General features: G+C 47.2%; 5 protein-coding genes and 1 long non-coding RNA gene across 33 annotated transcripts; 5 read left to right on the top strand and 1 right to left on the bottom strand.

The window, feature by feature from the left end:
- The first annotated feature begins 146851 nt into the window (after positions 1-146851).
- On the top strand, positions 146852-175292 carry ARAP3 (ArfGAP with RhoGAP domain, ankyrin repeat and PH domain 3). Of its 21 annotated transcripts, none has more exons than XM_035287200.3 (34): positions 146852-146897; positions 147079-147374; positions 148593-149101; positions 149241-149302; positions 149407-149518; positions 155304-155507; positions 155650-155719; positions 155976-156096; positions 156188-156372; positions 156453-156559; positions 156812-157011; positions 157116-157201; positions 157343-157525; positions 157699-157834; positions 158470-158586; positions 159029-159176; positions 159295-159397; positions 162432-162651; positions 163693-163756; positions 163988-164151; positions 166946-167158; positions 167413-167518; positions 168903-169050; positions 169350-169418; positions 170175-170249; positions 170349-170463; positions 171965-172093; positions 172174-172307; positions 172535-172617; positions 172712-172747; positions 172879-172942; positions 173045-173182; positions 173401-173439; positions 174275-175292. In XM_035287200.3, the coding sequence occupies exons 3-34, from the start codon at positions 148812-148814 to the stop codon at positions 174758-174760; spliced, it is 4407 nt and encodes a 1468-aa protein (XP_035143091.2). In that variant the 5' UTR covers positions 146852-146897; positions 147079-147374; positions 148593-148811; the 3' UTR covers positions 174761-175292. The 21 variants fall into 21 exon arrangements, with proteins under 21 accessions (XP_035143091.2, XP_035143063.2, XP_078217602.1 ...); XM_035287172.3 differs by having other exon boundaries at positions 155964-156096; XM_078361476.1 differs by having other exon boundaries at positions 155940-156096.
- A 1975-nt stretch (positions 175293-177267) lies between these two features.
- Positions 177268-189959, top strand: FCHSD1 (FCH and double SH3 domains 1). 4 transcript variants are annotated; one of them, XM_035287058.3, is made up of 20 exons: positions 177268-177339; positions 177573-177670; positions 178258-178303; positions 178694-178761; positions 179116-179251; positions 179338-179474; positions 179626-179689; positions 180555-180683; positions 181119-181241; positions 181422-181517; positions 181921-182040; positions 182488-182592; positions 182748-182909; positions 183535-183663; positions 183741-183824; positions 183993-184110; positions 184239-184459; positions 185873-185960; positions 187502-187557; positions 187690-189959. In XM_035287058.3, the coding sequence occupies exons 1-20, from the start codon at positions 177319-177321 to the stop codon at positions 187753-187755; spliced, it is 2067 nt and encodes a 688-aa protein (XP_035142949.1). In that variant the 5' UTR covers positions 177268-177318; the 3' UTR covers positions 187756-189959. The 4 variants fall into 4 exon arrangements, with proteins under 4 accessions (XP_035142949.1, XP_035142941.2, XP_078217792.1 ...); XM_035287050.3 differs by having other exon boundaries at positions 179110-179251; XM_078361666.1 differs by lacking the exon at positions 185873-185960.
- Positions 183072-191844, bottom strand: RELL2 (RELT like 2). 2 transcript variants are annotated; one of them, XM_035287106.3, is made up of 8 exons: positions 191521-191844; positions 190856-191095; positions 190394-190459; positions 190233-190299; positions 189613-189798; positions 188968-189343; positions 188819-188852; positions 183072-184356 (listed from the first exon to the last, which is right to left on the bottom strand). In XM_035287106.3, the coding sequence occupies exons 2-7, from the start codon at positions 191037-191039 to the stop codon at positions 188820-188822; spliced, it is 912 nt and encodes a 303-aa protein (XP_035142997.1). In that variant the 5' UTR covers positions 191040-191095; positions 191521-191844; the 3' UTR covers positions 183072-184356; position 188819. The 2 variants fall into 2 exon arrangements, with proteins under 2 accessions (XP_035142997.1, XP_035142982.1); XM_035287091.3 differs by lacking the exon at positions 183072-184356 and adding an exon at positions 188193-188590.
- A 553-nt stretch (positions 191845-192397) lies between these two features.
- On the top strand, positions 192398-209498 carry HDAC3 (histone deacetylase 3). Of its 2 annotated transcripts, XM_002744285.6 has the most exons (15): positions 192398-192506; positions 192614-192696; positions 194550-194692; positions 200204-200285; positions 200416-200472; positions 200594-200649; positions 201027-201160; positions 201688-201768; positions 202135-202208; positions 202351-202415; positions 204203-204292; positions 204415-204473; positions 204720-204799; positions 205118-205275; positions 208870-209498. In XM_002744285.6, the coding sequence occupies exons 1-15, from the start codon at positions 192452-192454 to the stop codon at positions 208937-208939; spliced, it is 1287 nt and encodes a 428-aa protein (XP_002744331.3). In that variant the 5' UTR covers positions 192398-192451; the 3' UTR covers positions 208940-209498. The 2 variants fall into 2 exon arrangements, with proteins under 2 accessions (XP_002744331.3, XP_035142971.1); XM_035287080.3 differs by lacking the exon at positions 194550-194692.
- Positions 209499-211243: 1745 nt separating this feature from the next.
- Positions 211244-262445, top strand: LOC100386129 (protein diaphanous homolog 1). Of its 3 annotated transcripts, none has more exons than XM_078361630.1 (17): positions 211244-211453; positions 244037-244063; positions 245092-245247; positions 248379-248480; positions 248986-249116; positions 249309-249395; positions 250225-250288; positions 251667-251806; positions 253017-253125; positions 253588-253698; positions 253866-253984; positions 254622-254738; positions 255336-255451; positions 256226-256290; positions 257061-257240; positions 257964-258854; positions 260070-262445. In XM_078361630.1, the coding sequence occupies exons 1-17, from the start codon at positions 211259-211261 to the stop codon at positions 260202-260204; spliced, it is 2745 nt and encodes a 914-aa protein (XP_078217756.1). In that variant the 5' UTR covers positions 211244-211258; the 3' UTR covers positions 260205-262445. The 3 variants fall into 3 exon arrangements, with proteins under 3 accessions (XP_078217756.1, XP_078217762.1, XP_078217768.1); XM_078361636.1 differs by lacking the exon at positions 211244-211453 and adding an exon at positions 211650-211826; XM_078361642.1 differs by lacking the exons at positions 211244-211453; positions 244037-244063 and adding an exon at positions 211650-211826.
- A 3482-nt stretch (positions 262446-265927) lies between these two features.
- LOC144580929 (uncharacterized) lies at positions 265928-266457 on the top strand. The gene is made up of 2 exons (XR_013531268.1): positions 265928-266065; positions 266150-266457. It is a non-coding gene; the product is annotated as an uncharacterized LOC144580929 (long non-coding RNA).
- Positions 266458-283861: the final 17404 nt, after the last annotated feature.

Below are 283861 nucleotides of genomic sequence, written 5' to 3'. Positions count from 1 at the left end.
ATGACCTTAAATAAATGACCTGACTTCTCTGAGCCTGTTTTCTACTCTGAAATGAGGATTCAGTAAAATGATGCATATGGAATACCTAGCGTAAAGCCTGACAGAGTAAGAGTTCAAGTAGATTGCTAATATTTGTATTATATCTTCTAAGCACCAACCAAATGCACACACATAGCCCATGATCCCCTGTGCCTAGGTTGATTGGGACCTAAGCCAACAAGTATTAGCCCAGGGGCAGACACCACAGGCAGGCTTAGAATTTCATCTAAGAGGCAGGCTTCCACTCTTAAATGAAATTCAGGCTGGGACCAGAGACCATGATGTTGAGTGTTCCTAGGACTGGAATTCAGGACATGGCAGGGCTCTTCTCCCTGCTTAAGGTGGAAGAGTGGCTGAGCCTTGTCAGGAGAATAGGTGAGGGACTGATGAAGGCCCCTGGGTACTGAAGGCCAAACTCCTTCCTCACCCCTGACTTTCAGGGAGCAATGAACCAGAAGCTGGGTTTTCTCTAAGGCAGAATAAAGGGAAAACATCCTGTGATCAATTCCTCCCCTGCAGCCTCTGATAGCCTGTTGGTGTGGGGACTTTAGAGGACTCTGACATCCTTAGACAAGGCCTAGAGAAGGAAGGGTCTATAAAGATTTAATTAGGCACAGGGCATGAGTGCCCTTTCTATGCCTCCTGTCCTTCAACCCTAGGGGGCAGGAAAAAATTCAAGAATGCAAACAAGGGGAAGAACTGGAAAAGGCTGGTTCTGGTAGTGAAACTCCTCATGAACCCAAACTTGGGAGCAGATGTCAACATGGCTACAGTCACAGTACAACCATCATCAGCGGCTCGGCCCCATCAGGGCTGCACTTTGGAAGCCAGCAGCCTCCTTGGTGAGAGGGACAGCTGGAACCTCCTCTCCCAGGCAAGAACTCACCTCTCATCTAAAAGGAGGCTGTTTCAACCAGCTCAGCAACTCCCTGGGTTTGACCCCTAACACAACAAGCATGCCTGCTGAATCTACACCTGGACCTACAGACTTGTAGAGTCTTATGTGGGCCCGGATGTTCCCACAGGACCATTATCAGTCATATGTACAGAGCTGTGCTGCCCAAGGGTACTTTTTGAGGTCTGAATATTATTTACTTCAATTCTCCTTTCATAAGGCACCTGAGGCCCGGATGGGGAATGTCACACAGGACTGTGATGCGGCCTGACCGAGGTCTCCTGAATCCTCCCAGAACTGCCTGCTGCGCTTTGTGGCCCTTCCTCTGGATGTAACTAACCCCACCTACACCTGAGGTTACACACGCCCACACAGCGTTTCCCATGGGCCAGGCACTTGCTCTGTGTTCCCAGCCACGCTCTGAGGCAGGTACTATTATGATTCCCATTTTACACCTGGGGAGGCTGAAGCTCAGAGAGGTTAAAAACTTCCCTAAGCTAGTATGTGGCCAAGCTAGAATTTGAAACCAGAATGTCTGGCCTCAGAATCTAGACTCCTAACCACTGGGCTGTGCTACCTCTCTTCTCTGGAAGCTTCCCCTGCATCTGCACACATTCACCTTCACTTTCCTCTTCTCCTGTCCTTAGCTTTCACCACCACGTTCACTATTTCTTGTTTTGTTTTTTTTTTGAGACAGAGTTTCGCTCTTGTTACCCAAGCTTGAGTGCAATGGCGCGATCTGAGCTCACCACAACCTCTGCCTCCTGGGTTCAAGCAATTCTCCTGCCTCAGCCTCTCCAGTAGCTGGAACTACAGGCATGCGCCACCATGCCTAGCTAATTTTCGTATTTTTAGTAGAGACGGTGTTCACCGTGTTGACCAGGATGGTCTCGATCTCTTGACCTTGTGATCCACCCACCTCGGCCTCCCAAAGTGCTGGGATTACAGGCATGAGCCACCACGCCCAGCCCTACTATTTCTTGTTTCTCATTTCAGGCTAAGCCAGATAATCACCCCAGACACATGGGCAGGCTCAGCACTGCTATCACAATCCCTTTTCCTTTTATCTTCTCCATCACCATCTTAGCCTTATCACGCTCACTATCAGGATCAACTTCACCATTTATAAAGTCCCTAATTGCAAATGACTGTGTACCTACGGACCAACACAGATCTAACCCTTGTCTTGGGATGGGAGGATAGGGCTTACAGTCAAACCAAATAGCAGTTTAAGCCACATATACTCCCTCCCTTTGCAAATAAAGGTACAAAATCAGAATGTGGAAGGCAGTCTCCTTCTTAGATGTTTTTCTGAAATAAGATGGAGGTGGTGAAGGAGAAGTTTCAAACAGCCAAAGAGCACCTGCTGAGGGAAATTAATCAATGGCCAAGAAGATTGCTTGTCATCTTTCAATATTTATAAGAAATAATGAGCCTCCAGAGAGGGGGCTAGAGCTCCAAGGGAACAGAAGACCAGTGGATGCTCTGCCCAATTCATGCCTCTAAGGAACTACAGGAGAAAGATGGAGCCATAGGCAGCTTCCACCCACTTTGGATGGTGGCCAACACCCCATCTCCCCAGCCACAGTATCTCTTGCAGTCCCTGGAAGCCAGCAGCAAGCAACACTGCCCAGGAGTTTTAAAAGTGATTTTTCCTTTGAGCCCAAATTCCACCCACCTCCCAACTCAATGAGCTTGCTGGTTGGCTCTCCATTGGTGCTGGCTGCCAGAGGTGCCATCATCCGTCACAGGATCTAGAGGAAGGAGGGCAGTGGCTTCCCGGACTGGAGTCTCCACCCAGAATTCCAGCCAAGGCCCCAGATCTCCCAGGACCTGGAGAATTTTTTCCCCCTGGTTGTGTTTGGAATTGGCTGGTTTTCTGGGCACCAGGCCCAGCTCAGTTTAATTTTTGTTTATTTTTATGTACAGATTCTCTTCTGTTTGGGGACGAGCTTTGTGTAAATTATTATTATTTATATGATAAAGAATAAATCACACCAAATAAAAAAACCCACAATCTTTTTTTCTCAATAGAATTACTAAATTAGGGGCTGAAAGGAACAGCCGATATGCTAGGGTTTGGTTTCAGGAAGCCTTTGGACATGGATTCTCGCAAAATGTCTTACTAAATGGGTTCTGTTATCCTGGATTTGATGCTACCCACGGTCAGCAGAGGCATAAGGGGCCTCCCAGAAAGACGGCAGTGGTTCAGGCCCAAGAGTGGCTTCCTGGTCCTCCAGACATCCCATCCCTGGAGAGATGAGTCGAGCATTTTGAAGTGATTCGCTAACTCAGAATGGGGAAAAAAAAGGGAAAATAGAGGAATTGGGGATTCTTGCCAGAACATGATCGAATGCCCTGAATTGGGGTGGGGGTAGGGTTCATAGGAGTTACTTGAATAGTGGCATTATTACATCAGGGAAAATGAGCCAATCATTTCTTTGCCTATTCATTAAATTTGCATGCTAAGACTCTATTGGCTGGATTGAAATGAGTCAGGAGGCAGGGATGCAGATGGGCAGAGGACCAGCTGGGCCTGGAAAGTGTCCCCAAGTGGCCCCCATCCCCAGCCAGGGTAGGGAGAAGACCAATTCACCAAAAATACTGCACTGTCACCTCGTTACCACCCACCCTTGGATAAAGTTCTGTTTGGGAACTAGAGAAAGATACACCCAGGGCAAGGAATCTATCCCGGGGCTAATAGCCTAAAGACCAGATAGAGGAAAAAGTCAGTAATAGTTTTTTATTTGTTTGTTTTTGTTGTGGTTGTTTTAAATTTCCTAGGACCTCAGGCTATCAGAGATTAAAAAACATCTGGGCTGGGTGTGGTGGTTCACACCCATAATCCCAGCACTTTGAGAGGTGGAGGGAGGTGGATCCAGGAAAAGTTGGATACCAGCTTGGTCAATATGGTGAAACTCCGTCTCTACTAAAAATACAGAAAAATTAGCTGGGCGTGGTGGCAGTGCCTGTAATCCTGGCTACTTGGGAAGCTGAGTGGGGAGAATCGCTTGAACCTGGGATGTGGAGGTTGCAATGTGCCAAGATTGTGCCACTGCACTCCAGTCTGGGTGACAGAGCAAAACTCCATCTCAAAACACACACACACACACACACACACACACACACACACACACACAATCTGGCACCATTGCCTGCCGGCTTTTTCTCAAACTGTGTCTTCTTTCTAGAATAGACTTCTCCTGTCTTCCGATCTAAGTCCTACCTTTGCTACAAGGCACAGCTATGACCATCGTCATGGTGAGGTCCCAGAGCAGGGACTCTGGAGTCTCCTCTTGAGCTTGAAAGTCTACTCTGCCACTTGACAGTTGTGGAAAATTTAAGCAACTCACTTAATCCTCCCTGAGCCTTAGTCTCCCCATCTGTAAATGGGATAATAATAGCAATCATAGATACACAGGCTTAGAGTGAGAATTAAATAAGAAAGGCCACATGTAAAACGTGCCCACACAGTAAGTGCTCTTTAAAGTGGTAGTTATTTAGAATGATACTCTGATAACTATCCCAGAGCTCCCCAACTGGAAATTAACTGTGTCCCACTCTAACATGTACCTTGGGAACACAGGGATTCCACCTTTAAGGTTTCCCAATAAATCATTTTTCACAATCTCCCCTCACTCAGCTATTATGTCTGAATCTGGCAGGCCCTAGCCATGATTTGATTTGCGCTTAGTAGGTGCTCACTTAGACAATGCTTGTTTAAAATGTTGCCTGACTAGTCAAATTCCCAAACCCTGTAAAATCCCACTAAATTCTAATCTCTTTGTTCTGCCTCCCACACAATGCCTGGTTCAGCCACTTCCAGTAGAGTGGGAAATGGGGAGCGGTGCAAGATGGGCTGGGGTCCCAGGAGGAGATGGGGAATGAGAGATGGGAAATAGATGGAGCCTGTACGGGGTTTTACAGTGTCCAGGCCACAGGGCTCAATCTCTTTCCACTGCCCCTCCACAGGGCACTTTAATTCTACCCTCATCTTTGATTAACTAACGGCTGACCTGAGACATGTCTGCTTGTGTAGGTCCTCATCCAGCCAGAGGAGGTGGATATTGATTAGCTAGACCAGTGCAATGAACTGTACAGGCTCTGGATTGCCTAAGAGGCCCCTTGAGAGGTGGTCCTTGTAGGTGAGGGAGGTCCCTGAGTCACCAAGTGTACTCATGCACTTGCTCATAAATAGCTGTATGCTTATATGTATATGTTTGGGGTAAATACTTGTCCTTTTATCTTGGTGTGTATTCAGTAATTCATTCATTTGTTCATTTGTTATTTATTGAGGCCCTACTGTGGGCTAGCACAATGCTGATGCTAGAATATGGTATTCATTTCTCGCTGGGGCCTCAAAAAAAAAAAAAAAAAATAGAATGTGGTAATCACTAAGGCAAAATTCCTGCCTATACTGATCATTTTTTTTCTAGCAAGTGGAAACAGTAACAGTAAACAAGCAAAGAAATTAACAATTTTGTTTTAGATTGTGAAAGTGCTGTTAAAATAATAAAACAAGATAAAGTGATAGAGAGCAACAGTGCATGTAGAGGGAGCTCCTTTAGGATGGGTGGTTTGGGTCAAGACCTAAATGATGAGAACGAATCAGCCTCAGAAAAATCTAGAAACAGAGCATTTCAGGCAGAGGGCACAGCAAATACAAAAGCTCGGAAGAATTGCTTTGGGCCAGTGACTCTAGGGATCTGTGTCATTCTGAGGCAAATGTCAATCAGCCTTTATTGCACGTACACATTTGTAGCTTTCCATTGCCATACTCCTCACTGAGGCCTACAGTCTTACAACCGCACCCACTGGCCTCCAATCCCACTAGCCTCTTCAGGTCCTTCGATAAGACAGGCTCCCTCCTGCTACAGGACCTTTGCACAGTCTAATCCCACCACCCTGCCTACTGTTTCCTCCCCTCTTTCAGGAATTAAATCCTACTTTCTTTTTTCTTTCTTTTCTTTTCTTTTTGAGATGGAGTCTCACTCTGTCACCCAGGCTGGAGTGCAGTGGCATGATCTCTATTCACTACAACCTCCACCTCCCAGGTTCAATGATTTTTCTGCCTCAGCCTCTTGAGTTGCTGGGACTACAGGTATATGCCACCCGCCCAGCTAATTTTTGTATTTTAGTGGACATGGGGTTTCACCATGTTGACCAAGATGGTCTCGATCTCTTGACCTCGTGATCCACCTGCCTTGGCTTCCCAAAGTGCTGGGATTACAGGTGTGAGCCACCGTGCCCAGCTCTTGTTAGATGCTTTCATATTACCAAGTTCCTGTAGTCAACTTCTTATCTTACTTGGTGATTATGCATTATCTTATCAGATATTTATATCTGACTTTCCACCAGAATTACAACCCTCTGGGAGAGCTGGTTATCTGTGCTTTTTTGTTTATTTTTTGAGACTGGGTCTCCCTCTGTTGCCCAGGCTGAAGTACAGTGACTTGTTCTCTGCTCACTAGAACCTCTGCCTCCCAGATTCAAGCGATTCTCATGTTTCAGCTTCCAGAGTAGCTGGGACTAGAGGCACCTGCCACCACACCCCGCTAATTTTTGTAGTTTTGGTAGAGATGGAGTCTCTCCATATTGGCCAGGCTGTCCTTGAACTCCCGGCCTCAAGTGATCCATCCACCTGCCTTGGCCTCCCAAAGTGCTGGGATTGGCCGGGCGTGGTGGCTCATGCCTGTAATCCAAGCACTTTGGAGGCCAAGGCGGGTGGATCACCTGAGGTCGGGAGTTCAAGACCAGCCTGACCAATATGGTGAAACCCTGTCTTTTTTTAAAGAAAGAAAAAAAAAGGAAAACAAAGTGCTGGGATTACAGGCGTGAGTCACATTCCTGGCCTGAGAGCTGGTTATCTTATCTGTATCCCCTGTATACAGGGGAATATGTTGACAACCTTCAAATGTATTCAGTAAGTTCAATATATTCAACATATTCAATACATTATCTCAAAGGAATATATTGGCAGCCTTCAAATTCCATGAGGCTGTCACATAGCAGAGGAAGGCCATGTTAACATAGGAGCAGGGAGGTGAAGGACTGGGTGGTTAAAGAGAAGTGGGTGGGGCTCCTTCTAAGGACAGTCATTATAAGAATGAGAAGTTTCAACCAGGCGAGGTGGCTCATGCCTGTAATCCCAGCACTTTGGGAGGCTGAGGCAGGTGGATCACAAGGTCAGGAGTTTGAGACCAGTCTGGCCAACATAGTGAAACCCCATCTCTACTAAAAATACAAAAAATTAGCTGGGTGTAGTGGTGTGCACCTGTAATCACAGCTACTTGGGACGCTGAGGCAGGAGAATCGCATCAACCTGGGAGGCTGAGGTTACAGTGAGCTGAGATCGTGCCATTGTGCTCCAGCCTGCCCAGGTGACAGAGTGAGACTCCATCTCAAAAAAAAAAAAGAATGAGAAGTTTCAGGGGTAGAACAGGTGCCTTAGGAGACAGTGAGTTCCTTGTTCTTGGGGGTCTGTAAGCAGACAGGAGAATAGCGGGAGGGGCCCCAGGGAGTCTTCACGTCAGCATCAAGGTTCTGTGATTAGTAGTCCACCAGCTGATCATGTCCTTCAACCCCCAATGCAGCTGAAAAAAATGGGAGTCCCACGTGTGAGTGGTGCTGGGTCTGACCCATTGAGATTAAGATCTGATTTAAGGAACTTGGGGGTGGGCAGGGTCGTTCCCAGCTTCAGACTCAATCAGGGACTCTAGGTGGCTGCTGCTCCCCCTCCTTTCTGCCTAGTTCTGAAAGGGCTGGGAAGGAGGGAGGGCAGCGGGTGGGGGTGGGAGGAGGAGCTTCCGTACGTCTTAAGTGGCTCCCCAGCTGGAGCTGCGGTGCATATTTTAAGTGGAGTTTACAGACAATGGATCTCTCTAGGGCTTGGAGGGGAAGGAAGCAGAAATTCAGGACCATTCTGTGAATTCCCAAGTCCTTTGTGTCCATTGTGTGGGGAACAATGCTGTTTGTTCAGCACATTCACTCAATATGTGGGTTGGGGGGAGATGGTTAGGCACCACTGTTCCAAGGTTCTTGCAGGGGCGGGGCTGCTCAGGGATGGGGTGGTTGGAAGCTGGAGGAGCTGGGGGTGAACCTCAAGGGAGGTGAGGAGTTGCAAGTCTGGTTGTGTGAGTTTGAGCTCCCAGACAGCTCCCTTTGGTAGAAATCTCACTTCCCCCTTACCTCTCTACCCTCTCCAGAGATTCTAATCCCCAGAGGCTTCTGACCTTGATGTGTTATCCAAACGGTTGGGTTGGGGGGCTGAGGGGGAGTGGAGCTGTCCATGAAAAAACCTCGGACAAGCCACTGTCTCCCCGAGGCCTCACCCTCTTGCTCTGTTTCCACAGTTGAGGGGCCAGCTAGAGATGGTCTCTCACCGCCACATCCTCAATCTCACCAAGCCTGGGCTCTTTCCTGACTCTCACCCAGTGAATTCAAATCTCACCCAGTAAATTCGCAATCTTGGTTGCCAGCGGAGGCTGTGTATCCCAGAGTGAAGGAAAATAAGAGATGAGGCCAGTGTAGGGCCTAGAACCTCATGGATAAGCAAATCCGCACTTACTGGTTAGTTAGCAGCTGCGGGACACTGTGCATACATCATCTTAACAGGTTCTGGATGAAAAGCCCTGCTCCTAGCCAGGCACAGTGGAACTGAACACCTGTAGTCCCGGCTTCTCAGGAGGCTGAGGCAAGAGGATCGATTGAGCCCAGAAGTTAGAGAACAGCCTGGGCAACATAGCAAGACCCTGTCTGTTAAAAAAATAACAAAAGCTCCATGGGCTGGGTTATCCTTAACATCTCTGAGCCTCAGTTTCCCCTCTGTAGAATAAACCAGATACAATAATAATAATAATAAATATCTACCTCACGGGGCTGTTATGAGGATTAAATGAGATACTACATCTCAAGCGCTGCATCTGGAAGGGTTGTAGAGCTCATAAATCTTGGCCATAGGTAACTACTATCTCCATTTTTCAGATATGGAAAACAAGTCTTGGAGAAGGTAATATCACACAGTGAATAAATTAGGGCATGATAATTCAAATCCAGGCTGGTTGATTCTGAAGCTGAGTTGCTGACCATTGCTCAGGCCTCCTGCAGAGATGGGACTGATGCCTGTTCTGACTTTCCAACAGCACCTGCCAATGGCCCAAAAGCCAAGTTTCCTTCTCTCAGCAGGAGGAGTTGCATTGTTTTACCAGGGCTGGGGTCTGAGACTCCCTTCTTGCTCTTCCTTCCCACAATCCTACTGTAAATGAGAGTCCCCTCACTCCCCAGTGAGCTCTGCAAGGTAGTGTCTTATGGTGGAGGGGCACCTGAGTTAGGGGCAGGAGCAGCCTCGGTACTCCTGGGCTGAGTTCCAGAGCCCAGTTTTTGCACCTGTCCTCTGAGCTACAGTTTGGCTGGTGGCTGGAGACCTGGGCCTGGAGGCTGAGACCTGGCCCTGCTGTGCTTAGAGCCATAAGCCATAAGCCCATCAGACAGCCTGGCTAGGTCTTGGATCTCCACAGAGATAGAGCTGGGAGAGGCACAGGTCCATGAACTGAGGCAGAGCTGGGAAAGAGAGGAGCAGAGGCTGGAGCCCTGGGGTTGGAGGTCCACAGGGTGACAGAAGACACTGAGCCATGGCTTCTGCCCATTCCCAACCTAACCCTTCATCCACCTTAGTTCTACTCTTTCCATTCATTTCTCTGTCTGCTTTTGGGTTCTCCATTGAATGAGAAGAGGGAGAAAAAAAGGGAGAGAACTGGGGGAAGGGGTGTCCATTTTGCCAGTGTGAAGCAGTTCTTGTTCTATGAATGAAGGTGATGTGGGTTCAGGGTGGAGGAAGAGGGGAGGAAGGAAGCGCTGGGTAGGGTAGCCTGGGATGGGGTTGCCATGGGAACGGCAGCCTGTCAGGAGCCCTGCCTTCAAAGCTGAGGTGCGTGTGTTGCAGGTTCCTGGGGGAAGCGGGTGGTGTATGCATGTCTGGGGTGGGGGAGCAGCTCTGATGTGAGCCCCCTGGGACTCCAGCTCCTGGATTCCAGATCAAAATCTTAACCTGGGTGGGAAGCATCATCACATGAGGCTTCCTGGCAGACACCCCTCAGCCTCAAACCCTTTTCTACAGAATGTCAGGCAGGGATGGGGTGGAATGAACCCTGCGGGGAGGTGGGCTGTGACGAAGTTGTCTGTAACACTACCCGCTTCATTTCAAATGGGGCAGGAGGGAAAGGCGCTCTTAGGGGGAGGAATGGGGAAAAGGGGAGTTCACTTCATCTTCTAGGCCTTGGTTAGGGCCCAGGCTCCACAATGACAGTTTCCTGAGGCCTCTGGCTCCAATTCCCTAGAGAGCTGGGAACCTGGGAATAGGGCTCAGACGGAAGGAAGCCCACTGAGCTGTGTGTGAGATCTCCAGCTGCCCTCACTCCCGCCCCACACCACCGCCACCATGACCCTCTGGCCACTAGGGGGGGCCATGGCCCAGCATCCATGGGGTTGAGGAACAGGTAAGTCCAGACACCCAAGGTGGCCCAGTGAGGCAGTGTGGCTGAGATGTAGCGTCAGTGGCATTTGCCTTTCATGAGGTTGGCCCAGCTCATCCAGGCCCCAGCAAAACCTGAGGGCCATTAGAGGGCACTCAACACTCTGGTGCTGCCAATTCAGTCCCGCCTTCTCAGCTGCCCAAACAGACCTTTCCAGAGACCACCAGCCAATTCAAAACAGCTCTCAAGTGTCTGCCGCTTGCCAGCACTGTGCTGGGCACTGCAGGCGATTCTGAATCTAATGGGGGAGATGGACACTTACATAGTGCACAGCAGAGGCTCAAAACACATGTGCCAAAGTCAGGAAAGCCTGGGTTTCAGTCCTCAGGTTACTATTTCTAACTGGTGAGTGACCTTGAGCAAGTTACTTAATTTTTGTGTCAGTTTCCTTATCTGTAAAAGGATAATAGTACTGGAGATGCAGGGAGCTGTGAGGACGATTAAACGAGAAAACATTCTTAAAGCTTTTGCCGCATCATCTGGCACATAGGAAACCCTCAATAGGCCAGGCGTGGTGGCTCACGCCTGTAATCCAAGCACTTTGGAGGCCAAGGTGGGTGAATCGCCTGAAGTCGGGAGTTCAAGACCAGTCTGACCAACATGGTGAACCCCTGTCTTAAAAAAAAAAAAAGGAAACCCTCAATAAAGGGAACTATTGTTAGTAGATGAACCAAGGTGCTGAATACTAGCATGGAGGTAGAAGCAAAACGATGAGCAGTCCTGGAGAAAATAAAACTTCAATCTGGGCTGGGTATAGTGGCTCACACCTCCTAGCACTTTGGGAGGCCAAGGCAGGAGGACTGCTTGAGCCCTGGAGTTCAAGACCAGCCTGGGTGGCATAGGGAGATCCTGTCTCTACAAAAAAAAAAATTAAAAATTAGCTGGGCATGATGGCGCATGCCTGTGGTCTCAGCTGCTTGGGAGGCTGAGGTGGGAGGATCACTTCAGCCCAGGAGGTGGAGGCTGCAGTGAGCCACAATCATGCCTCTGCACTCCAGCCAGGGCGATGGAGTGAGACATTGTCAAAAAAAAATTCAATGTGTTGAGATAATCATGGAGGACTTCTTGGATGTGGTGCCTGATGTGGGCCTGGAGGAAGGACAGTATTTCTGTAGCAGGGTTGGGAAGGGCTGTAGCAGGTAGAAGGAACTTGCACGAGGAAAGGCATTTGGGAACCTTACTTTATTTCATCCTTGCAGCACAAAATGGCAGCTCTGTGTCTCCCCCTGGGGCGTCTCTCTCCTACACCCCTATTTCCAGAGGCTCTCCCACCCACCCAGAACCTGCCTTGGGCTCCCTCCTTCTGCTCCTCCTCCTCTTCTCTTCTCTTTCACTCCCACTCCTATTCATCTTCTTCTTCCTTCCTTCTTCCCCTAGAGAAGCCAGCTCAGAGAGAGCACATTTCACCAACAGTGAGCCCTGACCTATGAGCGCCTGGACCAGAAGCTCTCACTCAGGCAAATGGGACATTTGCTAATGTCTGGAGACATTGGTTATCACAACTGGGGTTGGGGGGATGCTGTAGCTTCTAGTGGGTGGAGGCCAGGGATGCAGCTAAACATCCTGCAGTGCATAGGACAGCCGGCACCACAAAGAAGCATCTTTGACTCAGGTCAAATAGTCCTGAGGCTGAGAAACCTTGGCTTAGGCAGAGAACTGCGGTTGGGGAGAAATGCAGCCCCTCGCCCCCGGCTCCTGATGTCCTGCCTCCAAAACCCCACCCCAGCTGTCTCTGATCCCCCTCTCTAGTCTCTCCCCATCTTCTAGTCCAACCCTCAGTGTCCCCTGGCCTCATACTACCCGCTACTCCTGCGCCTCTGCCCGCTTTCCTAGGGTCTCGTCCCTGCTCTTATCCTCTCCCACCGCAGGGGCTGTGGAAGGCCTGTCAGGCAGGAGTCAGCCTGCGGCTGCACGAGGCTTCGGAGACCGAGCTGCCTGCTGCACTCGGTGCTGCCTGTCCACTGATTGGCCGAGGCTGCCGTTTCCATGGTGATCTCCAGCAAAGCCCAGGGCCCCCCCTTCTTATTCCCCCCGCCCCCATCCCCCCCCCCCCCCCCCCCCCCCCGCTCCGCCCCGACAGGCCCTATTCAGTGGCAAGAGCAGCGACAGGCAGGTTAATAAAATAGAAGCCGCGTGAGGAGCCGGGCTATGGGCCGAGGTCCCAGCGTGGTAGCCCGCCCAGAGGAGAAGGGGAAGGATGGGGGCAGGGAGCGAGGAGCTTGCCTGCTGCCCAGTCGCCACCATCCTCAACTCTACCCACTGCAGATTCTGGGGCTGCACCAGCTCTGGGGGACTTGGGGTTCGTCTCCTGGAATGCAACTTCCCATAGTGGCCTCTGGAGGCAGTGTCCCCTCCCCAGTGGGTTGCACTGGCCCCCTGTAATCAGAAGGGTTGGAGTGCTGGGGCTGGGACTCGGGAAAGGGAGAGATGGAGATGGGGTAAAGAAGATAAATGGCAAGGAAAGACTGGAATGGGAATCGGGCGGGAGACTGGGGTGAGACGGGGATGGGGTGGGAGTGAAGTCCAGGTTGGGGATGGAGAAATGAAATGGGGAATGAGGAAGGAGATGAGAATGAGGCCAGGGGAGGAAGGAATGAGTTGGAGGGAATGGAGGGTAGAGAACTGCGCAGAAGAGGCTGAGATGGGGAAAGAGAGGGAGCTGGTGGAAGGTACAAGGTGGAGATGGGCATGAGATGCAGGAAGAAGGTGGAGATGAGAAATTGGGATTGGAGCTGAGATTGAGTGAGATGAAGGATGGGGTGGGAGAGAGATGGAGAGGCTGGTTAAGAAGGGTGCGATGAGGGAGTGTCTGGGAGATAGGCACAGCCTCTGACTAGCCCACCTCTGTGCCCAGCATAAGTGCTCAGGAAGTGTGTGCTTGTCACATAGTCCATGCTCACACATGTTTGTGGAATGAATGAATGGGTGGGAAACGCTGTGCTGTAGAGGGGAGCACTCTCCTGCTGGAATCAATGCCACACCTCTTCCTCAATACCAACACTGAGTGCTCAGTGTTGGAGTGGGGTCTGTGCCAAACTCCTTCATGGATGACCTCATTCAGTACTTTCAATAATCCTTTGAGGCAGGCACTATTACTATTTGACAGAGGTCCAGAGAGGTTGAGTAACTTGCCCTAAGTTACACAGCTCTGATTTTTGCCTCAGACATGGTGGACACATGGTCAGCTCCTGTGTCTGGACCTGAGTATTTCTGGCTGAAGACCCAAACCACGGAGATTGGCAGGGAGTTCTGTGTCACAAGAGCCCAAGGATGGAGTCTGGCTGTGGTGCCGAGCAGAGAGGCAAGCTCCTGGATTGCCATCCACGGCTCAGTTTTCCTGGCTGGTGGAGATGCCAGGTCTGCTATTGCTTGGTGCATCATTGCAGTCGCAGCTCCATATGACAGATGCAGAGACCCTTAGCAATTCTCAAATGCTTTCCCTGAGGCCATCCACTTTGAGACAACCAGGAAGCCCAGAGCAAGTGCCCCAAGGTGTGGAGTGGAAAGGACTTTGAAATAAAATAATATAGTCCAGCTCTGCCATCTGTGTTGTGACCTTAAGCAGAGGACTTAATTTCCCCAAGCCTCAGTTTTTCCATCTATAAAATGGAGAAAATAATACCTCCTAGGGTGATGATACAGATTACAGTGAGATGATGTCTATGGAACTTCTGGCGCAGGGAAAGTTCTCAGGAAATGTGGTTCCCTTCTCGCCAGGGTGCCTTTGCAGGTGCTTCTATTTCTCCTTCTGGGAAGTATGTGACCCCTCACTCCAGGACCCAGAGGGGAGAAGGAGAAAGAAGGGGCTCCTGCCTCCCAGTGTCTGTGTTGTCAGCACCTCCAGAGGACTCAGTGCGAGAGGGGGAAACTGAACTTTATAGGCTTAGAAAAACAAGCGGGATGGGTTTGTCCCAAGCAGTGAGGACATTTTTTTTTTTTTTTTTGGTCTCCTCAGGGGGTTGATGGATGCCGGCTGAAGGGAGGAGGTGAGGTTCACACTCCATCCTTCTCCCTCCACTCTAGTCCTTCCCCACCCCCAGCCTGAGCAAGGGAGGAGCACTGAGAGAGGCCAAGCCTCTGAACTGGAGCCAGAGCCTCTCCATCCCATGCCGACCAGCTGGCTGCTGCTCTTCCAGCCTGCTCGTGGCCAGTCAGGCCAGGCCAGTGGCTAGGAACCCAGGCCTGGGAGGGCAGAGGCGGCTGCAGCAACCTGAGCACTCGATAAACCATTAATTCTTAATAAACGACAGGCTGTGCATTATTTAACAATAATGATACTTTCTGTTCCATTATAGATTAAAACACCGGCCTCTTCTTATTAATCCTGCGTTTCAAAAGCTTGTAAATCCTGCACAGCCGGAAGAGATAAAAGCCAGCTCATCCCCATCCTGGGGCTGACACGCTTGCACTGACACTTGGCTCAGCGGCTCAGCCTGTGTATGCACACGCGTGTGCCCTGGGCCCACCCACCGCCCAGCTGCACCAACAGCTGCAGGTGCAGGGCTACCGCCACTCTCCACCTTAGCTGCGCTCTCCCTCCCTCGGTATCCTGTCTCTCCTTTTTGTTTTTCTTCCTCAGCATTTTTCTCTGATTTTTCTTCTCCATCTCGCTTCTCCTTCTCTTTGTATCTCCCTGTTTTCTCTGTCTCTTCTTCCTCCTCTTTTCCAGTCTCCCCCTTTCTCTCTCTCTCTCTCTCTCTCACACACACACACACACACACACACACGAATGTACATCACCTGCCTCTCCATCACCTGACTCTCCTTCATCTTCACACCATTCAACCAAACAAACCTGCAATATGCACAGACTCTATCTCCATATGTTCTTTGCTTTTTTCAGGGGTCCTCAGAGGGATGGGGTGGGGAGAAGGAAAATAATTCCACAGAGAAGAAAAAGAAGGAGGAACACAGAGAAGAGAGGCAGAAGCAGAAAACCCAAGACCAAAGAGGCTGAGTAGGTTCTGAGCCCCTTTGGCAGGCTCTGAGAGTCACACAGAGAGCATCTAGTACAATCCTCAGTGGATGCTCAAAGCCCCTCTGTATTACCCCCAGACTCTATTTACATACTCCCAGGGACAGGGAGCTCACTACCTCTGGGGACAGCCTTTTATATTGCTGCAAAGCTTCTATTACTCAAGAGCTTCTTAAATAGGAGTTCATATTCACTTTCAGCCTTCCTTTGGCAAATCCCAGGCCTTTGGAAATCTGAAGGCTGCCAGTCCAGTTTCCTGATGACACCCTTGGTCTCAAGCTAACCTTCCCCATCCTTCCTCCAGGCCTCATGTATCAGTGGGCTGAGCCCTCCTTTCATCCTAGTTCCTCTGCTCAGTGCCCACCGAGGTGTGTCAGAGAACCAGTAAAGGTGACTCCAGTGCTGACCACAGTCCTTCCTGTGGTGCAGCCAGAACAGAGGCCAGCGAGGCCCTTCTCCCATCTGGGGATCAGAAACCATTACTGAGAAGAAAAGTCACACTGACCTTGAATGTCTCTCGCAAGGTCATTGCAAAAAAATAATATCTGTTGTTATTTATTGAATTTTTACTACTCAGTAGGCACCCTTTTTACATCCCTTACCTTGTTCAATCCCATAAGAGTTGTTCCATTATTATTCCATTTTGCAGATGAAGTAACAAACTTGGAGCAATTAAGTTAATTTGGCCATGGTCACACAGCTAAGTAAGTGGAGAAGTCAGAATTTGAACCTGGTACTGACTCTGAAGCCCTTGCTTTTCATCTGTGGATGTTCTCCCCAGGTATTTGGAAACAAAAGTGGTTGTTTTAGGCAAGTGGGTCCCCTGAATCAGAGGGACTGCTGTCCACGAAGCTAAAAATGTTCTCTTCAGGATTAGACAAAAAGTGTCCCACCGTGGGCTTTCCAGGTGGCAACGGAGATGAGGTAGGGATCTCTGGTGTTTCAATTTATCTTTCTTTGTCTTTTTAAAATTTTTTATTTAAAAAAAAATTTAATCACCTCCCCCACCTTTTAAAAAATTTTTATTTTTTTACGCACCTCCCCTGTGGCATTTCAGTTTGTACTTGCTGGATGTTTCTTCAGGTTGAGGAGGAAAATATGGTTCCTAACGCTTACTGAATATTCCACCTGCCAGGTTCTATTCATCTCCTTTCATCTTCACCATGACTCTCTGCAGTGGATGCTAGCCCCATTTTAAAGAGTAGCAAACTGAGGCTCCAAGAGGTTAAGTCGCTGGCATTTATGCTTATAGCTCCGGAGTTTTGGAGCTTGTCTGTGATGTTTCCTAAGAGCAGATGAAATGGAACACTTACTTTTATGGAATGAGGTATTGCCGGATTTTTTTTAAAACGGGCAGATGTGAGTGTGTGGTCGGGGGGGAGCAAATGAAAGAGGAACAGTCTTCAAGAAACACAGAATAGGGGAGGGGGACTGAACAGCTTTCTTCTTTTTTTGAAATGTACAAATGGGAAATGTAACTTGATCCCTTGCGGCTTCTGGGCCAACCTCTGAGTGAAGTTGGATCACTTTTGCAAAGGAAAATTTTATCAATTTTTTGGCTTTTATGGGGCTTCCTCAATGAGCAAAATCTCTCCTGTTGGTGCTTAGAGAGGATTTCTCTGCTTGGCCTACAGTGATGCCATGTAATCTCCCAAAAAATATGGTGCTAATATTCGCCGGGTTAGGGTTAGTTATTTTTATGTCTTTGTCATTTTGTTTCTCGGCAGCTCTTTCTGCCGCCTGGAAAGGACGTGGTGGACACTTTATTTCCAGAGTCATATTTTTTAATTTGATCAAAGCAAATTTCACTCGTTCTCTGTATAAATTATTTAACTCATTTCTTTTAGGTTAAATGTCTCAATAGAAAGAAAGTCTTTCCATCACATTCTCTTCCAGGATTTTAATCAGCTCCTGTAGATTGTATGAACTTCTTTCTCAGTCTTTCATCCTTCTCTGTCTTAAGTCTCTCCCTTCCTCCCTCTCTGTCCCTATCTGCTCTTCTCTGGCCTCTGCCCCTGACACCTCCTGAGTCCTGGAGCTCAGCCCCAGCCTCCATTCCTTTATGGCTCTGGGTGGGGAGAATGGGGGCAGTTTGAACATGCAGGGCTTTGGGAGCACACACCAAACTGCTTCGGTTGGATGAGTTACCAAAGGCACCCTTCCTCTAAGCTGGCCCAACCCTCAGCCCTGCCAGCAGCGTCAGGGCTCAATGGCAGGCTCTGCTTGTCCCCCTCAGCCAGATCTTTTTGTACAACCCCAAGTTGCTGCTCATGCCTCTGCCGATACGGTGTGCCTGCCCCCCACTCCCATTTCCCCTCTAAAGTTGTAGTCTCAGGTTGAATTTAAATGTGGGAGCCTCTCCCCAAATTCCAGCTGTTTCCTAATAAAAATTCCGTCCTACTCAATCAATCGCCCCTTGTCGCAGGCCAGGTTTCTTATTTCACTCTGGTCTGGTCCCTCAGTCCCAGGGCTCCTCAGGCAGACCTCTCCTCCCCTGAGGCTGGAAGCCTCCCTCTGACAATAGTGCAGGGCTGGGAGTAGGAGACCCGGGCAGAGGTTTGGGGCTGAGAAGTGGGGTGCTGCAGAGGACTCCCTCCAGGGAGGGGCTTGGGCTCTGCTGGGGGTGGGGGGGTCCTGCCTCCCACCTTGGCAGCTCCATCTCTGGCCCCAGGCACTGTCAAGGGAACAGAAAGCAGCAGGGCAAGCTCATTACCCCGTGAACACTCTCTCTTCCCTCACATCACATTGTTTCAACCAAGAACAAGTCTCCAGTGGGAATTCCCTTTCGTCTTACTTTTAAAATATACAGTAATTAACAAACTAATGCTATTAACTGCAACAACGAGGAAATTACAATAAAATTGCTGCAGAGTCCACAAGCAGTGGGTGTAGGGACCGGTGGGTCCTGGCTCCGTGTGGAGGGGAGGAACCCAGTCTGGGCCCAGGTGTCATCATCTCAGCCACAGCAGGGCCCTCTCAAGCTAGGAAACTTCTGCCGGGGCTGGTGAGTCCTCTGCAGCTCAAGCCAGGGCTTGGACACAGCTGCTCCATTTCCTGTGCAGGAAGAGTCAGGATCCCGGCCATTTTTCCAACCCCGGAGGTTTGCTCTTTTATGAAACACTTAAATAATAGAGCTGTGGCCCATTGCTGACCTGGGCATGTCTGCGAGGACATGGCCCCTGCTCTGGAGCAGGCCCAGTGACTTCCCTTCAGGGTCACTGTAGGTTTTGACAAGGCCTCCAGAGGATGAGGCTCAAAGATAGCCTGGGGGAGGGACTGCTGTGCCTCCACTGTCTCCTTCTCTGGCCCTGTGGAAGCATCTTCAAGGGCTCCCTGTCCATCCTTCTGCCTTCCTTCCAGCACAGTCAGGCTGTGCCTCCCTTCCTGGGAGTCTGTTTCCAGTCTGACTTCAGTCTTTCATGCTGCAATCCTCTGTCATTTCCTCTGGTGAGTTCCCAGCAAGCCTAGTTGATAAATTCCAGGGGTCTCTCCCACTCTTGCCTCTACCTCAGGCTTTACAATCTCCCTGTCAGTCCTTAAATCCTCTTCCCCCATCAGGGAGCCATGGTCACCAAGAAGAGCAACCTGTTCTCATTCTCCCTCCCTAAACTTTCTCCCAGAGGCCACTCATCTTCTTGCATACCAGCAAATGGCTGCTCAGAACTTTTAGAAGTTCTGTTCAGATATCCACGGAGAAGCTGCATGCTTATCCCATTTTACAGATGAGGAAACCAAGGCTCAGCGAGATTAAGTGGCTTGTTTGAGATCACACAGCCAGGCTGAAGCATCATCAGGGCTTGAACTGTGGTTGTTTTCCACATGTCCCCACCTTCCTTGTCTGTTCTTGGCTCTTAGGGGAACAGATGCTCCAGGGGAGAAGAGATAAACCTGGCTTTCCTTGATCTCCGTGGCCATGCTGGCCTGGGGAGGTGAACAAAAAATAAAAAGATAGCTCATCTCATGTTTCCCATTATGACAGACAGCATTATGAATTGTGCTATCATAATGCAGATTTTATACATGGGGAAACTGAGGCTTGGAGAAGCACAGAGCTTTGCCCAAGGTCACAGGGCTACTGGTGCCCAGAGCCAGAACTTAAACCCAGTCCTATCTGCCTGCAGAGCCCACCCATGCCCTTAGCCACTCGCCTGAGGGTGAGACACAGCCTGACTCTGACTAGAAGTCGGCCACGGTGAGTCCAGCAGGCTGAGTGCTGAGTCTGAGGACCTCATTAGGAGTGAAGCTGCCACACGTGTCAAACCCCCGCCAGCCCCACTCCGACTTGCAGCACACAGTGTAAACAGCCTTACTAATTCACCAAACTCAATCACGTTACCGGGATGGATTTTCCCATCATTACTCCTGAGTGAGTGACAACCTGCTCAGACACTTGCCTTCCCCACTGCCTTGGGAGAGTCTCAGAAATCAGAATGCTTCACTCCCTAAGTTGATTTCATCTTGTCCTAAAGTCATTTTAATTGGTGAAGCGTCAGAGGCAATTTGGGTGACTTTCTGAGAGCCCCTTTGCACTAGCACTGGGCTGGCGGGGAGCGGGGCTGGAATGCTACCTCCACCCTTGGTTGGCACTTTCCCCTCTGCTGATTGGTCAGGAGGCTGTGCTCTGTGCTTTATTTTCATGTTTCTTGCTGAAGTTCCTCCGGCTGGTTCCTGAGGATAACAAGATTCATTTTCTCAATGGCTCTGACAGATAGGATTGTTATTGTTATTACACTCATATACCACCTTTCCTCCGAGGAGCTTAAGGCGCTTTACAAATTTGAAAATTATCTAATAATCTTCCAGTAACCCTGAGAGAGGGGGAGAAGCTGCAGTTAGAGGCACTGCAGTGCAGCCAAAGGCCCCCACATTCCTCACTCCTACCAGGGAGGGCGGGGGCCATGTGGCCACCGCTGGGCTGGGGGCACTTGGGGCTGGAGGCCTCCCTTGGCTCCTGCTGAATAAGGAAGAAGGAGATGCCTTGCTGGGAGGAGGGAGACAGAAGAAGGGAGGAAGGAAGAGAGGAAGGGAGGAAGGAAGAGAGGAAGGGAGGGAGAAAGACCCAGCTCCAAAGGACAAAATCCAACGGGAGGGAGCTCAGGCAAGGAGAGTTTTCTTTAAAGACACAAGAAATGAGAGGAAGCAGGAGGCTCCCAGGGGCTTGCGGGTAGAAGAGCTGAAATTCAAAATGGAAATCTACCAAAGCAGCAACTAGACCAGTTGCAAAGGACTCAGCTGAGGCATGAGAACATGGGCAGAAATATCAAGAGAACTCAAATTGCAAATTTAGACGGTTGCTCTGAGGAGGGTGTGGGAAGCAGGAAGCTTCTGTGGACCTCTTTTTTTTTTCACCTGTGAGCTAGGAGGTATGGCATTAAGGTCTTTGCCAGCCTGACATCCTATGATTCTGTTTTCCTTGAAATTTCCTCTTGCCAGAGTTGGCCATAGTAATTGCAGCACCTTTACTAAGCATGAAGGGAAAGCTACTATCAAAGTGACAGAAGGGCTCAACTGCATTGCCATTATTTTCTTGAGAAGAATGTGTGCCAGACACCGCCTTATTTGAGACTGCCCTTTTGGGATTAGGGATTTTGATGGTTCTAGGCGGTAGCCTTTTGGGAACTAAGTGTGGCATTATGGTTAAGAACTGGTCTCTGAGATCAGACAAACATGGTGACCTTGAACGAAATGACATAACCACTTTGACCCTCAGTTTCCTCATCTGTTCAAGAATAATGATTATGATGTATTGGGGATGCTGCAAGAATGAACTGAGAGGATATGTATAAAGTGCTTGGCACAGTGCCTGGCACAGTCAGCCATGGAGCTGAAGATGAGAAGGGGATATAGATGCTGGCAATAGGCTTTCTGAAGGGGAATGATTTAATTTGAGTTTTTCATGATCCCCCTGGCTTTTGAACGAAGAATGGATTCAGGAGGGGGATGGGAGTAGAAGTCACAAGACCAGTGAGCAGGCTATTTCGGGAAGTAACAGAGTAGAGAGCCTCATATAATTTCTATCCCCCACTCACTCAGGGTCTAGAATAGAGTGATTCTCAATGTTGGTTAACCATTAGAATCACTCAGTGAATTTTAAGAATGCTGATGCCACTTAAATTAGGGTCTCTGAGGACCCCGCATCAGTCCTCTCTGAAGCTCCCCAGATGATTCCAATGTACTGTCCCAACACAATCACCATCTCCAAGAATAGGGGAAGGGAGTTTCTTTGAGCACCTACTACGTGTCTGTGGCGGTGCCAGTTTAATTTGCTTACATTTGGCCAGTGAATCCCCACCACAACTGTGAGAGATGGGCATTACCTACTTTATGGATGGGGAAACTGAGACTCAAAGTATTTTGCTTCCCTTCCTCCTGGCCTTGAGGAAGTCACTTAAGTCTCTTTGAGACTCAGTTTCTTTGTGTAAATTGGAGATAATTTCTACTCCATAGCATTGTCAGGAGAATTAAACAAGGCAGGGCTGCCTACATCTGGAACATATTAAGAGTACAATAGATTGTAACTATTATTAGCAGAGCCCCAGGCCCCAGAGTTAGTAAGAGGCAGAGGCAGGCAATGAGCACCATACTGCCCCATTCCCCATTGCACAGGCGCCAGCTCCACGGAAGGGGGCTGAATTCTGTCTTGTTCCTGAATTCTGGTGGGTTCCCGGTGAGTCCCAGCCCAGGCACAAGGATCAGAGCACCCTGACCATGACTGTGAGTCAGTGTCCACACCTGACACTCCAGTCACGTGGTTGCAGTTTTAGTAGGCCCTCCCGGCTTTTTTCTGAATTGTGATTTCCTTTCACTATTAGGGGCAAGTGGCTTGCGCAAAGGCATAAAGTAAGTTAGAGACAGCTAGGGATGGGGGCTGCCTAAGCTAGGAATGATGTTTCCTGCCTAAGACATTTTCCTCTTCCACAAGGAAGAAGGGAAGGTGAGGCTTGTCACATTGGGGGAGCTATTACTACTATATGTTTTGTTTTGTTGTGATAGAGTCTCGCTCTGTTGTCCAGGCTGGAGAGAAGTGGCGCCATCTCGGCTCACCACAACCTCCACCTCCTGGGTTCAAGTGATTCTCCTGCTTCAGCCTCCCAAGTAGCTGGGACTACAGGTGCACACCACCATTCCAGGCTAATTTTTGTATTTTTAGTAGAGACAGGGTTACACTGTGTTGGCCAGGCTGGTCTCGAACTCCTGACCTTGTGATCTGCCCTCCTCATCCTCCCAAAGTGGTGGGATTACAAGTGTGAGCCATTGCACCTAGTTAATATATCTTTTTAAAAATAAGAAATTCCAAAACATCCAGCCCTCTAAGATACTGTGGAGCTGATATCATTGATTCATTATCACTTATTCATTTATATCACCAGAGCTAGCACTTGGAGCTAGAGCACCAAGAAAGGTGGGTGGTCTTAAACCCAGTCCTATCTGCCTGCAGAGCCCACCCATGCCCTTAGCCACTCGCCTGAAGGGTGAGACACAGCCCGACTCTGACTCAGGGTCTGAGAGCAAAGGCTGGGGCCAAAGCACTTCCCAGCGCTGGTGGTGGTTCCAGCTGACCCTGGGTAGATCCAGTACCATGAGAGCTCCCACTGCTATCCCCTATCCCAGACAGGACCCCCAGCTGGAGCTCAGATGTTTTTGTCTAGGTCTACTCTGCCCATGCTGGGGACCCTGTGGGTCTCTGAGCCATGTCAGTAGAATAGAGTGGCTATGAACACAGTCTCTGAAGTCAGGCAGACCTAAACTTCAATCCCAGCCCTGCCTCTTTCAAGCTGCAATACCTGGTATAGGTCTGTTAACTTCTCTAAGCCTCAGTTTCCTCATCTGTAAAATGGAAATAAGTGAAACATAATGTAGATCAATTTGATTGACAAGGAAGGAGTGCCAATATATATTATTCTTTGAAAACAAAATGAGACCAAGATGCAGAACCGTTTTGTATAGTATGAACCAAACCAAATGGTTAAAAAGGGATATCACGGCCGGGCGCGGTGGCTCACTCCTATAATCCCAGCACTTTGGGAGGCTGAGGCGGATGGATCATGAGGTCAAGAGATTGAGACCATCCTGGTCAACAAGGTGAAACCCCATCTCTACTAAAAATACAAAACAGGGCCGGGTGCGGTGGCTCAAGCCTGTAATCCCAGCACTTGATGGGTGGATCACTAGGTCAAGAGATCGAGACCATCCTGGTCAACATGGTAAAACCCCATCTCTACTAAAAATATAAAAAATTAGCTGGGCAATGGTGGCGCATGCCTGTAGTCCCAGCTACTCAGGAGGCTGAGGCAGGAGAATTGCCTGAACCCAGGAGGCGGAGGTTGCGGTGAGCCGAGATCACTCCATTGCACTCCAGTCTGGGTAACAAGAGCGAAACTCTGTCTCAAAAAAAAAAAACAAAAAAGAAAAAGGGATATCACTATATGTGGCAGGGGGACTTATATATGCATATCAAAAAGTCCACAGAACAACTGAAACACTGCTTCTTTGTGGAGTAGGGCTGGGGTTGGCGTAGGAAAAAGAGTTACTTTTCATTGAATATAGCTGGTAGTATTTGAATTGTTTACTTTGTGGAGATTTTATTTTTTCAATTAAACTACTTCTAAAAATTGGGTTAATAATACTTACAGGGTTGACTTGAGGATTAAATGAATTAATGCATGTAAAGTGTTTAGTACAATGCCCAGCACAGAGCAAGTATTAAATTCCACACCACGAATATTTCTTGGGCACATGATAGATTTAACTGGTCCTAATTCTTCAACGCTTCCACCGCTTCCATGCCCTTGGCGGAGCATCAGCACTTTCTCTGGCCAAGGAGGAGCTTGCACAGTTGGGCATGCTCTTTTGCATTCCTGTCTTTTGTAGAACATGCCTCAGGTAGCTAGCTGCTCATTCAACAAGGATGAGAGATGCGGCCGAGGGGTGGGGGGCAGGCTTGCACTCAATTCACAGGTTAGAACCACGCCCAGCTGAGCCAAGTCCAGATCAACCAAAACCCAGTCAAGCTGCAGGAAACAATACTGCTTGTTGTATGATCCTGACTTTTGGGGTGGGTTGTTAATACGGTATTATTGTGGCAAAAGCTAATTAATACAGAGCACCTACTAATGCTGGGCCCTATGCTAAGTACTGGGGATACAGTGGTGAACAAAGCCAGATACAGTTCCTGCCCTCTTGGAGTTGATTCTCTAATGATGAGAGGACCAAGAGAGCATTTCATGGCCGGAGGGGAGGTTGATCTAGGTGGAGGGTCAAAACAGCTTCCCTGAGGAAGTAACACTCGAACTGAGGCCTGAAGGATGACTAGGCATTAACTAGGTAAACTCTTCCAGACAGGAATAGAATGTGCAAGAGCCCTGAGGCTTGAAGGAAGCACAGCTCCTACCAGGGGCTGACAGCAGCTGGATAAGAGGGGCAAGAGTGAGAGGAGGAGGAGGTATGGGTGAGATGATTGGGGGTTGGGGTGAAGATCAGGCAAGGTTTTTAAAATTTATTTTATTTATTTATTTTTTAGATGGAGTCTCATTCCAGCCCAGGCTGGAGTGCAGTGGCATGATATTCGCTCACTGCAACCTCCGCCTCCCATGCTCAAGCGATTCTCCTGCGTTGGCCTCCTGAGTAGCTGGGATTATAGGCATACACCACTGCGACTGGCTAATTTTTGTATTTTTAGTAGAGATGAAGTTTTGCCATGTTGACTAGTCTGGTCTTGAACTCCTGACCTCAGGTGATCCACCCCCCTCAGCCTCCCAAAGTGCTGGATTACAGGTGTGAGCCACCACGCCTGGCTGGATTTCTGGATTTCTTTTTTTTTTTTTTTTTTTTTTTGAGACGGAGTTTCACTGTTGTTACCCAGGCTGGAGTGCAATGGCGCGATCTCGGCTCACCGCAACCTCCGCCTCCTGGGTTCAGGCAATTCTCCTGCCTCAGCCTCCTGAGTAGCTGGGATTACAGGCACGCGCCACCATGCCCAGCTAATTTTTTGGATATTTTTTAGTAGAGACGGGGTTTCACCATGTCAACCAGGATGGTCTCGATCTCTTGACCTCGTGATCCACCCGCCTCGGCCTCCCAAAGTGCTGGGATTACAGGCGTGAGCCACCGCGCCCGGCCCTGGATTTCTTTTTTTAAGTAACAGGAAATTACAGAAGGATTCGAGAAAAGGGTTTGGTGGAAGGAAGAGGAAGACAAATTAATTTTGGAAGAGTCCTTTGGACTGCGATTATATACCTACTGGCAGTTATCTTAACTGACTCAGTAGTAGAACTATTACAACATCTGCGCCCCACTCTGTATCTCTGCCACATTGTGACCTTGCTTTTGGGTCCAAACAAAGAGGCTCCAGTCCCCCAGCCCCTTCCCTAGATTACTGGTATTCTTGAAAATGTAGGGTCTGGCCAGGTGTGGTGGCTCACGCCTGTAATCCCAGCACTTTGGGAGGCCGAGGCAGGCAGATCATTTGAGGTCAGGAGTTCGAGACCAGCCTGGCCAACATGGTAAATCCCCCATCTCTACTAAAAATACAAAAATTAGCCGAGCATGGTGGCATGTGCCTGTAATCCCAGCTACTTGGGAGGCTGAGGCAGGAGAATTTCTTGAACTAGGAGGCAGAAGTTGCCGTGAGCCGAGATCACGACACTGCACTCCAGCCTGAGCCACAGAGTGAGACTCCGTCTCAAGAAAAAAAAGAAAGAAAGAAGGAAAACATAGAGTCTTGTTCATCCACAACATGTATGTTTCCAACTCTTGCCCATCTTCTGGGCATCGTGGGTCTCTCCCAACTGGGCTGGTGGCGCTGGCCTCTGGACTGGTAGAGGCTGAAGGCTGCTCCCAGGGCTCCTGCACCTGAGGCTGGGTGATGACTCCTCCCAGAAGGGTGGGAGGGGCAGGAGGCACCAAAGGCCCTGCCATCTGCAAACCTTACATCAGTGCAAATCAATGCAAGATTAAAATTCATGATGGTTCCAGGGCACAACTGCAAACAATTTGTTCAGTAAACTTGGCTCTAATTGGCATTCGTAGAATTTCCTGTTAATCAGGACCCTTGGGCTCTGTGGGGCTGGGATGCTCTGTCTTCCCATGACAGGGCAGGGAGCATGTGTGGGTGGGTGTGAGGAGAAGGGGAGGGAGAGTTTTCAAATGTGGGTGTCTGTAATTATGTGCCTGGAATGTCTCAGCGTGTGGACGCAGTGACGAAGTGGGTGTTCATCCACAGCTTTGCCCAAGGGGTACCTCTGTGCCACTCTGTGTGGATCTCTGTGTTGGGAGGAGTGGGGTGAGGTGGTCTGTTGGGGAGTGTGTCAGGTGTGTGCCTAGGTGTTAAGGTAATGCTTATTAGTTGGGGTACCTGTCCAGACATTGAGGATGGGCATGTCAAAGTGTGTATGCTGGGGCCTGTGAGTATTTGTGTGTTGGTGCCTGCACACGGTGTTCAGGTATTGTGTAGGTGAGAGTCTGCGTCTCAGTGTAGGAGCTGTTGGGCCCACAGCTCACTTTGATTTCTCTCTTGCTCCAAGAGATGGTAAATGATGGCGATCAAGTTGGGTCCTCAGAGGGGCTCTTGCCCAGAGCTTCTGGTTTATCCAGGCTTGCTGCCACCAAAGTGGAGTTGGGCTCTCAGTGGCAACAGTCCCCTAATCCCATGTCCACCACCCCTTTCACTAGGGCCCTGTTATCCATCACCCACCATAAACCCAAGACCCAAGGCCTAAAGGCTTTTGAGGGTTCTGATGAAGATTTTAAATGACCTCAAATAGAACCAGAACTCACATGAAGAAATCCAAGTCACAGATGATTAATTAAATGCCTACAAAAACCTAACATTATGCCACTGCAGAGCTGCTCACGGGGCTATATACAAGTCATAGGTAACATGGGACCTGAGTGTGTTTTATTGTGTGTGGTGTTATGTAACGTGTAGTTTCCAGGAGTAAGGAGACATCAGCAGAGCTAAAGGCAGCCAGCCCCCAACTCTCACTTGCTCACTTTCACAGGGAGTCTTCTGCCCTTGTGCAGTGATGGGGGTCACCTTGGTGCACTCAGACAGAGACTGACATCCTGACACAGAGACTGGAAAAAGGTGTAGCCGTGTGTATGTGTGTGTGTGTGTATGTGTGTGTGTGTATGTGTATGTGTGTGTGTGTATGTGTGTGTGTGTGTATGTGTGTGTGTGTGTGTGTTTTCGGGCTTCTGAGTGCCAGGGCTGCCTGTAGCTCACATCTCTGAAATCTCTAAAGAGTTGTATTCTCAGGCCGGGTGCAGTGGCTTACACCTGTAATCCCAGCACTTTGGGAGGCTGAGATGGGCGGATCACCTGAGGTCAGGAGTTCGAGACCAGCCTGGCCAACATGGCGAAATCCCGTCTACTAAAAGCACAAAAATTAGCTGGGCGCCTGTAGTCCCAGCTACTCAGGAGGCTGAGGCAGGAGAATGGCTTGAATCTGGGAGGCGGAGGTTGCAGTGAGCCTAGATTGCAACACTGCACTCCAGTCTGGGCAACAAAAGCGAGACTCTGTCTCAAAAAAAAAAAAAAAGAGTTTTGTCCTCAAACATGGAGAGGGACTGCAGCAGCGCTTGTGTAATTGTGTGGAAGGGACTGCGTCTTATGCCCAGATGGTTATGATGCTTCTTTATGTGTGTGTATGTGTGTGTGTGTGGGGGGGGGTCCAAGCAGATAACTTGCCTGGGGGTGAGGGTGTTTGGGGGGCATGTGGGTGGCCCCAGCCCTAGCATCCCTCACGATCAATGATCATTACTTCAGCAGGAGCAGCTCTTGCCTTGGGCCCACCCTCCCTGTTTCAAGCAGCTGCTGCTTTTCCCCAAATTAACCCCTCTGCTCCAGCTTCTCATCTTCCTGCTAGGGGGCTGTGGGCTGGCTGGAGAGGGTTCTCTAGGGGACAGTGCCCCCAGTAGGCAAGCTGATCTTCCAAGCCTCCTGCCCCTGCCCCTGGTCCACAGGGCGTCCTCTTCTTTCTTGCCTTTGGCTGTGGAGAGCAGAGATCCTGTGATTGCAGATCTGAGTGTGACTCTGTGTGTGCATGTGCAGGAGGCTGGGGCTGGGCTGTGAATGGTTCAGAAGCACCATGGCAGGGCCCTGGCTGCCAAGGAGGGGCAGGGGCCCAGAAAGGTGCAGTACTTGAAGAGGGGCCTCTCTTGGTCCCAGAAAAGGGTCCTGAGCCCCTTCTGGCAGCAGGGAAGGGCAAGAACAGTCTGAATTGCAGGCAACAGGCATGTGGCTAGGGAAGTTATAGGCCCATTTTAGCTTGTCCAGCAGCACCCAGGAGAGTCAGCCCAGGCAACAGGTATGCAGCACCCCTCCACCGGCCCACAGGGCCAAACCCAGGTGAGGGAGACTGAGATGCCAGCAGAAGTTGCTGCGGAAAGGGGGAAGCTGGGAGTCAGATGAGAGAAGAGAGAAAGAAAGGAAGAGTTAATCCCAGAGGACCTTATTTGAATGCTCTGCCACCTCTCTAAGTCTGGGGAGGAAGGAATGGGTATAACAGAGTCAAGGTGAGACCCAGAGAAGGTGCAGACAAGGGACCCCACCAGGTCTGCAGGAGGTGGATGGACAGATGAGCCAAGCTGGACATTTGGAGCTCTTATGGCTGCACGGAAGGACCCTAGCCCACAACTATGCCAGGTGGGGATGGAATATCACCTAGAGCACCTTGGCTCTGACTTTAAGACATTCCAGTTCTGCCACATGTTGCTGGGACACAATTATGAGCAAGATCCAGGCCAGCCCTCATGGAACAAGCAAGCTGCTGGAAGAGGCAGGGAATTCAGCAGTCTGGAATGGGAGAAGCTCAGGCCTGTGGTCACCCAGAGGTGGCACATGAGCTAGCTTAGGAGACAGAAAAACTTGAAGGAAGGCTGGGCGTGGTGGCTCATGCCTATAATCCCAGCACTTTGGGAGGCTGAAGTGGGTGGATCACGAAGTCAAGAGATCGAGACCATCCTGGTCAACAAGGTGACACCCCATCTCTACTAAAAATAGAAAAATTAGCTGGGCATGGCGGTGCGCGCCTGTAGTCTCCGCTACTTGGGAGGCTGAGGCAGGAGAATTGCTTGAACCCAGGAGGTGGAGGTTGTGGTGAGCCGAGATCGCGCCATTGCACTCCAGCCTGGGTAACAACAGCGAAACTCAGTCTCAAAAAAAAAAAAAAAAGAAAAACTTGAAGGAAGTGACAGCTCAGCCTAGGCCTGAATGATTACAGTACCAACACAAGTTAGCATTTGTAATAATGGTAACAAATGGTTACAATAGTGAGCACCTGCCACGTGCAAGATATATTATCTCATTTACTTAACTGCTTTGTAAGTGAGGCACTTGTATCCCATTTTACAGATGAGAAAACCAAGTCCCAGAAAGGTACAGCACTTTGAGAAGATAAAACTAACAAGGGAGAGAACCAGGATTTCAAGTCCACCAAACCTAGAGTATTTGCCCACATTGGACACAGCCTCCTGGGGTCTTTCCTTTTCTAACATTTTATTTTTAAATTTTCATTTGTATATATATTTTGAGACAGAGTCTTGCTCTGTGGTCCAGGCTGGAGTGCGGTGGCATGATCTCAGCTTTTTTACAACCTCTACCTCCCAGGTTCAAGCGATTCTTCTGGCTCAGCCTCCAAGTAGCTGGGATTACAGGAGCATATCATCACGCCCAGTTAATTTTTTTTTTTTTTCCCAGATGGAGTCTTGTTCTGTCATCCAGGCTGGAGAGCAGTGGCGCCATCTCAGCTTACTGCAACTTCCACCTCCCGGGTTCAAAGGATTCTCCTGCCTCAGCCTCCTGAGTAGCTGGTGGCTACAGGCACCCACCACCACAGCCAGCTATTTTTTTAAAATGTATTTTTAGTAGAGATGGGGTTTCATTATATTGGCCAGGCTGGTCCTGAACTCCTGACATTGTGATCCACCCACCTTGGCTTCCCAACGTGCAGGGATTACAGGTGTGCACCACTGTGCCTGGCCTAATTTTTGTATCTTTGTTAGAGATGGGGTTTCACTATGTTGGCCAGACTGGTCTCAAACTCTTGACCTCAGGTAATCAGCCCACCTTAGCCTCCCAAAATGTTGAGATTACAGGCATGAGCCACTGAGCTGGTCTCTGAGTCACCTTTCCTAACTTCAGCAGCAGCAGCAGCAGCAGCACAGGCTTCTGGGAACCCCTGCTGAATCTAGGTGGCTGGCCTGGCTGCCTGGACCAGGCCTCAGTGAGCAAGACACAGAGGAGATTGGGAGGAGCAGGTGAATCCTCAGCCCCATGCTTGCAGAGACTGACATCTACCTGGCCCTGTTTTCATTTGCTTTTTGGTGGAGAAGGGAAAAGGCCCACGTTTTTATGACACTAGCTTGTGATTCTATTTTCTGTTTAAATTCTGGGTGAGGGAAAATTAAGAGACATCAGAGAAACCTTCAGAATCTCATTCTGAGAGTCTGAGCTGCAGATAAATGAGCCTCCTGCAGAAACGCTACATCAAAGCGAATTTTCTCAGCTGTATTTTCTTTCTTTTAATAGGGCCATTTACTACATTAATATTCCAGGAAGTCATTTTAATTTCATGTTTATCATCCATTGGGAAAGTTAAACAGGATCAATATGTAACCAGTGGCGAATTGGGGGATCTTGGGGGAGAAGGGAAACTTTGGAGGCTTTGGTGATTCCACAACTGGGAGTTCTTAGGAGGGGAAGGGTGGGGAGGGGAAGAGGCTTTGGAAGGGAAGGAGGGATGGGAGGGAGTGGGGGAGGGGAGGGGAAGCACAGGGGAGTTGTAAGGTGGTAATTGTCTGAACATGCCTTAGAACAATTATCGAGCATCTACTAGTGTGAGGCATTGCTCATGCTGTAGGTTTTTCCATTTTCGTGACTCATGAAATAGGTATTCTTATTCCCATCCTTACACATGGGGAAACTGAGGCTCAGGAAGTTTGTCACATGCCCAAGATCTTGGAGAACTCTGATTCATCCCTTCAATAAATATATGTTAAGTACCCGCTATGTGTGCCAGGCATTCACCTAGCAGCTGGAGGCTTTAGGTCAATGAAAGTTAATTTACCAAAAGCCTAAGGATCCATGTCAGATCCACTGAACGTCTCTTTCAGTGAATTGCCTGCTTCTAGTGATACAGATGGGCCCTGACTTTATGGAGGTTATAGTCACATGGGGAGACAGGCTTTCACCAAATAATCACACAAGGAAAGAGACACGCAACTCTGTGGGAGAGGCTCAGGGCTTGAGAGCCTGGAATCAGGGGCTTCCTCCAGAATAGCAGGTCAGGGAATGTTTCCCAGGGGTGGTGATGCTCCCACTGAGATCTGAGGGCAGCATGGTGGGCAGCTGGATGAGAAGGAAGAGCAGAGCCAGCTCCAGGGAGCAAGGGAAGGGATACTGCAGTCAGGACGAGCAAGGGACCTCAAGGGGCAGCGGAGGTGGGACCTTCTGAGCCAGGATAAGGACTAGGGCAGCCTCAGAAGGCCATGAAGCAGATTTATACTCTGGGTCAACTTGTTTGACCAGGGTCCTCTGCCCTGGGCTCTGTAAAGCAAATGCTTGGACAATGGAAAGAAAAAGGACTGGAAGCAGTGGATCTCCGATAGAGCCCTGGGAGACAAAGCTGGAATTTAAAAGGAAGGGATGGGTCTTCAGGAATTGAGAGATGGAGAAGGCAAAACCCTTGGAATCATTTGCAGTGATTCCTTCTTTGTCCCATTCGTCACTTTTGGTGGTCAGCTCATCCTGCAGGCTTTCCCTTCACAATACATCCAGAATCAGACTTCTCACTGCCTCCCTGAACTACGCTGCCACCTACTCTCACCTGGGTTTTTGCAACAGCCTCCTAACTCTTCTCTCTGCTTCTGCCCTTGGCCCCCTGTAGTCTAGTCTTAATACCACCGTCCCAGTGATACCTTTAAAACATAAATCAGATCATGCCTAAAACCCTCTGCTCGATTCTTGTCTCATTCAGATAAAAGCTAAACGTCCTTACAAAGACCAACAAAACCCTACACTACCTGCACTTCCTCCAATAATTTGTGACTTCAATTCCTACTACTCTACCTTTGCTAATACAGCTATTCTGGCCTCCTTGCTGTTCCTGTAACATGACAGGTACGGTCCCACCTCAGAGCCTTTGCACTGCCGTTTCCTCTGCCTGAGCAGCACTGTTCCCCCAGATGTTTGCTCGCTCCTTCGCTTCCTTCAAGTCACTTTCTTGGTGAGACCAACTCAGACTGCCCTGTTTGAACCGCAGCCTTCCCCGTAAGCGCTCTACCCCTCCTCTGCTGCCTCATTTGGTTCTATTATATTTACTTTCTCTAATATAGGTTATAATGTACTTATTTGTCTTGTTTATGGTCTGTCTCCTACTAACTATACGTTCCACAAGGGCAGGGATTTTTGTCCATTTTGTTCACTGTTTTATTCCCAGTGCCTAGAACAGCATCTCCGTGTCATATGTGCTCAACCAGTCAGATAAGAAGGGACATTTACCCATTTTGGGAGGCAGAGAGCAAGGCTTCAAAGGGAATGCTATTTCTGCACTAAGTTGTTTTAAATTTAGTTTTATTTCATTGGCTCCTAACATCAGCTGTTCATGTTGACAATTACTGGCCCCATGTTATAGATGATGTAATTGAGGCTCAGGGAGGTAGTGAAGTAAGTGGGAGAGGCCAGGCCTAGTGGCTTATGTCTATAATCCCAGCACTTTGGGAGGCTGAGATGGGAGGATCGCTTGAGGCCAGGAGTTCAAGGTCAGCCTGGGCAACATGGCAAGACCCTGACCCTACAAAAAATAATTAAAAAAAAAAATAACCAGATGTGGTAGCACACACCTGTAGTCCCTGCTACTCTGGAAGGTGAGGTGGGAGAATTGCTTAAGCCCAGGATTTTGAGGCTGCAGTGGGCCACAATCACACCACTGCTTTCTAGCTTGGGTGACAGAGCAAAAGAAACCTGTCTCAGATTAAAAAAAGAGGAAAGGGCCGGGCGTGCTGGCTCATGCCTGTAATCCCAGCACTTTGGGAGGCCGAGGCGGGTGGATCACCTGAGGTCAGGAGTTTGAGACCAGTCTGACCAATATAGTGAAACCCCGTCTCTAAAAAAAAAAAAAAAAAAAAAGAAAGAAAGAAAGAAAGGAAAGAAAGTGGGAGAATTGGAGTGTCTTTCAAATCTTAAAGGATAGGTGCTGGTGCAGGCTGCCTGGGCTGAAAGACTGGCATCTCCACTTTCCAGCTGCAGGAGATTGGACAAGCTTCAGTCCTCTCTGTACCTCAGTGTTCTGATCTGCAGAATGGTAATAATCATACTACCTATCTGCAAGGGTTGTTGGGAGGATTAAATGGGATAATACATGCACAATTCATTTGCTCTGGCTACATGGGAAGTGTTCAGTAATGTCAGCTATTATTATTGGAGCTGCACTCTGCTGCCTGAGTCAGGCCTCTGGGCCACTTTCTACCCAGCCAGGGGTCTCCATTCCATTTCCACAGGGGACTTCAGGTCGGCCTGGGGCTCTGCCTTCACATGGCGGTGGTCAGGCTTGTCCAGTTCCATTTGTTTAGGAGAAATTTAATTTCTCCCTAAGCTGAGAGTCTTCTGCCCCCTCCTGCCCTCTCTCTTGCTCTCATCAGCGGCAAAATGAGCTCTGGGAGCTTTCCCCCTGGTCCAGAAACCCAAGGTGAAGAATTTCATTAACAATCAAGAGGACATAATCAACATTCTAATAATTCCAGATCCACACTCCCCTTTTGCAGCCCCTCCAAAGTACCCCCATCCCCCACTCCACCCTGTTCCTGGCTCTCCCAGACACACTCACCTTGACAAAGAAATCTCATTTCCTCTCCAGCAAGATTTGCTTTGCTATTAAATTCAACACATTACCTCTTGCCCTGATGATGAGGGGACGTAATCTGGACTTCTTAGAATCCTGCTTCTGAAAGAGACACTAGCAGGAACAAGGATGTCACGAAGGACCTGCTTCTCTTACACCTCCTGAAAGGTTCCAGGGTGGGGTCATACACTTTTCCCCTAGGTCCTCAGGAACCTCATACCAGATGGCCAGAGAAGCAGAACTTCTGTTGTGAGGGGATGGGGTACTCTAGGGATTTATTCTCCAGACCCGCTGAGGATCTAGAGGTGACACATGGGTCACCTCTAGATCAATGGGTTGCATTTTACCCATCTTAAAGCCCTTACCCCACCCTTTAGGAAGTTCTAGCCTGGACTTCCTTCTGGCTATATAACCCTGGGCAAATTCATCCTTCAGAACCTCAGTTTCCTTATCTATATAATGGGAATGATAGCAATCATGCCTCTCTCTCAAGGTTGCCGGGGGAATGAAATGAGATCATGCTTAGCAGAGTGGCTGGCATGGACTTGGCACACAATCAATAATAGCTGCCACTATTATCATAAATGCGGTGGTGTCTTTGGCACTTGAAGTCTGAAGCATGGTACTGCCATCCCACCTCTCCCACCTCATTCCTTCCTTCATCTACTTGGAATACGTGATTACGTTTTTATTGATGTAGTGATGTGGGGCTGCATATGTTCAACAGTCATTTATAGTGCAGTGCGGTCAGTGCTGTGGCAGGCTACGTGCTGGAGGCCATGAGAACCCCAACCCATAAAGGGGGTGGCTCACTGGTGGTCAGAGGCTTCCAAAAGGAGCCGACTTTTTTTTTTTTTTTGAGACAGAGTCTTGCTCTGTCACCCAGGCTGGAGTGCAGCGGCGTGATCTTAGCTCACTGCAACCTCAGCCTCCTGGGTTCAAGCTATTCTCCTGCCCCAGCCTCCTGAACAGCTGGGGCTATAGGTATGCACCACCACGCCCAGCTAATTTTTTGTATTTTTAGTAGACATGGGGTTTTACCTTGTTGGCCAGGCTCGCCTCCAATTCCTGACCTTGTGATCCACCCACCTCAGCCTCCCAAAGTGCTGGGATTACAGGCGTGAGTCACTGTGCCCAGCCCAGGAGCCGACTTCTGAATTAAGACCTGAGGAACAGAGAGAGATTTGCCTGGAGATAATGAGTGACGGGGACTCCAAGGGTGGAGACCATTAGTGCCCAGGCCTGAAGGGGAGAGCAGGCAGGGACTCAAGGACCCTGTGTAATGGGGATGGCAGTCAGGGGCTAAGGACAGAGCAGAGGAGTTTGGCTTTCATCCTGAGGGCAGTATGGAGCCACTGCAGGACGCTGAGGAGAGTGGTGACCTGAGTGTTCTCATAGAAATGTCTGTCTGGTTGTAGTGCGGGGACCAGAAGGGAGAGGGGTGAGGGTGGAGGGTGAGGAAGTTGGGCTGTGGAGATGGAGAAAAATGGACATGTGCCTTCCAGAAGTAACTGCAGCCAGGGTTGGTATTCTGATGATGGGTGGCTGAGGAGTCTGGCTGGAGCACTCCACCCCTGGAGGGTGCTTGGAAGAGGCACAGGGGTTGATGGGAGCTTGGGGCCCTGCACATTGGGGTTCTGGCATGGAGGCATCTTTTGTTCCCTGTCTGGGAAGGGGCTTGAGGGAGCCTTGAGGAGTTGGAGGCAGGGTGAGGAGGAGGAGCCCAGGAATCTCTTGCAACCCCAGCTTGGCCCAGCTGAGCTCTCTGTGCAGCTGGAGCTACAAGGATTCCAGGCTGGAGGGAGGCTATGGTAGGATGTTTAATTCTCTGATCTCTGAATCCTCCTGAAATCCCTTTCAGCCTTGCACAGCCCCATGGCGCACTCCCGATGGTGGCTGGAGGGCACCTCCTTGTTCTTCTTGCACACACTCCATACCCCAGCCCATACATCCATACACAGATGCATACACAGAGCATGTTTCAGGCCCCGATGAGTCCTGGCAGAAGAGAGGCAGGGACTCAGAGAGCACCTAGGAGAAAAAGGAGGCGGTGGGAGAGGTAGGAGAGAGAAGAGAAGGAGGGCAAGGAGGATCTTGGAGGCTCTCTGGTGGTGATAAGATGGTGATACTCCCAGCTCCAGTTTCCATGGCTCAGGATGGGATTAACCCCTGAGGGGAGAGAGTAGAAGGGAGAGGTGGCACTGTGTCAAGTGACAGGGACAGTGCTGTCCCTAATGGAGCACTCCAGACCCCTTCTCTTCTAGCTCCCCTGGGGCAGATGGCTCTGTGTCGCCTCCCCAAAGCCACCTATGCCCTTTCCCCTCCAGAGGATCTGCAGCAGGTCATGTGTGTGTGCACGCATGTATATTACAGTGTGTGTGTGTGTGTGTGTGTGTGTGTGTGTGTGTGTGTAAGCTTTAAGAGAGGGAAGTGTGCAGGTACAGAGGGAAAGGAGAGGAAGCAAAGCCTGGCCTCCCTTCTAACACAGACAGACAGGAGGGCTGTTCCCACACTTGGGGTAGGTAAGATAGATGGTGGGCAGCCTTCCTGAAGCTCTCTCTCCCTCTCCCCTCGGGCTTCCAATTCTCCCTCCAAACGGCAGCCCCATTACCCTCCTACCTAAAATCTTTCTACAGTTCTTCAATGGCCTCAGAATAAAGTCCAAGCTCTCAAGCCAGCCTCTGTCCACCCTCCAGCCTCTGCTCTCGACATTAAAGCCTCCAGGCTTCTTCCCAGTGCTGTTCCCTGTGCTTAGAACCTTCTCCATGTCCAGCTGCACACCTCATCCTTGTTTACATGGCTAGTTCTTCCTCATCCTTTAGGTCTCAGAAACTAGGAAGCTTTCTCAGACTAGACCTCCAAGCTAGATAACGTTTCTCCTTTGGGTAGGGACCCCAGGGCCCCTGCTGGCCTCCCCAGCTCCTCCCATCATTGCCAGTGCTTCCTCCATCCTAGCCCTGATGGCTGTGCGTAACTGTGAGGGCAGGAACTTGCCTTGCTAGAATTCTCGATGCTTGGCATGGTGCCTAGCACTCATTAGATATTGGTGGAAGGAAACCCCAGGAATTACCAAATGGTAATCTTTCTTTTCTGCTAGTAGAAGCACAGAGAAAACTGAAATGAATCTCAATCCCCTCGACCCTGACTTTTCTTTTAAGAGACAGGGTCTCACTATGTTGCCCAGGCTTGTCTTAAACTCCTAGACTCAAGCGATCCTCCTGCCTCTGCCTCCCAAATAGCTGGGACTACAGGCACATGCTCCCACAGCTGCAAGAATCCTGTATTCTTGAGGCTCAGACAGTGGAAGGGACTTGCCCAAGGTCATACAGAGGGAGTATCTGAACCAGGAAAAGAACCCAGGAGTCCTAACTCCCAGACCCTTGTCCTCTCATGGTGGAGGGAAGGAAGGGAAGGCAGCTGGCAGGAAGTGTACAGGGGTTGCAGTGGGGAGAAGTTCAGTGTGAGGATCCCGCGGCAGAGCCTGTGATGTGTGCACAGACATGCGTGTGCTGCATTTCATGGCTGGGCATCCTCCTCAGCCCATGTTCTTGGTTGGCCCACAGTGAAGAGACCCAGCTGCCTGGAGGAGCCTACCTAGGACTGGATGGTGGCGGTGTTGGGGAGTAGAGCTGGCCAGGCCCTGGGATTGAGGGTTGACGTCATCTCAAACCCCTGTGGAAGCTGATGGTGAAGACCCAAGGGGCAAGGCAGGCAGTGGGGACACAATCACAGGCTAATAGCTTCCCAGGCTGAGAGGCAATTAGGGGCAGATTCCCAGCGGACCTGGAGGCAGGGGGAAGGGCAGTTCGTTGTTTCGAGGTGGGAGTGGGGCCTATATCTGCAGTCCTGCACTCAGGGTCAGAGGCGCCAGAATGGGAGCATGGGTGGGGTAAGGAGACCTCCAAAAAGAAGGAACAGCTGCAGACATGAGTGAAGCAGAGGGGTACTTGGAGGTAAAGCACCATCATGGAAGATTAATAATTGGGAAAGTTACTTTCCCTAGACCCCGGATATAATAGTGAAAGAGACAAGCTAAGTCAGTTTAGGTCCTTAGCCTTTCTTCCTGGAGATTTCCCTCCCTGTAGGATAGGAGCAATAATAATAGTATCTATCTTAGAGAGCGATTGTGGAGGTTATGTGAGAAAAAAGCATACAGAGCGCTTAGCTCAGAACCTGGCCCTCACCAAGTGCTCAGTCAATGATCATGACGATGGTGATGCTTTAGAGAGGTGGTATCATACTGGGCACTATCAGGAGCCTTCGAATCATGCAGATCTGGGTTCGAATCCCAGCTTTTCCATTTACCAGTTCCATGACTTTATGCAGAATACTGAGCCTTGGGTGTGTCATCAGTAGACAGAACAAATAAAGTATTTACCCCAGTCAGGGGTGAGAGGAAGTGTGATAGGGGATGTAAGCTGCCTGGGACTCAGGTTCTCCCTAAAGGATAAGTGCCCCAGATAGAGCCGGGCCACTTCTCAGGTCTCAGATCACAAGCCTGGCCCAAGATCTTCTGTCCTTGAGATCACAAGGCAGCCCTCTCTGAGCCCTGGGTCTGACCTCAGGGGATCCCACAGGGGCAGCCATACCACTCCAGTCTGTCCAGGACAGAGGTCTGGAGAGCTGGCTTTCAGCTGGAGCCTTGACAGAGACCAACAGGTACACGTGACTGTGGTTGGAGGGCAAGTTTTGTTTAGAGATTAACCAGATAGCTGCCTGCCACATCTCTTGAGAAGCCAAGAACCTGCTGGACAAGTTCAGTATTCCCAGAACTGCTGCCCAAGCCAGGTCATCAGCTTGGAAGGAAATGGAATGAGGTGAGTGGGGAGGGATGATGGTAATTTAAACTGGTCTTTATCTATAGTGTCTTTATCTAGTACTTTATCTACATTATCCAGTGTGATCCTCATATCAACCCTGTGAGGAGGTCCATATTTCATAGACAAGGAAACTGAGGTCAGATAGGTGAACACCTGGTCACAGGCTGCCTAACTAGTCAGTGGCAGCCGTAGGACTCAAACTCAGAACTGTTCCAGAGCCTGGGCTCTGCAGTTAGCTCAGCAGTTTCTGAGCTTGGGGGAAGCTATATTGAGCAGGATTCCACCCATGCCCAATTCTGGAGGTCTAGAGGAATATGAAAATTGGACCTGGCTATATTAGCAGCCCCACCCCCCCCACCTTCCCATTCAGATGCTGGTGATCCAAGGACTGCACTTGGAGAATTCTGCCCTAGGACCACTGGGGAAAGGCTCAGGCTGGAGTCCAGCCTGCAACGGCATTGACTGGACCTTGCAGGAGTGTGGGTGCAGCAAGGGCAGGAGACGGCCCTGCCCCTGTGTTCCAGATTCCAAGGTCTCTCCCCACCTGCCTGCCCACCCAAAGAATTAGTCCAGGTGCTTTGAGATAAGAAGGAAATCCAGTCCCAAGCCTGCCAAGGTGGCTGCTTTGGGGTAAATATAAACCTGGACTTCCTAGGCCCTGGATCTCAGCAAGCTGGGCCCAAGGTGACCCCTCATTGGTTGGTGGAGAAGGTGGAAATCAAATCAGTGGTACCCAACTCCCTGGAAGAGATGCTGACCTAGCTGCCCTCCCTCCAGCTCCAAGACAGGCTTTGGAAGAGGAAGCCACACTCCCTCCCCAGGGCTCAGCTCAGTCAGCTGGGTACAGCAGCAAGAGCATGTGTTGTCATGGGCCTGGGTTCAAATCCCAGCCCTGTTACTTGCTGTTTGGCCTGAATCCCAGTTTTCTTCTCTGTAAAATAGGGATAATGGGCTCTACCTCTGCAAAGATTAATAAAGAACATTTACAAGGAAAGCACAAGCATTCTGCAAATGTTTGTTTTCTTTCCTCTCTGGCAACTGAAATCCACCATTAGCAGCAGAGATGTCCCCAGACTCCTCTTTAAAATGCACAGAGCCGGGAAGACAGGGACAGTTATTAAGTCCACCTGAGATGAAGCACGTGCAACGCTCTGACTTTCACAGCTGTAGGATGGAAATGATTATGTTGTTCCAGTTATTGAGTTACTGACACCTGAGAAAAGCAGGGATAGCGGGCCTTAGAAAGCAGATTCTGGTCCCACTCCCTTATTTTATTTTATTTTTATTCTTTCCACTCCTTTATTTTTAAAAAGGGAAAGGCAGAGAAGAGGAGCTGCTAGCTCAAGGTCACCCAGAGTCAGAGACTGGAAGAGTCAGGCTCACATCCAGTTTGCCTGTGATTTTGCTTATGCTAGGATAGACAGGTCCTGGGAGGTGGGCCCAGGCCACTCTGGGATGGGAAGGGCCCTAACAAGGTAGTCCTGCTGCTGCTGTCCACTTCCCTAGCCCTTGGAACAATGTCTGGCACAAAGTAGGTATTTATTGAATGAGGGCATCCAGTAGGCATTTATTGAATGAATGAATGAATGTGGTGGCAGGAAGACAAAGGCGCCCTCCCAGGACGGGAAGGTGTCTCTGTGAGAGACTGTGGTCACCTTGATAAGGGGCCCTCAGGGTCTTCCCAGGGCTGAGCCCACATGTCCATTTCGTCTCCTCCAGATGGCAGCTATGGGGGCAGAGGAAGGAAGATTCCGAGAGGAGAAGACTGAAGCTGCAGCCAGGTGGATGGAGGTTAGACAGCAGGGGAGCTACGGGAAGGAGCACAGAACAGACCCTGGGATGGCTTCTTCCATCAGAGCTCTCTGAGGGAGGAGGGGGGCTCTGTGTGTGTCTGGGGGGAGGCAGGGAGCTCTGTGAAGCTGTGGGGTGCCTAAGAGGGTCCTGAATCGCACGCTTAGAGCCTGAGACACCTGGGGGGCTCCACGGGCAAAGGCCACCTCCACTCCTCAGAGGCAGATCTAGCTCTGCTCTGGCTGCAGAGAATCCTGTCGCCATGGAGATGGGGAGCCAGCTCCTCTAAAAGCATTGGCAGCACTGGGTGTGGCCTTCCCTCAGCATGATTTGCAGGGCGGGTGGGCAAGTTGGGGCAGCAAAGGAATTCCATGGGACCTTGTTAGGCACAAGGTTGATTGACACATGCAATGTGGCTGCTGCTGGCTTTAGAGTCCACCGACCTGGGCCTGAGTGCCAGTTACTAACTGATGGCCCTGAACAAGGGCCACGGCCTCTCTGAGCCTCAGTCCCAGCATCTGTAAAATGGGGTTGGCAGTATTGTTCACAGGGTAGTGGTGACATTCACTTGAGCCTGTCTATGGGGAGCACAGAGCTGGGGCGCAGTGAAGACTCAGTAACTGATGACTATGACTTCTTAATTGGTGTTAGGATTGGTGCTCTGCAGGAGCCTGCCCCAAGGCAGCAGCCTCCTGCCCTCAGCCTGCTCCCGGGGACTCCCAGGTGAGACTGGAGAGAGGCCTGACTCCTTCTGCACAGACAAAGGTGATCAGGAGTCAGGAGTTATGTCATCCTTTGAACATGGGCCTGGAGGCTCTGCCGCAGGCACATCTGAAAAATAAATAATAACAACGTGAATAATTCACAGAATCTGTGTGAATAATTCACCATGGCCTCCCAAGCACCAGCAGATTAGTCACCGCAGACCCGGCTCCAGTCTTGTCTGCCTCAGGCTGCCCCACTGGCCCTAGGGAGGGAGTGCGGCCTGGCCGCAGGGGCAGGAGGTGGAGGCCATGTGGGGACACTTGGAGGGGCCCTCTGGAGGCTGCAGGGTCCTGGGGGGCAGCTGGGAAATAGGGCTGATGGTCTTTCTGGGTTTTACAGAGACCCACAGGCTGGGGAAGCCAAAGGGGACTAGCCTAGGGTCCCCAAGCGAGTGGGACCCTGCATCTTGCCATCTCAAGCCGCTTTCCTCTCTGGGCTGCATTTTGGAGACTTGGACTTACTATATTATAGTAGCCAGTAACCAGCCCTGGCTGGGCAGTGCTCACGCAGCCCCATCTCTACAGGGACCCAGGCTGTACCTCTTAGCCCTGAAATAGATCTTGAGAAGCCCACACAGCCCTGTCATGTTTCTCTTGGGAGTTAGGACAAGGTAGGGGTGAAATGCCTCAGCTCAGGACTCAGACATCAGTTCAGCTCTCACTTGCCTGTTATGTGACCTGGACAAATGGTTCAAATGTTCCAGGTCTCCATTTCCTCATCTGTAAAATGGGGACTAAAAAACACCCACCTCATAATGTTATTATTGTTGTGCAGATGAAATGATGTAATGACCATAAATTGCTTTGTGCAATGCCTGGCACATAGTAAGTGCTACAAAGCAGTGGCTGTTATAGATAGATATTTGTTATCTTTCTAAAGATAGCATGTTCGGGATTCAGGATAAGAAGAGGGATGCTCAGACATTGCAGATGTTCATATAAAACATGATCTGCAGGCCCGAGTTGGGATAGACTGCCAGGCTGTTTGTTAGAATGTAGGGGCTCCGAGATTCTCCAAGTGCACACTCCACTCAGAACACTGAGTTTCCTGTTTCCTCCTGAGCACTGCCACCTATGTAATTCTTTTCTTATTTACTTTTTTATGATCTGCCTTCCCCACTTGGCTGAGCTCCACAAAGACAGGGCCCTCATCTGTCTTGTTCTCCGTTGTATCCCCAGTCCCTAGAATATGGCCTGCCACATAGTAGGTGTTCAGCAAATATTTGTCAACTGAATGAATGGATTCATCAGGAGGCATGAGATCATGAAGGGCTGCAGGAACAGAGTCTTCATCATGGTGGCAGGGTGGGCCGGGGCAGGGGAGCAGAAGGGCCTCTGGGACAGTTGCTGGGTGTGCAGCTCAGAGAGGGGAAGGTGATTTTGGGCTGGCCTCTGCCAGACTGGCTGCTGGTGATGCTGAGGGCTGTGGTGATGCCCATCTGCCCCTTTCTTCCCCATCTCCCAGGTAAGCTCTCTCAAATCCAACAGAGGCTTAATGGTAGCCCAGGCCCACTGTGTCTTCCCCAGTAATGATTTAATCACTTGTTTAGAATTTCCTGTGGCATTAATGATTATCCCCCAGAACAGGGGGAATAATTGGCTGTGTTCTCGTGGTGAGCAAGCTCCCTGTTAGCGGGGAGCTGAGCCTGTTCTTCTATATTCTTCCTCTCTCACCTGCCTGCCACTCACTTGCTGGGTGATGGAGATGGATGAGCTCATGTGTGCAAAGGAGCTGGGAGGCCACCTGGAGGCTGCAGGGAGTGGGGGGAGACTGAGAAAGAGATACACAGAAATGCAGAGACCGTGGAGAAGTAGCAAGAATCAGAGACAGAGAGAGAAAACGATGCTGTGAGTCTGTATTATTAGGCCGAATAATCCCCAAACTGAGCTCACGGCTTCAGTTCTTCCTAGTAGCTTCGCTCATTGTTTTGCAAAACCTTCTGTGCATGGATGCATACTCTTCTGTTGTGCACACGTGGGCAACTCTAGAGCAGTGGTTCTCAGAGTGTGGTATTTGGGCCAACAGCATCAGCAGCCTTGGGTATGTGGTTGAAATGCACATTTTCAGGCTCCTCCCCAAACCTACTGAATTGGAAACCCCAGAAGTGGGGCTTTGCACTCAAATAGGCTTTCTGGTGATTCTGGTGCACCCAAATTTGAGAAGCCCTATTCCGATGTATACAGTGTGTAGAGATGTGTGAGGTGGATGCATGTGCCATGTGGATGTGCCACATGGACACACATACGGGTGTCTGAGCATTTGGAGCTCTGTCCCAGCCAGGAAACCGCAGCAGCAAAGGCCCAGGCAGAAATCAGGCCCCCACCAGAGGGCTCAGGGCTGCCTGCTACTTGGAAGGAGGGGCTCAGGTTCATCTATCAACTCCCCCATCATAGCCACCTACCCACTGGTGGCCACAAGACTCCCCTAGCTGGGATAAGAGGGGGCTGATGTCCCTGCCAAGCCTTCCATAAAGTTGGCCTGTCAGCAGGATCTGCGGGGAGCTGCTGGTCTCATCCCTGACACTCCAGTGTGGCTGAAAGAGGGACTACATCCTGGCTCCAGTACTCTAGGGACTTATAGTCCTAGGGACCTGTCTCGATCCTCCTGGCTGCTGTTAGGCTTAAAGAAGTGAGTTTTCAGGGATTAATTAATTTAAGGAGGATTATGCAGGGCCAGGGGGAATGAATTATTGGTGGAGAGAACCACAGCACCCATCTGCTAGAGCAGCTAGCAGTGCAGCATCACTGGGGCCTGTGGGTGACATTTCAGGAGGATGAGGTAGGTGGGGTGAGAGAGACCTTGAGGCTCTGAGGGTAGCTCCAGGGTGTGAAGGTGCTGTGTGGGGGAGGGGAGGGTAAAGGATGAGAAGGAAAGGAATCTGGGGAAGGAAGGGGCGGGCGGATGGAGGAGGACAAAGAAATTGGTTAAGTAGAGGGGGAGGCCACAGGAGGGTGGACAGACGGATAGAAGGAAGGAAGGGAGGGAGGGAGAGGGGAGGGGAGGAGGAAGAGAGCACAGAGGGAGAAGCTCTGGATGGAGAGGGGAAGATAAGGAGAGGTGAGGAGGCCAGGACAGCCAAATAATGCAGTGTGGTCCCAGTGGGGTCTGTGGTAGAGCTGGCTGGAGGGAAGTCACTAGGTAGTAGGGGCTCCATGCCCAGGGAGGAGGGGTCAAGGGGGCCTCTCCCACCCTAGGCAAACCTGAGGGAAGGGGCATGGGCTTGAAATTCACAATGAATTTGAAACAGCTGAGAAAAGTGAGCTGCTTATTGAGTTTTGTATTTAACAAGACAAATAAGTGAAAGGAGTATGAATAATTAGGAAGTAATGAAGATTCTACAAAAATAGCATTTTATTTTAAAAAAAGAGCAAAGAAAATACTGAGAACATGTGCAAACTGGCCATCTTGGGCAGGTGAGTGAGTCAGCAGGCCAAGATGCAACCCTGACAGCCCAGCTGGGCCTGGGGATGGGAGGAGAAAGCGGCCAGGCGGCCAAATCCTGCCAGGGAGTGGGCGGGGACGTTGACATCATTCACCTCCCCCCTGCTTCCCATTCCCAGCCTGTGGCTCGGCTCACTCGCCGGGCACCCAGGACCCATTTGGGGGAGACCATGGCAGTCCCCAGCATGATGCTGACCTCAAATGACTAGGCCCAAACCCCCAGCATCTCTTGCTTCCTTTAATTACTACTGGGGACCTGTCATCCATTAATTTTGTGCAACCCTTTCTGAACTCCATTCTATTTTCAGCTTGTGAAGACCCCTTGGGGGTAACAAATTCCAGAAGTTGGACAGCAGCTGTGTAAAGCAGGACTTCCCTTTAGAAATCCTAAATTAAGTAACAACAGCTTTAAAAGGGACCTACTGGCTCTGGGCTGATGCTGTCTTAGCAGTAATTTGGGAGGTTTGGGTCAACACTGCCCCCTCGCTGGGCGGGGTGGCTCATGCCTGTAAACCCAGCACTTTGGGAGGCTGAGGTGGACAGATCACAAGGTCAAGCGTTCAAGACCATCCTGACCAACATTGTGAAACCCCATCTCTACTAAAAATACAAAAATTAGCTGGGTGTGGCGGCATGCGCCTGTAATCCCAGCTATTTAGGAGGCTGAGGCAGGAGAATCGCTTGAACCTGGGAGGTGGAGGTTGTGGTGAGCCGAGATTGTGCCATTGCACTCCAGCCTGGGCGACAGAGTGAGACTCCGTCTCTAAAAAACAAAAAACAACACTGCCCCTCACCCCTTGGTAAGGGAGCCCCTTTGCTCCTACATTCCAAATGTTCTGAGCTTCGGGATCAGCAGATTTAGGCTTAAACAGGGACACTACCACTTCCTGGCTGTGTGAACTTTAGCAAGTTACTTATCTTTCTGTCTTCAGTGTTTCCATCTGAAAAATGATTAATTAATCCTCTATTTCCAAGATTGTTGGGACATGATAAAATAATGTATGCAAATCATCTCAAATGTTTCTCGGCACATGGTAAGTGGGATATCTGTGGAGCACCCACTCTGTGCTGAAGGCCTTTCTAGGGGCAGGTGACAGAATAAGACAGGGAGGTCCCTGCCCTCAGGGAACTTCCATCCCAGGAGGATGCTGGAATTGACCATAGGCCAGGAAGCAAATCAATGGGGAATTCCAAAGAGTGATCTGAGCTACGAGGACAATGAAAAGGAGACAGGCAGATTGGGGATAGATGGGGCTCATCAGAGAAGGCCTTTCTGGTAAGCGACATTTGGGCTGAGACGTGAGCTAGAGGAAGCCAGATGAGTGTGGATGTGGGGGAGGCATTTTTTGTGAGTAGTCTCAGGATCTGTAGGTAGTTCAGGGCCACATTTTTTGCATCCTGCATGGTTTCACAGAATTTGACTCCCTGCCCCTCATCCCACTCTTTATCTCAGGTTTCCCCTGTCTCTGAGTTTAGAGTCTTCCTGTCTGTTAATGGGTCCCTGGGAAAGTGGTAGAGCAAACAAGGCTAAGAGCCCTGCCTCCTCCTTCCCTCACTCCCTCACTCCCACACTGTCCCTCCCATGGTTCTCCCGCCTCTCTGGCTGCCCAGGGTGATGGATGCCTCCTTGCAGGGCTGAGTCATGTGTACCTCTTGCAAGCTCTGGGCAACATCCCTGCTACTGCTGCACTCCCTGCTCCACTCCCGGTCCCTGTGGGAAGGCAGATTTATAGGGGTTTTCCCCAGGGAATGCACATGCATCTGCTTTACCCTGGCTTGGAGGCACAGGAGAATGGGCTGCTGCTCAGATAAATTTTCTTCAATGCACAGATGGGGAAACTGAGACCTGGGAGGGAGAAGAGGCTCCTAAGGTTGTGCTGCCACCGAGTGGGGGCTGAGCAGGGGCTTGAGGCCAGATTTCCAGACCCGGTCCAGTGTTCTCTTTCCTGGCACACTTGGCTGTTTGCCCATACTTAGGTCTCTGTCAGGATCTTAGCTTCTCAAATTCCAGACCAAGGTCTGTGCAGCCCCCTCTGAGGATCCCCAGCCCAGCACTCTGTGTAAGTAGCCTCCATGAGCAGTGATGGCCTAGAGTGCTGTGTTGAGGTTTTTGATGCGGCATGGGGCTTCATAGGAAAGTGTTATACAGTATTCCAGTGCTTCTCAAACTCCAGAATCACCTGGAGGACTTCTTAAGCCACAGATTGCTGGCTTTCACCCCCAGAGTTTCCCATTTGAGGGGTCTGGTGTGAGGTCTGATGATTTCCATTTCTGAGAAATTCTCGGGCGATGTTGATGCTGCTGGCCTAAGGACCGCACTTTGAGAACCTCTGCTATAATTGATTAGTGCTGTCTGCTCTGGGCATGAGAATAGGGCATTGCGACAAGTCTGACATATATTTGCCATCCCTCTTCCAGTAGGACTGTGGGATCTTAGTGTTATAAATCTACAATTAAATTATAAATCTTTATTCCGTAGACAGCCAGACTAATTTTTTCAAAATGCAAACCTTATCATATGACTTAAAATCCTTTGAGGACCCTGTAGACAAAGAGAACATGACATAGCATGGCTTACAAAGTCCTACCCAGTGCGGTCACTGCCCACTGTTACAGCCCATCTCACGTCCCAGGGCCACTGTGTCTCCCCACAGTCCATCTCATTGTTTAGTGTAGCTTTGGCCTCAGGGCATTTGCACATACTGTTCCCACTGCTTGGAATGCTCCTACTGCCCACTTAGGCTCCTTGCCTAATAAACTCCAACTTGTTTAGAGATCTCAGATCAGTCGTTGTTTCTTCGGGGACACTTTCCCCAGCCTTTCTGGTCTGGTCAAATTCTCCCATCATGTGTTCTCACAACCCAGTGAGCCACTGCCGTGACGTGTTTAGCACAATTATAGTTACATGGAAGTGGTTATCTGATTAATGTCTGTCTGGACCAGACTATGGGACCCCACTCTAGAAAGGACAGAGACCATATATTCTTTCCGTTTATTATTGATTCCATAGAGCCCCGCGTGGTGCCTGTTATATAGTAGGGGCTCTGAAAATATTTGTAGAAAGAGAGCAAGAAGGGATGATGCGAATGTCCATTGGGCTTCTGTTTAAGATTTTGCTGGAAGGGGAAGGAGGGACATGGTCAACCAGAAACCAGTAAATGTTTACTGAGCACCTACCGTGTTTAGAGGTATTTAGGCCTCAAGGCCTTGAGGTTCCTTTGCCTTAGCCAAGAACAAGCTCCAAGGTAGGCAGTGAGAAGGAGGAAAAGAAACTTGAACTTACTGTACGCTCTCTGTGGGCTAATCTTTTGCCCTATATATGCTATTTTGTTGCATTCTCAGAATGGGTAAGCATGATTCCCATTTTCTAGATGAAGAAACTGAGGTTCTGAGAGGACAAGTGGATTGTGTGGGAGGCCTGTGCATGAATTCCCTTTCTTCCTTCCACCCTCGTAAAGTCTGAGGGGGCCCAATAAGGAAAAGCACAGATGTTAGGGTGGCTAAGAGGAGGGACCCTATGTTCTGGTCAAGCAATTCAGGCTGTTCTTTCACCAACTTTACAGAGCTTGTCGCTGGAGGCACAGGTCACTCAGCAGAGGAAAGACAAAATCCCTGCTCTCATACAGCTTACATTCTAGTTACAGGAGACAGAGAACAAATAAACAGATAAACAAGGTACTGTCGGATGGTGTAAATTCTCTGAAGGAACTAAATTGGGATAATAGGCCAGCAAGTGGATATGGGAGATATTATTTTACCTTTGATACAGAGTCTCACTCTTGCCCAGACTAGGGCTGGAGTGCGGAGGTGGGAATCGTAGCTTACTACAGCCTCAGACTCATGGGCTCAAGTGATCCTCCTGCCTCAACCTGTAGCTGGGACTTCAGGTGCAAGCCACCATGCCCAGCTATTTTTTAAAAAACATTTTGAGGCTGAGGCGGGTGGATTGCCTGAGCTCAGGAGTTTGAGACCAGCCTGGGCAATATAGTGAAACCCTGTCTCTATTTAAAAAAACAAACAAACAAACAAACATGCCCACCCAGGAGATATTTTAAATGGGGGCTCCAAGGAAGGCCTTTTGGAGTAGGTCAGTGGTCCTCAACCTTTTTGGCACCAGGGACCAGTTTCATGGAAGACAATTTTTTTCACAGACCCAGGGTGCGGGCTGGGTTGGTGGTGATGGTTTCAGGATGAGACTGCTAGACCTCAGGTCATCAGGCATTAGATTCTCATAAGGAGTGCGCAGCCTCCATCCCTCACCTGTGCAGGTCACAACAGGGTTCCACTCCTATGAGAATCTAAAGCGTTCTCTGGCAGGAAGCAGAGCTCAGGTCATATCCAGTCTGTGGCCTGGGGGTTGGCGACCCCTGGAGTAGGTGACATTTAAACCCAGGCCTAAATTATGAGAAGGCTCCAACCAGAGCCAACTTCTCCATTAGGGACAGTAGCACAGTGCCCACAATACTTTTAGGGGCCCTTTAATTTTTTTTTAAAATAGGAAGAAAACAATAAGCTTTTAGGTTAATGAAACTCTATATTAAAATAGTTTCTTTTTCTCTTTTTCTTTCTTTTTTTTTTTTTTTTTTTTGAGACAGAGTCTTATTCTGTTACCCAGGCTGGAGTGCAGTGGTGTAATCTCAGCTGACTGTAACCTCTGTCTCCAGGTTCAAGTGATTCTCCTGCCTCAGCCTCCCGAGTAGCTGAGATTATAGGCACACACTTCTATGCCCGGCTGATTTTTGTATTTTCAGTAGGGATGGGGTTTTGCCATGTTGCCCAGGCTGGTTTCGAACTCCTGAGCTCAGGTAATCTGCCCACCTTGGCCTCACAAAGTGCTAGGATTACAGGCATGAGCCACCGTGCCTGGCCAAAATAGTTTCTTTAACATAACCATGCTTATACCAATGCAGTGCTAAAATATAATTTGTGTAGATTTTCATGGAAGAAGGGACCCACAAAGGCAAAAGTGCCTAGGACCCACATGAATCACAGTGTGGCTCTTGCTCCAACCCTGGGGAAAGCCACAGAAAAGCATTCCAGACAGAGGGAATGGCAGGTGCAAAGGTCCTGAGGTAGAAATGAGCTGGACATGTTTGAGGAAAAACAGTAAGAAGGAGCTGGAGGGAGGCAAGTAGCTTGAGGAGAGTGATGAGAAATGAGTTTGCAGGGTCAGATCGTGGAAGGTCAGTGCATAGAGAGATGCAGGCCAGGGTGGGGAGGTGAGCTGATGACCGAGGGGCTGCCACTGACTGCTTTTGGGGGCAGCAGGTAGTGAGATGCTTCTCAGTGTCAGAATGGCTAGGGCTGTACCTGGCCTTTAGAGGGGACCAATGTATCTCCTTAGGGGAAGGCTTGAATACAAACCTGCCTGCTGCATCTCTCCAGCCAAGATGCAGGCCCAGGGAAAGACTGTTTCCTGACAACTCACAACCCCTAAGAGATTTCCCGGACCCACCGAGAAAAAAACTGAGCTGTGCCTCAGGCATAGTGTGGAGCAGGTGTTGTTTGGCAGGTGTTTCTGAGTTGGGGGCTGAGCCCCTCTGTCTTGGCCTCATTTCTGGGGCTCACAGCCCCTCCCTGGGACAACCAGTCTTGGAGTGGGGGATGGGACTTCAGCAAGTGAGATACAGTGAGGAGCTATTTAAAGCTGCCGGCAGCTCACCCCTTCTGTTCGCGGCTCTGCTGGGTGGGAGCTGCCATCGTCACGCACCCACCGGTGCCTCAGGAACACAGCAGCCCAGCGCACCCACACAGAGACACGTGGGGAGGGTCTTGGTGCACCTCCACAGGTTGGCAGGGGTCCCGCAGCTTGTAGGGCAGCGCTGATAAAGCAGGAATAGACTCTGGACAGCCCATAATTCTCACCTCGGGTTTCTACCTACAGCCCAGAAAAGTGGCCTACATTTAGGTCACCTGCCCTCTGTTGGCTACAAGTGCAAACAGTTAACACCTTCCTGAGGGTGTTGGTGGAGGCAGAGGGCTCTTTGGGCCCTGTGGGACTGGTAGTGCTTCTTGTGCCCTGGAGGTGGTCCCAGGCCTGTGGGGAGGAGCTACCAGCACCCAGCCCTCCCTAAGCTGTAGCCTGGAATGAGCTTCTTCCTGGAATGTTCGGGACCCATCCCTGCCTCACTTCACACCTCCCAGGGCTGCACCCCAGGACATTGCATAGGGCTGCATAGGGCTGCATAGGGCCTGCAGGGTTAAAAGCACAAGCTGTGGATGCAGGTGGGCCCTGTTATGAATCGAGGCATGCAACTTGATGTCTTTGAGCCTCAGTTTTCTTCTCTGTGAAGGGGGAAGGGGGCATTGGGTGTGATGAAGGCGACCTATGAGCCTTTTTCTTCTCTGTGATATGGGTATAAAAACAATGTCCACTCAGATGGTTGGGGAGATTTTGAGTTCAAAATGTCCAGCCTTCTCACAGCCTAGCAGAGTGAGCAATCAATGAGTGAAAGCTTTTATCTATATTATTGTTGTTATATGTATTTGAACTTGCTCTCCTCTCCCCCGAACCAAAGGGTCATAGTGGTCCTCTTCAGGACCCTATGGATACCGACACGGGCTGTAGGGTGCCGGGGAGGGGAGGCAGCAGGTGAGTTTGGCCTCCGGGTGACTGTATGTGCCGTCTGTGGCCCGGACACACACTAGCCCCTAGCACTTACTGTCCTTCCCTGTGAAGTCATCAGCCTGCCTTGATGACTGCTGGAGGCTCCATGCCTGTTCTGATGCTTACCAGCAAAGCATCCAGGTTCAGGAGCTACCGTCAGCTCCTCCTCAGGTGAGAACTGCTGATCAGCCAGACCAGGGCAAGGGGAAATTTGGGCTCTTCTTTTTGAACTAGAGAGATAGACAGTTCTATGCAGGGTCAACCCTGAAACACAGAGCCACCTGCAGGGCAAGACCACAGTGATAAGGGGATCTCTAAGGGGAGTGTCCTAAATAGGGAGGGCCTCTAGTGACTCAAAACTGCACAAGGAAAGGAGAGATGGAGAAGCCTCAGGACTCGGAGGTGAAGGCTAGAAGCAGCAAAGTGAGTACCGGGAGCAGAGGCCTGGCATTAGGTGCAGTTGGGGCGACAGGTGAGGAGCAGGTAGATGGAGGTCCAAGGAGCCCCGCCCAGTGGCCTTTCACCACATCCAAGTTTCTCCAACTCCTTTAATGACTCCTTCTGACCCATCCCCTTCTTCCACATTCACCATCCCTTGAATCCTCATGCAATGTCCCACCACTCCAGCCAGCGTCCCCTTCACCACACCCAATGCCCCCTTCTCCCCTCCGGGCCATTTTCACTGAATCTCCTTCACTTTCATCCCATTCGATTGCATCCCAATGTGCTATGACCCCCACCCAACCCCTCCATTATCCCACCCAGGGTCCTCTCCAGCCAGGCCCAAGTCCTCTGCCAAAGTCCCAGGACTCCAACTCCAGCCCAGCTAGTTCCCTTTTCCAGGTCCTAATCACCCCCACCCCACCCTCCGTCAGCCACCCTGGAGCTGAATCAGAGCCATAGAACTAACATTTTGCACACACGTCTCTCCAGATGACAGGCAAGCTGGGCCTTCTGCCCTCGGCCCACACACGCCAGTGCTCAGGAAGCACAGAGAGCCAGGGCTGCACCCCACATGGGTGAAGAAGAGGGCTGGTGTGGGGGTAGGGGCCCTTCCCAATCAGAGAGCTAGCCCAGCCCTGCCCCCTCAGGCCTTTGTTCAAGGCTTGGGACTCACCTATTAGGGAGTAGAACATGTGTGAGATGGAGAAATACACAGGGCTGGCAGACAGAGGCAGTGAAAGAGTGCCTATCAGAGACAGGGACAGGAGAGAGCAAGGCGTGACAGGGAAACAGGGAATGAGAGAGAGGCAGGGATGGAGGCTGAATTAAGACAGATTGGAAACAGATAAGGAGAGACAGAAATAGGAAGAGAGAAAAGGAGAGGAACTGAGGGAAGAATCAAACTCTCATAGGGAGGGAATCCAGAGGAAAGGAAGCAGAGATGAACAAAAGGAAGAGGAGGCACTTATGAGCCTGGGGGAGGGAGAAGAAAAGGTGCCTGAGAGGGATCGGCAGCTCAGATGGGAAGGAGCTGTCAGGAGCCTGAGCAGACCCTGAAGAGGGGTCTTGGAGAAGCTTAGGGGAAAACAGAACCCAGGGCTTCTGCAGGATGATCCAGGGCTGTGCCTGGAGCAGGAGAGCAGAGGCAGCTCCCAGGACTCAGAGGGGAGCTGCTGGCAGGTAAACTGAAGATACTGGGGAGGACCATGCACTCCCTGACCTGGCATAGCCTGGGCCCAGGACTCCTGCCAGGAGGGTTGGGCTGATCCCAGAGCAGGCCTCCTGATGCTAGCCAGTGTGCTTTTGCTGCCCAGTCGCATGGCCGATAGCACCGTTTATTTGAGAACCTACTATGCACCGGGTACTTACAGCCATGCTCTCTTCCAATCCTTTCATATAAAACGCATGCAAAGCTAACATCATTGTCACCCTCTCCTTACGGATGCAGAAACTGAGACTCAGAAACATAAAAAAAACTTCTCTGGATCTGACTGCACCACGTTACCTATGAGCCTTTTTTTCTAGCAGGACCATGAAGTCCCAACTAAGCATTAACATTTTGTGAGTCTGCAGGTTCCCCATTCACCAGCACATATACATGGGTGGATCCCAGGAGACACACACATGCACACACACAAGGGTATCCCCAGAGGGGACTTGGTATCTGTCCTTCATCTGTCCCATGGCTTCCCCACCCCCAGCCCCAGCTCCTCTTGCTTTCCCTCCACAATATCTCAGATCACCTCCCTCTAGCTCAGCAGCTAAGCACAAGGATGATGTCATTCCTTTTATTTAAAGAAAAGGGCTGAGCTGGAGTTCAGGATGGGGGACCATGTGGGAGCACGAGCCAAGTGACTGGCCTCCCCGCTCCTGGCCTCTTCTGTCTCCCCACCTGCAGTCTGCTGAGCTGCCTCATGACCCCCACCACATTCCCTTGAGAGCACCCTGAAGATGGCCCTGATCAGCATGAGAACAGTATGGGGAGACCAACGGGTTAACAAAGAAACAAGGTGCCCGAGGTCTGTGAGGGTGCGGTTCTCTGGAGTCAGAGACATGCCTTTTGTTAAAGGCATCAGGGGAAACTGAGGCTCCAGGACATTAAGTCATCCAAGGTGGTTATCTGTGCATGGCATTCCAGTAAGAGGGTGCCAGGGAGGAGGACTGAGTAGAGAACTTATTACCAGAATCACTAGGTCTAAGTTCTTTTTCTTTCATGCTCTGCTGGTCAGAGTCTAATCACCTGTTTCTTCCTGGAACACCTGAGGGGGGCTTCAGTACAGAAAGAGCCCCTGGCCCAGGAGTGGGTCTGCTCAGCTACCATGGCCTGAGTTCTCATCCGTGCCAGTACCTCTCAGCAATATCTCCAACTCTTTCATGCCCCAGCCTCACTCTCTTCTGGAAGGTCATTTTTTGAGGGGTATAGAGCATTTAGTACTTCATTTAAATCTAACAACATTGCTAAGAGATTGGTATAACTATTACCCCATTTTCCAGACCAGATAACTGAGGCTTGGAAAGGGTAAGCAATCTGCCCAAGTCACAGAGCTGGTAAGTGGCAGAGCTGGGGTACAAACCCAGGCCTGTCATGTTCTAAAGCCATTGTCTTCTGTTTCTCACTATTCTGTAGGACTCTCCCCAAGAAACCCTGTGCTCCCCTGCAATGGACTGAATGTTTGTCTCTTCCAAATTCATGTATTGAAATCCTAACCGCAACCTCCGCCTCCTGGGTTCAGGCAATTCTCCTGCCTCAGCCTCCTGAGTAGCTGGGATTACAGGCACGCACCACCATGACCAGCTAATTTTTTGTATTTTTAGTAGAGACGGGGTTTCATCATGTTGACCGGGATGGTCTCGATCTCTTGACCTTGTGATCCACCCGCCTTGGCCTCCCAAAGTGCTGGGATTACAATTTCTATTGTTTTTAAACTACCTGTTTTATGATCTTTTGTTATAGCAGCTCCAGCAGACTAAGACATCCCTCAGTGAGGTGAAGAGGTTTATCTGCAAGCCTTTCTTCTCCACAACCTTATCCCAGCAAGAGACTCCACCCCAGGGGACTGGGACCACTCTCTTCTGTTCCCCCATCAGTTCCCGGAGTCTCTAACTCTGGCAGTCTTCAGTGAGTCCCTGCCAGAAACAAGCAGAGATGCTCGTTCTATATTTTATTTAGCCACTAATTGCCTGCATTTAAAAGGCATCACAGTGCCATCCACGTCCTCTGCTTCATGCCCTGATGCATGTTTCTGCATGAAGGGACACTGGGGCAGGGGAGTGAGGGGGAGAGGGGCCACAGTCTCCCCAATGACAGCTTTAAAAGCCTGACCCCAGCGCTGAGTGCTGGAGGATGTCAGGTTGTCACCCTGAGAAGTGAGAGGAGGCATGCAGGGGCTGGGGCCTCTGCAGAAAGGAGGAGAGAGGTCAGGGCCTGGTGAGGGCCAGGAAAGAGTTAGGGGGGGCACTCCACGTCTCCACTCACCCCTAGGATGAGGGCCTGGCTGACAGAGAGCTACCCAGAATGCCTTGTTTTCAGCTCCACTTTCCAGCCTGGAGGACTCTGCAGCAAGCAGCTGCCTAGAAAAGGGTACGTATGGTATGGGCCTCAGTCACGTCTGCTGCAATCAGTAAGGAGACAGCATTTGAGCCTTGGCTTTGCCCAAGAACAAGAGAAGGAAGTCAGGGGAGACGGAGGTAAGGGTGGGAAGGTGGAGGAAAACGGATGAGACAGGTGATAGGTAGATGTCAGCTAACTTTTGAGAAGGCTCCAGTATTCTCCCTTTGGGTTTTCTACCTGCTCAGTAGGTGCACACCCCAATAGATGAAGAGAAAATTTGCTTCCCACCCTTTCCCAATCATTTACAAGTCTAACTCTGAGCCTAATATAACCTTGCTCTGACACCAAGGCTCATACCAACAGCAAACTTACAATCAGCCACAACCCTATTGACCCTCTCCTTATCTCTAAATCCAAGCCTCACCCAACTGCAATTTCAACCCTAATCCCACTCTCTATACCAAAATCTAGCCAAAGTGCTCCAACTCAAACCCTAATAGCAATTATAATCCTAATATCATTTCCAACCCCAACCCCCATCTTATCTTTTTTTTTTTGAGACGAAGTTTTGCTTTTGTTACCCAGGCTGGAGTGCAGGCTCGATCTCGGCTCACTGCAACCTCCGCCTCCTGGGTTCAGGCAATTCTCCTGCCTCAGCCTCCTGAGTACTGGGATTACAGGCATGCACCACCATGCCCAGCTAATTTTTTGTAGTTTTAGTAGAGACGGGGTTTCACCATGTTGACCAGGATGGTCTCGATCTCTTGACCTCGTGATCCACCTGCCTCAGCCTCCCAAAGTGCTGGCATTACAGGCGTGAGCCACAGCGCCCGACCATCTTTTTTTTTTTTTTTAATGGAGTTTCGCTCTTGTTTCCCAGGCTGGAGTGCAATGAGGCAATCTTGGCTCATCACAACCTCCGCCTCCCAGGTTCAAGCGATTCTCCTGCCTCAGCCTCCTGAGTAGATGGGCTTACAGGCATATACCACCACACCTGGCTAATTTTTGTATTTTTAGTAGAGATAGGGTTTCTCCATGTTGATCAGGCTGGTCTTGAACTCCTGACCTCAGGTGATCTGCCTGCCTCGGCCTCCCAAAATGCTGAGATTACAAGCATAAGCCACCTCGCCTGGCCACCCAATCTAATCTTAACCAATTCATCACTCATCCTGGACTTCAACCCTAGTTCTTACTATAATATCCATCTCAGAGGGAAGTCTACCCCCAACTTCCTTCCCAGTCTTTATTTCTCACCTGACCTAACCCCTTCTTCAACAACAATTTGACCTCCTAACTGCCATAGATACCAATCACTTGCCCTGACACCCCATCTAGCCCCAGACTTGGCCCCATGGCACATAGACAAGGCTGATTTGAGGGTTAGAGGACTGCCATCTTGAGCCAAGCCACCAAGCCATGGGAACTTCAGGGTGGTGCCCCCCTTTCTGAGTGCTCAAGGTCCCAGCTCTGAGGAGCTGGGCTCTTCCTGCTGTGTTCAGCTCCCAGCCTCCGGCCCCAGTGACACCAGCCGCTGGGCCAGAGCTAAGAAGCCATGCTTCTCCTGAGGAATGGCAGGAAATTAGCACTTGGCTGGGCTGCCCCACCGCTGCTATTCCTCACACCTCGCTGGGTAATTTCTACAAGACCAAAGCCTGAGCCTAATGGGCCGCCTGCTTCCAGCCCGGTGGACACTCAGGGAAGGCAGCCCCCAGGGTCTCCCAGAGACGAAGGGGCTCTGCGCTCTGCTGAAAGGATGGCGCTTACAGTTGTCAGGAGAGAAGGACACTCTGAAAGCTTGGGATCCTACAGCTGTTGGGAGAGAATGAGCAAGTTAGAGTGCTCTGCTCAGCCTAGAAAGCAGGAAGACATTGTCTGTGGTGATGGAAAAAGGAGTCATCTCTATTAGTGACTTGAGTGCCAAAGAATCATGTCTGGGCTGGGCACACACCAAGTGATGAAGCCTCCAGCATGTACAGACATCCAAGCAGCCCCACCGAGAACAGCTCTGTGTACCATGCCCTGTTCTTGGGCCCGCCACCGTCCACCCTCAAGCCACCCGGTGATGAACACCAGCCATCGCCACCGCATGGGCTGGCACCCCACCAGTCCGCTGTCATCACCCACCCCTCTTCCTGGGGTCGGTCTGTCTGCTCAGATGGGGAGCTGGATGGCTGGGCTGGCCGCCAGCTCTGCATTTCCTGCCGGGCCCAGTGCGCCGTGGTTGCTCACCAAAAGCTAACTGAACGGTATGAACTTTCTCCAGCTTTGTTTCCCAGCAACTTCCACTTCCTGGGTGGGTGGAATGGTGACTTCTGCTCCATCCTACAAGGAAGGCAAGATGGCCTGGTGGTTAAGAGGCATAGCTCTAGAAACAAACAAGCATGCCTGAACACTAACCAAAACTCCAGCCCTATCATTTGCTATCTGGGTAGGCTTTGGGCAAAGCATCTTGACTTCTCTGAACCTCAGTTTTCTGTTCTGTAGAAAGAAGGTAATTATGGTACCTGTCTCGAAGAGCTGCTTTAAGAATTCTGTAAGGTAGCACACAATAAGAGTCTGTGTGTGTGTGTCTGTGTGTAAGTGCCGAGTGTAGTGGTAGTGGCTGACACACAGTAGGTCACCAGCAGCCTAACCTCAAGATCGGATCCCAAGAGGAGGTCAGCTTGGTCATGGTCCTGCAGGAAGCCCTAAACTTGATATGTTTACAGTCTTGTTGGAAGCACCCACTTTGCTTTCCCTACATCCCACCAGACATTCTCCTTTCCCCCTGTCCCACCCTGGGCCAGGGAACCCAATCATTCCTTCATTCACTTATTCACATGTTCACTCATTCAATATCCAACAAATATTTATAGATCGATTATTCTAATCCAGGGCCTGTGCTTTGAGCTGGGAGATAAGTAAACAGGTCAAGGTTCCTACTTACATAAAACTCATGGCCCAATGTGAAGGGGACTGGGTGCTTTATCAGTGCTAGGGTAAGGGGCACACAGAACACCCTGGTCTAAGGAATGGCTTCCTGGGGACTTGTATAAAAGAGTGTCCCAGGCCGAGGAAAACAGCCCCGGCCAAGACCTGGGTGGGAGATGACATGCAGGCTGTGGGTGATGAGAGTTGAAGTGGAGTTATAGGCAATGGTGCACCACACAGGCTGGAGTTCGTTCTCCTTCCTGGGAGCTCTCCCTGCTGGGATGGTCCTGCTACTTTTCCTTCTCAGCCTCCACTAGGAGACATGTCCTAAGCCCCTGCCTGGTTGTTGAGGAAAGGAAGGAGAAAGGGTGAGACCCAGGAGAGGAGTTTGTACCCTGGGAGGGCCTGAGATGGAAAGAAACCAGGAAGGGTGATTCCTCAGCTGGAGATAATATCTACAGTAACCAGCACCACTGAGGCATTCACTCCATTTTCTTGTTCAATCTTCATAACAGCATTACAAGGAGATACTCTTATTAGTTCCATTTTGCAAATGACAAGACTAATGCACTGAGAGTTTCAGTAACATGCTTCACACCTACAGAATACGGGGCTGGTGTCAGTCCCCAGAGCCTGTGCTCTTAACCCCCAGGCCACCCTGGATATGGGCAGCACAGGGATGGGGGTGGGGACCAGGGACAGGAGGGCAGTGGAGGGAATGGTTCTTGGGTGACTCCCCTTGGCCTCTTGACCAGCCAGTCTCCTAGACACAGACTGGGGAGCAAGTGCCTGCCTGAGCCTACAGGACAAACTCCTCCATTCAGAGCTCAACGATCTCCTCTCCCATCTGCTCTGCTCCTTGCAAAGCATTTTCCCTTAATAGCCTCCATTCAACGGGATGGCTGCAGCCCACATCTGTGGAAACCAGGCCACAGCAACTCCTCCTACCAGGCCAGCAGGGCCATGGTCACCATGTCCTGAGCTTCTCCTTGTCCCTCCAAGTCAGGAAACTTCCAAGCCCCTTCCACTATACCTGCTGTTTCCAGGACTCTGAGCTGCTTTCCCTCAGATCAGCCTGTCCTTAACTTTTCTCTGCACAACGATGTCCAGGGTGAGGTTGGAGAGCAGGAGGATGGGTAGAGCTCCTGGGTTCTCATCCCCGCTCTGCCTCTAACCTTGGAAAAGTCACTTCACCTCTTTGGGCCTCCCACTTCCTCAACTGTAGAATAAGAAGAGGGCCCAGCCTGAATTCAGAAGCCCAGCTTTGAATCCCGGATCTACCACTAACAAGGTGTGACCTTTGACATACTTCTCTGAACCTCAGTTTCCTCTTCTATATAGACAAATCGACCCACCAGCTGAGAGGATTCAAAGAGATAACCCATGTGAGGCACTTAGCATAGTGCCGGGCTCACAGTAAACAATCAATAAATGTTGGCTGTAATTATTGTTATTACCATTATCATAATGAGTGTTTTCCAAACTTTTTAGCTACAGACTTTTTTTTATGTCCAAATGCAAATTTTTAAGCAGAACTCCGATACCATATGTAAAAGGTGACATGCTGGAGGAGTGCTTGCCACCCCTTTTGCCAGCTCCTCCCAGTGCTAACGCACAGGGGCCTCTGGTTTTGACCAGTAAGTCTAGACTGAGCTGATTATCAGACCATCCTGGGAGGATTTCAAAACCAATATCCCAAGTCCCACCCCTAGATTCTCATTCAGGAAGTCTAGGGTAAACCCAGAGAGTAGAGCTTGTAGAATCATCCAGCTGGTTCTAATGACCTCCCAGGTTGGGGCACCATTAAGGACCTTTCTGTATCTGACACCAGGACTTTGAGTACAAGGGCCTCCTTCCCTATGGTCCTTTCTTAGGCTGAGAAATAGTCCACGCAGGCCCAGTGGGTTCTAGCTGTTTCTATGCTCTCTCAGCAGCCTTCCATCCAGGTTTCCTTCTGCGAGTTCTTTCTCTTGGAGTCCTCACCAAAAAGGAACATGGAGGAAATGCTCCTTGACTTCCCTCCAGGCCCAGCCCACAGCCACCAGGTTTCTGCTCCTCCTTTCCAGGCTGATCTATCTTGAGGGCTTCCCATATGCCAGGCACTGTGCCGAGTACCTTACATTTACCGTCTTGCTAAGTCCTCACAAAGCCCTGCGAGGTATGAATTACCATCATCCCTGCTTGACAGATGAGAAAACAGAAGCAGAGAGAGGTGAGGCAACTTGATCAAAGCCACACAGCTGTAAATAGTCAAGATAAAGCTCTACCCTAAGCCTGCTTAACCCCATAACTCATGCTCTTACCTGTTCTGCTGCTGTCCTCTCCTCTGTGCCCTCAACTCCTAACCTTACTCTATCAGCCTCTACTCCCTGCCTCCCACATCCCCAGGAACCTGCAAAAGCTTCTCCTAAGGAGCATGGCTTCAGACCACAACTCCAGTGGCAGGCAAGAAGCACCACAGCAGGGGCTGACCTAACTGGCATCTGAAAACACCCTAGGTCCCAAATAGGGCTAGAGAGGCCAGGCACTTGCTTGGGAGATGAGAGATGAATGGGTGAATCCAGCCATCCAGCTAGTCTCTTCTAAGTGGATCTTCCATCTGCCATGTGGCATTCATCCATCCATCCAGACACCAGGTCAGCCTGCATTTACCAGCCCTGGTCATCTGTCAGTCTTCTTTCTGACATCAGAGGCACCCAATGGTTCCTCACTTGCCATGTTGCTCATCAATTGGTCAGTCCATCTTTACAGACCAAGGGCCTTGGTTTGCGAGATTCCTGGGTGGAGATCCCTGATCTCAGTGAGAACAGACCTAGCCACTGTTCCCACAGACCTCATAATCGGACACCCACAGAGCCAGCATCCATCCAGCAGCACCCCCAGGTCATGTGGCAAAACAAAGTCTCCCTTTCTGCCCCTACCATCACCTCATCTCCCCTGGGCTCAGCTGCCCCCACTGCTGGGGACCTTTCCCTTTGTGACCTGTCTTGGTAATTTGGAAGGTGATTAACAGCAATCACGCTTGAGTTTGACATCCAGGCACGGCCGCTAAATTGAGGCTCACAAAGCCTCCTTGACATCCAATATGTTATATGCTTTTCCCCTTAATTAGGAGCTAAAGTGGATAAATATGAAGTTGCCATGGCAACAGCCTCCCGGGTTGGTGGAGGGATGCAGCTCAGTTTCCGTCGGCTGGCTGGCTGGCTGACATGTTGGCTGATGGACCAAACCGGCTCCTGGGAAGGGTGGAATGGAGCTCTCTCCCACTTTCCTGGAACATGCCCTCCTAGCCCCAGTTCTAGTAACTCTCCCCATCACTGCTCATCAGACTTCACAGAGCCTGATAATGCCCCACCTGGTCCGTAGATCTCAGTTGGTCTAACTCCCTCATGGAATAGCTAGAGAAACTGAGGAGGTTGGTTGCTGTCCAAGGAGTGAGAGGCAGTCAAGATCTAACACCTACATCTCCTGACTGCCAGACTAGAGTCAATAGTGGTTCTTAACTGTCTGGAGGACCTGGATCCCTTGAAGAATCTGTTGAAAGCTATGGATTTTGCAACATAGGCCAGAGAGCCACACAGTGGGGTTCCGACCCAGGACTGCAGTGAGTCTGCTTTTAAAATTTCATTAACAGTTGAGCACTTACTGTGTGCATTTTCTCACAAGGTCTAAATTAATCCTCAGCTATCCTATGAGGTAGGTACCATAATTATCCCCATTTTACAGAGTTTCAGAGAGGTTCAGCCATTTTCTCTATGTCACACAGGTAGCAGGTGGAGGAGTCAGGATTTGGACCCAGGTCTGTCTACTGCCACCTGGATGGCCTTTCTCTGACACACAAGTAATGACTATAGCAGCTATGGGGTTTCAGCCAAGGAGTACTTCTCTTGCCTAGGGACGTGAGGACGCTCTGAAGAACTCCTCCCTCTCTTCTTCTAGCTCTATAAAAGGATGGGTGGAGGAGAGTCTCTCGGCTCCTGTCTCATACAAGTCACCTATTGAGGAAGGGCCAGCCCCAAACACTGCTAATTGAGGTCGAGATGTTTATATCCTGAAGGAAGAAGCCAGGGTTCCATTCAAAGAACTTACAAAAGAAAGCACCTCAGAGCTACCAAAGTCCTATTTTTGGGAGACCAAACTGGGTCTTCTTCTTTTCCCACCTTCTCCTTTGCCAAAGAGACTGACTGCAGAGTCCTGTGTTTGGGCAGGGAAAGGAGGCAACACGCTCCCTCCTCAGCCCCCAGCCCAGAGCATGTCCCCTTGCTTGGAGATCCATCAGGCCCAGGTCTTGCTGGCAGGTGGCAGGGGAGCCATGCCTGCCTCCCTGAGGAGCTGGGACTCGGGGCTCCTCCAGCGCCCCCGCACCACGTGGCGTGGGTGCTGGCAGCAGGAGCTGGGGCTGGTGGCTTGGCCCCCGAACTTCCTTTCCTTTCAGTTCTGACTAAAAATAGAGATGGCAAGGACGCATCTCATTCTGTCAGACAGTGTAGGGGGGATGCCTGTGCAGACATAGGCCCCCTTCTTTCTGAGCATGTGAGATCCAGCCCCCAGTTCTCCCTACATACGCCCCTGCCTCACAGCCTGCCTCTGTAGCAGCAGCCTTTGCCCAGGATCCAGGGTTAAGGCAGGGATCTGCCGCTTTCCCCAAAGTCTCAGCAAACATTCTCATTGGTCCCTGACTTAAGGGAGGGGTATGGGTCAGGACTGCAGCCCAGTGGAGTGGAAGGCCTGCCTTCATGGGTTTCCTCTTCCTCTCCCTTCAAGCTATACAGGATGGGTGGGAAAAGGCTGTCAGGATTGGGCCTCTTCATACCTTTCAGTACTGGAATTAGGTACAGAAGTCCAGGCAGCTGATTGGAGCCCTAGGGTGGTAGTGGTAGGTGAGAGAGAGCATATGCTCTAAGGACGTCTTGTATTTTGCACTTCTCAGGGAATATGACTGTCAAGCCCCAGGGTCCCTCCTGCCTCTTGGCTTCCTGCAGGTTCTCTCCCCAGGTGAATAAGAGAAACCACTGGTCTCCTGTTTGGGTGCTGGGTTCCTATAGGCAGCCCCACCCATCAGAGAGGCTCAGGTGGGGTCTACAGTAGGGGTGAGGGAAGAGTCTGGAATCATCTGCTGTCCCCTTCTATCCAGCTTCCCACACCCAGCTGCCCAGTTCAGAGCTCTGCTCAGGGAGAATGCAGCCTCTCTGCAAAGTCCCTTTTAGAGATCGAAACATACACACACACACACACACCCTTTCCTGGACACAGGGTGAATTTATAAGACTATGCCAGGTCCTGAGGGCAAGAAAAGCTGGGGAGGTGGGGCTAAGCTGTGGGCAGGCACAAAAATGGTACCTCTACCATGGCCCCTTGTCACTCAAGGGAATGGTTTCTTCCTGGGGCAGAAGCCGAGCTCCAGACCTCTTCTGAATCACCCCCACCCAATCCAATCCAGGCACACAAGACTCTAAACACCTACTGGTTTAATTGCACAGGAGGTGATGAGAAGCCAGAGAGAAGAAGCAGTTTGTTGTTTATTGCTAGTGCCTGGAACAGTGCCTAGCACATAATAGGTGCTTGGAAACCTTTGTTAAGTGAGTGAATAAAAGAATGAATCAATGAATGAATGGGATGCAGGCATGAGCAAAGATAAGAAGGGAATCATTAAATCCATCATTATGGTACTTTTGCCACGGGGCTGGACTGAGAAATTAAAGCCAAGGGCAGGCTAATAATTTGGTCCTCTTCAAACCAACACTCTTTCAATATTTATTCAATATTTATTTGGAAGAGAGGCTGTGCAGGGACTGTGCAGAGAGGGGGACCTGCTTGCAGCCTTCAGTCTCTCCTCCACCTGCTGAACAATTAACTGCTGGCCCTAACCTCGCTGAGCTTCACCAAAACTCTCTGGTTCTCCAGGACCCGCCCCCCTCAGAAGGGGAGGGAGTTTAATGTACAACTGTAGCCCAACTGTCCTTGAGGATCTCACCTCTGTACCTAGCAGCTTATAGAAGTGTTCCTGCCAACACCCCCCACCCCACGGCAGCTTGTGCCTGGTAAATCCTCTTTTCTCCAACTCATTAGGTGACCAGCGAAGCTTTAGTACCCCTTAGAGATGAGTGTCCCTGACAGCTGCCTGGTGGGCCCCCCTCCATTAGGCCTCTTCTCCAAGTGACTACAGAGGGGAACGGCATGGAGGGGGATTTCCTCAGTGCCTTCCTCAGCTCCTGGCCACCCCACCACCATATTTAGGAGGAAAGGTCAGGATGGGGAGGAGGAGTGTGTACAGGGGTCAAACCCCGCTGCTTCTAGTTCGGAGCAGGTGAGAGGAGAGTGACCAACTGGCTGCCAGAAAGAACTTCCACTTCCTCCCAGTGAGCTCTAGATCAGGCCTGTAGCTCTTGGTCCCCAGTCTGCAGGGGAACATCCTGAGCCCCCTGAGTAGCAGCCAGCCTGAGGTAGATGGCACCAGAGCTGCTGAAGTAATACTGTCTGACTTCCATTCCCTGGGGATGCCCAGAGAAACCAGATGTCTGGCCAATGAGGCGCTCACCAGAGCAAAGTCTTTAAGTAAATATATAGTCACTCACTTCCGTTTCCTCCACGCTGCTCACCTCACCCTCCCCTGCTTTCTGCTTGCAGGCTCCAACTCCCACCTCAGCCCACTGGCTGGCGCCCTTAATCTCAGTACTTTGGGAGGTTGAGACAGGCAGGCCAGTTGAGCCCAGGAGTTTGAGACCAGCCTGGGTAACACGGCAAAATCCCACGGTGCCTGTAGTCCCAGCTACTGGTGGGGTAGGCAGTGTGCTGAGGTGGGTGGATCACCTGAGTGGGGGAAGGCTAGGCTGCACTGAGTCTTGATCTTGCCACTATACTCCAGCCTGAGCAACAGCACCAGACCTTGTCTCAAAAAAAGAAAAAGAAAGTTCTTAGCACAGTGCCCGGCACAAAGGCTGGTTCATGCTGGCTGTTATCACTATTATTATCCTCTTTTTAGATGAGAAACCAGGGAGGTTGTCATATGCCAGCATCACATGTGGCTAGAACACAGCAGCGTCAGGATTCTAATGAAGGCCTCGCTAGTCCTGTCTGAGGGGCTGCAGGCTGGGGCCAAGTCAGATATTCTCTCCCTCCCTGACTCCCTCCTCCCGCTCCCTGGTTCCCCCCTCCCCTCCAGGGTCATAGGCATCTCTTTCCTTCCTTGCCTGTGGAAAGGAAACCTCGTGGCTCCCTAGTGACAGCCAACATCCCACAATGCTCTCGGGAATGTGTGCACACGCCCACCTGCCAGGCCCAGAGGAATTCAGGCTTTAGATTCGAAAGGTAATTCAATCCCCCTGTGCTTCCTCCCCTCCCCCGCAGCGCTGGGTGTTGGCGACAAAGACCCAGTTTCAGAGGAATAAGTGCAGAGCCACAGGCACGCGCTCAGCCTGCTCACGGGCAGCCCCTAGGTTGTAGGCGCACGCTCTGCACCTTGCAGCAGTTACTGGAGACATAGCCCATCCCTGTGCAGCAGTCACCCACCCCTAACCCGCCCACCCCTGACCTCTCAAACCTATGGGCTCTCCATCCCTCTACCTTGCCCCATCCTGAGGAAGCTCCCCTTTCCCTACCCATTCATTTCTCTTCCTTCCAGGCTCCAGAGGCTACTTCTTGGAGTGAGCACTCCGTGACTGCCCCTTCACCTACAGTGGGGGCAGTCCCCCACAACCCCACACCCCCACCCCTGTTTCTTTCCACCATTGGCTCAGCTCAGCTCAGGCTCTGAGATTGGTGCCCAGCACTTGGGGTTGGGGCAGGAGGAAGCCTGGAGCTGCTCAGCACTCCTGTTTAATTAATAATGGGTAATAAGTCAACATGTAATTAGAGGATGAGGGCATGTGGCTGTGCTCCTCGGGCTCTGCCCTGGGGGATTGAGCTGGAGCCTGGCCACACATGCCCCTGCACTGCCCCCGTCCTCACCAGATTAGCCCCTTGTTTCCCCTTGCTTACGCTGGGTCCTGCTGGCAGGTGTCTCACCTGTGGTCCCTCATTTATTTAACCTTCAGGGTCTTCTCCACTTACTCCCACCATGATTTCCTCCCTGCCTTCCACACTGGGTGGAAGGAGCCCATTCCCTGCAGTCCCAGGGATCCCAATGTGTCTCTGGGTATCACAACTTCCTGAGGGACCAGGCCAGTCCCTGACTCCCTTGAGTACAAGAAGTCCCTGGAAGGAAACCACAGCAAGTCGAGCCCCACACCTCTCCTGCTGACCCCATTTGGCTCCTGCGCTCTGTCTTCTCTGTCTCCCTCCATTGACATTCTCCCCCTCCTCTCCCACTCAGCAGGGACCCAGTGAGAGCCCTCCAGGCACCTCCCCATCCCAGCCAGTGTCCTGTCCTCTTCCTGTCCTCTTCCATGCTCCAGCACCTAGAAAAACCTGTTGGGTGATGGAAGGTAGCTCCCTTCCCCGCCCTCCACACTCCACTGCCCATGGCCCTCCACACTCCACTGCCCACGGGAAAGAGTGTGTTGCCCTCCAGTGGCAATGGCTGGCAGCAGCCTAGGGAGGAAAGGGTGTCCAGGATCCTTGGAGTCTCAGTTCAGTCCATCTGGGGGTGGGAGGTGGGGAGAGAGAGCACCACACCTCTGTCAAATCACCTTTGTCCACTCACCACTTGCAGGCTGGGTTGCTGACTACCTTTCCCAGCAGCCTAGTTAGCTCTTACCCTGTTACTCTGGCCCTGTGGACCTGTGCTATCAGGTTCACCTCTGACCCCTTTCCCTAAAGTATCAGTGAATTAGTAAATGGCAATAAACATGATCAACACTCCTGGGTGCCAGGCAAAGGGATTTGCAAGCATTGGCCCACTCAGTCCACACAGCAATCCTGAGATAGGAGCAGTTGTCAATGCCATTTTACAGATGAGGAAACTGTTGCAGTGAAAACAGCCAGGATTCATTGAGCTAGGATTCTGACCCTACAGCGGGCTCTTCCCCAGGAGATATTTGGCCTAGGGTTACTGGTGGAAGGCTGTAAGGAGGTGAGAGGGGGGTTAGGGATGGAAAAGGGGTGTGGTATGCGCAGGGGTGCAAGGGGAGTGCTGGGGTGTGTGGGAGTGTCAGGAGCAGGAGAGGATTCCAAAGAGTGACTCGAGGGGGCACATGAAGCGTGGGGGAGGTGTGTGAGAGGTGGGGGAGTGTCAGGCATGTGAACAGGTGTAGAAGGTGGAGTGGATGGGGTGGTGGTGTTCCCAGAGCAGGTGAGGGGTCAAAGGGCAGGGTGAGGATAAAGTAGGAGGGGAGGGGAGTGTCAGGTGTGTGGGGTGTGTGAGGGAGAGGTGGAGGGGGAGGTAGGAGGGGTAAGCAGGGTGAAAGGCAGTGAGAGTGAGTAGGTGGTGGGGGTGCTAGGTGTGGAGGGGGTGTAAGAGTGCATGGAGTGGTTAGGAAGAAAGTGAGAAGGGTAGAAAAAGGTGTGAGGAGTGAGCAGGTCCCTTAGGGCCTGGAGGACCTGAGCAGGGGAGGGATGAAGAGGGGGCTGGGTGGCATGGAGAGGGGTGGATGGGCCTGAGAGGCTTTGACAGTTTGGCTTTTGTCCCTGCCCACGTCCCCAGCTGCCGCAGCCCCAACCAGACCTGGCCTTACTGCCAGGCTCATTTCAGGGATGGGTGGAAATTTCCATTTCAGCAAAATCCATTTGTAAAGCCCTGGAGCTTTGAGCCTCGTTCTGCTCTGCCTGCCTGGGTCTGCCCGCCTGGCTCTGGCCTGCCCAACTAGCCCCACTCTCCACCCTAAACCTCCCTCTTCTCTCCCTCCCCAGCAGGCAGAGCTTGGGCTCAGAGCCTGGGCTCCTTCAGCCCCACTACAACCCTAGCACTGCAGCCTACAGAGGACCACCCTCTCCCACCCTCCAGCTGGGCATCTTGACATTCTAGGGTGCCCCAAGAACCTGGGCAGAAGTGGGAGATTGGTCAGTGCCTTGCCTCAGTTAGGGGACCATCAGCATGCAGTCTACCCCCCCTGCCCCCTGTCCTAGTACAGAGGGTAGTTTCGATGTTACAACACAGCAAAATGGGAAAAGCTCTTCAAGATAATCCTATTTAAACCCTTTTGTTTTATAGATAGGGAAATGGAGGCCCAGAGAGGAAAAGGTACCTACTAGCCCAGAGCTACACAACTGGCTGGTGTGCAGAGCCAGAATGACCGTATTGCCTAGAGGAAGAGTTGCAGAAAAACAGAGCTATGCAAACTTCAAATGGGCTCTGTTGAAGAGGTGTGTCTTCAACCTGTGATTTTACTTCTCTGCACCTCAGTTCGTTCATCTACCGAGTGGAGCTTTTGACCATTCTCCCAGGCTGGTGTGATCATGATGAGCTGACCACAGCCAGATGCAACAAAGTGGGGGTGAATCACAAAAGTCCCAGGGTTCTCGAGTTCATGGGGGAGGCAGGAGCAAAATCAGTTCTAGATTCATCCTGCCATTAGTGTCCAGATGCCTTTGCCTTGTCCCACTGCTTCCCAGGAACTACAGAAACATTAGGGAACAGCAGGGATGACATAGCTAGGGATTGAGGCACTGGGTGGGAGGTGAGCTTGTCTCCTGGGGTAGAAAATGAAGGCACAGTGTGGGCCATCTTACTCAGGCCTCTGGGCAATGCAGGCTTTTCTTCTCCAGCTTGGAAGGAGTGGCCACTCTGGCCTGAGGGTAGAAACATGGGTTCTCCAGGCCAAAGTCAAAGCCCTTCATTAGGGGGAAAGACTGAACTCTCCCAGGACAGGGGTGAGGTCTATCTTGCTCACTTCTGTATTCTGGCACAGCACCTGGCATGGAGGGTATACCCCTCAGGCCTTGCCACAGCTAGAGGTAGCGCAGGACAGATCTTAGTAGCTGGTACCAGGGAATCACCTAGGACTATCTGACCTAGACAGCTCTCTGAGCAAGCCCCATGTCTTAGGCACACACTGTAGCACATGCTGTGGCACATGCTGGAGTAAGCCTTAGCTCTGGCACATGCCCCAGCACATCCTCCAGCTGCTGCCCTCCTTCCCCAGCCCCCGCAGGAATCCCAGGCCCCATCTGCTCCACTTCTCTGCATTTCCCCTGAACATCTGGACTGCTCCTGAAATCTGGCTCCCGGTTCCATCCAGAGGGAGCCTCTGGGGGGAAGAGGAGACTCCTGGGTCCCATTAGTTCTGAGCTGGGGCCAGGGAAGGCCCCGCCTGACCCCTACTCCCAGCCTGCAGCTGCCAGATTGAACTAGCCTTACAGAACCCTGATTCCTGTCTCCTATTCTCCTTACCCTTGAGCAACCCCTCAGCTGTGGGGTTGTAACATACAGCATACTCCATACAGCCTCCCAACATCTGCCGGAGGGTCACATGGTTCTCTGGGCCAGAATCTGCGCATGTATTTAGATTTGCACTCTACACACAAAGTTACTAGAGCTTCCTGTCGTGGGATGTGTTCCAGAACCACACTCTAAGGACAGGCTTCTCCTATCCTTTCTCACCCTGTGGTGGTGGTGGTTGAAGCTGGAGGAGGTATGGGGTATGGGGGAACCAAGGCCTTGGTCCTTGGCAACAAAAATTCTGAGTCCTACTTCAGAGACATGCATCCTAGGAGGGCCAAGCTCGGAATGACCTTGGCCAATACCCTTCACCTTTCCCCAGCACCCCTGCCTTACTTCTATTTCATCTGCTTCTTTACTCTCCGCAGATCCAAGGTTCTTGTTTTGTTTTTGGAGAGGCTCGTGCCCCTACAGGATGCTCTCCATGGTCCTGATCCAGAGTCCTGGGGCACAATTACTTCTTAAGCTTTAACAAGCCGTGGCTCCTGGCACACATCTCGGAGGCATTCTGACCCGAGTTAGACAGGAGATGATAGTGAAAGGGAAGTCGGTGGAGAGAGACAGAGAGTGTGCGCAAGACACACAGGGCTAAAGAGACAAACGCGAGACTGCCAGGAGGAAGAAAAAGTGATTTTGTTCCTTTTAAGAAAGGTGATCTTCCCCCGTACTTGGTTTCCTCACTCTTTGCGAAAGCCAGCTAGCTCCTCGCTCCCGTTTGTTCCTGCAACTCTCTAGACGTCTCACTTTCCATTTCCTTCTCTCAATCCGTGTCCCGCCTCTCCCGGACTTGGGGTCTGTGTGCTTGGGGACCACCCAAAGCCCCTGCCCTAAAGGCTCAGCTCTTTTTGCTTCCTCCTCGAAAGCCCAGAGAAAAGACTCCCCTCCAGGTTTCTCTCGTCCCATGCCCCTCTAAGAGCAGGTCCGGGGCTCAAAGGGTCTGCTTAGTCGCCCTAAGAGCGGCACCCGCCCCAGCCCGGTCCCCTTCCAGTCGCGGGATGCCTGTGGCGCTGCGGGGGTGGGGGTGGGGGGAGAAGGCCAGTACAGGCCGAGCCAGCCCGGGAGCCCCTGGGGCCGCGCTGGAAGGAAGGAGCTGGGGAAACAGAAGAGTGGCAAGCGGTTTCCCGCTTGGTTGTGGCTGTTATTATTTATTTATTCATGTTTTTTTTTATTAAGGAGGAGATGTCGGCCTAATGAGCGGGGAGCCCGGCTGGCTCAGAGGGGTGGAGCTGGGGGTAATGGGGCACTATTTATGCACGCAGGGCCTCTCTCCAGCTGCGGGGACCCCCTCGGAAGCCTCTGCTCCGCGCCCCTCCCTCTCCCTCTGCCCCTCGCTTCTGCAGTGCCGAGGGCCCCCAGCACACTCCCACTTCCCCTCGGGAGGGAACCTTCCTCTCTCGGAGTCACCTCTACCGTGTGCTGCCGACGCCGGAGCCAGAGCTGGAGCCACGGAAGGCGCCTCTATTTCTCTGCGGAGAGCCCCTTTCCAGCGCTCCACCCGGCCATCCTCTCATCCAACCGTCCCCTCCCCTCATCCAACCGTCCCCTCCCAGGCTCCTTCTCTGACTACAGAGCCAGCTCTCTGCCCTTGACAGAGAAGGAAATAGTCCAGTCCTTGTCCCTAGTCCTTTATCAAGGACTAGACTTAGCTTCGGCTTTCAGCCAAGAGCAAGCTTCTGTCTGACCCAGGCACACTTCAAGTCTTAAATCAGTTCTCAACAGTGGGCTAGCCTCAGACCTAGACTAAATCCTCAGGTCCTGGAAGTGGACACAACTGCAGCCTCTTCCCAATTTTGAGGCTTTATCTGGGAAGCTAGACTCAGACTAAGAGCTCCCTCCAATGGTAGGGCTAGCCTTAATCTTGGTCCATATTTGTGGAATAGCCTCAGACCCAACCTTCAGACCCTAACCCAGGCCCAGAGTTTAGGGTAGTCAAGAAGCTGGAAGGTTTTGGAGGTCAATGGCAAAAACAGTTGGATGAGTACAGCCCAGGAAGAGGGGTCAGCTGGTTGCTCTCTTTGGCTCAGACCACTACAGCTTTACTTCACTGGTGGAGGGGCACATCCTGCTTATTGCAAGGACCTAGCCGAGGGCACACTCTGGTTTTATGGGGGGCGTGTGAAGGGGGGCTCTGGGGACCTACACCTATGTGAGCACAAGGCTGCAGTTTCCATCATGCTTCCTTTGATGTCCAGCAAATGCTGGACCAATGGAAATAATTTCTCCAGCAAACATCAGTAGAGCCCTGCTATGTGCCAGGACCTGGGGACAGAGAGAACGTCTCTCTCTCTTTTTTTTTTTTTTTTTTTTGAGACAGTCTTGCTCTGTTGCCCAGGCTGGAGTGCAATGGCTCAGTCTTGGCTCACTGCAACCTCCACCTCCCAGGTTCAAGCGATTCTGCTGCCTCAGCCTCCCGAGTAGCTGGGATTACAGGTGTGCACCACCATGCCCAGCTAATTTTTTGTATTTTTAGTAGAGATGCGGTTTCACCATGTTGGCCAGGCTGGTCTCGAACTCCTGACCTTATGATCCTCCCTCCTGAGTCTCCCAAAGTGCTGTGATTACAGGCATGAGCCACTGCACCCAGCCTGAGCCACTGCACCTGGCTGAGAACATCTTTAATAAGCCCACTCTGTCTAATGGTGGCTGGGGGTGAAATAGCATAAACATCTTAGCAGCACCTAACTATTGAGCATGTACTTATGCCAGGCCGCATTCTTTGCAGCATTATCTCACTGCATCATTACAGCCCTACAAGGTACACAGTTATTGTTCCCATTTTATTTAATTTATCTTATTATTACAGAAGTAATAAGTATGCATTGTGCAAAATTTTAAAAGTACAGAGAGCAAAAATATAAAAATAAAAAGATCATATTCCTACCACCATTAACACCTTCATGCATATCCCTCCAGGTCTTTTTCTTACATACAAGTATCTTTTTACCAAAATGTGACTGAATTATACATACTGCTTCATGATCTCCTGTTTTTTTTATTATTATTTTTTTTTTTGAGACGGAGTTTCACTCTTGTTACCCAGGCTGGAGCGCAATGGCGCGATCTTGGCTCACCACAACCTCCGCCTCTTAGGTTCAGGCAATTCTCCTGCCTCAGCCTCCTAAGTAGCTGGGATTACAGGCACATGCCACCATGCCCAGCTAATTTTTTGTATTTTTAGTAGAGACGGGGTTTCACCATGTTGACCAGGATGGTCTCGATCTCTTGACCTCGTGATCCACCCTCCTCAGCCTCCCAAAATGCTGGGATTACAGGTGTGAGCCACCGTGCCTGGCGATCTCCTGTTTTTTAACCAACAATCTTTACCTTTCCTATTTCAGTAAATTTTCATCCCTTTTAATACCAGAACCTATAAAAATTTCCCCGAATGACCCCCAAGAAGTCCTTTACAGTTGGTCAGAATCCAATACAGGGATAACATCTGATCATTATGTGTATTAAATTGCTTAATATGGCACATTCCCTGGGTTTTTTGGCCATTAATGCATTGAAATATTCAGGTTAGTTTTCTTACAGAATATTCTTCCTCCCGGCTGCCTGGTTACTTCCTTGTGCTGTTGTTGAGCTTGGGAAACTATCCAGGTGTTTCCTATAAACAGGAAGTTAGATCTAAAGGCTAGAACAATTAAAGTTCCACATTCTTGGCTAGAGTATATGTGAGGCGATGTCATATGATTCACTTTGCACCACATCAGAAGACATAGAACATTGAATTCATCCACGTGAGAAGTGCTCAGATGGACACCAGCTGATGAAGCACACCTCAAGTCTTAAATCAGTTCTCAACAAGGGGCTAGCCTCAGACCTAGACTAAATCTTCAGCCCCAGAAGTGGACACAACAGCATCCTGGTCCCGGTTTTGAGGCTTTCTCTGGGAAGCTAGACTCCCCACCTTCCCTCTAGTAAATCATGTTTGTGGGTTACTCTGACACTACACAAATGTCCATTTCCCCACCAGCCGTTCACCTAATGGTTATTAATACCAATATATAATTCTTGCCTGATTACTCTCATGTTTAAAAATGAAAAAAACTGAGACTCAGACTGGGGAACAAAGTCATTCAAGCTCTCACAATCAGCAAATTAGGACTCTGACTAGAAATCAAGGTTTCTTTCTCTTTTTCACTATACTGAATTGGGAGCATGTTAGGTGCCTGGCACACATTTAAATGTGTAAAAACCTTCTGGGCAGGGGTATTTCCCCTCCTTATGGACTAGGCTGACCAGAGGTGGAAAAGGTTCTTGGGGGAGCCCAGTCCGCCTCCTGGTTGAGCACTGATGCCACTAATATGGTTATCAGTGAAGCAACTTAACTCAGCAACATGCAACAACCCATGCTAAGTACTTTATGAACATTGTGTCTCGAGTTCTCCCAGGAAACCTGCAAGGTATATATTATTACTAGCCCCCCACTCTTTTACTGATGAGAAAAATGAGGCTCAGAGAGGTTAAGTACTTGCCTGAGGCTGCACAGCTAGTGATCAATGGAGCCAGGATTTGTTCTGACTCCAAAACTCAGGCACTTTACCATCTCCCTGACCTGACTTCTCAAGCGGGCCTCCCTCTCATTCCTAAGGCTGAAGAGTGAAGCTAATGAATAAGGCTTGGGGTCTCCTCCTTGTGGTTCTGACACTGCCCACAGCTCTGTGACTAACTGTCAGCAGCAGCAAGAGCATCACAGGGTTATCTGGGTCCCCTCTGCTGGCCTCTACTCACCATGTGGCTCTTACCAGAATATGACTTGGTTCTCCAGCCTCTGTATCCTATTAATCCTTCCAAGCTCTGCTCCCACTGACCCCAGCCTTGGGCCTAATGCCTCTATCAGCGCTCCTCACACTTGTTTATGAAACACTTTCCTTTGCCCACATTTATATAGTTGGAATCCCAAGACTACCCTTGAAGGAGGCAGAGAAATGGGTTCCATTTGGTAGATGCAGACATTGAGGCTTGGGGTGAGGAAAGCTTTGGGCCCAGACCTGCTGCATCCTGTCCCAATCAGCATTTTCAGGATGGGCTCTAGGCCCCTTAGCAAAGTCAGGCCTAAACCCAGAGTTGGTGCCTTGCTGCTATTAGGAATGTGAGGCTTGTCCTTGGGTGGGGCCTGTGACAGTGGATTTGGGGTCAGCTCTGTATCCTCTAGCCCTGCCAGGGAGCAAGTCTCTGAAATGTCACCAGCACAGAGGGCATCCTGAGAAATGTCAACAAATGCTGATTTGGGTCCCTTGGCAGAGGGGTGGAGCCAGCATTCTCCTGCAGAGCCTCCCTCCACCATCTCCCCCGTTCCCAACTGCAGAAGAAAGAGAAGCTAAAGAACCCTTAAAGTTTGCCTAATTCAACCCCACTAACTTATAGATGGGAGAACTCAGGCCCCAGAACTCATAAAGCAAGCCAGCAGCTATTTTTTTCTATTGAAACATCAAGAATTAGTCATGGACCTCCACCCACCCACCCTATTCCCCATTCCCCACCACTGTCTATTTTCCTCCAAGCCTTGGAGTCTGGATCCCCTTGAGTCAAAACTCTGGTTCCCAGAAGCCATGGGAGCAGAGGGAAGGCCTAAGGAGCCAGCTCAGGGCTGTAGGCCTAGTGTTAGGGGCTGTAGTAAGGAGAACAGCCTGAGCCAGCTGCCATACCACCTTCTGCCCTCCTCACCCCAATACTAGATTGACACCTGGATCAGCTCTTCCTGAACCTCTAAAATGTAGAAAATAAAGATCCTACCAAATGGTGGAGGCACTGACACAGTAGCCTCCGTGTGCTCTGGAAACTGAGTGCCTTCTCCGGGCCCTGTGTGTCTAGAGCTTCTCCCATTTTGCACCTCTTTCTGTGACAGCCCCTTGCTCTATCATCCTTCTTGCCCCAACCCAGTGAGTCCTACCTAGACTCCATCCTTTCATTTTCACTGCTGTGGAGTACAAAAGACCCCATCTCTCCATCTCAGGCAATTATCCAAAGTCCTGAGAAATCTGGACCTCATGTTTTTGGCTACAGAGTCTGCATTCTCCACTCCTCTGGTCCTCCCACTGTTGTCCATACAGTTGTAGTATACAGTGACTGTTCAGAGTCCTCTCTGTGCTTTGTATGTCTCTGTGCTGACAACAGGAGTTGAGTGAGGGGAGTTGGTTCCATCCTTATCTTCCATGCCTGCTATATTGTAGGTGCACAGCAAATATTCATCGAGTAAATAAATATGGAGGTTCAAGATCAGGCCAGGCCTGGCCTTAATAGTCTTCACTTCTACCTTGAAGCAATTTGAGGGTGATCTTCCCCATAGACTGTAAGCGGCTCCTTGAGGATAAAGACCATGTTTTCTGGTTCATGTCTGTATCCTAGTGATTAATCCAGTACCTAGTTCACAGTAGATGTCTATTAAATCTTCATGGAAGGGAATATGTGAATGAATGAATGAATGATACATACCTACATAAATGAATGAGCAACCTAGGCAGAAAAGGACTTTTATCCTATTATTATAATGAGGAAATGAGATTTAGGAGAGAATAGAAACCTGGCTTTCACTTCCCACATCTTAAGTGGTAGAGCCAGGATTTTAATGTAGGGAATGCTGGCCCAGGAGGTTTGGAGCTACTGATCAGGGAGTAGGCGATAAAGGTGGGTGGAAGGTGGGATGGGCAAACCTCAGGGATGAGGTCCAAGCAGATGGAGTGTCTGCCCAGGAGGAAGGACTTTCCTAGAATTATCCTGCCTCCAGGTGGAGAAGCAGGGAAGCCTAATTGGTTTTTTCAGCTCCTGGAGCTGGATCCATAAATCATGGTTCCACAGGTGCCTCCTCTCTAAGGACCTGATGTGATTTGATGTCAGTTCCCATGACATGAAGAGGCTTGCAGCCTCCATGTGCAGGTCCCCATGTCACCCTGCCCAGAATAGAAGGTGCTGCTTGATAAGGTCTGCCCATCAGCTGCAGTGTTTGAGGTATGCCAGTACCCAAGGGAGGAGCAGGGGAGGGAAGGTGCCCAGGAACAGCAGATGAGCACAGGGAGGGAGAGTGAGAGAGTGATGAAGACCCAAATAGCCTTCCTTCAGTGAACTCCATCCCATTCACCATTATTGAGTACCTACCTTGTGCCAGACCCTATGCTGGGCATTGGAGACCCTGAGGCAGCTCAGATGCAGGAGAGAGAGGGGGAGAGGCAGCTAGAGACAATAATCACAACATGGGTGATGAGTGCTTAAGAGGGATGTACAAAGTGCTCTGGGAGCTCACAGCACCAGGCCATTAATTCTTCCTCTGGTGGAGAGGATTTTGGAAGACTTCGCTGAGAAGGAGGTGTTTCAGCTGCGTTTGGTATGCTTCGAGGTTGGCGGAGGGAGGGAAGGGCACTTCAGGCAGAGGTGAGCATGTGCAAAGGCAGGGGGTATGAAAGAGGAACCAGGGGATTTCTGTGTGGCTGAAGTCGAGGGGGAGGCAAGAGGAGACACTGGATGGGAGCATCAGGCCAGTATTTGAAAGGCTATGAATGGTCCTACTAGAGAATTTGGACTGGATCCAGTCGTGGGCAAAGGGGAGCTATTGAAGAATTTTAAGCAGGGGTGTGTTTTAGAAAACCTTGTCCAGGGGAGATGGAATGAACCAGGATGGTGGCCAAGGGGCAGAGAAAAGGGAATGGAATCCAGGAACATTTTGGGGGAAAAATAGACCAGATTTTCCCTGGCTTCTGTCATTCTTTTGGACTTTTCTTGCCTTTCTAGGCAGGATCCAAGTTCTCCTGGGGATGGAGGCTGCTCCCTCCTTTCTCTGTGTCTGGTGCAGGCTTCTGCATACACAGAGCTGAACCTACAGGGTCTCACTGACTGACAACAACAGAGCAGCAGAGCTGACTCCCAGTGGTCAAGGAGTCCTGCTCTGCGGATGACCTGGTGACTTCTCTCCAACTCAGTCTGCAAACCCCAGAGCAGGATGAGGCTTAGCCCAGGCCTCTGGGGAAGGCCCAGGAGGTCCTCCCCTCCCTCCCTTCTTTTCTCTCCCTCTTCTCCTTCCCCCTCCTCCCCTGAGCCCCAGCTTTCTTGCTGGGAGGCCCTCAGAGCCAGCAGAGCTGTGGATGAAATGGTTCGGTGGCTCCAGCCCAGCTGCTGCCATGGCAACCAGGCTGCCTGCCAGACCCAGTCAGGAGCAGGCCCAGCCTTCCTGCTCCAGAACTACGATTCCCAGAATGCAAAGCACCTGAGGCTGTAAGAGAAACCCACCTCCTAGCTGGTATCCAGCCAGAGACTTCCAGCTTGGAAGGTGCATATGGGCATCCCAAAGCGAGCACAGTATAGAACATGGGCACCTGTGTGTTTGAAGAGACCAGGGGATACTTCTCGAGGAGGCCTGAGAACCCCTCCTGATGTTGGCCCACTAGACATACCAGAAGGAGGCCATTGGCTTCAGGAAGGGACAAAGGCTGGGGATAGGTACTAGTCCTGCTTTTGCCACTAACCGGTGATGTTGCTTGAAAACTGTCTCTCAAAACTCCACTACCCTCAGTCTCTAACACCACCATCACAGTCCAAGCCTAGAATGTTGCAACACACCACTAATTGGTCTCTGCCTCCTCTAGACCCCCTCCCTTCCTTCTTCATGCTGAAGCCTAAGTGACCTTTTCAAAATGCAATTCTGATCATATCACTACCTCCAATGTTCAGCCCCTGCTGTTTAAACTCTTCAGTGTTTAAACCTTCGCTCTTAAATGAAGAAGCAAATTCCCTATGTCAGCTGACAAGGCTCTGCATGGTCTGGTCTCTGTCTAGTTTTCAGCTTCCTCACTCACTCCACACACTTCAGCCCTTCCAGACCTTCATTTCCCTGCAGAAGTCATGCTTCCTCCTGCTGCAGGGCCTTTGCACAGGCTACTCCCTCTCTCTTCCTCCAGACCACTTTTTTCTCCTCTATTGCTCTATACAAACTTGTCCCTCTCACAAAAATAGCTTATTCTAAGGAAGCCTCCTCTAACCTTCCTGACTTAGCCAGTTCTCCTTTTATGCATTAGTGTTGGCACCATGAACCTCTCCTTTATAGCACTGTCCCAGTTGCACTTTTACCTTTTTTTTTACAGGCAACCATGCACCTCCCCACCAGATCATAGCCTCTGTGAGAGGAGAGAGAGAGCCTTTTTGGATATGACTGCATCCTCAGGGTCTAACACCATATGTGACACATAGCAGATGCTCAAGAGCCATTTATTGAAATAAATAAATCTTTAAGTCTCATTCTTCCCATCTGAGTGCCCCCCCATGTGTCAAGCATTGTAGGGCAGGCCAGGGACACAGTAGTGGACAAGACACACAGGCATGGTCCTTCCTATTATGGCACTCACAGTCTAGTGGGAGACAGACATTGAATATATAATGACCAGAGTGTCGATCTGGAAAAGTCCACCAAGGAAGAGAAACAGGTGTCACCAGACAAAAGGGATGAAATAATGTCAAAGAATGTTTCAGGCAGAGGGAATGGCATGAGGGAGGATACTGTGAGGCAGAGAGGGCTTGGATTGTTTGAGGCATGAACTAAGGACAGAGTCACTGGAGCCTAGAGTGAGTGGGAGGTGGTGGTAGCTCCATCGACATGCTTTGATTTTCCTGGCTAGAAGTGCAGATGAGCTCTTTTTTTTTTTTAATCTGGCTGGATTTGTCTTCTATACTCCTCCCCTTATTTTCAGGCCCGAGCTGAGGTCCAGCATCGACATACCCAGGCTGGCCCACTCCTAGGTATATGGCCTTCACCCCTGAGCACCCACTGCTGTATTCAGGTGTCTGGTAGGAGCCCTGCCCATGTCCAGTCTGATGGGCCTGTGACATTTATGTGTGTATTAGGGGGTGGTATGCTGGGGTAGCAGTCAATCAATCCTGTAGCTTACATTGCTGACAAGTCTAGAGGAGATCCCCTGAAAAGGGAGACTGACCTGGGGCTTAGGGTTAGGTGGGCAGCTTGCCTGGGAAATGAGGCATGACTTACCAGCTGCAGAGACTTCAATGGGTGGGGGCAGCAGAGGCTCCTGGGCACAGGGCAGGGAGAGCTCTTCTCACATCTGTTGCTGTCCTCTTCATTCTCAAGGGTCCTGGGTAGGGTGGGAAAACTCTTTCCAGCAGGTTTAACCCTTCCTTTAAACTTGGTGGCTCCCCTATAAGTAGTCTGAAGTGTGTGTGTGTGTAAAATGAAGTGACACCTGGGGGCTAGAAATAATGGACTTTAGCTTTCTTTTCTTTCTTTCTTTTTTTTTTTTTTGAGACAGAGTCTAGCTCTGTTGCCCAGGCTGGAGGGAAGTGGCTCAATATTGGCTCACTGCTACTTCCACCTCCTGGGTTCAAGCAGTTTTCTGCCTCAGCCTCCTGAGTAGCTGGGATTACAGGCATGCACCACCACACCCAGCTAAGTTTTGTATTTTTCAGTGAATTTTCATATTTTTAGTAGAGACTGGGTTTCACCATCTTAGCCAGACTGGTCTTGAACTCCTGACCTTGTGATCCATCCGCCTCAGCCTCCCAAAGTACTAGGATCACAGGTGTGAGCCACCACACCCAGCCAGCTTTAGCTTTCTATTCCATTGCAGGTATTCCAACCAGTAACCCTCTAACACACGTACACACATACACACACACACACACACACACACACACACACACACACACACTGCAGCCCAGATCTCTGATTTTGCTGAGGTTTCCATGTCGGCAGGAGCCTCTAGCTTACTCATTTCTTAGAAGAGTGTTTTTCAAAGTGTGAGCTTCAGACCCACTGCCTCAGAATCCTGTGGAATGCTTATGAAAATTCAGGTTCCCAGTGGATGCTGATGCATGTAGTTCACAGATTACATTTTAAGAAGCACTGTCCTAAAGGATACCTAATTCTGCCCAAAATAACTACTGAAGCATTCCCCTCCCCAGAAGTGTCTCCCCATGGTGACCCAACCCTGGACTCTGCATTCTCTCACTCACCTCCATGCCTCTGTTAGGAGAGCAAGCCAGCCCTGTCCCTTCGGACCCCCTTCCAAATCTATGCTGTATCTTGCATTCTGTAAACATGAACCAAGAACTCATTATGTGCTGGGTGCTGGGGTTCTGGGAAGAACCTGGCAGCCAGGATCTCTTTCTACTCTCATGGGTCTTATAATTTGGCAGTGAAGACAAATACTGTAAAAGCAAATAAATAAATAAACAAGATAATTGTGGCAGGTGCTATGAGGAAGATAAAACAGCTATCTGATAGAGTATGCCTGGAGGGGGCTGCTTAATTTGGGGGTTCAAGGAAGGAGGCCACCTTGGTGCCTGTGTTTTAAGGAAGGTTCTGGAAATAAAAGAAATAACCCTCCTCTTTCTTTGCTACTGTTTTTATCTCTCTTCTTTCTTTGGCTCAGCTTGGCTCTCTGTTTCTGTTTCAACTCCCTCTTTGTCTCATTTATTCTCTCCTCCACTGCTTCCCTCCCTCCCTCTCCCATCGCCTTCCTCTTCTTCCCACCCTACCTCCCTCTCTTCTGCTCCCTTCAGAGGAACTGAAAAAACTAGATCTTCCTGCCTCTCAGGCTAGATCGCAGTAATTGAACTGTGGGCTCGCTCAGCAGCTGGACCTGAGAGTGGGGCTAGAGGAGGGATCAAGGAGGTCAGAGGGGAGTTGGAGGAATGAGAGCAGGGAGGGGCCTGGGAGGGCGAGGGCACTCAAAGGGGCTGGAGGTGGCTACTGAGCCAGGTAATCTAATCAGGGGGTGAGTCATAAAGATCACTTACTCCTGAGCACAGGACCAGCCTAGGAAATCACATTAATTTAAAGAGGGTGTAAAATCCACAGAGAATTCCCCTCTCTCCACCACACACATGAAGATAAACTGTCTTCAGCTTCCAATATGATCTTACAACAGCTTGTCAGTGACAAAACAGCCTCAAATCCTCCCATTTATCAAACGGCCAATCCTGTTAGCAGCTTAAAAGAGACATAATTACCTGCGGCCTTTTGTGTGATTCTTTATACTAACACCGCTTCCTTCTTCCTGGCAGCATTCCAGGACGTGAGCTCAGAATTCATTTCTGGTGACGGAGGGGAACTTCAGAGATGTTAAAGTTGGGGGGCAACAGGGGTTGAGGTGAGAAGTTCCGCACCGTGGGCCAGTCTCGGGCTGGGATGTGGGTTAGCACCATGGACAGTGCCAAGGGCTGAGGGAGCCTGGGAGCCGCCTTAAAGCGGGCGCCAAGACCCACTCACGTTGGCAGACACCTGGGGATCTGCAGATACCTGCCAGAGGCCGGCAGGCATCTGGAGGGCTAGGTGCCAGCTGCCTTTAGCTAAAAGACAGAGTGGAGGCCTCTGCCCAGGGTGCATAAGCACTGACGGTAGGGACATATCTACGTGGCTTGGCCTGTAGATGGTAACTTGGGTAGAGTTCTCTACTCTCAGGCAGAGCCAGGAGTTTTTGAATCTGCCATGCTGCTACCAGGGAGAAGGCTAATGTTCTCAGCTAATATTTACTGAGTGCTTGCTATGAGCCAAGCCCTCTGCTCAGCACTTTACCACACGATCTTAATTAATATAAACCTCATGCAACCCTATTCTAACATCCCATTTTATAGATGAGGAACCAGATAGTGAGGCTAAGTCACACGTGCAAGGTCACCCAGAGGTGATTCAAACTTGTGGTCTATGAACTGGGCTGCCTCCAAAGCAGGCTCTGGTCATGAGGAGAGATCAGTTCTGTGATTCTGGGTTGGTCCGTCTCCCCATCTGCTCTTGTTCCTCAGGAAGCTCAGTTGGGGCAGGTCTCTGCCCTCACTACTTTGGGGAATAAGAGAACCCCCATGGCATAACCTTACCTTCCATGGAGAATAAGATTTCCTAAAAACTGGCTTCTCTCTGGCAAGAGCTGCTCTACACACTCTCATCTGCATTCCCTCAGCCTCTCCCTCTCCTGGCTGGTCCAGGTCCCGGCTGGGCCTCATCCCTCCATTCCAGGAGGTCACCTCGCTCCTCTCCTCCCACTTCCCATTGCTGTGGCCCTACTTACTTCCAGCCTTCCCACACTCTTCCACTTCCCAGGAGGCCCAAAGGAATCCTTTCCTAGGGAGAAACCATCAGAGTCCATTCGGAAGCCAGATAAAAAGGCAGAGAGTGAGACAGACAGCAAGAGACAGACTGAAGATGAAATGTAAAGCACTGTTGAGTCAATGATTATGGTCAGATCCTGTTGAGAGACGAGCCCAGGATAAGTTATCCAGGGGTATCTCACAGGGTTTATAGACTCACTTTGGCTCAGCTGGCTTCCCCTGCCCTCAGCCCTCCATCCTTGCCCCTCTCCCTCCATGGGCTGCCTCCCAGACCAGCATCCTTCCCCCGACCCCACCCAGCCTCAGGGCACTCATCACCGGGTTAGTGATTTATCAAAGGCTCTGACAGTTGCTGTTTGGCCAAATCAATCTGTGAAGAATGGGACCAACCCAAGGACCCCTCTTCTTCTGAGCCTGCACCATCAATCTGCCCCAAAGGAACTTTATGGCTTTGATATCAGCACTGCACCCACTCCTACTCCAGCCTTGAGTGGGTCTCTGGATCTCTTCCTGTCCTTAGAGAGAAGGGAAAGAAGGAAGGAGAAAGAGAGATTGAGAGTGTGTATGCGTGTTAGTGCCTTCTCTTAGATGTTTATTTTGTTGTTTCCAAGTGAGAAAGTCTCAGCTCTATTAAATGCAATCAATAATTGGCCCAAGAGAAGCTTCTCTTCTCTGAGACATTTGAAACCTGGTCAAATCATTTTGCCCCAATGCAAAGTAATTTATCAATTTCAAAACCTTTCTATTCAGTGGAGGCTGTGGAGTCCCCATTCCTGCCTGCCATCTTCTGCTGCAGGACGGGCACACACGCATGCACACACACACACACACCCAGAGTTGCGCATAAACTCCTTTTCTCTCTCTGCAAACACCCTCCCTCTCTCCCACCTCCCAGAGACTGCAGAATGTCTTTCCCTCAGTTCAGCCTCCAGGCTAGGTGCCATCCTCAGCATCTTCAGCTCAGCCTGTGTGCTCCTAGCCCAGAGAGGCTGCAGGCCCTGCCAGTCTGCAGCACTCAGCCCTGGGGAGATGGAGGTAGGCACAAGTCCAGCCACCGTGCACTAGTGAGTGTGCTCCTCTTCACCTAGTGAGTAAACAGTGGAGTGGGGTGGGGTGAGAACTCTGGCTCAAGGCAGGGTCCAGAACTGGGGCCAGGAGGCTAGAAGGAGCCCCAGTGCCACCAAAGTTGTCCCTTAGGACCTTGGCCCAAGTCTCCAAGGGGCAAGCAAGATTGGCTAGCTGGAGTGAGGTTTGATGGCTGAATTTGAGGATAACGTCACAACACTCTCCTGCCTCTAACGCTGCTATTTTTGCCCTCGAGGACAGACTATGTCTAAAGGGAGATTGTGACAGCAGCAAAATCACCTTGCAACTCACCCGCTCACTCCCAGGAAGAGTGGCTTGAGCCTTTACCGCTCCATTAGATTGGATTCTCGGCAGGTCTTTTGTGGCTGCCAGCTGTGGTGGCCAGATAGGCCACTGACCTTTGAAGAGGGGCCACCCACTGAATGGCTAATTTAAATGCTCTCCTTACAATGGACTCTGTACATTTGGCCCTCAGAGAGTGACTGAGAGAAGTGACTCAGCAAGCCAGAGACCTGGTTCATAAGGGAACTCAGGAGTGTAGATGACATATGAACTTTCTGAAACCTCTACCCACAGAACAGTCAATCCCAGGGCCTTACCTTGGCATTCAAGGCCCCTCCATCTGGCCTAACCTAAAATCTCCAGGAGACCTTTTATGCCTACTTTTTGGAAGGCACTCTGTAAATATGTGTGCAATCAATGAATGGGTGGACATCTCTGTGTAGCTCTGTCCCCTATTTTGTGCCTCCCCAAGTCTATCATAGCTCTTCCAGGGTGAGAACCAAGGACTTTGCATATCTTTGGAGCCCTCATAACTCCTTGCCCAGGGCTCTGCACAAAGTAATATTAAACTAGAGTGAGCACAGTGCCCTGTGGGTTTACAAGGTATTTTAATATTAACTGCCTAATTTAATTCCATAATAATGCTGGGGGATAGATATTATCCTGTTTTATACTCAGAGGACCCAAGGTTCAGAGAGGTGAAGTCACTTGTCCTCCCTTACACAGAAAGTAAACAGTAAACCTGGGATCCCAATTGCAAGTTATCTGAATCCAGATCCTAAACTCTTTCCACCTCATTCCGTTCATTTATTACATAAAGAGTGAGCTTCCTCACGCCAAATGTTAAGCTTTCTTCATGGCAATCTGAAAATAGATGACATTGTGCCCTATTTGTAGATTGGAAAATAGAGGTGAAGTGATTTGCCCAAGATGGCACAGTGAATAAATAGGAGATGGAAGTAGATCGAACACAGATCTTTTATTTCAAATCCAGAGTCTCCTGTTACACCTCACAGAACGGTTTTTTGTTTTTTGTTTTTGTTTTTGTTTTCTGAGACAAAGTTTTGCTCTTGTTGCCCAGTCTAGAGTGCAACAGTGCGATCTTGGCTGCAGCCTCCTCCTCCTGGGTTTAAGCGATTCTCCTGCCTCAGCATCCCAAGAAGCTGGGATTACAGGCTTGCACTACCATGCTGGCTAATTTTGTATTTTTAGTACAGATAAAGTTTCACTATGTTGGTCAGGCCAGTCTCAAACTCCTGACCTCAGGTGATCCACCCACCTTGACCTCCCAAAGTGCTGGAATTACAGGCATGAGCCACCATAACTGGCCTCACAAAATATTTTGTAGTAGCATTCATGAAGAACCAACTATATGTCAAGCACTATTCCATTTAATCTTCACAACATCTGACATGGGTTCTATTATCGCTTCCTTCTTAGAGATGGAGAAACCAAAACTTTGAAAAGTCCAGCGCCCAAGGATGGTAGCTCATGCCTGTAATCCCAACAATTTGGGAGGCCAAACGAGGTGGATTGCTTGAGTCCACGGTTCAAAACCAGCCTGGGCAACATGGCAAGACCCTGTCTCTTCAAAAAAAAACACACAAAATTAGCCAGGTATGGTGGTGTGTGCCTGTGGTCCTAGTTATTCAGGAGGCTGAGGTGGGAGGATCACCTGAGCTGGGAAGGTCGAGGTTGCAGCGAGCTGTGATTGTGCCACCACTCCAACCTGGGTAACAGAGTGGGATACTGTCTCAAAAATTAAAATTAAATTAAAATTTAAAAAAAAAAGAGAAAAGAAAGAAAAGTCCAGTATCTAGCAGTCAAGCTAAGAGTTGAACTGTGTTTCTCTGACTCCAGGTCTGAGCTCTAGGCTACATCAGCTTACTGATGATAACAATAAATACTCATTACCCATCCAAATAATAAATCATCAATACTTATTGATTGAATGGTCACTGTAGATATTATGTTCATGGCATAGCTAGGGAAAAAAAAGCTGTAAATTCTGGGCTTGCAAGCCAGCATCTGGTCCTTGGTCTGCATCGTGACTCACAAGACCTCTGTACCTAATAATAACTGCCCCTACTTCTTGAGCAATCACTGCATGTCAAGTCCTGTGCTAGACCCCTTACATGCACTCACATAACCCTATGTGATCCTCACGTATGGCATAGGTATTATCTTCCCTATTTGAAGGATATAGAAACCAAAGCTCAGAGAGATTCAGTCACTTGTCCCCAGCCACACAGCATATCATAAAGATACTATTGTAAAGATGCTACCTCTTTCCTTGATCCTGCAAACCATCTCAGCACAGCTGCTCCAGTCCCAGCACCTCACCATGATTGCCAGTGGGGATTATAAACATCATTTCTCTGGGAATTTGGGAAGAGAGTAAAATGCTGGCACCAAGGGGCACTGCAGCTGAAAGTGGTCCCCAGTGCTAAGTAGAGAGACACACAGATCTAGGGCTAAACTCTGCTGGGAGACAAGTAGAAACCGGGAGTCAACGAGGAAGTAGCTGGGAGGGTAGCTGACTTCTGGGAATACAGTGCCCATTGCTAGCTTTGATCCCCCAACCCCACCTCTCCAGAGCTGAGAACTGCCCAAGCCTCCTCTTGGAGGAGACATCCCTCCCCTTAAGGAATGGCTGCAGTGCCACTTGGCCCCACCACTGCATCCCACACTGTTGGATGAATGTGCCTCTGCAAATTAGAGAAATAACTAATGTACTGCTCCTGGACCCTGCTGCCTACAGGTGGAGGGGGGTCTTCTTGGTTAACTCAAGAACTGGAAGGAATCAGTTCCCTGAATAACAACCCAAAGCAGCAGTGGGGAGAGGCTCCCAGCCTGGTGGGGGTGGATTTACATTTCCTGCAGGGTATTCTCGGTGTCACCTCTCATCACCATAATATTTACATCAAATGCAAAAGGCCTCCTCGGAATAGAGCCCTGAGGTTGTAAATGCCAAATCCAAGAATGTCAGTAAATGCAAAAGATCGAGTTCTTTGAGCAGCAGTCTTCCCCTGCCAGGCAATGCCTGCCGTAACCCTGGGGGCAGGCAGGGTGGGCTCCAGAGCCACTGTGAACCTCACCCAAAATCAAGAAAGGCTGCGAACATGTAGGGAGCCCAAGGACATACATCTCTGGTCCAGGAACACCAGGCAGCCTTGTCTCTTTCACTTGACTTCACTTGAAGTCTGAGGAAATGTGTTCACACATGTTCCTTGTGCTGGAAGGGAGGCCAGGTCACCTCATGGACAGGCAGACAGCTGGACGGATGGATTCTCTCCGATGAATCCCAGAGCCTTGGTGATCAGGCCTCAATGTGGTCTGTAGTCCAGTAGCTGACTCCTCTACCCAGCATGTCCTTGTTCCTCTCGCTGCCCGCTTGGGGGCTAGTGAAGCTTTTCTGAAGTCACTCATTCATCAAACATTTATTGAGCACTTATTAAGCACCAGGCCCTGGGAATACAATGGTGAACCAAAGAGACACAGTTTGTACCCTGAAGGAGCTCATGTTCTAGTGGGCAAAACAGATAATGAACAAGTGAACAGATAAATAACTTCAGATGCTGTTAAGTACTGTGAAGAAAATAAATTGGGATGAAGGGGTAGAGAGGGAAGGAGGGAGGCTGCTGGTGCCTGGGCAGTCATGAAAGGCCTTCTGGAAGGTGGAGTTTGACCTGAAGAATGAAAATAAGCCATCCTAGAAAGATTTGGAGGAAAAAGGTTCCAAGCAGACAGATCAGGAAGTGCAAGAGCTTTAAGAAGAGATGGGCATATGTGCTAGAGAAGCAGAAAAAGGCCTGGTGCTGGGGCAGAGTGAGAAATGGGGTGAAGGAGAGGGGCAGAGATGAGGTTAGAGAGGGGCATGGTCTTGCTGGCCATGGAAAGGAAGACGAGTTTTTGCTAAAAACACTGGGAGGCCATGAGAGTGATTTGGGCAGAGGATGGTACTATCTGATTTACATTTTAATTTTGCTCAGATTATAAAAATCTTGGTCTAGTTCTGGCCTCACAAGTTACTCACTTGTGATATCTTGAGCCAGTTGCTGCATTTCATTAAACCTTAGGTTCCTTAAGAACTTATTGGGGTGTCAGAAGAACACTGTGTCTAGTTCAGAGCCCAGCATCAATAGCTGCACAATCTATGTACCACTTTGTCTCTCTCCCCTCTGCCTTTCCTCGGAGCCCCAGCCTCTCCCCAGCAGTCACACACTAAGTGCACCCCAGGGCCTAACTAGGTTCCTAGAGTGGAAGGAAGGGACTCATCTCCACAAGCATCAGGACCAGCTGAGGTGGCCCCAGTTTTCCCCTTATCAGTGCCCCAGCATTTGAGGAACCACACCTCAGGGTCTCAGGAGATCAGACCCTGCATGGGTACATCCAGGGGTCACACGCTGCCAGGGAAGTGGCCAGGATGTCTGGGCCCATTTGCATGCAGACACTCTGCATTTTCCTGTATTTCCATGACATTGGCTACACGAAAATGGCAGGCCCAGCATGCAAGGGAAAGGTTATCACTGCTATCTGAGATCATGCTCCTCTACACTCACCTACATTCCTTCCTGTACTTTGCATTCAACCTTTGATCCCAGAAGTTGCCTGGGGGAGAAATGGGAGAAAAGGGAAGCTGGAGGGAGCCAATGAGGAAGGCAGTTTGGAGACTAAGCCAGGGCTGAGAGCAGACAGGGTGACCCTCACTTCTTCCGGAAGCTGGGTCCACACTGCAGCCAACTCCAAAGTGAGGAGGGGGTGGCTGCCTGAGAGAGAATTCCCCCAGCAGTTGCCTGGATAGCCACAAATCCACTTGACTGGCCTCGGTACAAGACAATTCTGCCTCCCTCCTAGCACTGGGATCCACAGAAAGGATGTGATGAAGTTAATTAATTGCCTGCAAAAAGTTCTTTGGAAGGAAAAGAGCCATCATGTCTGGGAGCCAGAGGATGGCAGCAGCGAAGTCCTGCCAGTTACGACAGGGGTGCAAAGGGCAGGGCTGTGATGGTGCCAGGCAAGGAAGGGAGTGGGAGAGCAGAAGGAAGGAACATGGGACAGGCCTCAGAGAATAGCCTCAGGGAAGCCTCTGATCCTGGAAGGTTTGGGGAACTGACGGGGGAGAGAGTTTGGATGGGCAAGGGTGGTAAGGCCCAGGCTGGCTCATCCCAGTGCCTGAGATAAGAGGAAAGAAAAACACACCTGAGCTAGGGACTCTTCCCTCCCCTCCTCACGGGATGCTCTTCCTCTTCCTTCCCACGGGCTGAGTCTGAAGCCCCCAGCATGCCTCCTGGCCACCACCGCCCACCCTGACTCTGGAAGATCCTTTTTTTTCTTTCTTTTGGGGCTCATTATCCCCTCACGACCCATGTGAGAGACCCTCCTCATTCACATACAGCTTCTCAAAAATTCCTGTAGCCCCGACAAGGCTCCCAACTATATCCTGAACTTTATATGTAGGTTCACTATACTCAGCATCTCCACCATAGCCAGAGGCATTGAAATAAGGTAGTCTGGAAACCGGCAGAGAACGCTGGAGCTGCGGAGCCCAGGGGTGCTGACCAAGGTGCTGAACAGCCTCAATTCCTGTTACAGAGGAACTTTACAATGCTCCCTGGGAACCCTATTGTCCCATCCCCGCCCACATACCCACCCTGGCTCCACCTCCAAGGCTTCATCCTGAATGTGAACCATCTAAGGGAGCTCCTCCAGGTTACAAGCCAGCCCTCCCTACAAAGCCGCAGCCTCTGCCCCTCCGTTTTTGTCCTTAACACTGGCTCTGTCTGTTCTACCAGCCCTGTCAAGGACAGCCCCTGCAATCTGACCACGCAGCAGCTGGCAGGGCCCGAGGCTGCACTTGACATCCTGATCCAACCATATTCTCGGAGAGGAAGCAGGTTGAGAGTTCCGCATGCTTGCACACACCTGCACATATCATGCACACGCTCACACTCTCAATGTCAACCTAGACTAGAGAAGTGCTTTTTAGATTTCCTGGGTCATGGACTATCTGGCTGTGATCTCCTTAGAAAAAAGATTCATACATACCCAACCCTTTGCACATCCCATCAGGAGGGCCTGGGATAGCAGTAGCCCTTCCTGATTCCTGCTCTCCACTGAAAACCTTGCCCAGGGAGTGGGGCTCTACTAAGAAGACATTCTCTGGGCAGATGCACTGAGTTTGGGCACTCCCCAGGAGCTGTGCCAGTGGGGCTGGGCTGGGGGGCAAGATGAATCAGAACCATCTCCAAGGCCACCTCACGAGAACTCAGGGGTTCTATATCACACATGCCTCTTGCTAACCAAGGCATCATCCACTCTGCCTTGATCTTTCTTTTTTTTTTTCGAGATGGAGTTTCACCAGGCTAAAGTGCAGTGGCACGATCTCAGCTCACCACAACCTCCACCTCCTGGGTTTAAGCAATTCTCCTGCCTCAGCCTCCCGAGTAAATAGGATTACAGGTATGCGCCACCATGACCAGCTAATTTTGTATTTTTAGTAGAGACGAGGTTTCTCCACGTTGGTCAGGCTGGTCTTGAACTCCTGACCTCAGGTGATCTGCCTGCCTCGGCCTCCCAAAGAGCTGGGATTACAGGCATGAGCCACTGCGGCCAGCCCTTGATCTACTTGAATCAAGACAGACGAGCTCTAAGCTCCTGGTGTCTACCTGAGTCATTGCACAGTCTGACCAAGTTTTTGCCATTTACAATGAGCACCAACCCTATAGATGAGGAAACAGGGCTCTGCCTGGCTTCAAATCTTCCTGTGATAAAGCACAGACCAACTTCTTTGGGTTCAATGCACACACTGTAGACTGTGCACATACATGCACTGACATGCAAGCACACACACAGGTGAGGACATGCACACACAAGTCATGCAAGAGCATACAGAAACACATGAATAGTAAAAACAGGCTGAAACATGCAAAACTCCAAAAAGCACATGCATGTATAAACTATTCACATACATATAATCGCAGTCATGCAAACCATATGGACACACATACATGCTCTAACATGTAACCCCCCATTCTCACCTCCTAGGGATTATCCCAGCCCCACTGAACTTTCCGTTTCTCTCTGCCATGGTCTCTCACACCCCTTGCCTTTGTGTAATCTGTTCCCGATGACAGAATCATTCTTCCCTTCTTTTCCTCACATGGTGGGTTCCTAGTAAGCTTCTGTATGAGGTACCTGGGGCTGCCTTAAAAAATTACTACAGACTGTGTGGCTTTAAAACAGCAGAAATTTATTCTCTCACACTTCTGGAGGCCAGAAGTCTGAAATCAAGGTGTCAGCAGGATTGGTTACTTCCTGGAGGCTCAGAGAGAAAATCTGCTCCATGTCTCTCTGAGTCCCAGAAAGGTTCTAACCCTTGTCTGAGTTCACTAGGAGAGGAAAAAGTGGTCATCTGTGGTCTCCTTCCCTCAAGAGCTTCCTGTGGCTGCTATCCTCGGCTTGTAGACACACCAACCCCAACATTGCCTCTGTGGTCACATAGCATTCTTCCTATGTCTGTGTCTGTGTCCAAAGTTCCCTCTTCTTAGAAGGACGCCAGAGTCTTTCAATTCGGGTGCACACTAATCCAGTATGACTTCATCTTAACTTGATGACAGCTGCAAAAACCCTATTTCTATAAATGGTCACACTGACAGGTACTGGGAGTTAGGACTTGAATGTATTTTGGAAGGGGTAGGACACAATTTAACCCTCAACAGACTAAGTCTTAGCCAACTTTTCCTTTCTCCATGAGTCCTCCCTGATCTGTCTCCCTAGACTGGTTAAAGTCAGGGCTCCTGGCATGTGCCCCCTCATCATGGCACTTAGCTTACTTATTATTATTACTTCCTTAATGGTCTCTCTTCCCAGATCTGAGGGGCTAGGACAGTCCATTTCTTACTCACCATCATATCCCCAGCACCTGGCACAGTGCCCAGCTGTGACAGGAGCTCAATAAATGCTTGTTGAATTAATTAAACCAAGTATTTACATAGTGCAATACATGAACCATAATTCACATGCATGAGCACACATACCTTACAAATGTGTGCAAACATGCGAATCAAGGATACATACAGACACATGAAAACTACATACAGTATACACATACATGCCAGGCCCTGAATACAGCTCAGCAGATTCCAATTAGCCAACCAGTCATGGATGAGTTCCAAGAAAGTCCAACCCTTCTCTAAGTGCACTGGGAGAGGCAAAAATGGGTCACCTATGGTCTCTTGCCCTCAAGGAACTGATGAGCTAATTGGAAAAACAAGACTAATATATGATGAGCGATACCATAGAATTTAGTTCTATTCTGTGAGCTGTGAAGGCTCAGAGGAAGGTGTTCTTGTTGCAGGCTGGAGTAGTCCAGAGAGGTTCCCTGTGGGGAGGTGAGAGTTGAGCTCAGGTTTCCTGTGTGGGCAGGATTTGGACAAACAGAGAGAAGAGAGAGGGGCAAAATGGAGAGAAAAGGAGAGGCATAAAATCAACATGTATTACAAAGGCCCAAGGGCCAGCTCATGGGATCAGTCTGATGGAAGGAACCCATGCTAGCACCTGTGTAAGGAAGGGCGCTCTAGAGGCCAGAGGCCCCCAGTGCCAGCCCCAGGTAGTCCAGGCTCTTCCTGCTAGGCACAGGGGGCTATTTCTCCAGAGCTATGTGACTCTGGCTTCAAGGGGCTAGGGGGAAGGCAGGAACAGGCTGACTGTGTATCTCAAGTCATGGGAACATGGGCCCAGACCCTGGCAGGACTCCTGCTCCCCAGGAAGCCCTGAGTGGCAGCAGCACCTGCTAGAAAGGCAGAGTCAAGCCCAGTGACTCCCTGCCTGGGAGAGGTACGTGGCAAAAAGCAGAAAGCTTCAGGGACACCTTTGTTGGCAAAGCAGCCCCTGTCAACCCCCAATGACAGGGTGGGTGGGTGGCCATTAGGTGGAGAGAAAGCCTCTCAAAGCTCCTTCCCAGCCCCAGAGCCCTGACACTAGCAGGTCCCTTGAGACAGGCCTTAGAACTCCTGGCTTCTCATTACTGCAGCTCTCTGGCCTCAGATCCCCATGGTGACAGTGCCCCGCTAAATCACTGGGATGAGCTGGGAGAAGTGCTAAGAGTCCTGTCTATGAAATATTTTGCAACATTTAAGAGGAGGAGCTCTGGATATTTGGATTCAAATCCCAGTTCCATGCCATTCTTGCTGTTTGTTCTCGGGCAAGTACTCAACCATTCTTGAGCTACAGTTATCCCCATTGAGGAAATGCAGCTGCATTTCCTCAGCTGTAAAATGGGGATAACTGTAGCTCTCTCCATCAAGGTTATAATGCTTGAGTGACTCTCACTAAATTCAGGAAATGGGAGCTGTATGTATTTGTCTAAATACTTCAATTCCATCTGCATTAATATTCGTGGCTGATGTGTATTCAGAGCTCAGGACATCCAATCTCTACTCGAACGGCAGACAGGAGAACCTCACAGGTTGCCCAGGCTGCGGAAGAGCGCCTTAGTGTATGGGCATCTAAGCACCCTTCTCAGGTCCTGCCACAGAGCACAGCATTGTCCCCTGCCCCTCTCCCATGCCTCCCACAGCCCAGGAGACCACAAGAAGACAACGTAGTGAAAGCTGATGAGGTATCAGTTTCATGGCCATAGCATGCCCTGCCCAACTGGGCCTGAGCCTCTTCCTGACTGGGGTGTATCCAGGGGGCTTTAGCCTAAGCTCAGTTAAGGACAAGAAGTAGAGAATGGCTTAGCAAGGAAGAGGGGGCAGCAGTATCTGCCCCTCATAAGGGAGACTGTGGAGATGATGAGCTTCTTTTTTTAGTACAGAAAGAAATGATTATTTGTCCTCTAGGTTTAGGAATCCTGCAGCATCAGAGAAGGGTTGAGCCTGGGGCTTGGGAAGCCAATATAAGGCCTCTATTATCCTTCAAGCCTCTGCCTGACCTTGAAATTGTCCATGTTCAGTGTCATGGGAAGTTCCCACGTTCTTAGTGTTATGGGAAGTTCCTGTTCAGGGAACTTGGGCAGGGAACTTAGAGAAGCCCCCAAGAAGACAGTTTCAATGTTGACTAATTCCCTTGAGTGAAGCACTGCCCTTTTCCCATTGGATCCCTTTAAAATGCAAACAATCACACCTTAGTTTGAGTAAATTATAAGATTGACTGAGGGGCCAGGCGCGGTGGCTCACGCCTGTAATCCCAGCACTTTTGGGAGGCCGAAGCGGGTGGATCACAAGGTCAAGAGATTGAGACCATCCTGGTCAACATAGTGAAACCCCGTCTCTACTAAAAATACAAAAAATTAGCTGGGCATGGTGGCACATGCCTGTAATCCCAGCTACTCAGGAGGCTGAGGCAGGAGAATTGCCTGAACCCAGGAGGCGGAGGTTGCGGTGAGCGGAGATCGCGCCATTGCACTCCAGCCTGGGTAACAAGAGCGAAACTCCGTCTCAAAAAAAAAAAGATTGACTGAGAAGAGATCACTAGAGCCTCCGTGGGGAAGAAGGGAATTTTGACATGGAAAGTGCCAAAGGAATGGAATTTCAAGGTCAGTCAGGGAACTTAGAGAAGCCCCTAAGAAAAGAGTGGAGACTGCAAGGAAGAGAAGAGGGGCCAGAGGTTCAAAAAGAGAAAATTTGGCTTGGGCCTGGGGCCTTCCTACTGTGTACACCACCTTCTTGTCCCTTCATGCACTGTTCAGAAAGGCCCCAGCAGCAAGTAAGGGAGAGGTAGGAGTCCTATGTTTGAAAGGTGAAGTGATGTTCCTGAATCTATAGTGATGGGGTTCTGGAAAACCAGTCCCTGGGGCACCTGGGTGAGTCACTGAAGAACATCTGGGCAACCAGGTAGAGCTGGAGCCAGGCAAGGGGTGATATTCACAAGCTCCTGGACATCTGTGGCTATTGGCTTTGCAAACGGCATGGGTGACAGCCCTCCTACAAGAAGCAGGAGCGAAGTGAGTGGTCCAGCCCAAGTGAGCACTGGAAATGTGAGAATGGATGATCATCCCTGCTGGAGGGCTGGCCGGCCAAGCAGGCTCAATGGAGAGGGAAGGACAAGAAGAAGCCCACACTGGACAAAAAGAACAGGGGACGACATGAAGAGGGCCCGAGGATAAGGGAGGGGAGTTCAGGGAACAGGCAGACAAGAAAGATCTAGGGCAGGTGGACATGGGGCCATTCCCCAGGCCACAGGGACTCAGGGATCTCTCACCCACATCATCTGAAAAGACAAAGACAGCTTCACAAAGGGGTGACCAGGCTTTCCTGGCAGTTCCCTTCCCAGCTCTTCCTAAGGACTCAGTCTGCTAACTTGAGCCATTTATTCAAGCTTACCCATGGCCTTCCACAAATCCTGGATTACTGGGGAATCGGAGGCCAAACTTCTGGGCTTGCTTTAAAGTGAAGTAAGGCACTCACAAGCCCTAGATAGACAAGCTCCCAGAAGAACTCGTCCTAGAGTCGTGCACAAGCCCAGGAATGTCAGAGTCCACTCTCGACCTTCTCCTCCTCTCTCAGCAACTAGTCCCCAAATTCCTAGCCAAGACACAGTGGGATATGCGGGGGTGGGGTGGAGGCAGTCCTAGATGTCTTTTTCTCTTCCTCTTTGGCCCCAGAGAGTCCTGTCCTCTAGGCTGCTGGGCCCCAGGGAGCCTCTGTGAAACCCCATTTCCTCTCCATTCAATGACAAAGTCCCTCCCCTCGGACTCTCTGACTTCTGTCCCACATCCTGAGCATTTCTAGGCCAGAACCTCCAGCCACCAGGATCACAGAAGCCTGTCGGCCCTGCAGCTCCAAGCAGGCAGAAACGCTAATTGGTGTTAACGGAGACCAGGCCAGAAACTCACAAAAGATCCCCTCTTCCTGACCAGAGCCAGGCCTGGGGCGCAGCCAGGCTTCTGGCTTCTGCCATCTGCTAGTGGGGGGAGGGGATGGTGTGGGGTAGAGGGCACAAGAGTGGGGCGACCCTCTGGGGCTCCCTTCACCGGAGGCTCCTATACACTTAGCAAGAGGCTGGCTTTTCTTGCCACCCCTTAAAACAACTCCTCAGGTAGAGCAGAGCACCTTAAGGACTTTGCCCCCTGAAAGCCTGCCCTGTATGCTTCTTTTAATCTAATCTTGCTTGGAACAGAAAACTGAAATCAGACTGCCTGTGTTGATATCCCAGTATCACACCTTAATATGTGCAACCTTGGACCAAAAATGGTGCCTCTATTTTCTTGTCTGTGAAAAGGGAGTAATACTACCTACCTCACTGGGCTGTGGTGAAGATTAAATGCCATCCAGAAAAAGCTCCTAGCATAGTTCTCAGCATGTAGTAAGCACCCACTCAATGAACAGTAATTGTAGTTCTGTGATTATGATTATTATTTCTTAGGCTCAGTTCCCTTTGTTGTGGGAAGTTCCTGTTCCAAGACTTCAACACAGAACATAAAGAATGGAATAGAGCAGGCACCCCAGAGAAGTTTTTGAATAGATGAAAGGAAGGGAGGGAGGGAGGAAGAGGGGGGAGGATGGGAGGAGGGAGGGAGGGAAAGAGGGAGAAAGGAAAGTGGAGGTATTTATCAAATGTAAAACCAGTCTTTTTTTTTTTTGAGACCGAGTTTTGCTCTTGTTACCCAGGCTGGAGTGCAATGGCGCGACCTCGGCTCACCGCAACCTCCGCCTCCTGGGTTCAGGCAATTCTCCTGCCTCAGCCTCCCGAGTAGCCGGGACTACAGGCATGCACCACCACACCCAGCTAATTTTTTTGTATTTTTAGTAGAGACGGGGTTTCACCATTTTGACTGGGATGGTCTCGATTTCTTGACCTCGTGATCCACCTGCCTCGGCCTCCCAAAGTGCTGGGATTACAGGCTTGAGCCACCGCGCCCAGCCCAAAACCAGTCTTATAAGAAGACCCCTGTTCAATGCTCCGTCTAATACACCGTCTGTCATTGTCTATAATTTTACCAATGTCGACTAATTCCTTTGAGCAAAGCACTGCCCTTTTCCCATTGGATCCCTTTGAAATGCAAACAGTCACACTTTAGTTTGAGTGAATTATAAGATTGACTGAGAAGAGATGGTTTGAACTCACTAGAGCCTCCATGGGGAAGAAGGGAATTTTGACATGGGAAGTGCCAAAGGAATGGAACAATTTTGGAGGCTGGCTCTAAGAAAATTGAGTGCAGGACACTGCAATTTCCCTTAGTAACAGTTCAGATGTGGCTGAACCTCATATTCAAGAATGTCTTTCCTTGTCTCTGTCCCAAATCCCTCATGCTGTGGATTATAGGACAGAATGATCATCTATTTCTCCATGTTATGGGCCCAGCACAGAAGGTATGACTATATTTGTTCCTGGAGATTTCTTTTTCTCATGGCAGGAACTATCCATATGCAATCTCAATCCTAAAGTGATTTTCATTTGCTGGGGAAATTTGAAGACTATCTCCTGCCAGTCTGAGGTTAAACACAGAGGAAAATCTAAATGCAATTTTCCTGTTTGAGAAGCAGTTACAATATTTTTAAGCAATTGAAGCTTCAAAATTTCAAATGCGACGTGCAGTTAGGCCTCAGCTACAGGAACTACAGATTTTTCAGTTTACAAAACAGTGGAATATCTCAGTGGCTTTTCCTTGAGTGCTGAGTCTTTGCTTCATAAATGGAGACGTTCTGGGAAACTTGGTACAGTTTTATTGGTGTTCAGCTTTTGGCTGGGGCCTTTTAAAGTAAATGTTACGTGGGGAAAACGTTAAGAGGAAAGATGTTATAACAAAGTGTCAGAGCAATAATACATTTTTAATAGCATTATTTATAAACATTTATTGGCATTTGGAGTTAACAAACACTCTGGTACATCCCCAATGAGCATCTGCAGTAAATTTAAAGAACTTGTCTTGCCTTCGGCACAGTGAAGATGACTCAACTAGGATTCTCGTGTCTTTTTACACAGATGGTCACACACACAGACCAACTGTTGGAGGCTGGGGCAGAGAGCATACAGACACCCTTGGCCAGTTCTCATATTTTCCCTAGTCCATTTTCCATGGCTGGAGAGCCCAGTTGCTATGATCGAAATGTTTGCTTCTCTTCAAAATTCATAAGTGGAAAAGCTAATCACCAATGTGATGGTATTAGAGGTAGGGCCCTTGCGGGTGGTTAGATCATGAGGATTACTGCCCTTATAAAAGAGTCTTCTTGGCCAGATGCAGTTGTTTATACCTGTAATACCCCACTTTGGGAGGCTGAGGCAAGAGGATTGCTTGAGCCCAGGAATTCAAGACCAGCCTAGGCAACATAGCAAGACCCCATGATATAGTTTGGATATGGGTCTCCGTCCCAAATCTCATGTTGTATTGTAATTGCCAGTGTTGGAAGTGGGGCCTGGTAGGAGCTGATTGGGTCATGGTGGTGTACTTCTCATGAATGATTTAGCACCATCCCCTTCTTGGTGCTGTTCTCATGATAGTGTGTTCTTGTGCGATCTGGTTGTTTAAAAGTGTACAACACCTCCCTGCCTCCCTCTCTCTTGCTTTTGCTCTGGCCATATGACGTGTCTGTTCCCCCTTTACCTTTTGCCATAATTGTACATTTCCTGCGGCTCCCCTAGAGTTGAGCAAATGCCAGCATCATGCTTCCTGCACAACCTGCAGAACCATGAGCCCATTAAACTTCTATTCTTTATTAATTATCCAGTCTCATTACCTGAGGTCAGGAGTTCAAGACCAGCCTGGCGAACAGGGTGAAACCCTGTCTCTACTAAAAATGCAAAAAAAAAAAAAAAATTAGCCAGGTATAATGGCAGACACCTGTAATCCCAGCTACTTGGAAGGCTGAGGCAGGAGAATCACTTGTACCTGGGAGGCAGAAGTTGCAGTGAGCAGAAATCACACCATTGTACTCCTGTCAGGGTGACAAGAGTGAGACTCTGTCTCAAAAAAGAAAAAGAAAAAATTATCCAGTTTCAAGTATTTATTTATAGCAATGCAAGAATGGCCTAATAAGGAAAAGTGGTACTGAGGAGTGGGGCATTGCTACAAAGATACCTGAAAATGTGGAAGCAGCCTGTAATCCCAGCACTTTGGGAGGCCAAGGTGGGCAGATCATTTTCTGTCAGTAGATCAAAACCAGCCTGGCCAAAATGGTGAAACTCTGTCTCTACTAAACATACAAACATTAGCTGGGCATGGTGGTATGTGCCTGTAGTCCCAGCTACTCCCAGTCCTAGGAGCCCAAGAATTGCTTGAACCCAGGAGGTGGAGGTTGCAGTGAGCTGAGATCACCCCTCTGCATTCCAGCCTGGGTGACAGAGTGAGACTCTGTCTCAAAAAAAAAAAAGAAAAAGCAACTTTGGAACTGGGTAACAGACAGAGGTTGGAAGAGTTTGGAGGGCTCAGAAGAAGACAGGAAGATGAGGGAAAGTTTCGAACTTCTTAGAGACTGGTTAAATGGTTGTGACCAAAATGCTGATAGCGATGTGAACAATGACGGCCAGGCTGACAAAGTCTCAGATGGAAATGAGGAACTTAGTGGGAATTGGAGCAAAGGTCACACATGTTATGACTTAGTAAAGAGCTTGGCTGGATTGTGTCCATGAGCTAAGGATATGTGGAAGTTTGAACTTGAGAGTGATGACTTGGGGCCTGGGCATGATGGCTCATACCTATAATCCCAACATTTTGGGAGGTGAAGATGGGTGGACTGCTTCAGCTCAGGAGTTCGAGACCAGCCTGGGCAACATGGCAAAACCCCATTTCTACAAAAAATACAAAAACTAGCTGGGCATGGTGACATGTGCCTATAGTCCCAGCTATTCAGTAGGCTGAGGTTAGAGGTGGAGGCTGTAGTGAACTGGGATTACACCACTGAACTCTAGCCTAGGCAAGAGAGCCAGACCATGCCTGGGGGGCGGGGGAGAGAGAGAGAGAGAGAGAATGGAGAGATGATGTGATGAACTAGAGTGTTTGGAGAAAGAAATTTCTAAACAACAAAGTGTTCAACAGGTGGCATGGCTGCTTCTAACAATCTGTGCTAAGATGTGGGAACAAAGAAATGACTTGAACTTCGAACTTATATTTAAAAGGGAAGCAGAGCATAAAAGTTTGGAAATTTTTCAGCCTGGCCATGAGACAGAGAGAGAAAAGTTTTTGTTTTGTTTTGTTTTTGAGAGAGGAATTCAAGTAGGCTGTGGAGCAACCACTTGCTAGAGAGATGGCACAACTAAAACAAAAGCCAAGTGCTGATAGCCAAGACGGCAGGGGAAAGGCCTTGAAGGCGTTTCAGAGAAGTTCTGGCAGCCAGTCCCATCACAGGCCCTGAGGCCTATGGGGAAGAATAGTTTCCTGGGCCAGGCTCGGGACCCCTGCTCCCCTGTACAGCCTCAGGACAGTGGCTGCTCAGGCCCAGCCTCTGCTCAGAGGGGCCCAAGTACAGTTCGATCTGCAGCTCCAGAAGGTGCAAGCATTAAGCTTTGGCAGCTTCCATGTGGAGTTAAGCCTACAGGTGCACAGAGTGCAGGAGTTGAGGCTTGGGAGCCTCCATCTAGATTTCAGAGGATGGATGAGAAAGCCTGGGTGCCCAGGCAGAAGCTTGCTGCAGGGGCAGAACCCTCATTGAGAACTTCTACTAGGGCAGTGTGGAGGGGAAATGTGGGGTTGGAACCTATACACAGAGTCCCCACTAGGGCACTGCCTAATGGAACTGTGAAAAGAGAACCACCATCCTCCAGATTCCAGAATGGTAAATCCACCGACAGCTGGTACCCTCCACCTGGAAAAGCCACAGGTACTCAAGGCCAGCCTGTGAGAGCAGTCTTGGGGGCTGAACCCTGCAAAGCCACAGAGGCAGAGCTGCCCAAGGCCTTGGGAGCCCACTTCTAACACTAGTATGCCCTGGATGTAAGATATAAAGTCAAAGCAGATTATTTTGAAACTTTAAGATTTAATGACTGCCCTGCTGGGTTTCATATTTACATGGGGCCGGTATCCCCTTTCTTTTGGCTGATTTTTTCCTTTTGAAAAGGAAATGTTTACTCAATGCTTGTACTCCCATTGTATCTTGGAAATAACTAACCTGTTTTTTATTTTACAGGCTCATAAGTAGAAGGGATTTGCCTTGTCTCAGATGAGACTTTGGACTTTGGGCTTTGGAGAAAATGCTGGAACGAGTTAAAACTTCGGGGAAGGCATGATTGTATTTTGAAACATGAGAAAGATATGAAATTTGAGAAGGGCCACGGTGGAATGCTATGGTGTGAAGATGTGTCCCCGTCCAAATTACATGTTGAATTGTAATCCCCAGTGTTGGAGGTGGGACCTGGTGGGAGGTGATTAGATCATGGTGGGTGGATTTCTCATGAATGGGTTAGCACCATTCCCTTGGTTCTCTTCTAATAATAGTGAGTGAGTTTTCATGAGATCTGTTGCTTAAAAGGGTGTGGCACCTCCAATGCCCACTGTGCTCCTGCACCGGCCATATGAAGTGCATATTCCTCCTTCACCTTCTGCCATGATTGTAAGTTTCCTGAGGGCTTGCCAGAGGCTGAGCAGATGCCAGCATCATGCTTCCTGTAAGGCCTGCAGAACCATGAGCCAATTGAACCTCTTTTCTTTATCAATTACTCAGTCTCAGGTATTTCTTTATGACAATTAGATAATGGCCTTATACACCCTATCCCTTAAAAAAAATTTGAAAATGAGACTTTAGAGAGCTGCTTTCCCATTTCCACCATGTGAGGACTAGTGACAAGGCACCATTCTATGAATCACAAAGTGGGCCCTCACCAGACACTGAGTCTGTTGGTGACTTGATTTGGGACTTCTCAGCCTCCAGAATTGTGAGGAATAAGTTTCTGTTGTTTATAAGCCACTCAGTTTATGGCATTTTGTTATAGTAGCCCAAACAGACTAAAGCACTAGTCCACTTCCTGAATTACCCCCAGCCCTCAACATGAACTCCACCCACTATAGCAAGTAAACAGAGGGCTCTGAAGATACATGAATCATGCTGTCTACTCTGTCCACCATGGCTACCAAAGGGGTAGCCACAGGTGACCCATCTCCATGGCCACAGCTGATTGGGCCATTGCCTGGCACTTGGCAGATGAGCTGTGGCCTGGTAAGAGGAAAAGGATGAATTGGGCCAATCCAGCGTCTCTCTAGGGAATTTAAACAGGCAAGCATAAGGGGAATGGGGAGTTCACAGGGCGTGATGAACGTGTTGTTTTTGCCTGCCTAGCACTCATTTCACATTTTTTTCTGGTGATAGCACCCCAGTATTCCTTGGGGTATAATCCTAGAGTTTAGATGAGCTAGTCTCACCTACGAGTTTAGGTGAGCTAGTCTCACCCCAGATTCTGAAATAGGACCCCAATTCCCAGGCCTGGCCCAGTCAGTAGATTTTATCTCCTGACCACAATGATGGGTTCAAGATGGGGAAGTGAATTAATTAAGATTAATCAAGCTACTTTAACAAAGAGACCCAAATAACAGGGATAAAGCAAGACTAAAATTTAATTCTTTCTCATATAAAAGCTCAAGTAGATATAGTCGTTCTGTTCCACAGAAGTTCTCAGAATCCCAGGCTCCTTCTGTTTTGTTGCTCTGCCCCCTCTGGGGTGGGGGGTGACACTTATCACCACCAGGACCACATTTCAGCCAGCCAGAAGGCAAGAAAAAGGAAGGGGAAGACAACCATTTCTTTTAAGGGAACAGCCCAAAAGTTGCACACATCATTTTTGCTCATGTATGATTAGCCAGAACTTAGTTCCAAAGCACAACTAGTTCCAAGAGAGGCCATCTTGCCAACTAAAATATTCTACCACATTGGAAGAAAAGGAGAACAGCTGTTGGCAGACAACCAGGGGCCTCTGCCATGGCAACCATTCCATCAACAAGATGGGAAAGTCTGTCCAAAGATGGAGTTAAAACAGCAGAAAGAAGAGATGAGAGATGGCAAGAATATTATGAAGGCCCAGAGACCCAGCCATGCTGCAGGCCAATTCTACTTTTGATTTTTCATATATGAGCCAAAAAATTTCTTCTTTTCCCTTTTGCTTAAACTATTTTGAATTGGGTTTCTGGCACTTGATTCTAAAGAGTTCTGGCTGATTAATGGCAAAATCAGAAGGTAAAAGTTCATAAGGGAGAAAGAGGGCAAAAAGACCATAAAGGAGAAGCCAGAGTCATGAGGAAATGAGAATCTCAAGACAGAAAAGCAGGCCAGGTGCAGTGGCTCATGCCTGTAATGCCAGTACTTTGGGAGGTTGGGGCAGGCAGATCACTTGAGACCGGGAGTGTGAGACCAGACTGGCCAATGTGGCAAAACCCCATCTCTACTAAAAATACAAAAAATTTGCTGGGTGTGGTGACTCACACCTGTAATCCCAGCTACTCAGGAAGCTGAGGCAGGAGAATCACTTGAACATTGAAGGCAGACGTTGCAGTGAGCCGAGATCACACCACTGCACTCCAGCCTGGACAACAGAGTAAAAACTTACCTCAAAAAAAAAAAAAGTGCAGAAAAGCAAAAGCCACAATACATAGAAAATGGGTGGTGAGAGAGGAGGTGGACACGGAGAGAAGCTAACTTAATTGAGCTACTACCTCTTCCTGCAAAGGTCCTTCCTCTAAGCCATTCTGAGGTTCAAATAACCTAGTTCAGTTACAATATATACGGAAAGTTATGTTATTGGTAAAAATATTTGCTGTTCCTCCCTTGGGTGCCCTTTCTGAAAGTGGAATATACTTCCCATTGATGACAGGTCTGGCCATGTGATTTGCTTTGGCCAATAAAATATGACGGAAAGGTTTAAGAATCAGTGTGCTTCTGTGTTGGGCTGGGCTCCAGAGTGAAGAAAGCAGGGGAGCAGAGCTGCAGCTGACTCATGGCAGACATGTAATATAAGGAAGAAATAAACATTTGTTGGCTGGGCGCGGTGGCTCACGCCTATAATCCCAGTACTTTGGGAGCCTGAGGCGGGTGGATCATGAGGTCAAGAGATTGAGACCGACCATCCTGGTCAACATGGTGAAACCCCATCTCTACTAAAAATACAAAAAATTTGCTGGGCACGGTGGTGCATGCCTATAATCCCAGCTACTCAGGAGGCTGAGGCAGGAGAATTGCCTGAACCCAGGAGGCAGAGGTTGCGGTGAGCCGAGATCACGCCATTGCACTCCAGCCTGGGTAACAAGAGCGAAACTCTGTCTCAAAAAAAAAAAAACCCACAAGAAACATTTGACATAGTCCTCAGAGATTTGGGGGCTGTTTGTTACTGCAACATAATGTAACCCACACTGACTGATACACAGTGTCTACATAGCCTATGTTTATAGCCGTTTCCTACGTTTTCAGGCACATATTTTTTTTTACAGTCTTCCCTTACCTTTTCTTATAACCAAGGAATAAGTCTTAAATAATCATCCTGATATGTAATAATTCTGGAGAGTGCTATCCATTAAGCCAGGAATTATAGGACTCATGTTTCATGATCAAGTATCCTTTTTTACCAAGTCCCTTTCCAGCTCTTATTCTCCAATACTTCCTGTAGCCTCAAGAGGACATGGAATAAATAGATCTGATTATTATAAAATTGTGCAATTGCATGATTTAAAGTAATTTTATTTTACTGAATTTCATATTTATAAATTTTAAATAATTTCTTTTCTTTTTTTTTTTTTGAGATGGAGTTTCACTCTTGTTGCCCAGACTGGAGTGCAATGGCGTAATCTCGGCTCACTGCAACCTTTGCCTCCAGGGTTCAAGCGATTCTCTTGCCTCAGCCTCCCAAGTAGCTGTGATTAAAGGCATGCACCACCACACCTGGCTAATTTTGTATTTTTAGTAGAGATGGGGTTTCTCCATGTTGGTCATTCTGGTCCTGAACTCCCGACCTCAGGTGATCCACCCGCTTCGGCCTCCCAAAGTGCTGGGATTACAGGCATGAGCCACTGTGCCTGGCAAAGAATTTCTTTAAAACAAAATCAGAAATGGTTCCTTTTACAGATGCTGACTTCTCAAATTTAAGGGAGTCATAGATTTGAGTACATACTGCACTGCTGATGATAATGATGATAGAGACATAAATTTATGCAGAACTTTTATATTTCCAAAACATGTCACACATTTGCTTCCTTTAAATTCACAACAGCCTGCAAATATTATTCCCATTTTACATGTATGGAGACTGGGGATGAGAAAGTTAAAGGAACTCTTTACAAATTAGGGAAGTGGTACTGTATCTCCCAGCACCTTGTTCTCCTGCTGCTTCTCTTCCACCTGCTACACTTGTCATGGCAGGCACTTACAGGAAAAGAGGATACCTACCTCCATGACAGAAGCTAGGGAGGGGTAGTCAGAGACACCCCTGAGTTGAATAAATAAGTGAATACATGAATATATGACTAACTGAATGAATGCATGAATGGATGGGTGGATGATAGATAAATGGATGAGTGGATTGATGGGCAGATTAATGGATAGATGGGTGGGTGGATGATGAATGGATAGATCTCTTTTGTATGGATGAATGGGTAGATGGATGGATGGGATTCCTGTGGTCTGAGAGAAAATGCAGTGGTGTTTTCTCAGAGTCTAGAAAGTGTGTACAGACGCTTATAATACTCTACCAGCCAGAATTCCTTATGTTTAGCCTGTATCTTAACCTGCCTGCCCAGGTATTTCAATCATCCTTCATCCTCAAGAAAATAGAATGTCTTTCAGCCGCAAGTTTGAGTGTTTTTCAGCCACAAGTTTATCTATTTCTACTCTACAACTTACTAGCCATGTTCATTGCACCTCTCCCTACCTCAGTTTCTTCACCTGTAAAATGGAGATTAAAATAGCATCTCCTTCATAGAGTTGCAATACATAATATAGGTCGATCATTTAGTAAAGTACCTAACGTCTTACAAATTCTCGATAAATAATAACTATCATCCTTATTATTCCCTAAAGTTCAGGACGGTTGCCGTGAAAATCAGAGTGAGTCCCCACTCACTAAGCATGCCATATTGTCATCGTGGTCTTTAGCCCTTTTTCACTAGCAGTGGAATCTGCAATGATACAATAACCTTTATTTTATTATACAGCCCTTGGAAATTGAGGGTTTCAACTGTGTCAATTAATTCCTTCGCAGCCCACGTTGGCAGTGACAATCAGAATGTCAAAATGTCTCAGAGGATTCCTAGGAAATCTGTGGCACTTCACGAAGAGGCTGCCCTGGGTGAGAGACCAGCCAGAGTGAATTGTTAATATACTTCCCAGGAAGGGGGATTCTTCTGAAATGCTAATACAATCAACTGCAAGGCAAACTTCCAGCTCCTTGTTCAGCGATCAGAGAGGCACTCCCAGAGCAAGGGCGTTCTCCACTGTGCAAGCTAAAGGCCCTGCTTCCTCACCCGGCCTGGGTCTGCTCCGGGGAGGAGCAACGCATCCTCAGCACACTGCAGCTGCCCAGCATGGGCTACAGGTACTGTGCGTCCCCACCAGCCAGGGCAGTGCCCAGACTCTGGCTGCCTGGACCCAAGTCTGCTCCAAGGAAGCAGCACCTTTCTGAAGGAGGCTTGGCTAAGAAACCATTATGGAGTGAGAGAGGAGATATCTGGATAAAGGAGGGACTGCCCAACTCCTAGCATTTGTTCCTGGGCCCCAGCCTGTAGCATCCTCTGGAACCAAACTGCCTCTGTTCAAACCCTTGCCCCCACACTCCACCTCCTAGCCAGGGGGCATTGCGTGCATTACTTAACTTTGCATGCCTTACTTTTCCCATTTGTAAAATGAATGTAATAACAAAACCTACTTCCTAGGGTTGTGTGAGGATTTAATGATTTAATAAATAAAAAGCGCTTAGAACAATGCCTGGCACATGGAAAACACGTATAAAATGTTCGGTATTATTCATTCTCTGATATATTCCCTCATTCATGCATTTATTCATCTTTCCACTCATCCACTGATTCCTACACGCATGCATGCATACATCCAACATTCCTATCTGAACCCTTATTAACAGATGAGGCCATGTTAAAAATGAATAATAAATATCAAGGTTAGGTTTGAGAGACAAAGAGCTACCAAGGGTAGCCTGGGAAAGGTATCCTAAACCTCTGCTTTGTGCAGGCAACATGCTCAAAACCTCCATCCGCATGCCTTTGCTCAAGTGGTTTTGTCTCCACAGATGCTTCTCTCCCTCGTCTCCTGCCCCCCTAATCCCAGAAAACCCTTACTTATCCTTCAAGGCCCAGTTCAAGGGTTATCTCCTGGGTGAAACTTTTTCAACTCCCAGACATAACTATTCTCCATCTCCTTAATGAGTAAATGATTGATGGAATGAATAAAGGCTCCCACAGCTCTGTGTTCATGTTGATGTTACAGCCTGTGTTACCTTGGATTATAATTAGATGCTCATGTTTCTCCTGCCTGGAACACTTCCCCTTAAGCAGGCTGCTTCTATTTACCTTCAGGCCTTAGTTTAGATGTCACTTCTTCCAGGAAGCCTTCTTTGACTACCAAATATAGTCTTGGGGCCTCTCCTGCAAGCCCCAACAGCCGCTGCTCCTCCTCCATCCCCACACTGGCCACACTGTGGGGCCATTTGTGCCTTGCCTGACTGAGGTCCCTGTAGGACTCCATCCTCTGTGAGATGAGGGCCAGGTTGGTCTTGCTTACCATGACATTCCAGCACCCATTCATGTCAGGTACAGTGTCTACAATATGACTGGCACTTCCAGAGGGTTGTGCAGCATGCCGCTGTGTATGGCAGCCCTGCCCTGGAAAGGTGCCTGGCACTGAATCGGTGGACAGTAAGTATCTGGTAAATTTATAGAAGTTGGCAAAGCTCAGAAATCCCCAGGTGCCTGTGTCAGGTGTCACTCCTATTGCCCTTCCAGACCCCTCTGGGAAGAGCAAAAGTGTGGCAGGCTCTCTCCCTCCCCCTCCTTCAGGAGGTATTCTATGTTTAGGAAGCTCTCAGCACCTGGGGGTAAGTGGGGTGTCAATAACAGATGGTGTGGAATAGGATGGTGTAAAGGGAGGCCAGTGCCCTGAGCCTGAAAATAAGGAAGCCACTTCTCTCACCTAAATAACAGAAAACTGAGTGCTACTCACAGATCACATAGGCTCTGCCTCTGGCTTCCCTCCAGCTCTGACAAAAGACACCTGAAGCTCCTCCTTCTTAAAACATTTAGGTATCCCAGGACTGAACCATCAGAAAGCAGAAAAGGTAAGTGGTTAAGAGAGAACAGTCCATATTTCTAATTCCAGCCTCACCTCATTGTTAGCTGTGTGGCTTAAGGCAGATTGCTCTGCCTTTCTGAGCTTCATTCCCTAATCTGTTTAAGGATAATGCTTCACAGGGGAGGTATGAAGATTAATAAAACAACACATATAATATACCTGGCACAGAGTAAATATTCGAGGAATGTTTGCTATTATTATTATTTAACATCTTGTCAGATTCAGATGGGTAATATGGCTTTGATCCATCCACACCTCAATCTAGGCCTTCATTGAGGCCCAGAGGAAAAGAGGAATTTGTCAGAACCACATCTGGCATAGAGACAGAACCTTCCAAAATGATGTTCTTCCCACCACATCATCAGTAAAATGTCACTGTTAAGTGTGACCTTACTTCATTTCTTTCCTTGTCATCTGAAGGCTACATACATGGCATAGGATGTGCTTGAACGCTGCATTGAAATTCTGCATCTGTTTGACACTTTCCAGCTGTGTGACTTTGGGTGAGTTGTTTAGTCTCTCTGAGCTTCATTGTCCTCATCTATAAGATGAGAAGAACCATAACGGTTCCTGCCTTAAGGTGAAGAATTGGTAAGATGATCAGGAAATATACCAACAGCACTTAATACACTGTCTAAGTAACCGGCTCAGAGTAACAGACTAATCATTGTTCACGCCTATTATTTTATTAGCAAGTCTTGGGGTATATGGCTGTTGGGGAATAGAGAAATTTATGTCCTTGATTGAGGCTTTTATTCTTCCTGGAAGTCCAGGCTCTGGAACTCCCAATATGGGAACAGCTCCATTCCTATCTCAGGCCTGAGGACCTTCCCTCCCCCCACGTTGGGAATCCTTCCTCATTCCCCTCTATGTTGCCCCTCCTACCCCTACCAGGCAAGCCGTGGCCTGCCATTCCTTTCCTGGTGTCTCTCACCAGGGAGCACATTCTTTCTCCCATATTCTGGGGCCTATGAGTTACAGTTCTTATCAGTGTCAAAGGAACCCAGGCTCTTGCAAGCTGGGCTGGCTGCACGGGCTTGCTCTGTCTCCTACAGGCAGAAGAAACCTGCTCTCACGGTATTGGATATCAACACGCTGCTGGGTGGCTTCTGTGTGTTTTGCTCTGTTTGTCTGCAGCCAGAGATGGTGGCTGATCCTTGGGGAGGTCTAAGTGGCCTGGGTTTTGTTCCCAAGTTGGCATCACCTGCCCTCAGTCTGGTGTCATCCAGAGAGCTGTTTATCTTCCTAGGTCCCAGAATAGCCGGGAAAGTGTGGGGGCCCCTGTGCTCTGTCATACCTGGGAGGCAGTATCCCACAAGAAGGGACTAGGGGATTGCCAGAGAGAAGAGAACACCTGGTCCCACCCCTGGCCCTCACACCTCCTACCAGCTTCTCTTCCAGGAGCAGATCTGGGAGCCCCCACCTCCAGGTGCCCAGAGGCCTGAAAAGTTGTCGAAACCACTGAACCTGACATGTTTAACTGCAGGAGATGCCAGCCATCTCCTCCAGATGCGGGCTAAAAATACAGAGGAGCAAGGGGCCTCGGTAATGGAGACTTTAAGAGCCTGTGACATGCAGCAACGGCTGTGCGGCCGCTAATGAGCTCCAAGCTGATCGATGCTCGCGCCTCAAGTGAGTGTGTGGGCTGAGAGCTGGGATGGGGGTGTCACTCAGCATTTGTCCATCCTAGCTGAGAAATCTGGAATGTTGGTGTGGGCCAGGACGTTCAGATGGGGAGACAGAGCAAGTGACAGAAAGTAAGAAGGCACATCAGAAAAAGGTAGAGGCCTCAAGGGACTCCAGCCCAATCTCTGCAGTAGGTTCCCTGCCCAGTTCCCAGCTCTGTGCTTCAGAGCCCAGCACAGAACCTGCATGGGGAGACCCTGGCAAATGGGTGATAATTGACCAAATGAATGGATGAGAGTGAGTGAGTGAATCAATTAAATGTCTTCCTCAGTGTGGCATGGCTTCCCAGTGATGGGGACTGTAACTTCATCATCCTATTGCCCTAGGAGCACCTGGCACAGAGTAGGCACTCAAAAACCGCTTCTGCATGAGTGAGCACCTAATCGGCTTCTTGATCTACCCGATTCCTGTGGGTGGAGACAAGGAAGCCTGTAAAAATTGTGCCTGAGGTCTCTTTTCAGTGGTCCTACCACTCAAAAATGGTAGAATTCTATCTACCAGAGATAATAAACAACGACACAGCAGACATTTATTAAGCACTCAGCATGCACAGTATTAAGAATTTGCACAAAATATCTCATTTAGTCCTCACGTCAATTTATGAGTTAAGTTCAATTTTTATACCCATTTTAAGCAGGATAAGCAGGAGGGAGCTCTGAAAGGTGGTGTGGCTTTCCCTGAGTCCTGCACGCCTCTGAGAAAGGAGGAGCCAGGATTCAAACCCACGCCAGCCTGCTCCTCCCTCCTTAATCACTGCACTACTCTGCCTCTCTTACAGTACAGCAGGAGAAGAGAGGAGAATGGTGGGCCAGAAAAAGCCATGCAGAATGGAGTCAAAAAAATACCTCCAGGGCCTATAAAGTGTTTGATAAATTTCAGGAGAAGAATAGGAAGAAATAATGAGCATTTGTCAGAGCCTTTTATAGCATATAAGACGCTTTTCCCTGCATTCTCTCGTTTGATCTTCACCACAGGCCTGGGAGGAAGGTATTATCATTATCTACATTTTATTGGTGAGGAAAGTAAGGTTCCCACACCTCTCAGCTAGGGCTGGGCAGGCTGCACACCTAAGGGGGTAGTGGCTCAGCAATAAGGACTCACTTCTCATCTCCTGGATGCTGTCATAACCTCTCTCCAGATTGTCATTGGCTCCAAGGGAAATCTAGGTTGAGGCTCACATGGCATTTCTGTGCTCTCTACAACAACAGGGGAGAGGCCAGCAGGGTGCAGAGGCCAGACCAAAGGCCACCTCCTCCAAGGAGCCTGCCTGGACCTGCCCACCCTCTTACTCTCCTCTGAGCTGTCCATCTCTTTCATTCCTTTGACAGCCCCTCCCAAGGCAGAGCTTGTTATCTCTGCATCATCACAAAAGGAATTAGCCAACAAGAGTGACCCTTGCCAGTGGGAAGGTAAACACCGGGTGCAAGAGTTTGCTCAGGCAACAGTGTTAAACCGGCTTAAGAACAGAAACTATGTGTGGAATGAGACCAGAGTCCCTCATGCTCTCCAGGTCCCTCTGGTTCTCAGCTACTCTGTTGGCTCCTTGATCTTCGGAGCACGTGGCCAAGAGTGGGCACAAAGCAGGTGCGGCACCGCTCTTCTTAATGCTCCCCGCAAGAAGCAGCCTGAGCAAGGGCTGCAAGGGACTCCTGTCCTACAATCAGTTCCGTTTCTCAAAAGGGAATGGGAGTGTCAGGAAGTGAATGCCCTGTGATTATCTGGAATTTCCTCAGTTCAGCATAGAGTCAGTGGTGTTCAGCATGCCTCACCATCTTTGCTTTTTGTGCCAATTCAGATGGATGAAAAAGCATTGCTGCTTCTCACTAACTATATCAAAATGAAAACCCAGATTTTATGGGATTGAATGTTTTCGACCACAGTTATCATATATGATGGGGTATGACAGTCATTGTGAATGAAAAGGTGAACCTCGGGCAGGAATGTGCTGTAGCAGGATTCTTTTTTTTTTTTTAAGATGGGGTTTCACCATGTTAGTCAGTCTGGTCATGAACTCCCGACCTCAGGTGATCCACCCACCTTGGCCTCCAAAGTGCTTGGATTACAGGTGTGAGCCACCACGCCTGACCTGCAGCAGGATTCTTGCAGGCTTTCAGCCCATGCAGAGACCCTGCGAAGTGCCAGGCACATGCTAGGCTCTGAGGCTATAATGCTGAACCAGGCAGACAGTCCCTGCTGCTGGGAATTTCCAGCCTAAGGGACAGACAAGTGAACTTCACAGGATGGTGGCTGGAAGCTCCTGACCCAATCAGGGAAAAGAGAAGGCTCTGGGGGAGAGTGGCTCCTGGGCTGAATTCTAGAGGATATGCAGGAGCAGATGGTACAGCAGCTTTGACTCCGGGTCTGGAGTCAGGTAACCTGAGCTGGAACCTGGGTTCTGATACTTCAAGCTCATGACCTTGGACAAATTCCTTGACTACTTCATGCCTTAGTTTCCTCATGTGTAAAATAAGCAACGTAATAGCAACTTAGGCCAGATGTGGTGGCTCACACCTGTAATCCCAGCACTTTGGGGGTCTGAGGTAGGCAGATCACCTGAGATCAGGAGTTTGAGACCAGCCTGGCCAACATGGTGAAACCGTTGCCACTAAAAATATGAAAATTAGCTGTGTGTGGTGGTAGGTGCCTGTAATCCCAGTTATTTGGGAGGCTGAGGCAGGAGAATCTATTTAAGCTGGGAGGCAGAGGTTGCAGTGAGCCAAGACTGTTCCATTTCACTCCAGTCGGGGCAACAAGAGCAAAACACCATCTCAAAAAATAAGAAGAGTAATAGCAACCTACTCCATAAATAATGTGGGGAGATAAATGAGTCAATACATAGAGAGCACTTGCAACAGTGGCTGGCCAATACTAGGGATCTACTGCATATCAACTATCAGTATTTTTACCTTGTAGGTTGCTGTGAGGATTAAATAAGATAAAATTGGGTAAGTGCTTAGCCCAGAGTAAGTGCTCAATAAATGTAAGCTGCTTTTATTTTTGTTATTAAGTAGGCATTTGCCGTTACTAGCCAGGTGGGTGGGAGGCGAATCCAAGGCAGAGAGAACAGCATATGCAAAGGCCTGGAGGCCAGACAGAGCCTGGCGCATTTGGCAAAGTTTTGAAGTTCAATTAGACTGGCACAGAGCCTGGGTTCCAGGAGTGATGCAGGCTAGGACTAGAGAGGTGGATGCCGAGGCTGGATCTGGATGTGTTGGGAATAGTGAACCTCCCTCTCCCCATAGGCAGAGTGCCTCTGCTAGGAAGCCTTGCCTGGGGTAGTGGGGAGGTCGGCAGTGTGAGGAGGGTTGCTCTTCCCTCATCCCCACCCTGCCCAGTGCCACTCTGCTTGGAGCTGCCGGCTGTCAATTAGGCAGCTTCAGTGCAAGAGGCTCTCTTTCCTCATGCAATACATGTCACATCCGGGAACGATCAAAACAGCCTTGCTTTGGCAAAACGTCTTGTGCTGTGTGTTTGTTCTTTGGAGTCTGAGCGTAACTCCTGTTGTTCCTGAGACACCTGTGATTTGCTGGTCTCTGACAGCCATTACCTGCTCAAAGTCTCTGCCTGCCACACAACTCACCTGGTAGCACCCCCATTCTTTCTTCTGCCATCCCCAGAACAGTGAATGCCTCTCCCGGCCACAGGGTTTGGGGCCAGCAGTGAACCAGACACAGTTGGCAAGGATGGCCAATTTAGAAATCACCTCTACCATTTGGGAACATCTACTGTGCACCAGGTGCTTCAAATGCTTGTTTTTAGTCTGCCCAACAACCCCATAGTTAGAGCTCATTATCTGTATTTAACAGAGGCACAGAGAGGTTAGAAACTGACCCAAGTTCACCGTTGATAAATATGAGAAGTAGGATTTGAATTCAGATCTCTGCACCATAGGCTTCGCACTTGCCGCCATGCCAGGCTGCCTCTCCAGTTCACTTGCTCACAGCTGCTGATCCTAAAGGGAGGGTCTTGGGACAGCTGAAATTCAACATTGGGATCAACTCATGGGAGTCAGTTCATCTGTCCCCAGGACCTTCCATTCCTAGGACAGACACCACCCTTGGAAGTACTAGATCCCCAAAGTTTGTCTCCAGAACTTGGGTCCTGACCAGCCCCTCACCTGTCTCTTGCAAACTCAATCCTCTTAAGCTCTGACACCTCCAAGCTCCTTCCTGGGGTGATCCTTCGGTCTCCAACACTTACCCACCAAATCTCCACTTCAAGTCAGTGTATCGAGCATCCAATTCACTGTTATTATCATTATAATGGGGAAAGCAGAGCCTCATATAAAGCTTGAGGGCCCTTCCCTGTACCCCTTTTCTTCCCTTTCTGGGATCTCTGAGGGGATGGGAACTGAAGAAGTTACAGGCTCTCCATTTCATGGTAAGTTCCTGGACGGCAGATCCCTATCTGACTTATTAACCTGTTTCCCTAGTGCTTGAACCAAAGTAGGTGCTCAGAAAACATATGCTAAGTAATAATATCCACCAGTGCCCTTGCTTCTTGAACTACACTGAGCATCTGTTTCACATGATCCCATTTAGCTAAGGCAGTAACCAATATAAAGTAGGTATTATTTTCCCCACAGATGAGGAAACTGAGGCTCCTAAAGATGGAGCAATGTGCCATAGATCACCGCTAGGAGGTAGTGGGGCCAGGATTGAAAACCCAGGGTTGCCAGACTCTAAGCCTATGTTTCTGAACCCCCATCCCATACAGCCCCCTTAATGCAATCCATGGATGAATGACCTGCCCAGTCGGCTGCACCCAGCCTGACCCTCCCCACAACCTCCTAGGATGCTAGAGTCCTCCACCCATGCTGCCCCCTCTTCCGCCCACAGGCTCAGAGCAAAGCCTCTCCCAACAAGCCTTATTATTTTTAATCTTAGGAGAAAAACCTCAGTTCAAAGGCATTTTCAATTCCATTCAAGTCAAGGAACAGTTCTCACTTTGCCTCTCTGACCCCCTACCACCCTCACCCCCTCCTCCAACTGGCGCCAATAACGCAAGATAAATCTTTCCTCAGAAATATAATAGTTGTTCTTCCTCTTCCCGTTGAAGCCTCTGCCAGGTAATTAGCATATGCTGACACCTTGATAGACGAAAAGAAAGGCATGAGATAATTCCCTTTTTCTTTAACCATTATAGTATGAAGCAGACTTTCAATTTGCCAGTTACCCAATCCAGCATTCCTGAACGCAGCCCACCGTGTGACATGTTATTCTAGCTGATCCTACCATCTCTGGTATTCATCACCAACCCTGGGTCACACTTGATAGAGCAAACTCCCCCTCTTCACACTGACACCTTTCTGGGAGGAGGGGCAGCCAGGGTTCAGAGGGTCTGGAAATTGTGGGGATGATGTGGTCATACTTGGTTGAGCACCCCCAGCTGGCAGTCTAACGCTTTGCAAGGGCCTGCAGAGGCCTAGGGATCACTTTCAGAAGCCCTCTCTCCTTTGCTCCCTAGAAGAAGCTAGCCTTTGATCAGACTTTGGGAGTCCCTGTATTTGGTGCAGCAGGAACCTCAGCTTGGGAGTTAATGGCTTTCTCTCTTCTCACCAACAAATGCACACACACAACATGCACAACACACTTATACACACACAACACTCACACACACAACACGTGTGGACAGACACACACACACACACACACACACACTTCTACTCTGGGCTCACGGGCCTGGGGTCTCAGGGCTGCGCCCAACCCCTTTGGAGGGACTGTCCCTCCATGGCCATTTATATACTCACGGGGTTGATTTTATCCTTGACGTTTTGGGGGCTGAGGGAGAAGAAGACATTTAATTCCTTCATTTTACATAAACAATGTAGTAAGCACCTACCAGGCACTATTCTAGACGTTGAAGATACAGAGAAGAACAAGACAGGCAAGGCGCCCGGCCTCACGGAGCTTATAATTCAGCCCAACAAAGCATACAAGAAATAAGCCAGTAAAAGATATTTCAGAAGGTGATATGTGCTTTTCAGGGAGACAAAACCAAACAGGCGAGGCAACAGGGAGAAAATGGGAGGACTATTTTAGACAGGGTGGCCAGAGGGCCTGAGATTTGAACTGATGCGTGAATGCAAGTGAGCAAGCCAGCCACACAAGAGCTGGGAAAAACATTCCCAGAACAAACAGCCAGTGCAGGCGCTCAGAAATGCACCAGGTCCTGCAGCTGGGCCCAGTTTCTTTGGAGGGGTCTCTTCCACCCTGTATAGCTTTGACTTTCCCTGGTACAACTGAGGGTGAGACCAGCCGCTTGCTCATCCATTTGCTGAGGGTAGAGAAGTGCCGCCTGGGTCTACCAGTTAGCTAGGACTTTCCAAGGCTGGGGACCATGGATCACGCATCTAAGAAGAAACCAGAAACCAGATCAACCCTGTCATCCTGCCAATGACTGCCCAAGGAAACTTCTAGCCCTCCCATCCTTCAACCCCCTTCCTGAAGGACAGGTCCACTCCAGGCAGGAGGCTCAGTGGCCTTAACTTCTCTCTTTCCTGGTTTGCCCATCTGCTCCTCCTCTTGGCTGGGACCGGTTCCGGACACCCCCATGCTGGGCCTGGGGGATGGGTGGAGAGTGGGGAAACAGTGTGCCTGCCAGCCATCTTCACCAGTGCAGACACACCTCCTTTCCTCTCAGTTCAGCTAAGATAAGGTAAGACTTTTTAAAGGAAACATGTCAAGCAAACAGAGGGAAGAAAAAAGGGGAAAGAAGGGGGAAATGCAGATGCTGGGAAACAGGAGTCCCCAGAGCTGAGGTTTCTGACTCCGAAGGAACTTATGCCTGGCTACAAGCTCACTTGACCTTCTTCGGACTTAATCTTCCACCACCACCACCTCTGTGGCTCCAGACGCAGGATGACTTTGAGACCGCACCCAGGTTGAAAGGTATGGGCTGGTCGCTGTGTTTGCTATTCTGTTGTGGAAGAAGGGTCCCCGGACACAGGCCCAGAGCCCAACCGAGCCTCATGGAGCCTGTCCTTCCCTGGCTTCCCAGGGTTTCCTGTCAGGACTTCCACATGCTCAGCCTTCAACTGGCCTCCCCACCTCACCCTCCCCTACCCCAGTCTATTCTCCACTCACGGAAACTGGAGTGTTTTAAAAAATTATATGTGCATCATGTTATATCGCTTATGGTTAAAAACTTCCACTGAATAAACACTATGATGCCAATAAAGAAGAGCCTGGATACACGGGATGGACAGTACCAACTGCCACCCACAACCCTGTTCAGAGAAGCGCTCGTTGCCCCGGTACTGGCGCACAGTTGGGAAGGAGCCTCGAGCTCTCAGCCCCCCCGGGATTATATCAGCTGCAAAGAGCAGCCTCATCCAAGATCATGCTACGTTCCAGGGCCTCCACACCCAAGCACTGACTGACGGGTGAGATGAAGGACGAGCCATCAGCCCAACTCCAGACAACTCCAGAAGGCCCGTCCAGCCTGCCACCACCAGACCTGCACTCATCTCACTCTGCCCACTCCCGCCTCCTGCCCCTCTTCCAGGAGCATGGGTCCCCGGGAACTCCTAAATAAAATCATACACACAAAAACAAAAGGAAAAAAATTATTCTGGCCTCCCATAGCATTTTAGATTTAAAAAAAATATAAATACACGTATTTTTTACAAGGACCAGCACGCCTTGCATGCCCTGATCCTTGACTGCCTTTCTCACCTCGTGTCACCGAGGCCTTCCCTGGCTACCTTGTCTAAAATTTCAACTTCACATCATTCCTTTTTTATCCTTCTTAGCATTTATCACTATCTATCATACTATATATATAATTTATTTATTTAAACTTATTTGTCTTGTTTATTTCCTGTCTTCCCATTAGATCATGAGCCCGATGTGGGCAAGAGTTTGGTCTGTTTGGTTCCTCTTGTACCCCCACAGGTTAGCACAGTGTCTGGCGCATAGTAGGTGCCCAGTAGTTGTTGAGTGAAGCAACAAATGAATCTTCTACCACTATCTCACACAGTACGTGGACTATAGAAGACATGAAATAATATTTGTAAAAAAAATAAATAGCCATGTCTGCAAGTGGGCCTCTAAGATCCTTTTTCACTCTAAGGGGCTCCTTCAGTTCCCTCCAGTTTTCCAAGTCCTTTCTGTTGACCCCTCCAGGGGTCTGGTGACAGAATGGTCCAAGTCTGTCCCTGCCATGCATAAGCCCAGGATCACAGATTCTCTGACCATGGACAGTGGCATCAGTGATTACAGCTTTAGAGACAAACTATGTGGGTTCAAATCTCAGTCCTACCACTTACCAGCGGGGTGATCTTAACATCTGTGAACCTCTCATCTGCAAAATGAGGATGATGGTACCAACCTCATGGCTTCTACAATGTATTTATTGAGTGCTTGTCTCCCTACTTGACCCTGAACTCTCAGAGGGCAGGAACCAAGTCTACAAGTTCACAGTGACTCCTCGGCACTTAGTAGGTGCCTGATGAGCATTAGTGAGTGAATTTCCATGTTTCCCATTCTACTTGGCACCAAGTATGGGCATGAGTGAAACTGGTTGGATGACATAGCAGAGGCAGATCCCCACTGGCCATGCTCTGATGGTTTCTGCCCGTTCACCTGGATTGAATTACCACTGTTTTCTCATTTGGTAGGTGGAGATGGGAAAAGGAAGTCCACGGTGGTGACCATCATTTATCCTATGCCCAGGGTTCTCTGTCTACCCCCAGAGGCACCCCATGGCTTCTCTACTTCAAGCTACCCCATGGCTTCTCTACTTGTGAATCTCTGACCAAACCCCAACCTTTGCTCTGGTTCCCCCTCTCTCACTCCAGAATCCAGCTGAGTCCCCCTCCCACCTCCACACAGCCTCTGATAGCTTCGGTCACATTGTTCTCTCTCCCTTCCTGACCACCCACTGCATATATTGACTAAATCTTGCTTCCTGGCATTTGCTTCCACCCAGGCTGGCATTTGATTAGATTCTGCCGCAAGTTCTCATTTTACCTCTCTGTCAGATCTCCCCGAGTGGACTTTAATAACAACAACAATAATAATAACGTTGCCTTACATCTGGGAACCCACTGGGCACTCATACAAAGGGATTCCATTTGTTTTACCTCTCTCTGTCTCTATAACCACCCCCAGAAAGTGGGCAAGACAGAGGTCATCTTCCCCATTCCACAGATAAGGCAACCAAGGCTCAGAGAGGCTCACATCAGTAACGCCTCACCCAAACCTGCTCCTCTTTCACCATCTCAATAACTGGCACCACTGTCCACCGAGTGTCTAAGCCAAAAGCTTAGGCATCACCATCATTCTTCACCTCATCCTTTCTTTTACAGCCCCTGATGAAACCTAAATTTCTCTCCAGACCACTTACTCCTCTCCAGCTCCACCATCTTGGCTCATATGCGATGACGTCACCCCTGCCCTGGAAGATTGCAAAGGTCTCCCTCCCAGCCTCTGCTACTGTCCTACCCTACCCATCCATTCTGTACATTGCATTACAATGGTCTTTTTGTGATGCATAGACATTCATTCATTGAACAAATAGTTATTGAGAGCCTATTCTGTGCCAGGCACTGTTCAAGATGCTGGGGGTATAGCCATGAACAAAACTATTGCCCTCGTGGGGCTTATATTCCAATGGGGAGGTGAGGGGTCAATAATAAGTAATCAAGTAAATGTATAGTATTAGATAGTGATAATTGCTATGGAAAGATAGAAAGCAGAGGAGGGAGTCAGGGAGTGCTGTGGCAGGATATGGGCTTGTTATTAAATAAGGTAGGGAAAAAAGCCCTCACTGAGCAGACATCTGAAAGAAGTGAGGGAGTGAGGCTTGCTAATACCTGGAGTTATTCCAGGCAGATGGAACAGCAAGTGTAAAATCCTGAGGTGGGATGGCACTTGGCAAGTTCATGTTTGAGAAACTGCACAGAGACCAGCAAGGCTAGAGGAGTAAGAGGAGAGGGAGAGATCTGGCAGAAGGCCACACCTGGCAGGGTCTGTAGGCCATGATAAAGACTTTGACTTTGACCCTGAGTGAGATGCTGCACCAGTGGAGGGTTTGAGCAGAGGCGTGACACAGTCATTTTAATTGGCTTACTTTTTTTTTTTTTTTTTGAGATGGAGTTTCGCTCTTGTTACCCAGGCTGGAGTGCAATGGCGCCATCTCGGCTCACTGCAACCTCCGCCCCCTGGGTTCAGGCAATTCTCCTGCCTCAGCCTCCTGAGTAGCTGGGATTACAGGCACGCACCACCATGCCCAGCTAATTTTGTATTTTTAGTAGAGATGGGGTTTCAGCATGTTGACCAGGATGGTCTTGATCTCTTGACCTCATGATCCACCCGCCTCGGCCTCCCAAAGTGCTGGGATTACAGGCGTGAGCCACCGCGCCCGGCTTGGCTTACATTTTAACAGGAGCTCTCTACTTGCTGCATGAAGAACAAACAGTAGGGGCACAAGGGTAGAAGTGGGGAGACCAGTTAGGAAGCCACTGCAGTAACACAGGGAAGAGATGACAACAGCTAGGACTAGGGTAGTGTCTATGGAAGTGGTAAGAAGGGATTTGATGCTGGATGAGTTATGAAGGTAGAGCTGACAATGTTTGCTGATGAACTCCATGTCGGGTGTGAAAGAAAGGAGTCAAGAATGATGCCAGGGATGACTGCAAATTTGATGTTGTCGCTTCATCAATTTCCCGTTGTTCTTAGGTTTGTACAAACCCCTTCCCATGGATTATAAGGTCCTTCATGATCTGAACTTCCTACTCACCTCTCACCCTCCCCACACCATGGCTTCATCTTCAGCAACAGTGGAGAATAATACTCTTTAACAGTTACTGAATGTCAACCTCATGCCAGGCCTGGGCTAAGCATTTTACAAATGGCATCTCCTCCATTCTCCACCACAATCCACTGAAACGGATATTATTATTAACCCCTTATTATTAATAGACCCGTTTTACAGAAGAGAAAAGTGAGGCATAGAGAAATGAAATAATTTTACCAAGGTCACACAGCTAGTAAATAGCAGACCCAGAATTTGAAGCCAGGTATTTCATTCCAAAGCTGTTTCTTTAACCACCATGGGAGATGAAAATTTCAGTTTTCCAATTGGCCCTGACTTCACTCTCATAATCTCTTTGCCCTCTCAACAGGCGATTTCTCTGGGCTTAGACTATTTTTCCTCCCATCCCTCATACATCCCTCACCCTGGATCTTTGGTTAAGTCGTCCTCCTCTGGGAATTCAGGTCGGGCACCCCTAGTCTGTGCTCCCACAGTTGCCTGGGCTTGTTCTGTTACAGCTCTGCCCACCCTGTGGCCAGGCTGTTTATGGACCTGGGTCTCCCTGAGTAGACATGAGTTCTCTGTGCAGAGAGACCAGATTTACCTGTCTCATAGCTGTATCCACAAAGCGGACAGTGGCTGGTATGCCAGCCCTCAGTAATTATCAGGTAACTGATTAATAGGACAGAGCCTAAACTTAGACATTCTACCTCTAAGAGGGATGCACTTTTTAATCCTCCCTCTAATAATCTCCTAGGTCTGTGCTCCACACCAGTCTGCCTTCCCATAGCCCCTACACTGCTACCTACATAGTAGATAATAACAGCTAGCATTCCCTGAGTGCCATACGCTCTCTCACTTAATCCCCCCAACACACAATGAGATAAACATGATTACAATCTCCATTTTACAGAAGAGGAAACTGAGGCTCTCTGAGGTTCAGTGAATCCCCTAGGGTCAGAATGTGGTACTGGGATGCTGAACAAACAGTTATTGACTTGAACTGATAACATTGGCACTACCTTGTGCCTGCTTTCTCCGTGTCCACTGATCTCAGCACAAAGCCTGGCGCAGAGTGGGTGTTCACTCACCAAGCCAGCAAAACCCAGTACAGCCGCGGAGGGAGGGAAAACCTCCTCTCTCCTCTCCCGCTCCCCCAGAGCTCCCTCTTCCCATTCATCTCCCCTTCCCACCCTTAATAAAAACCCTGAGATTGACCGATTGAAGGGCGTGATTTCCCCAGGAGAGTAGCATCATTTACATGGGAACATTCAAACGGGAACAGAATTCTGCCGCGAGGGCATGGGCTTCAGAAGATAGCTGTGGATGGAGAGTTACTGGAGAAGCGGGTGCCGTGGGATGGGGAGCGATCCCTTATTTATTTATTTCCCTCCAGGAGCCTTCACCTTTCATTAAAACAGCCTCCGGATGTAGGTACAATCAAACATTCATTAGACAAGCAAGTTACATTTTTAAAAAACCAACAACGCCCAAACACACACACACACACACACACACACACACACACACACACACACACACACACATCCACACATGCAGCAATAATCAATCTGCGAAATGAAACCGGTCCTTCGGGAGAGAAAAGCAGCCTGTGTTTCTCTGCATCGCACTCCCCAAGCCCTGCGTCACCCCCACGACGAACAGCCGGCGTTGCTCCGGGGCCCGCCCCCTACGCCCCCAGCCAGCGGGGCCTGACAAGAGGGGTCCCTCCACGCAGGCCCTCCCACTCCAGTCCTCAGCAGGGTTTCCCCACGGGTCAGAAGCGCACAGAGTTCTCGCATCTGTTCGCAAACCCTTACTCGAGGCTCCGAGTTCAGCACTGGGGGTCGTCTGCACAGGGGGCAGCGGGCTTTTCCCTAAAGACCGGTGGTTGGAAGAACGGGGATTAGGGGCGATTGACCCGCGAGGTCGGCACTCTTCCGCTCCTCAATCAGGACCGGCTTCCTGGAGGAGGGGACCGCGGCGGAGCCGGGAATGGGGGCAAGGAAGTGGCTTGACAGATGGGGAGTGGGAGGCTCTTCCCAGCATATGGGGCCGCGTGGGCGGAAGGAGTCTGGGCCTGGCGGTGGGGATGGGTGGGCACGGGGCTGCAGAGACGGTCCCCGGAGCGAGGACGCGCGCGGAGTGAGGGTGGGCGTGTGAACGGGACGGAGAGGGGAGGAGATAAGCCCCTAAAGGTGGGGGCGGGGAGTGGGGGCGGCCTTGGATGCGCTCACCCGGGAGCCTGCGGAAGGCGCAGCACGCCCAGCGCCTTGCATAAGGGCGCCCCCTGATGGCGCTTCATGCGGCACACACGGTTTCCATTTTCTTCTGACATCAGTGTAACAAAATCCTCAATCGAGCGCTTCCTAGAAGAAGCCTGGCGCTGGGCTGAGATCTTTGGAAGCCACTACCGTGCCCATTTTACAGCTAAGAGAACGGAAGCCCAGAGAGGTCATACAGCAGGAGCCAGGATTCCAATCCGTGCATTCATTTATTCAGCAGTTCTTAAGAAGTCCCTCTTGTAGGCTGGGGGCTGGAGGAACTGCAGCACACACATGAACAGGTCCCTGGCCTCGCGGGGCTGATAGACTAGGTGAGGAAACAGCACACAAGTAAACACATAAATGAGCAAAATAATTTCAGTGCTGCGGAGGAAACAAACCAGGGTGTGGAGCTAGGCAGCAACTGTGCTATCTCGGTTTCCCCCAGCCTGCCTCCCCCTCACTGCTCCCTGGGGACCGGGATTTGTCAGCCTTGGCTTCAAGGCAGGCATCAAAGGAAGGTGGCTCTGGGGGTGGAACGAAGTGGGGGAGTGCAGATTCCCAAGGCCAAAAGCTGCTGTCATCTGGGTCCCCGCCACCCCCTCACATGTACTCCGGCTAGCACCTGCAGCCCTAGGCGTTCCCACTGTGGCCAAGCGGCTGAATTATTTCCTCATCTCAACCCGATGAGTTTTTAATCTGTCTTTATACAGCAGCCTGGCTGCCTGTGCTGGGATTATTACTGAGTTCTCTGCACATCGATCCTGCCTTCCCTGGCCGCTCTCTGGCTAAGTGAGGCTCTGAGATGGCGTTGGGAGGGGTCTTGTCTCTAGAAATATTTAGGGGAATGCCAGCGCTTGCTGTGGGCTGGGGCCTGCAGCACTCAGGTGTCAGATGCCCAGGATTCCAGGAGCACTGCCCTCAAGGCTGAGCTGAGCCAAGGTGGAGGGGTATGGGTATGAAGAGGCAATGTTTATGATCTGAGCTCAGGAGATGGGGCTGTTCCAGCAGTACCAGGCTATTGTCTATTTGGGCAGCTTTGCAACTCTAAGGAGAGAGATGAAAGGAGGAAGGAGAGGCTAAGATTTCCTGGGACAAGGGCAGAAGGTAGGGAGAAATGGGTTCTAGTCACAGTTTTGCTACTTACTAGCATGTAAGTGCATTTGCAAGCTTGCAAGTCCCCTCGAATGACTCATCTGTAACATGGGAGTGATTGCAGTGTGTGATCCGTGAGGTAGTATATGCACAGAGCCTTCATATACATAAGCACTCAATGATGTTAGCCATTATTAGTAGTATCATTATCTGTAAAATGGGAGTAGGAATCCTGGCTCTGCTTCCTGGAGAGATATCTCATGAAACTCAAATGGACAGAGGCCCATCTGAGGGACTATTGCTATTGATCCGAGACCAGGTCAACAGCACCAATAATGGCATGAGGAAGCATGAGGCAGGCACACATGTTCAGTCTCCGCATTCGATCAGCGGCAGACACACTCAGTCTCAGCCTTTCAGACATGCAGCCTAGATATACCCTCTCCAGCCTTCCGATCAGCCTGATAGTGTGGAATGTGGAACAGAAGCTCCTACATGTGACTTTTCATCTGCCATGGTGCCAATAGCTATTTGAGAGTGGCCTTTCAGGCATGCAAATCTTAGCATCACACATCGCCCTGGACAAGCCCCAAACACCTTAGCATGGCCTGGGGCTGTCTTCTGCCCCTGCCTTGTCTTTCATCTCCTGCACATCTTTCATCTCTTGCCTCTTGCACTCTGAGCTCTCTATGCTCCTGTGATACACTTGGCCTCTCTTGGCTCTGCCTTTGTATGTGTAATTCCTTTTTCCTGGGACTCTTTTTTCTTCTAATACCTGCCTCTTTGAGGACAGGGACCTGTCAATTGGTTTATCAATAGTAAATGATCTATAAATATTTGCAGAATTGACAACACCCCAGCTGATGCCCAGTGGTCTTGTCTGAAACCTCACTTCTTAGGAGAGTCCTTCCCTGCTGCTAAGGCCAGGTGGAGCCTCTAGTTTCACCTTCTACCGCCTCCTGTAACTCCTCTTTGAAATTCACGTATGTGTCTATCTCCAAAATTCAACTTCACAAGGGCAGGGGAAGCTCCTTCTTGTTTACTGCTATATCTTCAATGTTCAGCATATATTAGGTGCTCAAGAAAGGTTTTGAATGTGGAAATAAATGGAGGAATGGTACTGGAACTCCATGTCTCCTGATTTAGTCCCTCCCACAGACCCTCTACCCCCACCTTCAGAGGAATGACTCTGAATGTCCTAGGACCAGGTCTTTGCTCCCCTCCTCACTTTTCTCCATCTCTCCATCTCCTTGCTCCTTAGCCATCCACTCACAGGCCACATCTGGGCACTTTCATCCTTGGTTGTCCCTCCCTGGTGAAGAGTAGAGCCACCACTGCACCTGAGCTATGTTTCTGAGGGCAGGTCCTGGGCCCACCTCCTTTCCACTCTCCAAAGAGCATAATTCTGGGTCTCCGAACACAGGGAGGCTGGGCACCCTTCTCCCCTCATCAGCCAGCTGGGTCTAGCAAATGCCGAGTCATTGCCTGCTGGTGCCTGTCTTCGGCTCCTCCAGCCTGAGGAGCTGCCGGGAGCAAACCCAGAAGAACCACCCTTGGCAGCAGCCAAAGCACTTCACACCTGGAGCCAAGGAGTTCCTACCTCCCTTCCTGCAGACTCCCACCTCTGCAAAGATGGTTGGAGGTGCTAAAACGGGGGACCGGGCCAGGGTGGAACCCCAATGCTGTCTCATCTCAGCACCACCTCCCCACCCCACCCTCTACTGCCAAGGTCCCCTGGAGACATGCTGGCAACAGCCTCAGTTTCTCTACACTGTCCTTTCTGCTAAAGAGCTGGCAAGGGAATATTTGCAGGGCTGCTCCAAAGCTTCAGTGCCCATGAATGCTGACTAATAATTAAGCCCCTACAAACTGCCTGTAGATAACCATAATCCCTTTTATTTATACAGCACTGAGCACATTTCAAAGCATTTTCACATATATTATCTCATATGATCTCCCACAATAATCCTATCGGGTAATTATTGGGAGAAGGAATTAATGTCCTTATTTCAGAGAGGAGAAAACCAAGACTCAGAGAGGAAGGAATCTTGTCTAAGGTCACACAACCTGTGGGTGGGGGGCAAAACTGGGCCTCCCATGCAAGTTCCTGAAAGTCCAGGGTTCTTGATTGACCCCTGGCCCTGGATCTTGGTGCCAAAACCCAGAGTAGCCTACACAGTATAAACCCTTCCAGCTCTTACGCCCATTCCAGTCTCTTAACCACAACAGCAAATGATTGCTGAGTATGCATATATGTACACAACTTGAATCATCTCACTTAACTCCCAACACAACCTTATGATATTGGCCATATTGTCAGCACTCACATTACACATGAGATGGCCAAAGCTCAGAGAAGTTAAGTAACTTGCCTTGAGTCACACAGGCTGTTCAGACTCTGTATACGCAATCTTAGTCTGAACAATCTGACTTTAACTCCTACCGATGGGTTCTGTGGCTTAACTGAGGCTCCCACCCACATCAAACCTCCAGAACCTCTTCCTTGGAGTCTAGGATCACTGAGAATCTCCCTTTTCTGTGGCTGTCTGCCTTCCCACATCACTCATGTATTCACTCATTGATTTGACAAACATTCATGAGGCTACCTCTGTGCCTGGCACTAGGCACACCACGGTGGACAGTGGCACAATGTCCTGCTATGGAGTAGCTAGCCCAGGCTGGGGAAATCTGGGAGGGCTTCCTGGGAGGGTACCCAAGACAAATCTTGAAGGTTGAACAGGAAGCAGGCAGAAGAGAAGGAAGAGGGAAGAATGTTCCAAGCAGATGAAGCCAGAGGCAAGAGAGAATGAGGCCTGCTCAGGGACCCTGTAAATGAGGCAGTTTTTCTGGGAGATAACAGGGAGGAGAGAGGGGAGGTGAGGCTTATGTAGTGTTCGCGGGTGGGAGGATGTGGCAGGGAGTGACCTGGTCAGGTCTGTGTAAGGATGCTGTGAAGCCTGGGGAAGGGAAGAGAACCGGGCTAGTTACCTCTGGTGCTAGACTCTTGCAGCCAGCCTGGCAGGCTGTGGGGATGTGGGAGGGCAGCTTTCCAGGGCACCCTTGGCTGAGCTTGGGGGGTCTCTGGAGGCCTCTGGGAGGATTGTGGATGGGATGAGGTATAAAAGCCAAGGTTTCCTCACTACAGTGCCCAGTGGGGTACTCATGTGAAAGCAGACAGGAGGAAGGACATTCTAGACAGTGGGAATAGCATCTGCAAAGGGCCAGAGCAGAAAGAGAGCAAGACCATCTGGGGGCTAGCATAGTTTATACAACTGAAGCCAGAGTGTGGGCTGGATGGAGTTGTTCCTGTGCAATAGGACTGAACTCAGGCCTTAATGGGTAAGAGTCTAAGAATTCTGTTGCTGGTACCCCTAGGTTCAAAGCCCAGCTCCTGCGAGCTATGCATCTGTGGGAAAATTATTTAAGCTTTTTGGTTTTTAGTTTTCTCATCTGTGAAATAGGGTTGTGGTGAGGACTAAGCAAAACAATGGGCAAAGTACTTAGCACATAATAAGTACTCAATAAGCACAAAACAATGGGCAAAGTACTTAGCACATAATAAGTACTCAATAAGCAGAAACCAATGGGCAAAGTACTTAGCACATAGTAAGTACTCAATAAGCACAATCTATGCCACTGTCACCGTCACTAACGTTATCATTACTAACAGCCTCACAGTGGGAACTCTTAGGTGGAGCACAACTTCATAAGGGACGAATCTCATTTTAAAAAGTAAAAACAAGTTGCAACGTGTGCTTATCTGCAATCTCCACATTCACCGCTACGTGTGAAATTTCATCTGCAACTGTTTTCTCAGAGTGTCATCCCATTCCAAATCAAATGACGAATGTTGGATGTTGCAGGAATGATAGGGGTATTACGGCAACCGATAGCAGGCTCGAGGTGGGGCTCATATGCAGGGGAGTGGAGGGGTCTCTCTCAGTCGCTGGAGGGGTGACAATGCCCATGTTTCTAAACCAGAATGGTGGAGGACACTTTGGGGAGGGGAAGGGGCTCTGTCTGCCCCAGTTAGGATGAGAGAGAATCAGCCGAGTTTTGCTAGAGTGAATGCTCTGAGCAGAATCTGGGATACAGCCCATGTTTCCACAAGTTTTACAGTCTTCATGGTTTGTTCATTGATCTCTTAGAATTGGATTTTTTTATCTTGCTGTGTCACCCAGGCTGGAGTGCAGTGGTGCGATCTCGGGTCACTGCAACCTCTACCTCCCAGGTTTAAGTGATTCTCCTGCCTCAGCCTTCCAGAATCTGAATTGTCTAAGCTTTGATATTACAGTTTGCAGGTGTTAACCATGAGACGTAGTTCCAACATGGTCAGACAGGTGAACCAGGACCAAGAAGGCTGTGTTCTGTGGTCCTACCAACCTGGTTCAAATTCCACCTCTACCTATAGAGCATAGGCCTTAGACAAACTGTTTCTCTGGGTTTTGGTTTCCTTGCCTATAAAACTGGACTGATCATTAGACCCACCTCAAGAGTTGTCTTAAGATTCGATGAAGGCCAGGTGTGGCGGCTCACCCTTATAATTCTGGCACTTTGAGAAGTCAAGGCAGATAGATCACCTGAGGTCAGGAGTTGGAGACCAGCCTGGCCAACATGGTAAAACCCCGTCTTTACTAAAAATACAAAAATTAGCCAGGCGTGGTGGCGGGTGCCTATAATCCCAGCTACTCGAGAGGCTGAGGCAGGAGAATCACCTGAACCAGGAGGTGGAGGTTGCAGAGCACCACCGTACTCCAGCCTGGGCAACAGAGCAAGACTCTGTATCCGAAAAAAAAAAAAAAGATTCAATGAAATAATTATAATGCACAGAGAGCACTTGACACAGTGCTTGGCACATGATCAGGGCTCAAAAACTAGTAGTTGTCAGAGCTGATATGATGTCTCCTCCTTCTGGAAAGTTTGACCAATTACCCAGCCCCAGGTGGCCTGCTCACAGACTGGGATGAGAGGCAAGGGTGTTCTCCCTGGGGATGACAGATGTCCCAACCAGACTACTTTCCCCTTAGGCAATGACAAGTGGGCGTTTGGGCACAGAAGGATCACCGTGCCTAGGAGGGTACAGTGACTCCTTCCTGTAAGTGGGGAACAAATTGGGCCTTGGCCTCAGCTTTGAGAACAAGGAAGGATGCCAACATAGCTACTAGACTGGGTGAACAAGAACCCAAGTGCCCTACTTTGCTCTGGAGCCACACGGGTTGAGGGGTGCAGAGCCTGGGTCAGGGTGAGATCTGCATGGGAGGTGCTGCTGATAGGGTCTTGGTAAAGGCAGAGAGCAAGACCTTTGAAATTCAGAAACATGAAATTTAAAAAACTGCACACAAAGAAAGAAATATTTTTTTTGCAGCTGTTTTGGCATTTGGGGAGTAATTTACCAACTTCGAGTTTGCCTTAATGAAGCTGAGGGTAGGCAGCTTCCATGGGAGCTCTACTTCCTAGCAATCTTCAGCCACCCAGCCGGCAAAGAGGGCTGAGCGAGTGTTTGTTAGGGAGCATTAACAGTATGTTGTGTATTTGTCATCAGAATGGAGCCCCCGGGCACAGGGGTAGTGCCCATGGTTGCTCAATGCTTTATTTGTCATGTGGCCACTGACACAATCAATTGACCCCCTTACACACCGGCGTTTATTAGCCATTGTATAAATATTTCACCCCTCCCCAGCTGACACATAATCTCTTTTTTGCTGCCTCTGAAAAATGAACGTTTCTCTGTAGACTCTTAAATGAGTATGTGTCACAGCTATGTCACTGATTAATTTTTTTTACCACCACGAACAACGATGCATAGAAATGCAACTTATATTTATTTCCCGGCTTGAGCCCAGCTGTCTAAAAAATTCCACCAGCAGCTACAACTGACAGACAGCTATCCCAGCGCTTGGGCGTGCTGATATGTGGTTGTGTGAGTGCCAGCTTGTTAATTACCGGCTCTCTCTTCCGGCCTGGCTGCCGAGTAACCAGCCACAAGGACCTTAATCACCGTTGGGGCCTGGAAGGGCCTGCTTCAGAAGGCTCCAGGGGCCGAATCCCAACCCGACCTAACCACACACAGTTTTTTTCCTCCAGGCATTGGCCACCTTTTCTCCTGGGCTCTGGTTTGGGAATGTCCCTGAAGTCACCTCAATAATACTTATTGTACCCTTAAACCCTTCACCCACTGATCTGTGAAGACAGGAACTCAAATCTTGTTTGCTTGGCACAGGGTGAATGCTCCATAAATATTCACTGACATGAAATCAGCTAAGGTGCAATTACTGCACAACATATCAGCCACTTGACATGTATTACTCATTTCATAGTAGGAGTCCCTACTATGTGCTGGATACTTAGCCAATGAGCAAGACAGGTAGACCTATAGACATGGGCCCAGAAGAAAAGGTGGCCATCAGCTAGAGAAAAAAATTGAGTGTGTGGTTAGACATGTGGGAGCTGGCCCTTCCTGGCCCTGTCCGTGATTAAGGTCCTTGTGGGTGGTTACTTGGCAGCCAGGCTGCAGTGAAGTTTAGGTTCTGGTGGTGAAGGACTAGAGGTTCTAGGGATAGAACTTCTATTTGTAGAGATGCTATTTGTACCCTGTTTGCAGCTGAGAAAACTGGAGGACAGTTCTTGCCTTTGGCCACATAGCTCATGAGCAGAAGCACTGAAAGAAGAGCTTGTGCCTTCTGACCCCAAAACCTGCACACCTGACCACTCTTGGCCAACCACCCTGACTGCACTGTCCTTTCCTTCCGCTGCCTCACTTTCTCCTCCACTATAGCTCTCCTTCCCTCCTTCTCCTTCACACTTTATTCTTCCTGGCAGGCTCTCAAGTCACCTTGGGCTTCAGAGCCAATTCAGCATCCCTGCCCCCAGCTTAACCCCGTCCATCTGCCGCTCCCCGCTTCCGCATGCCCCCAACTGACACAGAACAGAGCTTTTAGCAGGTATCTAGGTTGCCCCTACCCCACCCCCAACCATCATGCACCTGTGTCCCATGCACCTGTGTCCTTTCCCCGATGTCATATAACCACGGGCTAGGAGCCAAGTGCATAACACCTGGGGATATTTTTGGTAAATTAACTAGCTCCACCATTGCCCACAAGGCTCTCAAGAGACTGACAGGAGACATAGAGACCCCTCCCCCTCTAAGGCCCAAGCAGACTTGGGCAGCCCTGGAGGCAGGGGCTGCACATCCAAGGAGCTGATCCTCCCTATGTCATGTCCATAGAGCCCACAGGAATCAAAACTGCAGATGTATTTGGCAAGGTAGCGAGTGTGAAATGGGAGTTGATCTGAATCCCAGTTTCTCTATTTACCGACTGTACATCCTAGTGCAAGTTACTTCGTTTCATTTTGGGTTGTGTCTTGAAGATGCCAGCACCTGTTTCTCAGAGCTGTTGGGAAGTTGAGGAGAGCTCACATGGGACAGCACCCACGCTGGTGCCTGGCATATAACAGGTGCACAGCAAACCACAGCATCTTTCCTTCCTTTTTGGCAAGGCTGTGATTCTAACCTATCTTGATTAATCATCTAATCAGAGAAGAAAAGCTGGATAATACATGTTCCTATTGATACCTTAGCCCATCCTGACCGAGGAGACCCCAGGCACAAAAAGCACTGCATCTCTTCTTCCCTTCAGGCCTGACTGGTGTGGAAGGAGGTGAAACTGCTGTGGATGGGGCTGCCCTTCAATCAGCATCACCCAAAATCATGGCCAAATCATAGCTACATACAAACATTCAGTCCACACAGCACTGAACAGAGCACGTTTCTTTTTTCTTTAAAAAAAAATTTTTTTTTTTTTTAAATAGAGACAAGATTTCTCCATGTTGGTCAGGCTGTTCTTGAACTCTCGACTTCACGTGATCCACCCACCTCAGCCTCCCAAAATACAGGGATTATAGGTGTGAGCCGCTGCACCCGGCCTAGAGTGCCTGTTTATGTACACTATCTCACTGAAAAGTCACAAAACTTGTTGAGTTAGGTATGACTGGTTTCATTCTGACAAAGAAATCGAGGCCCAAAAAGGTTAAGAAAACTACAAAACGTCACACTGAGGCAGAACCAGGACTTCAACCTGGGATCACCTTATTCCCAAGACAGTGCTGTTAACTACCATTCTGTGCCACATCACTCATACCCTCTTCCTCACTGCGCCCACCAAACTCCCAGGGCATTGCAGAAAGCGGCTGCAGCCGGCATCACCTCTATGACGTCATTGAGAGCCTGCTCTATCACCTCAATCGGCCTGCCCTGTCCCACCTGCTAGGCCTCAGTGGAGCCAGGGGCAGGGTCAGAAGGAGAAGCTCAGATGACACAGCTGGGCTGGGACAGGGACAACAGCAAACCTGGAGAAGGGGCTGATGCAAGAAAGGGGTCCACACAACTGGCCTTTCAGCTGGCTGTTTAGCTGTGCCATCCGCGTACATGTCCTTGTTTAAAATGGAGCGCTGAGCCCCGGAAATCAGGACAAAAGCACCACCCACAGCTCTGGTCTCGATGACTCAGATTCCACCTCCCACAGCCTCCTCCTGTGTGTGTTTCTGAATGCGTGTGTACCCGCGCGTGCGCCCCTCCAGCGCGTGAGGCTGTTAGCTGTGTGTGTGCGTGTGGGCATGTACAGAGATGAGCACACATGTGCACATGTGCACATGCCTGAGCTGCATATCTGTGCCCACCTGCATATCTGTCTCCAAGCCCAAGCTCTCGGAATACAATGACCCACAGGGTCAGTGAGCACTGTAACATCGATAGCCGCATGCTTCCCATGCTCAGGCTCTGTGCCAAGCACTTTACACGCAGTGTAGCATGGTCTTTACCGCAGCCTTATTAGGTGCCTACTATCATTATTCCCATTCTGCTGACGACGAAACTGAGACTCAGAGAAGTTAACCTGCTTTTCCAAGGTACACAGCTAGAAAATGGTGACATTCTCAGCTGTCAAAGTCTGTGCCCAGTAAGATGTGCTTTTCGCTTTGCTTCCTCTAGGGAGTTTGGAGAGAAATCCCCAGGGGTGCTTTGTAACCAGAAGCCAGCCAGGGTCCCTGAAGGAAAGAGGGCCAGAGCCTTGGAGGAAAGGGGGTGAATAGCAAGTAGACACTGAGCAGGAGGGGGCAGGGCAGCTGTCTCCCAGAACAGGTGTCAGAGAAGCTGTGACAGCCACTTAGAACCACAGTGGCAAGCCTCCTTTACATGGCGATTTGCATATATTTGCATGCATTTGCATCACCAAATCTGTGGAATCGGCCTTAATGGTCCCTGCCTCGGAAGACTGGCAGAAGTTGAGAGAGTGGGAGTGACAGGGAGGGCCTGGGGAATTCAGTAAGGGAACGAAGGGAGAGGCAGTGCTGCGGAGGTCCTGGAAAGCGCTGGGCACCGTTAAGAGACAGTTTCTTGAAGAAAGAAGGAGGAATCTTTCCCAAGTACCCTGGGAAGTCTCCTCTTCCCGAGTCCATCTCCTGGGGGTAGCAGGGAAGGGGATCGGCGATACCGATCAGGGAGAAATCAGGGAGAGCATCGGAGGATTGGGGACCTGTGCCAGCGGACAGCTTGGCGGGCCTCGCACTGCGTCTCCCTCCCCATTTGGGGGCTGCCCACTCGGCCGCTGGAGTTCAGTGGCTCGGTGTTGGGGCGCCACCTAGTGGAAATATGCGGTAACGCGCCCTCTTTCTGCCCGCTCTGGAGGCAGCCTCTTCCTGCTGCTGCTTGCACGAAAGTCAGTTACGTCGGCTTGCAGACTGCCAACAGCCGGCGGTCTGAGGGGGCCTAGGGACCTGCGGTGTTCCGGAGGATCACGGGCAGGGGAACTTCCCATGGGACGGCCAAGTTAAAGCGAATGGGCTAATACAGCTTAGTTGTGAAGGGGCAATCTGGCTGTATGACCTTGGCAAATTGACCCGTGACTCAGTTTCCTCATCTGTAAAATGGGAGTGATAAGATTTACTGTGAGAATAAAAGAAGATAATATCTATTAGTAGCTTCACAGAAGGGCCAGGACTTTGAGAACTTTCGACTTGTGTGACCTTGAGACCTTCTTACAATTTGTCGCCTAAGCTTTTAACCTCTTCACCCTCTTCCTGGCCCTGCTTATTAGCACAGCGCCTGCCACACGAGGAGCCCTTCATCAGCAGGAGCTGCTGCGGTCGTTGCTATCATTATTATCACTGTGAGGGTGCTAAGGTCTTGCACAGGCAGCACCCCAGCCCCCCTCCCATCTGGCCTGGTCTAGTAAGGATATGAAGGGAGATGAGAGGCTGGAGGTGAGGGGCCACTTCCCAATGAGTCAGGAATAAAGAGGAAGTCACAGGCAGATAGGAGTGAAAGGGCCCTACTGGGTCACAAAGTTTGTGGAACCTTCTCAAATTCCCTGTGGTCAACTGCTAGATAAGGAAGGGACTCAGCGTTGGTTCACAGATGGTCAGTGTGATATATTGGTGAGACTTAGAAGTGGATTGCTGCCACATCACGGCCCTAAAAGACAGTGGGGAAGGGAAGTTCCAGGGTGCAAAGCTTTGCACAGTACACTTGGGTGATGGCTTTGTCTAGATGAACAAGAAGCTGGAGATATGGATACTCCCTGGCTCTTGTGGAATAGTGAATGTCTCTTGGTCAGGAGCCCCAAAGAACAAAACCAAAGGCAAGTGACACAGTGGTCTAGGAAGGAGGCATATGGGTGGACTGAGAGTGAGCACCAAGTGTGCAAACCTCGGGTCTCGGGTAAGCAACCTGCAGAGCAGCTATTGCCAGGACCTGCTCCACAAAGAGAATGATTTTCCTGGTGAGTGAATCTCTCCCTGTCAACCCTGAATGCCTGCTCAGAAGCCTTTGAACAGCAAAGTCGTGCTGCCAGAGATGGAGGCTGCATATGAGTCCAAAAGCACGGGCTCCCTCTCACCAAGGATGAGCTAGTTCTACCACTTTGATTGCGCAACCTGCCTGCAGCCAAGATCGGTGCTGAGACCTTAATGGCTCTCTTCCTCAGAAGACCAGCCAAGTCTCTGGTGGCAGATCAGTTACACTGACCCTATTCTTTCTACTCTGGAGGGGACAGTAATTTGTCCTTACTGGAATCAGTGCATGCTCCAGATTCAGGCTTGTCTTCCACAGTGTTTTGACCAAAGAAAGTACAATAACGCGGTCATCAAGGACTTCTATAGTTTCTGCTCTTAGATTTAGGTCTTTGATCCATTTTGAGTTCACCTTGGTATGCTGCGTATGAGATGCTGATCAACAGATTCACTGGGCTCTCTTGGTTGCTCCTCATCACCCAGAAGCCACCAGCCTGATGGGACAATGGGACAGCCTGTCAAATGCCCAGTGAAGATACTGGCAGGAACATGACACCTATGGGTTTGGGTCCTCAGTTGCTTGACATGGTATTTGTTTTGAACAGTACTATGTTCCTTATACACAGAAATTGCGGGTCCTGGAGTCTAATGTGGAAGTGGAAGTGGCCCATCTCACTCACATTTGTAGAACATTTGCCTTCTGTCCCGTAAACTGGAGGCTCTTCCAGTTAGAGTTTCTAGTTGCTAGGGAGGGAGAACTACACCAAAAAACACAGTAAAAGTTTCCACTAAACTGGAAGCTGTGACAGCCACCTAGCCACCTTATGCTCCTCATGCCAGTGGATCAATAGATAAAGAAGGGTGTTAATGTGCTGGCCAGGGTCATTGATCCTGATGGCCACGAGGAACCAGGGCTGTAGATACAATGTGTGTAGATACAATAAAGGCAAGGAGTCTGGCCCCAGCCAGGGGATTTGATGCGGTATCTCTTGGAACTTCCTACCCAGTAGCAATTGACAATGGACAACTTCAACAACAATTCTAAAAGGACGGGCGACAAAGGAATCAGATCTCTTGGGGATGAAAGTCTGTATAAAGCTCATCAGGCATGAGCCCAGACCTGTGGAGGGCTAGCGGAGGGTCACAGAAGGCGGGAGAGAATATCAGTTATGGACTCAGGACATGCTACAGCAGTGGGATGGTAACTTGCTTCATTTAAGACCACATCTGGCATCCTCTGGAAGGGGACTTGATTCCAGTAGACTGTACTTCTCCTCTTGAGGAAAGAGTGAGGGCCATTTTGTTCCTGTGGGGGAAAATGCCATGTATGGTGGCATGGAAGTCAGTAATAATGGGAGGACTTGAGTGGATTTCAGCAGCATAAGAAATGGGCTGCCCTGAGACATAAACCTTCTTTTCAAATTCTTCTCCTTGCTCTCTCTGAGGCTGCTCCTCTACTTTCAGACTTAGATAAAATGCCACATTGTACAGTGTGGAACCTGGTTTCCAAGTGCCACCACCTAGAAGCATGGGAGGGTAACTCTGTGGGGTGAACCTTGATCTTTGGGAGACAGATCATGGGTGGGAGCTGGGGACTACTCCAAGGTGTGTTTTCTCCTTACCCTCTGGAGAAGTTCCACCCACGTGCTGAGAGAGCACCCCTAGTGAGCAGTCTGCAGTGTCTCTGAGAGGCCCGTGTGAAGTGGGGCCGGACAGGAAGGAGCCGCACCATCTTGCCTTGCACCCGCCCTTTCCTCTTCTTCAGCTCAGGGCTTCCACCTGAATCCTGACCGCAGACTCTACTTCTCAAAAACCTAAGACAAGGGGATTCCTGGGAGCTGTTTTCCCATCTGTGTCCCACACTGTGGTCACTGCTGGAGCCTGACTTTAACCAGTCCAGCATCTCTGCCGAAGCCAAAGAAATGGAGACCCTGGGGGACAGGAAACAACCAACTACTTTCCAAATGGGAGAGAGAGTGGCTGGACATCTGAGAGATGAGGGATGAGGGGGAGGCGGGGTCGGAAAAGTGAGTGGGAGATCAGAGGGTAGAAATTTAAGTACCAGTAAAAACTGCCCCCTGTAAATAGGTCTTTGCAGTGAGTTTTCTAGGAAAGAATGATTAGAGCCTAGAAGTGAGAAGGGAGCAGAATATTCCCCTCCCCCCTTGGAGTAGGCACCACCATCCATGCAAGGCAGGGAGTGAGTTCTGACACCCTCGGGGCTCCATACTCTAAGTTGGGGGCAGTGTCTTTTCCACAGATACTCTGATCCAAAGAGTGAGTGGATGGTTGGCCACGTGGTGGCTCTCACTTGTAATCCCAACACTTTGGAAGGTCAAGGCAGGCAGATCACCTGAGATCAGAAGTTTGAGACCAGCCTGGCCAACATGGTGAAACTCTGTCTCTACTATAAAATTAGCCAAACATGGTGGCGCATGCCTGTAATCCCAACTTCTAGGGAAGCTGAGGCAGGAGAATCGCTTGAACCTGGGAAGCGGAGGTTGCAGTGAGCTGAGATCACGCCACGCAATCCGACCTGGCAACAGAGTGAGACTGTCTCAAAAAGTAAATAAATAAAAAATAAATAAATACGTAACCCATTCTCCGGTATTTTGTTACAGCAGTGCAAATGGACTAAGATAGCCTCCCACCCTCTGGCCACTCCCCAAGGCCCAGTTCATAAATACTGCATGCCAGGATACAACCCCATCTCTAGAGTACAACCTCACACTCCAGTGGAGTTTTGTGGCCAAAACAGGACAGGCCCAGCAGCAATTTGGTGGTTTGCAGGGAGGTAGGGCAGGAACTGAGCATGTCCAAAAATCTCTAATACTCCCCTTGCACTACCCCTGCTTTCACTCTTTTGTCTTTCTTTAAATGTGTGCAGGGTGCACCAGAAGCTTAAAACTGTGGTCTGCTAATTCCTGGAGTCATCCCCATCATTCTCCTGCCTCCAGGCAAAGCCCAATTTCTGCATTTTCAGGCAGAAAGAAGGGAAGGTGGGATGAGGGACCTGAGCCCCAGTAGTCTACAGTCTGCCCTGCCTGCCTGGGATTGGAAGGGCCCTGTCTTTGATAGTCAGGTGGAGGGTGTTTTTCTAGGGAGAGATCCACAACTGTCATTAGAGTCTCAAAAAAGTTTAAGATCTGCCTGTGCTGTCCAATATTGGCAGCCGGTGGTTATTTAAATTTCAATTAATTACAATGAAATAAAATTAAATATTCAGCTCTTCTGGCTCACCAGCCTCATTTCAATCTCTCAATGGCCACGTGTGGCCACTGGCTGCCATATTGGACAGCACAAATATAGAACCTGGCCCATCATTGTAGGAAATTCTATTGAGCAGCACTGCCGTTAACTTTACGTGTAGAGAAACTGAGGCCCAAAGAGATGCCTTGCCCCAAGCCCTAAGGGGAGGTATAGCAGCTGTAGTACTGGATACTCTTTATAAAAGATTTTGCAGTAAAATTGCATTAAAAATCTTAGAATTACAGCTCATGTCAATAGCCTAGGGTGGAAGGAGACAGGGTCCCAGTTGTGGGAGTGAAGATGCAGGGGAAGGGGGGTGTTCTGTGTTTGTTTCTTCCCTCCCCCTGACCTCCTCACTGTCCCAGCCCTCCAGGATAAAGAAGGCTTAGAGGCCTGGAATTTCCTCCTCTCCACAATGATGACTTCATCCTCACAAAAATGAGAGGAAGGCAGTGGGAAGGGGCTCACAGAGCGTAGCTCTGGAGTCCAGAGGGAGATGGCACAGCCCTCAGACCAGAGGAATGAGGTGTAGGGAGGACTGTGATGACCCTAACCAGTCTCCATGCAGCATCTTCCTAAAATTCAGACCTCAATTCATGAGTCTATCACGCCATGCTTAAACTCTTCCCTGGCTCCCCATGGCTCTTGGTATGGAGACCAAATCCCAAACAAGACCTCCAAGGGCCTGCATGGCCTGGCCCCTGAGATCCCTTCAGTCTCAGTTGGTTCCCAAGCTCCCTGTCTCTTTGATCTGTCTCCCTTACTCACCAGGCTGACTTCTACCTCAGGGCCTTTGCACTCATGTTTCTTCTGCCTAGAACACTCCCTCCCACCCCACTTAACTCCTACCCATCTTTCTGAGATCTTTAAGCAGAGCTCCCTGGAGAAGGCTCTCAGACCCCAGGCCAGGTCACCCACCTCTGTTATATGCTCTTATAGTGCTTCCCTTCAGAAGATTCATCTTGGTTTGTAATTACACATTTACTTGGGGATTTTTGATAAATCAATGTCTCACTTCCTGGGCAGGTTATGCTCCCCAAAGTCTCCTGTGCATGTCGCTGTATCTCTAAACCCTTGAGCAGTTGTTGGTCCAGAAAAGATACTTAATAAAAACATGAGAAATAAATTAAGGGATTGAATAGGAATGTTCCTTCCTCTAAGAAGCATGCTTGGCCAGGTGCGGTGGCTCACGCTTATAATCCCAGCACTTTGAGAGGCTGAGGCAGGTGGATCACCTGAGGTCAGGGGTTCAAGACCAGCCCGGCCAACATGGCAAAACTCCGCCTCTACTAAAAGAATACAAAAATTAGCCAGACGTGGTGGCGGGCACCTATAATCCCAGCTACTCAGGAGGCTGAGGCAGGAGAATCGCTTGAACCCAGGAGGCGGAAGTTGCAGTGGGATGAGATCACGCCACTGCACTCCAGCCTAGGTGTCAGAGGGAGACTCTATCTCAGAAAGAAGGAAGGAAGGAAGGAAGGAAAGAAAGAAAAGAAGAAAGAAAGAAAGAAAGAAAGAAAGAAAGAAAGAAAGAAAGAAAGAAAGAAAGAAAAAAGAAAGAAAGAGAGAGAAGAAAGAAAGATGCTCCTTGGCATCCCCCTGGGCCCTGTCCTATCTCATCAGGACCAAATGTGGGTGATGGGTGTGCCCTCTACCATCCAGAGGGTAAGGGCAGGAAAGGAGTGGGACCTGGAGACCACTGGAGACAATGGAGGCAATCAGGAGTTGCAGGGGTGACAGGAAATACAGTAACAAAAGTGATGGAACTGATAAGATGACAACTGGGGACCTTGGAGAAAATACAAGGTGTATAATGTGGTCTAGTTTGGCAATAGGATGACACAGGCTAATTGATTAAAACAGGTAACGGGATATGCCAGAGTGATGGAGAAACAGGCAAGCTGGCTGCATTCCAGAGTTACGGTGGAAGTAACTGCCAAAAATAGGAACAAGAAACGGGAAACACTTTGAGCACTTACTGTGCGTCAGGTCCTTTCCACACATTACCCAGATATTTCCATAGATTAATCTTTACAACCCTGTCAGTTAGGCACTATTATCTCTCCTCTTTTCAGAAAAGGAAACTGAGGCATAGAGGGCCAAATAGGGATAATCTGCTCAAGTCATACAGCTGGTAGAGATGGCATCAGGATTTTAGAGACTGTGTTTTTGGATTGATTTTTTTGTTTTCTTTTTTTTTTCTTGGTGTTGGTGGCAGTTATTTGTTTCATTTTGTTTGTTTTTAGAGACAAGGTCTCACTGTGGTCACTCAAGCTGAATGCAGTGGTGTGATCTCGGCTCACTGCAATCTCTGCCTCCTGGGCTCAAGCAATCCTCCACCTCCCCCTCCTGAGTAGCTGGAACTACAGGTGCACACTATTGCACTTGACTAATTTTTTTTTTTTTTTTTGAGACTGAGTCTCACTCTGTCACCCTGGCTAGAGTGCAGTGGTGTGATCCTGGCTCACTGCAACCTTTGCCTTCCAGATTCAAGTGATTCTCCTGCCTCAGCCTCCTCAGTAGCTAGAATGACAGGCTTATGCCACCATGCCCAGTTAATATTTTTGTATTTTTAGTAGAGATGAGGTTTCACAAATTGGCCAGGCTCGTCTCAAACTTCTGACTTTGTGATCTGCCCACCTCAGCCTCCCAAAGTGCTGGAATTACAGGTGTGAGCCACTGTGCCTGGCCTTCACTTGGCTAATTTTTAAATTTTCAGTAGAGACAAGGTCTTGCTATGTTGCCCAGGTCCTGGTCTCTAACAATCCTCTTGCCTTGACCTCCCAGAATGCTGGGATCACAGGTGTGAGCCACAGTACCTAGCCAAAAGACCTTGTTCTTAATTACCACATAGTGTCCACTTTGGTGAACAAAGTGGCCTCCAAACTGATTGTGGCTTAATAGTCTATCATTTGAGTGGAGAGCAAATTGAGACGTGGAAGGGACTATTGAAGAATTCCCTTCTACATCTCCTCATTGCTTGATTCTTCCCTTTCCTCTGCTAGCTGGTGCTCCATCCAACCACCCCCCCCATTTTTTTGAGATGGAATTTTGCTCTTGTTTCCTAGGCTGGAGTGCAATGGTGTGATCTCTGCTCACTACAGCCTCTGCCTCCTGGGTTCAAGTGATTCTCCTGCCTCAACCTCCTGAGTAGATGGGATTACAGGTATGTGCCATCACGCCCAGCTAATTTTTTATATTTTTAGTAGAGGCAGGGTTTCTCCATATTGGTCAGGCTGGTCTCAAACTCCTGACCTCAAGTGATCTGCCCTCCTTGGCCTCTCAAAGTGTTGGGATTATAGGCCGAGCCACCTTGCCCAACCACTAGTGTCCTTTTTGTCCCGTGTATTAAGATTAAGATTTAAGACTTACTAATGTCATGTTCCTTCCTATTCCTCCCTCCCTGCAAAATCCCAGAGAGGCTAAATTGAGCAATAAAAATCTTGGGAAAGAGAAAAACAGGGCTGGTTCTTGTTAGAACTTTAGAGAGATTAGGTATTGAGGAGTGAGAAGTCCCAGACAATTAAGATTTGTGGGCTGGGCATGGTGGCACATACCTGTTATCCCAACACTTTGGGAGGCTAAGGCAGGAGGCAGGTGGATGGTTTAAGCTCATGGGTTCAAGATCAACCTGGGCAACATGACAGAACTCTGTCTCTACAAAAAAATACAAAAATTAGCCGGGCCCAGTGGCATGCAGCTGTATTCCCAGCTACTCTGGAGGCTGAGGTGGGAGGATCGCTTGAGCCCCAGGAGGTTAAGGCTGCAGTGAGCTGAGATTGCACCACTGCACTCCACCCTGGTGACAGAACGAGACCTTGTCTCAAAAAACAAAACTAAACAAAACAAAACTCAAAAGACTGTGAGCAACATGGAAATATTGGCATAGGCTTTCAGGTCTTTTGAGAGATGAAGTATTGGAGAGCCTGTTGACTCTTTTTGGTTTCCCTGGGTCACATGAGCCCTGCAGCTTATATTTGGGTTACATCAGAGCAGGTAAATAAGTTGATAATATTCACTAATGCAGTCTCTCTAGTCAGGGTGAACTGGGTCCATGGGGTCTCAGGATTTAGGTTTGGAGAGAGTCCCTTCCTAGTACCCTTTGTCCATGAAGCTCTGAGAGAGCCACAGAAGGTACCCCAAAAGGTAAAAGCAGCTCAGCCTAGATTGCCAGGCTAGCTCTGGAGTAAAGTGAGTTCCCTTGCTCAGCCTGGCACGGCTCATCTTGCTGTAAGCAGACTCCTTGACAGCAAGGGCGAAAGAGGTCTGGTTAGGGAGCAGGGGCCCAAGATAGCCTCCTAGGGAAGAAGCCTTCCAAGGGGTGCTAGCCACCCCTGCTACTCAGTTTCAACCCCATTCTTATGACCTGGTTCACCTGTCATACTGCCATTCCCCCTGCCTCTTATCTTAGATGGCTCAGCTCTTTCAGGACACTTGTGACTACTCTCCTTTCCTGATTTCTCAGACCAACAGCCTTCCCCCACCCAAATCATCTTGAAGGCATATATCCCTCCAAGTGAATGGCTCACCTGGTGCTCTACCTCATTTTTGAGTATTCAAAGATTAAGCCCCAGAAATCCATACTTTCCTCCCTTGAGCTCACAGACCTTCTTTTTGCACATCTCCTAGGGGCCAGGGCTCACGTCTGCTACAGGCTTTGCCAGGTTTATGAATCCCTGTGCCCTCACGAGACAGGGTCAGTGCTCTCCAGAAGGAGGAGAGTAGAGAAAAGCTGTGACACCTGAACCCCTCAGCTACAGCTCCACAGAGAGGAGTTGAGGCAAAGATCTCACTGTATCCACGTTCAGGTCACAGGTGTCTTAGCCATTGTCTTCTGGGGCCTGAGATGCCTCTATCCCCTGCAACCTGTTTTTGCCTTTGAAAGGCTAAGTATGAAAGAGAGGAGGCAGGGCGTGGTGGCTCACACCTGTAATCCCAGCACTTTGGGAAGCCTAGGCAGGAGGATCACTTGAGGTCAGGAGTTCGAGACCAACCTGGCCAACATGGTGAAACCCATCTCTACTAAAAATACAAAAGTTAGCCAGGCATGGTAGCGGGTGCCTGTAGTCTCAGCTACTCTGGAGGCTGAGGTGGGAGAATCACTTGAATCCAGGAGGCAGAGGTTGCAGTGAGTTAAGATTGTGCCACTGCAATCCAGCCTGGGTGACAGAGCAAGACTTCATCTCTGACAAAAAAGAAAAAAAGAAAGAGAGGATGGGGAAGAAGAGACCTGTGCTTCCCAGGCCAGAGCCTAAGGCCCAGGATCACGTCCTCATCTAGCTCCCAGGGATTCTAGCAGCAATAGATTCTCTTTGCTCCACTGCACCCAGGCTACCCTTGAGTCTGTCCTATCCCTTCAGAGACAGATTCTGAAGACAGAGAAAGGCAGACACAGACAGAGGTACAGAGAGACAGACACAGAGGACATCACAAAGAGATTCAGAGAGTGAAGAAAGATAGACATACACTCAGGGGAAGATAGAAAAAGAAAGAGACAGACAGAAACAGGAAGAGAGACAGAGCAATAGAGATAGAGGCAGACAGAGAGAAGAGAATAGAACTGAGAAAGAGAGCCAGGGATAAAGAGAGAAGCAAGACACAAGCCAGGGACCAGAAGCCTCCACCCATCCTATATCAATGAGCCAAAGAAGGGAAGTGGGGTCTGAGGGATAGAAGCAGGGTGTCCCTCTCTGTGGCTTTGCCCCATCATCTGGCATTGGTGTCCTTAACTTGGAGTCAGTGGACTTGGATGAGAAAAGAATATTACTTTCACTAATCTCTAGCTGAAATTTAACATTTCCTTCAATTATTACAATAGCAACAAACCAGTCATTTTAGCTGTAACTATGGCTTTGTCACCAGTAGAAATCACATATATTTTTATATTATATTACAGTATTGCAGATCTTTTCAAATACCATTTATGCTCATCACTGTGTCAAAATTATGTGAGGTATCAACCTACCACTAGATCTTATTTAAAGCATTAATAAAGAAGCACATATATTACTATATCACACTGGTTTTATAACTGTATTACAACATAATTGGTTTCCTTCGTAATCCTATATATTTTATTTTATGGATTTTAAAATATTATTCTGAGATGGGGCCATATACTTTACCAGATTGCCAAAGGGGAACATGGCACAAAAAGGTTCAAAACTGCATCTAGCTCCTGATCTGGACTCCCCAGTACCCATTCCTGAAACCTCCTGCTCCCTTCTCTTGCTGGGTCAGTCTGAGTCCTTCAAGAAGAAGCTGCCAAGGCAGAATGTGAGAATTTGACTAGGGGAGATGCCTGTGAGAGAGGAGGGGGCCCAGAGATGGGAGAGCTGTGAAGGAGAGAGGGAAGGAAGGAAGTTTGAGAGGAGCATTGGCAAAGCCATTGGGAAATTCTTGAACCAAAGTCAGTTGTCAAAGGAGTCCCCTATCTCCCAGGAATAGGCCTGCCTTAGGATCTCTGCTGAGCTCTGTCATTGGCTGGGAGCAGCCCAGTGAAAAGCTGGCCTTAGATTTCCGAGAGAAGCAGGTAGGGGCACTGGTTATTTTCTCTCTCTTTCTTTCCTTCCTTCCTTCCTTCCTTCCTTCCTTCCTTCCTTCCTTCCTTCCTTCCTTCCTTCCCTCCTTCCTTCCTTCCTTCTCTGTTTCTCTCTTTCTTTATTGACAGAGTTTCGCTCTTGTTGCCCAAGCTGCAGTGCAATGGCACAATCTTGGCTCACCGCAACCTTCACCTTCTGGGTTCAAGCAATTCTGCTGCCACAGCCTCCCAAGTAGCTAGGAGTATAGGCCTTTTGGACCATGCCCACTAATTCTGTATTTTTAGTAGAGACAGGGTTTCTCCATGTTGGTAAGGCTGGTCTCAAACTCCCGACCTCAAGTGATCTGACCGCCTCTGCCTCCCAAAGTGCTGGGATTACAGGCGTCAGCAACCACACCTGGCAGTTAATTTCACTCCTTACAATGTAAAGTCTGCTCATAGTGTAAGGTCTGTGAGGAGCATTCTCACTGCCACCACAGCTGCCCATCCAGAAAAAAGGACACGGTGCAGGGGTCCTGTCCAGGGCAGTACATGAGCATGGTAGTTACAGATGTAGACTTGGAGAGTTGGCTATTTTCTAGCTGCAGGGTCTTGAGCAATTTAGCTAATGCTCCCTGTCTCCTTATCTGTAAAATAGAGGTGATAAAATTTCCTATTTACAGGGATATTTGTGAGGATTAATCAAAGTTTGCAAAGTAATGTTTACATAGAGCCTAGGGCATAGTCAGCTCTCAATGATTGGTAGCCCTTATTATGGCCATTGCAATTATTAATTATTTTATTACTATCACTCTCTTTCTCAAAGGTAAGACCAGGGAAATGGGGCCTCCAGGAGGCTGAAGATGACAGTCCCACCACTAGCTGGGGCAACTGGAAGAGGTGGGAACCACTTCCTCCCACTCCCCTCTTCTTCCCCTGAGGCAGGGGTCTTCCCCTTGCTACTGACAGTTCCTGCGTCTGCTGACTCACAGCCAACTTCCTCTCATACAAACAGGAAAACACAGCCGGCCAGCGCCCCCCCTCCAACACACACACACACACACACACACACAAACACACACAGCCAAACACTGGCCCTGCTCGGAGGGGGAAGTGCCTGGGCCCCTGGGAGACAGGCTCCAGGACTGGCGTCAGGGCAAGATGGGGGAAGGAGAGAGGAGCCATTCCTTCTCAGGCCTCCCCACATTCCCCCTGAAATTTTAGGGTGGGAGAGTGGGCTTCTCCCACGAATGAAACGGCTGGTTGCTTGATCACTGCGCTTTCAGGGAACCGCCTGCCCCCAAACAGCAGCCTCAAACCTTGCTTTGGAAGTAGGGATGTTGCGGACCAGACCATCATCTCTTGGAGGAACCTAGGCTGGGCCCTTGGGGATTGGGGTTGGGAGAAGCAGATGGGGACCCCTCTGCTGGGTCTCTGCGCTTGTTGCCCAGGCCAAGTCTCTGGGCAGCTTGGAAGGCTGTGGTTTCCCATGAATTCTGGACGTTCAGCATGCCAGGGTCCAGCCACCGTGCTGGGCGTGGGAGAGGTGTCCTAGGGGCTTAGCGCTCGACCCTTCCTCCTCCCTTTTGGCAGGACTGGAGGGCGTGGGAGCAGCGGAGAGGATGCAAAGCCGTCCCTGGCGCTCTTCCTTTCTCGGCTTCAACCTCCATCCCCATCTCTGTCCAGGTCTCTGCCTCTTTGTCCCTCTCCCTGAGGCTGTCTCGGTCCCAACGTGTTCTGGTCCCTTCTCGGCCTGCGAAAGGGCAGACGGGCAGACCCGGAGATAAGCAGGGCGGTTGGGCAAGGAGCCCAAACCCTTTGAAGGCCTGCGCTTGCACAAGGAGTGGCCGGGGCCCAGCGGAGGGAACCGGCCGGGCGGGGCGGGGCTGGGACCAGCGGGGGAGGGCAGAGAGGAGGCGGGGTCGGCGCGGCGGGACCCGGAGCCTCGGACGCGCGGCGGGCACCCGCGAGCGGACGGCGGCCGCGTAGTGAGGTGAGGACCCCCGCGCCCCCCGGGTCCCTGCTTCCCAGACTCCTCCCCATCACCTTCTCCAGGACCTTCGTGGGCTCCCAGGGCCCCCTCGGCGCCGGCGGCCCTCTCCCCCCCGCCCCCCGCCACGACCCGCCCCTCCCTCCTGCTGCCCGGTCCCTCCTCGCCCCCTCCCTCGTTGCAGCCTGTGAGACCCGCGACTGCCCGCCCCGCCCCCGCCACTCCTGTCCCGCGAGCACCTCGGCTCCCAGTCCCGTGCCCTCGAGCCGGGCCTGAGTCACCGGGAAGCCGGGCCCCGACTCAGGCCCCGAGGCTCAGCACACCGGCCCTGGCTTGGGAATGAGGCCCAGCTGAAGAGTGGCAGAGGGAGGCCAGCACTGATGCTGGGACGGAGGGGGCGTCCTGGTCACCGACAGAGCACAAGAGCAACAGGGAGAGTGCCGTGCAGGCAGAGGCGGACACAGAAACCCAGGCTCAAAGGTGGACAGAGACAGATACAGCTTAAGATCTGGTTAGAATTGGAGACTGAATCAAGGACGGGCTTAATAACAGAGAGCAAAAGAGGGTGGGACAAGGAGAGGGACAAAGATGGATTGGGGGTTGAGTTGGAGTGGGGCAGGGACAGGGACAAGGCAGAGATAAAACTCAGGGGCCACATAATTAGAGATAGGTCTACGAAGTAGATTAGGGTTAGGGTCAGGCTGGCGGAAGGGGACAGAGCATGGAGACTTGAGCCCAAGGGAATGGGCAGGGAAAAGGCAGGCTCAGAAAAAGAAGGCTTGGAGAAAGCAGAGGTCGGGGGATGGCATTTCGCACTGCTGAGTCGCTACAAGGCATGTGCACACACATATGAACAGCATGTGAACATGCTGCCAGTGGATGGAAAGTCTAGAAGCCTCTGGAGTACCCCAGACCTCTGGTCCCTCATCTCTCTGGCCTGGTTCTCCGCCCCCATCCTTATTCTTAAAGTAGTCTCCACCCAGGGCTGGGACCCCACATGTTAGGACCGGTTAGGGCTCTCTGGGTAGCCTGACCAAGGCAGACAGGATGTGGGGGCGGCCAGGGGAGGGACAGGAAGGAAGTCTGAGCAGAGACAATAGGTGGAAGGGGAGGAAGGACTGGGAACAACCAGGATTAGGATGGCAGGCCTGCATACCTCAGCTCTGGAAATAAGAGGGAGTGGGGTCTGCAGCTCCTTCCTCCTACCTAAGTGGCCCCTCTCCCCACCTTAGTCCACAGCTGATCTGGCCGCGTCGTTGGCCCCTTCTCCACACCTCCCTACCTCACTCTGCCCCCGCAGCGTTCTAGCATCTTGTCCCATGCTTACTCAGTTGGATGTGCAGTCAGGCAGAGGCAGAGCTTTGACCCAGACCCAGGGTGGGCAGAAGCTGGGGAGCCAACCATTAGCACTGACTTGCTGTGAACCTGGGGCAAGCCCCTTCCCCTCTGTGGGCCTCAGTTTCCTCCACTTCAAATGAAGCCCCTCCCCTAAGTAGAGAGCCATTTCTGTTGTTCCGGGATGGCTCTGCTTCCAGATTGCAGGCCTTTCAGGATCTTTCTTTGAAGGAAGATTGGAGGCTACTGCTCACTGTCCAGGCCCCAGACTTTGGGGCAGGGAGGGGGAATCTCAGCCTGAGCCCTCCCTTCACCCTGCCCCTCCCCCCAGCAATGGCCTGAGCCCCCATGGCTGCCCCTCAGGACCTGGACATCGCTGTGTGGCTGGCCACGGTGCACCTGGAGCAGTATGCAGACACGTTCCGACAGCATGGCCTGGCTACAGCAAGTGCAGCCCGGGGCCTGGGCCACGAGGAGCTGAAGCAGTTGGGCATCAGCGCCACAGGGCACCGGAAACGCATTCTGCGCCTACTGCAGACAAGCACCGCAGAGGTCTCCCTGGATCCCAAGTCAGATAGTACCATGGAACCATCCCCCGACCCAGCCCCCCAAGCCCAGGCCCCCAAGCCCGTGCCGAAGCCCAGGACAGTGTTTGGTGGACTCAGTGGCCCTGCCACCACTCAGAGACCTGGGCTGAGCCCAGCCCTCTGGGGACCAGGAGTGTCCAGGAGCCCAGAGCCCAGCCCAAGGCCCCCTCCTCTCCCTACTTCCTCCTCTGAGCAATCTTCAGCCCTAAACACTGTGGAGATGATGCCTAATTCCATCTACTTTGGCCTGGACTTAAGAGGCAGGGCACAGGCAGCTCAGGACAAGTGAGTAGGGTTGGCTCTCTGGGGCTGATGCTGGGGGGAGTGGGGAGGAGGGCATGAAGAGGACGGAGCTGGAGAGCTGGGCATGAAGGCTTGTTCTACCTCCTCTCTTCCTAAGTAACCAATAGATCTTTCCCTTCAGGGCCCCAGACAGCTCCCAAACTGCTGCCCCCATCCCTGCCCTCAGGCCCACAACCGGCACAGGTAACTGGGTTATTACGGGTTTCGGGAGAGGGATGGTACCCTCAGGATCTCATACACTCCCAGTGATCTCCTCTTCCCTGTTTGTCCCCCTCTCCTCCTGCCAGTGCACATCATGGATCCTGGTTGCCTGTACTATGGTGTCCAGCCTGCGGGGACTCCAGGCGCCACTGACAGAAGAGAGGGCAGAGGTGTTTGTCAGGAAAGCACTGAACACAGGTGAGTACTAAGTAGGAAAGTGATGGGAGGGAGGAGCAGCTGAGTCGGTGGTGGCCATGATGTATCTACTTATATAATGGAAAATTGGGAGAAGTGCTTTTCTTTTTCTTTTTTTTTTGAGCCGGAGTCTCACTCTATCACACAGCACACTCCCTGAAGTTTTAAGCAGAATTATTCTGTGTGGGAGGTTTTCCAGGTTTAAATAAATGGTCAACTGTGCAAGTGGTCCCCAGAATTCTTTGTGATTTTTTGTTTGTTTGTTTGCGATGGAGTGTGTTGCCCAAGCTGGAGTGCAGTGGCGTGATCTCGGCTCACTGCAACCTCTGCCTCCTGGGTTCAAGTGACTCTCCTGCCTCAGGCTTCCGAGTAACTAGAATTACAGGTGCGTGCCACCACAGCCGGCTAATTTTTTTATTTTTAGTAGAGATGGGGTTTCACCATGTTGGTCATGCTGGTCTCCAACTACTGACCTCAGGTGATCCCTCCGCTTTGGCCTCCCAAAGTGCTGGGATTACAGGCATGAGCTATCGTGCCTGGTCAGAAGTGTTTTTCGTTTGTTCATTCAACAAATATTTATTGAGAAACTATCATATGCCAGATGTAGATGCTCAGCATAGATCAGTGTACACAGAATTTCCTGCCTTGTGGGGAGATAATCCATTAACAATAAACATAATATGTTAAATACTGTAGAATGTTAAAAGTCATTAAGTGCCATGGAAAAAATAAAGCAGAGTAAGAGGGCTGGGGGACTGGCCGGGCGCGGTGGCTCACGTCTGTAATCCCAGCACTTTGGGAGGCCGAGGCAGGCAGATCATGAGGTCAGAAGTTCAAGACCAACCTGACTAACATGGTGAAACCTCAGCTCTACTAAAAATGCAAAAATTAGCCAGGTGTGCTGGTGGATGCCTGTAATCCAAGCTATTCGGGAGGCTGAGGCAGGAGAATTGCTTGAACCCAGGAGGCGGAGGTAGTAGTGACGCGGGGAAAAAAAACAACAAAAAAAGAGCTGGGCACGGTGGCTCACACCTGTAATCCCAGAAATTTGGGAGGCCAAGGCAGGCGGATCACGAGGTCAGGAGTTCAAGACCAGTCTGGCCAACATGGTGAAATCCCAGCTCCACTAAAACTACAAAAAAATTAGCTGGGCACAGTGGCAGGCAGCTGTTATCCCAGCTACTCAGGAGGCTCAGGCAGGAAAGTTGCTCGAATCTGGGAGGTGGAGGTTGCAGTGAGCCAAGATAGTGCCACTGCACTCCTGCCTGGGTAACAAAGCAAGACTCCGTCTCAGAAAAAAAAAAGGCGGGGGAGAGCTAAGGGACAAAATGGATGGACTGCAATTTTTCATTTACAGTTAGCAGAGCATTAAGAAGATGACATTTGATTAAAAACTTGAAGGAGTTAGCCATGAAGATATGTGGGTGAAGAGTGCTCCAGGCAGGGGGAGTGGCTGAAACAGAGGTCTCAAGGCGGGTGGGTGCCCAAGGGGACCCAGGAGCAATGAGAAGGCCAGGGCAGCTTGGCTGGGGCAGATGGGCCAGGGTGGGAAGAATGGCAGGAAATGAAGTCAGAGAGGTTAAAGAGGCCAGATAAGGGCCTGGCGCAGTGGCTCACACCTGTAATCCCAACACTTTGGGAGGCTGAGGTGGGAGGATCACCTGAGGTCATGAGTTCAATTCCAGCCTGGTAAACATGGTGAAACCCCATCTCTACTAAAAATACAAAAAATAGCCAGGAGTGGTGGTGCACACCTGTAGTCCTAGCTACTAGGGGGAAGCTGAGGCAGGATCATTGCTTGAACCTGGGAAGTGGAGGTTGCAATGAGATCATGCCACTGCACTCCAGCCTGGGTAACAGAATGACACCCTGTTTCAAAACCAAAACCAAAGCAAACAAACAAACAAAAAAACTAAAACAAGAGGCCAGATAAGGTAAGAGCTTGTAGGGACTTTGGCTTTTATTCTATGTGAAATGGGAAACCATTGGAGTAGTTTTGACTTTATAAAGGGATTCCCCAGGTTGCTGTGTGGAGAGTGGTCTGTAGGGACAAAAGGAGAAGAAGCAGAGAGACCAGTTGGGAGGTTTTTGCAGTAATGGAGGTGAGAGACCTCAGAGTATAGTGTTAGAAGTGGCTCTATTTTGAAGGCAAACTGTCAATTGGCCTCTCCATTCTTCTGTGAGAAAAAAGAGCAATGAAAAATGACTTTGAGGGCTTCCGTTTGAGCTGGTGCTGACCAGTATGGTAGCCATTAGCCACACGTGACTACTGGGCCTATGAAACGTGGCTAGTCTCCATTGAGATGCACAATAAATGTAAAACACCTGCTGGATTTCAAAGACCATATGAGAAAAAGCAATACTGGATGAATACAACAAATATAAACATAAATTATCTTAGTAATTTTTATGTTGATTACATACTAAAATGTTGATGTTTAGGATATATTGGGTTAAATAAAATATATTATTAAAATTAATTTCACCTGTTTCTTTTAATTTTTTTAAACGTGGATACTAGAAAATGGAAAATTATGTACTTGGTTCACATTGACTTCTGCTGGACAGCACTGTTCTGAGCACCTGAAAGTTTCTGGAGCTGCCTTGGTCTGAGATGGGGAAGACTGTGCTAAGGCAGGTGGGAGGTGAGGATAGATTGGGGGTGCAGTTCTGGACGTGTTGTTTGAGGTGTAAGTTACGCCATCAAGAAGAGGTGAAGAATAGACCACGAGACAGACCAGTCTAGAGTCTGGGGAGAGGTCGGAGCTGGAGACCTACACCTGGGAGTTGTCGGCACTTAGATGGGTGTGTAGAGCTGTGAGTGAGCCCAGATAGAGAAGAGGCCCAAAATCAAAGCCCTCGTGCACTCCCATATCTAGAGGTTTGGGAGAAGAGGAAGAATCTGCAAAACAGACAGAAGAGAAATAGACAGCAAAGTAGAAAGCCAGAGAATGTGATGTCATAGGAGCAAAGTGAAGAAAGTAGGAGAAGGGAGAGGCCAGCAGCTATGTCCTATGAGGCTGAGGGGTCTGCTGCTGTGTATGATAGGACTTAGAATTAACCCTTGGAATTGGAGGTGACTAGGGATCTCGACAGGTGTAGTCTCAAAGTAATGGGGCAAAAGCCCAATCAGAGTGGGTTTTAAGAGAGAAAAGAAATGTATAGAGCGTGTCTTTCGAGGAATTTTTCTGTAAAGAAGAGCAGAGAGTTGGAACAATTGTTGCTAGTGGAAGTAGAGCCAAGAAAAGAGTGTTTTATTGGGTGCATTGTAGGTGAATAGGAGTGATCTGGGAGGGAGGGACAGTTAGTTATGTAGGGGAGAGGACAGTTGGGGGTGTCTAGAGTGATTGTATAGGTGAGAGAAATAGAGAGAAATAGGATTAAGTGCACAGAGGAGGATCTGGCTTTAGACAGGGGTGTTTATTATAGTCACAGGAGGAAGACAGAAGATGTGTGTGAAATTGGGTAAACATAGCACTGGGAGTCTGCGGGGTTCTCATCTGATTACTTCAATTTCTCAGTGAAGTAGGAAACACCGAAGTTGGAGTAGCAATTCTCAACCTTACCTGTATCATAGGCTGGGGAACTTTTAAAACCACAAGTGCCTGGGCTCTACTCCCAGAGATTCACATTTAAGTGTCTGGTGTGGAGCCCATGTACTGATATTTTTTACTGTTTCCCAAGTGATTTTGTGCTGTTAGGGTTGAGAACCTCTGGAAAGTGATAGAGAATAATAGAGGAATCTACTCAGGGTAGTTAAGGGAGGCGTCTCTGAGAAGACAACATAAGCAAAGACCTGAAAGATGAGAAAAAGCAGCCCAGGGAAGCATGGAAGGAGGCAAGTTCCAGGTAGAGGAAAGAGCGTGTGCAAAGGCCCTAAAACAGGAAGGAGAATGTGGCTGTAAGCAAGGGCCAGGGCAACACAGGATGAGGTCAGGGGAGTGGCCATGGGCCTCACTGTACAAGTTCTGCAGCCCACTGGAATTTGGGTCTAACCTAAGTGCAAATGGGATGCTACTGAAGGGCTTCCTGCAGGGGAGTAAAATGGTCTCATCTGCATTTTTTTTTTTTTTTCTTAGACGGAGTCTCCCTCTGTCATCGGGCTGGAGTGCAGTGGTGCGATCTCAGCTCAATGTAACTTCTGCCTCCCAGGTTCAAGTGATTCTCCTGCCTCAGCCTCCTCAGTAGCTGGGATTACAGGCACATGCCACCACACTTGGCTAATTTTTGTATTTTTAGTGGAGACGGGGTTTCACCATATTGGGCCAGGATGGTCTCGATCTCCTGAGCTCATGATCAGCCCACCTTGGCCTCCCAAAGTGTCGGGATTACAGGCGTGAGTCACTGCACCCAGCCTCCTCTCCATTTTTTTTTTTTTTTGAGACAGAGTCTTGCTCTGTCACCAGGCGCCAGGCTGGAGTGCAGTGGCACGATCTCGGCTCACTTCAACCTCCGCCTCCTGGGTTCAAGCAATTCTCCTGCCTGAGCCTCCCGCATAGCTGGGACTACAGGTGTGTGCCACCACGCCCAGCTAATTTTTGTATTTTTTTAGTAGAGATGGCGGGGGTGCGGTTCACCATGTTGGCCAGGATGGTCTTGATCTCTTGACCTCATGGTCCTCCCGCCTTGGCCCCCAAGGTGCTGGGATTACAGGTGTGAGTTACTGTGCCAGGCCACTTCATCTCCATTTTTAAAAGAGCACTCTGGTGGCTGTGGGAGAATGATTGCGGGAGGGAGGGCAAGAGTGAAAGCAGGTGGCCAGTTAGGCAATTTGCATCACCCCAGTTGATGGGAACTTGATCCAGGGAGCAGCCAAGAACTTTTTGGAGAAAGAGCTGAGACATATTGATTAGCCATGGGCAACCATGACAGGGAGCCATTTACACAGCCCTTCCCAAACTTTTCCATCCAAGTCATACTACTGTCACGGAAATGGGCTGAAATTTTCCCAAGAAAAATTCCAAGTATTCTCAGGGAAGCAGCTCCATGGTAATCTTTTGGGTTCTGAACCTCCCTATTCTCCTGTTTGAAAAGCAGATTCAGGCTGGGCACAGTAGCTCACAGCTGTAACCCCAGCAATTTGGAACACTGAGGCAGGAGGATCACTTGAGCCCAGGAGTTTGAGACCAGCCTGGGCAACATAGCGAGACTTCATATCTACTAAAGATAAAAATTTTTAAATTAGTCAGGTATGGTGGCCTGTATATGCCTGTAGTCCCAGCTGCTTAGGGTGGGAGGATCCCTTGAGCCCAGAAGTTCAAGGCTGCAGTAAGCCATGATTGCACCACTGCACTCAGCCTGGGCAGCAGAGAGAGAGAGAAAAACCCTGTCTCAAAAGAGACCAGGCGCAGTGGCTCACGCCTGTAATCTCAGCACTTAAGGAGGCCTAGACAGGCGGATCACCTGAGGTCGGGAGTTCAAGACTAGCCTGACAACTTGGAGAAACCCCATCTCTACTAAAAATACAAAATTAGACAGGTGTGGTGGTGCATGCCTGTAGTCCCAGCTACTAGGGAGGCTGAGGCAGGAGAATCACCTGAACCTGGGAGTCAGAGGTTTCGGTCAGCCAAGATTGCACCACTGCACTCCAGTCTGGGCAACAGAGCAAAACTACATCTCACAAAAAAAAAAAAAAAAAAGAAAAGAAAAAAGAAAGAAAAAGAAAAGCAGACCCAGTACCTGCCAGACATTCTATTATTAGGTGATATGAGTAGGGTGGAGAAATTACAAAGAGGATATCCAGGGTACTTGTCTAATGTGTGTCCCTCCCCGTCTTGGCCCCCACAAGGCTCAGCAGGCAGGATCTGGAGGCACGGGAGGATGCTGGCTATGCCAGTCTTGAGCTACCTGGAGACTCCACCCTCTCACCGCCCACCCTGGACACAGAGGAGACCAGTGATGACCTCATTTCACCCTATGCCAGCTTCTCCTTCACAGCAGACCGCCCCATGCCCCTGCTCAGTGGCTGGCTAGACAAGCTCTCCCCTCAGGGGTGGGCGCTGGGAGGGGAAGGGAGGGAGAAGTGAGAGGCTGGGAGGTAGTTTTGGGGGACGGGCTCCAAGTGCCTCCAGACCCTATGATCGCTGTAACCCTGTGCAACCCCAAATACTGATCTTGCCTCCTTCCTTTCTCAGAAACTATGTCTTCCAGAGACGCTTTGTGCAGTTCAACGGGAGGAATCTGACGTACTTTGGCAGTGACAAGGTGTGGGGGCTGGGAGATGTGACATGGAGTTGAGGGAGAGGGAGGGCTGAGAGGGGCTCAGAATTGGAAGGAGGGAAGCCCATTGTGGGGAGGTGGTGACTGCATGACTGATGTCAGCATTTAAAGTAGCTGGCTTAGCAGCTGTACCCACTGCTTGTGGATTGAATGCTAATCTCATAAAAGCTGGTGCAGGACCCAGGGGTTGACACACATGGCTCAGTTCCTGTCCTCATGGATTATTGAGCTCTCTCTCCAGGACCCCTTCCCTAAGGGTGTGATCCCACTGACTGCCATTGAGATGACCCGCAGCAGCAAGGACAACAAGTTCCAGGTCATCACCAGCCAGAGGGTGTTCGTGTTCCGCACAGAGAGCGAGGGTGACAGCCACAGCCCCCTGGGTCAGGGTGGGTGGGCGGGAGGGAGGCTGTGTGAGCAACAGCCACTGACCTGCCTCTCCATCCCCACCAGCTCAGCGGGACACGTGGTGCTCCACGCTGCAGTCCTGCCTGAAGGAACAGCGCCTCCTGGGCCACCCCCGGCCCCCACAGCCACCTCGACCCCTCCGCACCGGCATGCTGGAGCTTCGTGGACACAAGGCCAAGGTGTTTGCTGCCTTGAGCCCTGGAGAGCTGGCATTGTACAAGAGTGAGCAGGTGAGGAGAGTCAGGCCAGGGCTGAGGGGCCTGAACTCGTCCCTTCTGGGACTTCACGATACCCACCCTGACCCCACCAGGCCTTCTCTCTGGGCATCGGGATCTGCTTCATCGAACTGCAGGGCTGCAGCGTTCGGGAGACCAAGAGTAAAAGCTTTGACCTGCTCACACCCCATCGCTGCTTCAGGTGGGGCCTGGACCAGTGGGAGGCAAGGCTGGGGGACGTTTGGGGGAGGACTTTTAGGGGTGCAGAGGACTGGAGGCCTCCTCAGTAAGATGTCAGTGAGTGTGCAGGGATGGCAGTCCAGTGAACTGGGTCAAGATGTCAGAAAGGTCTGGGTTGCCCCAGGTGTGGCCTGTGGTGGCTCCTGCAGGAAGGGCCAGGGGATGGGACATGGAAGCAAGGTCCAAGCCCACGAACTGGCTGTCTACCCCTCAGCTTCACAGCCGAGTCTGGGGTTGCTCGGCAGAGCTGGGCGGCCGCTCTGCAGGAAGCAGTAACTGAGACACTGTCTGACTACGAGGTGGCTGAGAAGATCTGGTCTAATCGGGCGAACCGGCACTGTGCGGACTGTGGGGCCTCTCGACCAGACTGGGCTGCTGTCAATTTGGGGGTGGTCATCTGCAAGCAGTGTGCAGGTGAGGACTGGCGTCAAGGACCTGTGGGGAACAGGAGGGGCTGGGACTGGAGGGCTCAGGGCACCCATGCCTTATGCCCCTCACACCCTCACACACCCTCACAGGTCAGCACCGGGCCCTGGGTTCCGGGATCTCCAAGGTACAGAGCCTGAAGTTGGACACGAGTGTCTGGAGTAATGAGATAGTGCAGGTGAGGGGTGGAATAGGGGGATGGTGGGAGGGGTGGAAGGGAGCATCCAGAGGCAGGCTTGGGCCAGCCTGGGGACAGAAATGGAACATCTGAGGACTCTTGAGTTCCTGTCAGCTGCCTTTGCCCCTTGTCGTCCCACAGTTGTTCATTGTCCTGGGAAATAATCGTGCCAACCGCTTCTGGGCAGGGAGCCTACCCCCAGGTGAGGGACTGCATCCAGATGCGACCCCTGGCCCCCGGGGAGAGTTCATCTCCCGAAAGTACCGGCTGGGTCTCTTCCGGAAGCCCCACCCTCAGTACCCGGATCATAGCCAGCTTCTCCAGGTAGGAGGGACAGAGCAGGGCTGATCTGGGGTGGGGGTGGGGGGTCAGGTAATACTCTCTGAGTTGGAATGCCTAGATTTCGGTGGTGGGGGCTATTTTTGGTGGTCATACAACTGTCCCCGGCGCTCTCAGGTTGGCTTTTGGGGCTGACAGAGGCCTTTCCCTCCCTGCAGGCACTGTGCGCAGCTGTGGCAGGACCCAACCTGCTGAAGAACATGACCCAGCTCCTCTGTGTTTCGGCCTTCGAGGGCGAGGAGCCCTGGTCCCCCCCAGCCCTCGATGGCAGCTGCCCTAGCCTCTTGCCCTCAGGTCATCCCCCCAAGTGCTTCCTCTCTCCCCTCTCCCAGGAATTCTCTGATCCGACCTGTGATTCAGTTCTTTTAGGGGGCCTCAATTAGCCGATCAGAGTGGCCCAGCCTGGGCAGTTTCCTAAACCCTCAGATCTGCCAGGGCCTATTTCCTGTTGTCATGCGATAGCTGATGATGGTCACGGCTGGGAAGGGTCTGCGTCTCCCAGGTGCTAGTGCTGGTCCACCCCTGACAGACTGACCCATAGGTCAGGACTGATCTCCCTGGAGACAGTCTGATCTCAAAAAGTGATCAACTTAGTGACACTCATCTCCATTGGTCAGGCCAGCCGGGCTGAGACCCTTACAGGATGGCACATGCCCTGACGTGCCCACCCAGAGCTAACAGTCTGGTTGGTGGCTGGTGGGGAGAGGCATGGGCAGAGGCTGGGCCAGAGGCCTCCCCATCTCATTACCTCCTGCCTCTCTCCTTTGCAGTCTGGGTAGTGAGGGATCCAGCTCCTTTGAGCTCTACTTGGCTGTGCTTCTGGTGGAGTCAGGTCCCACCGTCTTCCTCCATTTCATCCCTTCCCCCAGAGGGGTTTAGGTGATCCCGCTGCACTTGGTTCAGTTGACTACTTCCCCTTCCCCTTGCAGACCCCTCTCCTGGTGTGTACAATGAGGTGGTGGTGCCTGCCACTTACAGCGGCTTCCTGTACTGCAGTCCCATCAGCAACAAAGCTGGACCCTCACCCCCTCGCAGGGGCCGGGATGGTGAGGGGGAGCTAAGGGATGAGAAGATACAGGGAAAGAAAGTGGATGGGTTTGAGTTTACTGTAGAGGGACAAGGAGGAGAGGGCTGGATTGGAAAGCGGAGCCATGCCTAGGAGTGGGATGAGGCCCTGGGGGTGAGAGAGGGACCATGCCAGGTGGCAGCATTGAGTGATAGTTCAGAGCATCTGTTCTGAAGTCAGGTTGTCGAGGTCAAATCCTAGCTCTGCTACTTCCTATGTGTCTTGGGCAAGCTACTGAAACTGAGTCTCAGTTTCCCCATCTGCAAAACAGGACTAAGTTTAACATCTCATAGGGTTATTGTGAAGATGACTGGGATCATACATAGGCAGAGGGCTTGGCACAGAATAAATATGGTAAATGGAAACTATGAAGGGGTGGGCCCAGAGGTCTGCTGCCCCCTAACTGTCTTCCTCCGCCTCAGCTCCCCCCCGCCTATGGTGTGTGCTGGGAGCAGCTCTGGAAATGTTTGCATCAGAAAACAGCCCTGAACCCCTCAGCTTTATACAGCCCCAGGATGTTGTATGTCTGGGTGTGAGCCCCCCACCCACTGACCCAGGTGACCTTGACAGGTAACAGCCCCACCCCCACCCCGTACTCACCGAGCTTCCCTTTTTCTCTTCCCAACCTCCAGCCTGACAGCCTCCTTCATTGGCCCCATTCGCCTCCCTGACCTCATCTTCTCTCCAGGTTCCCCTTTTCCTTTGAACTCATCCTCACTGCGGGGAGGATCCAGCATTTTGGCACAGATGGAGCTGACAGTCTGGAGGCCTGGACTAGTGCTGTGGGCAAGGTGAGACAGGAGAGCCCCCTCTGCAGCAGCTCATGACTTCCTTGTCCCCAGATGCTCTCATCTTCTCCTCTCTTATTCCTATAGCCACTTCTTCCACCAACAGCCTAGGGTGACTGAGCGCCTATTCTGTGCCAGGCCCTGTGTTAAGCATTGCCTACTTGATATCTCTAATTTTCACAACCCTCAGAGGTAAAATTTTACATATAAGGAAACTAAGTCTTAGAGTTTACGAATTCACTTGGTCAGGGTCACAGAGCTAGGAGGCAGCAGAGCACAGGACTAAAAATCAGGCCTCTGCAAAGCTCATGCCCGAAACCTCCCTGTGCTACGGCATCTTCCGACACAGAAGCTACCTCGGATTCCCACTACCCATCCTCTGCTCCGGTTTTCCAGCAGGCCCAGAGACAAAGCTACCTTCCTATTTCCCAGCTTCTCCATTCTTAGATAAGCCCATATGTCCCTCCTGTATGCCATTCCCAGAATTGAAAGTTCAGGCCCTGGAGTCAGACATCCTAGGATTTTAATCTCACAACTCTAAGCCTTGTGAGCTTTTCCACATCTGTAGAGTGGGCGTAAAAGACTCACCCCCTAGGGCTGAGGATTAAATGACATGTGAGGCCCACACACAGCAAGCCCTCAGTATGTGGGCGTTGAAATAATAATGATGGTAGTGACGATGACGATGATGATGACAATCCCTCCCATCCTAAGACAGCTTTTCCCTAAGCTCTGTTCCATCTTCAACTTTTCACCCTGGTGCCTTCCTTGCCCTCCTGAGAATGCGTCAGAAAGTCGCGTGCAGCCTGCAGTTCCCCTTTGACCCTTTGCAGCTGTCCTCCTCTGCCCATGCCCTCCTGAACTGCTACCCTGCAGGTCACCAGTGCCTTCCCATTTCCAAAGGCCAAGGCTGCCTCCCGGCCTCACCAGGTCATCTCTGCAGCATCTGGCGCTCCTCTATGGGAAATGCTCCACTGCTCTGGCTTTTGACCCCTCCCTCTCTCAGGCCTTCTACAACTCCTCACACTAACACGTTGTCTCCATATCTTTTCAGGGCTCTGTCGTGGCCCTCCCGATCAGGTTTAAGTCTCTTCTCATTATTATCTACACTTTCCAAAAAGCTATCTCATCCTTTAAGGCAGTGCTACCCGGAGGGTGCTGTGAAGACTGTCACACCATACTAGTCCATGGACTATGTGTTATGGTCCATGACAGAAATTAAGAGTAAACATTTAGAATATTTTATAGCAATTTGACAGAGTAATTTTATGTGTTGAATCTAATTATTAAAAAAAAAAAAAAAGGCTTGGGCCAGGCGTGGTGCCTGTAAATCCCAGCACTTTGGGAGGCTGAGGCGGGGGGAGCACCAGGAGTTTGAGACCAGCCTGGGCAACATAGTGGGATCCTGTCTCTACACAAAAATAAAAGAATTAGCCAGGTATGATGGTGCTCACCTGTAGTCCCAGCTACTGGGAAGGCTGAGGTGGGAGGATTGCTTGAGCCCCAGAAGTTGAGCCTACAGTGAGCTGTGTCATGCCACTGCACTCCAGCCTAGAAAAGTGAGGCCCTGTCTCAAAAAAAGGGAGTGGGGTTGTCTGTCTTAATTTTTTAATCTAGATTTTCTAGCAGTTCACTTTTACTATTATTATTATTATTTTGAGATGGAGTTTCGCCCTTCTTACCTAGGCCGGAGTGCAATGGTAAGATCTCCGTTCACTGCAACTTCCATCTCCCAGGTTCAAGCGATTCTCCTGCCTCAGCCTCCTGAGTACCTGGGACTACAGGTGCATACCATCACACCCAGCTAATTTTTGTATTTTTGGTAGAGACAGGGTTTCACCATGTTGGCCAGGCTGGTCTCAAACTCCTGACTTCAGGTGATCTGCCTGCCTCAACCTCCCAAAGTGCTGGAATTACAGGCTTGAGCCACCAAACCTGGCCACTTTTACTATTTTTAATGAAAGTACAGTATTAGCTGGGTGTTTTGGCTCATGCCTGTAATCCCAATTTTTTGGGAGGCCAAGGCAGGTGGTTCACCTGAGGTCAGGAGTTTGAGACCAGCCTGGCCAACATAGTGAAACCCTGTCTCTACCAAAAAATATAAAAAATTAGACGGGTGTGGTGGTGGGCACCTGTAGTCCCAGCTACTCTGGAGGCTGAGGCAGGAGAATCACTTGAACCCAGGAGGCAGAGGTTGCAGTGAGCTGAAATCATGCTACTGCACTTCACACTGGGAGAGAAGAGCAGAACTCCATTTCAAATAAAAGGAAGGAAGAAAGTACAGTATCGGTTAGTGACACCGTGGGACTTTAAAAAGGAAAAAGGAAGAAAACCCTGGTCCTTTACTGCAGGTAGTTTGAGAAGCACTGCTTTACAATCGACCTCAAGCATCCTTTCCTCCATGAAGCTTCTCCCCAGCCCCCTGGTGTGGTGAGATTTCCCAGGGCTTCATAAGTCTTCAGGTGTAGTATTTTGGTTATGAAGAATGAGTATGCCTTTTTGGCTGGGCGCAGTGGCTCAACTCTGTAATCCCAGCACTTTGGGAGGCCAAGGCAGGAGTTCGAGACCAGTCTGGGCAACATGGCAAAACCTCATCTCTACAAAAAAAAAAAAACCAGGTGTGGTGGCATGCTCCTGTAGTCCAGCTACTCAGGAGGCTGAGGTGGGAAGATCACCTGAGCTGGGGGAGGTCAAGGCTGCAGTGAACCATGATCACGGCACTGCACAAGAAGGAGTATTCTTTCTTACACCCACACCTCAATTAAGGGTACAAAGCTGCCACACGGGAGTCTTCTCTATGTTGGGGAGAGTAAACTGAATTGAACTGAATTTCTTTCCTGTCTTTCTCCATCCATCTCATGTCTCCTCCTTGGCTCTCTCCTTTGCTCTCTCCCATCCCTTTTCATTCCTGTTTTTCTTTTGCTTTCTCTTCGTATTTTTCTATGCTTTTCCCTATCCTGGCCACTCTCATTTCACTCCCCTACTCCTTGTTTCTTTCCCCATCCTCCTCTCTCCTGTCCTCCCCCTGCCTCTACAGTGGTTTTCCCCGCTGAGCTGCCACCAGCTGCTGGGCCCAGGGCTGCTGCGGCTGGGCCGCCTATGGCTGCGGTCCCCTTCCCATACAGCCCCAGCCCCTGGTCTCTGGCTGTCAGGGTTCGGCGTCCTTCGTGGTGATCACCTCTTCCTGTGCTCAGCACCGGGCCCTGGCCCCCCAGCCCCTGAGGACATGGTGCATCTGCGGCGGCTACAGGAGATCAGTAAGTGGGGAGGGTAGCGGGGAGAGGGATGAAGGGTGGCCACGGGGGTGCATGGGAACAGACCTTTTTATTTGGAGGTGCTTATAGGAAACAGTAGAACATAGTGGCTTCAGGTACGAGCTCTGAAGGGAAACTGCCCAGCTTTGGACCCCACCTCCATCACTTCTTAGGCTGTATATCCCTGGACAAGTTACTTAACCTTGCTATGACTTAGTTTCCTCATCTTTAAAATAACACCTTCCTCAAAGGGCTGTAGTGAAGTTCAAATAGGGTAATGCATCTAAAACACGCATTGCAGAGCCTGACAGGCATCTTTTAAGTGCTCAATAAATGTTATATGTTATAAATGTTATTATTATTATTATTATTATTTTGGAGACAGAGTCTCACTCTATCTCCCAGGCTGGAGTGCAAGGGCATGATCTCAACTCACTGCAACCTCCACCTTCCAGGTTCAAGGGATTCTCCTGCTTCAGCCTCCCGAGTAGCTGGGATTACAGGCACCTACCACCACACCCAGCTAATTTTTTGTATTTTTTAGTAGAGATAGGGTATTATTGTGTTGGCCAGGCTGGTCTTGAATGCCTGACCTCAGGTGATCCACCTGCCTCAGCCTCCCCAAGTGCTGGGATTACAGGAGTGAGCCACTGTGCCTGGCTTATAAATGTTATTATTATTTGGAGACACTTGCTGGTTGGGTCCTGGGAGAGGGAGCTGGGTACCTTCACTGCTTTCCTTTCACCTAAAAGAGGCGAAATGTAACAATGTAAGATAATATTTTAGGACTTTGGAAACAAGAGACCTGGGTTTGAGCTCAGCTTTGCCATTTTATAGCAAGTAATCTGGGGCACGTTACTTAACCTTTCTGAGCTTACTGTGTCACCTATAAAATGGGAATAATAGTACATAACTCATAGGATTCAATTGAACATTTTTTGTAATGATCCTAGCCTGGCATCTATGTACCTTAAACATTTAATTAATAATAGTCCCTATGATGAAGAGGGAAATGATGAAAATGTCCACTAATTCTCCTCCCAGGTGTGGTTTCTGCAGCTGACACCCCAGATAAGAAAGAGCATTTGGTCCTGGTGGAGACAGGAAGGTAAATGTTGCCCCTGCCCTTGACCTTGGACTCCCCTTCCTGGAGCTGAGCCCACACTCTGCAACCTGGTCCTCTGGGCCATTGCCCACTTCCTCAAAGTTGCTTCCCCTGCTCCAGGATGAGCTGAGTTGGGTGTTGCTGCCCTCTGCTGGTGGCTCTGGGGGGAGAGCTGGTCCCCATGCACTTGGGCCTCTCCGGAGCTGGCTCTGATTCAGGTCTCTTGGGTCTCAGGACCCTGTACCTGCAGGGAGAGGGCCGGCTGGACTTCTCGGCTTGGAACGCAGCCATTGGGGGCGCAGCTGGTGGGGGCGGCACTGGGCTGCAGGAGCAGCAGATGAGCCGGGGTGACATCCCCATCATCGTGGATTCTTGCATCAGTTTTGTTACCCAGCATGGTGAGTGGGCACTGGCTGATACTGAACCAATGGGGGTGGGGGATGGGAGGATGGGAGGGTGGAGAATGTGGGCACAGCCAGGGTGGAGGATGAATTACCTGGGAGAGCTTTGCCTCTAGAGACTGCTGCTGGACCCCAGCTGGCCATGACTCTTGGCAGGCTGCTTTGCTTTTCTGAACCTCAGTTTACATCATCTGTAAAATGGGGTCAATGGTCCTCATTTTCCAGGATAATTGGTGACAGTGAGACAATGCCTGCCAAGCCTTGAGCATAGGGCCTGGCATTAAGTAAGTGTTCAGAGGGTTGTCAGAATGTGGAGGGTGAGAGCAGCACTGGAAATGTGACTGAGGAAACAGAGCCGTGGCAAATAGCAAGCAGCTGTGAGGTGAGAGCTGAGCCACACAGCACACTCCCTGAAGTTTTAAGCAGAATTAGTCTGCATGGGAGGTTTTTCAGGTTTAAATGGTCAGCTGTGCAAGTGGTCCCCAGAATTCTTTGTGTATGTTCTTTTTTTTTTTTTTTTTGAGATGGAATCTTGTCTGTCACCTAAGCTGGAGTGCAGTGGCACGATCTTGCCTCACCGAAACCTCTGTCTCTTGGGTTCAAGTGATTCTCCTGCCTCAGCCTCCCAAGTAGCTGGGATTACAGGCGTGCCCTACCACACCGGGATATTTTTGTATTTTTAGTAGAGAAGTGGTTTCACCATGTTGGCCAGGCTTGTCTCAAACTCCTGACCTCAGGTGATCCACCTGCCTCAGCCTCCCAAAGTGCTGGAATTACAGGCATGAGCTACCACGCCTGGCCCTTTGTGAGTGTTTTATCCAGTCTAAGTAAGGAGCAAACAGAATCTATCTCTCCTGTGAACCTTCTTTAGAAAGCTGGACTCTTGAGAAGGAAAATTCACAGGAAACTAAGGTGGGCAGTACAGTCATCCCTCAATATCCACAGAGGATTGGTTCCAGGACCCCCGTAGATACCCAAATCCATGGACGCTGTCTCACATAAAATGGCATAGTATTTATTTGAATATCACCTAGGCACATCCTCCTGTAATTCTTTAAATCATCCCTAGATTACTCGTAATACCGAATACAATGCAGGTGCTATGGAAATAGTTGTTATACTGTATTGTTTCATTTTTATTTTGTTGTTGTTATATTGTTATCTAAGGGTTTTTTTACCAAATATTTTTGATATTGGTTGAATTTGCAGTTGTGGAGCCCATTGATACAGAGGGCTGACTGTAAAGAGAAAAAACAGCACCTCCACAAACCTACAGATAATTGTTAATAGTCTTGGGCAATGGCTAGTCAGTGGCTAGTAACATTTTCCATGCCTTGGCAGTGGCTTTGTTCAGTGACCTCCCCCACTTGCTACATCCTTATTTCTTCTCAGCCTGTCTTGTGTTCGAAGGAGGAAATAAGTCAGAGGCTCAATGAAAAAGCCCTGAAGAAAAAATATGTGGCTGGGCACGGTGGCTCAAGCTTGTAATCCCAGAGCTTTGGGAAGCCGAGGCAGGTGGGTCATCTGATGTCAGGAGTTTGAGACCAGCCTGGCCAACATGGTGAAACTTCCTCTACTAAAATACAAAAAGTAGCTGGGCATGGTGGCAGGTGCCTGTAACCCCAGCTACTTGGGAGGCTGAGGCAGGAGAACTGCTGTGAGCTGAGGTTGCGGTGAGCTGAGATCACACCACTTCACTCCACCCTGGCCAAAAGAGCAAAACTCCATCTCAAAAAAAAAAAAAAGAAAAGAAAGAAAGAATCTGGGTGTTCATCCCCTCCCCTCCAAGTTTTCTGCACCACCACTGTTTAGTCAGCATACATTGGTTGAGCTGCTACCATGTGTCAGACACTGGGAATAAGGCAGTAAGCCAGGAGAGTCCTAGGAAGTTTATTACCCATCTCTTGGGTTATAAATAAGAAAAAAAACAGTCTGTTATTATTTGTGGTAGTTGTGTTCTGTGTCACTGCAAATATTTAATTAGTGAATACTGAATCACTGCCCCAGGGGAAATACAGAGTTAGGGTCCTGCTAGCCTCTGGTTACAATAACATTTTTTGTCAACTGATCAGTATGTATCCTTGTTTTATGTGTTTTCTGTTTAAAGACACCTTATTTTATATATATTGTTTGATTTGTTAACACTGAACTCAAGGCCAACAGCACTGTAACCCGTGCCTGAAAAGAAGCTAATCTAACACATGTATTTTTCTCTGTAAGGCACGTCACAGCTTTCTCACACATAGAAACACTAGACAGCATTCCAACACTACACTTGGGCCATTTTAAACAGCAAAATCACCTACAAAAAGCACAAAAATATGGCTCTAAATATACCATTAAAAGGATACACTTGTTTAGAGTAAGAACATGCACATGGGGGAGGGGATTCCAATTTTTCTTCACTCTGTTCATCAACAACGATGAAAATGCCAAAAGTATTGATTTTGGGGTTACAAATAAATTTTAGCAAGTAGAAGAATGTGCAGATATGGAATCCACAGATAATGAGGATGGATTACAAAGTGATTTCGGACAGTGCTATTTAAAAATAGGGTGGCGAGGAGATACAGCGTGATGGGGGTTATGATAGTGAGGTCAGGAAAGGACTTTCTGAGGATGAAGACTCCAGCAAAGACCCGAGAATCAAGACTATGGAGACATAGATCTGCTCCTCTCTGAATCCTATGCCCCCATCAGCCACCTACCATATAGGGAGGCCACGGATGGGCCGTGGTGGGCGGTGGTAGCCTTCGCACCATGGTGAGCAGAGACGGCTGCCTCTTCTCAGGGCTACGGCTGGAGGGTATATACCGGAAAGGGGGTGCTCGTGCCCGCAGCCTGAGACTCCTGGCTGAGTTCCGTCGGGATGCCCGGTCGGTGAAGCTCCGACCAGGGGAGCACTTTGTGGAGGATGTCACCGACACACTCAAACGCTTCTTTCGTGAGCTCGATGACCCTGTGACCTCTGCACGGTTGCTGCCTCGCTGGAGGGAGGCTGCTGGTATTTCCAAGATCCCTGAGAACCAAAGCCCAACCGGGATCTCTGCCCTTCCCCACCAGAATCCATGGTTTGGCAGCCCCCCACCCCATCACTTCCCACCCTGGGGGAATCATCCAGAGACTTGGCTCAGGGGGAGGTGGGAAGCGGGCAGAGACACATCCGTCCTGCGTTTGTGTCTAAAAATCCCTCCCTCCACACCTGCTGCCACTCTTTCTTCCCGGGTCTTCCCCAGCCCTCCTCCATTCCATTCCCAGAGCTGCCCCAGAAGAATCAGCGCCTGGAGAAATATAAAGACGTGATTAGCTGCCTGCCGAGGGTCAACCGCCGCACACTGGCCACCCTCATTGGGCATCTCTATCGGTCAGTATGGCCAGACCCTCCTCATCTCAATCTGACCCTGCACTTTTGTTCATTCATTCATTTGTTCATTCCACAAACAGTTGTTAAGTGAAGATGTCATAGTGTTATGGTTCAGAGAATGGATTTGGGGGGGTCAGGCAGACCTAGGCTTTAATCTGGTGCCATCATTCTAGCTGTGTGACTTTGGGTAAGTTACTCGTTCTCTCTGGGCCTCAATTTCTTCATTTCTAAAAGGAGATAATGAATGATGTAATGACTCATATCCACCTCATAGGTTATGAGAGAGTTAAATGAAGGCCGGGCACATGATGTCTCACACCTGTAATCCCAGCACTTTGGAAGTCTGCGGTGGGCAGATCACCTGAGGCCAGGAGTTCGAGAGCAGCCTGGTCAACATAGTGAAACTCCTCCTCTACTAAAAATACAAAAATTAGCCCAGCATGGTGGTGCATACCTGTAATACAGCTACTCAGGAGGCTGAGGCACAAGAATCACTTGAACCCTGGAGGTGGAGGTTGCAGTAAGCCAAGATTCTACTGCTTCACTCTAGCCTGGGTGACAGAGGGAGACCCTCTCTCAAAAAAAAAGAGAGTTAAAATTCATAATATTCTTAGTATAGTACATGCCAGTACATCTGGCATGTCATAAGCCTTCAGAAATGGTTAGCAATCAATATTACTTTGTTTTATTATGCTATGTAAGGGAAAAGGTTAGATATAAGAAACAAAGATGAATAAGATGCACATCTACCTTTATCCATCTGTTAGGGAGACAGACCTTTGAGCAATTCTGGGGAGAAACCCTTTCTGTATTGCGCTGATTATACTATATTACAGGGGCCAGGTGCGGTGGCTCACACCTGTAATCCCAACACAATGGGAGGCCAAGGCAGGAGGATCGCTTGAGCCCAGGAGTTGGAGACCAGCCTGGGTAACATAGCGAGATATCCCATCTCTACAAAAAATAATAATTAATATAAATAAATAAATAATAAAAATATATTATAGGGATTGGTCAACTACAGGCCACGGGCCAAATCCAGCTTATTGCCTATGTTTGTAAATAAAGTTTTGTACATAAAGTGTAAAGCCACACCCATTCATGTATATATTTTCTATAGCTCCTTTCATGCTGCAACAGCAGAGCTGAGGAGTTACAACAGAGACTGTCTGGCCTGCAAGCCTAAAATGTCTACTATCTGTTCCTTTACATAAAAAGTTTGCTGACCCTTGCCTTATCTGTCTCCCCTAGACTGGGAGGTCCTTAAGGCCAATATTATCTTACTGCCTTATCCTAAGCACTTAGCCCAGGCGTACAGTAGGGACTCAATAAGTGTTGCTGAATGAATGGCTACATTGATGAAGACCCTGGCACCCCTCTGCAGGGTGCAGAAATGTGCAGCTCTAAACCAGATGTGCACACGGAACCTGGCTCTGCTGTTTGCGCCTAGCGTGTTCCAGACGGATGGGCGGGGGGAGCACGAGGTGCGGGTGCTGCAGGAGCTCATTGACGGCTACATCTCTGTATTTGATGTAAGCTTTCCTGACCCCTAACCCACAACCCCTCTCCCCTACCCTTGCAGGACCCAGAGAATCTGGATCCTGCTCACCCCAACAAGCCCCCAGCTGAGGCCTCTGGTGGCCCACTACACCAGGAACCACCTCCCAGAGCCCTGGGCCTTTTTCTCCCACAACCTAACTTCCAACATCCTCAGCCTCTTGGTTCTTAGCTCTTCTGGCCTCCAACTCTATTAAACAGGTCCTCCTTGGCCTTGAGATCTTTCCTGCAGATCCTCTTCCAGCACCCCAACACCCTTTTGGCTCTTTCACAGATTGATTCTGACCAGGTAGCTCAGATTGACTTGGAGGTCAGTCTTATCACCACCTGGAAGGATGTGCAGGTAATTCATCCTGACCTTAGTCTCCTGAATGGGGCAAGAGGAGACATCAGGACAGGAAGCTGACCATCTGCCCAATTGAGGAAGTTTCCTTTCCAGCCTGTCCTTCTGGACACTAGCACTCAGTTCTCTGAGAGACAGGGGAAACCCAACGAGAGAAGTGCTTTGGGGAGTGGGGTTTGGTTAGGGTTTGTTCCATTTGTTCCACCATGAGGATTCTTCCTGGTGATGATCTTGGCACTGGATAGTTGGTTTTGGTGCACTGTGGGAGCATCAAGCAAGACCTTACTTCTAAGTGTAAGAGATCCAAGGAGGAGTTAGTAAAGTCAGACAGAGCATGGAGAAGAAGAATAATAAATCTAATAGCAAACATAGCTGAGGACTTACTGTCTTCCAAGTACCTCTAATCTCATTTTAGTATCATACAACTCCATGAAGTCGGTAGTCTCATTTTTTTCAAATAAAGAAACTGAGGCTCAGAGGGTCATTTATTCAAGGTCACTCTATAGCAAGTGGCAGAGCCCAGGCAGTCTGACTCCACATCTGTCCTCCCAGTCACTCTGATGCCTCAGGAAACACATATGCAGCCTAAAGATGCAGTTCTGCCACTCCCAGAGTTCTCCCTTTTAAGGGCCTGAGTGACACTGGGGTTGGGAGGAGACCTTTGTTGGAAGAGGCGCTTATGAGGCAACACGAGGAATCTTCTGACTTTTTTTTTTTTTATCTTTTGTCTTTCTGACTTTTTACCCCTCCCCTTAGCTGTCCCAGGCTGGAGACCTCATCATGGAAGTTTATATAGAGCAGCAGCTCCCAGACAACTGTGTCACCCTGAAGGTTGGTCCTGAGGGGACTAGAGGGGAGATAAGAGGATAGTGAGGTACCAGGGGTAATGACCTGACCAGCATGGGTTCTCTGCTCTTGCCCTGACCCCAGGTGTCCCCAACCCTAACTTCTGAGGAGCTGACTAACCAGGTACTGGAGATGCGGGGGACAGCAGCTGGGATGGACTTGTGGTTGACTTTTGAGATTCGAGAGCATGGGGAGCTGGGTGAGTATGACCATGCCCGTGTGTTCATGCATGTGTATATGCGTGTGTGTGGTTGTATGGTCAAGGTCATCAAAGACTTCATGTTACCAAATACAGTGGACTCATCCACTCATCCATGCAAGGGGACATTCAACACAGTTGACTCACCCCCTCTTTCTCAGTATTCTTCCATCTTGGCCTTAGTGGCCCCCATAAGCTCGTAGTTTACCTTCTACCTCAAAAGAGGCTTCTCTTCCTCTTTCGCCCAGACTCCAAATGCTGGAGAGACCCACAGGTCAATCCTGGGTCCTTTTCTCTTATCTATCTACATTTCTCCTTGGATGAACAAATCCATCCCCATAGCTTTAAATGCCATTAGTAAGCTGACACCCAAATTTATATCTCTGGCCCACATCTCCCCTATCAGCTCCAGACTCACATACCCAAATGCCTACTCAACACCTCCACTTCTGACAAGCAACTCAACTTTAAAACATCCAAGACCAATTTAAATGATTTCTAGCCCCCTTTCCTAAGAAAAAGCCTAGGTCATTCTCCAGTTTTTCCCAACCCAGTAAATGGAACCACAATTCACCCAGTGATTAAGGCCAGAAACCTGGGAGTCCTCTGGGACGCCTCCTTTTGCATCATCTTCATGAGTTGAGACTCACCAACTAGTCTTGTCGACTCCATTAGAATGGATCACTTCTCTCCATCTCCACTGCTACCACCATCCTAGTCAAAGTCACCATCATCTTTTTGTCTGGAACGGTAACCACTAAAATGTGTGGCCCCAGAAAGGGGATAGCTGGACAGTGTTCCATTCTTGCGTCTTTACAACCCATTTCCATGCAGCAGCCAAATGAACATTTCAAGCCTAAACCAGCTCATATCACTCCTATGGTTAAAACCCTTCCAAAGCTTTCCATTGAACTTAAAGTATCATTCCAGTTCCTTACAATGGCCTACACGGCCCTGAATGTCTGGCCTCTGCGTCCTCCATACTTCATCTCACGTCACCTGTTCTCATATCTATCCTCTTTGCTGTAGCTACATTGAATATTTAGTTCCCCAAATACATCTCTCCTGATTCAGAGCCTTTGTTCTTGCATCTTGTCATGCTTGAAATCTTCTATCACCCAATCTTAGCGAGGTTTGCTCTTCCTAATCCTTCAAATCTCTGAGTCTCATCTTCATGTGCCACTTTTGAAAGGTCTTGCCTGACTACCCTATTTCAGTTGCTGTCCTATTGCTCGCTCAGCTTATTGTTTCTTGCAAAGCAATTATTTGTCTGCAATTATTTTGTTGTCTGTGCCCTCACTAGACTGTGTGCTTTGCAAAGGCAATCCACATGTATCGTGCTCACCACCGTATCCCAGGGCCGGCACAGTGCCTGGCATAGAGATGGTGAAAAATAAATATCTGTGGTTGGATAGTTGAATGGATGAATGAATGACTGGTGAGAGTTGGGGGCTTGGTATGAACATTCTGATTGATATATACCCTCACCTTACCCCTTAAGAGCGGCCACTGCATCCCAAGGAAAAAGTCTTAGAGCAGGCCCTACAATGGTGCCAGCTCCCAGAGCCCTGCTCAGCCTCCCTGCTCTTGAAAAAAGTCCCCCTGGCCCAGGCAGGCTGCCTCTTCACAGGTGAGCCTCCTTCCTCTGCCCAACATCCCCCAGGCCTCTCCCCTAGCACCCTCCACCCAGGATTGTTCATCTGTGCCCAGGTATACGACGTGAGAGCCCAAGGGTGGGGCTGCTACGGTGTCGTGAAGAGCCACCCCGCTTGCTGGGAAGCCGCTTCCAGGAGAGGTTCTTTCTGCTGCGTGGCCGCTGCCTGCTGCTGCTCAAGGAGAAGAAGGTGAGGCCCTGGGGCCAGAGGTGTGGGGTGCTGGGTGGCCGTGGAGGAGGAGCCATGACTGCACCCACCCTCTGACTCCGCAGCCCACACTCTTATCAATCTCATTGTTTCCATGACCTGACTTCTGTGACCCTGTGACCACAGACCCCATTGCTTCTATGACTCCTTGACCGCATTAACCACAATCTCTCATCTCTTGACCTCACTGACTCTGTTTCTGTTCTCAGAGCTCTAAACCAGAACGGGAGTGGCCTTTGGAAGGTGCCAAAGTCTACCTGGGAATCCGCAAGAAGTTGAAGCCCCCAACACCGTGAGTTTTCTTCCCCAGCCTGCACTTCTAGGGCCTTCCTGCCTTCACCCCTCTGCCCTTTCTGACTGCCCCATCACTGTTCTTTGTCTCGCAGGTGGGGCTTCACACTGATACTGGAGAAGATGCACCTGTGAGTACATCCTGCCCTGGCTTCTCCTCTGGCCCAGCTCTGCACCCTGTCTTTTCTCCTCCCTCTTTCTATCCTCCATTCCTATAGCTGTGACCTTCTCTTTCTCTCTGATTCCTCTCTGATCACCCCAGCTACTTATCCTGCACTGATGAGGATGAGATGTGGGATTGGACCACCAGCATCCTTAAAGCTCAGGTGAGGGGAAGGAAAAGGCTGAGGGCTGGGTCTGTGGTCCTCCTGTGTGGACCCTCAGTGCCTTTCATGCCCACTGGTGCCAATTCCTCACGTTCTCACCAGCACGATGACCAGCAGCCAGTGGTCTTACGACGCCGCTCCTCCTCTGACCTTGCCCGTCAGAAGTTTGGCACTATGCCTTTGCTGCCCATCCACGGTGATGACAGTGGAGCCACCCTCCTCTCTGCCAATCAGACCCTGGTAAGGCACCCTGCCTGCCCCAACCCCTGATTCTTACCGTAACCCTTGTCACACTGCAGTAGGGAGTGATGTGCCTGCCAGCCTGGTGCCACCCTATGCTCACTGTCCCCCTCCCTTCTGCCTTCTCCTCCCCATTGCCCACCCCTGTCTCCTGTTGCTAGTCCTCACTGTGTCTTTATGTCTTTCCCTCCGCTCGTCTCCACCCAATTTGTGCCCAGCGCCGACTACACAACCGGAGGACCCTGTCCATGTTCTTTGTGAGTATTGTGCCTGCTCCAGCAGTGTGCCTGTCAGCCTGCATTCCTCTGTGCTGCCTGAGCCCCAGGTGTACTCTGTTTTCCTCATGTAGGCCATCAGGGTGTGTGTATGTTGGGGGCAGGAGGCAGGACAGAGAGAGAGAGAGGATAAAGAGAGGGAAGGCCAGAAAGAATGAGGACAATGAGGGATGTAAGATGTGGTAATAAAAGGATAAAGTTGGCCAGGCACAGTGGCTCATGCCCGTAATCCCAGCATCTTGGAAGGCTAAGGCAGGTGGATCACCTGAGGTCAGGGGTTCAAGACCAGCCTGATCAACATGGTGAAACCCTGTCTCTTACTAAAAGTACAACATTAGCTGGGTATGGTGGTGCATGCCTGTAATTCCAGCTACTTGGGAGGCTGAGGCAGGAGAATCGTTTGAACCTGGGAAGTGGAGGTTGCAGTGAGCTGAGATTGCGCCATTGCACTCCAGCCTGGGTGACAAGAGCAAAACTCCAACTCAAAAAAAAAAAAAAAAAAAAAAAATGGAGTAAGGTGCCAGAGAATCTGTGAAATAGAAGGCAAATGATGGAGTGAATGCATTTTGGAGTTAGACAGACCTGAGTTCGAACTCTAGCTCTACCATTTACTCATTATGTGATGCTGGGCAACTTACTTAACCCCTTTGCACTTCACTTGACTCTTTTGCAGTAAAACACAAAAGGGTTGTTCCAATATCATACATGCCAAGTATTTTGCAGCATCTGGCCCAGAGGAAGAACTCAGTAATGTTAGTGATTAATAATCTGGTAACCCTAACTCTGTGTCCACTCCTGCCACCCCACTCCAATCCAGCCGATGAAGTCATCCCAGGGGTCTGTGGAGGAGCAAGAGGAGGTGGAGGAGCCTGTGTACGAGGAACCAGTGTATGAGGAAGTAGGGGCCTTCCCTGAGTTGACCCAGGATACCTCCACCTCCTTCTCTACAACACGGGAGTGGACAGTGAAGCCAGAGAACCCCCTCACCAGCCAGAAGTCCTTGGATCAACTTTTTATCTACAAGTCATGCACCCTGGACCAGGAGGAGAGGCCACCTGAGCCTCCTCCAGGCCCCCCTTCAAAGAGTAGTCCCCAGGCACGGGGTTCCCTGGAGGAACAGCTGCTTCAGGAGCTCAACAGCCTCATCCTGAGAAAAGGAGAGCTCACTGCAGGCCTGGGAAGTCCTTCCCAGCCATCCAGTCCTCAGTCCCCCGGCCCCATTGGCCTTCCAACACAGACAACTGGTTTCCCCACCCAACCCCCCTGCACTTCCAGTCCACCCTCCAGCCAGCCCCTCACATGATCCTAGGACCAGCAGACTGAGAGAGTAGGTACCAGAAGACCCAGAAGCTCTTATCATGGCATTGCTGGCAGCTTCCTCTGCCCTGGAGGGAAAGACTCCAGAATCCAGTGTGGTGCTGCGGAAGGAGCACTGGGCTGAAGGCTTCAGTGGCTGCATGTCCCAGGACAGGTCATGGCATTTTTCTATACCATGAGGTAACTGAAGTAAGGAGAGCAGTGAATGTCAAACTGTGTTTCTCAGAGTCATAGCCCCACATATTTTCCCTCAACAAGGGCAGCTCCTGCTTTATATATTTGATATGTAGGGGTTCTGTGAGACATTTTGGGTCTTAAAGGAATGGTTTTTTCTGCATTAAAGAAAAAAATGCTTTGGAAACCAGAGGCCTGGATGATGTTCAAGTCTATCCTGCCCCACTTCCTACATTCTGGAACTACAAAGAAGCCTGGAGTAGGGAGACTGATTGAGTTTGAGGAGCTGGGATGGGGGGAACCAAAAATAAATGAGTCATTGTCAGTAAACCTTGGAACCAAAAGACTACCATTCTCATCCATTCATTCATTCAACAAATATGTATTGTGCACCTAATTGGTGCCAGGTCTGCGGATATAGCATAAACAAAACAAACAGGGCCCCTGCTCTTAAGGATCCTTATAGTGGAGGGGAATAGAACATAGCAAATAAACACAGTACTTGAACACAAGTACATAAACACAGTACATAAACCAGTACTTGAACAAGCGAGTTTAGTGCTGTGAAGAAACTAAACCAAAGTGATTGTGGAGGCTGGGCACAGTGGCTCATACCTGTAATCCCACCACTTTAGGAGGCCAAGGTGGGCAGATTACCTTAGGTCAGGAGTTCAAGACCAGCCTGGCCAACATGGTGAAACCCTGTCTCTACTAAAAATACAAAATTAGCTGGGTGTGGTGTGGTGGCATGTGCCTGTAATCCCAGCTATTTGGAAGGCTGAGGCAGGAGAATCGCTTGATCCTAGGAGGCGGAGGTTGCAGTAAGCTGAGATCACACCATTGCACTCCAGCCTGGGTGACAGAGCGAGACTCTGTCCCCCACCCCCGCAAAAAAAAAAAAAAAGAGTGATTATGAAGATGGCTTTTGGACTGGGTGGGAAGGCATCTGTGAAGAGCTGCAAAGTAAGGGAAAGAAGCTGTTGGAGGAGAGAGTTGGAATGCTGGAAGGAGGAGCTTCTGGAGAAAGAAAGCAGGCATGAAGAATGCTCTGCACTAGAAGGAACTTGGTCTACTGGGGGAACAGCAAGGAGGCTGAAGCACAGTGAGCAGGATCTTCCATGCATAGCCTTGAAGGCCCTGGATTCTATTTGGATTTTATTCTGAAGTAATTGCATTTTAAACAAGAAAGTGATGAGATCTTATTTCCCTTTAAAAAAGAAAAAAAAGATTGATGACTCTGAGTGCTGTGTGAACAGTGGGTTGGGGTGGGGGCAGTGTGGAAGCAAGGAGACCAGATATTAGACCAGAAGACTAATAATGGTGGCTTGGACTAGGATGATGGTCTTGGAAATCAAGGGAAGTGGATCAACAGGTTTTTGTTTCTTTGTTTGTTGTTGTTTGAAATAGAACCTATAGGACTTGCTGATGGATAGATGGAGGGGTAGGAGAAGGCACACTGACTCTGAGTTTCTGACTTAACTAACTGGAGGAAATGTGGTGCCATTTAAAATGTTACCTGAGGGAGGATCAGGTTGAAGGAGTTTTAAAAGCTTTAAAAGTTGAGGTTCCTATTATAGATACCAGTAGAGGTGTCACTGGGGAGTTGTAAGTGTGAATCTAGAGTTTTGAGCTTTGTCAAGGGTACGAAGACGGGTGCCTGAGCCAAAGAAGTTTAGGTGAGAAGTATGAGGAATGGGCTGAGGCTCCTTAGAAATTACTGCTTGGGCTGGAAGATCCTGAAGGTGGCAGGGGCTTCCTGCGCATCTCCCAGTTCTCACCGACTCTCTGGTATCGTTTAGTTTTTCAGTGGGACCCAGTCTTTTTTCCTCTGGGCCTGGTTCCTTCCTGGCTCCAGGCATCTTTCCCACCCCGCTGACGCTTGCTTTTCCAGTTAAGCGGGAATTAGGAAAAGGTCTGGGACCAGCCCTCTCTTCGTCAGATGCATCTTTGCTCAGGTGCCCAGTGACTCAGTTTCCCTGGTCACACATTGAGATTCTCGCCATTCCTCATCATTAGCTCGGGGGCTGGTGATCTACATATGCAAATGAATAATTATCAATAATTATAGGCTGAATCAGTGGCTATACTACAAATAGAACTCAGGCGTCTTGACTCAGAAGCCTGGGGTTCTCCCCACCGCCCAGCGCACGCTGCGTCTGCCCCGTCGCCCGGACCCTCCCGGTGTATTCTCAGTAGTAACAGATTTAGTTCCTCCGCGGCGCCCTCTCGCTTCCGCGCCCTGCGCCGTCGCCGGACGAGGCGTGGGCGGGCAGAGGGCGGGGCCTTCGTAGGCCTGGGGCGGGGCTACACATTGGGCGGGGCTTCCTCGAGTTCCGGAGTCCAGTCGCTGGCTGCCTTGCTGAAGCGGAGATGCAGCCACCGCCCCGAAAAGTAAGCTTGGTCTTGAATGGGGGACTCCTGGCGGGCTAGGGGAGCAGAGGGAGCTAAGGGGGGCACCCGACTTGGGGTGGGAGACGGGAAGTCGGAAGGAGTCAGAGGCCAACCCAGAAGTAACAGAGGAAACAGCTCAGCCCCTCCCCGGCCCCGCCCCCTCACCGCTCCCTGCGCGGAGTGTTTTTTAGGGCCTCGGGCCGGGGGTCTTCACCCTCTCCTTGCCCCCACAGGTGAAGCCGGCCCAGGAGGTGAAGCTTCGCTTCCTGGAACAGCTGAGCATCCTTCAGACCCGGCAGCAAAGGGAGGCGGATCTGCTGGAGGACATCAGGTAGCCCCTAAGCCCCTTCACTTAGTCGTTGCACGCCTCTTCTCAACATACATCTGCCCGGTTGGAGGAACGGGCCAAGAGCTCCACAGCCGACCCATCCACAGCCCTCTCCCTAGGCCTGGCCTCTCCAGATACTAAATAGGAATGCTCCCCCACCTAACCCCCCCACTCCACACCCACATAAACACACAGGAACCCTCCCTCAAAGCCCTTGACTCTACACCACTGCCCCCACCCCCACAATCAAGCTTAGGGCAAAATCCCTTTCCTTCTTCCAAACCTGTTGGAAGGCTGGCAGACAATGTACCCAGACCCCCATCAGTCTTCACCCCTAAGCCCACAGATGAACCTCCAGGGTGGGGAGGATCCTGCTGGGGCCCTGAGCAGTGAGATGAGGGTTTCCTGTGTTGCAGCTGCCCGAGGTGATCTCAAGGACTCTTATCAGTCCCATTCCCGCTGGGTGTAGTCACATTCTAGGAACCTGGCTCCCCTGCTTCCTCCTGCCCAGAGTAGAGGACTGAGGATGGGAGAACAGGACCAAACATAACCTTATCCCCTACCTCACCCCCCATCTGCAATCTCCACAGATCCTACAGCAAGCAGAGGGCAGCCATTGAACGGGAGTATGGGCAGGTATGGGACTTTTCTCTGGACCTTACCTCTTGTTCCAGCCTCCTTTACATCACTAGCAATGTCTGTCCATACCTATCTCTACTATGGTCAAGAGCAGATGCCTAGAGTGAGACAGACTGGTGTTAGACCCCTGCTGTGTAACCTTGGACAAGTTACTTAATCTTTCTTGGTCTCGGTTTCTTTCTCTGTAAAATGGGAACGATAATAATACCTTCATGCAGTAGGGTTGTTGTTGTAAGGATTAAACAAATTAATGACTATAAGGCATTTAGCAAAGCAAGTGGCACGTAATGTACCCAAAGAATGGTATGATTATACTCTGATCTCATATTCTCCCAGTTGGGGTGGGTCTTTGAAAGGGAACTTGGTCTGCGATGGCTTTTTCACCAGGCACTCCAGAAACTGGCTGGTCCATTCCTGAAGAGGGAAGGGCATCGGAGTGGCGAGATGGACAACAGGTGGGCCCTATGGAGGCAGTGGGCCACAGGGGCTAAAAAGTGATGGGGAGCTCAGCCCCAGAAACCTGTGGGGATGAAGGCCTAGCAAGTGGGGAGGGCATGTGAGCTGCAGGTAGAGCTGACACAGCAGCAGCAGAGGAGCTGACCCAGCAAGGACACTGTGGGTTGGGTGGAGGGCAGGAGTGAGGCTTGTGGCTGAGCTAATGGTCTGATCGATTGATGGGCTCCCAGACAAGGGAGGACTGGAAAGCACTCTGTCTCCCATGGTGTTGGTCAGGGGGCGGTGGGGGGCGGGTCTCATGAAGCTGTGGAGTGCTCTCCTCCTCAACACAGACCTTCTCTGGGGAGGGGCAGGACAGTATTTGGTGCCTGGCGCTGCCTGCTGGATGCCACCGTGGCTGGGGGCCAAACCCGGATCCAGGCATCCGACCGATACCGTGACCTAGCAGGGGGTACAGGGCGGAGCGCCAAGGAGCAGGTGCTTAGGAAGGTATGGCTCAGAGGATGGGGTGAAGGAAGAGCTGGCTTGGGACCAGAGGTGGCCTAGGTCAGGACTTTGTGTATGCATCCCGACAGGGAACAGAGAACCTCCAGAGGGCGCAGGCTGAGGTGCTGCAGTCTGTCCGGGAGCTGAGCCGAAGTCGGAAGCTGTATGGGCAGCGGGAACGAGTGTGGGCCTTGGCACAGGAGAAGGCAGCTGATGTCCAGGCCAGGTGGGATCATGGAGATTGGGGAAGCCCAAGGTGGGGGAACAGGGAGGTGGGGCTGTGTGGGGTTGGAGCCAAGTCACCAAACCTGGGCCCGACTCTGATCTCATATTCTCCCAGTTGGGGTGGGTCTGACTCCTTTCCCTCATCTGCACAGGCTAAACCGAAGTGACCATGGGATCTTCCACTCTCGCACCAGTCTCCAGAAACTGAGCACCAAGGTTTGAGGGATGAGGGCATAAGTGTGGGTCAGGGAAGAGAGGGGGCAGAGTAGTCTAGTGGTTTGGAACCTAGGTGCATAAGTATGAGAGACTGGGTAGAATCCAGACCCCCCTCCTTCCTGGGTTGGTGACCTTGGTTAATTTACTTGATCTTTCTGAGGCTTATTTTCTTGATTTTTAAAATGGAAAGAATATCTTTTTTTTCCAGTCCTTTAATATACATTTATTGAGGATCTATATGTAGTAGCTACTGTTCTAGACACTCTGGATACAGTGGAGAACACTACCAATAGAGTTCCTGCCCTCACAGTCTGGTTAAGAAAGACAGGCAGCAAATAAATACTTATGTTAAGATGAAAATAAAACAAGGTACTATGATAAAGAATAACAAAGGGATAGAAGTTAAAGGGAGGCCTCTCTGAATAGGTGGCCTAACTGTCAAGAAGGAGCTGGCCTTGCAAAGATCTAGGGGAAGAACATTCCATAGAGAAGAATTGGCAAGTGCAAAGGCTCTGAGGTGGGAATAACTTTGTAAGCTTGAGGAACTGAGAGAAGGCCAGTGTGGCTGGAGTACTGTGAGCAAGGGAACAAGCACTTGAAAACAGGTCAGAGAGGTTGCCAGGGCCAGCTCATATTGGACCTGGTGGACCACAGTAAGGAACAGTGGATTTTATTTTAAATGTGTGCAGAAGGCACCAGAGGATTTTGACCAGGAGTTGTGAGTATGCAAAATTTTTAGTGTAGTGCCAGGCACATAGTAAGCACTCAATAATGTGAGAATCCATTCTGGATCTGGCTTCTCAATTGGTCTTGGAAGGACTCTGGGGGTCGAGGGCATCCAACTGACACCAGTTTACCCTCCTAGCTGTCCACTCAGTCAGCCCAGTACTCCCAGCAGCTGCGAGCAGCCCGCAATGAGTACCTGCTTAACTTGGTGGCTACCAATGCCCACCTCGACCATTACTACCAGGAGGAACTGCCAGCTCTGCTCAAGGCCAGTCTTAACCCAGATACCCGTTCCTCAGCAGGGAGGGAGAGGAGGACCTTCCCCTGCTTCTTGATGCCCATGATGCTGGGTGGTACAGGGGATCTTGTCTGCTTAGAGTGGGTAGATGATAGATACTTGGGCTCTGGTTCTGCTCCTAGCTGGCTGCATGGCATTGTTCAGTACACTTAACCCTTCTGAACCCCAGATTCCTCATGAGGGATAACCCCTTCTTTGCCTATCTTATAACACTAATGGGGCTCAAGGAGAGAATGAATGTGAAGTAAACTGCTAAGTGTTCTGCACACATGAGGGCCTTTCTCACGAATGTCTTCTTCCCTCCTTCCCATACCTCATGTCCATACCCATCAAATCTGGAATGAGCCTACTGTACAGTAGAGGTCTGGGGGAAGGGTGGTGTCAGTATCTTCGGGTTTTCTCTAGGCCCTGGTCAGTGAGCTGTCAGAACACTTGAGGGACCCCCTGACCTCCCTGAGCTGCACTGAGCTGGAAGCCGCAGAGGTCATCCTGGAGCATGCCCACCGTGGGGAGCAGACAATCTCCCAGGTGTGGGCTTCAGCCTGTAAGAGTTCCCCAGGGATCCTTTTTACCCTTCCCTCCCAACGCAGACCTTCCCACTGCACATCTGCCCCTTTCCTTCACACGTCCTCTTTCTTCCAAGAAGTGCTAGGGACAGAGTTGGAGAGTGAGCCAGTGAATGAGTGACTGACTTTCCCCATCCCCTAGGTAAGCTGGGAGCAAGACCTGAAGCTGTTTCTTCAGGAGCCTGGTGTATTTTCCCCCACTCCACCTCAGCAGTTTCAGCCAGCAGGGACTGATCAGGTGAGACCTTCCTGCTTGTTGGGCCACATATAAAGGGGACTATGGTTTAGGCCTCCTCCTCCATTATCCTTGTCTTTGTGTTAACTTACTGTGTGTTACACCATGGAGAGGGGATTTCAGAACTCCAGCTCACCTCCCTCCCACCAGAACACAAAAACACACCTCAGTCTACCTTTCAGTCACTTGACTGCACCATCCTTTTCATTCTACCTCTGTCCCTCGACCTGGATCCCGTTTCTGAAGCTCTGTATCTCTGTGTCCACATTACCTGTGTCCCTGCCATGGGCATGTTCCCCTTCCTCTTTGTCCTTGTCCTCGGAGGTCAAGACAGAGTGGAAAAAGGAGGGAACTGGAGAGAAGGAGCAGCCTCACATCCTCTCACAGCACCTCCTGCCCCATGCAGGTGTGTGTCCTGGAGTGGGGAGCAGAAGGCATGGCTGGCGAGAGTGGCCTGGAGAAAGAGGTTCAGCGCTTGACCAGCCGAGCTGCCCGTGACTACAAGATCCAGAACCATGGGCATCGGGTGAGGTGGGGGGCGCAGGTGTCATGGACACCTTCTTATCTCAGCAAGAAGAGCTGAGAGGGGATCCTAGAGCCATTGGGGTTGTCATGGAGCTACAGAGGGGAGGGAAAGGTCTGTTTTTTGTTTGTTTTTTTCTTAAATGGATGAGAGGTATTTTAAGGTAACAGTGTGGCACAGTAGTAAAGAGCAGAGTTTTTGGAACTAGACCGATATAGGTTCAAATTCTCTTCTTTTGCTTCCTAGTTCTGTAACCCTGAGTAAGGGAGTGACTTAACCTTTCTGGACTTCAATTTCCTCATTGCTAAAGTAGGGCCAATAATAGTGCTCACCTCTTAGGGAAGATTAAATGACATAATGTGTGTGATGCAACTAGCAAAGTACCAGGCCCATAGCAAGTCATGTCCAACAGTATCTCCACCCACCCCTGTTCTCTGCCTTCCCAACCAGGTACTGCAGCGACTGGAGCAGAGGCGACAGCAGGCTTTAGAGAGGGAGGCTCCAGGCATAGAACAGAGGTTACAGGAAGTGCGAGAGAGCATCCACCGGGCACAGGTGAGATACAGCCCTGGGGTTAGAGATCCCACCTTCTCAGGCAAGCCTCACTCCCTCTACTTCTCTTTCTGATTGTGGGAAGGAAAGAAGGGAGAGGCAGAGAATAGACGCTGCCATGGGCCAGGTTCCACTAACTTCCTTCCTCCTCATGCCAGGTGAGCCAGGTGAAGGGGGCTGCCCGGCTGGCTCTGCTGCAGGGGGCAGGCCTAGATGTGCAGCGCTGGCTGAAGCCAGCCATGACCCAGGCCCAGGATGAGGTGGAGCAGGAGCGACGGCTCAGTGAGGCTCGGCTGTCCCAAAGGGACCTCTCTCCAACTGTGAGCTCCTCCCGAGACACTACCCATACATACTTAGAAGGGAAAAACTCCAGTGGAAGACAGACCTTATAAAATTGGAATCACAGTTGTGCCTAACTCATAGGGTTATTGTGAGGCTTAAGTGAAATCATTCATATATAATTCTTTGCATAATCTCTGGCATAGAGTCTTCAGTAAATTTTTATTATGAGCATAATAGAATGATTAAGAAGTAGGGCTCCGGGGCAATCTGTAAGGGCTTTAAATATCAGCAACTCCGCTTATGAGCTGGGCAATCTTGAAAAGTGACTTAACCTTCTGAACCTCAGTTTCCTTGTAAGTAAAGTGAGGTTAATAGTTGTGCAAAATAAAACTGGCTCTTTATGAAGATTGAATGAGACAACATACATAAGATACTTAGTGTTGAGCCTGGCACATAGTACGTACTCAATTGCTATAATGCTGCTATCACTGTTAGTATTCCCCTGCTCTGTGGTGACTGTGGTTGTGTACAGGATGAGTGGATGGGTGCTACTACCTTGGAGGGGGAATCCATGGTGTCCTTCAGGGGGAAGATGGAAGAGTGGGAGATAGAACCAGTGCTTGAGAGTGGGCCCCATATGAGGTCTGTTCTTTGCCCCTCCAGGCTGAGGATGCTGACCTTTCTGACTTTGAGGAATGTGAGGAGACTGGAGAGCTCTTTGAGGAGCCTGCCCCCTCAGCCCTGGCCACCAGGCCCCTCCCCTGCCCTGCACATGTAGTATTTCGCTATCAGGTATGAATTGTATGGGGACCTCTGATGGGCAAGGGTGGGGGGACAGCCAAGTCCTTAATCCTTCGTGTGTGGCCCAGGCAGGGCATGAGGATGAGCTGACCATCATGGAGGGTGAGTGGCTGGAGGTCATAGAGGAGGGAGACGCTGACGAATGGGTGAAGGTGGGTATGGGACCCTGGGCTGTGACTTTGGGTTGGGGGCAGTGGGAGGGACTTCTCTGTGGCTCCCATGGACCCAGCCAGGAAAAGCTACAAGCCTGAGTAGAGGAGAGCCAGGGTCATGGACTGCTGAGGTAAGTCTGATATCTATTCCCATTGCTGGGTGAGCAGGCTCGGAACCAGCACGGCGAGGTAGGCTTTGTCCCTGAGCGGTATCTCAACTTCCCCGACCTCTCCCTCCCAGAGAACGGCCAAGACAGTGACAATCCCTCCGGGGCAGAGCCCACAGGTAAGAAAGGGAAATTTTGGGTCAGGGAACCCTTGGTATGGAGAATTGTTAGGGGTTATAGCCCTGGGGTGTCAGGGTCCTGGCGCACCGCCACCCGCCTCCCTCTCACCGTCTCTCGGCCTCTGTAGCATTCCTGGCGCGGGCCCTGTACAGCTACACCGGACAGAGTGTAGAGGAGCTGAGCTTCCCCGAGGGGGCGCTCATCCGTCTGCTTCCCCGGGCCCAAGATGGAGTAGATGATGGCTTCTGGAGGGGAGAATTTGGAGGCTGTGTTGGGGTCTTCCCCTCTCTTCTGGTGGAAGAGCTGCTTGGCCCCCCAGGGCCACCTGAACTCTCTGACCCTGAACAGGTGAGGCTTACCTTCTCTTTGAACTCCCCAGGCACCTCTGGGTTGACCCTCCCACCCCGATAAAACCTCATATTCATCTTAATGCCCTCTTTGCTCCCCAGGTTTACCTATAGTGGCTTGAGCCTCCCCATCTCTTATGGCTGGGCAGGGGAAAGGGAAACTTCATAGGAGTTTGGGGGTTCTACTTTAGTGCTGGATAGATATGGGTTCAAATTTCTTTCTTTTTTTTTTTTTGAGACGGAGTTTCGCTGTTGTTACCCAGACTGGAGTGCAATGGCATGATCTCGGCTCACTGCAACCTCTGCCTCCTGGGTTCAGGCAATTCTCCTGTCTCAGCCTCCTAAGTAGCTGGGGCTACAGGTGCACACCACCACGCCCAGCTAATTTTTGTATTTTTAGTAGAGACGGGTTTCACCTTGTTGTCCAGGATGGTCTCGAACTCTTGACCTCGTGATCCACCCGCCTCAGCCTCCCAAAGTGCTGGGATTATAGGTGTGAGCCACTGCGCCCGGCTGGGTTCACATTTCTATTGCATGACTTGAACAATGATTTAACCTCTCTGAGCTTGTTTCTTCACATGGAAAATGGGGATAATACCTACTTTAGCAGGCTCACTGCCATAATTAGAGATAATCGAGGTAAGGCCTTTAGCACAGTGGAATGCAGAAGGTGCTTCAATATAAGAATGCCTGTTGTTATACTGTATATACATACAGCAGAAGAGCATAGGAGTGGGCATCAGGAGAGCTGGGTTCTAGCCAGCACTCTGCCAATAACTGGCTCTGTGATTTTGGACAGCTGGCTTAACTTGGGTCTTAAACATAGGAGTCATATTAATAAAAATGCCTACTTTGGCTGGGCATGGTGGCTCATGCCTATAATCCCAGTACTTTGGGAGGCTGAGGCAGGTGGATCATGAGGTTAGGAGTTCAAGACCAGCCTGACCAATATGGTAAAACCCCATCTGTACTAAAAATACAAAAATTAACTGGGTGTGGTGGTATGCACCTGTAGTCCCAGCTACTTGAGAGGTTGAGGCAGGAGAATCACTTGATCCTGGGAGGCAGAGGTTGCAGTGAGCCAAGATGGCACCACTGCCTTCAAGCCTGGGCGACAGAGCGAGAGTCCATCTCAAAAAAAAAAAATAAATGCCTACCTCATGGGGTAAAGGTGAGGACTGAATGTATTAGTACGTGTGAAGTGCTAGCAGAACACGTGAGATGGTAAACGTAAACATTCAATACATATTGGTTGTTGAAATATCTGTCAGCTACAACCCCCACCTGAATACAGGCATTTGGCCACTACCTGTATTGGGAAGTGATAAGGAAGGAACTGAAAATGGGATGAGAGGAAAAGCTGGTAAAACCTCCCCACCTGCTAGGAATAACTCCGTGCCCACCCCACCTCCAGGTGCTGCCATCCCCTTCTCCTCCCAGCTTCTCCCCACCTGTACCTACCTCTGCGTTGGATGGGCCCCCTGCACCTGTCCTGCCTGGGGGTGAGTGGAGGGAATTGAGGGCCCTGGGAGGCTAACAGACAGGAAGAACAAGGAAGCTTGGGCTCCTAGGTCACCCTCCGGTCCTCTCCGTGCCCCCAGGCATCTTGCAATAAGGTCTGTTGCAGCTTGGTGGACAGCACTTGCCTGGACTCTGGAGCCAGGCTGACTGGTTCAGGTCCTGTTCTGTCACTTCCAAGTATGTGACTTGAGGTGGGATTCTAAGCCTGTCTGGGCCTCAGTTTATGTTCTTTATGAGGTAAGGAAAAGGTACTAGCTCACTGAATTGTTACGAGAGTTAAAAAAGATGCCCGTGGACTACACAGCATTGTGCCTGGCACAGTAAGTATGTAGTCAGTTATTATTTTAAAAATTAGTGGGGTGGGCATGGTGGCTCACACCTGTAATCCCATTACTTTGGGAGGCTGAGGCAGGTGGATCACCTGAGGTCAGGAGTTTAAAACCAGCCCGGCCAACATGGCGAAACCCCATCTCTACTAAAATACAAAAATTAGCCGGGTGTGGTGCCCACCGGTAATCCCAGCTACTCGGGGGGCTGAGGCTGGAGAATCACTTGAACCCAGGAGGCAGAGGTTGCAGTGAGCAGAGATTGTGCCACTGCACTTCAGCCTGGATGACAGAGTGAGACTCCATCTCAAAAAAAAAAAAAAAAAAAAGCGAACTTTTCTCACTGTGCTCCCCAAGTGCACTCTTTGCTCCTAGTGTCCAGATACCTACCTTTATGTCATTATTTTTTCTTTTCTAATGCTCACCTTTATTTTTCTTTTAAAATGTCTATAGCAGTTTTATTATTTATTTTAGATTCAGGAGGTACATGTGCTTGTTTGTTATGTGGATATATTATATACTGGTGGAGATTGGGCTTCTAGCATACCTGTTACTCAAATAGTGAGCATTGTACCTGATAGGTAATTTTTCAGCCCTCAACCCTGCCTCCACTCCCACCTTTGCCCCCTTTGGAGTCCTGGGTGTCTGTTATTTCCATCTCTTTGTCCATGTGTACCTATTGTTTAGCTCCCACTTACAAGTGAGAACATGCAATGTTTGGTTTTCTGTTTCTGAGTTAGTTCTCTTAGGTTAATGGCCTCCAGCTCCATCCATATCGCTGTGAAGGACATGATTTCATTCTTTTTTATGGCTGTAGAATGCCTGCCTTTTCTAAAACCTTCTGGTACTTCCACCTTGTCCACAAGGAGTCTCCCTCCCTAGAGTTACCACCATCTCTACCACCCCAAGTTCACTTGGCGTAACTTAGCACTTAGTTATTTATTGTGTTTGTTGAGGTTTCATTATTGGTTTCTTGACAGCTATTGGGGGTGGGAATGCTGTGTATCCTATCTCCCTTTGTTTTGTACCTTGAGCAGAGCTGATTATACAGCAGTTGCCCAGTAAATGTTGAGGATAGTGGATGGAGTGATGGTGATCATTAATTTAGCAAATATTTATAGAATGGCACTGTCCTAAGTGCTGGAGATATTGAACAAAACAAAGTCTGAAGACTGACTTGTGATTCTTGTTTCCAGACAAAGCCCTGGACTTCCCTGGGCTCCTGGACATGATGGCACCTCGACTCAGGCCGGTAAGGGCCCTTGCCTTGGGGAAGAGTGTGTGTACAGGGTCATTCCACCCAGTCCTGTTGTGTCTGCAGGGCTGTGGGAATAGGGATAACCTTAAGGAGGGCTCTGGAGAACTAACTGTGTGTTCCCTACAGATGCGTCCACCACCTCCCCCGCCAGCTAAAGCCCGGGATCCTGACCACACAGATCCCCTCACCTGAAGGCCAGGGAATCCCTGACCCCCAGTGATGCTGCTGCCCCTATCTTCAAGCTGTCAGACCACACCCTCAGTGATCCAGAGCAACACAGCCAAAAGCTGGAATATCCCTTATTTCCCCCCTCACCTCCAAGGGTAGAAACTTGCCCCTTCCCACTTCTGGGGCTGGAACCTACTCCTTTTTTTCCAATTGTTCTATCATCTCTAGGACTGAACTACTCCTTTCTCTTCTGCCACCGCCCTACTTAGGGTGGTAAATGCCTGAAATCTCTGGGGCTGGAAACCATCCATCAAAGTCTCTAGTGGTCCTGGCCTACCTCTGTCTCCACCCTGGCTCTGTGACCCACCCCACTCTGGATGCCAGGGTTACTGGGGTTGGGCCTGGGAGAGGAACAGGCCTTGGGAATCAGAAGGAGCTGGAGCCAGGATTCGAAGCAGCTGTAATGGTCTAAGCGGATTTATTGACAGTGAATAAAGGGCATGAAGGCCAGGCCAGGGCCTGGGCCTCTTGTGCTAAGAGGGCAGGGGGTCTATGGTGCTATTGCTTTAGGGGCCCACCAGGGGCAGGAGCCTACTCCCAGCTGCCAGGCTCTATCATACAGAGCGAGGTGTTGGGGAAGGCCAGTCAGGCAGCCTGTTGCAGGCAGGGGAAGGAGAAGAGACTGAGGGGCCATGACCTCTCTTGAGGCCCCTCAGCCTGAGACCATGCAACTCCAGGTGGAAGTAGAGCTGCTCCCTCAGCAGGAGGGCAGTGCTGTCCAGTAGAGGGGAGGGCCATCACGCCCACCCACCCCCTGGCCCTGCCAGCTGGTAGTCCATCAGCACAGTGAAGAAGGAGACTTGGAGAAGAGGAAGAGTAACAAGTCTGTTGCTTCCTATTCAAGCTGTGTCCAGCTTTTCCCCTGGGGCTGCAGAACCTTCCCTACTCCCACCACCAAACCAAGGGATTTATAGCAAAGGCTAAGCCTGCAGTTTACTCTGTGGGTTCAGGGAGCTGAAAGGCTTAAGTAGTTTAAGTAGGTGTTGGGAAGGCAAGATTACCTCATTTAGGGCTCAGGCAGACTCACCTCACATACCCCCTGCTCCCCGTGGTAGAGACACCTGAAAGAAAGGGGAGGACCAATAATCAGATAACAGGAGTAGGTCCTATCAGTGCCCCCCAGAGTAGACAGCAATAAGAGCTGAGCCCAATGCAGCCCTGGCTGTTTTTTCCTACCTGGTGATTAGAAGTGTCCGGTTTGCTTGGCTGCCCATTTTCCTCTTGAGTGGGCAGCCCTGGGCTAGGCCCCCTCCCTCCAGCCCTCAGTGTTGGCTCTGTAGAGGCTCTGGGGTTCCCTTCAAGTGCACAAGGGGCTAGGCTGCTGTCTCTGAGTCTTCCATTCTGTACTGGGGGGCTGGCTAGGACCTGGGGCTGTGGCCTCTCTGGGGGCAGCCGCTCCATGGCAGGCATCCCCGCCTTGGGCTGTCCTCCTCCAGACCCCTGACCACCCCCTGGGTCCTGTCCCCCACCGGAGCCCCAGCTCCTGTCCGTGGGGGAGCCATCACGGTGTTCGTGCAGTCCATAGCGCTTCTCAATGTGTGTCACCCGGAACCTGGGAGGGGAGGGAACACTGGGGTTTAGGACCACAACTCAGGGGCTGCTTGGCCCTCCCCTCTGACCAGGGACATCCTGGGTTTGGTGGCTACTTCCCTCAAGCCTAAGGTAGGGGAGGCCTTCTAAGATTGTAGGGCACACCGTATGCCTGACTCCTGCTGGAGCTCCCAGTCCAGGAGGAAAGAGCCAGGGCCCACTTTTGGGATCAAGTGCCTGATCTTTGGGCCCCCTACCTCAACCTCCCTTTCCCTGGAGCACCTGCCCCACCTTCCCACAGAGAACACAGTGGTCTCCCCTGTCCGGGGGCGGCTTTTTCCTTCCTTGGACCGTCCCTGGCGGACAAGTGGAGGCCTCTTGCTGCGGCTGCAATGGATGCAAGGGGCTGCAGAGCCCAGGTGCACTGTGTGATGATGGGAGGGAGCTCCGTCCTGCAGGCTGGAGGTGGCATCCACACTGGACAGCAGGGAGGAGGGGAGCAGGGGTAACATTTCCATTTCCCTTCATGTTTTGTTTCTTATGTTCTTTCAGCATGCTTCTTAAAACTCCAGAAGCCCCAATTTCCCCAGACCCTGACATTTTTTCATGTCTTTAATAAACTCAACATGAAGATGTTAGTGACCATGTGTTCTTTCTTCCAGGGCTGTTTGCTAAAAAGAGCATTGCTAGCCCAAGGGAGTGGCACTAGAGGTGAATGTTAGGCTTGACTAGATGAGAGATACGGCTTGAAGGAATCGAGATTTCTACATAACTTCTTTGTTCGTGTAAGTTAGCCGGCCTTGCCCTTCCCCCAACCCCATACATGCAAAGAGACTGGGAGAGGATTGTGCTGGAGGAGAGGATACTCTCCAAGGCAAGCTAAGTCATGCTGGCCCTTGTTTCCAGCTCACCTGGACAGCTGCACTGTCCCTTCTCCTTCACTGTCCCCCAGCATCTCCTTCAAGGCCTCAGCATTGGCTGAGGAAGAAGGAAAAGAGGGAGTCAGTGAAGGTGGAGGTCAGGGCAAGAGAAGGTTGGAGAAGGAGGGAGCAAGGGGCTAGGCTAGACTCACCTTCATTTTGGATGATGCAGCGAACAATCCTCTCCACTGTGTCCTCATTCATGTCATCATCCTCAGCTGAAGGATGAAAGAGATTGGCAAGGAAGCAGGAATGAGTCAGCTTTGGGGGAACATTACCTGGTGGCCCCCATCATAAATTGCTCAGGACATACCCTTTTACCTACTTGTTATCATGCTGGACTCAGCATTTCAGGGACCAGAAAAGATGGGGACACGAATGGGAGCCCAAGACTACCATCAGAGGACCCTTCCTGCCCATGCTGCCTTTTCTAGTTTTGCTTTCAGAGTGGTGTCACCCCACTTGCTGACTCAATAATGCATTACTAGGCTTCCTGAGCAGGCTTGACCAGGATTTGGCCTAGGTCTGTTGGTCAGGGAGGCAGAGGTGAGGGGCAAAGGTGTGGGGAGAAGGGCGAAAGGTGACTGAGCCAGGGTTCCAGGCTCTTCACTCACGGGGCCGAAGCTGAGCATCGTCAGGCTCAGAGCCCCTCGACGTGCGGCAGCGGTAGCCCTTCTTCTTGAGCACGTGGCAGATCATGAAGCCTACTAGGCCCATGAGGAAGAAGACCAGCACAAGCAGGAAGAGCATGTACAGTCCATGTTGGGGCGGTTCCAGGTCAGGCTGTGGTTCCGACATGAGGTCCTGGGGGGCGAGCGCGGGCCAGGGCGCCTCCTGGGTTTAGGGGGCTGCAGCTGGGAATGGGGGAGGGGTAGGAATGCCTTGCTCAGGGTCTGAAACAAGCTAGTCTCAGCGGTCCGGCTCCACCCCCTACCCAACCGGGGAGCTGTCCGGGCCAAGGGTGCTGGTTCGCCAGTACCGCCCGAGGCAAGAGGTGAGCGGCTACGCAAGCTCTCTACCACAACCCTGGTCCTGTTTCCCCGACGCCCCGAGCGTTTCCCTTTACAGCTTGTTCGCGCTTCTGTCCCTCCCAAGGACACTGCAGCACGAGATGGGACGGAATTCTTAGGCGGCGGGAGCAGAAATCGCGCCTGAGTCAGCGCCCTCACCTCCTCCGAGCCGGTCTGAGCCAGGCCTCTGCAACCCTCTCCTCTCAGTACTCCCGCACCCCTTCCCCTTTTCGGTTTCTTCCACCCAGACCACCTGGCCCGCCCAGTACCGGTGATTTGGTTCTGGTTCCGGCTTCCGCTCGGGTTCCGGCTCCAGGGGCGTCCTAGTGCGGCTCAGGGCCCCCGACGCCCTCCCGGCGCTCATCCCTTGATTCCTCCCCTCCCCCTTCGCCGCCTCACCGGCCCCGGGCTGTGGCTGCGGATACCGGCGCCGTGGCAGGCGGGGGGAGGGAAGGACAGAGAAGGATGCGGGCTGGCTGGGAGCGGCGGCAGGCTTCGAGCAACCCCGGCCCTGGATCAGGGAGATGGGCGCCTCCGCAGCCGCCCTGGCTTCCCAAACGCCTTCGCCGGTCGCAGGCCCAGGACCAGGGGGCGGAGCGCAGGTGTAATGGGCGGAGAGCGTGAGCCTTGCGCGCGCGTGACTGCGCCGGGCCCCCCCGGGGCAATGTGCGGCGCGGAGTCTGGGTCCGGGTGGGGGACAAGCTGTCCGGTGTGGGTGTTGTCCACTATCCGGCACGCCTGGCGCAGCTCCTGCCCTCAGATGCCCCGACCGAGCGGGGAGTCAGGAATCTTCCCCGAGGGCTGGGGGAAGCCGGCTTTCCGCACCTTTGAGGGAGGGAGTGGCGGGACCTTCGTAGCTTCCTAGAGAAGTGACCACGGCCTGCGCCCGGTTTGGGGCAAGCGGCTGGATGGGATGGCTCGGCTTTCCGAGGATCTGACCCCCGGCCGGAGAGAAAAGGCCCTTGCATCCTAGGAGCGATGCTACCAGTTCCCCGCCTGGACGCCCAAAGCCCCAGATCCCGGGAGAGCGGAGACGGGCGAGGGGCGGAGCTCCTCTGGGGGCCTGGCCCGGGTGTGGCTGGAGGCGGGCCCCGCACCGCCCAGTTCCGCAGAGGCAGGCTACGTGCTGGCGCAGCACGCACGGCCGGGGCGGGGCTGGCGGCGGGCGGCGGAGGCGCGGGGCCTGCTCCCGCCGGCACCATGGCCAAGACCGTGGCCTATTTCTACGACCCCGACGTGGGCAACTTCCACTACGGTGAAGAAACAGGGATATGCACGAGGGGTTGGGACGCGGAGATTTGGAGGTGGGGGTTGAAACTCCAGGGGTGAGAGCTGACGAACTCTCTTCTCCCCACCCCCCAGGAGCTGGACACCCCATGAAGCCCCATCGCCTGGCATTGACCCATAGCCTCGTCCTGCACTACGGTCTCTATAAGAAGATGATCGTGAGTCCCCCTGCCTCGGCCGTGGGTTGGGGGGTGGGGAGAACTGTGGCCGTAGGGATAGGTGGGCTGGTCTGAGTGCATTGAATGCGACCCGCCCCTAAAGTAGGGGGAAGCTGGATAGAAGACATCAGGAGTACCTTGAATGTGCACGGTGTTGGGGGTGGCGTCCTCTGCTTAATTGAAAGTACTTTCTCACCGCAGGTCCGCCACCCTCTGACTATAGACAGACTGGCCCTTGGCCTAGGGTTAGGGTGATGTGGGACTGGTTTGAAGACAGAAGGTGTGTTCCTCCTCTGCATTTTAGAGTGTGGATAGGGCCTAAGCCTCAGGAATTGGGATGGGGGAAAGGATATCACTTTATCGGGGTGTGAGATTTACCCTCAGTTCCCACTCCTCCTTTACCAACAGTGCTGCCATGTTTGTAAGTGTGTATGTGCGTGTGCAAGAGTGGAGATATCCTAGATATTGCGTTTTCAGCCTAGAATACCTCTACATGGTTCTGCTTAATTGCTATCCAGTTTTTCATCTCCCAGACATACACATGCTGTCCCCCAAGCTTGGAATTTATGGCTGTGATATGGGATAGTAACAGTTAAGCCAGGCATGGTGGCCCATGCCTGTAATCCCAGCACTTTGGGAGGCTGAAATGGGAGGATTGCTTGAGGCTAGGAGTTGGAGACCAGCTCGGGCCACAGTGGGACCCACATCTCTACAAAAATAAAAAATAAAAGTAGCCATGCGTGGTGGGTGTGCCTGTAGTCCCAACTACTTGGGAGGCTGAGGTGACAGGATGGCTTGGGCCCAAGAGTTTGAAGTTACAGTGAGCTATGATCATGCTGTAGCACTGCAGCCTGAGTGACAGGGAGGACCTTGTCTCAAAAGAAAAAATAAGACAGCCCAGGCTTTATGTGTTGCTAGGAAATTAGTGAACAATATGAATGAGTGTTAATTGCTTATGCCAAGGCACAGACGAATGGATTGGTCATAGAAAAGACTGAGGTGATGTATGTGCAGGAATCTATACCCCTTGAGATTGTTTGCCCGTACGTACCTGTGTGCATTTTCTGGGAGAAGAAAAGCTCTTTCTTTTTTTTTTGGAGACGGAGTTTCGCTCTTGTTACCCAGGCTGGAGTGCAATGGTGCAATCTCGGCTCACCGCAGCCTCTGCCTCCTGAGTTCAGGCAATTCTCCTGCCTTAGCCTCCTGAGTAGCTGGGATCACAGGCACACACCATTATGCCCAGCTAATTTTTTGTATTTTTAGTAGAGATGGGGTTTCACCATGTTGACCAGGATGGTCTCAATCTCTTGACCTCGTGATCCACCCGCCTTGGCCTCCCAAAATGCTGGGATTACAGGCTTGAGCCACCACGCCCAGCCTGAAAAGCTCTTTCTTGTCCAGTTTTCAAGGAGGTGTGACACATCCCCCTCACCTTCCAGAGATGATAAATCTTTGATTTTAATTAGAAAGTTGACATATATCCCATATAGTTGACTCCAGAAAGAAGAATCCAGAGGAAAGAGGACAGAATCAGAGCTTGGGGGAGGAGATGAGCATGGAGAGAAATGGGAATAGGAAAGCCAAGGAACAGGGCAGGTGGATCAGGGCTCAAAGTTGAGAAGGTACGATAGGTTGAGCTGGAGGTGGAAAGGAAAAGAAGTGGTCTTCAGGGGGCTCAATTGTAATAGCCCACCTGGTTAGTTGGAGTCTCTCTCCTGACTTAACGATTGTGGGATGAGAGTATTGTTATGTTTGGTTTCATAGAATCTCCAGGACTGGGTTCAGTATGGGTGGTCTGAGCCTGTGGAGTGGGGCTGACCCTGCCTGAGTTCATCTTGTGTCTCCATCCTGAGGTCTTCAAGCCATACCAGGCCTCCCAGCATGACATGTGCCGCTTCCACTCCGAGGACTACATTGACTTCCTGCAGAGAGTTAGCCCCACAAATATGCAAGGCTTCACCAAGAGTCTTAATGCCTTCAATGTAGGCGATGACTGGTAAGGAACGACTGGGACTTTTGATGTCCAACAGTTTAATTCCAGTCCCTTCAGTGAGGTATTTTGGCACCAGTGGGAACATCTGAAGGGGGGCCTGCTTGTCAAAGAATCATAATTAACTTATTTGTTTATTCAATAAATATTTATTTGTCATTTGCTCTGGGGTAGGCCCTGTGCTAAGTGTTGGGAATGCAGTGATGAACAAAACCAAAATTTTAATATTGTGTTTTTGCTAAGTATTATGAAGAGGAGGTATATGACAGATTATGAGAGTGTATACATGGTGAATTTTCTAGCTTGGTGGAGTGGCTGGCTTCCTAGAGGAAGTAAAGATTGAGCTGAGATCTGAAAAAAGAGTAGAAGTAGTCAGATCAAAGGTGGTTGGAGGGTGAGGGGCAGAGTATAGCAGCAGTAGGGACAACATGTGATAAGGGTCTGTGGTAGGATTGAGTATGACTCATTTGAGGAACAGAAAAAAGGCCAAGTGCAGAATACCAAGAGACGGTGAACTGAATTGAGGCTAAATAAATGGGGCCTTTTAAAAGTAAACAGCTCTATTATGAATTGGGGCTTTTACCCCTAGAGTAGAGGGAAGTTATCAAAGTGTTTTAATAAGCAAGAGATCTTAAGAGGACTATGGGCAGTTAAAAAAACAAACGAAGGAGTGGTTTGATATCATTAGGTTTACATTGACCTTGTATCATTCATAGAAGTGTCAGGGTTGTGCTCTATGGGGAAGGAAGTGGACAACAAAGATAAGCCATGATTTTTTCTTACACTCTACATCCATGAAAAAAACAGCAACCATCACAGCTACTGTTTACTCAATTCTACTTATTTTTGTTTTTAAACTTTTTACTACGGAAAATTTCAAAAATTTCTGAAAGTGAAGTAGTGCGGTAAACTCCCATACATCCGTCACCTAGCTTCAACACTTATGAACAAATGGTCACTCTTTTTTTTTTTTTTTTTGAGATGGAGTCTTACACTGTAGCCCAGGCTGGAGTGCAGTAGCATGATCTCAGCTCACTGCAACCTCTGCTTCCTGGGTTCAGGTGATTCTCCTGCCTCAGCCTCCTGAGTTGCTGGGATTGTAGGCGTGTGCCACCACACCTGGCTAATTTTTGTATATTTAGTAGAGACAGGGTTTCACCATGTTGGCCAGGCTGGTTTTGAACTCCTGACCTCAGGTAATCCATCAGCCTTGGCCTCCCAAAGTGCTGGGATTACAGTTATGAGCCACTGCGCCTGGCCAAGCAAATGGCCACTCTTAACTTCATCTGTACTCCCTCCTCTTATCCATAAATGTTTTATTATGTATCTCTAAATGATACTCTTTAAAAAAAAGTATCAGTATCAAACCTAAAAAATTAAGTGATTCCTTAATATCATCAAATATACAATCAGTATTCAAATTTTAGCAGTTGTCTCATAATTATTTTGTAGTTAGTTTAGGATTTAAACAAGGCCTACACATTGCATTTGGTTGATATGTCTCTTAACACTTTTAATTTGTAGCTTTTCTCTCATCCTCTTGAATTTATTTCTTGAAGAAACCAGGTTGCTGATCCTGGAGAGTGTCCTACGATAGCTACCATTTATTGAATGTTTACTCTGCTAGGTATTATGCCAGGAGTTGCTGGTAAATCCACTTAATTCTCATACCAAGCCTTCGATGTATTATAATAGACCTTTTTTGATGTTATACATAAGTAAACTGAGGTTTGGGAATATTTAGGTAACTTGGCCTCAGTCACATAACTGGTCATTGAAGGGTGCATGATCCAGATCCCAGGTTTTTAAGCCACTAACTTGTTTTTTTGAAAGATCTTAATGACAGAAGCAGCCAGGGCTAGAGGATAGAGGCCAACTCATTAGTCTGGCATTGGCACCTTTCCAACCTTATCCCTACACCTCAGCTGCACAGGTTGCCTTCCTGGAATGCCCTTAGTTTTTTTTTCAACCTCTTCAAGGCCTTCTCAGCCTTCACACCATCTCCATGAAGGCTTTCTTAACCATACCAGCCCACAGAGCTCTGTCCTGCACTTACTGCCCTGCTCATTTGGTGTTCAGTCATGGGCTGTCTGGGGGTTTTCTTGTTTTTTTGTTATTCCTGCTGCTATTTCTGAGCTCACTTTCTGGGTCTGAGAATACAGGGTCAGTCCTTAAGCCACACTGGGGTCCTGTAGATGTTCTTTGTGCAATTAGGGAATGCTAATTAGAATACTACCATTTGCATTGCATCAGTCTTCCTGTCAAACAAGTTACAGTTGTTTTTATCTGTATTTCAGATGAGAATCAGGAATTTTTCTTCTGTTTAATGAATTTCTGATTGTTTTCAAAGTGATCTAACATAAATAGCCAAATTGTAGTACAGGCCTTTAAGTGAAAATTAAAAAAAAAAAGCAATTCCAGGCCGGGCCTGGTGGCTCATACCTGTAATCCCAGCACTTTGGGAGGCTGAGGCGATCAGATCACCTAAGGTCAGGAGTTTGAGATCAGCCTGGCCAACATGGCAAAACCCTGTCTCCACTAAAAATGCAAAAATTAGCTGGGTGTGCCCGCCTGTAATCCCAGCTATACCTGGAGGCAGAGCTTGCAGTGAGCCAAGATTATGTCACTGTACTCCAGCCTGGGCAACAGAGTGAGACTCTGTTTCAAAAACAAAAAAGGCAATTCCAGACCTCTCCCTTTTACAAATTTTAATAAATCCTTCTCCCTAGTGACAGTCACTTTCAGCTCCTTTCCCTAGGTCTTCTGGTATTTATCTTTGGATTTTTAAATAATAATATGAATTGACTATTATTACTAATTTGTAATATATAGGTAATACCTGTTATATACTAGGTATTATTCTAAGTGCTTTACAACCATTAGCTCATTTAATCTCAACAACACCTATGAAGCAGGGTCTATTATTGTCTCCGTTACAGATGAGGACACTTAGGCACAGAAAGTTTAAGCAGTAACCTCGCTAGTATCATTAGCAGGTATTTTGTTGTTGTTTTTTTTTTTGAGATGGAATGTGACTCTGTCGCCCAGGCTGGGGTGCAATGTTGTGATCTCAGCTCACTGCAACCTCTGCCTCCCAGGTTCAAGCAATTCTCCTGTCTCAGCCTCCTGAGTAGCTGGGTGGCATGTGCCTGGCTAATTTTTGTATTGTTAGTAAGAGATGAGGTTTCACCATATTGGCCAGGCTGGTCTTGAACTCCTGACCTCATGATCCAGCCACCTTGGCCTCCCAAAGTGCTGGGATTACAGGCGTAAGCCATCATTCCCAGTCCGTAGGTGTTAAAAAGCTAGAATTTGAACCTAGGTAGTCTGGCTTCAGAATCTGGGCTTGTAATCATACTGCCCTCCTGAATTGTCTCTCATTGCTATTTCTTTGGCAGTTTTAGGCATTGTCCGATAAGCTTTTAGTATGGGATATGAGCATTTAATCTTCTTAGAATCAAATTGGCTTCCTTTCCCCTCCCAGCTTCACAGTAATTTAAAAATAAATCAGTATTCTATCTTTACATTATTATAACTCTGAAAGATTCATTTATTACCAAGCCAAATGATGTAGTGTGATTTAATCTATTTTCTTCTAAAGCTTTTTGTTTTTCCTGAAGCTGACAATTGCATAATTTTTTCATTTGCTTAGTTTTCTAGATATTAGTTACTAATTCTTTCCAAATCTTTTGAAAGACTGTAAAACCCTATAATTCTTGATTGAACTTGGGAGGCGGAAGCTGTAGTGAGCTGAGATAGCACCACTGCACTCCAGCCTGGGTGACAGAGTGAGACCCCCCATCTCAAAAAACAAACAAACAGGCCTGGTGCAGTGGCTCACACCTGTAATCCCAGTACTTTGGGAGGCCAAGGTAGGCGGGCCACCTGACATCAGGAGTTTGAAACCAGCCTGACCAACATGGCAAAACCCTTTCTCTGCTAAAAAATATAAAACATAGCCGGGTATGGTGTTGGGTGCCTGTAATCCCATCTACTCGGGAGGCTGAGGCAGGAGAATCTCTTGAACCTGGGAGTTGGAGGTTGCAGTGAGCTGAGATTGCGCCATTGCACTCCAGCCTGGGCGACAGAGTAAGGACTCCATCACAAAAACAAATAAATAAAACCTACAGTTCTGTTTTTCACGTGATCAAATGTGTCAGCTGCACTATCTTTATATTTATTGTTTGAGACCTAAAACTAGGGCTTACTTAAGCCTTTCCTTTTTACAAAGTGAGGTTTATGTAGGTATAACTTGCATACAGTAAAATTAACCTTTTTTAGGTGTGACAGTTCAGAGACTTTTGATAGAATATATCAAGGTGTAGGGCCAGTGCCGATGGCTCACGCCTGTAGTCCCAGCATTTTGGAAGACCAAGGCGGGAGGATCACTTGAGCCCAGATGTTCGAGACCAGCTTGGCAACATAGTAAGACCCTGTCTCTACCCATCCCCCCCTACCCCCCCACCAAAAAAAAGTATCAAGGTATAGGAAATTTCCATTACCCCACAAAGGTCAACTCATACCCTTTTGTAGTTAATCCCTTCTCTCCAATCTAGATCCAGCCAACTATTGATCTGATGTCTGTCCTTATATTTTACCTTTTCTAAAATGTTACATAAATGGAGTTATATAGTAAGTATCCTTTTGTGTCTGGCTTCAAGCCTTTGCTTTTTTTTTTTTTTTTTTTTTTTGAGATGGAATGTTTTTGCTCTTGTTACCCAGGCTGGAGTGCAATGGCGTGATCTCGGCTCACCGCAACCTCCGCCTCCTGGGTTCAGGCAATTCTCCTGCCTCAGCCTCCCGAGTAGCTGGTATTACAGGCACGCGCCACCATGCCCAGCTAATTTTTTTGTATTTTTAGTAGAGACGGGGTTTCACCATGTTGACCAGGATGGTCTTGATCTCTAGACCTTGTGATCCACCTGCCTCGGCCTCCCAAAGTGCTGGGATTACAGGCCTGAGCCACCGCGCCTGGCTGCTAAGCCTTTGCTTTTTATAAAGAATAACAATGGTAATAATTATAGCTGACATTTATTAAGGCTTACCAGATACCATATACTGTGCTACAGGCTTTTCCTGGGTTATCATCACCGTTTTACGTATGTAAAAAAACAATTCTTCCTTTAAAAGTGTGACTGTGAAGAATATTATTGAACGTTGTGTTAAAATGTGTTACACTTAGAAGACTAAGAAAAACAGAGCTTATATTGTCATCCAACTTACTTCCTTTTCCCTAGTTTCAGTACCTGGAAGCTGCTTGCTTCTTTCCCCAGCTGGGATACAAACTCCCTGACAATTAAATGCTTCTTGATTTCCCATTCAGTGCCTTGCACAGGGCTTAGTACATGGTTTGGTCCAAAATATTTGTTGAATAAATTTGCAGGTAGCCCAGGTGTGTAGGAGGGGGAGAGAAGGTTCTTGAAAAATGGAGATTGGAGGAGTCTGGGGTAGGGAGGGAGGTATGGCAAGGTCCCAGACAGAGGCAGGAGGGTTCCAACTTGTTCCTCTTCCCTGCAGTCCAGTGTTTCCCGGGCTCTTTGAGTTCTGCTCCCGTTACACAGGCGCATCTCTGCAAGGAGCAACCCAGCTGAACAACAAGGTGACATAGTCTCGAGTCCTGTTCCTCCTTTCCTCTGGATCCCTGGACTTAGGGATTTAACCCTGACCCTGGGCTCCCAGCTTGAGGGGTGGGCAGGAGGAGGACTGTGACTTGGGTGTTTGTCTTTCAGATCTGTGATATTGCCATTAACTGGGCTGGTGGTCTGCACCATGCCAAGAAGTTTGAGGTGAGTGAGGAGGTGATGGGAAAGACTGTGGCCACCCTCGGGTAGGTGTTTAGGATGATGGTGGGGGGCAGCTGGTTAGAGGAATTGCTCCTCTCTTCATGAGACCACTGTCTTGCCATAGGCCTCTGGCTTCTGCTATGTCAACGACATTGTGATTGGCATCCTGGAGCTGCTCAAGTAAGTAGCCTAGGAGGAGATGGGGGCAGTTATGGGATTCTTGGCTGAGGAGGCCTCTCAGACTCAGCCCTGACCTTGACCTTCCTCCTCCCTGACTAGCTTCTCCCAAGTTCTTGATGCTTTATTCAGGCTGCCTCTTCCACTGCTGCAGATTCCCTGCTGCCTGCTCACATTTCAGCCTTCTCTGCATATCCATCTCTTGTCCCTGCCTCTAGTCTCTAGGCTGGAGCTCCCAGTTACCTTCAGGGAACTGGTGCTATTAAGTTTCAGGCGACCAGGGCAGAAGCAGACTCTTCATAGTTCTAGATCTGGTGTTTGGGAGGACTGGGTCGGGGGGTTCACTTCTAGCCCAGACCCTGGCTTTGCCTTCCCTCCAGGTACCACCCTCGGGTGCTCTACATTGACATTGACATCCACCATGGTGATGGGGTTCAGGAAGCTTTCTACCTCACTGACCGGGTCATGACGGTGTCCTTCCACAAATACGGAAATTACTTCTTCCCTGGCACAGGTATGGGAATAGGGATTACTTTCCCCTTCGCACCCTTCAGCTCTTTAATATGAGTGCCTCCTTCTCAGCCTTCTGGTCTCAGCTCAGGTGTCCCCTCCTCAGAGAAGCCTTTCCTGACCACCCCAGTTATAATCACCTTCCCCATTACTCTGTCACCTCAGCCTCATTGATTCCCTCAGAACACTCACTGCTATTTGTGTTTATTGTAGTTTTTTGTTTTGTTTTGTTTACTGTCTCCCTCCTCCTTATGCCTACTCCCTAAGAATATAAGCGTGGTGGTATATCGTTAATTTCTTTAGTTCTATTTATTGTTGAATCCCCACCACCTAATACACAGTTGGCTCAGAGTGGATCCCCCAACACTATTTGTTGAATGAATGCAAGCTGCAAGAGACTTAGTGGCTCTAGGGAGTTTATGATGAAGGTGCATAGAGGCAGTGAGAGGCTCCCAGAGTGCAGATTGGGGTTGAAACAGCTGGGTTGTGGGTGCTTCCCGTGTCTGGCTACCACCACCCACTTCCCTATAGGTGACATGTATGAAGTTGGGGCAGAGAGTGGCCGCTATTACTGTCTGAATGTGCCCCTGCGGGATGGCATTGATGACCAGAGTAAGTACTGAAGTCTTCCCCCTGTTCCCTAGGTCCCTTCTTTTTCTCCTTGAAATAACCTCTTCTGCCTGGTATTGTCTGCTGTTGGGTCAGGTGTCCTTAAGGATGAATGGCCTTCAGAGGGACCATGAATCCCTGGAAATCATATGCAACATAACATGTGTATGTGCAGTTTCTGAGAAAAGTCATTGGCATTCATCATTTACTCATAGTCTGGGATCCCTTCCAGAAGTTTCAAACCAATGATTTGGTTCTTTGGGTTGCCCCTTTCCTGGGCTACATGCTCGCTCAACCCCCTTTTTCCTTTTGTTCCCTGTCTCCCCATCCCCTTGGGGTGCCAGGTGCCCATCTTTGGCCCTCTCCCAGGTTACAAGCACCTTTTCCAGCCAGTTATCAACCAGGTAGTGGACTTCTACCAACCTACGTGCATTGTGCTCCAGGTAATACTGTCAGTGCCTCCTCAGGAGTGTTCTGGCTAGGCTTGGGGGAGGAGAGCAAGGGAAGAGGTTCTTTAGGTTGGTTGGGTAAGGGGTGTCTGATGAGTTATCTCACTGTGCTTGCCTGGGGTTTTGCTTTTTGCAGTGTGGAGCTGACTCTCTGGGCTGTGATCGATTGGGCTGCTTTAACCTCAGCATCCGAGGACATGGGTGAGACTCGCTCTCCTTCTCCCCAAGGTTTTTAAGTGGTCTTGGACTTAGTACATGGGTGGGGATAGTTGGGGAATGGGCCTTACCTCTACTAGGAAATCAAAACTAGCTTCAAATTGTACTTGAACTAGAAATGTCATCTTGTACAGGGTTCCCTCAATGGTTATTCATTCACAATATATTTTTATTAAACACCTATTATGTTCCAAGCATCATACCACATCATGGGGATGGAATGAGGAGGCTCCCATGAAGTTTACAGTTTAGGAAACAGAAAAAAATAAATAATCAAATGAAATAGATTGTTATAAATTCTATGAAAGACAGAAAGAAAGCTGAGACACAGGATACAATGGGGGACCTACTTTATATAGTATGATTTGGAAAACATTTTCTAAGGAAGTAAAATCTGAGCTGACACCTGGTGACCAAGAAGGAGTCTTAAGGAGACATAAGGGGAGCAGAGAGAAGCCTGTCCCAAGCATTGACAAAGGCCCACAGAAGGCTCTGAGGGGTGGGCCCAGTGCATACACCTGTAATCCTAACACTTTTAGAGGCCAAGATGGGAGAATCGCCTGAGGCTAGGAGTTTGAGGCCAGCCTGGGCAACACAGAGAGAGCCATCTCCACAGAAAAAAAACAAAATTAGTCGGGCATGATGGTCATGCCTATAGTCCTAGCTGCTTAGGAAGCTGAGGCAGGAGGATCACTTAAGCCCAGGAGTTTGAGGTTACAGTGAGCCATGATTATGCCATTGGACTTCAGTCTGGGCAACAGAGTGAGATACTGTTTCTTTAAAAAAAAAAAAAAAAAGGCTCTGGCAGGAATGAGCTGATTCAGTAGAACACGGCGAGCAAGCTGGAGGTAGTTTGAGTTGAGGTCCGAGAAGCTGACCATAGTGAGACTGTGTAGAACCTTGAGATCCTGATAAGGAGTTTGAATTATATTCCAAAGATATTGGGAAACCACTGTAGTATTTTTAAGCAGAAAAGTGACATGATCCGATTTGTGTTTGAAAGTGATTATTCTGACTGCTGAATAAAGAAAGCTTTGGGTAGAGGAAATGGGGATGAAAGTGGGAAGACCAGTTAGGAAGCCATGGTGTTTGGTTAGGTACCCAGACCAAGGTGGAGGAGGTGGCAATGGAGAGACCAAAATATATATATATGTATATATATATATATTTTTTTTGAGATGGAGTCTTGGTCTGTCATCCAGGCTGGAGTACAGTGGCATGATCTCAGCTCACTGTAAGATCTGCCTCCTGGGTTCAAGCGATTCTCCTGCCTCAGCCTCCTGAGTAGCTGGGACTACAGGCACGCACCACCATGCCTGGCTAATTTATTTTGTGTTTTTAGTAGAGACAGAGTTTTGCTGTGTTGCCCAGGCTGGTCTTCAACTCCTGAGCTCAGGCAGTCCACCTGCCTCAGCCGCCCAAAGTGCTAGGATTACAGGTGTGAGCCACTGCACCCAGCGTGAGTTACATTTTGAAGGCTTAGAATCAACAGAACTTGCATTGATGAGAGTAGTTGATTAATAGGCAGGTGTCAGGGAGGGTGTTGGGCAGAACAGAGATGGGACTATGCTTTATTTTAAATTTTTTATTGAGACACAGAATATAAAGTATACATAAATCTTAAGGGTTGAACATAATGAATTTCACTATCCAGATAAAGATTTAGAATATTTATAGTTCCCTTGTGCTCCTTTCAGGCAACACCTAAACGTATATACTTTGTTTTTTGATAACCAACCTCCTCCACTCCTTCCTCTGGTTCCTTTTTATAGGGAATGCGTTGAATATGTCAAGAGCTTCAATATCCCTCTACTGGTGCTGGGTGGTGGTGGTTATACTGTCCGAAATGTTGCCCGCTGCTGGTGAGCGCCCTCCTGATTTCTTCCCCCGTTGTACACTGTGAGCTAGGGGGTCCCTCAGATATGGCCACATGGGCTCTTCAGCCCACTTGGTCAGTCTGCTTTCCTCTGCTGGTTGGTTTCAGGACATATGAGACATCGCTGCTGGTAGAAGAGGCCATTAGTGAGGAGCTTCCCTATAGTGGTAAGGACCACCCACAACACCCCCACAACAAGGAGGCCATTCTCACTAGATTTTAGAATGACTTGGTTTGAAGGCAGATGGAAAATTTTACACTCTTAGAGCTCTGCAAACTAAACCCCTGGCTCAGAGCAAGGAAAAGACTGGGCAACTATTATATAGGGGCTCTGGATGGGAAGGAAAAAGACTGGGAAGTCTTGGTAGCTGCCTTTCTTAGTCTGAGCCATACTTTCTCCTCTCCTCCCTAAGAATACTTCGAGTACTTTGCCCCAGACTTCACGCTTCATCCAGATGTCAGCACCCGCATCGAAAATCAGAACTCACGCCAGGTCAGCAGCTCAGAAAAGCTGAGCACAAACTTTTCCTGAAAGGCGGAGCCCAGGAGAGGTCAAAGATGTGGGAAGTAGAAAAAAACCAAAGAGAAGGAAGTTCTAAGTCATCACTGTCACTGTTATTGGCTAGGAGGCAGTAGGTTAAAGCAGAAGCAGTTGGGGTTGGTGGGGAGGGACAGCTATCAGTTGGGGGACCTAAACTTAAATTACCACTGAGATGAAAACCAGGATGGTAGGGGTCAAAGGCAGCTGGGAGAGTGCATGCCCTGGGAATCACTGGGAACTGCTCACTCTCTATTCCTCATCTCCAACCAGTATCTGGACCAGATCCGCCAGACAATCTTTGAAAACCTGAAGATGCTGAACCATGCACCTAGTGTTCAGATTCATGATGTGCCTGCAGACCTGCTGACGTATGACAGGACTGATGAGGCTGATGCAGAGGAGAGGGGTCCTGAGGAGAACTATAGCAGGTCTGGGAGCAGGGACTTCAGGGGCTTCCGGTAGGCTTGTTGGGGAGGCTTAAAAGAGAAAAAAGTAAATGGGAAGGTATAACTTTATTGCCCCTGGCTTACCTCCATGTCTACTACAATTTCCTCACTCTTTTCTTTGCTATTTTTAATGACAAAAGTAACACATATTTATTGTAAAATTTTAAAACAGCACCAGAATATGTTGTTTGCTTTCATACAATCCTAGACCCATTCCACAGGAGTAACCACTGTTAATAGTTTCTACTTTTTTGGATACGCCTTTTTCTATAGATGCACATATGTGTATGTACATATAAACAAACACATACTCATTTACATTTTGTGTGGTTTTTTGCTTTTTTGTGAATACAAATAGGGTCATTCTATATATATATGCTGTTTTACATCATAAAGCTGGTTCCATGTTAGCTAATATAGCTCTGCTTCAGTATTTTATCAGCTGTATGATAATCTATCATGTGGATATAGCGTAAAATTTAACCAATTACCATTGATAGACATTTACATTATTTTCCATTTTTTTGGTATTACAATAATAATGTGTCAATGAATCCCTTTACATATACATCCTTGCATGCTTGTTTCAGTGGGTTAGATAGTAGAGTGGTTGCTGCTAGGTCAAAGGCTGTGTGCACCAAATTTTTTAATTTTTTTGAGACGGGGTCTCATTCTGTCACCAGACTGGAGTACAGTGGCATGATTATAGCTCACTGCAATCTTGAACTCCTGGGATCAAGTGATCCTCCTGCCTCAGCCTCTCGAGTAGCTGGGATCATAGGTGTGCACCACCACACCTGGCTAATTTTTAAATTTTTTGTAGAGATGGGGTCTCACCTTCTTGCTCAGATTGGTCTCAAACTCCTGGGCTCAAACGACCCTCCGAACTCAGCCTTCCAATGTGCTGGGATTATGGGCATGAGCCACTGCACCTGACCTAAAAATTTTTTATATTTACTGCCAAATTGCTGTCCAGAAAATCTGTAGTGGCTTATAGTCTTGCCAGCATTTTCCTCAGTCTTTCCAGGTCTTGAGTTGGGACAGGTCATTGCCTACATACGCTCCCTAAGGCTCTTTGATTTTGTTGCTCTGTTAATTTTTTCAGGTGGGATAATTGTATTTTGGTTATTTTTTTTTTCAAAAAAGTCTTTATCTTTCTGAGATAGATACTAAATATTTGTAGATGGAATGAATTAGGGGAAAAAAGGATAGGGTAGAATTTTTTAAAATCCCAAAACTTTGCTGAAAAATAAAACGAAAAGACAGCAGAACCCAGAAGTGCAGAAACAGATGCAGTTAATGGAGAACAGATTTTCTTATGTGACTGAGGGGTAACCACAGCTGGACACTTCTGGGACACGCAGTCCTGCTCCCACGCAATGTTAGAGGTCTGAGCCAACTCTGCTGCTGAGCCTGATGGGCTTCTTAGCCGCTTCCAGAATATGCTTCTTTGTTTTAGAGTTCAGAGCTCTGTATCTCTCCTCTGGACCTGGGCTTTACTGCTCTGACTCTTGGGGACCTCTCTAACTCTCCTCCATGAGTATCCCCTGATCCGCTCTCCTGGGCGAGGAAGTGTCTGAACATCTGGCTTCGGGGCTTCTAGGACTTCTGAAAATTGCTTTTCATTGTCTGGTTTGGTTTGGTAAAACCTGTTTTAAGTTCTTCCTTTTGTAGAGGTTTGAGTTTTTTATCAATAGCTCCAGGCTAGAATCTGGGCCTAGTCTCCGTTTTTTTTTTTTTTTTTTTGAGATGGAGTTTTGCTCTTGTTACCCAGACTGGAGTGTAATGGCGAGATCTTGGCTCACCGCAACCTCTGCCTCCTGGGTTCAAGCAATTCTCCTGCCTCAGCTTCCCGAGTAGCTGGGACTACAGGCACGCACCACCATGCCCAGCTAATTTTTGTATTTTTAGTAGAGACAGAGTTTCACTATGTTGACCAGGATTGTCTCGATACCTTGACCTCATGATCCACCCACCTCGGCCTCCCAAAGTGCTGGGATTATAGGTGTGAGCCACCTCCCCAGCCTAGATACCACCCACTTTAAACAGCCAGAAGAAGCCTCAGGCTCTTCCTTTTCCTCTCTGTCAGACCACCCACTGAGTTTCTGTTCTTTGATGCCTATAGCTCCAGCTTGCATAATACTTGCAGAGTAGTAATAGGAAGAGTTAACACTTTTTGTGGGTTTGTCAAGCAGCAGACACTAATAAATGCTGTCTGTTAAAACATATATAGCATCATCCTTTTGCCATCAGACAATTCTGGTGGCTCTTATTCTGAGATTAAAACAAGAGCAATCTAAGGCTCAGAGAGACTTAAGTAACTTTCTTTCTTATTTTTTTGAGATGGGAGTTTTGCCCTTGTTGCCCAGGCTGTAGTGCAATGGCATGATCTCTGCTCACCACAACCTCCACCTCCCAGGTTCAAGCAATTCTCTTGCCTCAGCCTCCCAAGTAGCTGGGATGTGCCTTCACGCCTGGCTAAATTTTTTGTATTCTTAGTAGAGACGGGGTTTCTCCATGTTGGTCAGGCTGGTCTCAAACTCCAGACCTCAGGTAATCTACCAGCCTTGGCCTCCCACAGTACTGGGATTATAGGCGTGGGCCACTGTACCCTTCGAGACTAAGTAACTCTCTGAACATCACATGGCTAGTTAAATATCAGGGCCGAGATTCAACCTGAGTTTCTGACTCCACACCTTTTACCCTTGTACACTTAGAAGTAACTGAGACGTTGTTCACCAAGCAGATAAGGCCTTTCCTGGCTTAGTTCCTCAGCTTCTCTTTGATGACTTTCTCAATTCTCTCTGTCCCAGAGAATATGTCTTCAAAAAGAAAAAAACCAGTATTGAGTACCTGTTGGGCCCTGTCTTGCTTTCCTATCCCTTCTTTCACTATGGGTTTATAATACCACATCATTCTTCTTAAAATTAATACTCTCCTTTACCTAGCACTTAGAAGAAAATCCAAATTTTTGAATGTGGCTTAAAAAGGTCCTGCATGCTAGCCCTTACCTACATCTAGGATCTCATCTTTAACTACTGTCCTCCATGCACAGTGCCCTAGCTGTCCTGGCCTTCTTGTTCTTACTGGAATATATCAGTTGCTTTCCGTTTCATGACCTTTGTACTTGGTTTTCTTGTGGCTTGGAATGGCCTTCCTGAAGTCTTTGTCTAGCCAGCTCCTCTTCGGACTTTAGGTTGTATGTGCATAAGGTCTTATGTCCCTAATATTCCTGTCTGAAATTTCACCATTTTCCTCCCGTCACCTTCAGTCATATCACTTCATTTTATTAATTGTACTCTCCATCATCTGAAATTATCATATTTATTTGCTTTGTTAGTTATTCATCCCATTTATTAGGTAAGCTTTTTGAGGATAGACGAACCTTGTCTGGCTTGTTATTCTCTACTGTATTGCTGAGGTTTATGACAGTGTCTGTACAGAGTAGTTCCTTAATGTTTATTTGATACGTGAATGGGTGAATGAATAGCAGTCTCTACCCAGCTTTGGAAGAGGGTGCTGGGAGAAGATTGGAACTTGGAGTGACATCTTGACCTCTCTCCCCTTGCTTTGCAGGCCAGAGGCACCCAATGAGTTCTATGATGGAGACCATGACAATGACAAAGAAAGCGATGTGGAGATTTAAGAGCGGCTTGGAATGCTGTGTCCCACAGAATTTCTTTTTGCCTCCTGGTTGGGCTGGAGGGAAAAGGAGTAGCTCCTACAGTCCTGGAGTGGTCATGCCAGGGCTTTTGCTGACTCTGGGAAAGAGTCTGGAGACCATATTTGGTTTTCGAACCATCAACCCCATTTCCTCTCTCTCCCAAGGCCTGACAATGGTACCTATTAGGGATGAGATATGGACAAGGATAGCTATCTGGGACATTATTGGCAGTGGGCCCTGGAGGCCAGTCCCTGGCCCCTCTTGCCCCTTATTCCTTTCCTGCTTCCCTCCAACTCAGAGATTTTGAGAGATGAACGGTAGACAGGGACTGAGTTTGCCCTGGACTTCCTCCTCCCCTTGCTTCCAGGGAAGGTGAAGAGAGAGGGATTTGGCAGGAGCTCTGGCTCCCTAACACCTGAATCTCAGATGATGGGAAGTATGTTTTCAAGTGTGGGGAGGATATGAAAATGTCCTGTTCTCACTTTTGGCTTTATGTCCATTTTACCACTGTTTTTATCCAATAAACTAAGTATTTTTTGTACCTTTTGCCTTTCTAGGAATGTTAATTCTTGCTAGTTTCCTATTTATGAAGGGAGAGGGAAATGAATGTGATGATGCATGTAATAAATGCATAGTTAACATTCATTCAGCACTTACCCTATGTTAGGCCCTGAGTATGTATGCTGTTTTGATTATTACATATATAAGGAGTCAATAGAGCATTTTGGTTAAGAGTTGGACAAACCTGGGCAGATTGAGAGAAGTAGATGACTTCGATTTTTATTTTATTTTTTTTGAGACGGAGTTTCGCTCTTGTTACCCAGGCTGGAGTGCAATGGCGCAATCTCGGCTCACTGCAGCCTCCGCCTCCTGGGTTCAGGCAATTCTCCTACCTCAGCCTCCTGAGTAGCTGGGATTACAGGCATGTGCCACCATGCCCATCTTTTAGCAGAGATGGGGTTTCACCATGTTGACCAGGATGGTCTCGATCTCTTGACCTCATGATCCACCTGCCTTGGCCTCCCAAAGTTCTGGGATTACAGGCTTGAGCCACCACGCCCAGCCTGATGACTTCAATTTTGAATCTGGTTGTTGAGAGTAGTGATGCTAGTTGGTGAAGATACACTGAGATTAAACATGTGAAGTGCTTAGCACAGGGCCTGACATAAAAAGTTGCCCATTATCTATGTAAACAACAATGCTAAGTACTGTTAGTAGCCACAAACATGAACCTTTCTCTGGAAGAGTTTACAATCCAGTCAGTAGTATGATAAATATTATAGCAGATATAGACTGGCACAAGAAAGAAGGGTGATAAATGGATCACTTCCTCCCCTCCATCCTCTGATTCTGTCTGTTCTCAACACAGCTTTGAAAGTAGCTTTTGAACTTTTTGGACAAAAGGCCTGGAAAGCTCAACACTAAGTCAAGTTTGAAGTATGGGATGGACAACTCTATGTAACATTCTATCAGGTCACTGTTAGAAGCTCTGGACCATAAGAGAGATGAATGTCAGATTTAGGAGACAGCCAGCCTGGCAGAGTCCCTGGTATATCTCAGGCCCTTGACGAGGCACTGGGGCCCTAGAGTGAGTAAGTCACTGACTGCCCTTGAGTAACTTACACTTGAAATCTTGCTAGCTGTGGTCAAGATGATTCAGTCCATATTGTGATGGCCAGCTGGTAGCCATATAACTGTCACACAGGGATAGATGTAGCTAGGAGAGTGGATGAAATTGCTCAGGGAGAAAGTCATGCTAGAAGAGCAAAGAATATACTTTTGGAGAACACCCATTCTTTCATGTTTGGTTTATGTCAGTGGGGAATTCTGGTTAAACATAGGGCTTGGCAGCAAATCAGACTAAGCTGGGTTTAAATTTTATATCAATTATGCCTTCTTGGGCAAGTCACTTCAACTCTCAAAGTCCAAATTTACTATTTATAAAATGGTGAGCCTAGCGGAATCTATCACATGGGACTGTGGGGACTTAGAAAAATACATGTACAGTGTTTTGCATAGTGCCTAGAAGACATCAGGGGCATGGTTAAGTGGTAACTGTTATTGCTGTTTAGGTACATGTTGGCAATAATTAGTTTGTTCTGTAGGAAATTAAACTCCAGAGCGAGTCTGGTTTACTCCAGTGCTTGCACTGGACCGAGCTCTGTTCTTGGCACATTGCTTTCAAAACATGGGAGCTGTCACTTTCATAATTTTTTCATGTGTTCCATGGGTATTGCACACATTAAAAACTGCATTCTTATGCAAAGCCTGGCACTACTTTTCTGCCAGGATAATGGTCTCATGCTATTTTTGGTCTGGGGTGTGACAGGGTCCAAGCTGTCCGGCTGTACAGCCAAGTGGGCGCACCGTGGGAGCAGAGAGGCCTGCCCTGCTCCAACCGCCAGGGGGCGGTGCTCCCTGCCGTGGCCGCGGAGAGCTGCACCTCCCACTCGCCACCCCGCGACGTGGGTCCGAATGGTTAGGTCCGTCGGGCAGGTAGCGCGCTTCCGCGGCTTCCCTCCACCCCTCTCCCTTCCCCCATTGGTAGGGGCTGCGGGTCCGGGCGGAAGTGGGGCAGGCGGGCGGGAGCGAGGCGTCATCGTTGTATATTCATGAGGCGCGCGCAGCCCGGCATGCTAATGAGGCGGGGCGCGGTGGCTGGCTAAAGAGTGGCTGGGCGGCGGCGGCGGGTGCTGAGCTGCCGGGCGGGAGCGGCGTAGGCGCGGGGTCACCGGCCAGCGTGAACCGGGACATGGAGCCACCCGGCGGGGGCCTGGGGCCCGGCCGCGGTACCCGGGACAAGAAGAAGGGCCGAAGCCCAGATGAGCTGCCTTCGGCGGGCGGCGACGGCGGCAAATCTAAGAAATTTGTGAGTGTCCCTCCCACACTACTCCTGACCGGCCCCGTAACCGCCCTCTGGACCCCTGCAGCCGGCCCCACGGGCGTCTGCCCGGCTCTGGGGAGCCGCCCCCGCGCCTCCCTTCCTCGTTTCGCTGGTCTGCGGCTCTGCAGCCCGACATCCTCCGCCTCCTGGACAGCGGGAAGCCCCGGAGTCTCACCCTGCTCCTGCCCCGGCCACCTCGGGGCTTCCCTCGTTCCCTAGCCCGCACGTCTGCCCTCCCGCCCCCATAGCCCCGGCCGGCTCTCAGCCCCATCTCTCCCCTCTCAGCCTCACTTCCTTTCTTCTTCCTCTAGTACCCGAACACGCCTCCTCTTTTTTGGTCCCCTCTTCTGGGTCCATTTTCTCTTCTTACCCTTACCCCTTTTTTTGGTATTCTCGTATTTCCTTCTCCTAAAGGTCACTTCCTTCTCCATGATTGATCCTTTTTACCTGCTAACTTTCGTCCCGCCCAGTCCCCCTGGGCCCTTAGCCCGGTGTCACCTGATAATCCTTCCCCTCAGGAATGTTACCTGACTTGAGCCCTACCCACCCCACCCTCCTCTGGACGTTTATCCTTGCCATTACGGGAACAGGTTCCTGCCCAGGTCTTAGAGCCACTGGGGCATGACGTTTATTTGCTTAACAGTATTCCTCTATCCAGAGAACCTGTCTCTTTGCCCTGTTGCTTGTCACTTTTCAGAGGGTTAGAACGCTAAGCCCTTCTTGACCTAGGATGATGATAAATCTCTCCTGTGGGAAGAAAGTTGGACTGCGAGTTCAAGAAGTTTGTAATTGAATTTTTTTTTTTTTGCATTTCCCGTGATAACCATCTCCTCAACTCCTTTCCTACCGCCTCTTGTTCCCCAAAGCGGCTACTGGTATCCCTTTGCGTTCCTCAAGTGCCAGTTACTTTCAATCCGAGTCTGAAGGAATATTGATATTCATGGAACCCTATCGTATTTCCTTACCTTTTGCCCACATCAACGCTTCTCTCCAGGGAGCCGTTTGGTTGCTTTTTGCTATAAAAGCTTTGGAAGATATGGGGCACTGTCCAGAAGAGGAAAAGAGTCTTGGATATTGATGATCATTATAATAGCTGGTTATAACTGTAGCTCTTTTGTCTCCTCTTCCAGGTATTTATGCCCTTAGCCTAGTGTATCTTTCTACTAAACAAATGGCTTGTAACTCTTACCTCTTTCTCTTAGTCCTACCTCCCAACATTTTGATCCAGCTCCACAAATTTGGGAAGAAAACTGATAAAGTGATAGAAACTGGAAGAAAATGTTGTTTCGTGACCTAGAGGGTTGAGATGTTAACCCTGGAGGGTTAGGTGTTTAATTCTAAACAGAATTAAAATCGTGACTCATCTCTTCCTGTTCCTAGTAAGACCAAGTGCTCCTGGACTGTCCCCAGTGACATCTGAGCTGTCAGTAACCACCTGTTTTTATATGATGAACACCTTTTTTCCCCCCTAGAAATAATAGGGTTAAGAGTATTGACACCCCTTCCTTCTTTGGTGTCTAACACAGCATTGACCCCCCGCCCCCGCACCTGTCGGTTAGCTTTCCTTCCAAAACTTAAGTTCTAGGGCTCATATTCCTTCTATTTCTCTATCTTTTTGTTTTGATTTTGTTTCCATGGGTACTGTTTGACCTTCCTCACCCGAATTCCAGCTATCGCTGCTGATTCGTGGTGACCTCTGTGACTTGTTTTCCAGTCTTGAGTAGACTTTTCTGTGTGTTTTATTTTTATCTAACAATTGTTTAGTTCACCAGTTGTGAAGTCTACTATGTGTGTGGTGCTGCAGGGTGAGAAACCTGAGGAAGCTAAGCCTCTTTTCACCTGTTTTGGAATGTCCATGGTGTCTTCTGTATGCTTAGTGGATTTGGCTCAGGGTTGTTGGTATTTGCTTTAGAGAGGGTGGAGCTGAACCAAGTTCTCTTTTCTTTCTTCGGTGTTAGTCTTAACCCTTAATCTGCTGAATTTTTAAAACTAGATAGCTCAGGTAATGAGGAAAATTGCATTAGTAGCTAGGAATTGGAAGGTTTCTAGGAAAGTAGTGCTGCTTAACCCTTGTATTGCCAAATGTAACCTGTCTCAAGGCATCAGAATATTCTGTCTTACTCGTTGCTCTTTTTATGAGAACTCTGTGGAAATGAAAGAGAAGGAGGAGCATTGCAATCCACTTCTCTTTATGTCTGTGTATGTATATGTGGGTGGGTGGAGTGGGTGAGACTGCTGGTGTGCTTTTGATACCAGTGGCTTAGTTTTCTTGAACTATAGGCTAAAACTGAACTCAAAGCTCTTTCGCCTACTCCACCTTTTCTAAAGTATGTGTCCTCTGGAACTCCATTAAGAATGTACCTTATAAAACTGCACTGGTTTGGACTAAGTGTGCCCTAAGGTTGTTTGCATTTTAGGGGTTATAATTCCTTTAGCTGCTACATACCTTTCCTGGCTTACGCAGTTTCTAAATATGGATTAACTGATGAGAACATAGAGCTCACAGATTGTCTAAGATCTGCTCTTACCCTCTGAGGCATCTTGTGTGGAAAGGAGATGGAGACTCTGTTTAAAAGTGGTTGGGCACCATCTTTTATTTTTTTTTGAGATGCATTCTTGCTCTGTCGCCCAGGCTGGAGTGCAGTGGCAGGATCTCGACTCGCTGCAACCTCTGCCTCCCAGGTTCAAGCAATTATCCTGTCTCAGCCTCTCAAGTAGCTGGGACTACAGGTGCCTGGCACCATGCCTGGCTAATACTTGTATTTTTAGTACAGACAAGGTTTCACCATATTGGTCAGGCTGGTCTCAAACTCCTGACCTCAGGTGATCCCCCTGCCTCAGCTACCAAAGTGCTGGTGTGAGCTACCACACCTGGCGGGCATCATATTTTAAAAACACATGATTGTTAGAGATGCTGACAGTGAGTGGCTGAAGCCAGGGTGCCTGGTATATTGCCTCTCGGTTCTTCATGAGTCTGTCTTCTCCCAGACCATGAACATACCCCCTCTCCAGCATTATTCCTGTTCCTTTCAGAAGTCCTTAAGATGAAGGAAGATAAAAATTCTAGGTGAAGAGAGGGTTTTGACTTTTCAGCAGTGATGAATGTGGGTGTCAAATAGATTTCTGAAATATATGTAAGGAGAGTAAGTAGAACCGGGATGTTAGGAGGCTGGAGAGTATTCCTGCATTCAATAGACTTTACGTGCATTCTCATATAATTGAGAAATTGATGCATTCTAAGAGGGAATATTACTTCCTGATTTAGCTAGGAGCATAACTTAGTAAGACATGAATTTTGGTGTGGGAATAGAGAGAATAATTTTTTTTTTTTTTGAGAGGGAGTCTCTCTCTGTCCCAGGCTGGAGTGCAGTGGCATGATCTCCAGTCACAGCAACTTCTGCCTCCTGGGTTCAAGTGATTCTCCTGCCTCAGCCTTCTGAGTAGTTGGGATTATAGGCACATGCCACCAAGCCTGGCTCATTTTTGTATTTTAAGTAGAGACAGTGTTTTACCATGTTGACCAGGCTGGTCTCGAACTCCTGACCTTGTGATCTGCTGGCCTAGGCCTCCCAAAGTGCTGGGATTATAGGTGAGAGCCACCACACCTGGCCAAGAGAATAGTTTTTAAAATTTTGTTTAATTTTGGATGCCTATATCGAATTATTGTCATGTTGCAGTTACATACTCTTCTAAACAAAAAGTAATAGAGTGTCAATGTTTAGTTTTATATCCCTATCCAAAAGGAGAACAAGTAAAGGTAAAGGATGCCAGGTGGAATTTTTTTTTTTTTTTTTTTGAGATGGAGTCTTGCTCTGTCTCCCAGGTTGGAGTGCAGTGGCTCTATCTCGGCTCACTGCAACCTCCGACTCCCAGGTTCAAGTGATTCTCCTGCCTCAGCCTCCTGAGTAGCTGCGATTATAGGCGCCTGCCGCCATGCTTGGCTAAATTTTGTGTTTTTAGTAGAGATGGGTTTCACCATGTTGGCCAGGCTGGTCTTGAACTCCTGACCTCGTGATCCACCTGCCTCGGCCTCCCAAAGTGCTGCGATTACAGACGTGAGCCACTGCTCCTGGCTCCAGGTGGAATTTTAAGCAGGTATTAGGAAACAGAACATGGAAGCAATAGAGTTGTTCATGCAAATTTCTGCTTATATTGCCTTAAAGAAAACAAAGAAGATAAAACAAAAGGTTATTCTGCAACACAGGAAATAAAATTAGTCTATTCTGACCCATGCACCCGTCAACAAAATTAAATGTTGTCTCACTACTTTCTTAGCTTTCATAATAAACCATAATTTACAGGTCATAAAAATTTCAGCTCTTTTTTAAACAAATTATCTCAACATTTAACAACTCTCCCAAGGCAGAGATTTAATTTTGTCGATGGGTGCATGGGTTGTAGAATAACCTTTTGTTATTGCCCAGGGCCCTCGGTGTTTTATAAATGTATCGCCAGTTTATTCTTGGGGAGTATTATCTTCAGTGAAATGTAATAGAGATTTAAAAGATAAAGTTATATGTCACATATGATTTAGAAGAACAGGTTAAAATAATTTTTATTGATAAATACTAGATGTTATAGAGAAGCAAAGAGTTTATATGCAGGTTTATATATCCTTCTTTCTGTCTCAGCAGCTGAAACATTCGTGGCCACAAAAAACCATCTCCATTTTGAAACAAACTTAGTATTACTTAAGTGTTTGTTTTGTTACTGTTGTTTAGCCTCCTATTCTTAATTACCTTTGTTGGAAAGCCATAGGCAAAAAAATTCGTTTTGGGCTACCAGCAAAGCAGTGGATGTTTGCCCTTCCTTGGGTTTAGGTGAGACAAAGCCACACTCTCCTTGTCCAGCTGCCTGTCACCTCCTCCCTCTGTTTTTATTCCTTTCCTACTTCTGTGGGGGCTGGTTCAAGCCCTATGAATAGCCAGGCCTTTGGGGAATTAGGGGTAGTCAGAAGCTGTTGATACTAAAATTTCTTAAAACCTTGAAGCTAAAATTGAAAAGCAAAGACTACTTTAATTACTATGAACATATTTTACTGTATTTTCTCCCTTTTTTTTTGAGATGGAATTTCACTCTGTCACCAGGCTGGAATACAGTGGCATGATCTTGGCTCACTGCAACCTTTGCCTCCGGGTTCAAGCAAGTCTCCTGCTTCAACTTCCCGAGTAGCTGAGACTACAGGCGAGCGCCACCACATCCAGCTAATTTTTGTATTTTTAGTAGAGACGGAGTTTCACCATGTTGGCCAGGATGGTCTTGATCTTTTGACCTTGTGATCCGCCCACCTCGGACTCCCAAATTGCTGGGATTACAGGCATGAGCCACCTCTACTGGCCTGTTTTTTTTTTTTTTTTTCACAAATTTCTTAGAATCAAGGAACCCTTTTTAAGGAAGTAAAATAATTACTGAAGGAAAAGAGAAATGACCAATATTTTAATGAATTTCACCACCGATTGCAGTGTAACTCATTGTTCTTTCAGCTTGGAAATTCTTACTTCCATTCATTATTAAATCTTACTGTGAATGGTACCCTTAAAACTTCAGAGTTGTAAGGGACTTTAAATGTCAGGTCCAAATACCCACTCAGTGCAACAGTCGCTTCTTGCAGTTGTAGGTTGGAAACATCAAGGGGCTAAGAGGTGGAAATTGGTTGACAAATGGAGGAGGAGCAGCAGATAATTTTGGGTTCTACATTTCCTTTACCAAATTTCAGGATCTTGGGAATGGCCCCAATAGTAGAAAGAGATTTATATAAAAGGAACAGATATACTAGAAGCTGTGGGATTGAAATGAAAAAGACTGAAGAAACTGACTCTCTAGTGCTTGGCTCTGTAGCAGTTAGGGAGAGTCAATTTGCAATATTTGTTTAACTTTCTTTCCTCCAAGGTGGGGGATAGAACAGATAAGGGGATGTAAATGAGAATAACCATAATGACATTGAATTAAAGGAAACGCATGACATTCTTATATGGAAGATGGGAAAATTCCACCCTTGGTGATGGTTGTGACTGGTCCTTAGACAGTAGCTATCTGGGCATTTTGTTAGGGTAGCAAATACAGGTAGAGGTCTATTATTTTTTGGATTTTTGATTTCGTAACTTATTTCCTGTCTTGTGAGTAGTGTCATCTGAAAGCACTGGATTTGTAATTGAAGATTTAAAATCCTGTAAGGACCCAAGACAGATTGATTTATAGACCATTTTTGATACTGAAGGTCACAGAAAACCAAAGAGCATACATTGGTAGTTGGCCTTACATCTCAGATAGATCTGTGTTTTAGTTTCAATGCCAGAACTTTAGGATTAAGTAGAAAAGACACCCTTCATCTCTGTTTTTATGTTATTCATGTATAATTAAAATATAATTAACTGCATATTTATTCATTAAACCATTTTCATAGTCAAGGTAATGAATATATCAGTCACCTTCAAGTTTCCTATTTCCCCCTTTGTTATCCTTCCCTCTCACCCATCCCTGTCCTCCTGTCTCCAGATTACCACTGATTTGCTTTCTGTAACTATAGTTTGTGTTTTCTAGAATTGTATATACATGGAATCATACAGTGTGAACTCTTTCTGGGGGCTTCTTTTAGTGTAATATGTGGTTTTGCATATATCAATAGCTTATTCTTTTATATTACATTGTATGGATTTACATAATTTGTTTATTCATTTACCCTATTGTTGGACATTTGGGGTGTTTCCAGTTTTCGGAGTGCAGTTTTTGTCCATGAACATTCACGTCCAACTTTTGGGGCTGGACGTATGTCTTCATTTCTCTTGGGTAAGTACCTGTGAGAGGAATGACTGGGTCATATGGTAGTAGATCTATGCTTAATTGAGAAATTGCCAAACTATTTTCCAAACTTGTTCATTTTACACTCTCACCAGCAATGTATAAAAGTTCCAGTTTCCTGTCACCTCTTAGTATGATCAGTCTTAAATTTTAGCCATTCTGGTGGGTATGTGGGGATATCTCGGTATGCTTTATTTTTTATTTTTTTAGACAGTGTTTCACTCTTGTTGCTCAGGCTGGAGTACAATGGCACGATCTTGGCTCACTGCAACCTCTGCCTCCCAGGTTCAAGCAATTCTACTGCCTCAGCCTCCTGAGTAGCTGGGATTATAGGTGGCTGCCAGCATGCCCAGCTAATTTTTGTATTTTTAGTAGAGAGAAGGTTTTACCATGTTGGCCAGGCTGGTCTTGAACTCCTGACCTCAGGTGATCCACCTGCCTCTGCCTCCTCCCAGTGTTCTGGCATTACAGGCATGAGCCACTGTGCCTGGCCTCAGTATGCTTTAATTTGTCATTCCTTAATGATGTCGAACATCTTTTCTTATCCTTACTAACTGTTTATATGTCTTTCTTAAGAATCTGTTCAAGATTTTGTCTGTTTGCTATCTGTGTATCTTCCTTAAAGAATCTGCTCATGATCTTCCCATTTTTCTCTTTCTCCTTTTTTTTTTGAACTGGTAGTCTCACTCTGTTGCCTAAGTTGGAGTACAGTAGTGCAGTCATGGCTCACTATAGCCTTAATCTCCTGGGCTCAAGGAGTCCTCCTGCCTCAGCCTCCCAAGTAGCTGAGACTACAGGCATGTATCACTATTCTTGGCTATCTTTTCATTTTCATTTGAAGAGCCAAAAAACGTAATTTTTTTTTTTGAGGTAGAATTTCACTCTGTCGCCCAGGCTGGAGTGCAGTGGCATGATCTTGATTCACTGCAACCTCTGCCTCCTGGATTCAAGCGGGTCTCCTGCCTCAGCCTCCTGAGTAGCTGGGATTACAGGCGCATGCCACCACACCTGGCTAATTTTTGTATTTTTTTTTTTTTTTTTTTAGTAGAGACAGGGTTTCACCATGTTGATCAGGCTGGTCTTGAACTCCTGACCTCATGATACACCCACCGTAGTTTCCCAAAGTGCTGGGATTACAGGGGTGAGCCACCATGCCCAGCCCCCAGAAACTTTTGATGGAGTCCAATTTTTTTTTCATTTTTGTTTTGTGTGTCATATTTCAAAAACCTTTGCCGAAATTATAGTCATTAAGATTTTCTTCTCTGTTTTGTTTTTCGTTGTTGTTAAAAGAGATGGGGTCTCATTTTGTTGCCTGGGCTGGAGTGCAGTGGCATAATCATAGTTCATTGCAGCCTTGAAACTCCTGGGCTCAGCCTCCCCAGTACCTGTGACTATAGGCATGCACCATCATGCCTGGCTAATTTTTCTTTTCTTTTCCTTTTTCCTTGTTTTGAGGCAGGATCTTAGTCCATCACCCAATCTGGAGTGCAGTGATGCAATCATGACTCAACTGCAACCTCAACCTCCTGAGCTCAAGCAGTCCCGCTGCCTCAGTCTCTTCAGTATCTGGGACTACTGGCATACACCACAATGCCTGGCTGATTTTTTTATTTTCCATTTTTTAAAAATAGTGGTGGGGTTTCACTTTGTTGCCCAGGCTGGTCTTGAATTCAAGTGATCCTCCTACCTTGACGTCCCAAAGTGCTGGTATTATAGGCATGAGCCACTGCACCTGGCCCAATTTTTTTTATGTTTTAATTTTGCAGAAATGGGGTCTCGCTAGGCTGGGTACGGTGGTGGTTCATGCCTATAATCCCAGCACTTTGGGAGGCTGAGGTGGGCAGATTATGAGGTCAGGAGTTTGAGACCAGCCTGGCCAAGAGCCCAGCCTGGCCAATATGGTGAAACCCCATCTCTACTAAAAATACAAAAATTAGCCGGGTGTGGTGGCAGGCACCTGTAATCCCAGCTATTTGGGAGCCTGAGGCAGGAGAATTGCTTGAACCCAGGAAGCGGAAGTTGCAGTGAGCTGAAGATTTCATCTTTACACTCCAGCCTGGGTGACAGAGCAAGACTCCTATTCAAAAAAAAAAAAAGAAAGAAAGAAAGAAAGAAATTGGTTGTCAATATGTTGCCCTGCCCAGGCTGATCTCGAACTCCTAGCCTCAAGTGATTCTCCTGCCTTGGCCACCCAAAGTGCTGGAATTACAAGTGTGAGTCACTGTGCTCAGCTGCTCTCGTTTCTTCTAGAACATGTATAGATTTAGCTTTTAAATTTGCCTCTTTCCTATCATGCGTATGTGAGTTCCACACATTCACCTTGGGATATACGTTTTCACTTGTTGTCAACCCAGAACATTTCTGATACTCTTAGGGTTTGAGGACTTTCAGATTCCATGTATCGCGGAAGCATTTTTTTCTTGTTAGGTGGTGGTGGTAGCAACCTTTTGTTTTCCTGTATTCAGTATGCTACAGATTGTATAATGCCAGTCTTCCTGTTTATAAATATTAATGAATATTTAGCATCTTTATAAATAAGGAAAATTAATCCATCCCAGACTAGGATAGGGAATAATAACAACAATAGCAGTAACGAAAGCAGTTGTTTTTTGCGTACTTAACTGTATCCCTAGTGCAGTGCTAAAGAGCCTTAGATTCATTGTCTCATTAATCTCTACATTGACCTTATAAAATAGGTACTGTTATTATTCCCATTTTATAGGTAATTAATCTGGAACTCAGATCAAGCAGCCTGCTTGAGGATACAGAACTAGTTAGTGACACAGCTAGGATCCAAATGTAGGTCTAGCAGATTCAAATCTCAGGGACTTATTCACTTTTGTACTGATAGTTTATATGTGTCCAGTTTATGTGCCTGCAGTATAAAAGAGTATTCACTGCTAGGAATTTCTTAGAAAATTTTGGTGGTATTCCCTTAGAGTTCTTTGGTCATCTGCAGTCTATTAAAATGAACTGGTTTTTCCTAGATTTCAGTTGGCAGGACAAAAGTACCAGGTTTTGATGTAAAAAGTATAGTGGCTAAATGTATTTTTTTGCATTTAGTAATTTAGACTTTGAAGCCATTGGAAGAATCTTAATTAAACCTTTTGTGGGCATGAAAAAGTAGCTATTACAGTGCTTGCAAAACCTGTTTCCCTTGGATCATGAGTTATTCAGATGATTCCTAAATTATTATTATTATTATTATTATTTTTATTGAGACGGAGTTTCGCTCTTGTTACCCAGACTGGAGTGCAATGGCATGATCTTGGCTCACTGCAACCTCTGCCTCCTGGGTTCAGGCAATTCTCCTGCCTCGGCCTCCTGAGTAGCTGGGATTACAGGCACGCGCCACCATGCCCAGCTAATTTTTTGTATTTTTAGTAGAGACAAGGTTTCACCATGTTGACCAGGATGGTCTCGATCTCTTGACCTTGTGATCCACCCGCCTCGGCCTACCAAAGTGCTGGGATTACAGGTGTGAGCCACCGTGCCCCGCCAAATTACTATTTTTTCATGTAACTTTCTCCTTTGTAAGTAGAGCAGCTCTAACAGCATCACCTGCAGGAGTTTTAGTTGTTTAAATTGCTGAAAGCAGCAAGTAGTGGTAACAAACAGGGAGGGGGAAGCTGTTACTAGACCATCTCTATAGTTATCCTTTTTATTATTTATTTATTTATTATCATTTTTTTGAGACAGAGTCTCGATCTGTCGCCAAACTGGAGTGCAATGGTGCGATCTTGGCTCACTGCAACCTCCGTCTTCTGGGTTCAAGCGATTCTCCTGCCTCAGCCTCCCGAGTAGCTGAGATTACAGGTACTCGCCACTATGCCCAGCTAATTTTTGCAGTTTTAGTAGAGACAGGGTTTCACTAGGATGGCCAGGATTATGGTCTTAATCACTTGACCTTGTGATCCACCCGCCTCAGCCTCCCAAAGTGCTGGGCCACCACGCCCGCCAGTTACCCTTTTTATATTTTAGAGTTGACATTAAAGACCTCTGTTTGTGCCCCTGAAACTTGACTGTGTAATGATTGCAAATAGCTAATAACCAGGATCACTTCAGAGTCTGGGAACTGCTGAAGTTTGTTCTTTAGACCTGGCAGTTATTTGCCAGTAGTTAATAATTAAGACGTTGCCACAGAGGTCCAAGTGCCTGGAATTGGGATTTTTTTCTGGTGACTGGTGGTGAGGAATAGGGAATAGAGTTTCTTTTGATTTCCTGAGTCTACATATATCTTCTCTAGATCCAAAGACTGACCAAGAAGTCATGAGAGTATCCTATCAGGTTCATTTTTCACTAATAGTTTGTAATCTCAACCACCTCTATAAAAGAGGGGTAGAAAAAGCTCTAAGGCTGTGATCTTAGACTTTAAATGCTGTAGAAATTCAGAGAAGTGAGGGAATTAAATGGAAAGATTACTGGACTGACAGAAGACCTAAGTTTCACAATTTTACAATGCTGGAGTCAAAAGGATGCTAAGAAGTATCTAATTCAACCCCTTTATCTTTTATTTCTTAAGAGTCTGAGTCTTACTGTGCTGCCCAGGCTGGAGTGCAGTGGTACAGTCATGATTCACTGTAGCCTGGAACTCCTGGGAACTCAAACAATCCTCCCACCTCAGCCTCCAGAGTAGCTGGGACTACAGGCATATGCCACCAGGCCCAGCTATCAACCCCTTTGCTTTATAGATTAAGAAATGTTGACCTAGACAAGTGATCTGTCCAAATTTACATCTAGAAATAGATCCTTTATTTCCTACTCCCTCTGAATTATTCTTTCCATATATAGCTGCTTAGTTGTGACTTTATTACTAATTAACCGTGTGAATTTTAAGCAAGTTATTTTACTTTTCTTTGTCTTTTTATCTCTTGTAAAATTAGGGGGTTATTGTGAATTGTTTCTAACATCTCTGCTAATGCCCCAGATTTTGCAAATGACCCAGAATGTAATTGCAAGGAGTGTTACTTAGCTTTCTAGAAGATGGGGGATATGATTGGCCCTTGAATGAAATCCAAGATTTGGCAGAGTAGAGAGGGAACGGATTCATGAGATGGGGAGCAGTATGAACAACGGCTTAGATGTGAATGTGTGGCTGTAGTAAAGAGAAATGGCCTGATTATAGCAGTCATGAGGGTTAGTAGAACCATTTAAGAAAGGTAAAGCCACTTCATAGAGATTATGTTATCCCTGGCAAGGGCTTTTAGGTTCCCTTTCTATAAAAACCTGCAGAAAGCAGGATTGAAAGTTAGCATTTTGTAACAGGTTGTAATGCATGTTGATGTCAATTTTTGGCCATGTAATATGTGGTGGTGACAGTAAGTAAATTAGTATATCCAAGAACGAATAGTGTTAAGGTCGGCGTTCAGCAAGTTATTTCCACTACTTAGATGGAGTTTAGAAAGTTAAGTTTATTTGATTTTCAGTCTGTATCAATTTTAATACATCAATCCTTTTAGACTTTCAGAAATTAATCTAGATTTTAAAAGATGTGATTCTTCAGCTGTATCGCAAGGATGTATAAGAAAATTATGGGCTCAGATGGGTAATGCCGTTGCGGAAACAATCTGAGTCTATCTTTGGGCCCTGTTGTTTCTTCTAAATGTTCTCTAATACAGTGCAGTTTAGGTTTTGATTGCAAACTTATTTGAAGTATTATTATGTTTTTATTAAATGCAAAAATACATGTTTATATCTTATTTTGGGGTCTTCCATCTAGATTGTAAGGTTTTTAAGAGTAGTGGTAGTATTAGCTCATATTAGTTAATAGCTTTTCTGTATTTCATATTTTAGTTTTAATGTTAACCTTGGAAATCTTTTTTTTCTTTTTTCTTAAGATTTGCTTCCTTTTTTTTTTTTTAAATAGCCTTGGGAATCTTGATTATTTTCAAGACTCTCTGTTTCTATGACTTAATTTAGGAGGTTGACAGTTTTGAAAACATTAATTCTCTCTCACCAAAGTAACTATGGGGCAGAGAGAATCACTAATGTAACTATACCTGACCAGAAGAACTCTATGTTGAGAAGAGATTATTATTTATCTCTAATAGTTTTGACTTGTGTTTAATGAAAGAACACGTCTCTAGGATTTAAAAAACCTCTACATTACTTTATGTAGTATAAGGCTATCAATTTTTATTATTAAAAATGAAAGCAGGCACTTTGGGAGGCTGAAGTGGGCCAATCATCTGAGGTCAGGAGTTCGAGACCAGCCTGGCCAACATGGCGAAACCCTGTCTCTACTAAAAATACAAAAATTAGTCAGGTGTGGTGATATGCACCTGTAGTCCCAGCTACTGGGAAGGCTGAGGCAAGAGAATTGCTCAAACCTGGGAGGCAGAGGTTGCAGTGAGCTGAGATTGCACCATTGCATTCTAGCCTGGGTGACAGAGCGAGACTTCATCTCAAAAAATAAATAAAAATGAAAGCAGGATTTGACTCCGTGCTCGTAGAGATTGTTAACATACATTTAAAATGAATAATTGCTAAGTTCCCATATCATTTGAATCTATTGATATGAACTTTAATGGCTATAGAAAGGGTTACCTTGAATATTAAGTAAATAAAGAGAACAAGGATGAGTTTTCAAGTCTTCAAGATATGTCTGAATAGTCACAAAAATACTAGTGGCAGTAGGAGTGCACCATTTTTTTCTTAAGCACATGCACTCCCACCCAGAGCTATAAGAATTCCTTCAGTTCCTTCATTTGACCATAGAAGCAAAATAGTTTTGGACTATTCTAAAATTATTTCATCTTGCATGGGGCCTACAGGGATATTTTTAGTTTTCTTAGTTTTTGTGAAAGATGTATGTCAGGCTTAGAGGTCTCTAGTGATTTCTTTCTTGATTCTTGTATTTTTAAAAAATGGGAGTTGGTCTTAGTTGGCAGCTCTTTGCATCCGCTAGGGCTGTTCGTTACTTACTTCTAGATCTGTGGGTGACGTCTGTTTCCTGTGATTGAAACCACAAGAAGAAGTGGTGAGAAGCCACTACAGGATATGTATTATCAGGCAAGCAGCAGGCATTGGGCTGCCCTCAAAAAGAGCAGTAGTACTTAAGTACAGTCTTTAAGGAGTTGGAAGAGACCCTAGAAGTGATCTGACCCAGCCTCTTAAAATGAGGAGGACACTGAGGTCTAGCAGTATTAAGTTGCTCAAAGTCATGTAATTAGGTGACCTAGGTTTTAGACTCCACTAATATTCTTTTCAATATTCTTTCTCATGTTGCATTGTCATACCTAAACTTTGTAACTGTGCCTTGTCAGAGTGTTTCCTTAAGCAAAATACCACTGGAGAAGAGTAAATACTGATAGGCATTTTGCATATGGGTATTGGATGATGATGTTTTGCTTTTAGATGATGTGCTAATGATTTTTTTGTGTGTGCTTTTTTTTGAAAACATATAGAAGTAATAGGTAAGAACCCCAAATTTTCATTTTTCATTTTTGTTTTACATAGTGTTTGTATATTTTAGTCATTAGCTATGTGCAAATATTTTTACAACATTGCCTTTATAGTTTACAGGTGTTTTTGTTTTTAAAATATTGTCATAAAAATTTTCCAGCTTTCTAATCTTTGAAAATTGCTAGCTTAATTTGAAATGGAAATGTATGTTTATCATAAAAGTGATTTTTTTTTCTAAGAAAATACAAATGTATATAAAAGGAGTAAAACAGTCCCCTAGTTTTTCAGAAATTAACTTTTTTAAATGGTTAGAACCAAAGAAAACAATACATGATACGTGGAAGTTTCTTTGGATCCTAAGTACTTTGGCATGAAATTCTGTGTGTGTTTGTGTTAGAATGCAGTTTAACAGAAGTACAATTGCTAGAAGTATTGGAACCTTATTTTAACACTTGCTTGTATTTCTGGTGATAAAAAAATAAGATTTCATCTTCATGCTCTTTTCCCCCTCCTCCCTAAGATTTTTAAAAATTCTTTTTCTGGATGTGTACCAGTCCAGAGAATATTTACTATGGTTTCATAAGATCAAGTCTGGCCTTTTGAGTAGTAGTATAATTTTTGGATTAATTAAGTGGTTGTCAGTAAGACTAGGATTATTTTTGGGTATTCAGGAGTGGTGTGAGGAGAGAAAAAGAGATTATTTAGAAATGAAAGGACTTTGGGAATGGTATTGAAAACAGGGTATCCTCATGCTTTGTGCCTCTATGTAGAAGTGGTAGCAGCTGCAGAAACTTCCTGCTGTCTGCTAGGCCTTGGGTGTGTCACACACATGCCCACCGCGAGGAAGAGTAGATGTCCTGCTACTCACATCATAACATGGGAGGAGAAGACAGTTGCTACGGCGATTGGGAAACAGCATTCCTGAGTCACTGACTATTTCTAAATGAATGGACAACACCCCCACTTTTTTTTTAAAGGAGTGATTGCAATCTTCTCTAAGCTCAGGCAGCAAAAGGAGAGGCCTAGTAAGAAAGGAAGAGCAAGTATCAGTATTTGGAGCTAGAGAAATATGTTGAAATTTTGGAAAAATAGCTTAACAAATTGTTTTGTTTCTTATATATGTATTCAAAAGTTTTATCAGAACCTTAGAATGTTTGAAAGGAAGGAAGATTTGCTTATTGTTCTCTCACCAAATGACAGAATATGCATGCTGGCTTTCACCTTCTGGACAGCAAAGGACACAGATGTGCCTGTTACACCTTGTGATACTTGATAGGAAAGTGGGACTTCCAGACTCTGAGCACTTTCTCTTTTGGCAGCTTGTTTGCCTAAACCATGCATGCTTTGTAGTGCAAGGGGCTGGCAATTTGTGTGGATGGTCCTGGAGGAATGCAGCATCCTCAGCCTGGTTTCCGTCTGCTCTGCTGTGCTGGAATAGTGAAACTGGCGTGGCTGTTCCCCCTTTCCTCTGTCAACTGTCTAGGATGCAGGCTACCAGTTGCAGGGCTTTAGGATGAGCTGAGCTGAGCTGAGCTGTAGGCAAAAAGTTACTTTTCCCCTTTCCCCAAGATACTTGCCTTCTTGGCCTTAGAGAAGTGATACTTTGAGGGGAAAACCTGTTGGAGGATCCAGTTCTACTATTCAGATAGTTTTCCCCTCATTTTAATTATAATTGGGAAATAAGGTTTATTGGAAAGCAGACTCACCAACAGTTTTAGACAGTTGTGTGTCTAAAGCAACAGTTTTAAGTTAGTTGCTTTAAATTTATAAGTAAATTATTAAAATACAGAATGAACTATAGTTACTAAACTTTTTTTTTTTTTTTTTTTTTTTTGAATTTGGAGTCTCACTCTTGTCACCCAGGCTAGAGTAAGTACAGTGGCACGATCTCGGCCCACTGCAACTTCTGCCTCCCAGGTTCAAGTGATTCTCCTGCCTCAACCTCCCAAGCAGCGGGACTACAGCCACGAGCCACCACGTCCAGCTAATTTTGGTATTTTTAGTAGAAATGGGGTTTCACCATGTTGGTCAGGCTGTTCTTGAACTGCTGACCTCGTAATCTGCTTGCCTTGGCTTCCCAAAGTGCTGAGATTACCGGCATGAGCCACTGTGCCTGGCCCAGTTACTAATGTTTTTTATGTGGCATTTCTGACTTGTGCTTGACATGGGACACTGCCTAGACTCTTTCTTTGCTCCTGGGTAGAGTTAGGAAAAAGATGGTGCTTTTGGAAGGCAGGGGTAGAATGATACTCTTTTAATTAGGAATGAGATCCTGGACTGTCTTCTATGTTTCCTTTGTTGGCTGTTGTATGAATTCTAACAATTTCATTATTTATTTATTTTATGTTTTATCTGCTTTACTGAGATATAATTGACATACATATTGTTTATATTTACGGTATACAACATGATGTTTTGATATATGTATACATTGTGAAACTAATGAGTTTAACTCTCCAATGCTTAGTTTAGCCGTGGGGCTGCTGAGGCACTGTGCACCAAATCCTTCAGCACTTTTCCTCAGTGATCATGGAGAACATGAGCCTATCATTTCCATTTCTGGGGACTGCTAGGTAGTCTTCAGCCTTCTTTCCCTTAAACATATTTAGCTTTCCTAGATTTATAGTTCATATTTTTAAATTCCTGGTCATTTTGTGCCCTTCTTCTAGACTTCCTTTCCTCTCAGGTGCCCTTTTTCTTTCTTTCTTTTTTTTTTTTTTTTTGAAGTGGGTACTCCAACTCCACGCAACTCCCGTGTAGGCTGTGGGCACCAATATATTAGTGATGTCAGAATCTAGTTTGTTTCTCTGTAAATGCTAGATGAAATGTTGATTCAATTGCTGTTGTCTTTGGGCCATTCCTTGAAAATGGAAGGGAAGTTCTTCTCTGCATTTAAAGTTGTCCATTATTTCCTTTTCTCTAGTTCTAATTGACGTCTGTGTACGGACTGGGAATTGAAGAAAGGAAACTAGCCAGTTCCATTGGTTCCATCATATATTATTTAACTTTTACAAAGTATTTTGCAAAACAAAGTGCTTTATATTTATTTTATTATTTATTCTTCATACTAGTCCTCTGAGACAATGCAGCCCTAGAGATTGGAAGACTGAAACTGTGGTAGATTTTTAAAAGCTCGCCCTGACTTTACATTCCTTTAGTGGAAATCTGAAAAATTTTGTGGCAAAGCTAGATCGGGACTCAGTGGTAATTGAATTCAAGACCATATTATGACCTTCTGTTGCCTCAGTACCCTATGGAACTATGTCAGTCCTGTGACAGAATAAAGAAATTAATCAGAGCTGGACCATATTATGACCTTCTGTTGCCTCAGTACCCTATGGAACTATATCAGTCCTGTGACAGAATAAAGAAGTTAATCAGAGCTGGACCCTGATCTCTGCATGATTCCAAGCGACATATACCTTACCTAACCTTACCTTACCTTACCTGTTCTTTCTGGGTACGTAGATTAGGATATGAAAGGAAATTATTTTTGGCTGTAGTGATACTTATTTCCCATTTGACCCATAGGTAGACTTTGTCATTATTGAGGGCTTACTGTTTCTCAAAGGAGGTAGAAGACGTTCCTAGTTGACATGCTATCCCATAATTGAATACTTTCCCTGAAGACAACTCACAAATATGTCCTGTGGGCTCCAGTCAATGTTCCCTGGTCTTATTCGCAGGGAAAGACATTACTCTTGAAGGTTTGATCCGATGGTCTACTAAGCTATCTGTAATGATCAGAGGTACTGTCATAGACCTTGACTTGAAACTTTTTCTTACTTTTCTCAATTTGAATAAAGTAATGAAAGAATAAATATACTGTGTTTTGGATGATGCTTCCAAGCCTAAAGTGATGCTAATTTTAAAATGTATTTCTTAAAATGTGGGGCACATCATTTGAATAAGACATGATTTTGCCCTCATGCAGTTTAGTCTGGTTCACAGAAACAGTTACAACAAATGTTTTGTTAAGAAGGTTCTAGTATAACTCAGGTGTAGTGGTTCATGCCTGTCATCCCAACACTCTGGGAGGCCAAGGTGGGTGGATTGTTTGAGGTCAGGAATTCGAGATCAGCCTGACCAACATGGTGAAACCTCATCTTTACTAAAAAAAAAAAATAGAAAAATTAGCCAGGTATAGTGGTGTGGACCTGTAATCTCAGCTACTGGGGAGGCTGAGGCAGCAGATTGCTTGAACCCAGAAAAGGTGGAGGTTGCAGTGAGCCAAAATCACACTGCTGCACTTTAGCCTGGGTGACAGAATGATACCTTGTCTCAAAAAAAAAGGAAGTTCTAATATAAAATATTTAGAACCTGACTAAAGTGAGTTCTTTAGTTATTTTTGTGTAATAATTATGGCTAAGTATATAATTTATAGACCAGGAATAGATTTTTCCTTATGCTGTACTGTTGGAGTAAAGCATCAACTAGTCTATCTTCAGGTGTGTATTTTACAACAAATCTTGTAGCACATTTGTCTTTACTGAATGATCTCTCACCACTCCATTTTTATAACCTCAGTGGTCCTAAGAGGTATGTGTAGGGGTTTAATAAGTAGGGGAACTGAAGCATGAAGAATTAAACTGGTTTGCTCAAAATCATACTTGTAGTTTTCTAGGAAGCCAGAAATAAAAATCAGGACTCATGAGCTGAGCGAAGTTCTAGATAAATTCCAGAGTTCAGCAATTTGCTTAATATATTAGTTTCCTATTGCTTATTACATCACCACAAACTTAACAGCTTAAAACAAAACACTGGCCGGGCACAGTGGCTCACATCTGTAATCCCAGCACTTTGGGAAGCTGAGGCCAGTGGATCACGAGGTCAGGAGTTCAAGACCAGCCTGGCCAAGATGGTGAAACCCCGTCTCTACTAAAAATACAAAAATTAACCAGGCATGGTGGTGGGTGCCTGTAATCCCAGCTACTCAGGAGGCAGAGGCAGAGAATTGCTTGAACCCAGGAGGCGGAGGTTGCAGTGAGCCAAGATTGTGCCACTGCACGCCAGCCTGGGCAACAGAGCGAGACTCCATCTCAAAACAACAACAAAAAACACAAAGCACATTTATTAGCTCATAGTTCTGCTGGTCAGAAGTTTGGCATGTATAGTGTATCTGGGTTCTCAGAATATTACAAAGCTGAAATCAAAATGTCAGGCTGGGCTGAGTTCTCACCTGGAGGCTCTGGGGGCAATCTGCCTCCAAGGTTATTCAGATTGTTTGCCAAATTCAGTTCCTTGAAGTTGTAGGGCTGAGGTTCCTATTTCTTTGCTGGCTGTCAATGGGGGGCTGTTCTTAGAACCTAGAGGCTGCCTATAATCCTTGTCTTTTGGCCCCCTCCACCTTCAAGCCAGAAGTGGTGTGCTGAATCCCTGTGTCTCTGACCTCTAGATTTAAAGGGTTCATGTGATTGGGTTAGGCCCACTTAGATAATTTCCCTTTTTTAACAGTCAGTTGTGCCTGAGCCAGGCATGGTGCTTTATGCCTGTAGTCCCCACTACTTGGGAGGCTGCGACAGGAAGATTGCTAGAGCTCAGGAGTTCAAGACCAACCTGGCAACATAGTGAGACCTCGTCTCAAAAAAAAAAAAGTCAATTGTGCCTAAAATGTAATCTAATCACAGGAGTAATATCCCATCATATTCACAGTCTTGATGATTATACAGGGTCTGTTCATCAGGCTAGCAATCTTAGGGGACATCTTAGACTTCCACCTGTCAAATTAAACGTGTTCCTCACAATAAATTAGCCCAGTAGAAAGGGTGGATGTCAGAAAATAGAGAAGTGTGAGTGAAGTGTATACTGAGGCGCTTAGTGAATTGTGTTGTGATTATACATATTATAAGAAAACCTGCAGTTCCCAGGGATCCTGGGCCTCCCAGAATCATCAGAGTATAGGGACCAAGTGGCATTCAGCTGTGCTGTTCTGGTGGTAGTCCATTTAGCCAAGAACTTAAATATAATTGTAGTTGTCTATTACAAGTTAGCCTTAACAAAATCTTTAGAAAGTAATGAGATATAGGCTTACAGTGTGGGTTTATATTTCCTGTGCGCTAGCCACATGGTTCTTACAATTACTGTCCGTGATTAACTGTCCATGTGAAGCACAGAGGAAGGAATTAGAAACACTTTTTGCTATGTAAAATGTACTCTGTGTTCAAAGTAATGTTTAGGCATATTCTCTGTTTAGTTCCCTGCTAACTTCTCTGCTGCTAGGAACTACCAAAGTACCTTTTCCTTGGCTACATAGACATCCTATGCCAAGAGACCATGCTTAGTTGTCTGAGTATTCTGGGCCCTTTTTCTGATTAAAGTGAAAAATTAAAGATTCAAAGAATCAGGTAGAGGTGAACCAGTCTCTTGGATGAGTTTTCTTGTGTCCTGAATCTACAGTAGGTTCAATTCTGTTACTAAGCAGACAGAGGGAGTCTCTGTGCAGAAGACTGCCATTGGCCTATTTTTAAAAGCTGAAGTATTAATACACACAACTACCACCACCTCAAGAACAATCCAGATATGCAAAATAAGTTTTAACTTTCCTTTGTGTTTGTTGATAATAATTAATCAGAGTGTTTCAAACTCGTTAAGTCATTAATTAGCTAGGAATAAATACCTCAGAGTCTTTTGATTTTTTTTTAATATTTATTACAAACTATAAAGTAGCTAGGAAGTTTCTTATTTCCTGTAGATGGTAACCAAAAGATTTATCTTACCACATATTACATTAGGATGTGGTAACTGAATCAGAACTTGAATTACTCTCTGGAAGGGGAGTAAAGGGACAGCATTTTATTTTTATGTTGATGGATAGTCTTAGTGCAGAGAAGTACCCAGCCAAGTGTATTTATATTTGATGCTGTTACTTTTGATATACTGCACCCTTGAGCAATTTGTATTGATTTAAGTAAGATATGACAGCATTGAGTATCTTTTGGAGAAGAGAAGCTCATTTTAATAAATGTAATTCTATGAAATTATTTTCCTTTACCAGCTAATGACCTTTAGACATTTATCTACTCATCTAATTCTATTGCATAAGAATTCCTATAGAATAAATGTTTTGCTACTCCTTCAAACATATTTTTTTATTTTCATTAATAATTATTTGCATATAAATGAAAGATATAAAACTTAAGTAACAAAAATCTAACGTGTTTATAAAAGGTAGCATTGCCGCTATTAGATGGAGTCTTCTAGGCAGAGAAAAACTGAATACCATCTCAGAGTCATAGCCCAGCTTTAGATTCTCTTGAGTGTTTACAAGTGTGTATTGATTCTAAGGACATTACTTGGCTGGGACATGAGTAAGGCCTGGGAAACAGGGCTTGCCACAGTTGAGCAACTGGCAAGGCTGCAGTGAGGACCAAGTACTAGACATCGAACAGGAATAAGGTTGGGGGAGTATACTGCTCTGTATTTTCTGCTTCTGAGCTTACCATATGCAATGTCCAGGTCTCCTGAATAAGTCAAAGCAGGGATATTCTGTGGGATGGAATGAGTATCCTTGACAGTCCAGGTAGTAGAGTAGAAAAGGAAAGAAACTGTTAACATATGGTCCAGACAGGCCAACCGTCTGGGTCAGGTTCACCCAGATATTGTCAGTTTTAAAAGCCAGAACAAAAGCAGATGATGGTGATGACAGGCTTCAAGGGTCTGGCTCAAGTCTCATTCCTTTAACTGGTGGTTCTCTGTAGCTGGCATATACAGTCACCCTGGGAATCTTTATCCTGGGGATTTCCTTCAGTTTCCTCATGTGTCAGGTTTCATTTCTTGTATTTGAAGTCTTGCACTTTCTTGGTTTGTGTTCTCATTTTGGTGGAGCATATCCTACAGTAGCTTCCTGGGTTATATGGGAACAGATTTTTTTAAACCTTAAATGTCTGAAAATGTCTATTCTAAGCTGACATTTGATTGATAACTTTTTGTTGGGTATAGATTTGTAGATTGGAAATTATTTTTCTTCAGATTTTTAAAGGCCTTGTTCCATTGTCACCCAGCTATTGATATTATTGTTAAGAAATCCAGAACTGCTCTGAGTCCTTTGCATTTGACCTGTTTTCATCCCTTCTATGGAATTTTGTAGGACTTTCTTTGTATTACATTGTTTTGAAATTTCATCATGATATGCCTTTGAATAATCTATTTTTGTCCTTTGTGCTAGAGACTTACCTTTAATACTGGGAAATTTTCTTTATTTCCTTGATAACTTGCTCTCTATTTTATGTTTTCTCCTATTATTTGGACATTGGACCTCCCAAAATGGTCTTCTAATTTTCTTATCTTTCTGTTGTACTTTTTGGGGAATTTCCATAATTCTTCCAGTCCTTTTATTGAGTTTTAATTTCTGTTCTCATATTTTTAACTTCTAATAGCTCTTTTTCCTCTGAATGTTTCTTGTGGATGTTAATGACTTTTAAAACATCTTCTTGTTGCTTACTGTTTATATGGCAAGTTGTGTCCCCCCACCCCTCTTTCTCTCATGTTAGGAGCTTTCCTCAGTTGTCTGATAATCCTGGATTGTCTACTTATGTTTAAGAATGAGGGATTACAAAGCAGATTGGGAACTTTAGATGCAGGGGTAGGATGAAAGCTGGGTGCTTTGCTGTAGGACTTCACAATAGGAATCTAATGTGAATCACATTGTAAGTTTAGATTTTCTAGTTTTAGAGACATGTGAAATTAAGTTTAATATAATTTAATCTATCTAAAATTACTTCAATATGAATGAAATATAAAAATTATTAATGAAATATTTTACTTTTTTATATTGTTATGAACTCCGGTGTTTATTTTACATTTACAGACATCTCAGTTGAGATGCTAATTTTTTTTTTCTTGGCTGTAAGTTTATTCAATGCAAAATAATCCTCTCCAGTTTTACTGAGGTGACTGACCATGTCCATGATCAAATCTGCCTCTAAACTGGAATTGGGCTGCTGACCCAGCCCCAGCCTCAGCTTTCTTGTGGGCACCAGGGGCACAGCACTCCATCTGTAAGTGTCTCTGTCTGCTTCCCCTCTTGTGGGTTTTGCAGGTCACTCCCCCTCCAGACCTTTAGGCCGAGGCCTGCCAGTCTCTGGACGGCTACTGTGTAGGGTGGCAGGCACAGTCTCCAGGGGCAGATGAAGATAATCACAGAGGTACTGGATACCCTCACTGGTAAGGCATCAGTAGAAATGTCTCCAGGCAAACTGTTTTTTCACGTAGCCTCGGGACTTGAGCAACTGCACGGCCTTCATGACAGGAAGGTTGAGCACATTCTTGTCTGCCAGCTCTGGGTGCTTAGGCATGTGGACATCCTTCTTGGCCACCATGACTCTGTCCTTAAAAAGGAGTTCATAAATGGCAGTCCACTTCTTCTTAGGCATCAGTATCTCAGCGGCTGTAGGGTCTAGGGCCAGGGCTGGAAAGCTGAGGCGCTAAATTTTTATTTATTTATTTGTTTATTTTGAGACAATCTTGCTCTGTTGTCCAGGATAGAGTACAGCTATGTGATCTCAGCTCACTGCAACCTATGCCTCGGGGGCTCAGCTGATCCTCCCACCTCAGCCTCCTGAGTATGTAGAACTACAGGCAAGCGCCACTATCCCTGGCTAATTTTTAAATATTTTTGTACGGGGGTTGTCATGTTGTCCAGGCTGGTCTCCAACTCCTGGACCCAACCTATCCACCCACCTTAGCCTGCCAAAGTGCTGGGATTACAGATGTGAGCCACAGCACCCAGTCCCTAAAATTTTTTTAAAACTTTTTGTTTTTTTAGAGCAGTTTTAGGGTCACAGGAAAACTGATATGAAGGTACAATGATTTCCCATATCCCCCACCCACACACATACATGGTGTTACCAGTTCATTCTCACACTGCTATGAAGAAATACCTGAAACAGGTCATTTATAAAGGAAAGAGGTTTAATTGACTCACAGTTCTGCATTGCTGGGAAGGCCTCAGAATACTTACAATCATGGCAGAAGGCAAAGGAGAAGCTGGCACCTTCTCCTTTGCTTTCAAAGGGTGGCAGGACAGAGTGAGTGTAAGCAGGGGAAATGCCAGATGCCTGCAAAACCGTCAGATCTCATGAGACTCACTTGATATCACAAGAACAGTGTTAGGGAAACTCCCCCCCTCATGATCCTATTTGCCTCTGCCTCATCCTGCCCTTGACATGTGGGGATTACAATTCAAGGTGAGATTTGGGTAGGGACACAGAGCCAAACCATATTGCATGGCCTCCCCCATTGTCAGTATCCCCCACTGGAGTAATACATTTATTGCAATTGATGAGCCTGCATTAACACATCAGCATCACCCAAAATCCATAGTTTATATTAGGGTTCACTCTTAGCGTTGTACAGTTCAAGAATGATGTGTATCCATTACGATAGTATTATACAGAATTATTTTCACTGCCCTAAAACCCCTCTGTGCTCCATTTATTCATACTCTGCCCACCCTACCTGCCTCCCCCAATCCTTGGCAACCACTGATCTCTTTTTTTTTGAGATGGAGTTTCGCTCTTGTTACCCAGGCTGGAGTGCAATGGCGCGATCTCGGCTCACCGCAACCTCCGCCTCCTGGGTTCAAGCAATTCTCCTGCCTCAGCCTCCCGAGTAGCTGGGACTACAGGCATGCGCCACCATTCCCAGCTAATTTTTTGTATTTTTAGTAGAGACGGGGTTTCACCATGTTGACCAGGATGGTCTCGATCTGTTGACCTCGTGATCCACCCACCTTAGCCTCCCAAAGTGCTAGGATTACAGGCTTGAGCCACCGCGCCCAGCCCTGATCTCTTTACTGTTTCCACGGTTTTGCCTTTTCTAGAATATCGTATAGTTGGGAACATATAATATGTAGCCTTTTTATTTATTTATTTATTTTGAGACGGAGTTTAACTCTTGTTGCCCAGGCTGGAGTGTGATGGCGCAATCTCGGCTCACTGAAACCTCCACCTCCCGGGTTCAAGTGATTCTCCTGCCTCAGCCTCCCAAGTAGCTGGGATTACAGGCACCGGCAAACATGCCCAGCTAATTTTTTGTATTTTTAGTAGAGATGGGGTTTCACTATGTTGGTCAGACTAGTCTCGAACTCCTGACCTCAGGCAGTCTACCCACCTCGAACTCCCAAAGTGCTGGGATTACAGGCGTGAGCTACTGCACCCAGCCTCCTTTTTCTTTTTTTGAGACAGGGTCTTGCTCTGTTGCCCAGGCTGGAGTGCAGTGGCACAATCTTGGCTCACTGCAACCTCTGCCTCCCAGGTTCAAGCAATTCTCCTGCCTCAGCCGCCCAAGGAGCTGGGATTACAGGCACCTGCCACCACGCCCAGCTAATTCTTGTGTTTTTAGTAGAGACGGGGTTTTGTCATGTTGGCCAGTCTGGCCTCAACCTCCTGGTCTCAAGTGATCCACCCACCTCAGCTTCTCAGAGTGCTGTGATTACCCACTGTGCCCGGCCATATGTAGGCTTTTCAGGTCAGCTTCTTTCATTTAGCAATATGCCCTTAAGGTCAGCACTAAGACAACAGATAACATTCTGTTGTCTGAATGTACCACACTTTAGTTATCTGTTCACCTACTAAAGGACATTTTTGCTGCTTTCAAGTTTTGGCAATTGTGAATAAAGCAGCTGTAAACATTCCTCTGCAGGTTTTTTTGTGTGGACATACGTTTTCACTTCCTTTGGAAAATAAATATCATGGAATGTGATTGCTGGACCTTATGTTAGAGTATGTTTAGTTTTTCATTTTTATTTTTTAGAGATGGGGTTTCACCGTATTGGCCAGGATGGTCTCAATCTCTTGATCTCGTGATCTGCCCGCCTTGACCTCCCAAAGTGCAGGGACTACAGGCATGAGCCACTACGCCCAGTCCAGTATGTTTAGTTTTATAAGAAACTGAAACTCTTCCAAAGTGGCTATACCATTTTACATTCCTACCAGCTATGAATCGAAAGTTCTTGCTCTGCTGGTCATGGTGGCACACACCTGTAATCCCAGCAATTTGGGAGGCTGAGATGGGTGGATCACTTGAGGTCAGGAGTTTGAGACCACCCTGGCCAACATGGTGAAGCCCCGTCTCTACTAAAAATACAAAAATTAGCCGGGCATGGTGGCATGCACCTGTAATCCTGGCTACTTGGGAGGCTGAGGCAGGAGGATTGCTTGCATCTAGGAGGTGGAAGTTGCGATGAGCCAAGATCGCATCACTGCACTCCAGCTGGATGACAGAGCGAGACTCCATCTCAAAAGAAAAGAGAAAGTTCTTCCTCCACATCTTTGCAAGCATTTGGTGTCATCAGTGTTACGGATTTTGGTTATTCTAATAAGTATGTAGTGATATGTTATTTTAATTTACACTATCCTGATGACATATGACGTTGAGCTGCTTTCATAAGTTTATTTGCCATTTAAATTTTGTTAAAATTGAATAAAATGTAATAAATTCCTTCTCATGTGCACTAACCACCTTAGTAGTGCTCTGTAATTATATGTGCCTAGTGGTACATGTTGGACAGTGGAGCTCTGGAGTGATCTACTTGGACTATGTCAGAAGCTTTAAGTTGATTCCCCAGAGAAGACTCTTCTTCCAGCCTTCTGACTCAAAGGGAAAGGCCAGGCTGCTGGGGCTCTAAGAGACTAGAGAGGTGTCTCAGTATATACTATGCATAGGTTTACTTTTCTTTTTAGTGTAGGGTCCCTGGCATCCTCCAATCCAGAGACCCTCTGTTTAACCCTCTTCTGAGAACAAACTTCAGGCCTCTGCTGGAGCAAGGGAGGGTAGTCTCCCAGTGGCATGGTTGAGGGGTGGGGTAGGATCTAGGGATCTAACTGCTGCTTTAACAGCTTTCAACCAGTCTTTTTTTCAGCCTCCCCCTCCTTTAACTCCTGTTTCCATAGGTATCTGATGCCAGTCATTTCCGAGCCTTTTGAGGATCCTCAAGTGTAATTTGGGCTGTTTTTTCCTCTTTCTAGTTTAGGACTCAGCTTTCTGAAATCTGTTGGATTTAATGCCTCTAGTTCTTCTAGAGTCCCAGTCTTCAAAATTTGCAGTTGCTTTTTTGTTCTTGCCAACTTTGTAGGCTCTCTCCTTGCTGCATCATTTCTTATTTTCTAAACACCTTTTCTGTAAGTTTAGTGAGGTTTCAAGGACAGAAATTAGATGCTTTGGTTAGGTCTGACATCTTTTACCTGAAAGTTCTTATTAATCTGGATTTATAAGCCAGATTTGGATTTTTTTTAAAAATTTATTCTGTATTTATGCTTCCTTCAGTATCTATATTTGTAGTTAAAGGTTTAAGTGCTAATGTTTAGTGGAGGACTCAATAGAAGGGCCAGGAAGTGAAATATTTACCACAGCCAGGCTAGGACAGTAAGGGTTTGGTTTGGGAGCAGAAGATAAGTGACAGCAAACAAGGAGATTGATAAAAGTGATGTAGGCCGGATGATTAGAGACTTAATTTTATAAAGCTTGGACATCTGAGACATATTGCATAAATAAAGCTCCAGTAGCATTTATCTTCTTGGATTCAACTATTTTTTAGGTTTTTTTTTTTTACTTGTCATGATCTAGGAATTTACTCTACATTTCAGAGAATACACATAACTAATGATACAATTTAAAAATGACTACTGAACAAAACTGTTTGCCAACAGAGTATACATAGAATCTGTAAGAAGAACACACATAGTATTAACTAACTAAGCAATATACTCTTACTATACTGTAGCAGCAGGTTTCTATTTTAATAACTGAGCTTGCTGTTTGAATGTTCTATTGGATTCTAAAAGAGTTTTACCTGTACCGACTATGGTGATTCACTTTGCTGGTTGTTGCTGCCCTCTGATGGACTAGCTGAGGAAATGCAGCTTTTTTCATTTCATGGATTACGTGCTGTCCTTCCCTAAATTGAACACTAAAACGTGGATTTTTTTTTTTTTTTTTTTTTGAGAAGGAGTTTTGTTCTTGTTGCCGAGACATGATCTTGGCTCACTGCAACCTCCACCTCCCGGGTCGAAGCGATTCTTCTGCCTCAGTCTCCTGAGTAGCTAGGATTACAGATGTGAGCTACCATGCCTGGCTAATTTTTGTATTTTTAGTAGAGACGGGATTTCACCATGTTGGTTAGGCTGGTCTTGAACTCCTGACCTCATGATCTGCCCACCTTGGCCTCCCAAAGTACTGGGATTACAGGCTTGAACCACCGCGTCTGGCGGATAATTTTTTTTTTTTTTTTAATGATAAAATCTGTTTCTGATGATCCTCCAGGAAAGCAAGGGAAACTGGCATCTTCCTTCTTATAAAAATTAAATTTCCCTTCCTTTCTTTTCTATCTAAAGGCAAGACTTAGTGGACATTGAATAGGAAAAAGACAGAAGAATTTGGGGAATGCAAAGATTTGGTGGCTTTGGAGTCTGGATGCCTGAGTTTCATATCCATCTCATCCCTTTATGTGACCTCAGTGATTTACTTCACCTGGCTGCGCTTCAGTCTCTTATTAATATAATGAAGAGGTGGGGTAGACTTGGAGGGTTTCTCCAGGGATTGACATTTTAGGGTAGCAACCCTAAATTATGTAGTATTTGTTCATAAGAGATATAATGACCAAGTTTCAGGCTCTGCCATCAAGTAACTTAGTCTGGAAAGGGGTAAGGAAACAGACATCAAAAGAGAATTGTAATCCATTTTTAGTGCTGTGAGACAGGCAAGTACCTATTACTGTGGAAACACAAGGAAAGGTGCATAACCATTTAGAAGAGGGATCATTCTACAGGGCCTGTTGGAGTTAGCCTTGAAAGCACAATCGAGGCTGAGGCGGCAGCAGCTGAGGGCAAGTCTAGGGGTGTCATCTATTTGGAGATGAAGATGGAGTTTGAGGTGGAGGGTTTGCTGAGAGATGAGACTGTGGGGAAAAGCTGGGAGAGTCATATGTCATACACAAGAATTTGGATTTCAGCATAGGGCAGTGGAGAGCTATTGAAGGCTTTTAAATGGGGAAATAACATGGACAGCTCGGCATTTCAGAAAGATTACTTTTGGATATAGTATGGAGAATGGATGTGGTATGGGGCAGATGGGACTGAAGGCAGGAAGATCAGTTAGTAGGCTGTTGGAACAAATCAAACAGGAGACAATACTGGTGTGAACTTAGGTAGTACTAGTAGACATGGATGGAAGAGAGAGGAATCGAGTCTGTAGGCAGAAAGAACAGGTTGCTGGTTCCCCCACCCCACCACCACCTTTTTTTTTAACTTAAGTTGCAGCTGTGACCAATTCATCTGCCATGAATTCTTTAGACCCAGGTTCTATTATCTACATTACATTCATCCCAGAGTTGTTTGCTTGTTGCTTGGTTCTGTGGGAACTCTGAGTTTGGGGGACAAAATTTTGAAAGCAATTGCTCTGGGAGCAAATAAGTTTAACCTGGGCTACGGTAAACCAAATTTGTATGCACTCATCCTTTTTGTGCTTGTTTCACCTTCTTTATGCCAAGGGACTTAGGGTAGTGACAAAAGGAACTGCGTTGTTGGTCATTTTGGGTGATGCTTTCTGCCTCATCATCCTTCCACCTTGCTTCTAGTAATCAGAACACATGAAATAACTGTACATTCCATGGACACTTTCTCATGGCAAGATTCTCATGGTTTGGGGTGAGTGATTATCCCTTAGCCAGTAGAAGCTTAACCTCTTCTGGACCATGGAGGTCAAAGTTTGTTTTATTTCAAAAGCACCAGGTTGGTGGAAAATGGACCAAGTCTAGATTCACAGTTTACACTGGATTTAATGGAATTGTGTGATATGGGGAACATGAACATAATATTGTCGATTTTTCTTGTCCGTAAAAGAGGAGAAATAGCTTTGAGGCAGAAATGGAACTAGTTTTTCATTAGTTGGGGAAGGTTAGTCAACAAGCATTTCCCAACTGGGTGTGGTGGTATACACTTGAAATCCCAGCTACTCAGGAGGCTGAGGTGGGCAGATAACTTCAGCCCAGGGGTTTGAGACCAGCCTGGGCAACACAGGGAGACTCCACCTTAAAAAAAAAAAGACAGAAAGAGATTTATTATACTCTTCTAATGACATTAATGAAAAAGAAATATTGTTTAAAATTAAGCAGGATGAAGAAAAATTTCCACTTTCCCAGACTTGCTCATTTAGACTTCTTTTGAGGGGGCAGTGAGAGGGGTAAAGTATAATATGTATACAGAAGGGAATGTAAAACATACAGAATAATTATAAACTGGACAGTTGTGTGATTCATGTCAAGATACAGAATATTGTAAACACCCCAAAAGTTGCTTTGTCCCCTTCCCCAGTCACAACCCCCCCATCCCAAGCAACCACCATTTCAACATTTATGGTAATTATTCCCTTTATGTTATAATTTTACATCCCAAATAATATAGTGCTACATGTTTTTAAACTGAATATTAATTAAACAATTCAATATTATGTTTATGAATAGCTGTAAGTTCATTCACTTTCTCTGCGAAATTGCTTTCCTTGTACTAATGTACCATTTTATTTGTCCACTCCACTCTTTTATTTCACATCATTCATTAACTCATACACAATTATTTGTCTTCTGGTTTGTTGAAGCAATAAGTCAGACAACTTTTGTCACAATAATATCTGTCAGAGTGGCCGACCATAAACACTGTAGCACAACATCCACCTGAAGGACACTCCCAACGAAGGTGACTACTTTTGCCATTCTCATTGGCCTTAGGGTATTTCAGGACAGCCATCTTTACCTTCTTTCTCATGCTTTTTCTTCTTGGGAGTAGTGTAAAACTTTTTCTTAGTCCCACCACAAAGTCTCAACACAAGATGAAGAGTGGACTCCTTTTGAATGCTGTAGTTGGTCATAGCACATCCCCCTTCTAGTTGCTTGCCAGCAAAGATCAGTCTTTACGGGTCAAGAGGAATTCCTTCCTTATCTTGGCTTCTACATTTACTGCTGTATCCGAGGGTTCAACCTCAAGAGTGATGGCCTTCCCCGTAAGGATTTTTTTTTTTTTTGAGATGGAGTCTCACTCTTGTTGCCCAGACTGGAGTGCAGTGGTGCAATCTCAGCTCACTGCAACCTTCACCTCCCAGGTTCAAGCTATTCTCCTGCCTCAGCCTGAGTAGCTGGGATTAGAGGCACCTGCCACCATGCCTGGCTAATTTTTTTACTTTTTGTAGAGATGGGGTTTTGCCATGTTGGCCAGGCTGGTCTTGAACTCCTGACCTCAGGTGATCCGCCCACCTTGCCCTCCCAAAGTGCTGGGATTATAGGTGTGCACCACCGTGCCTGGTCCCCCATAAAGATTTTTATGAAAATTTGTGTTTTGGTGGTGGTTTCAATACATCCAGTTGGCAGATCAGAAAGCCCATTCTACTCTTGATGGCCATTTGCATTGTTCTCTGTTTTACATGTTATCGTGTTACTATGAACACTCTTGGTATCCACATTTCACTACATATGTGCACAATTCAGCAGGGTAGATACATAGACATTTTTTGTTGCATTGTACTATGTGTGCATATTTAACTTTACTGAATAATGCCTTACTGTTTTCCAAAGTGGCCATGGCATTTTACAGTACCACCAGGAGTTCCTGTTGGTGTATGATTAAATGAACATGAAAACTTTTTCCAGTCTTGGGAGTGTGAATTAGTATCTTGCTGTGTTTTTAATTCACATTGCCTTATTTACTGTGACGTGGAGCATTTCTTATACGTGTGTCGGGCATCAACTTTAGATTCTGTTCAGTTCTGCATCTTCTTTTTTTTTCCTTCTTAAGAGTCATATGTTAGTGACCTTAAAAGTCTTCTTGCTCCTTACTTGTGGGAATGTGCTAAGGACTCCTTCTGCAGAAATCATTAGCTTGTGGAAAGTAGCTTAGATCCTTTCAACTTCTCTCCCTTTTTCCCCCACCCTGTGTGGTGTTTGGGAGGTTTCCTGGTACTTCACTGATTTCTCTTCTTTCTTCTCCTTCCTTTTTTCCTGTTCCTAGACTCTGAAGCGGCTCATGGCAGATGAGGTAAGGACATTTTGTTTGGCATGTGCATGTTCTAGCTCATTGCCTACACTATGATATTTACTAGTTTTCATAACTTTGACTTTCTGTAACTTATAATGGTGATATGGCTTCTATTCAGAGTATCTCAAGGCTTTTTTCCTAACTCTTTACTCTGTGTTTGGCCCATTGCATGCATTTCCCTGGACATCCATTATCTTCCTAAGTTAGGCATGCTCTTTAAACTCCAAGCTGACTTGCAGTCTGAATGCCACTCATATCACTTGAAGCCCTATAATACTTACAGATAATTACTGTTATTTTCAAAGAGGGAGAGCCGATAAGCTGTAGCTTATTGGTGACTCTTTGATTTGAGCATCAGTATTTGAGATTTGAGGAATGGTTTGTTAGCATTTGTTTGGCAGAGAGATGGTATATATACCCCTGAAGTACATTGTATTCTTTGCTGACTGGATGTCATGAAAAGGGGATTTTGAAGAATTGATATTGAACTTTTGCTGCCTACATCACACAAGTGCTGTGGAGTGTACAAATTAAAGAGAAAGGAATGGATCCTGATTTTAAGGATAAATTTATCCTGTGTGGCTTATATCTATTAAAATCTATGGTAATACTTCCTGAAGGGAAGCATCCTCTGGGGTCCTAGCCACATTTATTATTGGGTAGCTAGAAGAAAACAAAGGGTATTTTATTGATAGAAGTCTGTCATGAGAGGCTTTCAGTTCTGTACTGCTACAAGGCTTAGAAGTGGCAGGGGAGATCAAGAACAATGTTTCTTCTGTTTTAAAGAGGTTTGAAATCTTAATACTTTGGTCCTCTTATCTTTGAACATAGATGAGCATACAGAGTCAGTATGCTAAGTTAGATAGGAGGAAGACTGGTTTCTTCTTTTCATGTCAGAAGAGTCTTGAACTGCTCATGAACCAGAGGAACCATGCATGTGTAAGAGGTTAAATGGGTGAAGAATTTGCTGTGTGGTTTGTTTTGTAAGTGAAAATGGATCACTGCTAATGCTTTTTTCTCTTTCTCAGCTGGAAAGATTTACCAGCATGAGAATTAAGAAGGAGAAGGAAAAGCCCAATTCTGCTCATAGAAATTCTTCTACATCATATGGGGATGATCCTACAGCACAGTCGTTGCAAGATGTTTCAGATGAACAAGTTCTGGTTCTCTTTGAACAGATGCTGGTAAGTTTTCCATTCCCAAAATGTTGCTTCTTCCTGTGCATTTATGGCCATGGTTGGCTCTTTTTTGTGCATAGTCCCCTTGCTAGCCCTTTATTGCAAAGAATTCAAGGCTTAACATGGAACTTTTAAAATGTTAACCCTATCATCCCATAATTAGGGACTAAATATACAAGTATCAGTTCATAAGATTGGAATCTGTGCTTGAAAACGTCCAATCACTGTGTTGTTAATGTCCTTCTGCCCAGCAACACTTTAGCCACAAAGACATAGTGGACCATCTCACCCTGTGTACCAAAGATGGTAATATGGAGACCACCTTTGAGTTACTCCACAGCAGATAAAGTATCGAAGTATTCACAACAAACTCTGTATAAAGGAGAAACTGAGGATGGAATATTATTTGCTGATTTAGTGGTGAAACTGGAAAGAAAATACATAGAATTGCTAGAAGACCTTTAAAGATTGTGTCTGAAGTGAGCTAAGTAATGAAGTATATGTGCATGTAACTTACTTTGCTGTCCTCAGTGAGGAACACTGAATAAGGAGGACATTTAGTGAGTTTCCATTAGTGGTAAGTCTTGGAAAGTTTTGATGAATACAAGATTTCATAAGACCTGTATTTTGCATGGATATGTGATCTCAGATTCAACTAGAGACTAGTTACAGGTCTACCTTACTTAAAAGCTTAGGTTTAAAATCCTTAGCACAGGGCCTGGTACATAGTAAGCACTCAGCTGGTACTAGTGTTATTTTTTTTCACTGAATCTTTTAGTTTGTCTCTTAATATTCCAAGTGCATTAAGAGTCTAAAGAGTATGATCTGTCAAGATAATCTCTTGGCCTTGAATTGCAAGTTTAGATGTCTCTTTGGCCAGGCAGGTAGTATAAATAAGGGGTAAGCAAGCTAGATAGAAGATGGCAAAATAAGTAGGGAATGTGGCAAATTGAAGAGAGGCTTTGGTATTTTGGTTAGAAAATCCAGCCACACTCAGTTCTAGTAGGTGGTGACATTCCAGTTGGGAATGCTTGCCTAGTAGTGCCAGATATTTCTATTTTTCAAAAGAAGTTAAAAATCTGTCATTAAAAAAAAAAACAATAAATCTTGAATAACATCAAATGTCCTAGTCTCTATTTGAATTTCCCCAGTTAGGTCTTTTCATTTTTTTTGAATCAGAGTCTTGCTGTGCTGCCCAGGCTGGAGTGCAGTGACTCACTGCAACCTCTGCCTTCTGGGTTCAAGCGATTCTCCTGCCGCAGCCTCCTGAGTATCTGGGATTACAGGTGCCCACCACCATGCCCAGCTATATTTGTGTCTTTAGTAGAGACAGGGTTTTACCATATTGGTCAAGCTGGTCTCTTGGCCAGGCTGATCTCAAACTCCTGACCTTGTGATCTGCCCTCCTTGATCTCCCAAAGTGCTGGGATTATAGGCAAGAGCCACTGTGCCCGGCAGGTCATTTTTGAAAACCCGGGTTGTTCAAATTATAATTCCAAATATAGTTCACTGTACTGATACTCTCAATTTTCATTTAAACTATAAGTTTCCCTTCCTTTTTTCCCTCCTTTTTTTTTTGAGATGGAGTCTTGCTCTGCCACCCAAAATGGAGTACAGTGGTATGGTCTCAGCTCACAGCAACCTCTGCCTCCCGGGTTCAAGCAATTCTCCTGCCTCAGCCTCCTGAGTAGCTGAGATTACAGGTGCACACCATCACGCCCTGCTAATTTTTGGGTTTTGAGTAGAGATGTATTTCACCATGTTGGCCAGGCTGGTCTTGAAGTCCTGACTTCATGATCCACCTGCCTCAGCCTCTCAAAGTGCTGGGATTACAGGCGTGAGTCACTGCACCCAGCCCACTTTTTCTTTTTATCCTTACTATTGATATATATAAAAAAAACTTGCCGAAGAAACCATTTGACCTGTAGAGTTTCCCACAACATGAAATTTGATGGTTGCATCCTTTGGTACTGTTTTACTAGAGATCTGTATTTTTATGTAAGGTCCCCTAAATTTAAAATGTTGAGCTAGCCAAGTAAAACATTTTGTCTTTGGGTTTGATTTAACTTGAGGGCCACCTTTTTGTAACTTCTATGTTCAGTTTATCTGCAAGAGGGAAAAGCACCTGGCCAGGCGTGGTGGCTCACACCTATAATCCCAGCACTTTGGGAGGCTGAGGTGGGTGGATCATGAGGTCAGGAGTTCAATACCAGCCTGGCCAACATGGTGAAACCCTGTCTACTAAAAATATAAAAATTACCTGGGCGTGGTGGCAGGCACCTGTAATCCCAGCTACTTGTGAGACTGAGGCAGGAGAATCACTTGAACCCGGGAGGTGGATGTTACAGTGAGCTGAGATTGCACCATTGGACTCCAGCCTGGGTGACAAAGCAAGACTTCAACTCAAAAGGAAAAAGCACCAGGAATTAAGTCCCAAAATCTTCAAATGAATTTTGCTACTTGCAGAAGAAACAGAATAGATCCCTTCACCCCGTATTTTCCTCAATTCAAATAACATTCTGGAATTATTAGGGCTAAATTTGTGCCCTCCAAGGTACTAGGTTTGGACACATGGTTGTTATGCATGTTGAAGTATCAAGCAGAGCCTTTCCCCAAACATACATCAGATTATGTCTGTTAAGGGGCCTCTGCTGTATCATAAAGTTTCCAGTTCTTTCTTCATGGGAAAGGAGTTTGTACAGGGACTGAGTTAACCAGGGATAATGGGTTTGTAGACCCTAGAGTTGGTGCAGTTGATTTTGCAGGTGTTTGGATTATGTCAATCATCCAGTGCTTCAGTCTGAAGAGATTTTTGAGGTCCATCCTTGATGCAACAAACATCTGTGGTTTTCTTCCAATGATAGAGAAGAAATTTTTCATTTATATTGAGACCATTTTTCTTAGAGAAAAAAATATGTATTAAAATATCTGTAGAGATTTATACTAAAATGTTAACTATACTTATCCTTGAGGAATTTTTATCAGCTGTAATAGCTTAAATTTCTAGGGATCAAGAATTTATTTACTCAATAAGCATTTTATATGCTCAACTCTTCACTAAGTATACTAATGTTAAACACAAAATTTATAAGGAATTTGAGACAAATTGTTTTTTATCTTTTTTCGACCTCTCCTAGCTGGATATGAATCTGAATGAGGAGAAACAACAACCTTTGAGGGAGAAGGACATCATCATCAAGAGGGAGATGGTGTCCCAGTACTTGTATACTTCCAAGGCTGTAAGTCCTGGGGCAGGTATCCATGACATGGGAGACTGTGCCCTTGTCTTGGACCTGTTTGTTTTGCCAGTTTTATGTAACATTTTATGTCTTCATCAATTCTGTTTCACTTCACTATATAAACCCATTAACTTTTTACTGTCTTATTGAGTTACTATTCTTCCACACTTTTTGCCTGGTTAAATCTTCATGAAGTATGTAAATATAGGGAATGAGATAGGCAGTTTTAAGTCTCACATATTTTGGTGGTATGTGTGATGGGTATCTGCCCTGATAAACTTGGCCTGATGTTGTGGCTCACTCCTGTAATCTCAGTACTTTGGGAAGCTGAGGCAGGAAGATCGCTTGAGCCCATGAGTTTGAAACTAGGCTGGGTAACATAGTGAGATCTTGTCTCTACCGAAAACAAAAATAAAAACAAAATGTAAACTCTATTGACTAATACTAATCCCTAATTTATGACTGGGTCCACTGTTACTAATCTGTATCTATGCCTTCTGTCCAGGGTATGAGTCAGAAGGAAAGCTCTAAGTCTGCGATGGTGTATATTCAGGAGTTGAGGTCAGGCTTGCGGGATATGCCTCTGCTCAGCTGCCTGGAGTCCCTTCGTGTCTCTCTCAACAACAACCCTGTCAGGTGAGGATTCTGAGGAGATAACAGGAGTAGGAGCCCAATGTTGGAGTTCATTGGTGGTGACTGAAGATCAAAGGAGCCAGTGAAATATGAGAATAGTCTGAATTGGAAGTAGAAAGTTGTCAGGATAAATTTTGTTTGGCAAGTAAGTATTTGTTGATTTGATATTGCATTGTCTTTATCTGTTCCTTACAGTTGGGTGCAAACATTTGGTGCCGAAGGCTTGGCCTCCTTATTGGACATTCTTAAACGACTTCATGATGAGAAAGAAGAGACTGCTGGGTAAGGACTTCCAGGTCTTTGCAACTTCTACTTGGAAGGTCATAGGGGACTTGGCTATTTGCTCTGAAGGGGAAAATAGCAGTTAAATGTAAAATTTTGGGCTAGGGGAATGTACTGTTAGCTGAGAAAGGGTTTATCATAGTGGTGACTAGAGGATGAATGATGATTATAGATACAGAAAAGGGAGGAGGAACTTAAATTTCATGTTGAATAACTAATATGTACCACATAATATTATTAGTCTCCCAGCACTGGTTCTTTTTCAATCTGGAAATAAAATCTGATTTAGTGCTGCCCTGTAATCTGGTCTGGGTAATATCTATTTGGAAGTCTTATACTTGGGACTAGTATTGTGGCAGTCTTCAAGGTTGGAATAATTTTTAGGTATACCTTGCACTGTCTTAGGCAACCTTGAAGGCAGCCTGAAGCAAAATACTTCCTGGAATCTTTCTGAAACAAAATAATACAAGGCCAAGACCTGTATATACCTTCTCAGAGTTGAAACCTGTGAAGTAGCGAGGCAAGCAGCAATAGATGGGATGTTATCCTGATAGAATTTAGCACTTAGGAGCCTAGAGAGAGTTAAAAGGAAGGTTTTAATGTAATACTAAATTCCTGGATTACAAGAGGATCAGCCAAACTTCTTTGATGGTGAGGATCCCTCTTTAGTTACCTATTTTCATCAGTGTTTCTGGGCAAAGTGCCATGTGCCAGAATTTACCCAGCTACTAGTTGGGGTTATTATTCCTAAGAACCTTGTTTGCAAGATTAAAAATGGGAAAGTGGTAGAGAATAAAGGGACCTCACTGATGATGTCTTCTATTTACAGGAGTTATGATAGCCGGAACAAGCATGAGATCATTCGCTGCTTGAAAGCTTTTATGAACAACAAGGTGAGATTTTTTTCATTCTCATTCCAAACCCCATCTGGACTCCTGCTCTTTCTCTTCTATTGGCAAACTCAAAATAGGTACTAAGAATATGAGGTTCAAGACTTCTGGCTTTCTGTTTTAGTATCATATATATATATATATATTTTTTTTTTCTGAGACAGTCTCACTCTGTCGCCCAGGCTGGAGTGCAGTGGCGCAATCTCAGCTCACTGCAACCTCCACCTCCTGTACAGGCACATGCCACCACACCTAGCTAATGTTCTGTTTTTATTAGAGATGGAGTTTCACCATGTTGGCCAGGCTGGTCTCGAACTCTTAACCTCAGGTGATTTGCCTGCCTCGGCCTCCCAAAGTTCTGGGATTACAGGCATGAGCCACCGTGTTTGGCTTCATAACTGTTTTTCATTACCACGCAGACATGCTTCTATGGACCTTTTTTCTCAGTTCTAACTTCTGTTGCAGAAAACAGGTTCAATTTTGTTTTTCTCTCTTTACTTTCTTTTGCTAATTCTTGAATTTCCTGACCTGTAGTAATTGTTTTTGGAAGATTTACTTTATTTGCTGTTTCTTTTTTCTTCTAGACTGTTTCTACTTTAGACTAATCTTCTTTTTATCTGTTTAGTAATTCAACCCAGGGAGCCCACAATCATGTGCCTCTAAGTGCAAATCTCTCTTCCTCACTGTTTAATTTTATTATAATTAACTTATTCCATTGGATTAGGAGGGAGAGAATTAACAAGAAACATAAAAGTCAGAGACTTTTATTCTTGGAAGACATATAATTATTTTGCATATCCTAGAAAATTATTTTGGTATGTTCATCTCTAATTATATTGGGAAAAGTACTCTACCCTGTATTAGTTTGCTAGTGTACCACAAAATTAGGTGTCTTAAACAACAGAAAGTTCTTATCTCACAATTCTAGAGGATAGAATTCCAAAATCTAAGGTATCAGCAGGGTTGGTTCTTCTGAAGGCTGTGGGTGATCATGTGTTCCATACCCCTTCTAGTTTCTGGTAGCTTGCTGGCAATCCTTGGCACTCCTTGTCTTGTAGATGCATCATCCTGATCTCTGCCTGTGTGATCACATGATGTTCTCCCTCTGTATGTATCCATATCCAAATTTCCTCTTTTTATAAGGACACTGGCCATGTTGGATTACGGACCCATTTTACTCCAGTATGACTTCATTATAGCTTAACTAATTATATTTGCAATGACTATTTTTCCAGATGAGGTTACATTTTGAAGTACTGGGATTAGAGCTTCAGCATATGAATTTGAGAGGATACCATTCAACCCATAACAACCCCTAAACTTGTCCCCAGTTAGATGCTATCATCTTTCATCCTCCTTTCTTTGTTCTTGGCCCTACTAGTTTGGAATCAAGACCATGTTGGAGACAGAAGAAGGAATCCTACTGCTGGTCAGAGCCATGGATCCTGCTGTTCCCAACATGATGATTGATGCAGCTAAGCTGCTCTCTGCTCTTTGTATTCTACCACAACCAGAGGACATGTATGTGACTGGAATAATTTTTCTTCTTCATTTTCAATTTTATCGTTTTCTTAGTTTAGAGGACAATTGAGTTGATTGGGTGTCCCCTTGGTCATAAATACTGGGTAAGATTGTATTTCTTCCCAGATTGAACACTAAGAATCTTAACATTTAAGAACAATTTCTAAGTGATTGGTGCTATCCTGAATGTTCCACTGTTTATCAGAGATATAGCAAGATGTCTCCTAATGGCTGTATTGTCTAGGACGAGGGTTTCTTTTTACTGTTCTTTTTTTTTTTTTATTCAGAAGTGGCACAATGTTATTTTTAAAATTCAAACATTATAGAAGTATATAAAGTAAAATATAACTGGCTCATCCCTTTGCTAAATCCTATTCTGTGGAGAGAACGACCGTTAATGGGATAATATAGTCTCAACGTTTTCTAGGCATAGACACACATAGTGCGTCCCCTTGATTCTAGACATCTGCCACCCCAAGAGATAGTATCTTAAGAGCTGAGGAATGTCACTTATGCCTATAAAACCAACTGCATATATAGGATAGATTTTTATTATTGTAGAGGGATTTGGTTTAACAAAAGTTAAATCATTCTTCTCAACTTGTTTCTTTTTAATAGTAGATTTTGGACTTTTTTTTCTATGTCAGTACTTACAGATCTACCTTATTATCTTTAGTGGCTGTTTAGTATTCTGTATGCATGTATGTATGCCCTATAATTTATTTAACAATTGCCCTGTTGCTGGACTTACAGATACTTTTTAAAGCAGATTTCTGTACCTGTTCCAGGTGATAATTTTTACAAATGATACTGCAATGAATGTCCTTGGCATATCTTCTTTCACATTTATTCATATATGTTGGATACATTTCTGGAAGTAGACTATATGTTACATGCATGCAAAATTGTACTGTTAAATGCCCCTCCAAAAGTTGTATCAGTTTATACTTCATGGAACAGGGGACTTGATTAGTATTTATGGATAGAAGCTTAGGTAGATGAGTTTTAGGGAATGCACTTCTCTGAAGAGATGGTCCTCAGTTTTCAGCAGTTTCTGGAAACTGAGTGGTGAGAATAATAATGTGAGAAATCTGTAACACTGATAATGTCCCTTTTCCTAACTGGTCTGTGCCCCTGTGTAATCTACTCATTATACATGTCTGCGTCAGAATACCTGGAAAGTTCTCTCCCTTTCTTTTCTCCTGGACAGGAATGAAAGGGTTTTAGAGGCAATGACAGAAAGAGCTGAGATGGATGAAGTGGAACGTTTCCAGCCACTGCTGGATGGATTAAAAAGTGGGACCTCTATTGCACTGAAGGCATGTATATCCCCAGAAACTGGGCCCAAGAATAGAATTCAAGATGTACAGACTTAAATTCATTTGACCTTTTACTAGAATACATGGAGTGGCTCCCAACTATATATTTTACATTTCACAATCTGTTCTGAAAGGAAAATGATTAACCTTCTCTCCAAGAAGATAAAGAATGAACTGTTTTCTCATTATGAGATGGAAAAAGGCATGGTATCTGTTTGTAATCTAGGAAAACTGAGACCTACAACAACATATACTGTCAAATCCTTGGAATCATTTAGAGCTTTGGGCTTGCTAGATCTGTACTCAAAACAGGTTTCATTGCTGTAGTAGAAAAGTCATTTTTAGAGTTTTTGTATTGTATCTTTCAGGTTGTATTTGGGGACCTAAGAATGTATTAAAGAAAATGGATTATTGATATCCAGGAGTTAGCAATGACATAGCTGCTGAATTTTCACATTTTAGGTTGGATGCCTACAGCTGATTAATGCTCTCATCACACCAGCTGAAGAACTTGACTTCCGAGTTCACATCAGAAGTGAACTGATGCGCTTGGGGCTACATCAGGTGTTGCAGGTAAGATATTACACTTCATTAGAAAGTCTAGCCTGGTTCCTTTCTGCTGTATGGCTCAACAATCCCTGGGACAACTCTGGTTTTCAATTAAAAACCAGGTTGAAAAGCTTAGGTTTCTAACCACATAGGATACTTTTGGGTGCCCTAACTTCTTTTGTTGTTGACAGGACCTTCGAGAGATTGAAAATGATGATATGAAAGTGCAACTAACTGTGTTTGATGAACAAGGGGAAGAGGATTTCTATGACCTGAAGGGACGGCTGGATGACATTCGCATAGAGATGGAATATCCTTTTACCGACTCGTTTCAAGACAAATGAGACATTCATTTTATTTAGTTCCCTGATCCCTGTGTGAAATGTTTTGGGGGATGATGACTCAAAACAGCATTAGGCTTGTGTGTCTTCTCATTAAATAAGACATGTGTATTTTTATTGCTGCTGGCTTTACTTACCTTGTTATAGACCAGGGAAATCAGTAAAGGTGATCTGAGGGTTGTTGAGCATGGAAGTCATCAAAATAATTCTAAACTTCCTAGAACATGATAGCTTAGCTTACTAAGATGTAGAACTGAATTTTAGAGATGTTTGGACTGACAGAAGGAGTAATTTAGTTAACCTGTTAATATTTTCAATAAGTAACTTTGAGGCAGTTATCTCTTAGTTTCTATCTACTGCCTGATCTTCAAGCCAAGTACTTACTAGAAATCCTCTGTGTGTATAGTACTACCCAACTCACTGGTCCCTTGGCAAAAGGACGTTTTAGAAAGCTTAAAGTTTCTAGTGATGTTTACAGAAAGAACAGCCAGTAGAATGGAAGTGGCGTCTTGCTACTTTTCCCTAGTTTTTCCAAGAGTTGAATAAGCCACTTGTCAAACGTAATTTCTACATGTTTGCTTTCCTTAGCTTATTTCCCTTTTTCACTGACTTTAGTGAAGTCTTCCAGATTCTCTTAAACACAGTGAAGGATTCAAAGGCAGAGCCACACTTCCTTTCCATCCTGCAGCACTTACTCTTGGTCCGAAATGACTATGAGGCCAGGTAAGTTGGTGTGCTTATGGGAAGTTTTGAATTTGAGCCTAAAAGGGGAGAGTGAATTCCTTAAATTCAAAGATTGTTCTGTAAAGGGAAAAAGTAAAGACAAAGACTCAGGAGTAGGGTTCTTCAGTCACAGATATAAAGAAAGTTGCCTTATTTTTTTAATCTAACTCAAAGGCATCCCAGTGGAAGAGGTCAAGAGTATGTAAGGTGAAATGCCTGTCTGTTTTTGGAGGGAAGTAGGTAAATAGGATGAAGATGATAGCAAAGAGAGGTGGCAATTTTAAATTCTTTATAGTTTCCTGGAAGTATAGATTTAGCAATAGCACTATCCATCACAGGAAGGATCAAACCCAAATTCTTAGATGGAAAGTATTGGCACTAGGAGGCAGATGACAGGAAGTTTTGATTATCTGAAGTAGATAAGGTAGCTGATGTGGAAAAGAAGTTTTCTTAGCATGGCAGTGATACTTGTGTTATCTTTACAAAAATTTTTCCTGGTCTCTCAGTTGTCAAAGCAGTTAAGTTTTCTTGGTCCTGAATACTTCTGAAAATTATATTTTGATTTTCCTTTGATGACCCCGTTTTATTCTCTTGTAGACCTCAGTACTATAAGTTGATTGAAGAATGTATTTCCCAAATAGTTCTACACAAGAATGGGGCTGATCCCGACTTCAAGTGCCGGCACCTCCAGATAGAAATTGAGGGATTAATTGGTAAGCACACTCTTCTATCTGGCTTCTCCAAGTTTTGCTTCTTCCTTTTATTTTGCATCTTTTTTTAGTGAAAATGTCAGAGAAGATACCTTTCCAGTCCCCAGATATTTCTATTTTTGTCATTTCTTACATCATAACCAGCATTTTTGCCAGGAATCTGTAGGTCTTTTGTTTATTTCTACATAAAACACACACCAGTTGCCGGGCATGGTGGCTCACGCCTGTAAGCCCAGCACTTTGGGAGGCCAAGGCGGGTGCATCATGAGGTCAAGAGATCGAGACCATCCTGGTGAAATGCCGTCTTTCCAAAAAAAAAAAAAAAAATTAGCTGGGCATGGTGGCGTGTGCCTGTAATCCCAGCTACTCAGGAGGCTGAGGCAGGAGAATTGCCTGAACCCAGGAGGTGGAGGTTGCGGTGAACCAAGATTGCACCATTGCACTCCAGCCTGGGCAACAAGAGCGAAACTCTGTCTCAAAAAAACAAAACAAAACAAAAACACACCAGCACCTTTTGCAGGAACTCCTGCTGGTCTCAGAAAGTCGAAAGTGTCACTCATAGGCATTCTTCATGCCACGAGCATGGTAGCCTTACCACATACCCAGAGATCACATGTTAAACTTAACTGAAAGTTTCATTTCTTTGTCTAGTCCAGAACATTAAGAAAGATAATAAAAATAATCAAAAAGATAAAAGACTGTTCTTTGAAAAGGCTTGGGTATAAAAGAAATAGACTAAGAGAATTGGGAGCTTTACTTACTGACTCTTCTTTTCAGATCAAATGATTGATAAGACAAAGGTGGAGAAATCTGAAGCCAAAGCTGCAGAGCTGGAAAAGAAGGTGCATATGAGACCAAAAACATGTGTTTGAGTATATCTTGCTTTGAGGATTATTATTTTCCTGACCTGTGAGACACTTTTTTTCTGTGGTATTTTGGAAGCATTTAGCATCGGATGTGTAATTCCCAGGGGAAACCATTCCAGTATAGGTTAGTCATTGGAGAAAGTGATATGGATGTCATTATCAGGAGCTTTCCTGGTGGGTTTACAGTTCTTGGGCTATTAGGCAGGAAAAGAAAGACAGATGATACTCATATAATAGTGATGGGACTCTCAGATTTGCTTGGCATTTTAGGCCTCTTATCCCTAGAACATTAGGAACTGGGGTCCTTTGAACAGTAGAAGTGGAAAATGTCTTTGAGTTTTCTTTTTCTCTTCAATTGTTAAGGACTCTTACTGTGGTTAATAGGTTTTTTTATCCTAGAGAATATTGGGATTGTACTACCATGGCTGACCTAGTTAAATACCTTTAAAATCTTTGTTTTGTTTCTTTTTACTGTAAAAATAGGGAATCTATGGAAATGAACTGATTCCCTTCTCCTTTAATCTTGATTTTAAGGTTAGAATCATGGTGCTTTTTTTCCCCAAGCATAGCCTGAATTTGTGAGCTCTACAGATCAATTCTTGGCCCAAAACAGGAGATGGGGGTTGGGGGCAGATTCCAGCACCCCCAGGCAAAAGAGGAGGTGAGGGGAATTATGAGTAATAGTACTCGTTCTTCTTACTGAGATGGAGAGCTTACTGGGAGCCTGATTTGTTTTTTTTCTCTAGCTGGACTCAGAGTTAACAGCCCGACATGAGCTACAGGTGGAAATGAAAAAGATGGAAAGTGACTTTGAGCAGAAGCTTCAAAATCTTCAGGGAGAAAAGGATGCACTGGATTCTGAAAAGCAACAGATTGCCACAGAGAAACAGGATCTAGAAGCAGAGGTGTCCCAGCTCACAGGAGAGGTAATGCCTGAGCAGGGAAGGCAGAGTGACCTGTAACCTCAAGATGCACATGGCTTAGAATAGGAGTCAATCATCTCACTCCTAGGGAGGGATCAGCTACTAATAGGCAATCTAGTTACATGGTGCATATTTTAAAAATAATATACTGGTTTTTGGTTTGTGTTGGGGGTAATACATAAGACAGAAAATCTGGAAAATACAGATAAACATTAAAAATTAAGGTGATAAATCTTCTAATAAATTAGGAATAAAAACTAAACTGTTACAAATTAGCTGATTTTCTGTTAGTTTAGTCATCTCTGCACAGATTTATCCTTACACACTCCCTGTGCAGTAGTAAATACTTGAATGATCTTTGATATCTGTTAACTTGATTACTTAGGTGGTCATATAATCATCTGTGTAGCACATATATTAGTTATATAACTAAAGCATTCGATTTATTTGACTTTACATTTTCTAATCAAGGGAGAGTTTAACATAAATGTTAAAATTGTCTTTTTAATACAAAGCATTCTGAACTAAGAATATGAAGACCTGAATTCTAGTTTTGTCTCTGCTGCTAAGCAGTGTGACTTTAGGTGATCATGTGATCTCTCTGACTCCTCAGTTTCTCCATTTGTAAAATGAGAAGTTTGGATTAAGTCATTTGTTAGATTCCTTCTAGCCCCAGTAGTCCCTGAAGTGGGGTGAGAAGTACTCACATTGATGTTATACTTGTAGGTTGCCAAGCTGACAAAGGAACTGGAAGATGCCAAGAAAGAAATGGCTTCCCTCTCTGTGGCAGCTGTTGCTATAGCTCCTTCTGTTCCTAGTAGTGCTACTGTTCCCCCTGCCCCTCCTTTACCTGGTGACTCTGGCACTATTATTCCACCACCACCTGCTCCTGGGGGTAGTACCATAGTTCCTCCTCCTCCTCCACCACCACCTCCTTTGCCTGGGGGTGTTTGCATCCCCTCACCCCCTTCTTTACCTGTAGTTACTGCTATCTCTCCACCCTCTTCTTTTCCTGGGGGTGCTAGCATCCCTCCACCCCCTCCTTTGCCTGGGGGTGCTAGCATCCCTCCACCTCCTCCTTTGCCTGGGGGTGCTAGCATCCCTCCACCTCCTCCTTTGCCTGGGGGTGCTAGCATCCCTCCACCTCCTCCTTTGCCTGGGGATGCTAGCATCCCTCCACCTCCTCCTTTGCTTGGTGGTGCTGGAATCCCCCCACCACCCCCTCCTTTGCCTGGGGGTGCTAGCATCCCTCCACCCCCTCCTTTGCCTGGGGGTGCTAGCATCCCTCCACCTCCTCCTTTGCTTGGTGGTGCTGGAATCCCCCCACCGCCGCCTCCTTTGCCTGGTGGTGCTGGAATCCCCCCACCACCTCCTCCCTTGCCTGGGGGAGTAGGAATACCACCTCCTCCTCCCCCTCTTCCTGGTGGTCCTGGAATCCCTCCACCTCCTCCTTTTCCTGGAGGCCCTGGTATTCCTCCACCTCCACCTGGCATGGGTATGCCTCCACCTCCCCCATTTGGATTTGGAGTTCCTGCAGCCCCAGTTCTGCCATTTGGATTAACCCCCAAAAAGCTTTATAAGCCAGAGGTGCAGCTCCGGAGGCCAAACTGGTCCAAGGTAAGAATCTCTATTTCTTCACCAGTAGATCTTTTTTTTTTTTTTTTAATTTTTGAGACGAAGTCTCATTCTTGTTGCCTAGATTGGAGTACAGTGGCATGATCTCGGCTCACTGCAGCCTCTGCCTCCCAGGTTCAAGTGATTCTCCTGCCTTAGCCTCCTGAGTAGCTGGTACTACAGGCGCTTGCTACCACACCCAGATAACTTATTTATTTTATTTTTAGTAGAGATGGGGCTTAACCATGTTAGCCAGGATGGTCTCAATCTCCTGACCTTGTGAGCCACCCACCTCAGCCTCCTAAAGTACTGGGATTAAAGGCATGAGCTGCTGTGTCTGGCCTCACCAGTTGATCTTAAGAAACCATTTTACTACCAATTTTCTACTTTGTATTTTGTGCATGGATGGGCTGCACCTCCCTTATGGCTTACATCTTTCTGTCTTCAAGTTTCACTCATGCTTATGTTTATTCAGCAGATATTAGGCATCTTCTATATGCCATACATCACCATGGAGAGTTCTGTGAACCCTGTACTCTGAATTTAATCTTAACTAAACTTATACTTCATGTTTTCTGCCTTTTCTCTGAGGCTGTCAATACCATGGTAACACACAGTTTGATAATAGTCATTCACCAGTCTGCAAGCTACTGATAATTGTGCTGATCCAAAAGTCATGGATTTATGAATCCACTCTACACCAGTTTCATAGTATATAAATTACTCAGCCCATATTTGCATGCACAGTATTGTTCCCATGATGTGTTTGAGATGCCTGTGATTCTGAGTTAGTTAGCCTTTTGCTTCTAGAAGGTAAGTTAATATAAAGGAGCTTAGGGATTTATTTGCTCATAAAATGAGCAAATTTGGCACAGTTAGCCAAACTGGTGGGGAAAATATGATGGAGAGCAAGAGAAGATGTGAAATAAAGCCTAATGCTTCTGAAGCTAGAGGATTTGGAGTTAGGAGGAAGATACATAGTATACATGAATCTAATTCTTAGATTTATGGATCCATAAACAAATAAACTGGAAGTATTCTCTAATACTAATCCCTCTCCTAATCCCACCACACTATTCTGTGCCTCAGGTTAGTCTTATTCTAGTGAGACATTGTTGATAATCAGCCAGCCACCTATTATACAGACTCATTCGTTTTTTAGGATGGAAAGTACAGGGCTCAGTTTACTAATTTTTAACACCCTGCCTTTATCCACAGTTTGTGGCTGAGGACCTCTCCCAGGACTGCTTCTGGACAAAGGTGAAGGAGGACCGCTTTGAGAACAATGAACTTTTCGCCAAACTTACCCTTACGTTCTCTGCCCAGACCAAGAGTGAGTACCTTCCTCTTTGATGCAAAGGTCCAGTATAGGGCTTAGAATTTTTCATTAGGTTTCCTATTCCCTTTCCTTCCCTGGGTGAGGGTAGAAAGGGTATGTTGGATGGAAGACAGATGGATTTTCCCATTCAAAAGAAAGAAAATATGTTATTATATTAAATATTATGGAGTTACATGGTTGGGAAAGAGAACTATTGTATGTAGGTATTTTGTATCAGTATAACTTGTAGGAATATGAGATTAAAGTGACACAGCTTGATTTGGGCTCATTTTGATGATACTCTTGAACAGATTCTGGCACTGCCTTAAGGTGCAATTTCCAGTCCTAAGTACTTAATTAATAAGGGTTGAATAGAGTCTTTTAACAGTTTGGGTGGCCAAGTGGCTGTGTACATTAACAAAGAACCGTATGTGATTCCTTTTCTTCCTTCTGTTTCTTTCCAATATTGGATGCCTTCTCCCTCCTGGCACTTTGCTCCTGAAGCTTCCAAAGGTAAGAATACAAAAGAGCTTTTAGTTTGGTCTCTTGAATATTAGAGAAAAAGATGAAATAGATATAGAGGAATTTCTCATTAGAAAACTGAGACTAGAGATTGAGGGTTGATTTGTCTTTGCTAGGTTTTCTTTTTTTTTTTTTTCTCTCTCCCTTGGACTTCAAAAGGACTAATAGCTTTGGTCTTAACTAACAGGGAAGAAATTTTGTTTCATGTTAAACTACCACATACTTATCTCTTTAGAAGGTGAGGGACAATGTAAGTAATAATACTGTTACCTTACATTTGTGTTGTTTTACAATTTTTATAGTGCCTTAACGTGTTACCCTATTTGACATGCAAAGAAGCCTTATAAGACAGGCAGGATGTGTATTCTCTCCGCTCTGTAGCATATATAGACTCCGAACAGTTAGGTAGCTTTCCCAAGGTTATGATCAGAACCAGGATCTTGACTTCTGGTCCATTTTTTTCTATATAAATTCTTGCTTTTCTTTTTTAACCTTCATATGTTTCCTTTTATTTTAGAAGAGCTGATTTACTTTGCCCTCTTCGTTCTTCACTTTTAATTCTTGTGGTTTTGTGCTGCCTTGTGATAGGGTACTTGTTAGTTATTTCCCTGAGAGAGATAGTATTTCAAATATCTTGTCATGTATAATGACCATTATAGCCCAATAATTTTGTATTTTCATCTTCTTCCAGCATTTTTGTTTGTTTAGAGGTTTATTACGACCTTAGTGATGAAAATTAAGTGCAACTTTGGAGCATTTATTTTCCCTGCCCCTCCCTAGTCAATTAGTATTTTTAAAGGTGATTCTTATTTTTTTCCTTAAGTGATGGAAATAGGCTGCACTTTGTTCTAATAAGGAGTCTAACAGATTGCGAGGTGCCTTGATGGCCCCTAGTGCGTGTGTGTGTGTGTGTCCAGGAGTATAAGACCATAATGCTCAGGTCTGTCTTGTTGCCCTATCATTCAGGACAAAATGGCCTTTTCCTCTAAGAAAACTGTCACCTTCCATGCCAAAGTCCAGCCTAAGGGATTACTTCCACTCTCTTAATTAAAATACTGTGATGGTAACCACGTATACTGTATTAGTGTATCAATAAAGACTAGTTGACAAAGTCAAAATTAAATGATTTTCTAATTTGTAAGTTCACAGAATCCCTATATTGGCCTCTGGCATAAGTTTCTTTCTTGAGTCTGGGCTCTGCACTCTTAGTGCCACTGCAAATGAACACCTAGTGGGCCCCTTTTCTCCCTTCCCCCATCTCATTTATTTATTTATTTGTTTGTTTGTTTGTTTATTTATTTTTTTGAGATGGAGTTTTGCTTTTGTTACCCAGGCTGGAGTGCAATGGTGTGATCTCAGCTCACCACAACCTCCGCCTCCTGGGTTCAAGCAATTCTCCTGCTTCAGCCTCCCAAGCAGCTGGGATTACAGGCATGCGCCACCATGCCCAGCTAATGTTTTGTATTTTTAGTAGAGATGGGGTTTCACCATGTTGACCAGGATGGTCTCGATCTGTTGACCTCGTGATCCACCCGCCTCGGCCTCCCAAAGTGCTGGGATTATAGGCTTGAGCCACCGCGCCCGGCCTGCATTTTTTAATTCTATTTGTATTTTCTATTAATTCTAGCTGGGTTTTATACAGTTTAGTGATCTTCTTGGGTATTATATTCTCATTATGAATTGGGATATAGTAGTATTTTTAAAATACCAAAGTGGCCCCTTCACAAAAGGCCAAAAAAAAAAAAGAAAGAAAACTTTAGTAAAAAGTCTTTGTGCTTCTTATTTAGGGTTTAGGTTTTTGTCAGATAAGGAATTTCAAAGTCTCAAAACTTAAGAAGTAAGCACTTAGAAAACACAGATCAGTATGACAGCAAGTGCACTTTACCTCCAGTGCTTTAAACATCTCTAATATTGATATTTCAGAAAAAGACTTTTCATCCATACTACTTTTAAACAGTAATTCTTGCATACTGAATTGAATACTAACCCAATGTAGTGTGAATACTGAAGCCAGTGTCAGTTGCCAAGTCTCTCATTCTTAGTCTTAATATTGATGATATAATTAAATGATCGATAACTACTCATTATCAACCTTGTAAATAGTTCATCCTCCAGATGAAGTAGCAACACAGATTAAATTACTTTTTCCAAACTATATAAAAAGTGTCAGACCCAGAGTTCAAACTCTAAATAATGACTCCAAAGTCCCAGAAGTGTACATACTTGCCCCAAAAGCCCCTGAAAGCTTAGATTCAGACAAAAGCTGCAAGAAGGGGATATGCTGCCTTCAGGAACCACTTCATTCATTCAGACACAAATGTCCTTGAATTGGCAGTGACTGAGTAGAAAAAAGGGAACAATAATAGATAGGGAAAGTAAGTGAGATACTAGATATTTAGGGTTATAAAGGAAAAGGCATGTTCTGACTATATTCAACTCAAGCAAATCTAATCCAGTTGAAGAAATAATACATGTTTATCTCTTTGTTTTGTTTTGTTTTTTTGTTAAGACATGTTTATCTAGTAGAAGCACTGCTTAGCTGATTTCAGCGCAGTGGTTGCCAGTGTTGATGAAGAAGTTATTTGAACACTAGGTTTTCACAATATTGCATTATTTCCTCTCTTGCTTGATAAACACAACTCTACTATTTGTTAAATATGCCTGTATCCCCCTTATGTTTTATTGATATCTAAAATGTTCAGTATACCTACTGACCCCTCCAAGAATGGGCATTGAAGAAAGCACATGCCTGACTCCGCACATCTGCCTTCTGTAGTGAAGTCTCCAGTTACTGCTTTATTAAGGTTCAAGAATATGTGTGCCTTTTTACAAGAGAAGAGCTAAGGGACAGGTATTGGTCCTAAAATTTTATCCTCCAGATTCTTTTACCCATTATTTTTCTTTTAAAGATGAGTGTTGTTGTGTTTCTGAAGGCTTTATTTCCTATAAATGAGGAATTTACTTACTCGGTTAACTTATTCCCTGCCAGGGAATATTTTGAATTTACATTTGATAGACAATGCCATAAAACTTCTAGTCCTTTTTCACATTCTCACTTTCCTTATTATAGTGATCAGCAAAGAGTCTTTTATCATGGACTTTTTGTCAGCTCTTTTTGAATTTCTTGGAAATATGTCCAGTAGTTAAATTTTTTTTTCCATCTTCTCCAAGGGATCATTTTCATTGATATAGTAGCCTTAGGGAGTTCATTATTTGTATGTACAAGATAAACCAGTTTCCATTTTGCATTTCTTCTCTTATTCTCTTTTGTTAAGTGATCATTATACTATCACCTCTTGAATCATAGCAAGGTGGATAACTCATGTCCTACGTACAGTGACTTTTATTTTTAGGTTTATTCCTTCCTTCCAAAAACAATACAGAACACTAGACTTGTTAGAGATGCATTATGGGAAGTGTGAGCATCAGAACAGTTCTCCAAATATTTAATGGCAGTAATTTAGAAAAATCTCTGGCTAAAAGTAAGATCTTCACTAAGAGCTGAGAATTTTATTAAAAAATAACAGTATTCCAGTTCGCATTTGACTGTGTGGCTCCAGTTCTATTGTTCCAGAAGTCAAAACTGTTAGCCACAACGGACAGGTTTACTTGTCTGCTGCCCCGACATAATTATCTTGCTTCAGGCTTCAGCAGGAGCCCCTTTCCCAAAGAGAATGGTAGGGTTTTTTTGTTTTTTCCCTGTTATTATTTTCTGTCCACTAGGTGGCACTCACCCAGCTGCATCTTTATTAGTGAATCTGTAGCTTCTGCAGCTTTTAACCTTTAGCAGCAAGATTTTGTGAGAGCCCAACCTACTCTACCTTGTTCAGTGAGTCTCTTGGCAGAAAGATGTCTGTTTCATCAGTTCCTTATTCCACTCAAGTTTGTAGAATTAGGACTAGAGGTACTAGTCAAGTGAACATTTGTTGGGATTCTTACCTTTTAATTACTTAGCCTCTCTTGGGTTTTGAGTAGGGTCATACTACTAGTAAAAAGAAATTGGGAAGTTCTGTAATATCAGATGATAGTCCCTTGTGATTTAAAAACATAAATCCATCCCTATCATCTGGGGTTGCCAGAAGTCCTTCACATGGAAAAAGTACCATACCTCCTCCAGGTTGTCATCTTATTGTCACTAGTAGCATAAAAAAGGAACCTAAACTACCCCCTCATATGCCCCTCTACACCTCAACCTTTTCATCACCATTTGCTTTTAATCCACTGGATCTAATATTATGCCATTTATCTTGGTTTATGTCATTTACCACAGGCAGCCTAGACTCCTAGGTCATCCTTCATTTCCTGTGGTTTAATCGCCATAAGGTCCTGTGTGGTTCCTGTTTTGTCTCCTTCCATCCCACCTAAGCTCCTGAAACGGGTCCACTGTGCCTTCTTGAATTCATGCTCCATTACTGGCAAAAACTTTTTACCTTGCTTTATTGGAAACCTGGTTTTCTCTCAATACTGCTTTCCCTTTTGCTTCCTTATGTGGTTGTTTTTCTCTGTTCTCATAAACCTCACTCTAGTGGGCTTGAGATGGGGTGGATGTCATCTTTGTTCTCCATTGCCACTTTCAGATCATTTTGCCTTTCTTTTTCCTAAAAGGAAACAGTTCCTAAAAACCAACAATTTCCAATCTTTTGACATAAAGTTATGTCACCCGTTTTCTCTCTTCATGTTGTCATCTACTGCCTCCCACAGTACTCCTCATTTCTCAACCAATTTAGCTCTTGGCTTATATTCACTCTCTTCTGTACTCCAATACTACCTCTGACTTAATTCTTAGGAATTTTTATACAAAAAGGTCACGATCATCCTACCAATATTCTGGCCTTTTCAGTTCCTTGAATTCTACAGATTTTGTCCTCTATCCTACCTTACCCATTTCACACTATGGTCATTGCAGTGAGTGTAGCCCTTCTAGGATCTCATTTCATACCACCAGGATTCTATCTTTTTACCTTATTCTCTTTGGTATCCTGACCCCAACAGTCCTCCAGCCCTGCTGAGACCTCTAATCCATTCACTGTCCTTCACCTTCTTGATGACTTCACTCTTTCCCTCAGCTAAAATTCCTTGGTAAATCATTATAATCATTCCCTTGGGTATTATTCTTCCATTACCTCTCTCATTTCATACTTGATTGGCAAAACCACAATCCTGGTTAATCCCATTTCTGTCTTTGTCCTGCTCCTATAGGTGTGCAACTGAACATGGCTGGAGAAAACCACATAATTGGGCCCTCCTTTGATAGACTTTCTTCTCTTAGCTTTCAGGACAAGAAACACTTTTACTTTTCCTGCTAACTCACTGGCTGTTCTCCCAACTCTCCTCTGCTTAATGTATGAAGTTGCTTGGCCCTTGATACTGCCAGGTAATCATATTTTGAGCATTTCAGATTCATTTAATTTCCTGCTTTCCTACAGATTATTTCACCCCTTTTTTTCCTCCTCAACAGCCCAAACTTCCCTCATTTTCATTCTCAGTTGAGGATGTTTTCTTCCTACTTCACTGACAAAATTTAAGCTGTCAGAAGAGGAACTTCCAGAGACTTCCATCATTACTTTTACCTACCTTCTGTCTTCCTCTGTTACCATGGTCCTGTCTAAAGCCAGTTCCTGGACTAATTTGTTATCTTCCTTTTAACAAGTATGTAGAATACACTGGAAATATAAGGTAAAAAGATGTCCTGCTAAATCATACTTTTTATATGCATGTGTTATTCCAATAAAGGAATGGGAAAATCCTTTTTGTTCAAGTGAGAAAGTGTGGTAAATTTCTGAATAAAACTTTATTGGAAAATTATGGGGCAAGGAAATTAAACTTACAGAAACATGCGGGTATATATACCTCTTTTTAAATGTAGTTGGTATGATCTCATACAGTATATACTGTTTTGTATTTTCTTTAACATGTTTCAGCATCTCGACATCCTTACATATAGATCTGCATCATTATTTCAGATAGTTGTATTCTGTCATATAATACAAATAAGTTTTCCATTTTTTTATATTACAAGCAGTGCTTTAGGAAACATCTATTTCTAGTTGTCTTTGCAAGCTTGTATTTCTGCACAGTAATTTCTTAAAAATCAGATTTCTGGGCCCAAGTTTATAGGTGCAAGATTATAGCAATTTATACTTCCACCAAAAATAAAAAAATTATTTATGGTAATGTCTAGTAGGGGAAAAGTGATATCTTGTTTTAATCAGACCACTAATAAGATTGCACCAAAGGTTATCTTTCATACCTTGACTCTATCTGTAAAGTGAGATACATGAACCTAAAAGATATCTTTCAATTCTAAACTTCTGATTCTGTTATTCTGTTTTTTTTTTTTTCTTGCAATAAGCTGTCTTTGGTGTTATCTGTCATGTCAAACTCTAGTTTTGCTTTTGACAGCCTTCTAAGTCCTTCGTTATTTTGTTTGTTTTAGTCTAAGTTTCATTCTCTTATTCTGTGCACCAAAGTTCAGGCCTTAGGAGCTGCTGCTTGCTTACAACCAGTGTTTAGGAGTATAGAGCTAAACTGGGGCAAAACTTTAAAGCTATTGCATGAAGTCTGCTGATGCAGTTTCCACAGAAAACTTACTGGTGGAAGTTTAAGGCACAGCGTCATCAGATAAAGGAATTAAATTGTAATTTTCTTCTCGACTTGGAGAATTTGATATTTTATTTGCAGCAGTGTGCTTTTCTGCTTTCTGCCACCAGATGGCACATGGAACTCTTTTATTTTAGATGTGTCATTGTTACGTTTGGTAGTGATGTCATCACGTTAGAGAGAGGCAACCTCTGTCCTTTCCAAATACAAGCTGCTTAGTATACTGCCCTCTAGCTGTCAGGAAATTTATTTGGAGGACTGATGAGCTGTTAAATTACACAGAAAGCTACAGCTTGCCGTTTTACAAAGGATCTTGTCCTGTTGCAGCTAGTATTTTCTACAGTAGCAACATTAGTGCTCTTTTTCGGGTCCAGAGGCTGGAAAAGGTTTTTGTTTTTTATCTGATGCCTTCATGAAAGCATAGTCTTCCTTTGAGAGGGCTCAAAGAGAGGACTGTATTTTATTAGCTTGGTAGCTCATTGTAGCCTCATTATTTACACACTCATAATCCCATCTCTGTCTCAGTTTCTGCTGAAAAGGTACTTTTAAACACATGATAGAACCTACCCACATTATATATTGATAACTAGCCAGAGGTTTTATATTTATATATATATAGCCAGAATCCATTTTTTCAGGGAGTTCCCCTGGTCTAACTTGGATAGAATATGCTGGTGCAGAAAGTTTCACAGTCAAAAGGCACCCCTTTGTGTCATTTGTTAACTCCTAATTATCCCCAGCTAGTCTCATTTTTAGAGCCTCTTTCTTTCTAGTCACCCCCAACTTTAGTGTATACCTAAAGTGTATCACACTTTTCTAGAAATATATAGACTGAAATGGTAACTTTTAAATCCAAGGTGCTATCTGCCATTATCTGCCGATTCCAGATTTTATTTCTGACCAAATGTCCTTTTAAATGTCATTGTCTGAGACATAGACCATCTAGTTGGGGGATCAGTATTACTTAAACTTCTAACATCTTGGTACAGTCAGTCCCTAGCCTTAAATGTCTGTTGATACCAGTAAATCTCAAACTTTAGTATAAGGATTACATGAGGAGCATGCTAATGGTAGAAATTAAGCCACTCTTTACCTTTTCTCTTAATAATATTTTGATATCTGTATCTGAATAGGTATTATATAAGTACTATCCCTGTTCTTATGGAGGTCATATGAGACTGATTAGGAAACAATTCAACATCTTCAGTTGACTTAGCAGTCAATTTTGGAGCCACTGTTTCAGAGGTACTTTAAAAATTATTTTCTTTTCTTCCCATCTTCCAAACCAGGTCTCAGTAACTATCTTAGAAGAATGTTTTGAAGAAGTCCTCTGTGGTCAGTGAAGTAGCTAGGAACCACTTAGAGATTGACTCAGCTGGAGAGGCTGGATGGAGGGCAGAGTATTGTGCTGGACTCAGGCTTGTATAACACGGAAGGAGCTGTGAGAAATTGGAGGAGGAAGAGATCAAAATAAGAATGTTACAGCAATATAGACATAATTTTTGTTCAAGCTTGGTTATTCTCTTGCTGTGGAGACCTGCAGTTGGTAGAGATTAGAGATTTTTTTTTAGGTGAAGAAATGAGATATCCAGCAAGTGTCAAAGCAGAACTAGGGTTTGGGGTGAGCAAAAGAGTGATCCGGTACTCTCTTACTGCATACTGGAACTCAAAGCTGTTGCCTCAAGGAAAAGGCACTGTTCTGAGGATCCCTTGACATTACACTATTTGGGAGTTGTTGGACCTGAAATGACGTTGCTGCTGTTGCTGAACAAGTCTCCTTCCAAACATAAGGTTGTGGACAGGCTAGTTTGCAAGGAATACTAAGGGTATCTCCATATAATGCTTCCTCTGGGGCTTTTCTTTGAGCCTGTTACCTGTTTTTCTGCATGGATAACATAAGTGGTTCAGAAGTAAAAACATTATAAAAGAAGTCTTATTCCCACCCTAGTATTCATCCATGCCATTCTTCTTCCCTCTAGAGGTAACCATTTTTATTAATTTGATTATCCTTTCAGACTTAAAAAAAATTATAAACAAATGCTGATACAGATTCTTATCCTTCCTCCTCTTACCAGAAAAAAGGAATGTACTATCTATATACTGTTTCTATACCTTGCATCTATATCCTGGAGATTCTTCATATCAGTGTGTAGAGACTTTCCTCATTAAAAAAATTTCAATTTTCTAAGAAGAAGACATTATTTTATAATGAATACAGGGATAAAACAGAGTAATGAAATAATCTGTCCCTTTTTTTGAAATGGTAGCTATAGTAACCCATTTGATCTGACCGCATCTTAGCATGTATACATGTCCTTTTGATCTTCCTTAAAATACTCTTACATAACAATGAACTGAAGAGTTAGTTACCCATTATCAGCTCTGTAAATGTATGGCAACTCATACCAGAGTTTATAGCCATTATGATATGGGGAAGAAAGGCTTACAAAGTTCTGCCAGGGAACCTTCCAGATTTCACTTGAGCGTGACACTCAAACAGGGATAGATTTTGTACTGCTAGCAAAGGAATGCTACTCTATAAAAGGTCTTTAAAGGAAAGGAGTGGCCTACGTCATTTGTTTTCTTGATTCTATTTCAGTTTTTGTTCTGGAGATTAATTGCTCTAAAACTTAGGGTCCTGTAACTGTCCTGTGTATTAGAACTCTCGCCCATTGCCTTTGGAGCAACGTGGAAGAATGCTTGTGATTCCCTGTTTGGTGTGAAAAGCAGGAAACAAATTATGTACACCTTATTATAATTGTTTTGCATTGAAAACAAATGCAGAAGCAAAAGATTAGCAGGGAAATATACCAGAATACTGTCAGATTTTGCTAGGGTACTAGGTAATTTTTCTTTTGATTTTTCTATAACGTGGTTATATTGTTTTTATAATGAAAAAGACAGGGTTAAAAAAGAAATTTCAGTGTCTGGAATGCTTGTAGAAGAAGTACTTGGACCTGATAGTTCATCTGCCAAGCCAAGTACTAGCGTTCAGTTCTATAAAGCAAGTAACAGCATCCTTTACTTCACTCATAATAGTTTCTTTTTAACTCTTTCATCTCAAAGTAACATTGGGCAGAGGACCCCATTGATAGAAGGGCATTGGTAACACCATTTCTGCAAGATGGGATGGAACCATTCTTTCCTCCTGATCCTACAATAATCCCAACTCGTCTTAGAGCCAGTGATTTCTTCTTTTAGATCTAGACGGGAAGATACAGCACTTTCCTGTGTGTGTGTTTGCATTTCTCTTAGCAAGAAAAACTGAAAATCCTTCCCAAGAGTTTCCCCTTTTTCTTATTCTGCTTGCATTTTTCTTTTCGGCCACGGGGTGTGCGCAGTTGAGCTATTTTGGCTCAGGTTCCAGATTGTGAGGTCAGAGACTAGGGATTGGTGGAAAAGATCAGGTGACTTTCAGTAACAGAGATGGCGGTCCTGCCCTCATCTCCACCCCTTCCCCCCTCCTCTTTCCCCACCCTTTCCTGGCTTCCACCTCAGGAACAAAGAAGGGAAAAAAACAGCAGTATGACGAAAGCCAGCAGCTGTCTCTGCAGACTCAGGCTGGGGGCTGGGTGTTTATTCCATCTGTTCTCTTTGTTCTGCTCTTACCCTGTTACTTCCCTTCCCAACCCTGAATAAAACACAGAGTATTTCTAGAATCCTTTGTTATAGAGAATGGTTTAGAAATTCGCAGTTTACTCAGTATTTATTTAGGTTAGTGTGGGTGAGACACAGCAGAGATTAACACTGATCTGGAACACCTAAAAAAAGATGAAGGTACTTTGCCTTCTCATTCAGTCTTAAATTATGAATAGCTATTTAATGTCAGATTTGTGACAGGGATTATCACCTATTATTTCCAGTTATCAAAACATTATTTCCATAATGCCTACTTAGTATTATCTTTGTTTTATAATTGAGAGATGTGAAATAGAAAATTAACATGCCCTTTGCTTATTAAGATTTTATAGCAAGTAAACACCAAGCCAGAATTTAAGCCTAGATATATTGGGCTTAGAATCCAGCACTTAGTGAAAGGGAGTGGCAAGATCGCAGGCAGGTTGAGAGAAACCTCAGGTGCTTGCTTCCAGTGACTGTGTAAAGTCACTGCGCTAGTGCTCCTTGCTTTTTACCAGTGATTAGTATGCTGATTTCTTCAACAAATAGATTTCAGGAGAAAACATGAGATGGAGAGGAGCATATAGATTAAGAGAGAATTTTAAATTTTATCAACCAGTATAAGATATGGAACTTATTTAGATCTTGATCCAAATGAACTAAACAAAACACTTGACATTTGAGACAGCTGGAAATTAGTGTGATAATAGTTGCATGGCATTTTTAAAAAAGTCATCTTTTAGAGACGCATACAGAAATAATTGTGGATCATATATGGGATTTAGAAGTGGGTTAGGGTATAGATGAAACAGAATTGTTCATGAGTTGGTAACTGTTGAAACTCAGTGATATATATATATATATATATACATGGGGATTAATTATTCTGTTTTTTATGTATAATTTTTCTGATAATAAAACATTTTTCAATCCAGGAAGAGTTTTATTCCTAGTACCTTATTTTAATGCCTTTTCTTCTGCCCTGTAGCCTGTTGTTTCCTTGCACAAACCTATCCTAGCTCTTTGCTGACATACCTGAGTTTTTGCTTGGGACAGTGCCTGTCCTTCCAGTCCCTCCGCACCCACATCTCAGAAGCAGATCTCTTTTTAGCATTCCTTAATTGAGTCACCATCCTGGGTGTGCTGGGAAAGTATCTGGGAAACTCAATGACTGTATTCTGAATGACCAAATGCTTGGTGAAGTGCCCACATTTTTAATACTGCTTTTCTGCTACCCTTTCAGACTTAGATCTGTCCCCTTCTTTATAACTCTCAGCGTCTGGTTCTTCCTTTTGGATTCTGTCTGGCTTTGTTCTTGTGATTAGGTTTGTTCATTAATGCCAGTTTGCCCTGTCCCTCCTTACAGCGTGCACATCCGTGACTGTCTGCTTCTGTGGGATTTTGCAGATAAATGTATGTTTTGGCCAAGATGTCAGTGACATGGTTACCTTTTGGCAGGCATAACTGCTATTTAGTTGGCATGATGTTTTTCCTTCTATAATGTATACCTTAGTCATTGTTTTAAAGTGCTGACTTTATCCCTTATGTATATGACAACCATGAAGAATATAAATGAGAAATCCTCCATCTGGGCAGCTTCTTATATTCATCCAGTGGCACCCTTTTGCTCTCTCCTCTTCCCAGAATTAGAGTTGATGCAGTGCTTAATAGATATGGCTTATTGTATGCTAGGTGAACTTGGCAATTCCAAAGCTATGCTACCCTCACAGAAAGTTATTTTCTAGAGAGATTATTAAGTGTTCTGATCTTTCAGATATGCCTCAGAGATCTAGGATTCTTCCACAAAGACCCTCTTTCTTCAGAGAAAACTATAGTGATGCCAGAGTCTACCTATTTTTTTTTAACTTCTTGTGATTTTTGTGTACCCGTGTTGCATGTGTTGCCATTATCTCACTTTAGCGATGTTGGATAAACTGTCATATTTGTGCAGCCTCATTTGACCAGTGGCAACCATTAGTGACTTGTACCCATGAGTTTTTCCAGTTCTTTTTTTTTTTTACCTTTCTTATGTGTTCTCTTTTAGTCATAGGTACTTGGCTTACTCAAGGGAGGTGTAGTGTAAGATAATGGAGGGTGTTGCCTGTAGAATAGGTACAAATGCTGCAGGCTTTATCTTGGTCAGAGCAAGTAGTGTTTTAATCCTGAGTAAGTGAGTGAGGTTGGGTGGAGCTGCTTTATGGCTCAGCCTGTCTTCCAGCCCTGAGGATATAACTGGCTTTAGACTCAGTCTATGTTCTCAGCAGTGTTCTTGTAAAGTCCATTTTTGATCCCACTTACTTACTCCCTCTTGCAATTCTTAAGAACTTAGTTTCCAGGATGTCAAGCAACTCCCTGCTCCTCCATTTCCTGTTTGTGGTCTTCATTGAGAGTCACCTGCAACAGGAATTCCTGGGGAAGTGAAGGTTATAGCTGTGGGGTTCCGTGGGGTCATTAGTCCGTTATTGAAGTTGGGAATCTTGTACTATAAAAGGACCTCCCTTCCGTTCTGTTGTCTCCTGGAAACTATTACTAATCAACCAAGCAGTAACTGGGACCTAGGGCTGCTGACTTTGTGCCCTTTGTCTTTAGAGACTGCAAATTATTTTCCCTTCTTGTCCCTCAGTTTCTATTCTTTGAATTTTAGAGTTCAAAAATCATGATTTGTGACAAAATTGATCTGGACTCTGTGGTACTGATTGTTTTGACCTGCAAAGGTAGTGAAGAACACAGGCTCCCTGTGTTGGACGGCAGGGGGTGCCCTTTCCCTTTGCTTTACTGTCTGGCACTCCCTACTGCATTCAGCCATTTTAGACAGATTGTTTTTGCTCCCAGCTAACTCCATTTTGTATTTGTGACGCAGGAAAAAAAAAGGAGTTAGGCAAAGGAGGAGTCTGATTTGGGGAGGGAGGAGACAGGCTGAGGCGCAGCTACTGACTTTTACTCAGCAGTTGCTCATCAGGGACACACCTAGCTGCAGGCTGCCTGCATCACGAGCAATCGATGCAGCAAGTCCCTGCCAGCAGAGCACAGAGCAAAATGGTTTGGCTGCCGAACACCTACTATCAGTGACAGGGTGCTGGCTTTTGAGGCAGCAAGCCAGGGCATCCCCTCTGCCTCATCTAGACTCTAAGCCTGGGTTTAAGTGTTTTTGCTACAGAGATGTTTAGGGCAGTATTCCTAATTGTAGGATCAGATAAGAAGACAAAATACCGCCCCCCACCCCCCCCAAAAAAAGAAGGAAAGGAACCCCTTTTGCTCAGCTGTCTTGGGAAGAATCAAATGCCCCAATGACTCTAGGGAAATTATCTTGATTTTATTTTTGAAACCATGAAAAAAATGCACACACACAGGCATATGTAGAGAAACTAGTATGAACACCCATGTGTCCATCACCCATTTAAAAAACTTAACTAACAGCCAGTCTTATTTTCATATACCTGTATCAGCTTTGTCCTTGCCACCCATTATTTTTACATGTATCCTTGTTCATATTATTTAATCCTGAAGTAGTTCAGAATGTGTGTCAAAAAATTAGGACTTTTAAAAGAAGATAATTACCATTTCACATCTAAAATATTCTTTAATATCATCAGATAGCCACTTAGTGTTTAAATTTCCCAAATTATCTTATGATAGTTGTTTTTTTTAAATAGTTCATTTGAATCAGAGGCAGATAAAGTCTACACATTGCAGTTGGTTGATGTCTGTATAGATTCCTTTTCCAGCTTATGTTTTCTCTCTTTTATTTTTGATTTTGGAATTTATTTATGGACTTAAGTTCTTTTAAAAAGAAGATCTGTCAGGTTGGGACTGAGAAGATACAGAACCAGACTTCCCTTCTTCACAGAGCAGAGCCTCTCATCTTAAGGATTTCCCCCAGAGACTATTGGAGATGAAATGAAGGAGCAGTGCTCTGCCACCGTCAGAGGGACAAAGGGCCGGACTCTTCCTTTTCTCCTGACGTAATAGTCTGTTACCCTCTATCAAAAAAAGTTTGCAAACGGCTTTTAACAGAGAACATGGTCACAGAAGTGGTCCTTACCCATTCTAAGAATTAAAGGAGAGCTTTTAAGCTTTGGGACAACTGTGTTTGGCAACTATGTAATAGCTGCATCCCTATGGTGATTCTAGAACATCTGTTTTTTTCCCAGATTTTTTTTTTTTACTTAAGTAGCAGCTTTCTCCCTGAGAAGACCCAATTAATTAACAGCACTTCATGACTTTTACAGAAAGAAAAAAATATAATAGGGGCAATGGGTGAGGTTGTGGTGAAAAGTCCTTTATGGCTTCAGGATTATGTCATCTCTACTCCTCCCCTTTGCCTTTTTGGAGATACTCCCTGAGACTGACTTAGATACAAATGATCAGATGAAAGCTCTTGCTTAATATTCTTTCTCCCCCTTTTGAAATGGGTCAGTGACTCTGACTTTCAGCAGCCACAGCAAGCAGTCTATTTCCTTGCCCAAGGGGAGGGCACAGGTTATAGAAGGGAATTAGCAAGTTCTGGCTTCTTGGCAAGGCTGGCAGGACACTCATAAAGTCTGGTCTGTGGAGACTAGATTGGCCCCATGTCTAGTTTGGAAGCTATAGTTCTCACTAGCAAAGGGCTTAGAATCTGCGGAAAAGTCAGGATTGTAACAGCTAGAAACATGGATCCTGCCATGGCCACACTTTTTTGCAACATAGCTAGGTGTAAGGGTCTCTGTATTCTATTGTTGTCTGTAGAGAGTCACAGTCTTTGCAGATACAATTTTTCTCCTTTCCTTTGTGCTAAGGTGCTATCTATCCCCACCTTTTTTTGTTTCTTATTTCACACAATTCTATAAACTGAAATTACTCAGCCCATGATACTGTTTTTTGGGTGAGGCACAGCATGAGGCCTTTGTTCTGTACTTCTCATCTTTGCTCTTGTGAAAATGGGGGCTGGAACCCAAGCATTGATAAGGCTGTATAATAGGTGCTTTGATATCTGGATGATTAATTAGTGTATCATTCCTGTAAGAAGGCAGGGAAAGTGGAAATGGGAGCATTCTATGGGTTCTACATTTGACGGCGTGTCTTTACTGCTGGTTTTCAGTGGGCGTTCTTCCTAACCCACCGTCAAAGTGAACCAGGCCTACCTGTCTGAGGATATGAAAATATAATAGGTGATGCCCAGAGCCATGCCTTTCTTGCCTTTCTCACAGTTTCCTGGTTGGTGACAGTTTTTAAAATTTATACATAGTTACATTATCACACTATGTTAACAAACCAAACTGTTTTAATTTGTTCATATTCCCCTGTAGTCTTTGCCTGTGCTGTATATGTAGCATTCACATGGTTGTAATCAGTGGGGTATGTGTGTGTATATCTTAGTTTTTCTTCTTTATTTCAGGTTGAAGTGTACAAATCATGTATGTAGCATTAAATTTCCAAAAAATTAGAAAGGAAATTTACATCCATGTAATCAAGGTCTGAGTCTGAGATGCCCTTTATGTACCCCCCTTCCAGTTACAACTGAACCTCCACCCTCAACTCAGAGTACCCACTGTCCTGAAGTATTTTGCCTGTAGCTTTTGGTATATATACTTTGTCAAGGAAGTTTCTTCTATTTCTATTATGCTAAGAATATTCTGAATATTATGCTAATATTCTGAATGGATATTAAAATTTGGTCAGTTTTTTTTTTGTATTGTTGAGATGATCATATAATTTTTTCCGTTTAATCTATAATTATGGAGAAGCATATTAACAGATTACTGTTACACTGATTTTGCATTTCAATCTAACTTGGACATGATGTGTTATCCTTTTTATTTTACACTTCTTAATTCACTTTGCTATTAGGAATTTTGTGCCTATGATTTTTTGGATACTGTTCTTTCACATTTTGATAGTGAAGTTATGCTAGCCTCACAGCATGAGTTGAAAAATAAATGCTTTTTCTATTCTGTCAAATAATTTTTTGCATAAAATTGGAGGAATTATTTATTCCTTGGGTGTTTGAAATAATAGCTGGTGAAGTCATCTGGGTCTGAAGATATTTTTGACTACTGATTTAATTCTTTTATGGTTATAAGACTGGTTTTCTCTTATTGAATAAGTTTTGATATATTTTTCCAGAAATTTGTCAATTTCATCTAAATTTCCACACATACTTTGTATATTACTTTTCCTCTTAATGCATAAGCCTGAGCCATGTTTAGTTCAGTCCTGTATTTTGTTCCTGATATTAGCTTCTTATGCCTGATTTCTCTCTTTTTCTTTCTTGATTTAAAATATTGATCAGTCTTACTAGGGGTTTGTTGAATTTACTAGTCTTAAAAAAATTTTTTTGAGCCAGAACTGTTGGCTTTGTGAATCCCCTCTGCTTACAGATTTCACTAATTTCTGTCCTTATCTATATCTTTAAATTTTTCTTTTGGTTTATTTTGCTGTTCTTATTCTAATTTTTTTAAATGAATACTTTACCTCTTTAGTTTTTAGTATTTTTTTTCTCCTTCATATATGCATTTGGGACTATAAGTTTTTGTTTAAATTATTGTTTTGAACACATCCCTTAAGTTTGTTTATTTGTTTGTTTGTTTTCTTTTTTTGAGACAGGGTCAAAAAAAGACAGCTTGTCACCCGGGCTGGAGTGCAGTGGCACTCTCTCGGCTCACTGCAACCTCTGCCTCCTGGGTTCAAGCGATTCTCCTGCCTCAGCTTCCCAAGTAGCTGGGATTACAGGCATGCGCCGTAATGTCTGGCTAATTGGCTAGGCTGGTCTCGAAGTCCTGACCTCAAGTGATCTGTCAACGTCAGCCTCTTAAAGTGTTGGGATTACAGTTGTGAGCCACCACACCTGGCCCATATCCCTGAAGTCTTGATAGGAAGTGTATTAGTTTGCTAGGGCTGCCATAAGAAAGTACCACAGACTGGAGGTCTGTTGGGTGCCATGTTGGGATTCTTGTTTTTTCCAATTAATGTTATGAAAACTCGCATACAGTCTCAGATTGGTGGGGAATTTCAATCTTTCCCGAAGGTTTTCCAAAAAATCTGGTTGGAACGAGACAGAAAACTGATAAATCTTTTCAGAGGTGCCCATCTGAATTATCATCAGTCCCTTATCTCTTGGGGCATAATCAGTGCAACTTATGAGTTCTTGTTAAAGATTATATGAAAACACCATCAATTAAGTGCCATTTTTCAACTGAACAGACCTTCTAAGAAGAATGTAGTTTGGCCTCTTTCTTAATTGGCCAAATACAAGTGGGTGTCATAACTCCAGGCCACAGTGCGTTATGGGCAAAGCTGTTTTCCTTAAAGCATCAACAAAACTGAATGAAAGGTTCCAATAGGAAAATATGAGGGATTTTGTTTGTTTGTTTTATTTTTTATCATTACCTAAGAGTTTTAGGCTAATTGCCTGGTAAATAGCTGTCCATCTGATGGCCTTTGACAGGGAACCTATTCCCCAAGATAGGATTCTGTTCTTCAAATCAGTCTTGAAATCTTCTGCATTGAAACATAAGTGTTTGTGACTGGCCAGAGAGAAGGTCCTAAGGGGCCAGGGGCTTCTCAGGCTTACTTTCTTACTCATTGCTTGCTTCTCTGCCCTCAGGAGCAGTTGTAGAGGGTAGTCTTCATTAAGCTCAGGCATATGACAAAGGAGCAAAACAGAGCAGAAAAGCAGCTTATTAGGTATAGGCTTTTCATGATAAATTGCTTGTATTCATTTTGAAACTAAGCATCTATTGGATAGTCATTATACTATTTCTATTTAGATAGGGTAGATAAGGAGCTATGAAAATTTGCATTTTGCTTTCTAGGTTTGAAAATTTTGTTTGATTTTGACTGTGACCTTCAACCCTTCCAAAATATCCTTATGTTAATTTCACTTATTTCATTGCCAAAAGATGAAGGGACTTAAATTTTGTTATAAGTGTTCCATCCTGTTAAGAAGTTTTAATATTAATTGTGTATAGATAAAATCCTGTTTAGCTTCGTTTCTTTGAATTATTGGTTCCATCTCAGCAAAGGTCCGTCGTTATTTTCCCCTTGAGTAGGAGCTGGTCATATTCAAGCATCCTGTTCTCTTAAAATTCTCCTTTTAAAAAATAAACACTTCTATAACATTTTCTTTTGGAAGTCTATGAATGCAATCCCACTCCCCCCCCGCCAATTTCTAAATGTTACAGAGTGGGGAAAAGGCTCAGGATCGTTTTTACCCCACAGTGTTGGCTGTCCTTTATTTTACTCTTGGAAATAGAGACTTCATTAGGGTTTTCACGTTTTGGGAACCCAGTTTTACCATTGTATCAGTAAAAGATAGTTTGAGAGCATATGATATAAATAAACATGTTTGAAGGGTTAGTTTGAATTTTAAAAGTACGTAATAGCCAAATAGCATTCTTGCCCCTTAACAGACGAAAACTTCTTTGTCAAAGGAATTGGAAAATGTGAAAATATTTTTTCCAGATAAAGCAAAATGATTCATATGCCACTTCCAACTGACTAATGAAATATAAGAGACAGACTGAAAAAGCGTGTTATGAATCCTAAAACCCTTTCTGTAAATATGTAGTTAAAGATTGATTTCCAGCATCTGACATGACGGTAGTTTTCTTGTTAACCAGTTTTTCTTCTTTCTGAGTGATTACATGTGAGTATGTACACATACTGACCAAAATAAAATCAGGGCCTCAACTTGGTAGTTTACTGAAAGTTTCTGGGCAAATAGTTCATAAAAGCTGTTTACCTCTAAATGCAGCGTGGCTGGTTAAACAGTGAGCATCCTTCTTCCGGCTGTAAAGGATGAAGCATGTTAAGTGTTAGCTGGGCAGTAATGAAGCTAAGTAGCCATACAGCAGCTCTGTCTAACAGTGTTGTGCTGGATATTGCAGTTTACTTTAAGGTGCAGATATAAGCATTTAAAAATAACAATAATTTGGCACCAAATAAATATGAGTAGCGTCTTTTGGCCTATTAGAGACAGGATTTAAAGGGAGTTGAATTTGAGAAATGAATGAATAAAGGTGCCTTGGTGCCTGACCCCCTCATTCCTGTGTTTGACTCTGAGCATTCACAGATGTGTCCAGCAACTCAGCACAGGGCAGGTGGGTTAGCCTGGAGTTCTACCTTGACCCTGGGAATAGAAGCTGTTGGGCCTTTGGTTTTGTTGGGCTTCCTTTTGTCTTTACACTCCATACAAGTGGTAGAAATCTAAGTTCTAAAGCACTTTTGTGAAATACAAGCTAAGTGAGAGTTCTAAGGAAAATGCTTTGATTTCTGCAGTCTCAAATAAGTGACATTTAAAAACAATTATTAATAAATATTTTTAATGGTTAAAAAAAGAAAAAGAAGAAAGTACCACAGACTGAGTAGCTTAAACAACAGAAATTTATTTCTCACAGTTCTGGAGGCTTGAAGTCCAAGATCCAGGTATTAGCAAGTTTAATTTCTTCTGAGGCTTCTCTCCTCCTCTTGCAGATGGTCGCCATCTTGCTGTGCCCTCATGTGGCCTTTTCCTTTGTGTGCTCATTCCTTGTGTCTCCTTGGGTCTAGATTTCCTCTTTATAAGGACATGTTAGATTTGAAGTAATTTCCAAATATGTGGAATGTATTAGTTTCGTATTGTTACTATAATAAATTACCACAAATTTAGTGACTTAAAACAATGCAAATTTATTATCTTACAGTTCTAGAGGCCAGAATTCCTAAAATTGAAACGTTGGCAGGGCTGTATTCCTTCTGGAGGCTCTAAAGAAGAATCTACTTCCTTGCCTTTTCCAATGTCTAATGGCTGCCTAGATTCCTAGACTTATGGTCCTTTCCCCAATCTTTAAAGCCAGCAGCATAGCATCTTCATATCTTTTTCTCTGACCTCTGCTTCTCTGACTCTGGTCCTCGTATCTCCTTATAAGAATCCTTGTGGGCCAGGCGCGGTGGCTCAAGCCTGTAATCCCAGCACTTTGGGAGGCCGAGGCGGGTGGATCACGAGGTCAAGAGATCGAGACCATCCTGGTCAACATGGTGAAACCCCATCTCAACTGAAAATACAAAAAATTAGCTGGGTATGGTGGCGCGTGCCTGTATTCCCAGCTATTCAAGAGGCTGAGGCAGGAGAATTGCCTGAACGCAGGAGGCAGAGGTTGCGGTGAGCCGAGATCGCGCCATTGCACTCCAGCCTGGGTAACAAGAGCGAAACTCCGTCTCAAAAAAAAAGAATCCCTGTAGCTGAGTGTGGTGGCATGTGCCTATAGTTCCAACAGCTCAGGAGGCTGAGGCAGGAGGAATGCTTGAGGTAAGCAATTTAAGTGAGCTCTGATCACACCACCACACTCCAGCCTAGGTGACTAAGACTGTAACTCTACAAACAAACAAACCTGTGATTATACCCAGAAATCCAGATTAATCCTGTCATCTCAAGATCCTTAATTAAATCATACCTGCAAAGTCTCTTCTGCTACGTAAGGTTGCTCAGTATTCACAGATTCTGGGAATTAGAATGCAGACATTTTTGGAGGACCATTATTCTGTCTACCACATGGAGTTTTCAGGAATTTTTGTATTTCTTGTTAATTTCTAGCTAATTGCATTCTGGTGGGTGCTCTTGTGATTTCAGTCTTTAGAAATTTGTAGAGTTTTGCTTTATGGCTCAAAATATTGCGAAATGTTATAAATGTTCTATGTGCACTGAAAGAACATGTATGTGGTCTTCAGTTACATGAAGTGTTCTGTATGTCTCCATTTGTTCCTATTAATTGTGTTGTTTAAATTTGCTGTATTCTTCCATTTTATTTGATTGTTTTATCAATTGCTAAGAAAGAAGTCAAAATATCTCACTTTGTGGAATTGGCATTGTAGTTCTATTTGGTTTTATTTTATATTTTTCTTTTTTTTATATTGACATAATTTTAGACATACAGAAAAGCTGCTAGAATAGTACAGAAAATTTCCTGCATTTACTTGACCACATTCCTCAACTATTAACATTTTATCTTTGTCTTATCCTTTTCTCTCTCTCTGTGTTATGTATGTATGTGTAGTATTTTTTATTGAATTATTTGAGGGTAAGTTAGACACGATGCATTTTTTTTTTGAGACACAGGGTCTCGCTCTGTTGCCCAGGCTGGACAGTGGTGGCACTGCAACCTTGAACTCCCTGGCACATGCAATCCTCCCACCTTCGCCTTCCGAGTAGCTGGGACTACAAGCATGTGCCACCACACCTGGCTAATTTTTTGATTTGTATTTTTTGTTGAGATGTGGTCTCACTATGTTGCCCAGCCTGTTCTTGAACTCTTGGGCTCAAGTGATCCTTCCTCCTTGGCCTTCCAAAGTGCTGGGATTGTAGGCATGAGCCACTGAGCCCCGCCTAGTGTGTGTTTTTCTCCCTCGCTCTCTCCCTCTCTCCCTCCCTTTTTTTTGTGAAACAGAGTTTCACTGTTGTTGCCAGGCTACAGTGTAATGGCACAATCTTTGCTCACTGCAACCTCTGTCTCCTGGGTATAAGTGAGTCTCCTGCCTCAGCCTCCCAAGTAGCTGGGATTACAAGCACGCCCCACCATGCCCAGCTAATTTTTATATTTTTAGTAGAGACAGGGTTTCTACATGTTTGCCAGGGTGGTCTTGAACTTCTGACCTCAGGTGATTTGCCTGCCTCGGCCTTCCAAAGTGCTGGGAATACAGGCATGAGCCACCACGCCTGGCCCTAGTGTGTGTTTTCTAATAACAGGTCCATAAGCAAAGTACAGTTGTCAAAGTTAGAAAATTAACATAAATGCAACACTGCTATTTTAATCTGCAGACTTTCTTCAGATTTTGTTAATTGTCTCAATAATATCCTTTATAGAAAAAAAAATCCTGGATCATGCACTGAATTCAGTTGTCTTGTATCTTTAGTCTCATTTAATTGGGAGCAGTTCTTGTTATGGTCACCTGCAAAGGCATATAGACCCCCTCTTAAAATTTGGTTTGGATGTTGAGACTAATGATGGCACATGCATAACAGGAAGATGTGAAAAGATTTGTTAACTTAAATAATTGAGGTCCAGACGAGCAGGGCAATCCTCTAAAGCAGGTTTGAAGTGGCTTTAGAGAACAAGGGAAGGATAGCTAGGCATGGTGGTGTATACCTGTATTCCTAGCTACTCAGGAGGCTGAGGTGGGAGGACTGCTTGAGCCTGGGAGGCAGAGGTTGCAGTGAGCTGAGATTGCATCACTGCACTCGAGCCTGGGCAATAGAATGACACTCTGTGTCAAAAAAAAAAAAAAAAGAAAGAAAGAACAAAGAAAAGAGATTCGCTTGGGCATTTATTGTGGTTAGGGGCTTGGGATAGGGTGAGTTGCTGCACAAGAGCAGACTTTGCCTAGTTTGAATTTCCTGCTGGTTCCCAAGGAAGGAGCATCTAGACTTTCATATCATCTTGCCTGAATATGGGACATAGAGGAAGAGGTGAGGTTTGCATCCAGTTTATGACGGGATATAGGATGTAAGAGAAAGAGGAGGAGGTGAGCTGTCAACAGTTAAACATGAAAAAATGAAGTCAGACTCTTTGTTATAGTTCCTCAGTCTTTATCTTTTATGACCTTAATATGTCCATCAGTTTGAACTTTTCTCATGTATCCTCATGATTAGGTTATACATTTGGGGTGCTTTACATATCTTTAGATAATGGGGTTTTTTGTTTTTGGAGATGGAGTCTCACTCTGTTGCCAAGCCGGAGTGGCAGTGCAATCTTGGCTCACTGCAATCTCCGCCTCCTGGGTTCAAGTGATTCCCCTGCTCGGACTACAGGTGGGCACCACCACGCCCAGCTAGTTTTCTTGTATATTAGTAGAGATGGGGTTTCACCATGTTGGCCAGGATGGTCTCGAACCCCTGATCTCAAGTGATCTGCCCACCTTGGCCTCCCAAAGTGCTGGTATTACAGGTGTGAGCCACCACGCCAGGCCAAGATGTTATTAGGTCCATATAAATTTTAAAATC

Source organism: Callithrix jacchus, chromosome 2 (assembly GCF_049354715.1).
Source record: "Callithrix jacchus isolate 240 chromosome 2, calJac240_pri, whole genome shotgun sequence".
NCBI lineage: Eukaryota > Metazoa > Chordata > Mammalia > Primates > Cebidae > Callithrix > Callithrix jacchus.
The sequence above is the reverse complement of the archived record's forward strand: the minus strand, read 5'-3'. Positions and strand labels throughout refer to the sequence as shown.

Excerpts from the sequence above, each read along its gene's own strand:
- RELL2 (XM_035287106.3), bottom strand. The coding sequence starts at position 191,039 with ATGTCGGAACCACAGCCTGACCTGGAACCGCCCCAACATGGACTGTAC. Across the intron at positions 190,300-190,393 it reads CTGCATCATCCAAAATGAAG|CCAATGCTGAGGCCTTGAAG; the intron begins GTGAGTCTAGCC and ends CTTCTTCCTCAG. Across the intron at positions 189,799-190,232 it reads GGGACAGTGCAGCTGTCCAG|TGTGGATGCCACCTCCAGCC; the intron begins GTGAGCTGGAAA and ends CCTGCTGTCCAG.
- FCHSD1 (XM_035287050.3), top strand. The coding sequence starts at position 177,319 with ATGCAGCCACCGCCCCGAAAA. Across the intron at positions 182,910-183,534 it reads AAAGGGACCTCTCTCCAACT|GCTGAGGATGCTGACCTTTC; the intron begins GTGAGCTCCTCC and ends TTGCCCCTCCAG. Across the intron at positions 183,664-183,740 it reads ATGTAGTATTTCGCTATCAG|GCAGGGCATGAGGATGAGCT; the intron begins GTATGAATTGTA and ends TGTGTGGCCCAG.
- ARAP3 (XM_078361419.1), top strand. The coding sequence starts at position 148,578 with ATGGCTGCCCCTCAGGACCTGGACATCGCTGTGTGGCTGGCCACGGTG. Across the intron at positions 155,720-155,939 it reads CGTACTTTGGCAGTGACAAG|TTCCTGTCCTCATGGATTAT; the intron begins GTGTGGGGGCTG and ends CACATGGCTCAG. Across the intron at positions 167,519-168,902 it reads CTCATTGGGCATCTCTATCG|GGTGCAGAAATGTGCAGCTC; the intron begins GTCAGTATGGCC and ends ACCCCTCTGCAG.
- LOC100386129 (XM_078361630.1), top strand. The coding sequence starts at position 211,259 with ATGCTATTTTTGGTCTGGGGTGTGACAGGGTCCAAGCTGTCCGGCTGT. Across the intron at positions 253,126-253,587 it reads GGACCTCTATTGCACTGAAG|GTTGGATGCCTACAGCTGAT; the intron begins GCATGTATATCC and ends TTCACATTTTAG. Across the intron at positions 253,985-254,621 it reads GACATTCGCATAGAGATGGA|TGACTTTAGTGAAGTCTTCC; the intron begins ATATCCTTTTAC and ends TCCCTTTTTCAC.
- HDAC3 (XM_002744285.6), top strand. The coding sequence starts at position 192,452 with ATGGCCAAGACCGTGGCCTATTTCTACGACCCCGACGTGGGCAACTTC. Across the intron at positions 200,650-201,026 it reads GGCATCCTGGAGCTGCTCAA|GTACCACCCTCGGGTGCTCT; the intron begins GTAAGTAGCCTA and ends CCTTCCCTCCAG. Across the intron at positions 205,276-208,869 it reads CCTGAGGAGAACTATAGCAG|GCCAGAGGCACCCAATGAGT; the intron begins GTCTGGGAGCAG and ends CTTGCTTTGCAG.